The 288,358-nt window shown below is 43.8% G+C and overlaps 11 protein-coding genes across 16 annotated transcripts; 4 read left to right on the forward strand and 7 right to left on the reverse strand.

Annotated features, from left to right (window-relative positions):
- Positions 1–8,060: 8,060 nt before the first annotated feature.
- LOC121557845 (protein mono-ADP-ribosyltransferase PARP12-like) lies at positions 8,061–10,406 on the reverse strand. The gene is made up of 3 exons (XM_041871313.1): positions 10,049–10,406; positions 9,493–9,628; positions 8,061–9,095 (listed from the first exon to the last, which is right to left on the reverse strand). Exons 1-3 carry the CDS (start codon positions 10,318–10,320, stop codon positions 8,250–8,252), a joined length of 1,254 nt encoding a protein of 417 aa, XP_041727247.1. The 5' UTR covers positions 10,321–10,406; the 3' UTR covers positions 8,061–8,249.
- Positions 10,407–19,309: 8,903 nt separating this feature from the next.
- On the reverse strand, positions 19,310–21,816 carry LOC121557847 (peroxisome assembly protein 26-like). The gene is made up of 5 exons (XM_041871314.1): positions 21,386–21,816; positions 21,151–21,291; positions 20,644–20,972; positions 20,415–20,555; positions 19,310–20,173 (listed from the first exon to the last, which is right to left on the reverse strand). Exons 1-5 carry the CDS (start codon positions 21,595–21,597, stop codon positions 20,070–20,072), a joined length of 927 nt encoding a protein of 308 aa, XP_041727248.1. The 5' UTR covers positions 21,598–21,816; the 3' UTR covers positions 19,310–20,069.
- A 1,586-nt stretch (positions 21,817–23,402) lies between these two features.
- LOC121557836 (cystine/glutamate transporter) lies at positions 23,403–29,003 on the forward strand. Of its 2 annotated transcripts, none has more exons than XM_041871302.2 (13): positions 23,403–23,515; positions 23,920–24,214; positions 26,350–26,476; positions 26,594–26,709; positions 26,805–26,930; positions 27,038–27,137; positions 27,235–27,279; positions 27,379–27,502; positions 27,605–27,708; positions 27,803–27,899; positions 28,054–28,203; positions 28,327–28,504; positions 28,652–29,003. In XM_041871302.2, the coding sequence occupies exons 2-13, from the start codon at positions 23,980–23,982 to the stop codon at positions 28,714–28,716; spliced, it is 1,467 nt and encodes a 488-aa protein (XP_041727236.1). In that variant the 5' UTR covers positions 23,403–23,515; positions 23,920–23,979; the 3' UTR covers positions 28,717–29,003. The 2 variants fall into 2 exon arrangements, with proteins under 2 accessions (XP_041727236.1, XP_041727237.1); XM_041871303.2 differs by lacking the exon at positions 23,403–23,515 and adding an exon at positions 23,634–23,723.
- Positions 29,004–29,645: 642 nt separating this feature from the next.
- Positions 29,646–34,663, reverse strand: LOC121557838 (forkhead box protein M1-like). 4 transcript variants are annotated; one of them, XM_045208849.1, is made up of 9 exons: positions 34,514–34,663; positions 33,274–33,771; positions 33,012–33,160; positions 32,582–32,776; positions 32,264–32,392; positions 32,028–32,084; positions 31,671–31,722; positions 31,375–31,544; positions 29,646–31,268 (listed from the first exon to the last, which is right to left on the reverse strand). In XM_045208849.1, exons 2-9 carry the CDS (start codon positions 33,725–33,727, stop codon positions 30,462–30,464), a joined length of 2,013 nt encoding a protein of 670 aa, XP_045064784.1. In that variant the 5' UTR covers positions 33,728–33,771; positions 34,514–34,663; the 3' UTR covers positions 29,646–30,461. The 4 variants fall into 4 exon arrangements, with proteins under 4 accessions (XP_045064784.1, XP_045064785.1, XP_045064786.1 ...); XM_045208850.1 differs by lacking the exon at positions 34,514–34,663 and adding an exon at positions 34,063–34,246; XM_045208851.1 differs by lacking the exon at positions 34,514–34,663 and adding an exon at positions 33,944–34,054.
- A 125-nt stretch (positions 34,664–34,788) lies between these two features.
- On the forward strand, positions 34,789–36,379 carry LOC121557837. Its single transcript, XM_041871305.2, has 3 exons — positions 34,789–34,903; positions 35,119–35,321; positions 35,488–36,379. The coding sequence occupies exons 2-3, from the start codon at positions 35,139–35,141 to the stop codon at positions 36,262–36,264; spliced, it is 960 nt and encodes a 319-aa protein (XP_041727239.1). The 5' UTR covers positions 34,789–34,903; positions 35,119–35,138; the 3' UTR covers positions 36,265–36,379.
- A 1,949-nt stretch (positions 36,380–38,328) lies between these two features.
- Positions 38,329–79,835, forward strand: LOC121557848 (tubby protein homolog). Its single transcript, XM_041871316.2, has 15 exons — positions 38,329–38,433; positions 55,071–55,112; positions 61,108–61,159; positions 70,879–71,041; positions 71,269–71,415; positions 71,660–71,773; positions 72,091–72,297; positions 73,835–73,993; positions 75,917–76,044; positions 76,305–76,496; positions 76,744–76,856; positions 77,030–77,147; positions 77,324–77,422; positions 77,876–78,047; positions 78,209–79,835. The coding sequence occupies exons 1-15, from the start codon at positions 38,414–38,416 to the stop codon at positions 78,340–78,342; spliced, it is 1,860 nt and encodes a 619-aa protein (XP_041727250.1). The 5' UTR covers positions 38,329–38,413; the 3' UTR covers positions 78,343–79,835.
- Positions 79,836–83,985: 4,150 nt separating this feature from the next.
- LOC121557857 (protein mono-ADP-ribosyltransferase TIPARP) lies at positions 83,986–91,488 on the reverse strand. Of its 2 annotated transcripts, none has more exons than XM_041871326.1 (6): positions 91,400–91,488; positions 90,194–91,056; positions 87,199–87,367; positions 86,850–87,037; positions 84,983–85,249; positions 83,986–84,689 (listed from the first exon to the last, which is right to left on the reverse strand). In XM_041871326.1, the coding sequence occupies exons 2-6, from the start codon at positions 91,045–91,047 to the stop codon at positions 84,236–84,238; spliced, it is 1,932 nt and encodes a 643-aa protein (XP_041727260.1). In that variant the 5' UTR covers positions 91,048–91,056; positions 91,400–91,488; the 3' UTR covers positions 83,986–84,235. The 2 variants fall into 2 exon arrangements, with proteins under 2 accessions (XP_041727260.1, XP_041727259.1); XM_041871325.1 differs by having other exon boundaries at positions 91,393–91,478.
- Positions 91,489–91,692: 204 nt separating this feature from the next.
- On the reverse strand, positions 91,693–96,074 carry LOC121557839 (zinc-binding protein A33). Its single transcript, XM_041871307.1, has 7 exons — positions 95,965–96,074; positions 95,234–95,679; positions 94,922–95,017; positions 94,612–94,842; positions 92,886–92,908; positions 92,678–92,799; positions 91,693–92,491 (listed from the first exon to the last, which is right to left on the reverse strand). Exons 2-7 carry the CDS (start codon positions 95,648–95,650, stop codon positions 91,947–91,949), a joined length of 1,434 nt encoding a protein of 477 aa, XP_041727241.1. The 5' UTR covers positions 95,651–95,679; positions 95,965–96,074; the 3' UTR covers positions 91,693–91,946.
- Positions 96,075–99,753: 3,679 nt separating this feature from the next.
- Positions 99,754–103,116, reverse strand: LOC121557843 (zinc-binding protein A33-like). The gene is made up of 6 exons (XM_041871311.1): positions 102,659–103,116; positions 102,350–102,436; positions 101,592–101,822; positions 101,374–101,396; positions 101,166–101,296; positions 99,754–101,060 (listed from the first exon to the last, which is right to left on the reverse strand). The coding sequence occupies exons 1-6, from the start codon at positions 103,055–103,057 to the stop codon at positions 100,528–100,530; spliced, it is 1,404 nt and encodes a 467-aa protein (XP_041727245.1). The 5' UTR covers positions 103,058–103,116; the 3' UTR covers positions 99,754–100,527.
- A 28,810-nt stretch (positions 103,117–131,926) lies between these two features.
- LOC121557841 (pleiotrophin-A) lies at positions 131,927–177,411 on the forward strand. The gene is made up of 5 exons (XM_041871310.2): positions 131,927–132,217; positions 167,099–167,193; positions 167,522–167,695; positions 169,760–169,921; positions 176,576–177,411. Exons 2-5 carry the CDS (start codon positions 167,100–167,102, stop codon positions 176,629–176,631), a joined length of 486 nt encoding a protein of 161 aa, XP_041727244.1. The 5' UTR covers positions 131,927–132,217; position 167,099; the 3' UTR covers positions 176,632–177,411.
- Positions 177,412–179,819: 2,408 nt separating this feature from the next.
- Positions 179,820–247,271, reverse strand: LOC121557856 (muscarinic acetylcholine receptor M2). The gene is made up of 3 exons (XM_041871324.2): positions 247,108–247,271; positions 243,372–243,522; positions 179,820–185,847 (listed from the first exon to the last, which is right to left on the reverse strand). Exon 3 carries the CDS (start codon positions 185,781–185,783, stop codon positions 184,266–184,268), a length of 1,518 nt encoding a protein of 505 aa, XP_041727258.1. The 5' UTR covers positions 185,784–185,847; positions 243,372–243,522; positions 247,108–247,271; the 3' UTR covers positions 179,820–184,265.
- Between the last annotated feature and the right edge of the window lie 41,087 nt (positions 247,272–288,358).

The following is a 288,358-nucleotide window of genomic DNA, read 5'->3' on the forward strand; positions in this document are numbered from 1 at the left end:
AGTGGTTATAGTTAAAAAAGTACAAAAAGCATCAACAATCTTTTGACAACAATCTAAGATGAGTCACTCTGTACATGTCAACGTTGGTTTGGTGTTTGTAGCTTTAAGGATTCAAGCGCAGTGGTGAATCCAAATACTTCACATTCAAGCCTATGGAGCTTTTATGCAAATTCAAAATGGTTATAGGTAAAGTATATATGGTATCAAAAAGCTGTATACAAGCACACTATTCAAGACCGGTCTGCACGTTTTAAAGTTGGATTGGTATTTCTAGATTAAATGGTTTGAAAACTAGTAGCGACTAGAATTTTCTCCATTCATACCAATGTCCATTGAAATACATTGGAATTCATGCAATTATAGTTGTAGTGTGAAAAGTATCCAAAAGTTATTTTCAAGCAAAATGAAGACAGTCAGCATGCACGTTTTAAAGTTGTTTTGGTGTAGGCACTACAGATGGCAACGGAAGGCAAATAAGAACGAGTATGATTTTTTTTGCTTTCAGCAAGCACACCTAATAAGAGTATGTAAGAGTGCTGGAATGGTCTTGCTTTCAGCAAGCACACCTTGCTGAAAGCTAATAAGAGTATATATGATTTTTTGTGAGTGGTCTTGCCTTCAGCAAGCACATGTAAAACACAGAACTAAAAAGCATATAGCATACTGTACTGTATCTTACATACAGTGGGGGAAAAAAGTATTTAGTCAGCCACCAATTGTGCAAGTTCACCCACTTAAAAAGATGAGAGACCTGTAATTTTCATCATAGGTACACGTCAACTATGACAGACAAATTGAGATTTTTTTTCTCCAGAAAATCACATTGTAGGATTTTTAATGAATTTATTTGCAAATTATGGTGGAAAATAAGTATTTGGTCACCTACAAACAAGCAAGATTTCTGGCTCTCACAGACCTGTAACTTCTTCTTTAAGAGGCTCCTCTGTCCTCCACTCATTACCTGTATTAATGGCACCTGTTTGAACTTGTTATCAGTATAAAAGACACCTGTCCACAACCTCAAACAGTCACACTCCAAACTCCACTATGGCCAAGACCAAAGAGCTGTCAAAGGACACCAGAAACAAAATTGTAGACCTGCACCAGGCTGGGAAGACTGAATCTGCAATAGGTAAGCAGTTTGGTTTGAAGAAATCAACTGTGGGAGCAATTATTAGGAAATGGAAGACATACAAGACCACTGATAATCTCCCTCGATCTGGGGCTCCACGCAAAATCTCACCCCGTGGGGTCAAAATTATCACAAGAACGGTGAGCAAAAATCCCAGAACCACACGGGGGGACCTAGTGAATGACCTGCAGAGAGCTGGGACCAAAGTAACAAAGCCTACCATCAGTAACACACTAGGGACTCGCCAGGGACTCAAATCCTGCAGTGCCAGACGTGTCCCCCTGCTTAAGCCAGTACATGTCCAGGCCCGTCTGAAGTTTGCTAGAGTGCATTTGGATGATCCAGAAGAGGATTGGGAGAAAGTCATATGGTCAGATGAAACCAAAATATAACTTTTTGGTAAAAACTCAACTCGTCGTGTTTGGAGGACAAAGAATGCTGAGTTGCATCCAAAGAACACCATACCTACTGTGAAGCATGGGGGTGGAAACATCATGCTTTGGGGCTGTTTTTCTGCAAAGGGACCAGGATGACTGATCTGTGTAAAGGAAAGAATTAATGGGGCCATGTATCGTGAGATTTTGAGTGAAAACCTCCTTCCATCAGCAAGGGCATTGAAGATGAAACGTGGCTGGGTCTTTCAGCATGACAATGATCCCAAACACACCGCCCGGGCAACGAAGGAGTGGCTTCGTAAGAAGCATTTCAAGGTCCTGGAGTGGCCTAGCCAGTCTCCAGATCTCAACCCCATAGATTATCTTTGGAGGGAGTTGAAAGTCTGTGTTGCCCAGCGACAGCCCCAAAACATCACTGCTCTAGAGGAGATCTGCATGGAGGAATGGGCCAAAATACCAGCAACAGTGTGTGAAAACCTTGTGAAGACTTACAGAAAACGTTTGACCTGTGTCATTGCCAACAAAGGGTATATAACAAAGTATTGAGAAACTTTTGTTATTGACCAAATACTTATTTTCCACCATAATTTGCAAATAAATTCATTAAAAATCCTACAATGTGATTTTCTGGATTTTTTTTCTCAATATCTCTGTCATAGTTGACGTGTACCTATGATGAAAATTACAGGCCTCTCTCATCTTTTTAAGTGGGAGAACTTGCACAATTGGTGGCTGATTAAATACTTTTTTCCCCCACTGTAAGCTTGTAATATTATAAATGAGCTTATGATGAGTTTGTCTTACTGTAAATATGTTTTCATCAGAGAGTTAGGTTGTCAAGCTCAACAAAGCAATACAAAGAAATCAAGGCCCTTTATGAGAAAATGACAGTGGGGTTTCACATACCCACTGTTGGGAGAGTGCTAAACCCTGGCCAATGGAACTTAAGCGCTGTAGGTTTCTTAAAGAGATTGTTATATCAATATTTACTTACTGAACAGCTTCTAATGGAATTTACCCTTTGAATGGCACCTCTGTTAGTCTTACTAATTGTAAATGATTCCACACTGAAATAAATTAGGTTAATTCAAGCTCAGATGATCAAATCCTCAGGAAGAAGCATCAATGAGAAAGCTTTTTTATGGGATTGACTCAACATGTTGACAGTATTTGCAGAGACAACATTGACTGGAGACTATGTGGTGCAAATAGAACTGCCTACAGAAAAGGTGGGATGCCACTACTGTGTATACGCAATATTTCCATAAATTCAAATGAATAACTGTTGAATTGGCACAGAAAATGTGCTTGCCTATGTCTGTGAACATCATAGATCATAATGGGTCTTGTTTTCTTCTGCCATTGTTTGCCCTGGATTGTTCGCTGGCCATTACGCATTTCGAATCGTTGCTGTTAAGGTTGACCAGGCCTTGGTGAAGACAGTGGCAATATTCATTTGTTGTTTGTTTACCAATAAAGGTATGTGTTGGAGCACGTGTGTGAGCCGTACTGTACTACTTTACATTTACCATTTTAGGATGTCTTAAAGTAGTACAGATGTAGGATCTACATTTAATCACTCTTTTGTTGCTGAGAATTGGTCTCATAGACTAGACGTAACATAGTAAATGTAAATCCGGGACATTGAAATCAGTATGATACGTTACGTTTGGTATGGTTACATAAGATAGTATACTTAAGGCAAAATCGAAAGGAGGGTGGTTGTTCCGGGTGGATGGATGGGTGTATAACGCAAATGTCTAGCAACCCAAAAGTTGCGTGTTTGAATCTCATAACGGACAACTTTAGCATTTTAGTTAATTAGCAACTTTGCAACTACTTACTACTTTTTAGCTATTTTGCAACTACATAGCATGTTAGCGAACCCTTCCCCTAACCCTTTTAGCTAACCTTTTCCCTAACCCTAACCTTAATCCTTTAACCTAACTCCTAACCCTAACCTAACTAACGTTAGCCAGCGCGCTAACGTTAGCGCTAGCAACCTAGCCACCTAGCTAACCTTAGCCACAACAAATTGGAATTCATAACATATCAAATTTGTAACATATTGTACGTATTAAAATTCGTAACATATTGTACGAATTGCAGTTCGTGACATATCACACGAAATGGATGATGGACATCCACAAATTAATACATACCATACGAAACCTAACATATCATACTAAATGGAGTGCCTCGGATTTACGTACAGAATAATACAAAATGCTCTGAGACCACGTTGGCAAGAAATGTATTTGAGTTTTTAATTTCCAATTTGAAAATTAACTTGATTTGCACTAACTAAAAATGTATCAAGCCCTACAAACCTTTCCATAATTATAATCAACATATAATATGGAAATTATAATATAGAATATAATATATGAAATAATTCACATTTCCTATTGCTGCAGGATTATTTTCCTGCTGTAGAAAACTGGTTCAAATTAAGATCCTACATCTATACAGTAGGGCTCACACGTTGAGCCTCTTCGTCAGGTGATCCTTCGTGCCCAGCAACCCCTGATCAGGTGATATGCGTTTGACTTGATATACTATTTGAACTGTATATGAAAGTGCTTGTGTGGTGTCCAAATGTATGACCTCCAATTCAACTGCTACGGTGGCAGAGAGGAATTGTTACTGCACTGTAGAGCAAGAATACGCCAGTTAAAAACCATTGTGGACATTTCTCTTTGTTTCTTTTGAAATTCTGTCAGGGTATAGCCTTGAGATATCCAGTATGTCAGAGTCATGAAACATAAGGATTTTGCACAATAAACACTTTCTCAATTTCTATATTAGAAAGTTGATAAAGAAATATTAGAAGTGCAAATGTTGTGAGTTCAAATCCAGCCAAGGCTGCTCTCTTCTGATATAGTCTAGGAAACTATCAAGAAATCATGAAATTCTAAGCAGAGCTTTGGTGTGGCGCAGAGTGATAATGCTCCTGTCAAACGGGCTCAGTTTTCTCCAAGGGTTCAAATCCTGTATGTCCTGTCAGTATGAAACAAATGTAGGATCTTAATTTGACCAGTTTCTCACAGCAGGAAAACAATCCTGCAGCAACAGGAAATGTGGATTATAATTACATTTTGTAGGGGTTGATAACTTTTTTGTTAGGGGAATTCAAGTTTGACATTTTAAAAGTGGAAATAAAAAACGTTAGAAGCCTTTTTAAACCTCAAATACACTAATTTGTAAGTCGCTCTGGATAAGAGCGTCTGCTAAATGACTTAAATGTAAATGTACAAGTTTGCATTTGCGTCTGTGATCAAATTAAGATCCTATATAGCAAGTTGTGCTTAAACAAACAATGAGGCTTGTTTTATTTGCATTTTATATATTTTATTGATAGATTAATCACTAAATAATTTCATAAGGTCAAGGTACAAAAAGAAACTACAGTAAATTGCAGGGACAGAGTGACTTTCTGTAGGAGCAAGGACTGGATGGAGATGGATTACTTATTTTTTATGACTTAAGGTTCGAACCACATTGTACACAATGCAAGACTGTCTGTCACTTCCTGTTTTAATAAAGCTTATCCAACACAAGTAAAGCATTGGCCAATCAGATTGCAGATAATTAGTTAAAAGGTAAATAATGACTTAGTACAAAACAACTGTTTCTATACATTACAGAAATGCATAAAAGTGCTTTAGAAAATAACTGATCACAGTAATAATTATCATAAAATAATCGTACACTACTTTTACAGTATAAATAACCCCTCGATAGATAAGGCACCTGTGTATTTAGGTTAGAAGGCAACATAATTACAAATATTACTCATTTTCATTCATTCCATTCCAGTTATTAAAATTCCATTCCCGTCCTCCTATAGCTCCTCCCACCAGCCTCCACTGAACTGCGAGCAGTTGAATAACAAGATCAGTTGGATAACAAAGCAAGCACTTCATCATGAAGGAACTATCTTCCTTCATGTGCAATCAGTGAAAGCATTATGAGAAGCATGAGCATATGTGCTAACGTGCATCTTTAGGTAGACTGCGGCCATAATTGAATGCAGCAAACAATTTTTTCTCAAAACCACTAAAGACTGATGTAATAAATACTAAATCTGGAGAGAATCTGATGAATGGTTCATGAAGAAAAGATGATTGCAGATGATTGAGCATTAGCTCCCGAGTGGCGCAGCAGTCTAAGGCACTGCATCTCAGTGTTTGAGGCGTCACTACAGACCCCCTGGTTCGATTCCAGGCTGTATCATAACCGGCCGTGATTGGGAGTCCCATAGGGCGGCGCACAATTGGCCCAGCGTCGACCGTGTTTGGCCTGTGTAGGCCGTCATTGAAAATAAGAATTTGTTCTTAACTGACTTGCCTAGTAAAATAAAAATAAATAAATGAGCGTTGCATATGCAAAGAATTAGTTGTTAATAGTTTCCTTGTTTTTTGACATATCAGTAGCAAATTCAGTATATTTAGTATTTATTAGGATCCTCCAAGCTACCTTAATAGCGATGACAAGTTTCAAGTTGATAGGCCACTGTCGAGTAGATTTACATTGGTTTAAATGGACACGTAAAATCAGATTTTTGATTTGTCAATAGTTTAGCCAACACTTGACCAATCCCTTAGCTTTTCTCAAAATAAGTTAGGTCATGTACCATGGGCCTACATTCCAAATGTGGTGTCGTTTTGGTCCTATGGTTCATGAGAAGATTTCGGAAGTATTTTTAGCATATGTGCTAATATGCATCTACTGGTACAGTGTGGCCATCTTCGAATGCATCAACATTATGTTCTCCAACTCTTTAGGGACTATTGTGAGTCCAAAGACAACATTTGGAGTGAAGAATGAGATTAGTCCATGAGAATATGTTTTTATGATTATTTTAAGCATTACATTACATAGTCAAATGAGTAAATTGTTAATGGTTTCCTTATTATTTAAGATTTCAAACTTAACATGGTTCGTCATGGTAACATCTTGATGACCCTAAATAGTTAAGTTAATAAGCCATTGTGAAGTGGATTTACAAAGGATTTAAATGGACACGTAAAATCTGATTTCCTTATTTATCAATAACTCAGCCATTTCTTAGCTTTTCTCAATGTAAGTTAACAGATATACCATGGGCCTACATTTAGTGTTATTTGGACTTATGGTTCATGAGAATACGTTTTTCAAAGGTTTTCCAAAATGTCCAATATAGAGGAAAATCTACCCTGACGGGCCTTATGGGTTCTTCCGGCAAATTTGTTCAGCATGAGAAAAGACACCTACAGTTGAAGTCGGAAGTTTACATACACTTAGGTTGGAGTCATTAAAACTCCAGAAAATGATGTCATAGCTTTAGAAGCTTCTGATAGGCTAATTGACATCATTTGAGTCAATTGGAGGTGTACCTGTGGAGGTATTTCAAGGCCTACCTTCAAACTCAGTGTCTCTTTGCTTGACATCCTGGAAAAATCAAAACAAATCAGCCAATTTCCAAATGCCTGAAGGTACCACGTTCATCTGTACAAACAATAGTACGCAAGTAGAAACACCATGGGACCACGCAGCCGTCATACAGCTCAGGAAGGAGACGCGTTCTGTCTCCTAGAGATGAACGTACTTTGGTGCGAAAAGTGCAAATCAATCCCAGAACAACAGCAAAGGACCTTGTGAAGATGCTGGAGGAAACAGGTACAAAAGTATTTATATCCACAGTAAAATGAGTCCTATATCGACATAACCTGAAAGGCCGCTAAGCAAGGAAGAAGCCACTGCTCCAAAACCGCCATAAAAAAGCCAGACTACGGTTTGCAACTGCACATGGGGACAAAGATCGTACTTTTTGGAGAAATGTCCTCTGGTCTGATGAAACAAAAATATAACTGTTTGGCCATTATGACCATCGTTATGTTTGGAGGAAAAAGGGGGTGGCTTGCAAGCCGAAGAACACCATCCCAACCGTGAAGCAAGGGGGTGGCAGCATCATGCTGTGAGGGTGCTTTGCTGCAGGAGGGACTGGTGCACTTCACAAAATAGATGGCATCATGAGGAAGGAAAATGATGTGGATATATTGAAGCAACATCTCAAGACATCAATCAGGAAGTTAAAGCTTGGTCGCAAATGGGTCTTCCAAATGGACAATGACCCCAAGCATACTTCCAAAGTTGTGCCAAAATGGCTTAAGGACAATAAAGTCAAGGTATTGGAGTGGCCATCACAAAGCCCTGACCTCAATCCTATAGAAAATGTGTGGGTAGAACTGAAAAAGCATGTGCGAGCAAGGAGGCCTACAAACCTGACTCAGTTACACCAGCTCTGTCAGGAGGAATGGGCCAAAATTCACCCAACTTATTGTGGGAAGCTTGTGGAAGGCTACCCGAAACGTTTGACCCAAGTTAAACAATTTAAAGGCAATGCTACCAAATACTAATTGAGTGTATGTAAAAAAAGCTGAAATAAATCATTCTCTCTGCTATTATTCTGACATTTCACATTCTTAAAATAAAGTGGTGATCCTAACTGACCTAAGACAGGGAATTTTTACTAAGATTAAATGTCAGGAATTGTGAAAAACTGAGTTTAAATGTATTTGGCTAAGGTGTATGTAAACTTCCGACTTCAACTGTACATACAACGTTTCAAGTCTTTAGGTCAAATGGGGCAGCGGATATAAGGGTTTAAGTGAGACTGCTTATAAAAGTGCTCCTCTGTGAACCCCTAAACATATATGATTTCTGGTTTCTGCAAATATTCATCTTCGCCTGACTGATGGAGTTGCTTTGGTAACTTTTGGTTGGTGTGGAGCTGGTTTAGAGGATTTTGATTGGTGTGGAGCTGGTGAAGGCGGTTTAGAGGATTTTGATTGGTGTGGAGCTGGTGGAGGCGGTTTAGAGGATTTTGATTGCTGTGGAGCTGGTGGAGGCGGTTTAGAGGATTTTGATTGGTCTGGAGCTTGTGGAGGTGGTTTAGAGGATTTTGATTGGTGTGAAGCTGGTGGAGGCGGTTTAGAGGATTTTGATTGCTGTGGAGCTGGTGGAGGCGGTTTAGAGGATTTTGATTGGTGTGAAGCTGGTGGAGGCGGTTTAGCGGACTTTGATTGGTGTGAAGCTGATGAGGATGGCTTAGTATGGCTCTTGGGTTTGGTCTGGACAAAGGGACGGGATTTTAACTTGAGGTTACGGAGCATTGAAGGGGTCACTTGTGAGTGTACTATGATTGGCTGCAAGTGGATGTAGTGGGTCTCTCTTTGGAAAACATTGGGGGCTGGAAGATAGGTTTGAGGGGGTGGGGGAGGTGGTGGTGGTGGTGGTGGTGGTGGCAGAGGAGGATGACATACAGGTCTAGAGCCTTCCTCATACTGAATGGCCTGGATGTTACGGTAGGTGGACAACATGGATGGCACCAGTTCATTAGGTACTCCCCTCTGCTGCAGGGTGTTGAGCGGGTGGGGCTCGTAGAAGTCGTGAGACCTGCCACAGTCCACGTCCGCAGCACAGGTTCCTGTGATGTAGCGCTCACAGACGTGGAGTCTTCTGCAGCTCTCCTTGTCAGGACAGTATCCGTACTCTCCACTACCTTTGTTGTATGTGAAGCAAACCTGGAGACAAACACAAACCACTCCTGATAAGGGCACATCAAATGTATTAAAGGGGAATTAAGTTTCTTTACTCTGGATATCTACATGCTCAGTTTGAGGATATACAGTATTAGGAGGTAATTATATTATGATGTAAATATGAACAAGACTCAAGAGAATGATGCAAAGACTCTAAAGAAAACACCAACCCATCCCAAATCCAGCTCAAAAATATGTTTTGTCATGCATTTAAGATGCATTAATACATTCTAGTATGAACCCATTCTACTTACAAAATGTTTGTTTTCTTTATTGCAAGTAAGAATAAAACATTTATCTTCTGAAAGTATATGTTTATGTGTGTATGCTTTTAAATTGCTTCCAATAAGCTGCAAGGAGCCTGAAAATACGAGCTTACTGGGGGTAAGAGGGTGTTGTCATTCTGCAACAGTAATGTACACAGCTCCTTCCTGTCCAGTTTCTCCAGGTGATGCTCTCTCAGGACTCGGATGTTGTGTTCTGACGTCAGCTGATGACAGAAGCGGCATTCTTGTCTGCAAATTACAAAGAAAGCAAGATACTTTCCCAATAGGCCTACTTCCCTTTTTAAAATCAGCATTTTGAGATTGATAATACTAACAGGAAAATGTTGGCGAAGAGCATATAATATCAAATGATAAAAGGGAAATGGCTATTGAACAGCTGTTGCTTTATAACACACCCCATCTGTTATGGCCGTGTCAGTTGAACGTATGATTGCATGGTTAGAGAAAGTGTTTTAGCTAGAGAGTAAAATGCCAGCATTTAGTTCGTCTTAATGACATTTCAAGAACATTTTACGGTTTCTAAAATACATACTGTAGCCTCTAAATCTTAATATTTAGAACCACATTATATTAAACAAATCTACAAACAGTATTAACAGGACCTTGAGTCTGACAAGGTCTATTGACCAAAAGAATAACAAGGTTTACCTCTCATTGAATCGACATGTTCCATAAAGGTAGAATATACACAGGTGTAAATTGCTGCAGCCATTACATTCCTTGGCTCTGCATAACCTCATCTTCGTCTTGGCAACTATCAGTTTGTTTCCCTCGGAGACAGCGCTGGTAAATATCTCCTGATTCCCTAAAACACTCTCCAGGTCGTCTTCTATCGTGCTAATGTTGGCACGCAATTCTTCCAGCTCAAAATACCCATTATGGGCACAGAGGACCTTATAGATCATAGCTGTTGTATCCATATCCGTCACCGTAGATCTTCTGCCTTGACTGTTCAAATCGGTTCAAATGCATGACTGCACATATTGACGAAGTAGACCTTTGCCCTCTTCTTCTTCTTCTTCTTCCTCAGCGGGGTTTATCGGCGGTTGGAATCCAACGTTATGGTGCATTACCGCCACCTACCGTACTGGAGTGTGGGCCAGAGACGGGGATAAACTAAATCCTACCTGCCAACCCTGTTTCTCTTAAAAAAGATAACAAAATATTTGAGACTATATCTAATGACGCTCTACTCAATATACTCTTTAAACTAATTTCCTGTATCCCCTTCTCCCTCATACCTCTCATCCTCTCTCTTTCCCTCTGATACTGCCCACACTGTAGCAATATGTGCTCCACAGTCTCTATTTCCTGACAATAATCACACTTTCCTGGTGGATGCTTTCCTATCACGTTTAATGTCTTATTCAGCTGGCTGTGTCCCACCCCTAATCTTGTAAAAATAGCCTCCTCTCTTCTGTCCCTTCCTGCCGTCCTCTCCTCCCCGACTTTCCTCTGTACTTAAAATTAATGCCTGCCCTTAGTATCTCTCTTCCACTGCTCCTGCCATCTCTTCACCATCACTGTAGATATCAGTCTATTTGCCTCTGCCTTGCTCATTGACACTTCAACATCAACATCCCCACTACTAAGTGCTTGTTTAGCCAATTCATCTACTGCCTCGTTCCCCTCCACCCCAACATGGGCTGGAACCCAAGTAAATCTCATCTGAATACCCATCTGTTTAATCCTGTCATGGGTTTGTAGCACCTCATAAAGCAGGTATTGTCTGCTACGTGAGCTAAAGGACTGGAGACTCATTAACACTGCACATGAATCAGAGCAAATATTTACTTTTGACATTTCCCAACATTTTGCCTTAATGATACATAATTTATTACTATACCTGATAAAGACTTCCCCACCCTAACCTGGATAGACCTTCCAAACAGGAAATCCTTTATCCAGTTGTACATTGTTCCTCCTACCCCCATAATATCAAGCTTGATTAACAAACCCTCCTTCCACATGATATCATACGCCTTCTCCACATCAAAAAAGACAGCTACAACAGTCTCCTTGTTCACCTGAGCCTTCCTAACTTTGCTCTCCATTCAAAACAAACCACCTCTACCTATGTGAAGCTAGCCACAATAAGGATTAGCCAAATCAGTCTACTCAAATACACCCACAGAACACATTTACATTTTAGTCATTTAGCAGACGCTCTTATCCAGAGCAACTTACAGTTAGTGAATATATATATATATATTTTTATACTGGCCCCCCATGGGAATCGAACCCACAACCCTGGCGATGCAAACGCCATGCTCTATCAACTGAGCTACATCCCTGCCGGCCATTCCCTCCCCTACCCTGGACCAATTGTGCACCACCCATGAGTCTCCCGGTCGCGGCCGGCTGCATCAGAGCCTGGATTTGAACCAGGATCTCTAGTGGCACAGTTAGCACTGCGATGCAGTGCCTTAGACCACTGCGCCACTCAGAAACACAACTGTAAAGAGTTTACACAAATATTAGCGTTGTAGCTGTTATTGCGGGACTTTGACTGTGGGAAATCACCTCCCCAGTCAGCCTATTGTGCATATTGACATTCATATTTCACTGTACAGCTTTACCTATGGATTGTGGATCAATGAAATGGGGTATCAGTCTACTCAGTGACACCCACAGAACACAATTATGATGAGATTACACAAATATTAGCATGATAGCTCATATTGCGGGACTCTGAAACCACTGTGACATGAACCACATAAAGCTTACCTGTCAACCTACTATGTGTATTGATGATTTACTACAGTCAAAGTCCCACAATAAGAGTTATGACACTAATATTTGTGTAAACTCTTCACAGATTAGTTCTGTGGATGTCACTGAGTAGACTAATACCCCATTTTATTGATCCACAATCCATAGGCTGTACTGTGAAATATAAAATATATACAACAGATTTTTGTCAAATTAACTAATGATTGTCTTTAGTTTAATTTAGCATTATCTAATGAAAATATGCCATGATTGCACTATTTGTATCCATTTGCATCACTTTCAATTAGGGATTTTTCTTTTTGAAGGCGAACTGCAAATTCCACTATTGTGGCTTATTCTTATTGTGGCTAGCTTCACATAGGTACCACTTCTGACGATACAAAACCTAAACTAGGCTGATAGATTAATTATTAATGACTAATTATTACACCCTGAAACTGTGTATAATGTGTTAGAAATGTGTGAGTGTAGGACCAGTAAAGGCTATGGCATTGAGCCACTATTTAGCAATGTGAGTAAGAGTTAGGCCAGACAACAAAGACAACTGAGAAACTAAGATAAAGAGGCCTCCCAATTTAGGGAGGGGAGAAACTGTTATGAAAACATGGTGCAGAATATTGTGAGAACGGCAATAACTGAGTAATGCAGGGAGTAGGATATGTGTGTGTGTGTGTGTGTGTATGTATGTGTGTATGCATGTGTGTATATGTGTGTGTGTGAACTGAAGATCAGTAGAGCAGTTTTAGAGTGGAAAACTACAGCCCGCCTACAGAGGGGAGGGATTTCTTTTTGTATGATGTATGAGTATAAAAGATGGACTCTGAAATTGTGATGGCAGAATTCTCAATTAATAAATATCTCTGACTATGCAGACCGGGACTCTGGCCGTTACTTAAATCCCAAAAGACTTACAACCTTTTGGGAGACGCACAGAGACACTAAAATAGTTTGTTAAATAATTCACATAAAATAGGCCTACATGTGAACACTCCCTGAGCTCTGAAAACAACAGAGTGAAGAAATATTCTTATTTTCTTTGTGTAGCAAGTGGCACCTAGTGGCTGGTATGAGAAGAGACATGCTAAAGATACGAGAAGTGTCAAGCTGCAGATTATGCGCGCTGAGGTCTCCTGGTCTGCGAACCTCAAAGCGCATGCATCTCAGATGGTATGTGCACGCGCAACCTGTACTTTTGTTGGGCGGATGTATCCGTGACATGCTGACCACACCGCTCGCGTTACAAAATACATTTACACACACCGACTGTGTAGGTATTGCATTTTGGTACACCAGAAGTACATTTATTTCCAATGGAACGCTGCGTTTGCCTTGCAGCATTGCGTTGCAGAGGCAGTTGCAGTGCGTTCTGTGTGGCGCATATGTTGGATTTATTGAACATACAGTGGGGAGAACAAGTATTTGATACACTGCCGATTTTGCAGGTTTTCCTACTTACAAAGCATGTAGAGGTCTGTCATTTTTATCATAGGTACACTTCAACTGTGAGAGACAGAATCTAAAACAAAAATCCAGAAAATCACATTATATGATTTTTAAGTAATTAATTTGCATTTTATTGCATGACATAAGTATTTGATCACCTACCAACCAGTAAGAATTCCGGCTCTCACAGACCTGTTAGTTTTTCTTTAAGAAGCCCTCCTGTTCTCCACTCATTACCTGTATTAACTGCACCTGTTTGAACTCGTTATCTGTATAAAAGACACCTGTCCACACACTCAATCAAACAGACTCCAACCTCTCCACAATGGCCAAGACCAGAGAGCTGTGTAAGGACCTCGGGGATAAAATTGTAGACCTGCACAAGGCTGGGTTGGGCTACAGGACAATAGGCAAGCAGCTTGGTGAGAAGGCAACAACTGTTGGCGCAATTATTAGAAAATGGAAGTTCAAGATGACGGTCAATCAACCTCGGTCTGGGGCTCCATGCAAGATCTCACCTCGTGGGGCATCAATGATCATGAGGAAGGTGAGGGATCAACCCAGAACTACACGGCAGGACCTGGTCAATGACCTGAAGAGAGCTGGGACCACAGTCTCAAAGAAAACCATTAGTAACACATTACGCCGTCATGGAATGAAATCCTGCAGCGCACGCAAGGTCCCCCTGCTCAAGCCAGCGCATGTCCAGGCCCGTCTGAAGTTTGCCAATGACCATCTGGATGATCCAGAGGAGGAATGGGAGAAGGTCATGTGGTCTGATGAGACAAAAATAGAGCTTTTTGGTCTAAACTCCACTCGCCGCGTTTGGAGGAAGAAGAAGGATGAGTACAACCCCAAGAACAGCATCCCAACCGTAAAGAATGGAGGTGGAAACATCATTCTTTGGGGATGCTTTTCTGCAAAGGGGACAGGACGACTGCACCGTATTGAGGGGAGGATGGATGGGGCCATGTATCGCGAGATCTTGGCCAACAACCTCCTTCCCTCAGTAAAAGCATTGAAGATGGGTCGTGGCTGGGTCTTCCAGCATGACAACGACCCGAAACACACAGCCAGGGCAACTAAGGAGTGGCTCCGTAAGAAGCATCTCAACGTCCTGGAGTGGCTTAGCCAGTCTCCAGACCTGAACCCAATAGAAAATATTTGTAGGGAGCTGAAAGTCCGTATTGCCCAGCGACAGCCCCGAAACCTGAAGGATCTGGAGAAGGTCTGTATGGAGGAGTGGGCCAAAATCCCTGCAGCAGTGTGTGCAAACCTGGTCAAGACCTACAGGAAACGTATGATCTCTGTAATTGCAAACAAAGGTTTCTGTACCAAATATTAAGTTCTGCTTTTCTGATGTATCAAATACTTATGTCATGCAATAAAATGCAAATTAATTACTTAAAAATCATACAATGTGATTTTCTGGATTTTTGTTTTAGATTCCGTCTCTCACAGTTGAAGTGTACCTATGATAAACATTACAGACCTCTACATGCTTTGTAAGTAGGAAAACCTGCAAAATCGGCAGTGTATCAAATACTTGTTCTCCCCACTGTATGCGTCAAACTGTATGCGGGTTGACAGAAATGGTAGCAGAAGGTGAATGTTGAACACATATCTAGATGATGCTGCATACTATTTTGTGCAATAACACAGTCGGTGTGTTCAAAGGATTATTCAATCATTGCATCCAAACTGCTAGCACACTTGAACGAGCCTCTGCATAGCCAGGCACTAAAATAGAACTTGGTTCTATTTGTGAAACTTGACACGCTGCAAGTCCCGCCTTTCCCATCTCCTCATTGGTTTTTAGGAGCATATACCCACATGGGTGATTGAAAGATGAACTAAGGTCCACACTCCTGTCCAGTTGGTGGTGGTAGTGCACCTTAAAGTTGGTTTCCAACCGCCATATAAAGTCCAAAGAAGAAGAAGACTGGAGGAGAGATTACTAGAAACTAACTCTGTTTACCCTTTTATCTGTGGATTAATTGTTGGCGTAGAGGACCTTGTGTATTTCAGGTAAAATAACAACCCAATGTTTATATCCCAGGACATATTAGCTAGTAACAGCAAGCCATGAATGTTTCATGGTTTCGACCTGTCCCCAAATTAATATAGTTGGTTCAGAGTTCGTTTTGATGTTTCAACCTGCGTGTCCTGATGGCGTCTGGTGTGGATGGACAAAAACAACATGAGCGCGATGGCGCAACGTGGACGCGCTCCCGGTGTAATCAGCATGCAAGTCAGTAGCTTTGTTCCACAGCGCCAGTGTGCTACGCACATACCATCTCTGGTCCAGGGCGTTATGTTAACCACTGTTGCTGGTGCAGCTAGCTAGTACACACCAGCAAGCTAATACACACTACTACTAGTTGGCTACCAGGGTTTCCGTAATGAAAATGTGGTCCCGGACATTTGACCGGCAGCAATTTAATTTACATGTACAGGACCCATATGCATTGGATGCGTAACAGTGGAGGCTCCTCACAGGAGGAAGGGTAGGACCTCCTTTAGTGAATTTGATAAAAAATGAAAAGTGAAACATTGAAAAAGTTATCCTTTTTAGATAAAACTATACTAAATATATTCACGTCACCAAATCATTTATTAAAATGCCTTTTACTGAGGAGTGGCTTCCGTCTGGCCACTTTACCAAAAAGGCCTGATTGGTGGAGTACTGCAGAGATGGTTGTCCTTCTGGAAGGTTCTCCCATCTACACAGAGGAACCCTAGAGCTCTGTCAGAGTGACCATCAGGTTCTTGGTCACCTCCCTGACCAAGGCCCTTCTCCCCCGATTGCTCAGTTTGGCCGGGCAGCCAGCTCTAGGAAGAGTCTTGATGGTTCAAAACTTCTTCCATCTAAGAATGATAAGGCCACTGTGTTCTTGGGGACCTTCAATGCTGCAGACATTTTTTGGTACCCTTCCCTTGATCTGTGCCTCGACACAATCCTGTCTCGGAGCTCTATGGACAATTTCTTTGACCTCATGGCTTTGAATTTGCTCTGACATGCACTGTCAACTGTGGGACCTTATATAGACAGGTGTGTGCCTTTCCAAATCATGTCCAATCAATTGAATTTAGCACAGGTGGACTCCAATCAAGTTGTAGAAACATCTCAAGGATGATCAATGGAAACAGGATGCATCTGAGCTCAATTTCGAGTCTCATAGCAAAGGGTCTGAATACTTATGTAAATAAGGTGTGTATATATATATACACTGCTCAAAAAAATAAAGGGAACACTAAAATAACACATCCTAGATCTGAATGAATGAAATAATCTTATTAAATACTTTTTTCTTTACATACTTGAATGTGCTGACAACAAAATCACACAAAAAGTATCAATGGAAATCAAATGTATCAACCCATAGAGGTCTGGATTTGGAGTCACCCTCAAAATTAAAGTGGAAAACCACACTACAGGCTGATCCAACTTTGATGATGTAATGTCCTTAAAACAAGTCAAAATGAGGCTCAGTAATGTGTGTGGCCTCCACGTGCCTGTATGACCCCCCTACAACGCCTGGCATGCTCCTGATGAAGTGGCGGATGGTCTCCTGAGGGATCTCCTCCCAGACCTGGACTAAACCATCCGCCAACTCCTGGACAGTCTGTGGTGCAACGTGGCGTTGGTGGATGGAGCGAGACATGATGTCCCAGATGTGCTCAATTGGATTCAGGTCTGGGGAACAGGCGGGCCAGTCCATAGCATCAATGCCTTCCTCTTGCAGGAACTGCTGACACACTCCAGCCACATGAGGTCTAGCATTGTCTTGCATTAGGAGGAACTCAGGGCCAACCGCACCAGCATATGGTTCAAGGGGTCTGAGGATCTCATCTCGGTACCTAATGGCAGTCAGGCTACCTCTGGCGAGCACATGGAGGGCTGTGCGGCCCCCCAAAGAAATGCCACCCCACACCATGACTGACCCACCGCCAAACCGGTCATGCTGGAGGACGTTGCAGGCAGCAGAACGTTCTCCACGGCGTCTCCAGACTCTGTCACGTCTGTCACGTGCTCAGTGTGAACCTGCTTTCATCTGTGAAGAGCACAGGGTGCCAGTGGCGAATTTGCCAATCTTGGTGTTCTCTGGCAAATGCCAAACGTCCTGCACGGTGTTAAGCTGTAAGCACAACCCCCACCTGTGGACGTCGGGCCCTCATACCACCCTCATGGAGTCTGTTTCTGACCGTTTGAGCAGACACATGCACATTTGTGGCCTGCTGGAGGTCATTTTGCAGGGCTCTGGCAGTGCTCCTCCTGCTCCTCCTTGCACAAAGGCGGAGGTAGCAGTCCTGCTGCTGGGTTGTTGCCCTCCTATGGCCTCCTCCACGTCTCCTGACTGAAGGGTCATTCCGATAATGACTAATATGTATACTGAACACAAATATAAACGCAACATTTTCTATACACACAAAAGCTTATTTCTCTCAGATTTGGTGCACAAATTTGTTTACATCTCTGTTAGTGAGCATTTCTCCTTTGCCAAGATAATCCATCCGACAGGTGTCACATGTCAAGAAGCTGATTAAACAGCATGATCATCATAAAAGTGCTGTCTGACAGATTTTCCACTAAAAGGCTCTGTATCTGTATGGTGTGAATGTGATACATAAGGAATATAATACACACGTCAATTTAATTCTGCAAAATTAACCTATAGACCGATAAGCATGACTGGTCAAATGTATTTACAGCAATGAAAAAAAAAACATATTTTTTCAAAAACCATATTTCGCAAATTTTTTATTTTCTTCTCCCGGACAATTGGCAGGTTCCAATTTTATTTATCGGCTTTAAAAAAAAGAAAATGCTATTATAGGCTAACTGGAAACACTGCTAGCTACCTACCTACCTAGCAGTGGTGTAGGGGTGCTTTTCAGAAGTGGGTAAACTCAAGTTTTGCCCCAAAAAAATCCAAAACGGCCTGCCGGTGAAGGAAAGGCGCCCTGTGTGAAAAATGCTGTTTTCCTATAGTTTTTTAAATTCTGATTTACTATATTTTTTCAGGTTTTCACTCAAAATCCACACTTTTTAGAAAAACGACCATGGGAAAAATAAAAATATTTGGAGGGTGTAGTTGCCTTTTAATTCAATTTCTCACCTAGCAAGAGACCATTTGGCTAGCCGTGTTTCTGTACTGTACAATGTAGGCCTACATGGCAGAGTTAGCAAAACAAATGCCCTCCCAATTGATACAAACCATCATTATTTAATTCTGCCAGGTAGGCTGACTTTGCAGTCAACATTAAATTGGGAAGGTTTTTTGGGAAAGCCTATAGAAATGTTCATTCAAACCGCTCATGATGACTGAATTGCGCACTACAAAGATTCAACCAAGACTTCGGACCAAACTTTTTCAATGCATATCCATTGTTTCCTTAGTTAGCATATACTTGTAGATATAAGTTGAAACGTCTATTGTACTACATAATTGATACGGCGTATACCTTCACTATACTACTTGGATATGCATCAGTGGGGATTAAGAAGTAATACGCAATACCCACTGAAAGAAAAGCCCCCACTACACCACTGCTACCTAGTATACACTAGCTAGCTAGTACACACTACTAGCTAGTATACCTAGTATAATAATAATAATATGCCATTTAGCAGACGCTTTTATCCAAAGCGACTTACAGTCATGTGTGTATACATTTTTACATATGGGTAGTCCCGGGATCGAACCCACTACCCTGGCGTTACAAGCGCCATGCTCTACCAATTGAGCTACAGAGGACCACATTGAGCTACAGAGGACCACAAGCTAGCTAGTACACACTACTAACTAGCTAGTACACATTACTAGCTAGCTAGTACACACTGGCTCGCTAATACATGCACCATTCAACCTGTCTGAGCCCGTATACCTCACAGCGTCTGTGTCCTGAGAAGGTATCTGCTGGAGCCAGACCCTATTGAAAGATACTGGACTCATGTATAATGAGAAGATTATAATTTTACCAATTAAAAATCTGTCAAAGTAAAAGTTATAATTTGTCTGACATGCATCTGATTTATAATTAGCTTGCCTCCATATAACAGTTATTTTGGACTGGGCCATTCATATCAACACAAAATGTGTGTCACCACACACACTCAATCGCTTTCTCGCTCGCTCACACGCACACATATATGGGAGCAACTGAATCTGCAACACCAGGGAAATTAATTCTGCCTGTTACTTTCACATTCTGCCTTCACAGCTATCCATGTTGTTCACATTCTGCCTTCACAGGTATCCATGTTGTTCACATTCTGCGTTCACAGGTATCCATGTTGCTCACAGTCTGCCTTCACAGGTATCCATGTTGTTCACATTCTGATATGACAGGTATCCATGTTGTTGTGGCTGGCAACAAAAGCACCCCTGATTTTCTCTCTTTATCTCAGTCAGTAATTCATATTTACATGATTAAGGGTCAACGGTGATCTCATGATGTCCCAGCACCAGGCTGTATGGTTTTACAGTTCTTAGCTCTGAGCTCTGGCTTGATAGTAAGGAGCAAACATGGCGTCCCACATCTGCTTCAGCATCTGCAGCAGCCGTGAGATCCAGGGGAAAGATGAGGGATGAGCTGTGGAGAAGCCAAGAATCATCATAACATTTCTGCTCTTTATGTTCTGATATCTATCTATCGCTGTTCAGCGCTTAGGTGCTTAAATACTGTAGGTAGGTTAGGTGCAATCAAAAGCTAGACAAAAGCTGTATGCTAAGTGCTAGACTAGTATTAACTAAAGCAACCACATTATTTGGATGTTGACAGTTTCTTTCAATGATTGAATAATAGGCTTACAACATTGTTTTTTGTTGTTTACCTGGATCCATCCGGACAAAAAGCATATAGAGAAGGACCACAGCCAGAAAGACTCTCCGAAGAGGGAATGACCCAGCACTGGCTACTGATAGTCCTCTGTTGAAAAGCCTAAGCAAGGCCTCAAGTTTCTGAATCACAGCACCTATAAAGCACAAACACACAGTCAGTGACACTGTCTGGCAGCATTAAAGTCAATACAAAGGGTTAATGTAACTGTAAGTGAGATGCACCTTGAGGTGTGTTAAGTCCAGCAGCCACCACCACAGGACTGGGGTTTGGACTAGGGCTTGGAGGTTGTTCTTGGCTGAGGTTCTCTTTATTCTCCACGATATCCAGTGCTGTTTGTTTCTGGTCCTCTGTGAATGAAATACCTCCCACCCCACCAGAAACCAACTCCCGTGCCTCTGTCATATGACCTAAAGGCACTAGAATATGCAGTAAATACAGCTCTGCTACAGTCCCAAATCCTGCCAATCTCCCATTGGATGGACAGCACAGCCAAACATTGCCTGCCTCCTGCATCATAGCTTGCTCACCCACTTTGGTGTATAGGAGTATGCTACAAAAATGAAGAGGGACATAGAGAAAAACATGACTTCAGGGTGAATTGGGGAATACATTTACATGCCAATTGAAAACATAGATCACAATGTGCAGTGTATGCAGTGTATAGCACTGTTATAAATGGTGTGCAAGAAATGAGTGCCTGCATATTAACCATATTAAATTTTCCTCACCACATCTGCATTATTTTGGCAGGTATTTTCTCAGGGCACTCATAATGCTGCAGAATCCATGCCAGTACACCAGGCCACTGATTGAGTTCAGCCAATGCTTGAATCCCCACAATGCAGATTGCAGCCTTCAACTCACCATACCTGAAAGTCAGATGGACAACGGTTTAGTCCAATAATGCAATGCAACAAGGACCATGTCATAAAAGCAGAGCAAATTATAAGAATTAGTACCCACCTGCTGTCCTCTTGCTCCGCGTTTAAAAGGCTCTCCAGGCCTCTCTCACATGTGTCGAACGCAGCTTGGAAATCCTTCTGAACCATTAACTGTTCGGCAGCTGAGTCCAACAGGCCATGTGTCAGTCCAAAATTTGAACTCAGCGGGGGGCTTTGATGGACAGACCCGAAGCTGAGAGTGTGAACCATTGAGGTGGACGAGTTGCTCCTCATTGTACTGTATGCAGCTAACGTTACTTCTATTTAGTTGTTTGTGCCGACAAATTGTAAGACGCATCACCGACTGTCAACCAAACATTAGTAATGTATTTACCAATATGTTAAACGTGCCATCAATTATGTGGTGGTGGTAAGTTTAATTGCAAAAAACTGTGGTACCTGCCTTGTACAAATTTGTTTACATTCTGAGGCAATCTACATGCTCTTATTTGACTTCCGCACTCGCCACCAATCATATTCAGAGATTACTCATGAACACAAGGCAGCCAATCACTTGCGTTCTTATTCATACGTACACCTCGATGTGCGCTCGATTTAGCTCGCCCGGCGTGCGGGATGAGTGGGTCTTTTGGTACCTCTTTTGACACCCTCCAAAATATGCTTGCAATTCAAAGAAAAAGGAATGTTGCCAATCAGATTTCCCTATGCGACATTAAAGTATTAATTAACTCATTCATAAATGTAACCACTGAATATGATAATTGATTTGTGGGATCTCTGGAACAATGGAGCATTTGCACACACCTTTGCATCACTGTTTTTGTAAGGACAGAAAGTGATGAAGTTGTAGAACTCAAAATAACTCTATGCCATGAGCTAATAATACGTTGCAAAGTAAGGTTTGGGTGTTAAGGGACTTTCATTTCCTCCATTTTCTGTTGAGAGACCGATTTTAGAAGGTACTAAATATTAGACATGATGTTTGATGTTGGACCTGCAGCAATTTGAAATACTTATTTTTCATAGCAGTAGGGATCTCTCCCAAACATCCTCACAACGTTCAGCTGAATAAACATGAAAAGAAGAAAAAAAGAAACGGCATACTTTCCCTTTCTGTATTATTCAAGTCACATAATGTGGTGGTGTAGAGTGGTGACATGTCAGATAAGTTATTGTGAATACAACACTTAGTTTCCCAGAAATGCCGGCACCCATTGTCAACACATGCAATTACAACAAAACATGTCAAATGAAAATAAAGCAGCTATAATGCCTTTGTTACCTGCTGTGTTGACACATTTTTAACAATAGGCAGCCAAGCGACGGATGAACTGAAATGGACAGCCACAGTCTCCCAAGCGTTATGAAATGAGAGAGCAGATACATTTTTTAACATTTTACATTTACATTTTAGTCATTTACCAGACGCTTTTATCCAGAGCGACTTACAGTTAGTGAATACATATTTTTTTATACTGCCCCCCCCCGTGGGAATTGAACCCACAACCCTGGCATTGCAAACGCCATGCTCTATCAACTGGGCTACATTTTAACAGTTTACTGTTGAATCCTCACATGAGGTCTCACTCTGAAGTTTCTTTGCTCATGACAGAAATACTTCACAGTTCACACACAGGGGCAAACTACATGACCTTGCTGTTATTCATCAGGAGTGTGTGCAGAGCGACAGAAATGAGAAGCCAATTGTTTGACGATGCATTCAACCCCATTTTAGTGTTGAAATTTGTGCCACATTTGATGTTATTTGGTTATGATTTGGTTATGAATGAATTATACTGATATTTTCTGGATATTAGAGAGAACATCAATAAGGCCATCTGCTCCTATAGCGCGTATACTTTCTCTGTTGTGAAGTTGTTGTTGAAAGCAACCCCCCTGTCATCTGTACAGCTGCCGCTACAAGGGGGGTTTGGGTTCTCGCCCCATGGAATTCCGTGTTTAAAGCTGTGCACACAAGCAAAACTTCACACACACAGGCACACACACACGCAAAGACCACAAAAACTTTAGTGCGCACGCACATGCATGCATGCACGCACGTACACACACACACACTCACACTCAGTCCAATGAATGCAGCATGGCTTTGACCCGTCTAAACTGCCTTAATTACTCATGTTGTTGAAGCTTGGGAAGACTGCTGGCTTTGTTCCCCGCTTGTGCAGGATTGGTGAGTTTCCGTGGTTACTGACTGATCTGATTTGCAAGAGCCAATGAGGGGGTAAAAAACAAGTTCAGGGGAGAGGGCCTTGTGCAAGTGTGAGGGGTATACTAGTCTACCCGTTCAGCTCCTACAGCTCCACCCAGCTTGTCTCGTCTCTCAGCTTGTCTTCTATACTCGTCCTCTACATACAGCAGTCTTCATTGGATACATACAAGTAGTTTCAGTATAAGAAGAGTGATATGAATGTTATAGTTTATCCATAGAAGGAATGATAATACTTTTATGTTCATAAAGAGAGAATACTTTTTGTTCACTTAAAGGGACTACTTCTCTGTTTTCTTCAAACTGGAATGTGAAAGGATTTTTGCTGCTTAAAAGTAACTTTTGGTATTTGATTTATTCACTGGAAGGTGTTGGTGTCTGCTGGCTGTCTAAACAAGGTGTATGCACACCTTCAAGGCTGCTGAGGCATGGGCATAGATGGAGTTCAGTCAAAGGAAGAGGGGGATGAGGTGAAGGAGAAGAAAGAAGATAAGGTGATCCACCTGAGAAGGACGATAGGTCTGCTTCCGGCTATCTCCTTCATCATCGGTACCGTGGTGGGCAGCGGCATCTTCATTGCACCAAAAGGGGTTCTGATTAACAGTGGTAGTGTGGGGCTGTCACTGGTGGTGTGGGCACTGTGTGGGGTCCTCTCGACCTTCGGTAAGTACCAACTGTCATTTTAAAAGAGGTAGTGGGTACCTATGAAGGCAGGAGGTGTATAATTGTGATGTTTGAGAGTGGCAGTTGCTAACATAATATCCATCCTGAAACATTTTTATTAAGAATTCACACATCAGGCTGATTCAGTATTGTTAAAGGTCCAATGCAGCCGTTTTTATCTCAATATCAAATCATTTCTTGGTAACAATTAAGTACCTTACTGTGATTGTTTTCAATTAAAAATTGTCAAAAATATACAAAAAGAGCTTCTTAGCTAAAAGCAATTTCTCACTCTGTCTGGGAGAGGTCTGAATGAGGAACCTAATTGGAGGAGCCTAATGGGAGAGATAGGTAACCTAAAAACTAGCTGTTATTGGCAGAGAGGTCTATTATTGTTATTGGTCTATTAACTTATACTGCCTGGTGATGTCGCCAGGTAGGCCAAAACTCCACCCATGCAAAACGAGCTGACATTTCTGGCAGTCTTTTCAAACAGCTCTTACACTAAAATCTTACACTAAAAGGGCATTATCATAATTTTCCAAATTTCACAGTATTTTTCCAACCTCATAGTGTGGAAATATATATAAAACACTGGTAAATCATGTTGTTGACTGCACTGCCCCTTTAATTCACAGGCAGCACACAACATTCACTCCCCAAATGGAAGTGTAGGCTACCCCAGAAGTGTAACCTAGTACTTTCTGTATTTTCTTTGGCAGAAAACTGTGTATTCACTTAGTGTCACGGATTCTGCCGAGACTGCCCTTCCTTCTGGCTCGGGCAGGCTTCGGCGTTCTTCATCACCGGAGTACTAGCTGCTGCCGCTCTATGTTATATGTTTCTATGTTCATTTGATTGTTGTCTGTTGTTGCACACCTGTTCCCTATTATGTTAGTTTGTCTTCCCTATTTAACCTGTTCACGTCCACTGTGTGGTGTGCGTGTTTATTGGATTGTACGAGTGTCATTTTGTGAGCGGGTTTTGCTCCTCCCTTGTTGTTGGAGGTTTTCTTTTATTTCTTTACTTCTCAGTAAAGTGGTTCTTCATCTCATTCTGTATCCTGCGCTTGACTCTGGCCTACCGCATTCCACCGACATTCGTGACACTTAGCTGAATCATCTGGCCAGGGTCCACAATCCTCTGGTATTTGCACATGCGATCAACCTTTGCAACTATAAAGTAACTTTGACTTATCTTATTTAATTAAGATAACAGTTCCCTGTACAGGTTATTGTCATACATGCCTCCACTATTACTTGTATCATTAACGCACATTAACAATGTTTACTATTAAACTGATGGTTTAATATACAGATATAGGATCTTCATTTGAGCCAGTTTGCTACAGCAGGAAAAGGAGCCTGCAGCAACAGGAAATATGAATTATTATGTGATTACAATTAATGGCAATTTTTGTAGGGGTTGATGCATTTTTCATTAGGGCAAATCAAGTCTGAAATGTGGAAATTACAAACTTTAGAAGCCTTTTTAAACCTCAAATACACTACAAGTTTGCATTTCCTGCTGTGCAGGAAAATTCTCAGCAACAAAAGTGATCAAATTAAGATCTGTACTATTCATAAAGACTGTTTATAGGGTAATAGCCTATGGCTGACCAAATAAACAGATCAAAAGGGTAGCATGGGCTGAAAGCAGGGGGTGGATGTCTGGCTGATATTTCCCAAGTTTCCCCCAAGTTTTTAACTTTATTATACCACAGTTATAAGCACAGCAATAACTAATGATATGCACGGAATAGTGAATATTAAAAAAAAATCAGTTTCCTGAATGTATAGAGATAGTGATACAATATAAAATATCCCAGCCCACTGAGCAAAAATTTGTTGAATCAACATTGTTTCCACATCATTTCAACCAAGAAATTCAATGTGATGACGTTGAGTCAACATGGAAAACTGACTGTATTTGAAAAAAGTAATCAACGTAAGGGAATGTAGTCTTTTTTTCACCCAACTTTTCACCTAAATCCAAAGACATGGTGACATTTTTTGTTGATTTCACGTTGAATTCACGTTAGTTGACAACTCAACCAAATGTAAATCAAAACTAGACGTTGAACTGACGCCTGTGCCCTGTGGGAGATGTGTCATCTGTCTCTGTCCTTTGTCCAGGGGCCTTGTGCTATGCTGAGCTGGGAACCACTTTTACAAAGTCAGGGGGCCACTACACCTATCTGCTGGAGACATTAGGACCCTTGCCTGCGTTCCTGCGACTCTGGGCAGAGTTTTTATTTATCAGGTCAGCAGCCTGTATCTCTGTGTCTCTTTTCATACACTCTTAGAATAGTTTAGGAGACAGTATAGTTTAGTACAAGTTTGTCTAATGCTTTTACTGTACTCCATGTGGACTGTAAAGGCCAGCTGTAGCCTCCTACGTGTCCCTGGCGTTTGGACGTTATGTGGTGGAACCCTTTTTCAGCCCTTGTGCTCCTCCCACAGCGCTGATTAAACTGGTCAGCATCCTTGGAGTGAGTGAGTGATAAAATACAATCTATATGACTTTGTGAATGGTATGATTACAATGGAACGCTGTTTCAACTAGGCCTATCTTCCCCCTCTCCCTGTAGCATTTGTGGTGGCGATAAACTGCTGGAGTGTGACCCTGGCCTCTCGCACCCAGGTCACACTGACATTCATCAAGATGTTTGCCCTGGTCCTAATCATCGTTCCTGGCATCATGGCATTAGCCAGAGGTGGGGTAGTGGTTTTGGTATAGTAACATGATACATGATACATATAATATACCCAGGACCCTATTCAATCAAACCTGCTAACTCGTCTTTCTCTCTCCCCTCTCTAGGACAGACAGAGAACTTCCAGAATGGCTTTGAGATTGATACACTAACACTGGATAAGCTACCATTGGCCTTTTATTCTGGTCTATATGCCTATGGTGGATGGTAAGCAGTGCACAAGAAAATCAAATGTCATACCATTGTTGTGTTATCCATAAAGAACTGTTAACTGTTAAATTGACATCTTGTACTTTCTTTGCAGGTTTTATCTGAATTTTGTCACAGAGGAGGTCATTAACCCAAATAGGTATTTAAAAAAAAAAAAAAACGATGTGATTGACCATTTATTTCCACACAAAAAAATCAAGTACCCTCATGTCTGTGTTTGTCTGCTCTATTTTGTCAGAAACATCCCACTGGCAATCATCTTCTCCATGGTGACGGTGACTGTGTGCTACGTTCTTGTCAACGTGGCCTATTACACCATGATGACAGCAGAGGAGCTTCTTGTGTCTGACGCGGTGGCTGTGGTCAGTACTGTGGCATCAGATGGTCAAAGCCAAGAGAAGGAAAATAACTACATGTGAAATGAACTGCATGTCAGCCTCATATATGCTGTCTGTTTATCGCAGACGTTTGCCAACCGTGCTCTTCACGGCTTGGCCTCTGTGATTCCTGTACTGGTTGCTGTATCCTGTCTTGGGGCGCTGAACGGTGGCTTCTTTGGAGCACCCAGGTAATAAAGCTGCACTCTCGTAATTCAGAAACGTACACCTTAATGTACGCTTGGCTGGTTCTATTCACGAGACGTCTGTCTGTCCGTGGTGCAGGATGCTGTTCGTGGGGGCCAGGGAGGGACACTGGCCAGTCCTCTTCTCAATGATCCACATCCGTAGAAACACGCCTCTGCCTGCTGTGCTGCTGCTGGTATAGTCTAATACTACTGCCCATAGTCTACCTTGTCAACCCTATTAGAGTCCCTTTATAGACATCTGTATTGTGGGTATGTCCTTATTGGTTTGATGAGGTAGGTCTATGCTTTCATGGTCCAGTTGAGATGTTTGTGTTGTCCTTCCTGCAGTATCCATTGGTGGTAGTGATGGTGGCCAGAGGAGAGATCTTCCAGCTGATCAACTTTGCTTCCTTCTCTCGGTGGCTCTTCATTGCCATGGCGACCATGGGGATGCTCATCCATCGCTACCGCTTCCCCCTCCACCCAAGACCCTTCAAGGTTGCTATGACTACTATAATTAACTTATGTCACTTGTTTGGTACTTACTAGTTGGCTGTTTCTTTACAGTTTACCTATGGTTTTATTCCTATGATCAGCTCATAATTCTATTATGTCTACTAGGTGCCACTGGCCATCGCAGTCACCTTCACAGTGGTGTGCTTCTTCATCGTTGGGCTGTCTCTGTACTCAGACCCCTGGAACACAGGGGGCAGCTGTGCTCTCACCCTATCTGGAGTCCCTGTCTACTACCTGACCGTCCACCGCTCACGCCTGCCCACCAGATGGAGAAAGCTCTTCAGTGAGTCACACACCCTTATCATGCCACTATAATGCCATTGTCATCATACTGAATTACTGATAGCAGAAATGTCAGGTGAGGGTGGTGTTGTGGGGGATAGTAATGGCTGTTGCGAGTCACTGAAGGGACTGTCTCTCTATTCTCCAGACTACTGCAGTAAGCAGCTTCAGATATTGCTGGAGGTGGCTCAGCAGGAAGTCCAGACCTACTGAAGACACCTCTTCACTCACACTGACCAGACAGACACCTATTGCTGTGCCCTCCATATTGTATATGGATGTGAATACCAAGGCATGTTAGTTAGATTAGGAAAATAATGAGCTGTTAACTCTACAACATTCACTGCTGGGAAAGTTAGTTTACTTGAATTAAGGAGGTGTACTTTTTACGCTTTGAATACAAGATAGTTTTGTGTGGATTATTTACATTTAAAATGATGTTCATCAACAAATGTTGACATACTGGTATTTGGTACTTAAATAAAACAAGAGAAACTGTATTATTATTAATTTATTAAATGTACATAGGATTCATAAAACAGACATGGTTTTCTTAAAACATCCCAAATTGGCAGATTTACCCATGTCAGCTTTTCCCCAAACCTTGCTCTGGGGTCTGTTGTACTGGTCGTGTGATAAATACTGAACAAGAATGTAAAAGTTATTGTATATTATGTGGTGTTCATGCCTCTTCCAGTTTATCATACTTTTAATTATTATAGGGGCCAAGAAACCCAAGACTTTGTGAATCTAGTCAAAGTTAAGACCATTCAAACATCTAAACCCAACCAATGTTTTAAAAGGAGCAGCAGTCACCGGGCTTCATTGTACAGTCGGCACACCCACCCAAAAAGAGAAAAGGCACATTAAACGTTTAAAAGACACCAATACTGTAGAAATATGAAGCCAAGTCAATCACCAGCAATCCCATGCCATGATATTAAACACTAGCAAGGAGGCAGGATGCTACTCAAACTTTAACCTGAATGTGTCCACCACTGCTAACAAAGGAACTGAGAATAACTGTAGAAAGCCATACATTGTTTAGAATTGTTCATATAAAAATGATGCAGTCTTCCTCTCCCATAACAAAGTAACAACTGTGCATTAAATGTTGAATCTTCTAGCCCGAAAACTTCCAATGACAATTCAAACATACATTTTCTTTATTCAAATATTTCCTTTCTACACAGAGGGAGTAAGATAGGAATATAGACTTCACCATATTACTTTATGCTTTTACATAGTTGATCACTCACTACTAACAGTCTTAAAGTTCACAAAGCAGATTGGACATTGATGTGTCATACCCAGAATAAATTATAAAAGTGCACTAGAATAAGTGTTGACTTGGTCAATCAAAAAATGGCATCTCCTTTGGCTGTAGACAGTCCTTGTTGTTAGTCATTTGATTAATTTCTCTCATTGGTGGTTGGTCATCTGTACGTCCTTTTAGAGATCCCATCAAATGGAGACTCGCTCACTTTCAGAGGAGGCCCCAGGTCTTATATTCTAGCATGGTAGTGTCAGTCTCACTGGATAGTTTGATGAATCTATGTTTACATTTACATTTGAAAGAGCAAAACATATTACAAAATGTGCAAATTAAACATACATATTAAATGTAGGCTACAAACATCAACATACAACTCAGACATACTTTTATGTTCTCTAGCAGTTCCTTGAAGACTATCGTGGGAGGCAGTGAATTGTTATAAAAATATGGTAGCTTAAGCTTGTGGCATGAAACACAACCAAGCGACAGAAAAAAGGAGTGGAAGAAGACAGGTTAGTAGTGACAAAGGCAACCAATGACAAAGGAAAAACCTAAGAAAGAAAACTCCCACATTTACAGATTGGAAGACGATATGTGAGCAGCTTGGGTAATGATGAGACTATGGCATCCTTCTCATCTAGCAAAGAACTTGGAAAGGGTCGCGCTCTCTGCTCGGCAGTGGCTACTTGAGTTCAGGGATGAGCTGAGACCAGCTGATGTTCCCCATACCCAGATCATCATCCTCCAGGCCAGAGAAGCTGATATCCACTAAGATTTTGCTCAGGCTGTCATTCATGGTGTCCAGGACCAGGCCCTCCGTAAGGGAGCGGTTGGCTGTGGAGGGACCCCCGATCTGGAGCTCTCTGGAGCAGCCCTGCAGACGCTCTGGCCCCGGGGAGTAGGTGTCGGTGGGGCCAGCCGCGGATGAGGAGCGTGCCGAGGTGAGCAGCTCACAAGGGGAGTTGAACAAGGGCAGGTCCTTAAAAGGAGTGCTACTGAAGCTGAAGGGGGTGTGGTCATGGTGGTGCGGGGTGAAGCTGGAGCCTGGGGTGCGGATGGGGCTGAAGTCCAGCATGCCACCTCTCTCCTTGCCCAGCGGGGTCACCCTCCAGGGCTCTAGCAGCACAGTGGGTGGCTTGCTGGGGGTGGAGGAGGCTGGGTGGCTGCTCTTGACGGGGGTCTTGAAAGAGTACTCCCTGCAGGGGCTGTTAGGCTCCGGCCGGGGGTCGAGCTCGGCGTCCTGGAACGCGGAGCCGTCGGAGGCCAGGCCCGAGTCGAAGAAGGTGCTGTCGGGGAAGAGGAGCACGGGCTCCTCGTTGGAAGGTAGGACGAGGCGCTGCTTGCGACGGGAGCTGCTGACTTCCCTCCTGGCGTTGGTCAGAACAGCCCTAGGGGTAACGGGGGTCAGGGGCACACAGACCTGCTCCTCCTTCATCTCCTCAATGGGAGGAGCATACAGCATCACTGTGGAGGCATCACTGTACGTAACCTGCCAAACACACAGTCACAACATGTATTGATTTAATAATTATAGAGAATCAAGTAACCTCCCGGCACTTCACAATAAAAAGGTCTGGGTGATGGTGAGACTTTACCTTGGGAGCTATACGGACCCTCTTGCCCCCTCCTGAGGAGCTAGATTTCTGCTGGGGGGCAGAGAGAGGAAGCTGTGTGGACGAGGACAGGAAGAGTGACTGGGTGAAAGGCAGCTGGATGGGGACTAGGTAGGAGTCTGCACGAGGAAGAAGGGGCTTCATCTTCCTCTCTGAACATATGTAAGAGAGAAAAAAGAAAGTCATGAGGCAACAGCTACACATCAATAATGTCCAACTCTCAAAGGTTTGGTAATCGGCCAGCTGCTTGTTTCCCCCCATGTCTTTCACTCACTCACCAGGGGCACCGCCAGATGTTTTCTTGATTTCAGGAGCAATTCTCTTCTGTTGCTGCGGGAGACAATTGAGACATTAACTTCTTATTCACAACACAGCTATTCTAATCTAAATGGTCCCTTTGTCTTCTCAAAGACAACATATGAAGACAGCATCAGTTAGACCTGTGTAGGAGAAGTTACTGACTATGTACGGTGGTCCTGTGATGTCTGCCTTTCTCTGCCTACACCTCGCATCTCTTCCCTGAAATTAAATGTCAGCTTAATGAGCTAAACAAGAGCAGATGGAAAGCATGTCCTGTCCTCCCTGACTGACTGCTCTGACGACTGCCCCAGAGGAAAAGGGTAAAACAATCTTACGTGTTGGTCATAGACCTGCATGGTCCGAGGCGAGATGGAAGTTGGATCAGACTCAGTCTGTGGGGTGGAAAATTGGTCAAAAGGGACAGAGTTATCATAAAGATAAGAATCAAAAAGTAGATTGCAGAGTTAGACAGTTATATGCAGGGATTTGTCATGTTGTGGAGTCCCATAGAGTTGTGATTGGCTGGTGACAAAATATGACTTAGAACAGAAAAAGTGGGTAACATGCCGACCTTGTAAACCTGGTCAAGAGTAAGGCAGCGATTGGCCTCTGGGCGGATGGTCCAGTAGGAGACCTTGCCATCTTGTGTCGTCTCACGGATGAACATGTCATGCAGGGAGAGATTGTGGCGGATGGAATTCTGGCAGAGGAGCATAGACAATATCAAACTAAGAGGATGTGGCTTATGGCATTGGCAATTATACACGTTTTTGTTGGGTAGTTAAGGGGTATTTTTCTGCTTCTATTTTAACATGATCTTGTCCTCAACTATTACAGTGGCACCAATAAAATCTTTATCTGTGACCAAGGGCTTATTGTGGCTGTTTACCTTCCAGCCTGGCTTGGCCACCTTTCTGAAATATGGAAAGTGGTCCTCAATCCAAGTGTAGATCTCTTTCAATGTCATCCTCCTGCTCTTCTTACTGTTGATGGCAAACTGAATCATCGCCATGTATGAGTAGGGTGGTCTCTCTGACAAGGGGTCTTTGACAACCCTGTGTGCTTCCATTCGCTCACTTTGTGACTGTGTGCAAAACAGAACAAAAGAGAGGTTGGTTTTGTTTGGCCCATTTAGACACTACTCTTTTAAGACTCAACAAATGCAGCAAGCATGCAGCACTAATATCACACTTGAGTGCAACACTGTTGAAACATACTAGATAAAATTATAACATGTCGCCGGTGACACCCTCCTTGAGCATCACTGTTTACGTACGTCCGTTGACAATCACACTGAGATGCTAAAAGAGGAGACAAACCTGGAGAATCTGTTGGCAAGCATCATGATTCTCTTTGTTGGCAGCTTTCTTAGCAGGATCTGGTCCAAGACTGTCTGTATTCATCCTCCCAAGCCACTGAATGTTAGTAAGGCTGTCATCTAGTGGACTGCAATCAAGGTCCCTATTCACTGTGAAATAATAAAAACTGTGCGCATCAACAATGTTCATCATCAAACAGTTAAACAACACCTGAAAAGTGGAGGGTCATTTCACTCAAAATCATGAAAGCAAATAAACGTACATGGTTTAATTGTAGTTAAAGTCTTAGTATCCTGTAGGCAGTCCATTGTTGTTGCTTTCTCTGTGACAAGAGCTATGCTACTCCTACCAGAGCTGCGACCTCCCATATAGGTAGATTGACAGGAAGAATCTGCACCATCCTTGATAGAGCCGCCACCACTTAGAAGGATGAATTTGTTTGGTCCTTGAGAGCCACACTCCTTCCCCTTGGCAGTGAGGGCCCCAATTACACTCTGAAGGTCTGCAGTTTTGGGGATGACAACCACTTGTGTGCCAGGCATAGTGGGATGGTCCATGATACGGATGCCATCAGGAAAACACTGGCCACCTGAGGGTTTGGATGTGGATGCTTCCTTGCGCCGTAGTCCATCGGGCTCATCAATTGCTGGTTCATTTCCCTGGAAAGGCAGCTTCCTCCTCTTGAGGATCAGGGGCCTTCTTGGGCTCTGTCTCATTCTGCTCAGATTACAGAGGCTGGCCCTTTGACTTCACTTGATGTCTGAAGAGATAACAGGTAACGTTAAAGTTAGAAGGTAACATTATTAAAGTTAGAATGTAGCGTTACAGCCACAACGACATTTTCCCAGGGGAAGAAAACGCTGGTTAGGTTAGAACTAGTTAACTATAAATGGCTAAATGATAGCTAAACTGAGCTGATGACAACTTTCTACCGGAGTTGATGGGCTGCAACTAAGCAAGCAAGACTGTCGATACAAAAGTAGTTAGTTCAAAAATTATCCAAGGTTCTTTTGATAGGCAAATGAAAGTAGCGTTAGCTAGCAAGCGTAACCTGGTAACAACGCCGAATTAAATTTATATCGGATATTGATCACATCATGAACTGATGTTTTCCATAGTTGTGCTGACGTTACTCTAGTACTGTAACTTGCTAACCTAACTATACTCTAATATATTTGATTGTAGCAATAAATAAATAAAAAATAGCCAGCTAATTGTTAGCTAGCTAACGATTTTAGAATAGAAATACCAGTCTTTCAAATATCAGCTAACGTTATGGTTATGACGCACCGTCTTCTAGAACATGATGCTATTAGCTAGCTGCTAATCCACTGGTTTATAGTTAGCTAGCTAACACCCAAAGAATGTAAAAAAAAATATTCCCAGAACTAGCTAATAGCTAGTTATCTAGCTAGCTAGCTGTAGTAGTTAGCGAGTCGCGCGTTTAGTTTCCCAGCTAGCTGCTAACGTTAGCAACTTTAACCAAGTTGAAAACAACAAACCTTCATATTATGGTGATGCAATGCGCTTTTGTCCTGGGTTACTTGACTCCTTAATTAAACAATGACAATAATCGGAAATTAAAGTTGACAGGTAGTTTGTAGATGTAATATACTAGGCATATCTCCACTTCCTTTCATTCAGTGTGAAAGTGAATGGGATTTTGAATTTTGGCGCAGTATTTGCGATTCCGGTTATGTGACCTTTGCATATCCAATGGACTGAAGCCATTGGATGTGAAAACCAATCAGCGTTAACCATTATGTTAACCAGGAAGAGTGGAGAAGGACAGCGAAGAAAAGCGATTGCCAAATGTTTGTCCTTTCTGATTCTGACATTATTTCTTGAAAACATTGATAGCTAGCTGCTTCTGGCATGCAATATACACCCAGGTACGTCGTGTGATATAAGCTGCATGGCTTACTGTGTTCATGGAAGGGTACTTCGCTCTGTTGTGTTATTTTGTGTTTGTAGTTAACTAGCTAGTAGTTAACCAAAGGCAAGTTATAGGCTATAGCGTTATAACGTTGCTTATATGCCAACTCTGTTTCATACTGCATTCCTTTGCTGCGTCACGTTATATTTCACCTTCTCTTTATCCCATCAGCTCCTCAGCCATGATATCTGATGCCCTGTAAAACAAGAAAAAAATATTTGCCAAACTCACAGAAGCCGCCTCTGTTGTTTTTTGAGCCACCACTTGATGGTGCCAGATACCACACCGTGCCTCAAGTGAGAGGCGCACTCAATCCCAAGTCTTTTCTGTTTGAGGAGCAACGACAGAGCAGCAGCACAGCCTGTTGTTCTTGGGTAATCACAGTTTATCATCATACACATCAAAAGTTATCATAATCAATCATATGTTATTAATGTAATTATTTACTATCTTCTGAACGTTGTCCGTTCAAACCATATACTATAAATAATGTATAACAAACATGTTCAAAGATGTCACGTCTCTGTCACTCAATTTCAGGTGAGTCCACAGTTTGATCAACTACCGCCCCCTGCACCCAGAGGAAGGCGAGGGAGGAAGAAGTGCCTCTCTGCAACAAGCATTCTTGACAGGAGTTCTCAATTATCCAGAAAAAGTAGTGTTTGCAAGTTCCAATCCTTATCCTTTCAGAGAAGGTCAACAGCCCAAGCTCTCCATCAAAAGCATGCACGTGGAAAGAAAGCTGTAGAATCTGCTGTTGGGGCCAATGAGGATCAGCAGGGCTTGCAAGTGCATAAGGTCGGTTCTCTAAGTACCGAGTACCTAAGTAACCAAGATGAAACGGAGACACCAAAACTGAGAACTTCTCTCAGGAAAGGGACAGCTGAGAGGAGAGGGTTGTCAGAGATGACACCTGAAGGTGCAGCATCAACCTCCAGCAGATGTGTGGAACCCCTTAGAACGTCAGCTGCCAATGTTGCCAGACATGACACGAGCCCAGCGTCATGCTCTGCTTGGACTCCTGCCTCAGTAACACACCACACCCCTGGCACGGACAATGTCTTCTCCCCACCTGATGTAGAGACTCCACAGTTACACCATGATGGTGGTTCCTCCTCTATCTCCTTTCTTCGCATGCTGTTGCCTGTGTCACAGCCGTTGACCCCGCCACACACCGTGACTTCAGAGATTTTAGCAACAGACACCCCAGAGAGGGACTATGGAGTCAAGGTTACATGGAGGAGGAGGAAAGGGCTGATGAGGTTGCTGAGGGACAGAGGTCAACTTACAAGTGCCGAGGCACTGATTAGCATCTAATCAACTTAACTGTAAATGTTGACATTTTATTATCATGTTCTGCAATTAACACTGAATTGTAGTTAACATTGTAGTTAACACCACATTAATAAATTGGTCCACTGATTGAAAGTGATATGTTGCAATGACCATAATATTATCGAGTCCTCTTAATTGTTTTGCTGCTCAGGTTAACTTGGCATGTTGTCCATGTGCAGTTGGTAGTTCAGCGCCTGTTATGGATGTGGCTCTATCTAGCTTCTTGTTTTCTTTGTACCCTGGGTCCACATTCAATCTTTTTTTAAATATAGGTTGTTTTTCAATTGAACGTACACTACCTGTCAAAAGTTTTAGAACACCTACTCATTCAAGGGTTTTTCTTTATTTGTACTATTTTCTACATTGTATAATAATAGTGAAGACATCAAAACTATGAAATAACACGTGGAATCATGTAGTAACCAAAAAAGTGTTAAACAAATCAAAATATATTTTATATTTGAGATTCTTCAAATTGCCACCCTTTGCCTTGATGACAGCTTTGCACACTCTTAGCATTCTCTCAACCAGCTTCATGAGGAGGTCACCTGGAATGCATTTCAATTAACATGTGTGCCTTCTTAAATGTTAATTTGTGGAATTTCTTTCCTTCTTAATGTGTTTGAGCCAATCAGTTGTGTTGTGACAAGGTAGGGGTGGTATACAGAAGATAGCCCTATTTGGTAAAAGACCAAGTCCATATTATGGCAAGAACAGCTCAAATAAGCAAAGAGAAACAACAGTCCATCATTACTTTAAGACATGAAGGTCAGTCAATACGGAACATTTCAAGAACTTTTAAAGTTTCTTCAAGTGCAGTCGCAAAAACCATAAAGTGCTACGATGAAACTGGCTCTCATGAGGACCACCACAGGAATGGAAGACCCAGAGTTACCTCTGCTGCAGTGGATAAGTTCATTAGTGTTACTAGCCTCAGAAATTGCAGCCCAAATAAATGCTTCACAGAGATGAAGTAACAGACACATCTCAACATCAACTGTTCAGAAGAGACTGTGTGAATCAGGACTTCATGGTCGAATTGCTGCAAAGAAACCCCTACTAAAGGACACCAATAATAAGAAGAGACTTGCTTGGGCCAAGAAACACGAGCAATGGACATTAGACCGGTGGAAATGTGTCCTTTGGTCTGGAGTCCAAATTTGAGATTTTTGGTTCCAACCGCTGTGTCTTTGTGAGACGTGGTGTGGGTGAACGGATGATCTCCGCATGTGTATTTCCCATCGTAAAGCATGGAGAAGGAGGTGTTATGGTGTGGGGGTGCTTTGCTGGTGACACTGTGATTTATTTAGAATTCAAGGCACACTTAACCAGCATGGCTACCACAGCATTCTGCAGCGATACGCCATCCGATCTGGTTTGGACTTAGTGGGACTATCATTTGTTTTTCAACAGGACAATGACCAACACACCTCCAGGCTCTCCAAGAAGGAGGAGTGATGGCGTGCTGCATCAGATGACCTGGCCTCCACAATCCCCCGACCTCAACCAAATTGAGATGGTTTGGGATGAGTCGGACCGCAGAGTGAAGGAAAAGCAGCCAACAAGTGCTCAGCATATGTGGGAACTCCTTCAAGACTGTTGGAAAAGCATTCCAGGTGAAGCTGGTTGAGAGAATGCCAAGAGTGTGCAAAGCTGTCCTGAAGGCAAAGGGTGGCTATTTGAAGAATCTTAAATATAAAATACACTTTTTTGGTTACTACATGATTCCAAATGTATTATTTCATAGTTTTGATGTCTTCACTATTATTTCACAATGTAGAAAATAGTAAAAATAAAGAAAAAACCTTGAATGAGTAGGTGTTCTAAAACTTTTGACCGGTAGTGAACATGCATAATGAGTACCCGTTGTGAGATTTACAATACTGTAGTATCTTTGGTATAAATATAGGGGTCTATTTACTAGCTACATTTGTGGTAACATAGAATGCAGAAGCAAAGAAATCTGTCCAATCACTCAAGTCTATATAACCTGCCATCCAATAGCATAGTTCGTTGTAGTCATATGCGGTAACTAGGGCTGGGGAACAATTCTACAAGCGTGTCAAGGAAAGTGGTCTGCTGCACCAGGAGGCCACCACCAGCTGGGGATCCATAGCAACCGTGGATAAACATGAGTTACTACAGCATAAGGTAAGCAATATATATATATATATATATATATATATATAGTTCTTTGCCCATGATATCATGTAGTAATGCTGTGTCAAAATTGGATGGGTGAAGTATGTCTGGTGGTGGTGTGCGAGACTAGTCTGTCACTTCACTTTTTCAGAAGGCACTGTTGCTCGAGAAGACTATGATGCTAGTTTGGCAAATGTTAGCCTAGCTAGTTAACGTTTCTTGATTGCCTGAAGATAGCGAGCTCCGTGAAGAGACGAGCAGAGGCAGGGTGATGAATCAACAATAGAAGATAACACCAAGCACAAACTAAAATACATATTTTTCACAACTTGAAATGTAGCTAGCTATTCAATTTTTCTTGTCAATAATCAAGCAGAGTTAAACGCTTATCATTAACCATTTGGGCATCGTTTTATCACGAAAAGGAAGCGTGAGCTGGTCAGTGAATTGTAGCTAGGAAAACTACATTGATTGCTAGCTAGCTAGCGTGCTTGTTAACAGTAAAACAGAAAGCGCACAATTCGTCATGGGTTGCTCGTTAACTTTTTGATTAATGTTTTGTAACGGGAATGGGTTGGATTTTTTTTTATTTTAACTTGCTAGCTAGCTATAACGTTCCATCTGAAAAATGCAAATATGTCCAAATTGCATGAACATCCACGACGCTATAACGACGTTATAAATAGCCCATCTGGCCAGGCTCGAGCCTTAAATATTTTGGGTTGCTAACGTTACATTATTGCGTCACGAAAGCCATCAGATGGGGCATATATTACACTAGATTTCTCGAGTTACTGTGGCTTTGTCATAGGAGCTTGCACCATTGTCCTTGGAGACGGCACCGCAGAAATGTGGGTACTGTAGCAGCTTGCTAAAAAATACAATATTGGGGCCTATGAGGGGGGCAATCTCGGCAACATCACTCTGCACGGTCACCACCAAATAAGTCTCCCCAAACGGAAGAAGTGACAGGATGAACAACGTTAACAAAAGCAGGTGAATCAAGCTAATATCATAGCATGGTGATGGTATGGAACTGTGTTGAGGCCTAACATGAGACAGACAATCCGATGTTGAATAGGGTGTTGGATGGTTCAGTTCATGGATGTTTTAGTTCATGGTTAATGATGTGGTAGTTATGTGATAAGCTACATGGAGGCAATAGACACATGACAATGTGTCAGTCAGAGTACGATTCTTATTTAACACTATCTGAACCCGTCATCATAACAGGCATAAACAAAGTCATGAAAGTTTGTCATCAAAATGGATGCTAGTATAACACCCTTAGCTGATCAAAAGAACATTGTTTGTGTCATAGTAACTGGGTCATAAACAGTATAAAGTTTATGACCCTGTTATTAAGACACAAACAATGTTATTTTGATCAGCTAAGGGTGTTATGCTAGCACCCACAAGTGAAATCCCATGCATTGCTTTTGCAACCTCATTTCACCCTGTGAAATTGAATTTCATTTAGGGATTCTTACTGTTTATTGCACTAGCAAACGTTTTCCTTATGCTGTGCATTCCTGGTCAAAATAATGACATTCCACCCCCGATATGATTGTGGGTTGGAATGTAGGATGGCTGAATGTTATGTGACTATCTGGAGGCAATAGAGAATTTCACAGTCTTTGGTTTTTAAAGCGTGCCCACGAATGTTGCATTACCATTGCACCCACAACAAACAATATTATTGGCTATTCCCTTTGTGACATCAATGCACACTGGAAAATGACTCAGGAAAATTAATAGGCAAACATGTTGACACAAGACATGCAGTGTTTCTTCTAGGATTTCCACCTAACATTTTAGAGGCCCTCTTGGATGCTGAGACGAAATGTTGCAGTTTTAAAGCAAATTTCCTACAATTCTACACACTTTGCCATGGGGATGAGATAACATTTACCGTTTTAAAGTAACTGGCCAGTGAAAATCTAACTTTAAAAAGTTTATGTTCTGTTAACTCATACCCAAATAATGTTGTTGACTCGTCCTATACTCATATTTGTGGCCAAAGCATAAATTGGAGAAAAAACACATCAAAAACTCCACCTCAAACTTGTATCTCAAACAGACCGTTTAAAAAAATGAGCTGGCCAATCAGTGGTCTACTCGTATTAATATTTTTAATGACCGGTATACGCCCACACCATTCTGTTGTTGGGGTACGCCCAAACCATTCCAACACAGAAAAGCTGCTGTGCATACTTAATTAAACATTTTTGGAAGGAAAACAATTGTACTCATATTGTAATTAATTATAGGTCATATTTCATATTAATCTGGAAACACTGGACAGGCAAATTTCCTGCAATTCTATATATTTTGCCATGGCTTATGCTGTGTTCAAATGCTATCTGAGTGACTCAAACATTATAACAAAATCAATGGGGGCCCCATGCTAGTTCTCAAAGATGATCTTATTTAAAAATATATAGCCTCATTATCTTTTCTACATACTTTATATCTGTTTTTAGTCGTTTTAAGTTTACACTGAAAACGTTTTATGAATATAGGGGAAACACTGACATGACATGTTGGAGCATGCCTCTCCCTGTCTCCTCCTACACTAAAGCTTCTCAATCAGTTTCAGAACTGAGGGCACTGGGCTTAATGTAATGGCTTGTCTGAGGGAAATCAACTCTCCCTATGGTCCGTCAGCACTCCTATTGATGTCTGTTTGATGTCTGTGCATTAGGACTGTGCTGACCAGAGGTGCCCTGAGAGCAGAGCACGTTGCTGTGTGCGTAGGAGGTTACCGTAAGCTCTGCAGAGAGAGAAATCCATAGGTCCATTTTTACCCTGAGAGGAGATTAAAATCAGAGAGCAGTTCCCACCCTTTCCTGTTCAAATGTGGACTGTGATTATTTGATGTAATCTGCTTGAGTTCCACACCATGTACTGTTGTAGTTCAAGGAGCACTTCAAAATGGGTAGGCACGCCGCACTATGAAGGCAGGAACAAAACCATGGGTAGTCAGAAAAAATAAACAGAATTGACTGCAGTGTTTCAAAGTCTCTTCAAGGATGTCTGTTTTATCTTTCTTTCTCTTTTTAGAAAGTTAGACCCCAGGCCATCAGTAGGTTATAGCTAGGGGCTAAGAGCAGGGAAGTTGTCCTACAGTGAGGTGACGTCATTGTGATGGGAACTAGGAACTATGTGCATATGTAGTCTTTCAGAGGATGTGTGTGGAGGATTAGTGTGAGGAACAGACATATAGCCGGGGCAGGGTTTCCGTCAGGAAAATTTGGCGCCAGACAACGTGAACGGCAAGATTTTAATTTACCGGACATCCATATGCATTGGGTGCGTAACATATTAGGGAGTCATCCCATGGCGCTCAAACGCACATTTAGATTATTGTAATTAATCTTAGCAGAATAGAAATTAGCCTGTAAAGTTATAATAAAATAAAGTACAATGATGTTCTTATACCAACATGAAAGGTTTTATCGAAAAGCAAAACATTTCCCATTGGGTCTACATCGCTGCTATAAATCATAAATGAATATCATTCTTTTTTTTATATATTTCTTTAGACTAGATTAACAAGTCGCCTACACAGTAATATAATATTTGTATAATATATTTTGCGAACGACCTGTCCTATAGGCTATTTGTATGAACATTTTAATTAATAAATAACAAACCACAGCTGGTTTCAAATACAATCTAGGCCTCTAATTTAATTTAGCCAATGCATGAACATTTTAATTAGGCCTAATAACAAAACATGGCTGTCTATTGACACCAGAGCCGGCCCGCCTCACTCCCTATTCCAGCTGCCATTCAGCACCACAGCAGTGAAAAGAGGCCATTCTAGGCGGCCACAAAATGAACAAATTATCAAACTGATGTTGGACAATCAAATTCGATATGTAAATAAACAAAATGAGTTAAGGCTGGTTCATTGAGAGAAGGCTTATTTTACAATTCTCCTGTGAAACGAGGCCTGCGCCATGCATTTATAAAAGCACTTCTTTCCAAAGCTCAATGTTTCGTTTCAAAGTGCTACTGAATAAGCTCAACTGAAATGCACAAATAGTGTATGATACACATCATCACTCTACTCTAGTCTATCAATCCATTCCAAATCTATATAGGCCTGACCTACTATACATGTTGATCTTGCCTAGGGAAGCAGCAGAACTGCTAGGACCGGGCCTGACAAACACAATAATTTGCCTCTAATTTACTTGCGTTTGCGGCAGACCTTGGCCTGCTCAAAGTGAGCCGTTGCTGTTGGGAAGTCAAAACTGTCCAACTCCTTGGAGCAGCTTGATGCACATCAGCCTCGTTACTTTGTCCTCAAGAAGGTGCGTTCTTAAGGCCGTCTTTACTCTGATTTGGAGCAACAATCCTCTCTCGACGGGCACTCTGGAAACAGGGATAATCAACACAATCTTCGCCAATTTTGCCCAGTAGGGGTACACTTAGCTGAAGTCCCTTGTGAGGACCTCGCGCCTTTAACTTGAGTTAAAATATAAACACAACCAACACTACTGTCCCAGCAGCTTGAGGATTTATTATAGAAACACACTGACACTACTGTCCCAGCAGCTTGATGATTTATTATAGAAACACACTGACACTACTGTCCCAGCAGCTTGATGATTTATTATAGAAACACACTGACACTACTGTCCCAGCAGCTTGAGGATTTATTATAGAAACACACTGACACTACTGTCCCAGCAGCTTGAGGATTTATTATAGAAACACACTGACACTACTGTCCCAGCAGCTTGAGGATTTATTATAGAAACACACTGACACTACTGTCCCAGCAGCTTGATGATTTATTATAGAAACACACTGACACTACTGTCCCAGCAGCTTGATGATTTATTATAGAAACACACTGACACTACTGTCCCAGCAGCTTGATGATTTATTATAGAAACACACTGACACTACTGTCCCAGCAGCTTGATGATTTATTATAGAAACACACTGACACTACTGTCCCAGCAGCTTGATGATTTATTATAGAAACACACTGACACTAATGTCCCAGCAGCTTGATGATTTATTATAGAAACACACTGACACTACTGTCCCAGCAGCTTGATGATTTATTATAGAAACACACTGACACTACTGTCCCAGCAGCTTGATGATTTATTATAGAAACACACTGACACTACTGTCCCAGCAGCTTGATGATTTATTATAGAAACACACTGACACTACTGTCCCAGCAGCTTGATGATTTATTATAGAAACACACTGACACTACTGTCCCAGCAGCTTGATGATTTATTATAGAAACACACTGACACTACTGTCCCTGTCACAGTTCCCTCAGCCAGAACCCAGAAGCAGACCAGGACAAGGAGAGTTGAACGAAGGTGAGGGTTTATTTAGAAACAACCAAAAGGTGCAGAATAATCCAGGGACAGAGCGGGCGGCGTGGATGAGTAGTTGGGGGTGCAGCACTAGGTCCAGTGATGGCTCGGCAGCCGCCGACCATCAGGCAGAGGTGGGGTGAAGGTTCCGGACGTGTGACTGCAGGTGGAACAAAAACGGAGGTAAGGACACAAAAACTCAACAAAGTACAAAACAACAAAACTCACGCTAGAAACTCTAAACTGATACACAGAACACCTACTGTTCATGGCTAACGATCCGGCAGGAACTGGATGTTTGGCCAGAGCCTAAAAAGGGTGATGATGAGGGCCAGGTGTGCAGATTGCTGACGGGATGCAGGTGCGGAAAACCAGAGAGCTCCCCGGAGCGTTCCCGAACCCTCGGGAAACTGGAGACTACGAACACAAAACACTAGTCCACAGACAGGACCCGACTCAGACTGCCGGGATCGTTACAGTACCCCCCCTCCGACGAACGCCACCGGGCGGACCTCCCGGAGCGCCAGGATGGAGGCGGTAGAAATCCCTGATGAGGTCAGCATCTAGGACCTGTCGCCGCGGAATCCAGCTCCTCTCTTCAGGACCATACCCCTCCCAGTCCACGAGATACTGGAAACCCCGGCCCCGCCGTCTGGAATCCATGATGCGACGCACCGTGTAGGCAGGACCACCTCCGATCATCCGAGGAGGAGGAGGAGGGAGGCGGAGGAGGCAACAGAGGACTGAGGAAGACAGGCTTGAGGCAGGAGACATGAAAGGTGGGATGGACTCTGAGCGTCCTCGGTAGTTTGAGTCGAACTGCCACCGGATTGATCACCTTCTCCACCACAAACGGACCAATGAACTTCGGTAACAACTTCCTAGACTCAGTCCGTAACGGAAGATCCCGTGTGGCCAACCAAACCCTATCTCCGATGGTATAGGTGGGAGCGGGGATCCGGCGACGATTCGCCTGGAGCTGATACCGATCCGAACCTCTAAGGAGTGCCTTTCTGGCCCGATGCCAGGTCCGGTGGCAACGACGAATATGAGCCTGAACAGAAGGCACTGATAGCTCCTTCTCCTGAGAAGGGAACAGGGGAGGTTGGTAGCCATACAGGCACTGGAAGGGAGACATCCCAGTGGCAGATGTAGGGAGAGTATTGTGGGCATACTCAACCCAAGGCAACTGAGAGGCCCAGGAGGTGGGGTTGGAAGAGACCAGACAGCGTAGCGTGGATTCCATCTTCTGGTTGGCTCTCTCCGCCTGACCATTGGATTGGGGGTGAAAACCAGATGTGAGACTGACTGTAGCTCCAATGGCCAAACAGAAGGACTTCCAGACAGCAGAGGTAAACTGAGGGCCACGGTCGGAAACGATATCACTGGGCAAACCGTGGACCCTGAAAACCTCCCTAACCAGGATCTCGGACGTCTCCGAGGCAGAGGGAAGCTTGGCAATAGGCACAAAGTGGGCGAACTTGCTGAATCTGTCCACGATAGTCAGAACGACCGTGTTCCCCTCAGAAGCCGGGCAACCCCGTGACGAAGTCCAGGGCCAGATGCGACCATGGACGCCGGGGAATAGGAAGGGGGTGAAGTAGTCCAGCGCTGGGCCGATTGGTACTCTTATTCTGCGCACACACTGGACAGGCAGCAACAAAACCCCGAGTATCCTCGGCCATGGCAGGCCACCAAAACGTCTGCGAAGAAACGCCATAGTCCGAGCCACGCCAGGGTGACAAGCCATCTTGCTGGCGTGGGACCATTTGAGGACAGCAGGACGAACCGACTCAGGCACAAACAACCGACCGGGTGGACCGTTACCGGGACCGGGCTGAGTCCGAAGGGCCGCCAGCACCTCCTCCTCAATCTTCCACATAACTGCTCCCACGACGCAGTTCCGGGGGAGAATAGTCTCGGTCTTGGACCCACTCTCCTCCGTCTTGGAGAACATCCGGGACAAGGCGTCCGCCTTGCCGTTCTTAGATCCAGGTCGGAACGTCAGGGCAAACTTGAATCGTCCGAAAACAACGCCCACCTGGCCTGACGGGAGTTGAGACGTTTAGCCGATTGCACGTAAGCAAGATTCTTGTGGTCAGTCCAGACAAAAACGGTTGCTCCGCCCCCTCCAACCAGTGACGCCACTCCTCCAAGGCAAGTTTCACCGCGAGAAGCTCCCGGTTACCCACATCGTAATTCCTCTCTGCAGGCGAAAGGCGACGAGAGTAGTAGGCGCAGGGATGGAGTTTACTGTCCGTGGAGCATCGCTGCGACAGGATGGCGCCAACTCCCACATCAGACGCGGGCCCACTTCAACGGCAAACTGACGGGCCGTGTCCGGTTGAGAGAGAATCGGTGCGTTGGTGAATCGCCTCTTCAAATCCAGAAACGCTCGATCCGCCTCCGGATTCCACTTGAAGGTCCTGATACTGGAAGTCAAGGCAGTTAATGGAGCGGCCACACGGCTGTAATCCCGGGATGAATCTGCGGTAGAAATTCGCAAACCCCAAAAATCTCTGGAGTTGCAATCTCGTACCGGGCTGGGCCCATTCCAGAACCGCTCTAACCTTCTCCTGATCCATCCTAATCTCACCCCTGGAGATGATGTACCCGAGAAAGGATGTAGTGTGGGCGTGAAACTCGCACTTCTCGGCCTTCACGAACAGGCGATTCTCCAACAATCGCTGCAGAACCTGCCGGACATGCTGGACGTGGTCGGAAGGTTCCTTCGAGAAGATCCGAATGTCATCCAGGTAAACAAACACGAAGAGACCGATCATATCTCTCAGGACGTCGTTCACCATACTCTGGAATACCGCTGGAGCATTGGTCAGTCCAAACGGCATCACCTGATACTCGAAGTGACCCATCGGTGTATTGAAACCCGTCAACCACTCGTCCCCCTCTCTGATCCGGACCAGGTGATACGCATTGCGTAGGTCTAGCTTGGTGAACACCGTAGCACCCTGTAAGGAGTCGAAGGCAGAACTCATCAAGGGCAGGGGATACTTGTTCTTGACCGTGATGTCATTCAACCCCCGATAATCAATACACGGTCGAAGAGAGCCATCCTTCTTTCCCACAAAGAAGAATCCTGCCCCCAGGGGTGATGACGAGGGACGAACGAGACCAGCAGCTAGGGACTCCTTGATGTAGGTCTCCAACGCCTCACGTTCAGGTCGGGAGATACTGTATAACCTTCCCTTGGGGTAGACAGCTCCAGGAACCAGGTTGATGGCACAATCATATGGTCGGTGGGGAGGAAGTGACAGAGCCTTCTGCTTACTGAAAACTTCCCCAAATCGTGATATGTCTCGGGAACCAGGGACAAATCTGGGGGTTTAGCCTCAATCACCTGACTGGGAACCGAATGGGGGCAGGCAGTCTTGAGACAGTTAGCATGACAATCAAGGCTCCAACTCGTTACCTTGCCCGTCACCCAATCGAACGTGGGATTGTGTTCCTTCAGCCAGGGGTATCCAAGGACCAGAGGAACATGGGAAGACGGCAGAATGAAAAATGAAATCATCTCAGAATGATTCCCCGACAACCGCATCTTAACCGGTTCAGTCCTCATCGTGATACGTGCCAGACTACTGCCGTTCAGAGTGGTCGCTTCAATGGCTTCCGGCAATTGCTCCTTGGAAAGCCCCAGCTGTTCCACCAACTCGGCATCAAGAAAGCTTCCATCGGCACCTGAATCGATAAAAGCGTTAAGCGCTAAGCTCTGATTCCTGTTCACAAGGGTAGCCGGGAAGCGGGGTCTGACAGAGGTACTGAGAGGTTGAAACTGGCTCGCTAAAAGTCCTCCCAACTTTAGCGAGCCGGGCAGTTTGGACGACCGCCGGAACAAGTGGAGATGTAATGTCCCGAGCGACCACAGTAGAGGCAGCAGTTGGTCTTACGTCTATGTTGACGCTCCTCCCTTGGTTAACCCGTGCCGCCCCACTTGCATGGGTTCAGAATCGGGAGAGAGGTCCTCTCCACTAATCCTTAGTGGTGGAGAATGATCGACGTGTTCTGGTCCACCACCCGACCCGACTGGGAACTGAGAAGCTGATCGATTGGACGGACCCCCATTGCTTCTCCCTCCTTCGCTCTCGGACTCGATTATCCACCCGAATAGACAAGGCTACCAAGCTGTCCAGGTCACTAGGCTCCGGATAGGAGATCAACTCATCCTTGAGCTGCTCCGACAGGCCCTGGTAAAAGGCCGCTTGCAAAGACTCCTCGTTCCACCCACTCTCCACAGCCAACGTCTTGAACTCGATCACGAAGTCGGCCCACGCTGCGAGTTCCTTGGTGAAGAGAAAACAGACGCCTAGCTGCGTCCCCTCCCTCGGACGGAATGGTCGAAGAGCTTCCTCATCTCGGCCGTGAACCCCTGGTATGAAGCCATGCAGGGATCCTGTCGTTCCCAAACGGCTGAAGCCCACTCCAGCGCTCGACCACGCAGCAACTCAATCAAAAAGGCTATCCTAGCCTTGTCAGTGGCATAAGAGTAGGGCTGTAGATCGAACACTAATCCACACTGCATAAGGAAGGAACGGCATCTTCCCAGCTCCCCCTCATATTTCTCCGGCGTCGGAACCTTGGGCTCACGGAGGGACACAACTTCAGAAGCGGCAGGCGAGATGGGTGAAACCGGTAGTGGGTCCTCCACCGGACACTGGCGTTGGTTCTGGACCTCCGTCAGGCCGGTAGAAAGGTTCCGAACTGACAACGCGATCTCCTGTAGTACCATGCTATGATGGCCCAACATCTTCTCCTGCTGGGTAATGGCATGGCGAACAGAGTCCAGGTCCGCTGGGTTCATATTTGGCCGGATCGTTCTGTCACAGTTCCCTCAGCCAGAACCCAGAAGCAGACCAGGACAAGGAGAGTTGAACGAAGGTGAGGGTTTATTTAGAAACAACCAAAAGGTGCAGAATAATCCAGGGACAGAGCGGGCGGCGTGGATGAGTAGTTGGGGGTGCAGCACTAGGTCCAGTGATGGCTCGGCAGCCGCCGACCATCAGGCAGAGGTGGGGTGAAGGTTCCGGACGTGTGACTGCAGGTGGAACAAAAACGGAGGTAAGGACACAAAAACTCAACAAAGTACAAAACAACAAAACTCACGCTAGAAACTCTAAACTGATACACAGAACACCTACTGTTCATGGCTAACGATCCGGCAGGAACTGGATGTTTGGCCAGAGCCTAAAAAGGGTGATGATGAGGGCCAGGTGTGCAGATTGCTGACGGGATGCAGGTGCGGAAAACCAGAGAGCTCCCCGGAGCGTTCCCGAACCCTCGGGAAACTGGAGACTACGAACACAAAACACTAGTCCACAGACAGGACCCGACTCAGACTGCCGGGATCGTTACAGTCCCAGCAGCTTGATGATTTATTATAGAAACACACTGACACTACTGTCCCAGCAGCTTGAGGATTTATTATAGAAACACACTGACACTACTGTCCCAGCAGCTTGATGATTTATTATAGAAACACACTGACACTACTGTCCCAGCAGCTTGATGATTTATTATAGAAACACACTGACACTACTGTCCCAGCAGCTTGATGATTTATTATAGAAACACACTGACACTACTGTCCCAGCAGCTTGATGATTTATTATAGAAACACACTGACACTACTGTCCCAGCAGCTTGATGATTTATTATAGAAACACACTGACACTACTGTCCCAGCAGCTTGATGATTTATTATAGAAACACACTGACACTACTGTCCCAGCAGCTTGAGGATTTATTAGCCTTTGAAGTATATTTGCCTTTGAAGTTGGAGTACATCGACTGGTATCTCCATCAATAAATAAAAAGCATTATTTTGCAATAGATTATTCAAAAACATTTCCGGACAATTTGCCCGGTAACAATTGTATTTATTGGCTTTTCATTTTCTTTTATTTGGGGCCGAAAGCCGTCATTTACCGGCTAACGGAAACCCAGAGCCTGGGGTTTGGCAGGCATAAACAACATTCCAGGTTCGCCACCATGTCCAAACCCAGACACTGTTTGTTTGTGTCCAGCAGTCATGCACACAGATGGCACAGCTGCAAGGTCTATTCAGAGAGGAAACAAGGGAGTTTTAAATCCTGGCATGTAAAACATCTCACCTATCTCTCAAGCCCTTTCCAGCAGCCTATCCCTCTCTTTCTGTGGAAGGGCATAGACAGTGAGTAGGCTACTGAGGCTCTCTTCTCTCTCTGCTGTGGGTTTCATGCTTGGGTGACTCAATTGGCAGAGGATGCGAGCGTCTGTTTTAAGAGCTGAACAGAGAGGTTGAAAGTGACCTCATCACAGCAGCATCAGAGGCTGATACCACACACCTCAGAGTAGAGGGAAAAATACAGCACATGAAACTGTACTGAGCAAGCGCATGGATGGACAAATGAAAATCAGGGTGTCTGTAAGGTAGAGTGCACATGATCAATGATCAAAGATAATCATGCACTCAGTCTCACTCAAAATCAGTTACCATGCAGTCTACTGTAGGAAAATTGTTCCTGGCTTAATACAATGTGTCTTCAGCTTAAATAAAGCTTTTACAATAATTCATGTTCCATAAAGGTGTGGTTGTTGTATCCCTATGTCACGATGGCTCGGCAGGCCTATAACAAACCACCTGGACCTCAAGTATCTAACTGTACAAGACGTGTGGGTGAGAAAGCTGTTTCAACAGGGGTGAAAATGAGGTGCAATTTACTTCCTGTTTTCCAGCACATTCATTTACATTTACATTTACGTCATTTAGCAGACGCTCTTATCCAGAGCGACTTACAAATTGGTGCATTCACCCTATAGCCAGTGGGATCACCACTTTACAATTTGTATTTTTTTTATTTTTTTATTTTCTCTTTATTAATTTATTCATTTTATTTATGATTTTTATTATATATTTAAATAAATAAAAAATGTTAATTTTTATTAAAACATTTTTTTTAGGGGGGGGGGGGGGTAGAAGGATTACTTTATCCTATCCCAGGTATTCCTTAAAGAGGTGGGGTTTCAAATGTCTCCGGAAGGTGGTGAGTGACTCCGCTGTCCTGGCGTCGTTAGGGAGCTTGTTCCACCATTGGGGTGCCAGAGCAGCGAACAGTTTTGACTGGGCTGAGCGGGAACTATGCTTCCGCAGAGGAAGGGGAGCCAGCAGGCCAGAGGTGGATGAACGCAATGCCCTCGTTTGGGTGTAGGGACTGATCAGAGCCTGAAGGTACGGAGGTGCCGTTCCCCTCACAGCTCCATAGGCAAGCACCATGGTCTTGTAACAGATGCGAGCTTCAACTGGAAGCCAGTGGAGTGTGCGGAGGAGCGGGGTGACGTGAGAGAACTTGGGAAGGTTGAACACCAGACGGGCTGCGGCATTCTGGATGAGTTGTAGGGGTTTAATGGCACAGGCAGGGAGCCCAGCCAACAGCGAGTTGCAGTAATCCAGACGGGAGATGACAAGTGCCTGGATTAGGACCTGTGCCGCTTCCTGTGTAAGGCAGGGTCGTACTCTCCGAATGTTGTAGAGCATGAACCTGCAGGATCGGGTCACCGCCTTGATGTTAGCGGAGAACGACAGGGTGTTGTCCAGGGTCACGCCAAGGCTCTTCGCACTCTGGGAGGAGGACACAACGGAGTTGTCAACCGTGATGGCGAGATCATGGAACGGGCAGTCCTTCCCCGGGAGGAAGAGCAGCTCCGTCTTGCCAAGGTTCAGCTTGAGGTGGTGATCCGTCATCCATACTGATATGTCTGCCAGACATGCATTCCAAACACATGGCTCAGCAGTGGCTTGGACAATCCACCCAGTTGAGTCAGGGACTGACAGACAGAGAAAACAAATCTGGTATTTGCAATAGGTAGGCTAGTTCTCAACTGTATCATGTAGGCTACTCCATTTGTAGCCTTGGCCTACCTAATCTCCATTCTGCGTGTAGATCGAAGAATCTGCTGTGACTGAATTGGATGCATGAGATAACGAGCTTCAGTAGTTCCGGTCTTTGGGTTTTCATCATTGGTTATATGGACATAAGGCGGTGCTTCGAGTGCTTATCAGTCGACAAACAGCGCTTGTTTCCATCATTTGTTTTGACAATGTTTAATTACTCCCAGGTGAATCATTCCCCAGATTTCCCTCAGCTGAGGAGAATGCCATTTTCCCTTCGCTGGCACACACATACACTAACAGAAGACAATATGACTTAAAGGTCCTGTGGTCTCCTAGCAACAGGACCAAGGTGCCCCACGTCCTGCCAGTTTTAGCAATGAGAGGGTTGTTTGTTTATACTTCAAGGATTCAAGGAGCATATAAGGATAGCCTATGTAGAAAGGCAGAAAACGGTGGTTTCACATTGACAATAAACAGTTTGGTTCATTTTACTATGACTAAGCACATTCCATGTTCTGGCATTTTCTGTCAAAATAAAAGTGTTGGAATATTTTACTTAAGATACTGTGGTTAGGCTAAAGCACACAAAATGTAAACCTTCCCAATAGTGTTACGTTCAGTTTGTGTCAAAGGTCTGCGGTTTTGATATGTGCAATATCTCCCTCTAAGTAAGAGGAAATGACGTCTGTGGAATTCTGCTGAAAGCATCTTTATATATTAGAGACCCAATCAGCAGAAAACATTTTCTGATACAGTCATGTCCAGCTTTAGCATGTAGCTGACACATCTTTGAAACTGAGACATGTACCTAAGCCAGAGGACCAAGCTTAGGGATTTCATGCCAGGTATTTTGTCTTGGCATGAACTCACACCACATTTAGACTCCCCTAACAAATCCCTGTGCGTTCACTGTGCTGTGTTGTGTTCAGAGGCTAGCCTCCAGTGTGGCGTCATGGCAACGGCTGCTACTCAGAGACCTCACACTCAGCTGTGTGGTGCTGTCACTCCCGGGGGTGGGACTCCCTTCAGGCTGCAGGGTAGCAGGGTTGTAGTGGGAGCTTCAGGTAGAGCTTCAGATTGACTCTGGACCGGGTTGGGAGTACCATACATTACCAGAGCTGCTGCTGGACTGTCTTATCTATCACACACCTAGACTGGCTGCTACAGCATCATGGACAGTGTAAAGAGTGGTGTCTCCCAGCCTGTCTACAGCCGCTGGTCCTACAGGTATACAGCAGGCCTACGTGGGCACACACACACACACACACACACACACACACACACACACACACACACTGTGTGCTTGATTTTTCCAAAATGTGTACTGTAGCGTGAGAAATAGGATGATAGAGGAACTGAGAGAGTGAATGGGTCTGTGTCCTGTGAGTCAGATGTTTGTTGTGCCTGTGACCGACAGAGAGGCTTGGAGCATCTCTTCCTCCTCCCACTGCTCTTACCTCCTACCCACACTCCTGTTCTCTGTTCTCCTTGGGCTGAATGGCTTACCTGCTGTTAAAGGGAAACCACTCAAAAACAATCTTTTGGTGTTTTTTTTCATTAGTCCACTGTTGATACAGCTCCAAAATGTTTTGTATGTCAGCAGTCAAGTTTTCAAGATATTGGAATTTCAAGAAGCAAAGTGTCACCGGCCACATCATCATGATGATGTAAAATGCAGTGTCAACAGTGGACTAATGGGAACAAAGGATCTAAGGATCTCTTCCTCGCTCATGTTTCGTCAGTTGCATCGTCGTTACTTATTCAGAGCTCCATCTCTTGTACTGTAACGAGAGTTTCTTTCTTTCTAACATGTTATATTGTGAGGTTTGCTGTAACTAAGGACGTGCTAAGAGTATTTGACCAAGTAGCTGACATGAAAGAATTTGATTGAAGTTGCTTGTGTTGAAAAGACTGTCGTTTAGCTTGTATGAGTCTATAATGTGGTCCTCTGTAGCTCAGCTGGTAGAGCACGGCGCTTGTAACGCCAAGGTAGTGGGTTCGATCCCCGGGACCACCCATACACAAAAATGTATGCACGCATGACTGTAAGTCGCTTTGGATAAAAGCGTCTGCTAAATGGCATATTATTATTATTATTATATTAATATCCTAGGCCTAGTTAAACAGTGTTGTTCACGCTCTACACCTCACCATGCGTTGATCATTTATTCAGCTGGTGTCTTTTCATCTGGTTTCCTTAAAGGCACAATCTGCGATCTGGCAATCTGTTTAATGGTCATTTCAATTCTTTGTATATAGCAGGGCTGCCGTTTCACACAAAAAACAAATGCCAAATTCTAGTTTTAACATGGCGCAGAGCTGATCTGACTGCCAGGGAATCAAAAACGGCCTAATCTCACCCATGTCATCACCCTGTTTTGAATAATCCCTCTCGCGATTTCATTCACTGAACTGGAACTGAAGCCATTCTCTCCATCCTCCGTGGAATTAGAAGTTTAATTAGTCTACCTCTCATTCAGTCTTTCTTTTTAACCCCGGAAAGTCATTTGGTGAAGGGGAAATTAAATTGACTTTATTCGATGAACTTTAAAACATGATTTAAATTAATTCAAAGCTGTGAAGTATATTAATGAGAATCCTTTTATTGCAGTTTGATAATACGCTTCTCTGTTGTCTCTCGTCTGATAATAAAGTCTCAAATGTTATGCTAAATGCCAGAGACACGTTTTGAACTGCATCATATTTTCATCTGAATGCAATAGTCTCATCCTATTCTCAAGCCTTTTCACCAACAGACCGAGGACAATGCGATGACATGGAGAGTATTCTAAAGCTTGTTTGTGACAACGTAATACACTATTACTAGCCTGCATTCTGTTTGCTTGTCAGTCAGTAAATCTTTACAGCACAGTGTCAGTGTTATGAAACATTGATTACCGTGTCGAGACCTGTGAAGGGAACAGAAAGACGGTGTCCTCCCAAGTTGGATAGAGGTGGAGGACACTCAGTATATTCCTAGATTAAAGTATAGAATGATGATACCCTGTGGCAGATCAAGCAAATACACAGCACCTGATCAATGGTCATTCACTGTCTGGGTGACTGTCACCACGCCACGGTCATATAGGTGTTCATTCGTAGTACTACTGTACAGGCCACTGTCTGTTCTATGTCTGTTAGCTCAAATAGGCCTATTTAGACAAATGAAAATAGATTGCTTGATATGTGTTATGGACTGAGGATCGATTTACATTTCCCTGTAAAATAGAAAGATCACGTGCTTCTCAAACTGAAGGACTACACCAGCGTTGACACAGAGTATCAGAACAGTACCAAAGCATCCCATTTTAGCCTAGTTTTTTTTTTGGTATCACAAATCTCTTGCTAACTCTATTCTTCTCTGTGTCCTGTGTTTCCTGTTCCAAAACCCCATGGCCCTGAAGACCCTCCAGCTCCGCCAGCTTCTCCTCTACCTCAACAGCAAGGTAAGCGGGGCGGCAGGTAGCTTAGTGGTTAAGAGCGTTGTGCCAGTAACCGAAAGGTTGCTGGTTCTAATCCCCGAGCCAACTAGGTGAAAAATCTGTCGATGTGCCCTTGAGCAAGGCACTTAACCCTAATTGCTCCTGTAAGTCGCTCTGGATAAGAGTGTCTGCTAAATGACGTAAATGTAAGCAGCACGGATGTTGGATCTTAATTTGATCACCCAGGAAATGTTAAACTTGGAGTGTATTTGAGGTTTATAAAGGCTTCTGAAGTTTGTCATTTCCACTTTGAAATTTCAGACTTGATTTTCCCTGTGTAAATGTCCATTAATTATAATTCACATTTCCTGTTGCTGCAAGATTATTCTCCTGCTGTAGCAAACTGGCTCAAATTAAGATCCTACATTTAGCACCCACCCATTAGAATACCTGTAATTAACCATCCACCCAGGCACCCACAGCTTCCATCAACTAGTCATTTAATGGTCAAAGGATACTTTTTCTATTCATAGTACGCTCCAATAGGTCAGTTGACAGACGACTTCAGAAATGCTCTGCTTTGGTGAGTGCCAGGTAAAGAACCTGTAGTGCAACCGTTGAAGTGAAATTTGCGCAGAACTGTCTGTGTAAGGGTCTACTAGAAAGAGCTGTCCTGTTGTGTTGTCAGAGAGACTAGGTTGAGTGTTGGGAGACGGATAGTCATATTGATTGTGGTGTCAAGTAGATGGATGAAATCAAGGAATGTCCACAGTGGCCACACACAGTCACTCTTCTACCTCTAGGGTTGAATGGGGACACTTTTTGGGTGGTAGAGCCACCTAAAAATGGTAAGTTTTACAGGCAGGTACGTTTAATGACAGTATCCCAACTATGTTTTTCCCCCCCATTCCAAAAGAGGTCAAACACCCTTTGGTAGTAACCATACCCACCAAGTCTCCAGCCTTTTCCCAGTGGAGAGTAGTCCCATTACGTCTCCTCCCAGGTCCCTAGCTGGACAGCTAGTCTACCTCTCCTCCCCCTGGCCCTGCCCTCCTCTGGCCACCCTACACTCTGAGAAAAAAGGGTTCTAAAAGGGTTCTTTGGCTGTCCCCATAGGATAACCTTTTGTGGTTCCAGGTAGAACCCATTTTGGTTCCAGGTAGCACCCTTTTTGGTTCCATGTTGAACCCTCTGTAGAAAGGGTTCTACATGGAACCCAAAAGGGTTCTACCTGGAACCAAAAGGGTTCTACCCGGAACCAAAAATGGTTCTTCAAAGGGTTTTCCTATGGGGACAGCCGAAGAACCCTTTAAGGTAGCACCTTTTTTTCTAAGAGTGTAATGACCATCCCGGATGTGTAATTAACACCTCCCATCATCCTTCACTCGTCACTACTGTCTCATGGCCATGTAATGGCTTCCCTGTGGACAGATCTGCACGCCTGTATGGATAGCACTGCACTGGGCTGATTACACTTGAAGAGGGCTGTAACAATCAGTACACTAAAACAGAGTGCTCTGCAGTCTCTGAGATGACTGATCATTAATGTTGAGTTGACCTAACAGGGGTTGTTGTTGAGTGAATAGACAAGCAACTGGCAAAGTCAGGTCCAAAACTCATTGGTTCGATGACATTGGTAGCATTTCTTATTGCCACATAATGTGGAATTTCAATCTGTAATAACTTGACTTACTAATGATTTTCATCCATAATTCTGAGGAAATCTGAGGACATGGCCAAGTCGTTGTTGTCTGTAATAATCTGAGTTGATGTAATAGATGATGTCCTGCTTTCTATTCCTCTTGGCCTTTGGTGACTGTCCTTCAGAAGCAGTGATGATGACGTAATGAGGCCCTTATATCCTCCAGCAGAGTGATGTGTCACGGACCTTATCCCAGACACGAGGAGAGAGAGAGAGAGAGAGAGATAGAGAGAGAGAGAGAGATGGAAGGAAAGTAGTGTTGAAACCTACCAAAAAACAATTAGGCAACAACAAATTCAATCCATTCTAGACAACTTCCTGGACAAAACGTTCCACTGTAATAGTGAAGGTGTAAACTTGGCAGTAGAAAACCTAAACAGTATATTTGACCTCTCAGCTTCCCTATCAAATCTAAAAATCTCTAACAGAAAACCGAAGAAAAGTAACAACAGTGATAAATGGTTTGATGAAGAATGCAAAAACCTAAGAAAGAAATTGAGAAACCTATCCAACCAAAAACATAGAGACCCAGAAAACCTGAGCCTACGCCTTCACTATGGTGAATCACTAAAACAATACAGAAATACACTACGGAAAAAGAAGGAACAGCATGTCAGAAATCAGTTCAATGTAATTGAAGAATCCATAGACTCTAACCACTTCTGGGAAAATTGGAAAACACTAAACAAACAACAACACGAAGAGCTATCTATCCAAAACGGAGATGTATGGGTAAACCACTTCTCCAATCTTTTTGGCCCTATAACAGAGAACAAACAGCAAAAAAATATACATGATCAAATGTAAATCTTAGAATCAACTATTAAAGACTACCAGAACCCACTGGATTCTCCAATTACATTGAATGAACTACAGGACAAAATACAAACCCTCCAACCCAAAAATGCCTGTGGTGTTGATGGTTTCCTCAATGAAATGATAAAATATACAGACCACAAATTTCAATTAGCTATACTTAAACTCTTTAACATCATCCTTAGCTCTGGCATCTTCCCCAATATTTGGAACCAAGGACTAATCACCCCAATCCACAAAAGTGGAGACAAATTTGACCCCAATAACTACCGTGGGATATGCGTCAACAGCAACCTTGGGAAAATCCTCTGCATTATCATTAACAGCAGACTAGTTCATTTCCTCAGTGAAAACAATGTACTGAGCAAATGTCAAATTGGCTTTTTACCAAATTACCGTACGACAGACCACATATTCACCCTGCACACCCTAATTGACAAACAAACAAACCAAAACAAAGGCAAAGTCTTCTCATGCTTTGTTGATTTCAAAAAAGCTTTTGACTCCATTTGGCATGAGGGTCTACTATACAAATTGATGGAAAGTGGGGTTGGGGGAAAAACATATGACATTATAAAATCCATGGTTAAAATTGTCAAAAAACACACACATTTCTTTCCACAGGGCCGTGGGGCGAGACAGGGATGCAGTTTAAGCCCCACCCTCTTCAACATATATATCAACGAATTGGCGAGGGCACTAGAACAGTCTGCAGCACCCGGCCTCACCCTACTAGAATCTGAAGTCAAATGTCTACTGTTTGCTGATGATCTGGTGCTTCTGTCACCAACCAAGGAGGGCCTACAGCAGCACCTAGATCTTCTGCACAGATTCTGTTAGACCTGGGCCCTGACAGTAAATCTCAGTAAGACTAAAATAATGGTGTTCCAAAAAAGGTCCAGTTGCCAGGACCACAAATACAAATTCCATCTAGACACCGTTGCCCTAGAGCACACAAAAAACTATACATACCTCGGCCTAAACATCAGCGCCACAGGTAACTTCCACAAAGCTGTGAACGATCTGAGAGACAAGGCAAGAAGGGCCTTCTATGCCCTCAAAAGGAACATAACATTTGACATATCAATTAGGATCTGGCTAAAAATACTTGAATCAGTTATAGAACCCATTGCCCTTTATGGTTGTGAGGTCTGGGGTCCACTCACCAACCAAGAATTCACAAAATGGGACAAACACCAAATTGAGACTCTGCATGCAGAATTCTGCAAAAACATCCTCAGTGTACAACGTAAAACACCAAATAATGCATGCAGAGCAGAATTAGGCCAATACCCGCTAATTATCAAAATCCAGAAAAGAGCTGTTAAATTCTATAACCACTTAAAAGGAAGCGATTCCCAAACCTTCCATAACAAAGCCATCACCTACAGATATATGAACTTGGAGAAGAGTCCCCTAAGTAAGCTGGTCCTGGGGCTCTGTTCACAAACACAAACAGACCCCACAGAGCCCCAGGACAACAACAACACAATTAGACCCAACCAAATCATGAGAAAACAAAAAGAGAATTACTTGACACATTGGAAAGAACTAACAAAAAAACAGAGCAAACTAGAATGCTATTTGGCCCTAAACAGAGAGTACACAGTGGCAGAATACCTGACCACTGTGACTGACCCAAACTTAAGGAAAGCTTTGACTATGTACAGACTCAGTGAGCATAGCCTTGCTATTGAGAAAGGCTGCTGTAGGCAGACCTGGCTCTCAAGAGAAGACAGGCTATGTGCACACTGCCCACAAAATGAGGTGGAAACTGAGCTGCACTTCTTAACCTCCTGCCAAATGTATGACCATATTAGAGACACATATTTCCCTCAGATTACAGCGATCCACAAAGAATTCGAAAACAAACCCAATTTTGATAAACTCCCTCATCTACTGGGTGAAAAACCACAGTGTGCCATCACAGCTGCAAGATTTGTGACCTGTTGCCACACGAAAAGGGCAACCAGTGAAGAACAAACACCATTGTAAATACAACCCATATTTATGTTTATTTAGAGAGAGAGAGAGAGAGAGAGAGAGAGAGAGAGAGAGAAGATGATATATATATATATAGAGAGAGTAGATGATATATATATATATATATATATATATATATAGAGAGAGAGAAAGATGTGCTTAATGAAGTCTTTCCTATCCTACTCCTGTAACACTCTCTGTCTGAATGGGAGATGTAAAGGTATAATACAGCCCAGGCTGTTTTACAGCAACAGATGGTATGAGCATGTGGACTGACAGAGAAATGAGTGAATCCCAGAGATGTAAAATTGTTCTGAGAGATTTCAGCAGGTGATAGCAGAACCTTTTTTTTTTTCTCCCAATCTCCAACCATCCCTCCATCACACACTTCCCCATTCCTCCATCACACACTTCCCCATTTCTCCATCACACACTTCCCCACATGCTGTGCTCTTGCAGTGAGAGTGGTTTGTTGTGGCTGGGGAGAGTAGAGGTGGGTTCCTCTAACTCTCTCTGTGCCTCTGAATAGACTCCCACTGCTACTCCCACCTTCTTCTCCCTCTCCACTGTAGCTTAGCAACATGTACCCAGCAGGCCTTTTCACAGGAGTCCAGGAAAAGTAGTCCCAAACAACAGCCACCACTCTGACGGCCAGAGACAGGACTCTATGGAGAACTGTGTCTTAGATGTAGACTTGCTGTTGCTTTGTAGCACTGTAGTGCTGCTGTCTGTTGCTTTGCTGCATTATACAGTCCTGATATCATATTTGACCTCACCAGGAAAGTGAGGAGTTTTATAACTAGAGCCCTAAGCGTTTCTTGGTCAGGTTAGCCTACGTGGCCAAAATGATATCTATTAACAACTACATTTTTATTTCCTTCTGTTGCAATCTTTTTTTCTTTGTTTTTTTTTGTATGCAGATCATGCACTCAGGCTAAGCTCAAACAGTTATAGCCTAAGGTATGACTGTAATCCTGTATGACAGTCTTATTTATGCGCAGCAGTGCAACTGCTTTTTCAAGCGAACACCTTGGTAACGTTCAATTCCAGCTCAGCGAGGATATTTCAGTGCATTGTCCGCAGTTCTTATTCACAGCAGTGATGCCCCCTGGTGGAATCCCATTGAAAATCATTAGTGTCATTGATGTAAGTGACATCCGGGTAGGCTTGGGCTATATACCCTATATACCATATACCGGGGTATTTAGACATACTGACGGTGTGATTTTCAATACCTTTTAAAAAAAGAAATAAGGCCCCTTGTGTGCACTTCCGGTAATATTGTATACCCCGGTATGGAACAGAAACGTTATGAAAATCTGGATACCACCCAATCTCAATCGGGGGTGCATTCATTAGTGACCACTGTAGCAAATTGTTTCTTATTGGAAAAATAACAGATAACAGATGAGATCCAGATAACAGATTCGTATTAACCACAGAACCACTTGTATTATGTCTCAGTCAGATGTGAGTTATGAGTGGATAGTAACCATTTTGTCTTTCGTCTCTTCCCAGTGCCCTTGATGATGACAGCACCAGCCTCAGGCAGCAGAAGCTGGAAAAGCAGGTAATGACTACCATTATTAAACACATTAAACTAGTTACGCCACATACAGCACCTGTTCAACATCATATCCACTCTACAGACACTACGGCTCCCAGAGACTTGTTCAGGGTATATGTCATGAGTATTCTATTTCTGATTCAGAAATGACCAGACTAGTCCATATTATATACAGTTGAAGTCGGAAGTTTACATACACCTTAGCCAAATACATTTAAACTCAGTTTTTCACAATTCCTGATATTTAATCCTAGTAAAAATTCCCTGTCTTACGTCAGATAGGATCACCACTTTATTTTAAGAATGTGAAATGTCAGAATAATAGTAGAGAGTGATTTATTTCAGCTTTTATTCCTTTCATCACATTCCCAGTGGGTCAGAAGTTTACATACACTCAATTAGTATTTGGTAGCATTGCCTGTAAATTGTTTAACTTGGGTCAAACGTTTCGGGTAGCCTTCCACAAGCTTCCCACAATAAATTGGGTGAATTTTGGCCCATTCCTCCTGACAGAGCTGGTGTAACTGAGTCAGGTTTGTAGGCCTCCTTGCTCGCACACGCTTTTTCAGTTCTGCCCACACATTTTCTATAGGATTGAGGTCAGGGCTTTGTGATGGCCACTCCAATACCTTGACTTTGTTGTCCTTAAGCCATTTTGCCACAACTTTGGAAGTATGCTTGGGGTCATTGTCCATTTGGAAGATCCATTTGCGACCAAGCTTTAACTTCCTGACTGATGTCTTCAGATGTTACTTCAATATATCCACATAATTTTCCTTCCTCATGATGCCATCTATTTTGTGAAGTGCACCAGGCCCTCCTGCAGCAAAGCACCCCCACAGCATGATGCTTCCACCCCCGTGCTTCACGGTTGGGATGGTGTTCTTCGGCATGCAAGCGTCCCCCTTTTTCCTCCAAACATAACGATGTTCATTATGGCCAAACAGTTCTATTTTTGTTTAATCAGACCAGAGGACATTTCTCCAAAAAGTATGATCTTTGTCCCCATGTGCAGTTGCAAACCGTAGTCTGGCTTTTTTATGGCGGTTTTGGAGCCGTGGCTTCTTCCTTGCTGAGCGGCCTTTCGAGGTTACTGTCGATAAATACTTTTGTACCTGTTTCCTCCAGCATCTTCACAAGGTCCTTTGCTGTTGTTCTGGGATTGATTTGCACTTTTCGCACCAAAGTACGTTAATCTCTAGGAGACAGAACGCGTCTCCTTCCTGAGCGGTATGATGGCTGCGTGGTCTCATTGTGTTTATACTTGCGTACTATTGTTTGTACAGACGAACGTGGTTCCTTCAGGCGTTTGGTTCATCCTTGGGAGCAATTTCCAGACTTGTGGAGGTCTACAATTGTTTTTGTGAGGTCTTGGCTGATTTCTTTTGATTTTCCCATGATGTCAAGCAAAGAGGCACTGAGTTCGAAGGTAGGCCTTAAAATACATCCACAGGTACACCTCCAATTGACTCAAATTAGGTAAATTAGCCTATCAGAAGCTTCTAAAGCCATTACATCATTTTCTGGAGTTTTCCAAGCTGTTTAAAGGCACAGTCAATTTAGTGTATGTAAACTTCTGACCCACTGGGATTGTGAAACAGTGAATTATAAGTGAAATAATCTGTCTGTAAACAATTGTTGGAAAAATTACTTGTGTCATGCACAAAGTAGATGTTCTAACCGACTTGCCATAACTATAGTTTATTAACAAGACATTTTGTGGAATGGTTGAAAAACTAGTTTTAACGACTCCAACCTAAGTGTATGTAAACTTCCGACTTCAACTGTATATGTAGAGGCATTTTGCGTTTGATGTTTTGGTTGTTTTTGGTGTCTTTTCATGTTTTGTCAGAATAGTTTTTGAGGGCTTGTCTCAGTCCATGTTTATAGCTGTGAGCCTGTCAAACTTGAACATTTGACTGGCAGCGAGTGTATAAATGACCTTGTTTTCTGCCTCCGGTGTCACTCAGGCTATGAATTTTGTTGGCTTTGTAATAGCATTTGTATTACCGGCCATCAGCACAATAAGGCTGATTGTCATGAAACAGAGGGAAAACAGGGTGTGTTTGAACTCTTTTATTTTCGAAGGAAGTACAGTTTGCACAATTAGCAGAAAGAAAAGTATTTTTCCATAAGGGAATTGTTTTAGCACTCATAGTAGAGATAAAGCACCAATCTGCTCCTTTCTCAACTAACAGTTCTTCCTGGTCTGTGTGTCTGATGATTGTCCCTTACAATCCCTCCTGCCTGCAGTATCCTTATCACCACCCATGCTCCTTTAAAGTGAAACGGACTTATTTGGTTTAAGAAACCAGACTTAAGCAACAGTCACACAATGGAGTAAAAGATGGATGAGATGATTGGTATGCACATAGACTGACTCAATGGGTGTGTCCCAAATGGCACCCTGTTCCCTACATAGTGCACTACTTTTGACCAGAGCCTAACGAAGTAGTGCACTATATAGGGAATAGGATGCCATTCGGGACATAGCCATAGAAAGGTTTCAGTAGATGGAGTCTGTGTAGTGCGCTTTATGCCTACAGATGTAGGATCTTAATTTGATCACTTTTGTTGCTGAGAATTTTCCTGTACAGCAGGAAAAGCACACTTGTAGTGTATTTGAAAAGGCTTCTAAAGTTTGTAACCTTAACCCTAAACCTAACCCTAACCTTAACCCGTAACCATAACCCAAACCCTAAACCTAACTCCTAACCCTAAACCTAACCACTAACCCCTTACCCTAACCTTAATTCTAACCCTAATCCTAAACCTAACCCCTAAGTTTAAAATAGCCTTTGTCCTCATGAGGATGTGGGAAATGTCCCCACAAGGGAGAACTTCCCCCTTGTTTTACTATCCTTGTGGGGACTTTGGGGGGTTTTAGGTCCCCACAAGGATAGAAAAACCAACCCCCCACACACACATTGCTCCTACCTCTATTGCTGTCTGACACTTGCAGCACCTCTATCCCCCTCCCTCCCTCTCTCTCAATTCAATTTCAATTTAAGGGCTTTATTGGCATGGGAAAGGTATGTTAACATTGCCAAAGCAAGTGAAGTAGATAGTAAACAAAAGTGAAATAAACAATCAATATTAACAGTAAACATTACACTCAGAAGTTCCAAAAGAATAAAGACATTTCAAATGTCATATTATGTATATATATATACAGTGTTGTAACAATGTGCAAATAGTTAAAGTACAAATGGGAAAATAAATAAACATAAATATGGGTTGTATTTACAATGGTGTTTGTTCTTCACTGGTTGCCCTTTTCTTGTGGCAACAGGTCACAAATATTGCTGCTGTGATGTCACACTGTGGTTTTTCACCCAGTAGATAAGGGAGTTTATCAAAATTGGGTTTGTTTTCAAATTCTTTGTGGATCTCTGTAATCTGAGGGAAATATGTGTCTCTAATATGGTCATACATTTGGCAGGAGGTTAGGAAGTGCAGCTCAGTTTCCACCTCATTTTGTGGGCAGTGTGCACATAGCCTGTCTTCTCTTGAGAGCCAGGTCTGCCTACGGCAGCCTTTCTCAATAGCAAGGCTATGCTCACTGAGTCTGTACATAGTCAAAGCTTTCCTTAAGTTTGGGTCAGTCACAGTGGTCAGGTATTCTGCCACTGTGTACTCTCTGTTTAGAGCCAAATAGCATTCTAGTTTGCTCTGTTTTTTTGTTAGTTCTTTCCAATGTGTCAAGTAATTCTCTTTTTGTTTTCTCATGATTTGGTTGGGTCTAATTGTGTTGTTGTTGTTGTTGTCCCAGGGCTCTGTGGGGTCTGTTTGTGTTTGTGAACAGAGCCCCAGGACCAGCTTACTTAGGGGACTCTTCTCCAAGTTCATCTCTCTGTAGATGATGGCTTTGTTATGGAAGGTTTGGGAATCGCTTCCTTTTAAGTGGTTATAGAATTTAACGGCTCTTTTCTGGATTTTGATCATTAGCGGGTATCGGCCTAATTCTGCTCTGCATGTATTATTGGGTGTTTTTCGTTGCACAAGGAGGATATTTTTGCAGAATTCTGCATGCAGAGTCTCAATTTGGTGTTTGTCCCATTTTGTGAATTCTTGGTTGGTGAGTGGACCCCAGACCTCACAACCATAAAGGGCAATGGGTTCTATAACTGATTCAAGTATTTTTAGTCAGATCCTAATTGGTATGTCAAATTTTATGTTCCTTTTGATGGCATAGAAGGCCCTTCTTGCCTTGTCTCTCAGATCGTTCACAGCTTTGTGGAAGTTACCTGTGGTGCTGATGTTTAGGCCCAGGTTTATATAGTTTTTGTGTGCTCTAGGGCAACGGTGTCTAGATGGAATTTGTATTTGTGGTCCTGGCAACTGGACCTTTTTTGGAACACCATTATTTTTGTCTTACTGAGATTTACTGTCAGGGCCCAGGTCTGACAGAATCTGTGCAGAAGATCTAGGTGCTGCTGTAGGCCCTCCTTGGTTGGTGACAGAAGCACCAGATCATCAGCAAACAGTAGACATTTGACTTCAGATTCTAGTAGAGTGAGGCCGGGTGCTGCAGACTGTTCTAGTGCCCTCGCCAATTCGTTGATATATATGTTGAAGAGGGTGGGGCTTAAACTGCATCCCTGTCTCGCCCCACGGCCCTGTGGAAAGAAATGTGTGTGTTTTTTGACAATTTTAACCACATACTTGTTGTTTGTGTACATGGATTTTATAATGTCGTATGTTTTTCCCCAATCCCACTTTCCATCAATTTGTATAGCAGACCCTCATGCCAAATTAAGTCAAAAGCTTTTTTGAAATCAACAAAGCATGAGAAGACTTTGCCTTTGTTTTGGTTTGTTTGTTTGTCTCCATCTCACTCATTCTCTCTCTCTTCCCCACTCTGCCCCGGGGTGCTTAAGACCGCTGATTCAGTTAGCGACAGTGACCACCCAGACACACTCACATACACTCTAGTTCTCTCTCACACACACTCTCTCACAGGCTGAGGAGGAGACACGGACTCAGAGTGAGAGGGAAGCTGGTGTTGCGTGGTTATCCTCGTGTTAGTTGTCTGATCTGAAAGCCTGATCCAGGATCCAGGGGTAGAGGGGGGGCAGGGAGACAGAGGCATGCCCGGCACGAGTGCTGCTAGGTGGGGGAGAGTTTAGACGTGACGGGGTCTCACAGAGCATGGAACCCTGAGCTCCACAGAGAAACTTCTGCACTTCACTTTCACTTTCTGTCTCACTCCGGACGCCAATGGACAGGGTGGGTCAGCACCTCTTTTTCTCTGGTCTGTTTATGTCCTTTATGGTTGACTATTTTGATCTGAGAGTAACATGGGAAGTTGTGTGGGCATATGTGCGTGCTTGCGTGTGTGTACTGTGCATGTGTGCTAGCATTTGATTTCAGCTCATCCTGGTGATATCATTGTTATAGCCTGTCTCTGGTGGGACACACTTCCGTGGATGTGGGATATCTCATTGTCTGATATTTTCATTAGCCTCCTGTGTCTTGTTTTAGGCCTGGACAATATCTTGCTCCCATAGCCTCAGGACGGTGCATGAAACAGTGTATTGAGTCATATCCTTTTCTCATATCCTATCCTCTGAAATCTTTCAAGTGCCAGTCTTTTGTTTAAATGGACAATAATACAATGGATTGTTTTAATTATAGGGCAGTTTTGTTTCTAGGATCCTACACTATTTTCTCCTGTTTAAAAAAAAAAATGATTCTGATATTCTATCATTTAGAGATATGATCTGTGTGATGGTGGTGCACTGGGAACTAGTAGCCTATTCAACAGATTCTATCAACTCTTTATGTTGCTGTTTGATTATGCAAATAGTTGAACAATGAGTAGCCTAAAGCATAAATATTCCTAATTTCCCGCTCAGTCTCTGTGGCTTTTTTGGCCATACTCCATGTTCTGGTTATACACTCTTAGAAAAAAAGGTTCCAAAAGGGTTCTTTGGCTGTCCCCATAGGATAACCCTTTTTGGTTCCAGGTAGAAAAGGTTCTACATGGAACCCAAAAGGGTTCCTTCTATACCTGGAACCAAAAAGGGTTCTTTAAAGGGTTCTCTTATGGAGACAGCCAAATAACTGTTTTGCATTCTAGATAGCACCTTTTTTTCTAAGAGTGTAGTCCAAGCAAGCAAGCTATGAACTAGGTTTGAGTTCTGTTCAGTTTGGACAGGGTTAACTCAGTTGTTTACAGCTGGCTCAGTGAAGTGTCGTTGCCACTGATGAGTTCTGTCAGTGAGAGAGACAGTTCAACGTCTGCTCTACTACTGTCACTTCTTGTGAGGTAACCGTTCTGTAAAAATGTTAATATGAGTGAAATCCAGGAGTGGCCGTTGCTAAGATGCCAGCAGCAGTAGCATCTTAGTTACAGAGCAATATCACACCAGTGAGATAAAAACAGATTACACAAATAGGGCTAGCAAGAATTTCCCAGCCAGTTTACACAGGAAGACTACTGTTGCCCAGAGCAAAGAGAGAAGACTAAGCGAGGCAAAAGGGTTTCAAAGTCATCCGGTCCTGGGTCAGATGTGTGGCTCGTGATAACATTTTAAAATAGGATCTCATCGTGAAGCATTGTGGGGCTTTTGTTTCTTATTTACATGGAATCTGTATCCTGTGTCCAAATTAACAGTCTGTTTCATTATGATAATCCATTCAGATGTCTGCTATTTTTAGCCTTAGAAGAAAACGAGGAGGCGGGCCCTGTTCCCCTCTTAAAGGGATACTTCCCCAGTCAGATGAACTCGTAGATACCATTTTTATGTCTCTGCGTGCAGTTTGAAGGAAGTTGCTAACTAGCGTTATCGCAATTGCTAACTAGTGTTAACGCAATGACTGGAAGTCTATGGTAATTGCTAGCATGCTAGTAGATGCCATAGACGTCCAGTTATTGCGCTAACGACAGTTAGCATTGGCTCGCGAAACTACCTCTAACTTCCTTCATACTGGGTGCAGAGACATGAGTTCATCTGACTCTGGGGAAGTAGATAAAGGACCTCATTGCCAAAATCCCAAAGTATCCCTTTAAAACAAAGCCTGTTTGAAATGTAAACCATCAGTATCCAAGCTGAAACAATTAAGCCCCCAGAGGCCTTTCATCTGGTCTTATTTGCATTTTAATCAAAGACAAAGTCTGGGTATTTAATGAATCATATTTTTCAGGTGTACCTTGAGATTCAGGTGTCAAATAGAAATAGGCCATGGGTGTGTGTGTGTGTGTGTGTGTGTGCACGTGCGTGTGTGTGTGTACGTATGAGCATGCGTGCGTGTCTATGCTTTTGTGTGTGTGTGCACGAGTCTGCGTGTGAGTGCATGAGCATGCGTGCGTGTATGTGTCAGTGCTTTTGTGTGTGTTTGCGCCTGTGTTGCGTTGGCCCTGAATGTGTGTGTTGCGTTGGCCCTGAGTAATAAAACCTTTCTGTAGTGGTGGTTAATCAGCCCAATGAGCCTTCAGGGAGACAAGGACCTCTCGTCTCTTTCCAGCCCAGTTCATCACTAAACACCCCTTGTTGTTTTGATGCTCCCCACTAATTGATGCAGTTACGTAACCCATCGCCTGCTTTGACCAGAGACCAGGACTGGAGGGCCAGCTGACGAATGTCACTATAATTCATGGAAATTGACAATTTCTCTAGTGTGAAGCATTTTTATATTCATAGAGACATTGTGCTTTGCATTGTCTAGCCAGAAATCTAAAGGGGGCCAACCCTTGTCGCTGTTGTCCCTAGTTTCCCAGCACGTTTGTGATGGCTGTGACAATGTCAGCTCTAATGAGCCCACTGCCTTGTCACTGTCCCATGTCCCCAGTCTCTCTGTCCCCCTACTGAACAGAGCCTTAGCCAGCATAGCACATAGTTATCATAGGGTTCCACAGGAAGCAGCATTTCCAACTCTAGGTTTACTAAGTAGTTATAATTGGAGTTGTTTGCGCTGTATGTGAAGCAGTCTATTACTTTGTCTCATAGCATCTTTTATGATGGTCTAGACTTACTTTTCCAGGACCCATGTAAAAGGTTTTTCAAAAGTGATTTCAATGGATGCTTTTGTTGCTGAAGGTCCTTCACTGAGTAGCTTACTCTCCTATGTCCCATTTTCTCTGGTTTTGCTAGGACACAAAGATCCATTATTCTGTGACCTTTATTATGACATAAATGTAGCCTAGCCAACCATACCTCACCTGTCCTGTTTCTATGAGAGTTGCATATTCTGCCTGCCAATTTAGTCTCAAAGATACCGATGGAAAAAAGCATGACATTTTACTGTGGCTAAATGATTTGCCAGGTCGGGTCATGACGCTTATGTGTGTGTGTTGTTTACAAAGCCATCTGGGGTTCCATTTTGAGATTCACATTGAATGGGCTCCCGAGTGGCGCAGCGGTCTAAGGCACTGCATCTCAGTGCTAGAGGCGTCACTACAGACCCCCGGTTCGATTCCAGGCGGTATCACAATCCGGCCGTGATTGGGAGTCCCATAGGGCGGCGCACAATTGGCCCAGCGTCCTCCAGGTTTGGCCGGGGTAGGACGTCATTGTATGGGCGGCAGTTAGCTTAGTGGTTAAGAGCGTTGTGCCAGTAACCGAAAGGTCGCTGGTTCTAATCCCCGAGCCCACTAGGTGAAAAATCTGTCGATGTGCCCTTGAGCAAGGCACTTAACCCTAATTGCTCCTGTAAGTCGCTCTGGATAAGAGCGTCTGCTAAATTACCAATTATTTATTTATTGTAAATAAGAATGTGTTCTTAACTGACTTGCCTAGTAAAATAAAGGTATAATAATAATTACACTAGTTTATCAATGTATAAAATATTGCGCATTTACAGAGTATATGAAGAAGAAAAATACAGGAACTGAGACACACACACACACACACACTCACACACACATACATAGGGAAGTGCCAGAGATAAATAGTTAAATAAAGGTCTGTCCTCTCCCCCAACAACAGTGGGAGTGGTGAAAAGACAACAACAAAGAATGTGGAGTCTATCAAGGACACTCTGACACGGTTACCATACAGTAGAAACATGTGTATCTTGTTTGACACCCCTCAAACGAAGCTGGCAAGCCACCATAATGAGTTTTTTCCTAATTTGTTTTGTCTTATTGTTGAAGATAACTCTGAGAGAGAGCACCGTTTTTCACAACAACAACACCACCACCGGTGGCTTTTGATCAAATTGTCCCAAATGTCTGATAAGGACAGAGTCATTACTGATTGTCTGGTACTCAGCATTTTGAGTGATCTGGAAAATGTCTAAGGCTGTCTGTATAAAGTTGAATGTAGATTAGTGTCTGGGGGGATTTAAAGGGATACTGCCCTTGTTCTACTTCCCAGAGTCAGATGAACTCGTGGATAACATTTTTATGTCTCTGCATGCAGTAGGAAGGAAGTTAGCAGTAGTTTCACGAGCCAATGCTAACTAGTGTTCGCGCAATGACTGGAAGTACACAGTCTACAGGTACGGTAGCATTACATAGCAGCCAGACCGCTAGCCAGGCCAGCTCTTTATGATAAAGAGTGTTTTAATGAGGGAAAGGGATGGCGTCCTCATGGACTGTGGGGAAGAGAGGCCAGATATACCTGGACAAATACAGGAGGATCACTAGAGCCTTATCACCAGCTGTCAGTCCAGCTGTCAGTCCGGGGCAGGGAGGGACGGATGGACAATATTTGCATGGTATAACGCCATACTCCCGTCACTGACTCTCACTGTCGTTGTTCCCCTCCCTTCCAAAGAGGGCGCTGTTGGAGCAGAAGCAGCGGCGGAAGCGGCAGGAGCCTCTGATGGTGCAGCCCAACCCAGAGGCCCGGCCCAGGCGCTCCAGGCCCCGGCGCAGTGAGGAGCAGGCCCCGCTAGTGGAGTCACGCCTCAGCATCACCAGCGATGTCATCATGGACGGTGAGCCTTGGTTCTTGGGGTTAGCTACTGTACTAGCTAGCATGATTAAGGGCAAGAGTTTTTCCTGTTCAGGAAGTCCCTGAATTTTTCCGGGGTCAGATCACACGATTGGGAAAAAGGAAGCAGGATTAGTGCTGAGTGATTGAACCCAAGTCCACAGTCAGAGATAGACAGTTGTTGGTGTTGGCTATGAAGAAGCATACTTTAATGATCCATTTTCTTTCCAGTCCAGAGTGAGGGCAGTACGTCAGGTGAGGATAGTGAGAGGGAGTGGTGGGAGAAGCTGGGGCCAGGCCCCATGTTGCCCAGGAAAGCAGGGAGAGGGCCAGTCATGGAGCTCACTCTGGAGGAGCAGAGTGGCCTTCCAGATCGAGGTAGAATAGACCAGTCAGGAAATACAAGGCTATAGAAAAAGTGCTTATATAGAATAGGATTATAAACATTGGTGCATCCCACTTCTGACACCAATCGCCTGTACATTGGCATGCTGCATATGTTAGTCTCTCACATACTGGGATACAATGTTATAAAAATGTTCCTACAAACAGTCAGGAAACGAATATGTTGAGGTGTGTGTGTGCGTGCGTGCACGTGCGTGTCTAATAACGCCTCCCTCAGTCAAGGTAGTGGAGGAGACACCCAGGAAGCTGTTCTCTCTGATGCCCAGATGGGCCTTCAGATGGGGAGGAGAGAGTCACATTCAGAGAGGCAGAGCAGCATTCAGACTCCCAGGCAAGAAAAGGGCAAGCTGAAGCCACCTGCTCAGTGCAGCATATCACTCCATAGCACAAGGCTAACTATAAAGAGGAGCTCTGACATGAACATAGAGGAGAGGTACTACAGAGAAACGCAGCTGCAAGCAGACGGCTAAGTAATAAGGCATAAGTAATCAAATCACCTCAGGGAAGCACAGATAGAAGCACAGGAATACAGGACAGCTCTTGGAGAAGTAGACAGCTGGGTGCTCAAACACACAGACAAGCAGGACAAAGTCATTAACATCATTCAAGACATTAAAACAAAGTTTATGAATGCGCCCCACCCTGCAGGTATCGACGGCCCTGCTGCCTTCATGGGCTCTGAGGCCCCAGACCTGGGTACCAAGATCCAGATTCTGTCTGTGAGCCAGTCCCAGCCCCTGTCCCTGTCCCAGCCGCTGCCCCAGTCTCCCCCCGCCGAGGAGCCAGACCGGGACGGGGACACAGAGACTCTGCTGGAGCCCAAGACGGATATCCACGAGCTGCTGCAGAAACGAGGTGAGCCGGGGGGGCTTGAGAAGGGGGTCAGACAGGGAGTCAGGACAGCCAGTTAGGACAGAAGTTAGGAGTGCTAAAGTGGAGTGTTAAAGAGTTCTGTCAATAGGTAAGGCTGGGGGGTTTCCTGAACACCTTACCTGACCAGGAAATACTCCGGGGCCTAGTTATGGTCAGACCATGTGACCAGGAAATACTCCGGGGCCTAGTTATGGTCAGACCATGTGACAACATCCTTGTTCAGAGACAGTCTTAGTGAGAAATTGGAGCGTGGGAGCATATCTGGTCAACATCCTTGTTCAGGGACAGTCTTAGTGAGAAATTGGAGCGTGGGAGCATATCTGGTCAACATCCTTGTTCAGAGACAGTCTTAGTGAGAAATGGATCATTTTATCATGTGTAAGAGGCAAGAGTAGCATCCACCTACCACAGTACCCCTATATGCCACCTCACCTCCTTCTGGCTGGTCCACAACCTGTTGCTGCTGTCCTTTCGGTTGTCCTCGTTAAAAGCCATTGCGCAGTGCTAAAACCTTTTCCCTGCTCTGGATACTACTTCCTCCCAGGGCTGTGGGGCTGCAGTGTGCAGTTATAGAGCCGGCCGGCGGAGGGCGAGATTGATGGTGACGCAGTGAGAAATGGATCATTTTATCACGTGTAAGAGGCAAGAGTAGCATCCACCTACCACAGTACCCCTATATGCCACCTCACCTCCTTCTGGCTGGTCCACGATGAGTGTTGAAGTCTCTTTCATTTCCTGAGACTAATTCAATATCATTTTGTACTGTTACTGTGCTAAATGACAAGCTAAATAAAGATAGCCAGGTCTATATCCGGGAGGGAGATGTATTACATAGTTAAACCTGAGACACAGAATAAGGGCAGTATATTACTGCATTAGCCTCCGTTTTTTAAGGATCTTCTCCTGGACAGCAACAAGATGGCAGGTGACACTCCCCTCTCTATAATGCAAACCTTCATCATGAATGAATGTCTGGTCTGCTTAGTGCTACTGAGATACAGCCTGTCCTCCGGTGCCTTAGATAGAATCTATCTGCCTGGCTGCATTTTTGATTTCCCAGTGGAAACGAATTGAAATGGAAACGGCAAAGGATTAATAATAGCCTTCTGCCTCCATTTCGATTTGACTTGGGGACGCTATTCAATCAAAACTGGTTAGTGAGTTTCCAGGGTAAAGTTCTTTATGTGCTGTGAGACTGAGAGAAATTGGTTGTTTGAAATTATCCCATTTACAACATGAGCATTGAGCTCTATCTTTTTTTATAAAAGTTGTATTATCAGCACGCTTTGACATTTTCATTTGGCTGATTAGTAAAAGCAGTGAGTCTGCAAAACTTTGTGTGTTGTTTTAATTGATGCCTTGGAGTCACTATTAGAGTGTAGCTGACATTTACGATCTGTATTTCATGTTTGGCAGTACCCTGACATTTAGACACATCTCCGGGGCTAGATGGAGTGAACACCACTGTGTACATATTGTTTCTAGCCACGTTGGCCAATACATATGCGTTTATCCGCAGAGGCGTGGGACATCTCACTCAGCCCCTCCCCCTCTCTGACTGACCCCACCCGCGGCAGGGTGGTCCAGTTGGTAGGTGCAGTGGAGGAGGGCCCGGAGGAGGGGCCAGAGGAGGGGCCAGAGCGCCCACTGTCTGCCAGGGAGAAACTACTCCAGTCAGGTAGTAGAGAGCAGCCTGCCGTTCCCATGGTTACGGGGCCTGAGTGAAGGTTGCTGGGTTTCTGTCTCTCTCTCCTTTCCTCTCTCTCTCTGCAGCACTAACTCTATGGAGCACAGGTGAAACTGAGGTAGGATACAACAACAGTGAATGACATAGTTACTGATAATAACCTAGTCATTGGGTGTAAAGTGCTAGATTTCATATTCTGGCTTCAAGATACGCTGAGTAAGTGACTTAAATGCACATTAGAAGAAAAACTGGCATCATAACATTTAGTATTTCATGTATCATCAATGATGGAACACTTTGAGAGCGAACATTTTCCCCCTGCTCACTTTGAATTCTACTTTCGCACCTAAAAGATGCTTTCTCATTAAAATATTCCACAGCGCCAGCCAGCACCAGCCAGAGTCACAGCTGGTCAATCCAATTAGCAGCATTACTGACACCTGTCCAGAGCAGCTCCCACAGAGGCCTGTCTGATCACACCGTGCTGGTTCTGTCTGGCTGGCAGCTCTCAGTACGATTTCTGCTTCATCTCACTAATTTCCCTCGTTCCTAACTAACCCCTTTACATTGGACTATCAGGGCCGGTTTCGCGGACACCGAATACTCCCGGACTGAAAAGCTAAACGTGCTTTTAGTACCAGGCTTAATCTGGTTCCAGGAAACCAGCTCTCAGTGATGGATAAAACACATTGAAGATGGAGAATCTATTGTCTTGTATTTTACAGTATTCTTTCCAATGTGGAAATATACAGGGCTCAGTAGTCGACTAACAGTGGTGTCTGGGCATAATGACAGCTGCTGGGATGGCTAGAGGTTCATAACAGGTCTCTTCTATCGTAACCTGGTTACTGGGTAGTCTCATCTGTTCTAACCTGGTTACTGGGTAGTCTCATCTGTTCTAACCTGGTTACTGGGTAGTCTCATCTGTTCTAACCTGGTTACTGGGTAGTCTCATCTGTTCTAACCTGGTTACTGGGTAGTCTCATCTGTTCTAACCTGGTTACTGGGTAGTCTCATCTGTTCTAACCTGGTTACTGGGTAGTCTCATCTGTTCTAACCTGGTTACTGGGTAGTCTCATCTGTTCTAACCTGGTTACTGGGTAGTCTCATCTGTTCTAACCTGGTTACTGGGTAGTCTCATCTGTTCTAACCTGGTTACTGGGTAGTCTCATCTGTTCTAACCTGGTTACTGGGTAGTCTCATCTGTTCTAACCTGGTTACTGGGTAGTCTCATCTGTTCTAACCTGGTTACTGGGTAGTCTCATCTGTTCTAACCTGGTTACTGGGTAGTCTCATCTGTTCTAACCTGGTTACTGGGTAGTCTCATCTGTTCTAACCTGGTTACTGGGTAGTCTCATCTGTTCTAACCTGGTTACTGGGTAGTCTCATCTGTTCTATACAGAAAAGTTATTCCTCAATGGGTCTCAACAGTTACTCAGCACTATTTCGCTTCTGCTTTCCTTCCTATCCTCTGCCAGCTGTTTTGAGGTCAGGCTGTCTCCTAAATATTTTAGAGAGCAGTTTCAGCTGCATACTGTAATATGTGTCCTTTTCCGATTGCAGAAATATTGCATCAGTTCATATTTTCAACTGGGGTAGTATGATGACTTAGTTGGAACAAATCAAAGGCTATGTGATCAAAAACTAAATCTGAATACATTTGAAGAAATACGTTGCCCATATCCATTACATGCAAATTAATCCCTTTGGGTCCCAGGAGAAAAGATCTCTCCTTGAGTCATGGCAATAAGAACCTATGGGATTACTGAGGAGATATGGAGGTGTTTTCAGCTTGGCTGGGCATCTGAGATGATCTCTCCTGTCTGCATAGAACCCTGGGTCCTCTGATCTCAACCAATGGCGTGTAAGATGTAGGCCACACCTCCCATAGCGCATTCTTTCTCCCTTGACCAGGTCTGTCAGGCAGTATGAACTACGAAGAGGCCAGTGAGGAAGATGGTGATAAAGACCGGACCCGCTCGCTGTCCCCCAACACAGAGTCAACCCGGCCTGCGTCTGCCTCCAGCACCAAGTCCAACACAGTGAGTCCAACCATATCATATCATTAGACGCACTTACATAGCTATGTGTCTATGGCTTGTGAGTAAGACTTCTAATGTATTCATTACACATGACAAATAAAGTTGTCACTTGAAGACGCATAGAAATGCATGAAGACACTGAAACAACAAGATGGCAGATGAATGTTGTCCCCCGTACTCCTGGACCGTATCTCCTTTATAACAGTGATTGGCCGGTATGTTTTGTGATGTAGCAGTGTGTGTCTTTTTCCGCCTCTCAGGAGTACGTGACACCGGGGTCGCCCACGGCGGAGAGCGCCCTGATCGAAGTGGACAACCTGGAGCAGTTTGTGGTGCGTCCCGCCCCCCGCGGCGTCACCGTCAAGTGCCGCATATCCCGGGACAAGAAGGGAATGGACCGCGGCCTGTACCCCACCTACTTTATGCACCTGGAGAGAGAGGACGGCAGGAAGGTACGTATGACCTCACATCCTGTCATGGTGGATTAACATGGAGACAACACCTAGATAGATTTACAGTCAAGATAGGTTTCTTTTAGCATCTTATTCCACGGGCCTGTTTAATTTTCTTTTCCTCAATAGCTACATTTTAAATGGTATGAGAATATGAAGGAAAAGTAACGCCTTTTTTGATAGTGATTAAAATGATGGTTTGTTAGTTTCCCTCTCACCCTGAGTTTACTCTCTCTGTTTCACTCAGCTGTTTCTGCTGGCTGGGAGGAAGAGGAAAAAGAGCAAGACGTCCAACTACCTGATCTCAGTGGACCCCACGGACCTGTCACGCGAGGGAGAGAGCTTCATGGGGAAACTGAGGTAGGACCATATCTCACTCTGTCACAACTCTGCTAAATATAATTCTAAGTCCTTGCTGATAAACAATTTCCATATAGTTTTGAGCCCTCGGCTGCATCTGATAACCCTATTGGGATTGTGAGTGCTGGAGGGACACTGTAGACTCTAATCTGATTGGTCTGGTCATCCTGCAGGTCCAACCTGATGGGGACCAAGTTCACGGTGTATGACCACGGCACCAACCCCTGTAAGAACCCTGGAGCTCTGCTGGAGGAGAGCAACACACGACAGGAACTCGCAGCCATCTGCTATGTGAGTGTACACACACACACACACACACACACACACACACACACACACACACACACACACACACACACACACACACACACACACACACACACACACACACACACACACACACACACTAATAGAATTGAACCCTGTCAGGTTGTGTGACATTCTGATCTCCTGTGTTCTCTCTACAGGAGACCAACGTTCTGGGGTTCAAAGGTCCCCGCAAGATGACCGTCATCATCCCAGGCATGAACATGAACTTTGAGAGGGTCCCTGTCCACCCAAACAGCGTAAGTGTCAGTCCCAGGGGACTGTACAACTCTATGCACTTCTCCTAATATTTGTAGTCACTGTACTTGTTATGCACAGGAAGGGAGAGGAGCGTGTCAGAGGGCATGATTGATTTAAGACTCTGGCATTCTTACAACTTGAAATAGAAAATAATTTAGCACAATCTGAATAATGGAGTGAGTATTGAAGTCAACAATGTAATGGAAACTGAGGCTAACCCACTAAGGGCTGTGAGATGTGGTCACTGGTCAGTGACGTCAGATCAGATGGTTTGGATGTCTGGGTCATATTCATTAGGGCACGCAATGGAAAGCCTTTTTTAAACGCTTTGCAACTGAAAACTAAATTGAGCGTTCTTATTGGACAAGTCAAGGTTGTCCCTCCCTGTTTCAGTCCTATTTCTTCCGTTTGGTGTCTAATGATATGACTGTGTTGGCTGTGTGTGTTTCCAGGAGCAGGACAGCCTTCTAAGTAAGTGGCAGAACCACTCACTGGAAAACCTGATCGAGCTGCACAACAAGGCCCCCGTGTGGAATGACGACACCCAGTCCTACGTGCTCAATTTCCACGGCCGCGTGACACAGGCCTCCGTCAAGAACTTTCAGATCGTCCACGACAACGACCGTGAGTCGATCCGTCAGTGCTTCTCTCGACTCTTTCTTTCCTCTCTTTCTCTTTTTCACACTCTCTATTTCTCCCTCTCTCCCTCCCTCTATCTCTCGCTCCTTGGGTAGAATGGAATAATGATTTCACATTATTGAATCATCTCTTCTCTCTTCCCTCAGCGGACTACATCGTGATGCAGTTTGGCAGAGTGGCCGAGGACGTATTCACCTTAGACTACAACTACCCCATGTGTGCCCTGCAAGCCTTCGCTATTGGCCTGTCCAGTTTCGACAGCAAACTGGCCTGCGAGTGACCAACCCCATCACGACTCCTAACTCGCCATTCCCTCCATGGCCTTTTCAACCCACTCCCTCCCCCTCCAGGACAATGTCAACTCCACAACACCCGCCACTCCACCTCCCCCCTCACAGGACTCAGCGCCTTCCTTGTACAGTCAGCGGTCAGCTCACCAGCAGTCTGCCACTATGGAAATAATCATGAACTATGACCTCTCACCCCTATGTGGTACGTCCAATCACGGCACCCGAATCACGCTGACTTGGAGAGCGGAAAAGAGAGTGGGTGTGTGAGAGAGAGAGAGAGAGGACAAAAGCAAATGGATTTGGGCGGAGGATATAGGGTTTTTCCTTGTCAGCAGAGAAATCCGCAAAGGGAAACTTGTCACAAATAATCAAGGCACCTTTGTTTTTATTTGTATTTATCTGTAGTTCTGTTTCAATTTGTTTGTATTGCTTTTTTTTGCTTTATCTGTTGTATATTAGTGATTTTATGTGTATTGACATTGATTGAAAGGGAAGAAGGACACCAAGCATCAAAGACCAGACTGTCGTGGGCACTTCCTGTTAGGGACTTCTAACAGACTAGACCTGGTCACAGGGGATGGTGTCTTTGATTTATATCAGAATTGAATGTTTTATAGGCCTCAAATCATGTCTAATGGACTTATGAGTATTTAGTTTTTAGCAGATGTTTTTAAAGTTGCTTTTAATGTTGATTCCAATAGTTATTTTACCCCATTTTACATTCTGTTGCCTTCCACAATCACTGTGATGCAATTCTTTTGACCAACTGGAAACTTTATGGTCTATATCATAACATTCAACTCACTGTCTTCAAATGGTCACGTTGCTTTTGTTTCCAGCCATTTTGCAGCATCAAGATGTTTAATAATTGTAACGTTAAAAAACAATTTCAACCCTTTTTATTTTCTTCCTGTTGAAGATTAATTTCTCGTAATCAAATTGATTTGCATATCAGAAAGTCTTGAAGTCATGCATATCCATCCAATGTGTCCCTATTTTCTGGTTTTAAAAACACACTTTTACTAACATATCTCAGTAGCATTCTGAGGAGTTTGGAACAGAACATTTCTTACTGCAATTCCTTTGTACATTTTGTGATGTCTTAGCCCCATGTCAAGTTAAATCCTCACGGGAAAGTCAATAAAGTTGCTCAGCAAGCACAATGAAAGGATTTTATTATAGTGTTCTATAAGTTTTGCCTTAATGTTTGGACATACTTCTCATTTTCAAATATCATGAAATGTCAGCCTAAATGTCATTTCATTGTGTGGAATACAAAAGAGTTAGCCTGGAATCCAAACTGAGCAATCCAAACAATGGAGAAATATTCAGTTGCCCTATACTCGGTCTACATTATATGCCAAATTTGTCTAGCCATTTAAAATGACAGCAGATTGAATAATAACACTACATTTTATATGGGCTCCCGAGTGGCGCAGCGGTCTAAGGCACTGCATCTCAGTGCTTGAGGCATCACTACAGACCCTCGGTTCGATTTCAGGCTGTATCACAACCGGCCGTGATTGGGAGTCCCATAGGTCAGCGCACAATTGGCCCAGCGTCGTCCGGGTTTGGCCGGTGTAGGCCGTCATTGTAAATAAGAATTTGTTCTTAACTGACTTGCCTAGTTAAATAAAGGTAAAATAAAAAAAGATGTACTGTGTTCAGGAGACTACACTTGCACTGTCATTTCAACCCCAAAATTTGAGGTGATGACTTTGAATCAACGTGGAACACTGATTGGATAACTTGATTATGCCATTAGTGCAAATGTAGACAAAATGAAAAGACCTAGCTTGCTAAAAGACAAAGTCAACCGGTTCCTTTAAAAATTGCAATTCATTTTCTCAAATCGTAAGGAAATTGAGTCTTTTTTTATACCCAACTTTTAAATCCAATGGCCGGGTGAAATGTTTGGTTGATTTCACTTTGAATTCACGTTAGTTGACAAATGTAAATCAAAACTAGACGTGGGAAATTACTTTTGGGGCAACATTTTCAAGGCGCAAAATAGTTCAAATCTGTGCAAAAATAAATAAAAAGGTGACCATAAAAAAGTTATTTAAGTAGAGTTAAGTACATTGATAAATGCATAAATAGTGGCCTTTTTTACAACGCTCGTTGCTGAAGAAAAGTTTCAAATTACATAACAATGCCAGATTATTACTTTTACAGTATTTGTTGCTCCATGAAAAAGTCACCCTTGATTAAAGTTTCAGCTGGATGGATGTGCTAGAGACACTTATGTCTAGGACTGTGATTATTGTTCTTGGACGATTAGGAACATTCCCGGGGAATCTGCAGGATGCGTTTGATTCCTGTCCAAAAAAGACAAACACTGATTATGTGTGTCAGTGTCAGGAAACAAAGTTAATTCACAAGATGTACTGTTTGAAAGAGGGAAAGAGTTTGTTTGTATAAAAGAGAGAAATATACAATTTTACTACAAGATACTTTTGGGGAATTGCATTCCATTCATAACTTACCTTTCTGACATTTTATTTTTTTAGATTTAATTTCAGAAATATGACTGTAAATAGAATAAATGAAATTATTGTAAAGTGAACAAGACTCCCCTTGTAAGTTTTTTGAAGTAATGAAGCATGAATGTATTCATTAAAACCCATTTATTTGCACCTTTTGAATATTTTTTATACTAAATGTTATTAGATCTTCAACCAAAACCTAATATTAAATAAAGGGAACCTGAGTGAACAACTAACACAACAATACATACTTATTACATTTATTTCATAAACAAAGTTATGCAACACCCAATGCCCCTGTGTGAAAAAGGAATTGCCCCCTTACACTCAATAACTGGTTGTGCCACCTTCAGCTGCAATGACTCCAAACAAACGCTACCTGTTGTTGATCAGTCTCTCACGTCGCTGTGGAGGAATTGTGGCCCACTCTTCCATGCAGAACTGCTGTAACTCAGTGACATTTGTGGGTTTTCAAGCATGAACTGCACGTTTCAAGTCCTGCCACAACATCTCAATTGGGATTAGGTCTGGACTTTGACTAGGCCATTCCAAAACTTCAAATTTGTTGCTTTTTAGCCATGTTCATGTAGACTTGATGGGTCACATTATGTCTGGCGAAAACCAAACACTGCATTCCACAGTAAGAACCTCATACCAACGGTCAAGCATGGTGGTGGTTTGGGGATGCTTTGCTGCCTCAGGACCTGGACGACTTGCCTTAATAGAAGGCACCTTAAATTCTGCTCTGTATCAGAGAATTCTACACGAGAATGTCAGGACATCCGTCTGTGAGCTGAAGCTGAAGCGCAGTTGGGTCATGCAGCAAGACAATGATCCAAAACACACAATCAAGTCTACATGAAAATGGTTGAAAAGCAACACATTTGAAATGTAATGGCCTAGTCAAAGTCTAGACCTAATCCTAATTGAGATGTTGTGGCAGGACTATAAAAACGAGCAGTTCATGCATGAAAACCCACAAATGTCACTGAGTTAAAGCAGTTCTGCATGCAAGAGTGGGCCAAAATTCCTCCACAGCGATGTGAGACTGATCAACAACTACAGGAAGCATTTGGTTGCAGTCATTGCAGCTAAAGGTGGCACAACCAGTTATTGAGTGTAAGGGGGCAATTACTTTTTCACACAGGGGAATTGGGTGTTTCATAACTTCGTTAATTAAATAAATAAAATAAGTACAGTGGGGGAAAAACGTATTTAGTCAGCCAACAATTGTGCAAGTTCTCCCACTTAAAAAGATGAGAGAGGCCTGTAATTTTCATCATAGGTACACGTCAACTATGACAGACAAATTGAGAAAAAAAATTCCAGAAAATCACATTGTAGGATTTTTAATGAATTTATTTGCAAATTATGGTGGAAAATAAGTATTTGGTCACCTACAAACAAGCAAGATTTCTGTCTCTCACAGACCTGTAACTTCTTCTTTAAGAGGCTCCTCTGTCCTCCACTCGTTACCTGTATTAATGGCACCTGTTTGAACTTGTTATCAGTATAAAAGACACCTGTCCACAACCTCAAACAGTCACACTCCAAACTCCACTATGGCCAAGACCAAAGAGCTGTCAAAGGACAACAGAAACAAAATTGTAGACCTGCACCAGGCTGGGAAGACTGAATCTGCAATAGGTAAGCAGCTTGGTTTGAAGAAATCAACTGTGGGAGCAATTATTAGGAAATGGAAGACATACAAGACCACTGATAATCTCCCTCGATCTGGGGCTCCACGCAAGATCTCACCCCGTGGGGTCAAAATAATCACAAGAACGGTGAGAAAAAATCACAGAACCACACGGGGGGACCTAGTGAATGACCTGCAGAGAGCTGGGACCAAAGTAACAAAGCCTACCATCAGTAACACACTACACCGCCAGGGACTCAAATCCTGCAGTGCCAGACGTGTCCCCCTGCTTAAGCCAGTACATGTCCAGGCCCGTCTGAAGTTTGCTAGAGTGCATTTGAATGATCCAGAAGAGGATTGGGAAAACGTCATATGGTCAGATGAAACCAAAATATAACTTTTTGGTAAAAACTCAACTCGTCATGTTTGGAGGACAAAGAATGCTGAGTTGCATCCAAAGAACACCATACCTACTGTGAAGCATGGGGGTGGAAACATCATGCTTTGGGGCTGTTTTTCTGCAAAGGGACCAGGACGACTGATCCGTGTAAAGGAAAGAATGAATGGGGCCATGTATCGTGAGATTTTGAGTGAAAACCTCCTTCCATCAGCAAGGGCATTGAAGATGAAACGTGGCTGGGTCTTTCAGCATGACAATGATCCCAAACACACCGCCCGGGCAACGAAGGAATGGCTTCGTAAGAAGCATTTCAAGGTCCTGGAGTGGCCTAGCCAGTCTCCAGATCTCAACCCCATAGAAAATCTGTGGAGGGAGTTGAAAGTCCGTGTTGCCCAGCGACAGCCCCAAAACATCACTGCTCTAGAGGAGATCTGCATGGAGGAATGGGCCAAAATACCAGCAACAGTGTGTGAAAACCTTGTGAAGACTTACAGAAAACATTTGACCTGTGTCATTGCCAACAAAGGGTATATAACAAAGTATTGGTAAACTTTTGTTATTGACCAAATACTTATTTTCCACCATAATTTGCAAATAAATTCATAAAAAATCCTACAATGTGATTTTCTGTATTTTTTTTCTCTCATTTTGTCTGTCATAGTTGACGTGTACCTATGATGAAAATGACAGGCCTGTCTCATCTTTTTAAGTGGGAGAACTTGCACAATTGGTGGCTGACTAAATACTTTTTTCCCCCACTGTATATTTTTTGGGGGTTATTTGTAAAGTCAGGTTCCCTTCATGTAATATTAGGTTTTGGTTGAAGATCTGATAACATTCAGTATAAAAAATATGCAAAAATAGAGAAAATCAGAAAGGGGGCTAATACTTTTTTTTTTTTTTCAGTAAAACCCATTTATTTTCAACAACATAACGACTTTACAGTTGATTAAGAACCTTTTTGAAAGCAATAACTAGAACTTATAATTTCTTCTTTCTACATTACCAAGTGCTATACTTGCTTCGATTGTTAAAACATTTTGAAAGCAGATCAAACTTGTTTTAGTGTTACATTCAGAATTCCATTTTAAAATGGGACGTTGTACAAACTATCTTACTGTAAAAAACGTAATTGTAAAGCTTTATAAAACCCATCTATTCTAAAAACATTCCAAGTCTTTGGAAGGCTTTGAACATTATCCTTAGGACTTGATCCACATAAACATTTAGTTTGATACAGTTTTGACTGATCTATTCTTAATGCAAAGTGCTGCAGGACGGTCTGGTGTGGAATGAACATCCAGTGAACAACAACAGTTACGGTCACAGGCAGAAACACTAGCACCCTCAGGGCAAACCTACTCATTGATGTCCACCACTATCAGGTCTTTGTATTTGATCAGGTAGTAGGGGTAGCACTGGCACCGGTCAAAAACTACAAAGATGGTGGGGTTGACCAGCTGGTCCACACAGGTGTCGTACAGGTTGTAGTCCTCCTTCGTGGATTTGACTGGTGGCGGCCGGCGGTATGTGCGCTTGCCCACGCTCACCTTTCCCACCAGCACCTTGGCCAGGAACATGTGACGCACCCCGGTGTCAGGTGACACCGCAGCGAATGTGTTGGAGTAGGAGGCGTTGCCGGCGAAGTAGGAGCCGTAGCCGTACGTGAACCCGTTGACTCCGGAGACGCGTGGGTCGAAGTTGTTGTGGCAGATGTCCTCGATGTAGTCCCTGACGGTCCCGTGAAACAGGTGCCTCTCCAGAGCCTCGTCCTTCTTTGTGTCGCCGCGCTTCTGCATGTGCTCCTTGTACCTACAACACAAACAATGCCACCTAATGTATGTATTCATCTTCAATTCTATAGGTTTTTTATCAGTATTACATTTATTCATGGTCAAATGGGGCAGAATAATAAAACGCCTCCATCTCATTTGGATAACAATTATGTTGATCTGTTGTGTGATGTAACGTTGCACCATCTTATCAACATTTTTCCTTTCCTTTCCCACATGACAGTCATATACAGTACATGAGGAAAATAAATGGGTATTCTGACAAAGATAGAATCCATATCAAAGAAGGATAGAGGGAGTCCCCACCCACACCTTTGGAATTTGTCCCAGTGGAGGACGTTCTGGATCTGGTGGATGCTGACTATCTCCACCCGGGTCTCTAACAGGGTCTTGTGGAAGAGGCTGTGGACCTTCTGGAAGGCCTGGGTGCTGGCTGGCACCTCCACCATGCTGTAGTCCTGGTCTGGGGCGGGGCTAGGGGTCCACACTGGGGGGTACCAGGTTCTGAACTCCTCCAGGGGGTCTACACTGAAGTTAGCCGGGGAAGGCTCAGTGGATGTGCCGGCCAGGATACCTGTCCTATACAAGACAAGTAGATTATTGTTTTAGTGAATGTAGTTGATGTTATTATTGATGAACTAGAACTAATATGGTGTGATTCCAGCATTATGAGTAGGACCCTGAATAATTCTCTACCACCTGACCTATGACATTAACCTGCAGCTCAATCATTTTACTGGTGACAATACAGCCTCTTTCAAATACATTTCAACATAATGAACACATGGTTAGTCGTTTTACAAGTCAGGAGTGTCTTTCTAGCGCCTCCCACACAGGTGCGTCCCCTTTAGGGTCTAAATGCCAACAGGTGGCTTGAGATGACACTATCAACATTTTGGTGCTGTAGGACAGAACTACTGGTTAGAAAAAGAGTGGAGAATTTCTCCTGACCCCAATTATGAGATAGACTACATGACCAAAAGTATGTGGACACCCCTTCAAATTAGTGGACTCAGCTATTTCAGCGACACCTGTTGCTGACAGGTGTATAAAATCGAGCACATAGCCATGCAATCTCCATAGACAAACATTGACAGTAGAATGGCCCGTACTGAAGAGCTCAGTGACTTTCAATGTTGCACTGTCATAAGATGCCACCTTTCCAACAAGTCAGTTTGTAAAATGTCTGCCCTGCTAGAGCTGCCCTGGTCAACTGTAACTGCCGTTATTGTGAAGTGGAAACGTCTAAGAGCAACAATGGCCCAGCCGCGAAGTGGTAGGCCACACATGCTCACAGAACGGGACCGGCGAGTGCTGAAGCGCATATAAATCGCCTGTTCTCGGTTGCAACACTCACTACCGAGTTCCTAACTGCCTCTGGAGGGGTGTAAAGCTCGCCGCCATTGCACTCTGGAGTAGTGGAAACGCGTTCTCTGGAGTGATGAATCATGCTTCACCATCTGACAGTCTGATGGTCGAATCTGGGTTTGGCGGATGCCAGGAGAACGCTACCTGCCCGAATGCATCATGCCAACTGTAAAGTTTGGTGGAGGAGGAATAATGGTCTGGGGCTGCTTTTCATGGTTCGGGCTAGGCCCCTTAGTTCCAGTAAAGGGAAATCTTAACGCTACAGCATACAATGACATTCTAGACGATTCTGTGCTTCCAACTTTGTGGCAACAGTTTGGGGAAGGACTTTCCTGTTTCAGCATAACAATGCCCCCATGCACAAAGCGAGGTCCATACAGAAATGGTTTGTCGAGATCGGTGTGGAAGAACTTGACTGGCCTGCACAGAGCCCTGACCTCAACCCCATCGAACATCTTTGGGATGAATTGGAACGCCGACTGCGAGCCAGGCCTAATCGCCCAACATCAGTGCCCGACCTCACTAATGGTCTTGTGGCTGAATGGAAGCAAGTCCCCGCAACAATATTCCAACATCTAGTGGAAAGCCTTCCCAGAAGAGTGGAGGCTGTTATTGCAGCAAAGGGGGGACCAACTCCATTTTAATGCCCATGATTTTGAAATGAGATGTTTGACGAGCAGGTTGTGTATAACATAAACAAGTGCATGTAAATTAGATTTAAGATAATTGAACACAGTTTAAAAGAGCCTAGAAAGGAAGGTACCTGAACCAATCAACCACCTGAAGGTTAAAACAAAACATGGAAGCGTACCTCAAATGTTTTCTCAGAGACTTAAGGGAACGGTAGTAGGGTCTGCATCGGATGGCCCGCTGAAACCCTGTGGTGACGTTGGTCTGGATCCTACTGATGAAGTCCACCTTGTATTCCACCTCTAAGATGTGGAAACGACACTCCAGCTTCCCAGCATCCATCTTGTCCAGAAGGATCTTGGACACATCCTTAACAACAAGACAACCCGGTAAGTCAAAGCCTACATAGCCCAACATGAGAGGTGACCATTTGTGAGGGAATTATATTTTGCAATGAACAAAACACATTCAGCCATAGTGAAAGTTCAGTAAAAATCTAAGGGTATGAGAGAGAGGTTTGAAGCACTCACATCTTTGTACTTTGTCCAGCTGAGGTTATTCCACCAGAAGAAACACCACCTGGTGTAGAGGTGAGGGTTCTTGGTTGGGTCGGTGGTGTTCTGGAGTCTTCTGACCTGATCGTATTTCTCCCCGTCCATTAACGTCATGGTGTCAAAGTGCAGGGTGAACACATCCGTGCTAGTGATGGGGAAAACATTTGATACAGTTACATATCGGGATATAAAATTTTGACAATATACAGTGCTTTCAGAAGTTTTTTCACACCCCTTGACTTTTTCCACATTTTGTTGTGTTACAGCCTGAATTCAAAATGCATTAAATTGAGATTTTGTGTTACTGGCCTACACACAATACCCCATAATGTCAAAGTGGAATTATGTTTTTAGAAATGTTTATAAATTAAACAAAAATGAAAAGCTGAAATGTCTCGAGTCAATAAGTATTCAAACCCTTTGTTATGGCAAGCCTAAATAAGATCAGGAGTAAACATTTGCTTAACAAGTGGCATAATAAGTTGCATGGAATCACTGTGTGCAATAATAGTGTTTTACATTATTTTTGAATGACTACCTCATCTCTGTACCCCACACATACAATTATCTGTAAGGTCCCTCAGTCGAGCAGTGAATTTCAAATGCAGATTCAACCACAAAGACCAGGGAGGTTTTCCAATGCCTCACAAAGAGCACCTATTGGTTGATGGGTCCAAATAAAAAACGCAGACATTGAATATCCCTTTGAGCATGGTGAAATAATTAATTAAACTTTGGATGGTGTATCAATACACCCAGGCACTACAAATATACAGGCATCCTTCCTAACTCGGTTGCTGGAGAAAAAGGAAACCATAAGGCCAAAGCTGACTAAAACAGTTAAGAGTTGATGGCTGTGATAGAAAACTGAGGATAGATCCAACATTGTAGTTACTCCACAATACTAACCTAAATGACAGAGTGAAAAGAAGGAAGCCTGTACAGAATAAAAATATTCCAAAACATGCATCCTGTTTGCAAAAAGGCACTAAAGTAAAACTGCAAAAAATGTGGCAAAGAAATTAACTTTACAGTGGGGAGAACAAGTATTTGATACACTGCCGATTTTGCAGGTTTTCCTACTTACAAAGCATGTAGAGGTCTGTAATTTTTATCAGGACAATAGGCAAGCAGCTTGGTGAGAAGGCAACAACTGTTGGCGCAATTATTAGAAAATGGAAGAAGTTCAAGATGACGGTCAATCACCCTCGGTCTGGGGCTCCATGCAAGATCTCACCTCGTGGGGCATAAATGATCATGAGGAAGGTGAGGGATCAGCCCAGAACTACACGGCAGGACCTGGTCAATGACCTGAAGAGAGCTGGGACCACAGTCTCAAAGAAAACCATTTGTAACTCACTACGCCGTCATGGATTAAAATCCTGCAGCGCACGCAAGGTCCCCCTGCTCAAGCCAGCGCATGTCCAGGCCTGTCTGAAGTTTGCCAATGACCATCTGGATGATCCAGAGGAGGAATGGGAGAAGGTCATGTGGTCTGATGAGACAAAAATAGAGCTTTTTGGTCTAAACTCCACTCGCCGTGTTTGGAGGAAGAAGAAGGATGAGTACAACCCCAAGAACACCATCCCAACCGTGAAGCATGGAGGTGGAAAAATCATTATTTGGGGATGCTTTTCTGCAAAGGGGACAGGACGACTACACCGTATTGAGGGGAGGATGGATGGGGCCATGTATCGCGAGATCTTGGCCAACAACCTCCTTCCCTCAGTAAGAGCATTGAAGATGGGTCGTGGCTGGGTCTTCCAGCATGACAACGACCCGAAACACACAGCCAGGGCAACTAAGGAGTGGCTCCGTAAGAAGCATCTCAAGGTCCTGGAGTGGCCTAGCCAGTCTCCAGACCTGAACCCAATAGAAAATCTTTGGAGGGAGCTGAAAGTCTGTATTGCCCAGCGACAGCCCCGAAACCTGAAGGATCTGGAGAAGGTCTGTATGGAGGAGTGGGCCAAAATCCCTGCTGCAGTGTGTGCAAACCTGGTCAAGACCTACAGGAAACGTATGATCTCTGTAATTGCAAACAAAGGTTTCTGTACCAAATATTAAGTTAAGCTTTTCTGATGTATCAAATACTTATGTCATGCAATAAAATGCAAATTAATTACTTAAAAATCATACAATGTGATTTTCTGGATTTGTAAGTAGGAAAACCTGCAAAATCGGCAGTGTATCAAATACTTGTTCTCCCCACTGTATATCCTGAATACAAAGGGTTATGTTTGGGGCAAATCCAACACAACACATCACTCTTCATATTTTTAAGCATGGTGGTGGCTGCATCATGTTATGGGTATGCTTGTCATCGGCAAGGACTAGGGAGTTTTTTGGGATAAAAATAAATATTGTATCGGCACCTAAGTGGCGTATCGTGAGGTACCTGGCAATTCCCAGCTCTAATCAGTACTGACAGAAACATAGAAGAAAAAAACCCATTAAGAGTTATGGTGTAGTAGCAGGCAGCGCTATGTTAAAAAGACAGGTATCAAATCCTGGATGTCATCTCTGGCACTTCCCTGTGTGTGTGTGTGTGTGTCTCAGTTCCTGTATTTTTTGTCTTCATATTTTTCTTCTTCATATACTCCGTAAATGCGCAATATTTTATACATTGATAAACTAGTGTAATTATTATTATTTTTAACTTTTATTTAACTAGGCAAGTCAGTTAAGAATAAATTCTTATTTACAACGACAGCCTACCCCGGCCAAACCCTCCCCTAACCCGGACGACGCTGGGCCAATTGTGCGCCGCCCTATGGGACTCCCGATCACGGCTGGTTGTGATACAGCCCGGGATCGAACCCGGGTCTGTAGTGACGCCTCTAGCACTACGATGCAGTGCCTTAGACCGCTGCGCCACTCGGTGGAGTTATGAGGAACAACAAGCATGGAAATCACAGACTGAGGACTGAGGGACAGTGTTTTATTATTTACATCTACTACCTGTACTACTCACCCTTCCTTGACTCCAATCTCTTCCCGGTTTACATTGCAGTAGGCCCTCTCTAGTTTAACCTGGGCGTGCGGGGTGAAGTCTACCCACTGGTGACTGTTGACGCACCATAGCTGCCAGTGGAAGGGGTATGGCGTGTGGTGCTGCTTGCACTTGCTCCCCATCCAGCAGAAGTAAGTGAGAAAGTGGTCGCAGATCTGGATGTTGCCGGAGGTGTTTGTGTGGAATGGCAGACTGACTGCTGTCTTGGATGGACCAGGGGACTGATTAGTGCTAGCGGATTGGGTTTGGGCTGGGGTGGTAGGCTGGTGGACAGGCTGGGGCTGGGTGATGATGACAGGCAGGGGGAGGATGAGAGAGGTGGTTTTGACTGGGCCTGGTGCCATATTCTGGGGCTTGTGAGGCGAGATGGTGACCGCTCCAGGTTGAGGAAAGGTGAGGAGCACACTGGGGGTGCTTTTGGTTGGGGTCATTTGTTGTGGTAGAGGTTGGATGATCATTTGGGTCGGGCTTAGGGCTGAGGATGGGCCTGATGATGTCTGGATGATCCTGGTGGTGCTGCTGCTTTTGCCAGAAGAGCAGATAGGAGTATTGCTGGTACAAGTAGTCTGCCCTGACTTGGAGAGGAGAGGCGTGATGCGAACATTGATACTGTATGGTGTCACAGTCCAGACGACGTCCACCTGTTGGGAGTGCATGGCGTCCCACACTGGCAGACTGGTGTTGGTGTCAGAAGGGACCTCCATAACCAGTAGAGTAGGAGTGAGGAAGCTGACCTTGGCAGACTTTGGCGAGGCCTCTGTGATCACGGTTGTAGGCCCCCTCTTCCTCCTTTTGTTTGATGAAAGGTCTGTCATCTTCAATATCTTTTGAGGGTAAATAGTCAGTTTATGTTGGTATAGCATGGTACCTGAAGGACTAAATAAATGACCCAATCCTATTCCCAGTCTGACAAAAGCCTAATAATTTTAACAAAAGCAAAACACTCCTTATCACATAACCAAAATCCAATTTGCTGGAATCCTAAAAACGCGAATAGAGATATCATGTAATAGACATTTAATGTAAAGTTACTAATTAATACAAATGCTTTTGCGACTTTACCTATGATTTTTGTTGTGTTTCTCCTGTCCTCGAATTTCTACCGACTTGCTAGCTAAATGACTTGCATCGCATGATACATCAGCAGAACATGAACTTACTTTTTACCTGTTAACTTGCAGTGTTTCAGGCTTAATGAATCCGTCCACGTTTTGTTTTACTCGTAAAAATTGATTGGAGAGTTACTAAATAAAGCATTTATAGTTAAGCCTAAAACTGATCTGGAAGTATTTTTCAAACAATATTCTTACAGGATCGTTTGTAGATTTCAGGGGATACCATATGAAGGTCTTATTACAGAAATGGTTTAGCCCACCTATTTGAAATTGATGACGACTAACGTAACAGACAAATACTAAGTTACCTTATTAGAAAATACTAAAATAAATCACCACAGCAAGTCTGGTATATTCCATTTTTATTCCACACAGAAAACAAGAATAATAACTTTTATTCCATACGCCACAGAATACAATACATGTAAACACTTGTCCATTAGAAAATCAAATGTCAGTGTTTATGTAAAGGCAACGAGTGGCATATATTTAAATGTTATTTACCCATTAGATTTTGTCTTATGACAGATAAAACGTCAAGAAAGACAGTTTTTAGATTGACAGAAAATTCCATAACATTATCATGTATCAACACATTCTCAGGTGTGATCTACAGTTTTCACTGAAACCTCTAATGGCTCAATCCTCAGAGGACACTGCTTACAGCCAACCCAGAAATAGGGGAAGACCCTCTCAGAAAAGGTGTGTTTGAAAGTGTAGATCTGTGTGTTGTCAGTTGGGTCAGAGAAGCACACTCTCCCCTTCTCCCAGTCTAGCTGCACTCTGATCCTCTGAGGGCTCTTCTTCAGATTGAGTCGCGTCAGCGGTGAGGTCCCTGCAAAGTACATCTTGTGGTAAAAGTACACGGACAGGTATCCATTCTTCAGCACGGAGGAGACCTTGTCTTTCCTCTGGATGGACTCTTTCGCTACGCCGAGGACCCAGGCGCTGTTTTCTCCAACCTCAACGTCCCAGACATGCTTCCCTGAGCTGAAACCCTCAGAGCCCAGTACGCCTGTGTCGGGGTCGAACCTCTCGGGGTTGTCTGGAAGCTTCCGTTTGTCATCGCTGTCCCTCACACTGGTGAGGTCTTCAGACAGCAGGAGCCAGGGGGCAGCCGTGTTGGGGTCCAGAGTCACTGGAGCTGAGGAGAAAGTCCAGCCAGTTACCATGATGTAGTGGTTCTCACCACTGTAATTGCGTGTGTCAATACACATTAAGAAGCACTTTAAGTGCTTAAAAGGTTAACGTTTCAGTCTCATGTAATAAAATAGACTAGTCTTGACACCGAGTGATGTTCAACACTCTGCAGTTAGTACTCGGTACTCACTGTATTTAACAATCCCTTGCATCTTCTCCCACACTTTGTATTGAAGTGAGCCCAAGTACTTGGCCACATCGATGAGTGCTCCCGAGACCATAACTGGGTCCTGCAGTGTGCTGCACTGAGCACTATACAGCCAGAACAAGCAGGAGTTAGTACTCATCATTTCATGTTCTGTAGACAGTGAAACCACCAGGGGTTGTAATGTACTCACCTTCTCATTGTCTGCTTGCATTTCTGAAAAAACACACAAAAACATTGTTTTTAGGCAGTTTGATGATATACAGTGAGGGAAAAAAGTATTTGATCCCCTGCTGATTTTGTATGTTTGCCCACTGACAAAGACATGATCAGTCTATAATTTTAATGGTAGGTTTATTTGAACAGTGAGAGACAAAATAACAACAACAAAATCCAGAAAAATGCATGTCAAAAATGTTATAAATTGATTTGCATTTTAATGAGGGAAATAAATATTTGACCCCTCTGCAAAACATGACTTAGTACTTGGTGGCAAAATCCTTGTTGGCAATCACAGAGGTCAGACGTTTCTTGTAGTTAGCCACCAGGTTTGCACACATCTCAGGAGGAATTTTGTCCCACTCCTCTTTGCAGATCTTCTCCAAGTCATTAAGGTTTCGAGGCTGACGTTTGGCAACTCGTACCTTCAGCTCCCTCCACAGATTTTCTATGGGATTAAGGTCTGGAGACTGGCTAGGCCACTCCAGGACCTTAATGTGCATCTTCTTGAGCCACTCCTTTGTTGCCTTGGCCGTGTGTTTTGGGTCATTGTCATGCTGGAATACCCATCCACGACCCATTTTCAATGCCCTGGCTGAGGGAAGGAGGTTCTCACCCAAGATTTGACGGTACATGGCCCCGTCCATCGTCCCTTTGATGCGGTGAAGTTGTCCTGTCCCCTTAGCAGAAAAACACCCCCAAAGCATAATGTTTCCACCTCCAAGTTTGACGGTGGGGATGGTGTTCTTGGGGTCATAGGCAGCATTCCTCCTCCTCCAAACACGGCGAGTTGAGTTGATGCCAAAGAGCTCGATTTTGGTCTCATCTGACCACAACACTTTCACCCAGTTCTCCTCTGAATCATTCAGATGTTCATTGGCAAACTTCAGACGGGCCTGTATATGTGCTTTCTTGAGCAGGGGGACCTTCCGGGCGCTGCAGGATTTCAGTCCTTCACGGCATAGTGTGTTACCAATTGTTTTCTTGGTGACTATGATCCCAGCTGCCTTGAAATAATTGACAAGATCCTCCCGCGTAGTTCTGGGCTGATTCCTCACCGTTCTCATGATCATTGCAACTCCACGAGGTGAGATCTTGCATGGAGCCCCAGGCCGAGGGAGATTGACAGTTATTTTGTGTTTCTTCCATTTGCGAATAGTCGCACCAACTGTTGTCACCTTCTCACAAAGCTGCTTGGTGATGGTCTTGTAGCCCATTCCAGCCTTGTGTAGGTCTACAATATTGTCCCTGACATCCTTGGAGAGCTATTTGGTCTTGGCCATGGTGGAGAGTTTGGAATCTGATTGATTGATTGCTTCTGTGGACAGGTGTCTTTTATACAGGTAACAAACTGAGATTAGGAGCACTCCCTTTAAGAGTGTGCACCTAATCTGAGCTCGTTACCTGTATAAAAGACACCTGGGAGCCAGAAATCTTTCTGATTGAGAGGGGGTCAAATACTTATTTCCCTCATTAAAATGCAAATCAATTTATAACATTTTTGACATGCGTTTTTCTGGATTTTTGTTGTTGTTATTCTGTCTCTCACTGTTCAAATAAACCTACCATTAAAATTATAGACTGATCATTTCTTTGTCAGTGGGCAAACGTACAAAATCAGCAGGGGATCAAATACTTTTTTCCCCTCACTGTACACCTTCAGTTCATGTATCAGATAATACACAAGTAGAAAAGCTTACATGAAGGAGAGCGATATCCTCCAAAGCCATCTCCTCCTCCATGGCTCTAATTGTGTCAGAGAGGGAGGCCAGGGTTCTGTCCATCTCCCTCATACTCTGCCTCAACATCTCACTCTTACTCTCCTCCTCCTCTTTCAGAGCTGCAAGCCTAGCAGCCTCTTCAGCTTGGAGGAAATGGTGGAGCTTCTCAAACTCCTCATGAATCCTCTTCGCCGCAAACTGGGCCTGGACCTGAAATGAGACCTTTGTTAAGATTGTGTGTTAGCATGAGAGATTTTGATTTCATAATATGGCCAACCACCAACACTACCTGAATGTGTGCCACTGTATTTTCGTAGTTTTGCTTCATTTTGTCAAAAGCCTCCCTCTTCTCTTGCAAACAAGTAAGCACAGACTTCACCTCCTCCTACAAAGAACATTAGAGAGATAATTGGACTAAGAATTGAGTAAACAAAACATATCAGTTCTTCAAAGGCAAACAGTTGCAGAGGCATAAAACAGATTAGCTCAAACTCCCAGCATGTTCCCCTTTACCTTCATGTTAATCTCTGAACTCATAAAACACTAGCTAGAGATAACTCCATTTATATTTATAGGGCTGTCTATCACAACATCAGATTACCTTCATGTCGCCTATAGCCTCTTCCACCGGGCAGCACTCATGGTTTTTATGCTTCCTGGAGGTGTGACAGACCACACAGATGGGCTCCTTGTCCTGCAGACAGAACAGCTTCAGCTTCTCCCCGTGCAGGGAACACAGCTCACCTGGCTCACACAGCTCCCCTGTAGGCCTGAGCGCTCCACTCTCCTGGATGTAGGAGTCACACAGGTTCTTCAAAGTGAGGCTGGCCACTGGCTCGTCCACAAACTCCCTCCTACAGAGAGGGCAGTCCCGGCTCGAGCCCTTCCCAGACCAGTACTGCTGTAGGCAGACTGCACAGAAACTGTGGCTGCACTTGAGGACTACGGGGTCCCTGAAGACGTCACAGCACACAGGGCAACAGAGGTCGTCCTCTGGGAGAGAGAATCGGGCGGCCATGCCTTCTTCACACGAAAGTAACCCCTCCTCTGGAAGGGAATGTAGGGCAAAGGAAGGCACAGTGATGCAGGCATTAGACAAACACAGAGCCAGAGCCAGAGCCAGCCCTTGTTTGTGTTCTAGTTAGCTAATGGCCTCAGTAAGCTAAGGTACAGTATTTACTTTTACTTTACCCAACAGAATATATATGGATATTTGGGCTCAACAACATACTGTCTGAACTTCAAAATGGCCATACTTACTGCCTAGGTCCAAGGACAAGTCGGTGTTTAGTTTGGGAGTGCTTTAATAGCACAAGTTACAGTGACACTCACCTGATATTTAAGGCACGTCTAAAGGGAACCGCCACCAAAGACACGTAAAGCTCTTCTTTTATCTGCGACGCCAAGAGCTGTTTTGACTTCCTTCTTCCTGTTATGGTGTGACACTTCCTTATAGGGGTGGAGCCAGACAGACCATTCTTTAACCCTTTACCACCAGTTCCACTTTGTGTTCACATTGGTTTCATTATTTGGTGGTACTAGAATGTTACTCCATTGTTTGTGTTTGTTGTCATTGTTGACTTTGTAAACAAATTATGTATTCAAATTAAAAGTAATGTTTCACTAATGAGTTGTCATGCCTTGAGCACTACTATTTGAATGTGAAAATGTCATAGCGGTGGGGATGTATTTACGCCATTGATGTTTACATTTTTGTTGTAGGCCCACTCTGACTATATGCCAATCTGACAGTGTGGCATTCAGCAACAGTGGTCTCTACTGTATACTGGTAGTTGGAAATCCCCATCTAGTGGTAAATATCTGCAATGGCAGCAAATTGAAACTTTATTTTATAATGTATAAATGAGTAATGACTTAAACCCACTTAAATAATTAGGATGGTCCAGTCAGTTAAATAAAAAAGCACAACATGAAATGCAATAAAACATTACATATTTATTTTAATTATTGACACTACTGTAGATCTTGTGGTCCTCTGTAGCTCAATTGGTAAAGCATGGCGCTTGTAACGCCAGGGTAGTGGGTTCGATCCCCGGGACCACCCATACGTAAAATGTATGCACACATGACTGTAAGTCGCTTTGGATAGAAGCGTCTGCTAAATGGCATATTATTATTCGCTTTTACATACAGTAACATTTACAATTACATCATTTAGCAGACGCTCTTATCCAGAGCGACTTACAAATTGGTGCATTCAACTTATGATAGCCAGTGGGACAACCATTGGGAGGGGGGTAGAAGGATTACTTTATACTATTCCAGGTATTCCTTAAAGAGGTAGGGTTTCAAGTGTCTCCGGAAGGTGGTCAGTGACTCCGCTGTACTGGCGTCGTGGGGGAGTTTGTTCCACCATTGGGGTGCCAGAGCAGCAAATAGCTTTGACTGGGCTGAGCGGGAACTGTGCTTCCGTAGAGGTAGGGGAGCTAGCAGGCCAGAGGTGGATGAACGTAGTGCCCTCGTTTGGGTGTAGGGTCTGTAACAACTGCTTTAAACACTTGTACAAGAATTATGAGATATAAACTTGTATATATATGCATTCTATTGGCATCAATGAAATTGCACTACTTATACCCATAGTATGCTTTGTTTTAAGAGGCAAGTCTTACAGATATTTACATGGAGCTGGATTCAACTAAAGTTCACACAATGGGGTCCCTCCAGTTGATACATCAACTAATTAGCATGTTAGTAGATATTTGTCCCCACATATTATAAATCTGGCAACCTGTCTCCACTCATGTTTATATTTTGCCCATGAAAGTTGGGGCTAACTGACAAAAGGCGCAGTGGGACAAACTGATTGATACTGTAAAAGTATGGGAACACTTTTAGTAGTGCCCTTAGTGGGATCGCAGAATGTCAGCTCCCCCTTGTCACAGTCCAGATGTACTCTGATCACTCGTGGGCTCTCATCCACCTTGACCTGGATGCGTGGTTTTACACATACTCTATATTTCCCACTAATATATCTGATGCTCCACAATCCACTCTGAGGCTCCATTTTGAGTGGCTTGTTGCGCACAATTGACTCTTTGGCTACTCCCAGCGTCCAGTTATCGCTGTCTCCTACCTCTACATCCCAAAAATGTCTGCCTTTACTGTACCCTTCAGAACCCAACACTCCCATTTTAAACCTCAGGATTTTCTGGAAGGTTCTGCCTCTCCTCACTGTACGTCACAGTGGTCAGGTCATGAGTCAGTATGAGCCTTGCAGACACTGTGTTTGGATCCATGGTCACTGAAGCTTAAGGGGAAAGTTGATTGTACTTTAATACTGAAGTGTGTGGGTGTGTTGGGAGATAAAACCATTTCAAATAACTATTGAAAAATACATTTATTTGCTACAGTAAAATATTCAAGATATTAAAAAACAACATTTGTGAAAAACTTGGACTTACTATAGTAAACAATCCCAAGCATCTTCTTCCAGACCTTGAATTTCAGAAATCCCACATGCTTGGCTATGTCAGTGAATGCTCCTGACACTATCTCAGCATCTGCAGTGTCTGTTGGTGTGGATTCGGCTCTATGGGAATAATTAAACATCAGTGCTGTTGTAAATGGAGCGTAACATGTATTTAGTAGGGATGAAATGGGACATAATTTACGACATACCTATTAAGTATGGCCTTGTAATTCTACAAAAAGAAGGACATATGTCACTATGTTATATCAGATGATACTGAGATAATTTAGAAACAACTCACAGAGGAATAACACATTTACAGTTGTGAAATTATTCACCAGCAATTTCCAACCTTGTTGTGAATTTCAAGGCGTTATGCGACATTTGACAGCAGCCTAGCAGTGTGATGCTGCCATCTTTTGGCTGAACATCAGTTTTTGCAGTGAGTTCATGAGATCATGTTGGAAATTTACATCTTTGTAATTTAAAAAGTCTTTACCCTTACCTGATGGAATGTGATATTGTCAACTTCCATGTCCTTGATCATTTGAATAGTCTCTATTAGGGTTGAAATCTCCTTGGTCAACGGCTCAACTCTTTCTCGCATCACTTGACATTTCTGTTCCTCTTCCTTTCTCAGGGCAGCTATCCTGGCGGTCTCTTCCTCTTCCAGGAACTGGTGGAGTTTCTTAAACTCCCCCCTTATCTGTTCCTCTCCATGCTGGGCTTGACCCTAATAGACAAGATTAAACTTGAACACTGCTCAAATGTTTCTGTATTAAATTAATTTTAATTTTTTATGACAGATACCTGTATATGCTCCTCCCAGGTTTGATGGCACATCTTGGCTGTGTTCATGTTTTCTAATTACTTCTTCAAAGTGGAATGCACATGCTGAATTTCACTCTAAAGATAAATTAAAAGTGATTATTGTAAACCTGGTAAAACTAATTCAGGAATGTATGTTATACAGACCAGTCTTTAATCCAGCCAGTCACTCTCTACTCAGTCACATAATGGGATTGTTAAAATAAAAGCAAAGTGAACAAATACTTTCACAAACTTAATATTCCAGGAAATGAAACCAAATCCAAACTATCACATTTCCCTCTGCATCCTGGCAGAAACCCAGGTGTGTGTACTGTATCAACCAACAATAATGAGTGATCTAACACAGAGTAGAGGGATATAAAACAACATTTAAATAAAGGTTACATCAAACTAGTAATTACTTATGTGTTGTGAGAACAGTACTTTACCACTAGATGCCAGTAGGTATCCAGCCATTGCAAAGAGCAACGGTCAATACTGTGAAAAGCACTGCAAAACTACATTGTAGATTGTAATTTACTGCTGGTGAAGACATGGCAGTATTACTTAATAGTGTATACGTATACAGACATGGTCACCCAATGAGATATGCTGTTATTATGTGTAATTTACTTTTAAATATAGACAGAAAATAGTCCTACAGTAAATCCCATTTACTTTGAACCTTTCCTTCAAGACACCAAGGTATGTGTCATCCTATAAACAAACAATTCCAACAGCCTCAACCAAATGGTATTGCAGTCTCTCTCTCTCTCTCTCTCTCTCTCTCTCTCTCTCTCTCTCTCTCTCTCTCTCTCTCTCTCTCTCTCTCTCTCTCTCTCTCTCTCTCTCTCTAAGATGGAGTGGCAGGCAGTGCGATGAATGCACAGTATTTTTTATTCATATCTTGACCATTTTCTCCATCCATCAGTATATCCTTTAAATGATTGTAATGGTTGGATTTCACAATACGTTGCCTCTTTGAAACATCAATGATGCATTATGTGTTGAAGGGAATTCTTCAATCTGGACTCTGGTGATTCAGATCAAAATGATGTCATTTCCAGTTGGCAAGTGTTCAGTTTAGAGTCCATTTGGGTTTGAATGGCTGTCTCTGTATAGATCTTCTGTATAAACTACTTTGTAGTACATCCTCTGTGTAGATTGATATACCCATCTAGTGGTGAGAACTTGAAATGGCAGTAGATGCAAAAAAATGTATCATCTGTCAATCAAGCACGTTTATAGGAGTTCAATTAACTTGAACAGGTTGATAGGACATTGGGAAAACAATATTAAATTGATATGGACAGCACAACATGACGTTCAATTGGAATTTGTATTATTTAGAATGCACATACTGAACACACTAATAATCAATTGCATTATACAGAATATGTTGAATACACATAACAATGATTGTGATGATACTGTGTAATGTTCTATTATGTTTAGTAATGATTTAATAAGATAAGATAATATATACTTTATTAGTCCATATGAGATGGAAATGTTTCTTCTGCTTTTTTCCACAACCCCTCCGATATACACACACAAATATACACAAACACACATTAGGTTGGAGAGGCTGGAGAAGAGGGAATCCGCAGTGCAGCGCCCGATGAGCAGATATGACTCATGCCCCAGCTCACGTCTCAGTTCACAGTTACCTTAGTGAGTGGTCTCTTACAAAGGTGAAGTGGGCTTTTAAGACTGCCTATACTAAAGTATGGGAACACTTTTTCAGTGAATGTATCGTTGAAGGTGTACAGAGTAGTGCCCTTAGTGGGATCCCAGAATGTCAGCTCCCCCTTGTCACAGTCCAGATGTACTCTGATCACTCGTGGGCGTTCATCTACCTTGATCTCTGTGCGTGATTTCACACCTGCTTTGTATTTCCCACTAATATATCTGATGCTCCACAATCCACTCTGAGGAACCAGTTTTACTAGCTTCTTGCGCACGATGGACTCTTTGGCTACCCCCAGAGACCAGTTATCGCTGTCTCCTACCTCTACGTCCCAGTAATGTTTGCCTTTATTGAAGCCCTCAGACCCCAACACTCCTACATTAAACCTCTCAGGATTGTCTGGGAGACTCTGCTTTTCCTCACAGCACGTCACAGTGGTGAGGTCATCAGTGAGGATGAGCCTTGTGGACACTGTGTTTGGATCCATGGTTACAGGATCTAGAGAGATACAGATAGACCATTTCACAGAACTATTGAAAGATATATTCTGTTCACAAGTGTTGGAGAGTTGGTGAATTGAATTGTGAAAAACCCTGGACTTACTGTAGTCAACAATCTTAATCAGACTGTCCCAGACTTTGAATGTCAGACATCCAACATGCTTGGCCATGTCAATGAATGCTCCTGGCCCCATCTCATCTTTTGCAGAAGTGTCTGGAGGTGTACAATCGGCTCTAGGGTAATAATTAAACATTAGTGATTCCATTCAATGGAATGGAAAAGTATGGAGATAAAATAAAATGGGACTTACCTGATAAGTATGGCCTCGTAGTTCTATAGAAAAAACAAGGACAAATGACACTGTTACAGTATGAGGTGGCATTGAGATAGAAGGCCATAAACCTGTCAATCACTGCAAATATGCTTCTGTGCCTCATAGTTTACAGGTGTGTACACTGACAGTTGTGAAACCTTTGTATTCACCAACAAAAAATACCTTGACTAGCCCTTAACTTAAGGCCCACATACCTGCAGGAATGTGATATCATCAGTCTCCATGTCTGTTTTGATAACTCCAATAGTCTCAGAAAGCATTGAGATATTCTTGGTCAACATCTCCGTTCTTTCTCTCATCACTTCATATTTCAGCTGTTGTTCCTTTTTCAGAGCAGCTATCCTGGCAGCCTCTTCTTCTTCCAGGAACTGGTAAAATTTCTTAAACACCCCCCTTATCTGCTCCTCTCCAAGTTGGGCCTGGACCTACCATAGACAAGAAGGAAACTTAAAAGGATAGTTCACCCAAATTACAAAATGACATATTGTTTTCCTTAACCTGTAAGCAGTCTATGGACAAAGTATGACAGCAATCCATGCTTTGTTTTAGTTTCCCTGGCACTGTTTCCACATGCTAACAATTTAACATTTGTGGAACAAATCCCATTCAAATCATGGGACCGATATTATCATTTATTGCGCATCAAAACATCTATAGTTGACTTTGTTGAGCTTAAAAATACATTATTGATACATTCGGATTGATTTGGACAGGAACAATTCTAATATCAGTCCCATGATTTGAATGGAATTTGTGCCACAAATGTTAATGTTGAAACAGCACCAGGGAAACTAAACCAAAGCATGGATTGCTGTCATACCTTGTCCATAAACAGCTTACAGGGTAAGGAAACCAATGTGTAATTTTGTAAATTGTGTAAACTATCCCTTTAAACATTGCTCAAGTGTTTATATCTATACTAGAAAAATATGTCTGTATTATTGTGTACTACCATTAAGTGTTCCACACAGTTTTCATGGTCCAGTTTGGCTGTGGTCATTTTGTTCAAATTGTTCTGCAAAGGAGCCTTGATTTCACTCTAGAATGACATAAGAAGGGAACTTGTCAACCTTGCCAAATGTTTACGTAGATTACTCAAAACGGAGTCAGTTGGGCGTTCATTGTACCGTACTCAGCTAGTCATGTCTTTATTCAGTCACAGAGGGATACATTTGTCTTTAAACAAAGGCAAAGTTAACAAATCAAATTACACAAAATGATCAGTTAAATATAGGCAAACATGTTTATAAATCTGTCTCACCTTCAATTCAGGCACAGCCTCCTCAATGGGATAGCAGTCATGGCCTTTATGTTTCTTTGATGTGTGACAGACAACACAGATGGGCTGTTTGTCATTCAAACAGAAGAGTTTGAGTTTCTCTCCATGCAGCTGGCAGTTATCCTCACGTCCTTTCTCCTTTTCACTCCCTCTCTGGAACGATTCACAGAGACTCTTTAAGGCCAAACTTCGGCTCGGTTCCTCAGAAGAACACTCTTTCCTGCATACAGGACACAGGAACATCTCCATGTCCTTCCAGTATTTCCGTAGACACTCCTCACAGAAGCTGTGGCTGCATTTGAGGACCACAGGGTTGCTGAATATGTCACAACACACGGGACAAGAGAGGTGTTCCTCCAGGAGAGACAAGCTGGCTTCCATTATTATGTGTCACTCAGTGTGCTATTCTGTCTTGGTTAAGACTAGAATCCATCAAGCAGGTTAACTGGGTTGTGGCTCAAGGGAGAGGTTATACTGATTTATAAAGGCATGAAACTCCACCCACAATGAAGTTTTCATATTCCAGGAAATGAAACCTAAACCAGAACTATCACATGTCCCTCTGCATCCTGGCAGAAACCCAGGTGTGTGTAGTGTACCAACCCACAATAATGAGTGATCTAACGCAGACATGTATTAATGCTGTCATAGCAGCTTTTACCCATATAATGTAATACATGTATATAGTAAATATGCAGCTGTCACCTTTCAAATATCTATTAGGAAATACACTGTACAAACTAGAGTGACATTTTTTAATTTATTAAACTAGTGACATGCCTACTAGTACCTGTGTTGTGAGAACAGTACTTTACCACTAGATATCAGTAAATGTCCAGACATTGCAATGAGCAATGGTTATTACTGTGAAAATCATTGTAAAACTACATTGTAGACTGTAACTTACTGCTGGTGAAGACATGACAGTATTCCTTAATAGTGTATAAGTGTACAGACATGGGCACCCAATGAGATATGCTGTTATTATATGTAATGTAATGTCCTACAGTAAATCCAAATATGTCCTTTAAGACACCAATTTTTACTGTCATTTTATTAGCAAGCAATTCCAACAGCCTCAACAAAATATTATTGTCTGCAGTGTCTCTCTCTCTCTGTCTTTCTCTTTCTTTCTTTCTTTCTTTCTTTCTTTCTTTCTTTCTTTCTTTCTTTCTTTCTTTCTTTTTCTTTCTCTCTCTCTCTTGCTCTCTCTCTCTCTCTCTCTCTCTCTCTCTCTCTCTCTCTCTCTCTCTCTCTCTCTCTCTCTCTCTCTCTCTCTCTCTCTCTCTCTCTCTCTCTCTCTCTCTCTCTCTCTCTCTCTCTCTCTCTCTCTCTCTCTCTCTCTCTCTCTCTCTCTCTCTCTCTCCCTCTCTCTAAGATGGAGAATGGCAGGCAGGCAGTGCGACAGACACAGGCTTAGTGATTCATTATTTCTCTCATACTGTTCAATGTTGTCCCAGGCAGCCAGGCAACTAGGAGCCTCATTGGGGCTGAGGATGGCTGTCAATCCCTCTAGGTTCTAATGAGTTTGGGCAGTTTGACATGCAGTGTTCTCTCTTACTATCCTCCCTGGGACTCGTCTCAGTGACGGATGCCTTCTGGAGAGTATCAAGACCCCTCCACCAGTCTCACACCACTCTCAGGGTGTTACGGAGCTGACAGTACGGAGTGTCAGTGTGCTGTGCACTGCCCCCAAGTGTCCTGGGGAGAGGAGAGGGTGCTAGTGCCCAGTGTTTATCCCAAAATGCCCTCCTCCTCTTAGTTCGATGTCAGAATCAATCAACATGCCAATGTATGTTGACATGGCTTGCTGGATCAAAGTGCAGGTTGATAGTGTTGAAATGGACTCCACCCACAACTACCAGCAGTTTCTATTTGTCATTCCCATTATGGAGAGTGGCCAGGCAACAGAACCAAAACTTACAGTTAGGTTTCACTCTGCCTGCTCCAGACAGAAACTAAGGCTCAGGCTCAGGGGTGTATGCACAATACTACCAACCAGTGGAGGCTGCTGAGGGGAGGACGGCTCTTAATAATGGCTGAAATGGAGCTAATGTAATGGCATCAAACCATGTGTTTGATTATTTGATACCTTTCCACCTAATCCGCTCCAGCCATTACCACGAGCCCGTCCTCACCAATTAAGGTGCCACCAACCTCCTTTGCTACGAACCCACAATATGACAATCTAACAGTCAGATAATAAGTATTGTCTTGTCAAAACAACTGGTATCTGTATATACGGTAAACATGCAGCTGTCACCTTTGCAATATCTATTAGGTAATATATTGTACAGACTATAGTGACATTAAACAACAACAACAACAACAACAATAATAATAATAACATATCTAATTCTATCACACTATTGGTAGCTTGTTGTAACCAAGTATTGGTGCTAAACTGTGTGTTATTGGATGCTAGCATGCTAGTTAGCTATGGTGTCATAGTTAGCTAGCTGAATAAAGTAAGTTGAGTCTATTCCATGAAACATTGAACCGCTGTAGTTCACAACAATTCTAATTTCTAAAAGTGGAAGTTGGGAGAGTTTTTGTTCGGGTGGTTCAGTGAAACAATTATAGTTTCTGAGGTGGAAGTTTTGGTGAGGGAGGCCCTACTCTCTCCTTTGCCAGATGTTTAGTTCATTTCATTCCGATCTCCTCTGCATTATTGTAGCCATTTGCTACAGCCTGTCAACTATGTCTCTGCCTATCCCTGTTCTCTCCTCTCCGCACAGGCTACACAAACGCCTCACACCGCGTGGCTGCTGCCTCTCTAACCTGGTGGTCCCTGCACGCACCCCCACACCTGGAGTTCCAGGTCTCAGGCAGCCTCTGGAACTGCCGTTCTGCTGCCAACAAAGCTGACTTCATCCCAGCCTATGCTAACCTCCAGTCCCTCGACTTCCTGGCGCTGACGGAAACATGGATTACCACTGAAAACACTGCTACTCCTACTGCTCTCTCCTCGTCTGACCATGTGTTCTCGCATACCCCGAGAGCATCTGGTCAGAGGGGTGGTGGCACAGGAATCCTCATCTCTCCCCAAGTGGACATTCTCAATTTTTCCCCTAACCCATCTGTCTATCTCCTCATTTGAATTCCATGCTGTCACAGTCACTAGCCCATTTAAGCTTAATATCCTTGTCATCTATCGCCCTCCAGGTTCCCTTGGAGAGTTCATCAATGAGCTTGACGCCTTGATAAGTTCCTTTCCTGAGGATGGCTCACCCCTCACAGTTTTGGGGGATTTCAACCTCCCTACGTCTACATTTGACTCATTTCTCTCTGCCTCCTTCTTTCCACTCCTCTCCTCTTTTGACCTCACCCTCTCACCGTCCCCCCTACTCACAAGGCAGGCAATACGCTTGACCTCATCTTTACTAGATGCTGCTCTTCTACTAATCTCACTGCAACTCCCCTCCATGTCTCCGACCACTACTTTGTTTCCTTTTCTCTCTCGCTCTCCTCCAACACTACTCACTCTGCCCCTACACAGATGGTAATGCGCCGCCGCAACCTTCGCTCTCTCTCTCCCACTACTCTCTCCTCTTCCATCCTATCATCTCTTCCCTCTGCTCATTCCTTCTCCCTCCAATCTCCTGATTCTGCCTCCTCAACCCTCCTCTCCTCCCTTTCTGCATCCTTTGACTCTCTGTGTCCCCTATCCTCCCGGCCGGCTCGGTCCTCCCCTCCAGCTCCGTGGCTTGATGACTCATTGCGAGCTCACAGAACAGAGCTCCGGGCAGCGGAGCGGAAATGGAAGAAAACTAAACTCCCTGCCGACCTGGCATCTTTTCCTCCCTCCTCTCTACATTTTCTTCATCTGTTTCTGCTGCTAAGGCCACTTTCTACCACTCTAAATTCCAAGCATCTGCCTCTAACCCTAGGAAGCTCTTTGCCACATTCTCCTCCCTGCTGAATCCTCCCCCTCTCTCTCTCTGTGGATGACTTCGTCAACCACTTTGAAAAAGAAGGTTGACGACATCCGATCCTCGTTTGTTAAGTCTAATGACACTGCTGGTCCTACTCACACTGCCCTACCCTATGCTTTGACTTCTTTCTCCCCTCTCTCTCCAGATAAAATCCTGCGACTTGTGACTGCAGGCCGCCCAACAACCTGCCCGCTTGACCCCATCCCCTCCTCTCTTCTCCAGACCATCTCCGGTGACCTTCTCCCCTACCTCACCTCGCTGATCAACTCATCCTTGACCGCTGGCTATGTCCCTTCCGTCTTCAAGAGAGCGAGAGTTGCACCCCTTCTCAAAAAACCCAACACTCAATCCCACTGATGTCAACAACTACAGACCAGTATCCCTTCTTTCTTTTCTTTCCAAAACTATTGAGCGTGCCGTCTTTAGCCAACTCTCTTGCTATCTCTCTCAGAATGACCTTCTTGATCCAAACCAGTCAGGTTTCAGGACTGGTCATTCAACTGAGACTGCTCTTCTCTGTGTCACGGAGGCTCTCCGCACTGCTAAAGCTAACTCTCTCTCCTCTGCTCTTGTCCTTCTAGACCTGTCTGCTGCCTTTGATACTGTGAACCATCAGATCCTCCCTCTCCACCCTCTCCGAGCTGGGCATCTCCGGCGCGGCTCACTCCTGGATTGCGTCCTACCTGACCGGTCGCTCCTACCAAGTGGCGTGGCGAGAAGCTGTCTCCGCACCACGTGCTCTCACCACTGGTGTCCCCCAGGGCTCAGTTCTAGGCCCTCTCCTATTCTCCCCTATACACCAAGTCACTTGGCTCTGTCATATCCTCACATGGCCTCTCCTATCATTGCTACGCTGACGATACACAACTAATCTTCTCCTTTCCCCCTTCTGATAACCAGGTGGCGAATCGCATCTCTGCATGTCTGGCAGACATATCAGTGTGGATGACGGATCACCACCTCAAGCTGAACCCTGGCAAGACGGAGCTGCTCTTCCTCCCGGGGAAGGACTGCCCGTTCCATGATCTCGCCATCACGGTTGACAACTCCCGTTGTGTCCTCCTCCCAGAGTGCGAAGAGCCTTGGCGTGACCCTGGACAACACCCTGTCGTTCTCCGCTAACATCAAGGCGGTGACCCGATCCTGCAGGTTCATGCTCTACAACATTCGGAGAGTACGACCCTGCCTTACACAGGAAGCGGCACAGGTCCTAATCCAGGCACTTGTCATCTCCCGTCTGGATTACTGCAACTCGCTGTTGGCTGGCCTCCCTGCCTGTGCCATTAAACCCCTACAACTCATCCAGAATGCCGCAGCCCGTCTGGTGTTCAACCTTCCCAAGTTCTCTCACGTCACCCCCTCCTCCGCACACTCCACTGGCTTCCAGTTGAAGCTCGCATCCGTTACAAGACCATGGTGCTTGCCTATGGAGCAGTGAGGGGAACGGCACCTCCGTACCTTCAGCCTCTGATCAGTCCCTACACCCAAACGAGGGCATTGCGTTCATCCACCTCTGGCCTGCTGGCTCCCCTTCCTCTGCGGAAGCATAGTTCCCGCTCAGCCCAGTCAAAACTGTTTGCTGCTCTGGCACCCCAATGGTGGAACAAGCTCCCTCACGACGCCAGGACAGCGTAGTCACTCACCACCTTCCGGAGACATTTGAAACCCCACCTCTTTAAGGAATACCTGGGATAGGATAAAGTAATCCTTCTCCCCCCCCCAAAAAAAATAAATAATAATAATAATAAATAAATAAATAAAAAATAAATAAATTTGTAAAGTGGTTATCCCACTGAATATAGGGTAAGTCGCTCTGGATAAGAGCGTCTGCTAAATGACGTAAATGTGCCCTTGAGCAAGGCACTTAACCCTAATTGCTCCTGTAAGTCGCTCTGGATAAGAGTGTCTGCTAAATGACTAAAATGTAAATGTAAATGTAATTAAACTAGTGCTTTACCTACTAGTACCTGTGTTGTGGGAACAGTACTTTACCACTAGATGTCAGTAAGTGTCCAGACATTGCAAAGAGCAATGGTATTACTGTGAAACACATTGTAAAACTACATTGTAGATGGTTTCTTACTGCTGGTGAAGACATGGTAGTATTGCTTAAAAGCATACAGATATGGTCACCCCATGATATATGCTGTTTTTATATGTAACATTCTTTCAAATCTAGTCAAAAATAGTCCTACAGTAAATCCAATATGCTTTAGATATGTCCTTTAAGACACCATGGTTTACTGTAATTTTATTAGCAAGCAATTCCAACAGCTTTAACTAAATGTCATTGTCTGCAGTCTCTCTCTCTCTCTCTCTCTCTCTCTCTCTCTCTCTCTCTCTCTCTCTCTCTCTCTCTCTCTCTCTCCCCCCTCTCTCTCTCTCTCTCTCTCTCTCTCTCTCTCTCTCTCTCTCTCTCTCTCTCTCTCTCTCTCTCTCTCTCTCTCTCTCTCTCTCTCTCTCTCTCTCTCTCTCTCTCTCTCTCTCTCTCTCTCTCTCTCTCTCTGGCAGGCAGGCAGGCAGTGCGACGGACACAGGCTTCGTAAATGTGCGTTGCACTAGTGAATGTGCGTTGCACTACCCCAGGGGTCCTGGGGAGAGGAGAGGGTGTTAGTTCCCCTTGCCTGTCCCAAAATGCCCTCCTCCTCTTGGTTCGATGTCTCAATGCCACTCTGCTGTGGAGCTCCTTCCTGTAGCATGGCCTCTGGAGAGACAGAAGGTATTGATACCGATGGCTCCGAGAGCATGTTAAATGTTGTTATCAATAGAGTATAACGGTGTCACATTTATTGCAGCCTCGTATAAACTGATTTGCAAACAGATGACAAAAAGTCAATAAGCTATTAATCTGCTGTGCTACGCATTAATGGTGGACGGTAACTAGTGAGAAGAGGGACCATTAGTTATTAGGGTGCTTATTATGGACTGAAGAGAGCAAGGTGTAGAGGGAAAGAGGGAGGGAGGGAGGGAGGGAGGGAGGGAGGGAGAGCGAGAGCGAGAGGGAAAGGGAGAGAGAGAGAGAGAGAGGGAGAGAGAGAGAGAGAGAGAGAGAGAGAGAGAGAGAGAGAGAGAGAGAGAGAGAGAGAGAGAGAGAGAGAGAGAGAGAGAGAGAGAGAGAGAGAGAGAAAGAGAGAGAGAAATGATCACAGAAGTGTGAATAACTACCAATGGAACAGGCCTGTAGAGTAGTCCTTGGGTAAATAGTGGAAGACATTAGCAGATAAATATCCTCAAGATGAAACACAACTGTAATTGTTACAGCCCAGAGATGGAAGAAGGCCATGGTGCTTGGACTGTATGTCATGCTTTATCAATATTTCATATTCAGAGAAAAATAGTTGTGTGACGTGTTGACCAATCATTTCCATGCCCTTCACGTTCTGAGTAGTAGAGGACCACCAGCGTCAAAGGAAATAAACCTCAAGCACATCCATTTAATCAAAGGAGAATTTCATTTCTGCTTTTCACACATGAATTGAGGCCTCCATATAAATTGGATTAAATACACAATATCACCAGACTGGCCAGGCTGGCTGCTTACCAAGTACCAGTTACCTTTTCAGTCATATTACATTTTTCTCCCTTCTCTGTATTGGTGGAGGAACTCGACAACAATCTCAGACAGACATGAAACCAATGGGAAAAAAACGGGAAAAAAATATTCTAGGTGCAAACAGTTTAGAAAGTTTCCCCAGAAACCATTTTATTTATGGATTCTTACTCAGAGACCAAATGTGTGTTGATCACTGGAAAAACACGAACACACACACACACACACACACACACACACACACACACACACACACACACACACACACACACACACACACACACACACACACACACACACACACACACACTCACACACTCTCACACACACACACACACACACACACACACACCCCTGTCTTGCCCACGGCTTGCATGGGGATGAATGAGAGGTGAGGTCAATCTTATTTGGAGAGGCTAGTGAGAAGCCTGGGATTCAGACTCCATCCTCCTTGGGGCTCTGGAAGGTCGCCAGGCATCACATACCAGATCTCCAGGATTCACTGGGAGCCCAGCTTTTATTGGGTGTTCAGCCTCGCATACCTCAACCTCCACTGCTGCAAATAGAGTTTAAAGGAGCAACATCAATTCAATAACCCACACCTGACGGGGACAGTTCGATACAGCACACCCACTCTCCACTCCCCAATCTAATTTTTTATTTTCTCAATTTCCAAGCTTTCCTTTAAACTCTAGCTGAGGGAGGGAGTGATTACAAGGTTGTTTCTGGGAGATGAATTTGTGCTCTGCAATGACTCAAATCATTATTAGTTTTTTTTCTGGCTTCGTGATGGTACGAGCGAGGAAAGCGTTCCTGGTGTCAGCAAGGTTTTCACAATCGCTTTCCTGAAATTGTGTTTCATGTTATGGATTGTTTTTTTCCCCAACATCCTGAAACGGTGACTGGGGACATTTATGGAAACACCCACTGGAGAGTGAAGAAACGTTACAATGTGATTCAGATCACAGACGCAGGCACTACATCACATCACGTAGACACCTCCAGACTACGGTGTTTAGGGTAGCGACCATTTTATAAGGGCTGATCTAAAATGTTGGTGCCAAACCAATGTCACACATTGACCATCTCCAAGTAGCCTACAGTGCAGAAACGGTCATTGTCACTGGTGAGGGGCCTAATCCACTGTGGTAGGCTGGGATAGGCTCTAGGCTCTGGGCCGCACTGGGAAGAGAAGAGGACCAGCTTCACACCACAGGCAGATAAGGAGGTAGTAGCTAGAGGAAACTGGTAGTCTTTTTAGAGCCAAGATGGATGGTTGTGATGCTCCATCATGGCACAACAGGGCCTCTGTCCCCATGATAGGGGATATTAAGCGCTGCCCTGGGAGAAAGGATCCTGCCCTCATTACCTGTGTGCTAGCGGGGCATATAAAAGATGAGAATGGTTATAAGGCGCTATATAATCCTCCATTGACCTCTACGAGCCCCCTGCATCGGTCTCAGAGCGTAGATGGAGTTCAGGGACACATCCGCTGCCGCTGGCTGGGAATAGTGTGACGTGTGTGGGGTTGATTCATGACATGATGGGGTCCTTGAAGACAGTGGATAGTAGATGATGCCGTACAGTAACAACACATTTATCTTCCCCTGAGACATCACTGTTATATGTGATTACATTGGGAGTAAGAGATGACGTGCGGCCTCTGCATGTCTACTTCTATCCTGATCATGGGGGGGATTTAATTAATCAAACCTATTTTCTTGCAGGAAGCTATTGTTACCGTCTCCAATTCGACAGTTTCCATGGAACCGAGAATGCAAATAATCCTTTAATCTTAGCAGTCGGTCACAGCCTCACAGTCGCCCTCCTGCATCCCTCATCACATCACAACTCACACAACTCACATAGGTCCCAGCAACCCTTTGTCCCATGTGAAATGCCTCAGGCTCGTAGCCATTGTGGGGTTCTAATGCTTTTTATTAGTCCTTTTTTTGAGGTTTTAAATTTGATCAGTTGGTGCACTGGCCTCCTACTGAGGGGAGATGGCAGAGAAAGTACCATTCAGTAAACAATGAGGAAGGAGAAAGTTTGAGTGAGTCATCAGGGAGTTTTAACCAATAGATAACAAGGAGTAGGCATGCAGGTGACATAACAGGTTCACCATTGTGGTGCCCTGGTATAACCGACAGTTATAGCTCAAGTCCTTTCAGAGTTTCAGTCATCAGTGTACAGTAGCCTACATCCTCTTTGTCATGCAAGGAGCCAAAGTGGAGCCGATGAATGAAACGGGATGCCGTCACTCCCGGCAACCAGCCCGTCCCCTTACTCCTCCTCTGTGGGTGGACGCTGGACAGACATAGTCCCGTTGCCAGGCTACGGCAGAGGAATGCTCCGTTTCGTTGTGTCCTCCAGTTAACAACCGTGCGGATGATGCCACTAGTTTTGTACCTTATTCGTCTGACATTTCTACCGAGGGGGACAGAGGATGTGTCCCTGAATGACTTGCAGAACTGCTGCCAGTAAATGTCAACTCTAAGTCCTAATGATTTTTAGTTGTTGACATGTTTAATGTGTCCATAAAAGTAGAGAGAAACCAGTCCATTAAAGAGTAGATGGTAGAGAGTGGAGAGAAACTGATAAGGTCTATTTTTATCACCCTGTGCCTTTCAGAGGGACATAATGTGAGTTTTCAAGGAAGTTAGAAATAGAATTGGGGTGATAGTCTTAAATCCTGGTTTGTAGTCATTCATTATCTTGCTCATAACAGACCATCGACCATCCAGCATGTGACGGCTCCAGTCCGTAACTGTCACAGATCCCGAAGTACCTACACATCAGGCGTGTATTAGTGTGTCTGCACCGTTCATAAAACAACAAGTCCCCTTTCATCATTCTAATAGGGTCGTTATTAAAGATAGTCTCTGCAACGTGATCAACGACGGCCATAATCTGACTGCCATCTGTATCGACTGGGGCTGGGACTAGGGGAGTGGACTGGCCCTGACTGGAGAAGAGAGAGGAGAGGCGGGTTGTTGTTTAAAATAGTAGCAGTGCAATCAACCATTGATCTGGGGGACGAGGGGGGGGGGAGCCGGCCCTGCAGCAGCTCAATATAATGCTAGGGTTTACATTTTGATAAAAATGATGTATGAGCCGATGCGGAGAGACGGGGGAAACGAAGCGAGATAATTGTTTTGTTGGCGTTCGTTCCCTCGTCCATGGTGCCCAGTGAAGGTCATGCTTTATTGAGCGCTTTTATACATAATGTGATGTCACGAGAGGCTACACAGCTTCCAGCGGGATTGCCCAAGTAGTGCAGGGAGACCAGGTTCAACCAAAACAAGGATTTTATTAACCGTCTTCGGCAATTAACGAAATTATAACACAATTCTCTTCTTCCCAGAGCCCACCTTGGAGACTGTGTCTCTTCACCCCCACACACTCACCCCCAGTGTGTCTCTTCCCTTCAACCAAACCTTCAGCTCATCAGCTCCTGATTGGTTTCAGCTGCGTGGGAAGATTGGCCATAGAGGGTTGGAGTTCCCGACCATACCAGCAGATGGAGCCATAGCTGTCTGGGTTTGCAGCCATCTCAGGGGGATGTAACGTCCCTCCAGGACACAGCCTCTCGTGACATCACACATCCCCCTCCTCGGGACCGACGTCCTCGTCGGGGTAAAGGCAGCGAAGAAGGCATCACGCCGGGAGAGGGCGTCCGCATTGCCGTGGTGCTTGCCAGCCTGCTCTCTCTTCAACTCCTCCACCTCTAGGACCAGGGACTCAGCCTCCTGTTGTCTCTCCTTGAGTTTCTTACTGAACGCATCAGCCTTGGTTTTAGCAGAGTTTAGCTTCTGTTGAGCAGCTTTCAGTTCCTTCTCTCTCTCTGCCTCCGCATTCTTCATCTTGTTCTCCAACACCTTGTACTTCTCCTCTGCCTTCTTCTGGACCTCCTTACTACTGCGCAGGGTCTCCTCACACTCCTCGATGGTCCTGCGCAGCCTCTCCAGCTCCTCCTGTTGCTTATGGAAGGAGCTCTGTTGGAGTTTAGCCTGGAGGATATCTAACTCTTCATGTCTAACTGTTGCTTTAACAAACGATACCTCTCAGCGGTCCCCTTCAGACCAGACAGTTCTTTGTCCAGATTCTGTAGCTCCGTCTCTGTGTCGGTCTGGGCACCTGCCATCCCTATCAGAGCCCGGGCGGGAGTGAGTAACTCGGAGGATTGCACCGGAGCCTTCCCAGGATGAGTCTTGCCTCTCCGTTTCCGAGGTACTCGGGTTATCCTCTCCTGAGACTCTCTCCAGAGTGGGTAAAAGGCTGGGCAGTCTCGTCCAATTAGGACAGGGACGGGGAGGGAATCAACCACCCCCGCCGTCGTGTGTATGGTTCCCCGTGTGCTGGTCATTGTAAGTTCAGTAATGGGGTATTCTCTGGTGTCCCCATGGACACAGGAAACTGGGAGGACTTTCCCCGGGGTCAGACACGTTGGGCCCACCAAATCCTTACGCACCAGGGTGGCCCGGCTACCAGAATCCAGTAAGGCCTCCACATCATGGTGATTCACAGTTACCGGGCAGGTGGGGGGTCGATCTGGGCCGCCATCTACGACTCCCAAGAACGAGGCAAACGGTGTGTGGGTGCTGAGCTGGAGGACTCCGCAGTGGGCATAGGTTCATCGGCTGGTTTCCCACACTGCCAGGAGATATGTCCCATCTCCCCACACCGGTAACACTGTCGAGTTTCCCCCTCCTGGTGTACTCTTCTTGGACCCGCCTGGTTTCTGGCTCCCCCTGGAGCCGGGATAAGTCCTGACGTGGCTGGGTTCGAGACCTTGGGGTCCTTTGGACGGGTCCTTCCCATTTGTGGTGGGGCCGCACTCCTGGGGTCTTTTTCGGGAAGCATTCAGCATCTCCGCTGTGGCCTGGTACTTTTCCACAGCTTCCACGGTCAGATCAGCCGTGGTCAAGGCCTGTTGACTGATGAACCGTTTTGCCTCATAAGGCAGGGCGCGTAGGTAACGATCCACCACAACGGCCTCCACCACCGCCGCTGCTGTATTCCTCTGCGGATCCAGCCATTTCCTTGCGATTCGGACAAGTTCATGCATCTGCGCCCGAGGAGGTTGGTCTGGTTGGAAGGTCCAGCTGTGAAAGCGCTGGGCCATACCAAACTTTGTGAGTCCATATCTGCTGAGGATCTCAGACTTCAGGGCATCATAGTCAGTAACCTGGTCAGGGCCCAGGTCCCGGACAGCATTCAGCGCTTCCCGGTTAGGAAGGGGGCTAACAGACCAACCCACTGTTGCTTGGGCCAGGCTTCCCTAGTGGCCGTGGCCTCAAATGCATGCAGGTATGCCTCAATGTCATCGGTAGCTCCCATCTTAGATATAAAGTCACTTGCCTTTATTGGGCGGGTATTTTGGACCACCCTCTGTCTCTGCAACTGCAATTCCTCTGCCTTCAGAAGGTTGGCTTTCTTTTGCTCCTCCAAGAGAGCCACGTTTGCTTGCATCTGGGCTTGCTGGCCAGCAACAAGGGCTTTCAATATGTCCTCCATTTCAGTCGGCGGGGAGCCTACGGCCAGCTTGGAAAACTGGGTGATCAAACCTTCGGTATCCTCCTCTGACATGCACTATTACCGCTTGAGCGTGCCCGTATTCACCACCATCTGTGATGTCACGAGAGGCTACACAGCTTCCAGCGGGATTGCCCAAGTAGTGCAGGGAGACCAGGTTCAACCAAAACAAGGATTTTATTAACCGTCTTCGGCAATTAACGAAATTATAACACAATTCTCTTCTTCCCAGAGCCCACCTTGGAGACTGTGTCTCTTCACCCCCACACACTCACCCCCAGTGTGTCTCTTCCCTTCAACCAAACCTTCAGCTCATCAGCTCCTGATTGGTTTCAGCTGCGTGGGAAGATTGGCCATAGAGGGTTGGAGTTCCCGACCATACCAACAGATGGAGCCATAGCTGTCTGGGTTTGCAGCCATCTCAGGGGGATGTAACGTCCCTCCAGGACACAGCCTCTCGTGACATCACAATAACCATACATGAAACACGAAACTATAGATAATAGCACTATTGATTCTAGCGATTGCCGGAATCGTATATTTTACTAGCCTTCAACGCGACACATAAAGATGCAACTCAAGTTCTAAAATGAATTTCTCCACTCAATGTGACATAAAAACCTGTCCATTAGCCAAGTGGAATGGAGGCTGTTATTTTTCTAATGCAATACCATAGAGGGGGAGTAAAAGATATATATGAAATGGTTTACAGAAACGGTAATAGGTCCTATAGGTGTCAGGTAAGTGGCATTCCATTTGTAGTTATGGACATCAGAGGTTGATGTTTCATTGCTCTGACGATGCAGTTCACTGCTGCTCAGACAGTGGAGCAGAGAGGGAGGTGACATGATCATCATGACAACAGTTATGCAATCACTTTGGCCTATCAGTGCCTGTAGAGAGAGGACTGCTGCAACCGCTCTCACTGCCACTCCCGTCTCTCTGTCTCTCCCTAGCCCTGATCCCAGATCTGTCTGTGCTGTATACTGTAGCCAACTCCTGTGGTTGTTGATATGCCAGGCGCTGCAGGCATAGCAGGTATAACGACCACCATACTAGGCTACACGGCACAAACAGATGTGGCACCAGGCTAGTCTCTGACACACTCTCAGCCCTACAGACCTCCCTCTCAGAGTCGCGTCACTCTCCAGTACAGGGTGATTGATGTATGGCGTCCGCTGGGTGGATGGTGGGATGGTTGTTTGCAGTCAGACACAGACCCTTAGGATGGATTTTTGTGTGGGGTGTAAAGGTCAACGCGGTGTGGAACTCCCCTTCCCAGAGCAGACCTCCTCTCAACCTCATTAGAGAAGAGCACAGAACCGGCAGCACCAGACAACCTCATCTGTATGCTAACAGACTAATAAGCACGTCAACGTGTCTGGAACGCTGCCCTGTCTGACCCCCAGCATGCAAAAATCACTTCATAAAGCTGTTTGCGTTATTGAACACAAACAGTGTATCATTCTAACAACCCCTACAGATTGAAAACCAGATGAGGAAAGGCGTAGTGAAATCAAAATGGCCGCCCTCTTTGACAACAGGTGACCACACTTAAAATTCGATGGGAACACGTCAAGTTCCAGTATCCTGCACTGATATTAACACAAGTAATAACACTAGATATATTATTAACAGTAGTTAAAGTATATTTCAGCCCTGAGAGAAGTTTCAAATGAAATTAAATAAAGCAACTCTGTGGTACTTCATTCTCATCAAACTGGGGATGAGTTGAATCTGCCTTTATTTTGTTCTATTGTACAATAATGTGTAATCTTTACTGGTTATGTCTCTTCATCAGTTGAAATGTCATGCTCCATGTTGCCATGGAAATGAATGCACACCCAGCGCACTGCAAAGCATTCAAATTTGAGTTGCGAATAGATTTTCATTAATAATGCATGTTGGTCGAAATTAGCTCTGAATATTGTGATCAAAGTTAAAATCCGTGTTTAAGGAGAGTTCACTTTTAATTGTCCGTAATTACAGTGGATTATGTGGGATTATTTGGGAAGCAGTGCCATTAGATTAGAGATTATGTCACTCGCTCTGACGTCCCAGGTTGTTTCATAACCTTCACCAGATGCTATAGCCTACATCCACCTCCATGCATGTACCTATAGATAACACAACTACAGACATAGGATCTTAATTTGATCACTCTTTTGTTTTCCTGCGTCACCAGATATGCAGATGAGCTTCTGTGATTTCCATTAGTTCACTGAAAGCTCACACTAACACATGGTTATAATAACAGTATTGCACTTTTCCTGTAGCCTACTTTTTTGTCCAGCTAATAGCCTAACCACTGAGCAAGCAACATATTATGGACTAAATGTTTCAATCCTGTTGCTGCAGGATTCTTTTGCTGTGACAATATAGGTCAAATTAAGATCCGACATCTGTATGTCACCACAATCCACCAGTAATGTTCATGTCCATTGTAATGATATGACATTGTAGTATGCATTAATATGAATCTGCTCTAGTCTGGTCATGAATCTAACCCAAACTGCTGGTCGAGGAAGACTGATTACAGATTACCGAGGCACATGCTGTGTGTCAATGCTATGGATTTGTATTTACTTTTGTACTGGCTGGATTGACAGTGAGCACCTGTGAACGGCGAGGCAGCAGCCCACTAAACTGATCTGTTTACACACTCCGTTGATTCAGAGAGGAGGCTGGGAGAGGAGAAACGAGGGCCTGCTGCCCCGTGCCAATCAAAAACTATTCAGTGTCTGCCGAAGAAGCAGCGTGCCCTAGTAGTGAACGAAAGCCATAAATAACGGCAGCGTTTGACGCCGTCCACATCTGATTATTGACGTTGACTAGGTTTGGTTTCTTATCACATTTTTAGTCGTTTTTTCTCAATTGTTTTTTACATTTGTACCACAAAGGAGTTTAGAAGGAATGGAGATTCAACCACTTTCTCCTCAGACCTCCGGCGAGGTCTATGCTGCTGGTGGTAATTTATTTTCCAATCGATTTCCACTGCAGGCCCATCTCTCCTATCACTGATGTCCAGTGATCAGCTGGAGTGAGACAGAAGTGTTTTATTATGGGGTATTGCTGTCTATATAAACTGCATGGAAAGATAGTCTCTTTATAAAGCACAGCGAGGCAACCAGAAGGAGTGGTATGCATCACACCATTTACGGGTCACTGTTCTGCATCTTCTGCCATGCAATAGCTATCCACATGAATGTTTCGAGAGAGAGACAGTTCCTCAATGTCCTCAGGTGATACTTAATAGAGGGGTTCATTTCCTGGTCACAGCCCCATCTCTGTCTCGCTCTCCAGCGCTTTACACAGGCTAGATAAAAGGCTAGAGCTGAGAGCAAACTGCCAAACCCAGTGGCAACAGACAAAAATGACAAAGAAAGAGCAAACTGACCAAACCAAACCCAGAGCTTGTGGAATGCTTCACTGAGGCCCTAAGGTTCCATCATCTGTAGCAGCCCAAGTCAGGCTTGATCCACCTTAACCCTCCGTTCAGTGTTCACTCCGACTGGCACTAATCTCAGTGTTCAGTCTGCTGCCAAGATCACTGACAGTTCCCTGAGAGAAACACGGAGGTTTTCATCCCCCACTATAAAGGCGATTTAAGGCTACTGTCTGTCTGTCTGTGTGCGTGTCCCTGTGCGTGCGTGCAGCAGACAACTGGGATCACTTTCAACCCTACTCTTTATCAATGGCTTCCTCTGTTGCTATGAAGGGACTGGTGTAGTCACATGGGCCAATGAAGGACATTCCTAGATGACATAGGGATGTTTAGGGTACATACATTAGTTACAAAGCATACTGTAGGAGGTATAACCATTCTCTTCTTATTAGAATGACAAAGAGAAGCATTTCTTATGGATTTCTACCACATGTCTCCAGTTCAGACTTCCACAGTAATTTGATATATGTATTTCAACCTAGTTTGAGACTGAGAACACAACACTGCATATTAGGCACATGCATGTGAAAAGGAACATTATTATTTTTCACTAGACGTGTCATGTTTACGACGTACTTTCAAAGGAGAGAAAGAGGGAGATGTGGCATTGTGGTAGTAGAGAATAATCCATGAAGTTTGTTCTAAACAGAGGATTCATAATCAGAGCACACAAACAAAACATGAGTTGTTTTCAATATTTCATCCGATTCTTTGGCGATTTTCTTTTGCCATTTTGATAACCATGTGTTGAGTTCCATTGATTTGAAATGTACAAAGCAGTTTTGAGCTTGATCAATAAAAGTCTGGAAGATGGAAAACATATAAATCACATATCTAACTGAGGTTTTCGTCACCTCAGGGTATAGATTTCAATTATCAGCACTGACAGAATACTGCAAGACCCCCCACCCCCACACACCCCCAGCTCTCTCTCTCGCTCTTTCTCTCTTTCTCTCTCTCTCTCTCTCTCTCTCTCTCTCTCTCTCTCTCTCTCTCTCTCTCTCTCTCTCTCTCTCTCTCTCTCTCTCTCTCTCTCTCTCTCTCTCTCTCTCTCTCTATTTATCTCTCACACTCTCTCTGCCTATTTCTCTGCCTCCCCCCCTCTCTCTCTCTCTCTCTCTCTTTCACTCTCTCTCTCTCTCTCTCTCTCTCTCTCTCTCTCCTTCTCTCTCACTTTCTGCCCCTCTCTCTATTCATCTGTCTCTCACACACTCTTTCTCTGCCTCTCTCTCTGCCTCTCTCCCCCTCCCCCCTCCCCCTCTCTCCCCCCTCCCCCTCCCCTCCCCCTCCCCCTCTCACACACAGTCCTGCGGTGCAGCTCTAGTCAATATTTTACTGTAGGTACATCATCCTCCCGATCCCAGAGGACTGAAGTAGAACTTGTATCTGAATGCCAAAAAATAAATAAGCACTGGAGGAATCACAAATTAGCTTTGTTTGATTGCAAAATCCATTTTTGTTTATAAAATTGACCCTCAAATAAAACATTTAGAATTATAGTTCTGCCGCATATGATTGAAAACCCATTAATAAGAACAAACACGTGGCATGCTTGCACGTAGAAGTAAATACATTAAAAATTCATGAGTTTTTGAGGTGAAGTGTCTGTAGGTGGATAAGCGCATGGTGACTGGCTGAGAGTGTCGAGCTGAGAGACAGATCGCACCTGTCCAGGCTGGCTGTTGCTGCTTCGCCAGCGCTGTCACGCTTCAACAGCCGGACAGGGTGTTTGGCTCCTGCAGATTAATTGTCAGGGCTAAATTAACTTTCCTTCCATCCAATTGCAACCTGAAACAGCCAGGGCTTTCGAGGCTCTGGGTTCTCGAGACAGGGGAGAAGTGCAGGACATCAGGAGCTGTCAGATCCCCCCCCCCCCCAGTCCACAGAAGCATCAGGAATCAGTTCAGTGGGAGCACCAGACCAGGATTCATGGTGTCTTCTGTCTGAGTGGGTACAAGAAAGAAGGCTTCAGTTGGATCAGTATCAGAGGTACATTCAGTTAGAAATATTTAGTTCAAACTGTATTGCATTGTGTAGTAAAATCCCTTGACACAGGGAGAAATTCAATTTGAACTGTGCATCCTATTCATATGATACAATGAGGCAGCAGTAGTAGGAGTTTGAAAGACTGGTCATGGCTCACATCAACAGCATAATCCCAGAAACCCTAGACCCACTCCAATTTGCATACCGCCCCAACAGATCCACAGATGATGCAATCTCTATCGCACTCCACACTGCCCTTTCCCACCTGGACAAGAGGAACACCTACGTGAGAATGCTATTCATTGACTACAGCTCAGCATTCAACACCATAGTGCCCTCTAAGCTCATCACTAAGCTAAGGATCCTGGGACTAAACACCTCCCTCTGCAACTGGATCCTGGACTTCCTGACGGGCCGCCCCCAGGTGGTAAGGGTAGGTAACAACACATCTGCCACACTGATCCTCAACACGGGGGGCCCCCTCAGGGGTGCGTGCTCAGTCCCCTCCTGTACTCTCTGTTCACCCATGACTGCATGGCCAGGCACGACTCCAACACCATCATTAAGTTTGCCGACGACACAACAGTGGTAGGCCTGATCACCGACAACGATGAGACAGCCTATAGGGAGGAGGTCAGAGATCTGGCCGTGTGGTGCCAGGACAACAACCTCTCTCTCAACGTGACCAAGACAAAGGAGATGATTGTGGACTACAGGAAAAAAAAGAGGACTGAGCACGCCCCCATTCTCATCGACGGGGCTGTAGTGGAACAGGTTGAGAGCTTCAAGTTCCTTGGTGTCCACATCACCAACGAACTATCATGGTCCAAACACACCAAGACAGTCGTGAAGAGGGCACGACAAAGCCTATTCCCCCTCAGGAGACTAAAAGATTTGGCATGGGTCCTCAGATCCTCAAACAATTCTACAGCTGCACCATCGAGAGCATCCTGACTGGTTGCATCACCGCCTGGTATGGCAACTGCTTGGCCTCTGACCGCAAGGCACTACAGAGGGTAGTGCGTACGGCCCAGTACATCACTGGGGCAAAGCTCCCTGCCATCCAGGACCTCTATACCAGGCGGTGTCAGAGGAAGGCCCTCAAAATTGTCAAAGACTCCAGCCACCCTAGTCATAGACTGTTCTCTCTGCTACCGCACGGCAAGCGGTACCGGAGTGCCAAGTCTAGGTCCAAAAGACTTCTCAACAGCTTCTACCCCCAAGCCATAAGACTCCTGAACAGCTAATCATGGCTACCCGGACTATTTGCACTGCCCCCCACCCCATCCTTTTTACGCTGCTGCTACTCTGTTAAGTAAGTACTTATGCATAGTCACTTTAACTCTACCCACATGTACATATTACCTCAACTACCTCAACTAGCCGGTGCCCCCGCACATTGACTCTGCAACGGTACCCCCCTGTATATATAGCCTCCCTACTGTCACTTTATTTTACTGTATATATAGCCTCCCTACTGTCACTTTATTTTACTTCTGCTCTTTTTTTCTCAACACTTTTTTTGTTGTTGTTTTATTCTTACTTTTTTTGTTTAAAATAAATGCACTGTTGGTTAAGGGCTGTAAGTAAGCATTTCACTGTAATGTCTGCACCTGTTGTATTCGGCGCATGTGACCAATAAAATTTGATTTGATTTGATTTGATTTGATAGTAGTATATTCAAGAAAGAGTATACACCTACCTGAAAGACTTTTGCATAATATAAAACAATTTAAATGTTCCTCAGAAAATGCATTGTGAAGGCTTTCATTATAGGGAAATAGCTGATAAGGATGATATTGGGTGGTTTAGAAAAAAACCTATTTACTTTTATAAGCAGTGGCACAGACGCATAAATATTTAATATTCAACCAAGAGCTCATGATTTGTTTATGCAACTGAGCGTCTTGTGAAATTAAATCGGCATAATATAATTTATTTCATTACTTCATTTTGAATTAATGAGGGCCATCAAAATTTAAACTGCGTTGGAGAGGACTTGATCCCGATAAGAAAAGACTGCATTGTACACCTATTTGTTTTGCAGCCAGTGATACATCCATAACATGGAACTGAGTGGCCTTGTCTTTGACATGTTTGCAACCTGTCAGATTGTGTGAGGATTTTCAGGATTGGAGCGTGTCCTGTGACATATCCAGCCTGGTTGCTAGCCATCAGACCCTCAAATCACATACAGTGTGCTCCAAAATAGTGATGAGTGAGAAAGTTAAAGACGCACAAATATCATACCCCAAGACATGCTAACCTCTCACCATTACAATAACAGGGGAGGTTAGCATGTTTTGGGGGGGTATGATATTTATGCTTCTACCTTTCTCACTCATCATTCACGATTAATTCATGATTATCCGTAATCATGGTAGCATCCATATTAATGTAGAAGTGTTTACAAACATATATAAGTGACTCCAAAATTACACAATACATTATTTACCATTCATTTCTATTGGGCACAAAATAATCTGAAACATACAATGTGTAGAGTCACAAGCTTGATGTAGTCATTGATTGCTATGAATATGGGACCAAATGCTTAACTTCTTACATATAAGTGAATTTGTCCCAATACCTTTGGTCCCCTAAAATAGGGGAACTATGGACAAAAATAGCTGTACTTTCTAAACGCTTTACCTGATGAAAATACCCTCAAATTAAAGCTGACAGTTTGCACTTTAACATCATAGTCATTATATAATTTCAAATCCAAAGTGCTGGAGTACAGAGCCAAAAAAAATAATAATGTGTGTCACTGTCCCAATACTTTTGGAGCTCACTGTAGCTTGCGATTAACATAGTCAGCCAGATACTCATTTGGCCATCGTCTCAGCCTGGAGAGTCCTGGAGGTAATTATGAAGTGAAGAGCAGATGTCATCTGATTCTGAATGTCTTAATAGATAATAAATGAATGGATCCAAAGAGCACCGAAGGACACTGACATTTAATCACCAGGCTGATAGATTTTAGACGCTCCACGGTGACATACAGTGAAGAACAGAGTTACCCCCTGAGAACTCAATGATTGGCTCAACGGATTGCCATCACTTTCACCTGTATTGATGGGTTCCATTCCCTAGGCCCCTCCCCCTCTTGCTTTGTTCGATCTCAGTCTCTTGCAGTGCCTCAGAGGTGCTCCAAATGTGTTTGTATGAAGTGTGTCTGTTTGTGTGTGTGTGTGTGTGTGTGTGTGTAGGGGGGGGGGACTTTCAATCACACAAACGGTCTAGACACGGGTCTAGACATTGTCTCCATTTGTTCTCTTGCTGTCTCTGTTGGACCCAAAGTTGATAAGATGAATTCGATAAGGACCACTGTGTAGTATGGCCTCCTGCGTGTGTTCTAGTTCTATCTAAACCCAGTGTGTTGCTGTTCTGCTGTGCTGTGTGACACTGGAGAGGACTAGCTTGCCAGACAGTGGTAGCCCAGCCTGTCTCTGTGCTAGTCTGATTGAGATGCATGGAGTTACCTGTCCTCAATGGCCAGAGTGTTATCTGTCAGCCTGGCTATGTCTGCGTGGCTGATTTACGTCATTTCCTCTCCTCCACTCGGAATGGACTCTCGCTTCCATTAAGGTAGAGGAGTTTAGACTCCTTTCCACCCAGTAATAAGTTCAATCTCAATTTCCACTCAGACACATAGCAGAAATTGAACATTTGCAAGAATGAAAAAAAACAACAAGTCACTCTCCCTTTCCGCCGAATGCTCCCTTTTAGCGTAGTTTCCCCAACAATATTGCTATCTGCTCAGCAATTTTCTCCCAGCCACCGTATTTGTGTCTGGGAGATGACAGAGCGAACGGCAGCCGGGTCTCTGGGCCTTGGGTAGGTAGGTGTTCCATATGTCATAGAGGCAGCGGCACGACAGCGTTAATGGGGGATTTCATTTGGTTTCATCAGACAGACGCTCCACACACACACACACACACACACACACACACACACACACACACACACACACACACACACACACACACACACACACACACACACACACACACACACACACACACACACACACACACACACACACACACACACACACACACACACACACACACACACACACACACACACACACACACACACACACACACACACACACACACACACACACACACACACACACACAGTCCTTAGGGACTGCCCTAGGCCATATGAGGGATGGGGTGGGATGGGGCTAACCTACAGTAATGGTAGAAACAGGGATGGGGTGGGATAGGGTTAACATAATGGTAGAAACAGGGTTGGGGTGGGAGGGGGTTAACATAATGGTAGAAACAGGGATGGGGTGGGATAGGGTTAACATAATGGTAGAAACAGGGTTGGGGGGGATGGGGTTAACATAATGGTAGAAACAGGGATGGGGTGGGATGGGTTTAACCTAATGGTAGAAACAGGGATGGGGGGGGTGGGTTTAACATAATGGTAGAAACAGGGATGGGGTGGGATGGGGTTAACATAATGGTAGAAACAGGGTTGGGGGGGATGGGGTTAACATAATGGTAGAAACAGGGTTGGGGGGGATGGGTTTAACCTAATGGTAGAAACAGGGATGGGGTGGGATGGGGTTAACATAATGGTAGAAACAGGGTTGGGGGGGATGGGGTTAACATAATGGTAGAAACAGGGTTGGGGGGGATGGGTTAACATAATGGTAGAAACAGGGATGGGGTGGGATGGGGTTAACATAATGGTAGAAACAGGGTTGGGGGGGATGGGGTTAACATAATGGTAGAAACAGGGATGGGGGGGATGGGGTTAACATAATGGTAGAAACAGGGATGGGGTGGGATGGGGCTAACATAATGGTAGAAACAGGGTTGGGGGGGATGGGGTTAACATAATGGTAGAAACAGGGATGGGGTGGGATGGGGCTAACCTAATGGCAGAAACAGGGTTGGGGTGGGAGGGGGTTAACATAATGGTAGAAACAGGGATGGGGTGGGATAGGGTTAACATAATGGTAGAAACAGGGTTGGGGGGGATGGGTTTAACCTAATGGTAGAAACAGGGATGGGGGGATGGGTTTAACCTAATGGTAGAAACAGGGATGGGGTGGGATGGGGTTAACCTAATGGTAGAAACAGGGATGGGGTGGGATGGGGTTAACATAATGGTAGAAACAGGGTTGGGGGGGATGGGGTTAACATAATGGTAGAAACAGGGATGGGGTGGGATGGGGCTAACCTAATGGCAGAAACAGGGATGGGGTGGGACGGGGCTAACCTAATGATAGAAACAGCCCGTATACTCTGCCAGGTTCATAGGGCCAACAACCAGTTTAAACTGCTGAAAAATAATGAGGTAGGAACTGGACCTGCCGGAGAAAGCAATTTTCAACGTCCTCTGCTTGTGAATAGTTTTTTTGAGAGCGGTGCCCTGAGATAATGGTGAATCCACAGCCGCTCTGAATTGAAGGAATAAAATACAACTTCTGGTGTTGACCAAGTCCTTTTTCATTGCGTCTCGAATTCATCGTGTCTCATTTCTCATTCAATAAGTTGATGAAAATGGCATCATTGGAAGAGCTCAAGAGGGACATACTGGGGCAATATTACACACTTAGGGGAGGGGAGCAAATGGAGTGAGTTCATAATTGATGAGAGGAATATGAGAAGGAAGGAAGGGGATGGTGGAGTGGCATATCACCACCTGGGACCATATCTCATACTGACGAATTACCATTGATTACGTTTTCCTGATGAACGGCTCAAATAAAGAGTTACTTTAACTAATGTGTGATACTGATATTGTGTGATACTGGCTGCATGTGAGCTGGCGGTTAAAATGGGCATTTTAAGCATATAATGCTGTGCACACCTGCTTCTTCTTCTACCAACAACACAGGGTTGGTCTTCCTCTTAAGATTGGACAAGACTCAGTCCTTTCGTTAGTCTGACATCAGTATTGTACATGGGCTGTGGACATCCAGCGTTAATGGCACAGGTTATTGATTCAGTGTCGTAACCGGTCGGAGCCAGCTGCAACAGGGGGCGACGCTTCCTATAAGGTCATCTGCAGCCATCTGCTCCGCAGCGGACGTGATTATCCTCCTACCATTTGTGAAAGTGCCACCATTAAGAGGTTCCCACAGCAAATTAGAACTGATATGAAAGGAGAAGAGGGAGAAAATATATTACGGAATGTATATTTATTATTTTACCTTTATTTAACTAGGCAAGTCTGTTAAGAACAAATTCTTATTTACAATGACAGCCTACACCAGCCAAACCCAGACCAATTGTGCACAGCCCATGGGACTCCCAATCACTGCCTGTTGTGATACAGCCTGGAATCAAACCAGGGAGTCTGTAGTGACACCTCCAGCACTGAGATGCAGTGTCTTAGACCGCTGCGCCACTCAGTCTAAGGCACTACCAGTCAAAAGTTTGGACACACCTACTCATTTTCTTTATTTTGACTATTTTCTACATTGTAGAATAATAGTGAAGACATCAAAACTATGAAATAACACATATGGAATCAGGTAGTAACCAAAGAAGTGTTAAACAAATCAAAATATATTTTATATGTGAGATTCTTCAAACAGCCACCCTTTGCCTTGATGACATCTTTGCACACAAAATTGGCCAAATCATATTCTAACAAAATGGTGACTGTCTTAACAATGAAACTGTCATAGTAGGCTCTTTGGTATCACATGCACTTACGGTATATGAGTCTCATTAAGATTCATGCTTAACCTTTAAAGGGAAATGTAAAAATTATTAATAATCTCCAGCACCCCCCCAACAGCAACATATGTGAAGATGGCGCGTTTCTATGTTTTGTAGTAAAAAAGATAGAGGAATATGTGTTTCGAATTACATCGACCAATTAGAAGACAATTGGAAACACTTATCTGGCAATGATTACAGCTTTGAGTCTTTCTGGGTAAGTCTCTAAGATCTTTCCACACCTGGATTGTGAAACATTTGCCCATTATTATTTTCAAAATTCTTCAAGCTCTGTCAAATAGGTTGTTGATCATTGCTAGACAACGATTTTCAGGTCTTGCCATAGATTTTCAAGTAGATTTAAGTCAAAACTGTAACTCGGCCACTCAGGAACATTCACTGTCTTCTTGGTAAGCAACTCCAGTGTAGATTTGGACTTGTGTTTTAGGTTATTTTCCTGCTGAAAGGTGAATTAATCTCCCAGTGTCTGGTGGAAAGCAGACTGAACCAAGTTTTCTTTTAGGATTTTGCCTGTACTTATCTCTATTACGTTAATTTTTTATCCTAAAAAACTCCCCAGTCCTTAATGATTACAAGCATACCCATAACATAATGCAGCCACCACTTTGCTTGAAAATATGGATAGTGGTACTCAGTAATGTGTTGCATTGGATTTGCCCCAAACATAGCAGTTTATATTCAGAACAAAAAGTTAATTGCTTCGCCAATTTCTTTTGCAGTATTATGTTAGTGCCATGTTGCAAACAGGATGCATGTTTTGAAATATGTTTAATCTGTACAGGCTTCCTTCTTTTCATGCTGTTCATGCAACTTATTATGTGACTGCAAATTTGTACTCCTTAACTTATTTAGGCTTGCCATAACAAAGGGGTTGCATACTTGTTGACACAAGACATTTCAGCTTTTCATAATAAAAAAATAATCCACTTTGACATTATGGGGTATTGTGTGTAGACCAGTGCCATAAATCTCAATTTAAAACATTTTAATTCAGGCTGTAACACAACAAAATGTAGAAAGAGTTAATATAGACCACATGGAGAATTCAATAAATCTGATTTTCAATAAAGACTTGCTAAAGTGACAAAATTCTGCATTTTGACATGTCTCTCCGTGGACCCTCTGTGACCTCTAGGAAGATTTTAACCCACGAACCCCCCAAAGTACTCCAAGTTTTCACCATCATTGTAAAACCCTCTTTACGACTGTACCTTATTTTAAGGTCAACCCTGTGACGTGAACTGAACTCTGAGAAACGATTCCTTTTTAAACATTTATTTCAAAAGAAACATTGAACATTAATAGTAAAATCATAGTGTAAAAGCCTGTGAGCTGGTTCTACTCTTTTTGGCCTTTTTCTGGTGTTTTGTGGTGAAAAACTGAGCGGGATGAGCATAACACAACAACGCTGTTACCCATAGATAGACAGATTAGAAAAGTATTAAACATTTATTTTTTTGCATTCAATTTCCACTCCCTGCTGCAGTCAACAAGCTTCCTTTCCTCCTGTCACAATGGGATTCAGGGCTGATTTAACTAGTAAGTACCAGTTTGAGTGCGGTTTCAAGTGGATTTTTCCCAGATGTGGTAAATTCCCACTCCCCACTTGGATACGAACACACCATAACACAGCTACCCATCCACTGTAGAGCCATAAAATACCACTCATTGGAAGCACAAGACCTAGACCTACACTTTGACATATTGTGGAGCGTTGTACAAAGTATAGTTGTTATTTAAACCGATATCTCAAATAGAAAAATGAAGAACATAAAAACAGCTTAGTACCTTCTTTTGAGATGAGAAAATATGCTTTATGAAGATGAACATGCTCTTTATGACAGAATGTTAAAATTAGGTGAAATCAAAAGTAATTATTTTACTCACCATCACAACTTCAATGACTAATTACGTATTGATCAATGGAGATCATTTTGGCCTTGGTTGCCCAAAGAATGTATCTCCATCGATCAATACGTAATTAGTCATTTAAGAAGCCGACTTAGGAACCACTTTGACCCCCCTGTGGACTAGATGTAATAGCCAATCATTTCTGGAATATTGTCAGGCATTACATGCATTTGAGCAAAGATGCAAAAGTATGTACAGTGAGGGAAAAAAGTATTTGATCCCCTGCTGATTTTGTATGTTTGCCCACTGACAAAGAAATGATCAGTCTATCATTTTAATGGTAGGTTTATTTGAACAGTGAGAGACAGAATAACAACAAATAAATATAGAAAAACCAATGTCATAAATGTTATAAATTGATTTGCATTTTAATGAGGGAAATAAGTATTTGACCCCCTCTCAATCAGAACGATTTCTGGCTCCCAGGTGTCTTTTATACAGGTAACGAGCTGAGATTAGGAGCACACTCTTAAAGGGAGTGCTCCTAATCTCAGCTTGTTACCTGTATAAAAGACACCTGTCCACAGAAGCAATCAATCAATCAGATTGCAAACTCTCCACCATGGCCAAGACCAAAGAGCTCTCCAAGGATGTAAGGGACAAGATTGTAGACCTACACAAGGCTGGAATGGGCTACAAGACCATCGCCAAGCAGCTTGGTGAGAAGGTGACAACAGTTGGTGCGATTATTCGCAAATGGAAGAAACACAAAAGACCTCTCAATCTCCCTCGGCCTGGGGCTCCATGCAACATCTCACCTCGTGGAGTTGCAATGATCATGAGAACGGTGAGGAATCAGCCCAGAACTACACAGGAGGATCTTGTCAATGATCTCAAGGCAGCTGGGACCATAGTCACCAAGAAAACAATTGGTAACACACTACGCCGTGAAGGACTGAATTCCTGCAGCGCCCGCAAGGTCCCCCTGCTCAAGAAAGCACATATACAGGCCTGTCTGAAGTTTGCCAATGAACATCTGAATGATTCAGAGGAGAACTGGGTGAAAGTGTTGTGGTCAGATGAGACCAAAATCGAGCTCTTTGGCATCAACTCAACTCGCTGTGTTTGGAGGAGGAGGAATGCTGCCTATGACCCCAAGAACACCATCCCCACCGTCAAACATGGAGGTGGAAACATTATGCTTTGGGGGTGTTTTTCTGCTAAGGGGACAGGACAACTTCACCGCATCAAAGGGACGATGGACGGCGCCATGTACCGTCAAATCTTGGGTGAGAACCTCCTTCCCTCAGCCAGGGCATTGAAAATGGGTCGTGGATGGGTATTCCAGCATGACAATGACCCAAAACACACGGCCAAGGCAACAAAGGAGTGGCTCAAGAAGAAGCACATTAAGGTCCTGGAGTGACCTAGCCAGTCTCCAGACCTTAATCCCATAGAAAATCTGTGGAGGGAGCTGAAGGTTCGAGTTGCCAAATGTCAGCCATGAAACCTTAATGACTTGGAGAAGATCTGCAAAGAGGAGTGGGACAAAATCTCTCCTGAGATGTGTTTAAATCTGGTGGCCAACTACAAGAAACGTCTGACCTCTGTGATTGCCAAAAAGGGTTTTGCCAGCAAGTACTAAGTCATGTTTTGCAGAGGGGTCAAATACATATTTCCCTCATTAAAATGAAAATCAATTTATAACATTTTTGACATGCGTTTTTCTGAATTTTGTTGTTGTTATTCTGTCTCTCACTGTTCAAATAAACCTACCATTAAAATTATAGACTGATCATGTCTTTGTCAGTGGGCAAACTTACAAAATCAGCAGGGGATCAAATATTTTTTTCCCTCACTGTAGATGTATTTGAAATACATTTTATGTGACGTTAAATATATTGAAATGTATTTTGGGGTACTGTTCTCTATGCTGTTGTTCATGTTGTTCTACTGTATATTAGATGACTGGGGCTATCCTGTCTCAGCCCATCTGTATCTCACCCCACCTTACCCCAACCCAACTCAACTCAACACAAACCATCTCCCAGCCTTTCTCTCTCTCTCTCTCTCTCTCTCTCTCTACAGTGTGACTCCCTAGCCTAGCTCCAGATCTGGCTCTAAGTGCTCCCTCTCCTCCCTCTTGTCTCTCTCTCTCTCTACCCCCTCTTTCTCTCTCCTCTCTCTCTCCCTGAGTGCTGCTCCCCTGCCAAGCGGGCCGTCCCTGGAGTGACCTTGTGGCAATGAGCTCCTGATCACGAGTCAGGAAACCAAGCTTTTCAGCACGCCCTCCTCTCTCAACAACAGAAATGAGAGGGTGAGAGAAAGAGAGAGAGAGAGAGAGGGGGGGAAACAGCTATCGTTTGCCCAGCCTTGTGGAGAGACAAGAGTGAGAGAGTAAGTGAAAGAAAGAGAGGGAGGTAGAGAGACAGAGTGACTGACAGCAGGGGTGAGGAGCAGATGAGAGGAGAGTTCCCAAACTATTGCAAAGCGTTGGAACAACCACCAGACCTCCAGTTCAAAGTAAGTACTTATAACCGGGGCACAGTGGACACTTTGATGTGTGGTGGTAGTTGGGTGACCAGGAGAGATGTGGCGTGTGAAGCTATTGGGGCTGAGATGAGGAGGGAGATTTCGGAATTGTGAGAGGCAGACAGGGACTAGCAATGCTGGGAGTCTGTGGCGTATGAATGGGCCAAGACTCAATCAGATGATTCAAACTGTCGCCTCGACAGTTACAGACAATTAAGAAGGAGCGTAGGAGGAATGTTTGTGTTGTGAGATAGTGGAACTGGTGTCTTTGAGTTGGCAGCATCATTATCATTCTCTGTGCGGTAAGTGTTTTCTGGCTCGCTTTGTTTTGGATGTCATGCCACGTCCCAGGCTAATAATACACTAAGCACTGTGACAAACAAAAGTATAGCTCAAGAGTCTTTCTGTGAAGATTTTTTTTCCTGTATATCTCAATTCTAATTTATGGTTGCAGATACTAATCACCACAAGCTATGGGTGTTGTTTTTGTATCCACTGTTGCTGTAAACGATCTTGATTGTCCATGTGTGTTTTCTATGGTTTATTCAGTTCTGAAGGTGGAAGGCTCAGAGGCTCAGGTATATGAACATAAAAGCTCTTGTTTTTTCATTAACAAAGGATTTATAATTTAAACTGGATATATTTACTCTTCAGGCTTCGTATGTGAGACAAAGAAAACAGTGAACATAAAATAACAATAAGCTCAAAACAAGCTCATGAGGAAATGGGAACAATAGTAAAGATAGCTGCAGAACTTTATGTATTTACCGTCTCCCTGTAATATTTAGTTTGCATTACAGTAAGTGATTAACTCAAAAGTAGCATTTATCCAAATACCTAGTATGCTGTAGGACCATGCTTCGTTGCAAACTTCAAGGCTTCTTAGAACATCAATGTTTCCTCTAGTCCAAAACGACATTTAGTTTTTTTTTCATGTTGTACCACAACCGCTTGAATCACTCCATCAGTCAAGTTTCACAATTCTACAGAGTTGCATGCCCACCAGAACATAGCCATTCATTCTCCAAGCATATCATCAGAGTGGTCATCTTCTTGGCTGTGTTTGGTATCTGCTTATATAGACCTATGCTTGCAGTGTATGTGAGTGTGTTTGACAGAGAGTATTTGTGCGTGGCCGTGCATGTGCGTGTTGTTGGGGACAGTGTTTTTCCCAGGATATTGTAATTTGGGTCAGGCCTGACTGGAATGAGAAACCAAGGGCACTGGTATTGTAGCACTCCTCTGGTTGAGCAGACCTTGCGCCTGTGTTGCCATAGTTATGTTCACCACTGGTATAGGAACCCCAACTTCGACCAACATCTCTGACATTCCTACTGTGTACAAAAGAGCCCTGGTCTCGTTCTAGCTTTAAATGAGCTTGGCCAGTTCATCGCTTTAGAATCAACACATGGTGTGTTCCTAATGAAAGAGCCGGGAGATTAAACATGAGGTAATAGGAGGAGAGATGAGCTTGAGAAACCAGCTTTGGTCAGTGGGAAGTCAAGCTCATTGAGAGAACCAAGGCCGAGCTGAGCTGCCTGGAAGGAGGGTGAGCTAACTCTCACATAACCAGTCCCATTTGTAAATGTGCACTAGCATTTATGTAAGGGCTGCCATTTGAGGAAGATAAGGCGAGGCACATGTTACGGACCCTGCTTTCCCTCAACACCTGATCTTTCTATGTGCGACACTGAGAGATGCTATTCAGCATGGAACACAAAGCCAATGCATTTCACCCATCTATACAAATGCTGTGTCACGTGACCGCTCTCCATGGAAGACCCGAAGCAATAAGGTATAGAATGGTCTGTGAGATCCCTAAGAAGGCTGCTTCACAGGGGGGAAGAGAAGCACTCAAAGGAGCCAGGTCAGGTCTATAGGGAGCAAGTGGGTGAGAGTGAAAGAGGGTGGGAGGGATAAGGAAAATGCACAAAGATCCCCACATTGAGTGTCTGGTTCATTCTTGTGGTGTACACATTGACCTCTCACATCACATGTAGGCTGAACAGAGTGGCTGTTGATTGGGTTGGGAGAGGGAGGGAGGGAGGGAGAGGGCTGCCAGACCCAAACCAGAGACGGACCCCAGTCTAGGCCCCGGAGCAGCCCGTTCCCCTGTTTGCGCCGAATAGCCCTCTCTGGCTGTCGTCATGCCAACGATGACCTTGGAAGTTGACAGTACAGCGCAAACAGTTCTGGGACCAGGCTGAGCTCGGAGTGCATGGGCTGTATGCTGGTTGGTAGTGTAGCTAAACTAGAGCTGTCAGCTGTGACCCTGCAATAAGAGAGGGAGGGTTCAACAGTATAATTTAATATGCCATTTAGCAGACGCTTTTATCCAAAGCGACTTACAGTCATGCGTGCATACATTTTTTTTGTGTATGGGTGGTCCCGGGGATCGAACCCACTACCTTGGCGTTACAAGCGCCGTGCTCTACCAGCTGAGCTACATAGTATCAACTATCACAGAGCTAGAAGAGGCAGCAGTATGACACTAAGAGATAACTGGCTCTCTATTTCATCAATTATTCTCAGAAAGCCCATAGGTAATCATGGCTTGGGATTTAGTCTGAGCTGAGGGCCTGTGTTGTTTAAATGGTCAATTGAGGAAATGCACGCATTCTAATTGAGACATCAATCAGACGGCTATTTCATTACAACAAAACCGTAACAATCTCTGGCTTACTGAAAATCCTTAAAGCCAGCGATGAGAGAACGTTCCTCTTGTGCCATTGGCCCATTGCTTGACAGCGTGTCTTTGGAGGGAGGAACACCATTGATGGCGCTGGCAATGACTTTTGTTGTGGGGAATCTGATGGGTGCATTTTTGTGTGAATCGTGTGTGTCCGTCTGGTCGTGCGTCTGTCCGTGTGTCTGTCTGTGTTTTTGCCTATCTTACTGTGTGTGTGTGTGTGTTTGTGTCCAGCTACGTTCATGGACGTAAATGTGGGACAGACATCGTATCACATAACCACTCATAACATCTAAACTGGAAATCACACAAATCGAACTTCAGATTCAGACCACCTTTCCACTAATGGCCAAATAATAAATGTACATTTGTTGGATATAAACTGTCTGGAGAGTACCTGTATTGTGGAGAGCTAGCTTGCCTGTGGTCATATTAAAAGAAAATGTATGCACTCACTAACTGTAAGTCGCTCTGGATACGAGTGTCTGCTAAATGATTAAAATGTAAATATAAAAATATAAAGATCTGACTCTGACTGTGACTTACTGTGGAGTGCCTATGGTTTGGCACTTGTATTGGTCTGATTGGCTGTGTGATCCTCTGAGAAACAGTGATGGACAGAGGCCTTCCACCATGATCAATTAGTTCATTAGTCTCCCACAGTCACAGCTTGGCCTGCATACGCCTGGCACCATCCCTTGGCCTCTGATTGGCCCACACTGCTGGTGAGGTCAGAGGGTCGATGTCTGTCTACTGTACATAATAATTACACAAGAAAGGAAAACTCAATACAGTGCCTTGCAAAATGATTCATCCCCCTTGGCGTTTTTACTATTTTGTTGCATTACAACCTGTAAATTAAATTGATTTTTATTTGGATTTCATTTAATGGACATACACAAAATAGTCCAAATTGGTGAAGTGAAATGAAAAAAATAACTTAATGGAAAAGTGGTGCGTGCATATGTATTCACCCCCTTTGCTATGAAGCCCCTAAATAAGATCTGGTGCAACCAATTACCTTCAGAAGTCACATAACTAGTTAAATAAAGTCCACCTGTGTGAAATCAAAGTGTCACATGACCTGTCACATGATCTCAGTATATATACACCTGTTCTGAAAGGCCCTTAAGCAAGGGGCACCACCAAGCAAGCGACACCATGAAGACCAAAGAGCTCTCCAAACAGGTCAGGGACAAAGTTGTGGAGAAGTACAGATCAGGGTTGGGTTATAAAAAAATATCAGAAACGTTGAACATCCCACAGAGCACCATTAAATCCATTATAAAAAAATTGAAAGAATATGGCACCACAACAAACCTACCAAGAGAGGGCCGCCCACCAACACCCAGGCAAGGAGGGCATTAATCAGAGAGGCAACAAAGAGACCAAAGATAGCCCTGAAGGAGCTGCAAAGCTCCACAGCAGAGATTGGAGTATCTGTCCATAGGACCACTTTAAGCCGTACACTCCACAGAGCTGGGCTTTACAGAGAGTGGCCAGAAAAAAACCATTGCTTAAAGAAAAAAATAAGCAAAAACTTTTAGTGTTCGCCAAAAGGCATGTGGGAGACTCCCCAAACATACGGAAGAAGGTACTCTAAAATTGAGCTTTTTGGCCATCAAGGAAAATGCTATGTCTGGCACAAACCCAACACCTCTCATCACCCGAGAACACCATCCCCACAGTGAAGCATGGTGGTGGCAGCATCATGCTGTGGGAATGTTTTTCATCGGCAGGGACTGGGAAACTGGTCAGAATTGAAGGAATGATGGATGGCGCTAAATACAGGGAACTTCTTGAGGGAAACCTGTTTCAGTCTTCCAGAGATTTGAGACTGGGACCGAGGTTCACCTTCCAGCAGGACAATGACCCTAAGCATACTGCTAAAGCAACACTCGAGTGGTTTAAGGGAAAACATTCAAATGTCTTGGAATGGCCTAGTCAAAGCCAAGACAGCAATCCAATTGAGAATCTGTGGTATGACTTGAAGTTTGCTGTACACCAGCGGAACCCATCCAACTTGAAGGAGCTGGAGCAGTTTTGCCTTGAAGAATGGGCAAAAATCCCAGTGGCTAGATGTGCCAAGCTTATAGAGACATACCCCAAGAGACTTGCAGCTGTAATTGCTGCAAAATTGGCTCTACAAAGTATTGACTTTGGGGGGGTGAATAGTTATGCACGCTCAAGTTTGATGTTTTTTTGTCTTATTTCTTGTTTGTTTCACAAGAAAAAATATTTTGCATCTTCAAAGTGGTAGGCATGTTGTGTAAATCAAATGATACAAACCCCCCAAAAATCCATTTTAATTCCAGGTTGTAAGGCAACAAAATAGGAAAAATGCCAATGGGGTGAATGCTTTCGCAAGCCACTGTATGTGACCTGACAGCGATTGTTTGGTTTGTGTGTGTGTGTGTGTGTGTGTGTGTGTGTATGTGTGTGCATTCACATGCGTGCATATGTAATCAATCAAATAAAACCTCCATAAAGCCTCCCTACATTCCTGTTGAATTTCAGCACTACTGTCCAAGTGTCCTTGCCCCAAGGGGTGACTGGTGCCCTGAGTGAACTTGAGTCCAGTGTCTTTTTGATTGAAGTTTGGAGTCCAGTGTCTGTTTGATAGAAGTTTGGAGTCCAGTGTCTGAGTGTATATAGGATGAGTATAGCTCCCCGGGGTCAGTACACTTTCTGTGTTTGTGTGTACAGGCTGCAGTTACCACACCATGTGGGACCATTATGGTTCTGTTTCTCTAATGAACTGAGAGATGATCTTGTCCCTCACACACCAAGTCACCAGAGAACACAGGAGAGAGAAGAGAGGGAGAGAGAGAGGGAGAGAGAGAGAGAGAGAGAGAGAGAGAGAGAGAGAGAGAGAGAGAGAGAGAGAGAGAGAGAGAGAGAGAGAGAGAGAGAGAGAGAGAGAGAGAGAGAGAGAGAGAGAGAGAGAGAGAGAGAGAGAGAGAGAGAGAGAGAGAGAGAGAGAGAGAGAGAGAGAGAGAGAGAGAGAGAGAGAGAGAGAGAGAGAGAGAGAGAGAGCGAGAGAGAGAGAGAGAGAGAGAGAGAGAGAGAGAGAGAGAGAGAGAGAGAGAGAGAGACTTTCTGTGTTTGTGTGTACATGCTGCAGTTACCACACCATGGGGGACCAACCTGTTTGTGTTTGTCTAATGAACTGAGAGAACACAGGAGGGTGAAGATATAGACATAAAGAGGGAGGGAGAGAGAGAGAATATAGAGGGATGGAGAGAGAGAGAGAGAGAGAGAGAGAGAGAGAGAGAGAGAGAGAGAGAGAGAGAGAGAGAGAGAGAGAGAGAGAGAGAGAGAGAGAGAGAGAGAGAGAGAGAGAGAGAGAGAGAGAGAGAGAGAGAGAGAGAGAGAGAGAGAGAGAGAGGGGGAAAGATGAGATAGAGAAAGTGAGGGAGAGAGGAGATGAGATATAGATAGAGAAGAGAGAGAGAGAGAGATAAGAATGAGAGAGAGGGAGGGAGAGAGAGATGGAAGAATGAGAGAGAGGGAGGGGAGAGAGAGAGAGAGATGGAAGAATGAGAGAGAGGGAGGGGAGAGAGAGAGAGATGGAAGAATGAGAGAGAAGGAGGGGAGAGAGAGAGAGGAGGGAGAGAGAGAGAGAGAGAGAGAGAGAGAGAGAGAAAGGGGGCGAGTCAGTGGAATAATTTACAGAGAAGGAGAAATGTAGGGATCTATGCTTCATATCTGTTCATTTCTGTGATATGTGGCAGTATGGATTCTTTTATGTGGGTGTGTAGAAGTGTGAGGCAGAGCCATTCATCGATCATAAAGCAAATTCTACATAGTGACATTTTATAAAAGGATGGCATGATGAAATCCATCCTTACAGTACATTGCATTGTTAACATCGACTGGTTTACATAAACTAAGCAGAGTAGGGCCGGGTTAATCCCTGGATGGTAGACCACATAGGAAAGTGTGGTTGCTGTTGTTGGAGGTGGTGCTGGAGGGCCAGTAGTAAACATTTCTCCATTTGGTATTAGGGAAGCTCTCAAAGTACTATACATGCTTTCTGATGCATTGAAATACACTATACAAATGCAACAATCAATTACATACAACATTAAATGTGTCCTTTTATGCGTATTGAGAAAATAAAACTATCCATATCCCTTTCAGCAATCTATCCTGGCAATAGAGGTGCCTGTATAACATGTAACACTCCTTGGGGGCACCATAACATGACATACAGTGTATGTGCCACCTCCAATGCAACAATCTAAATGTTAAAATCTATAGAGGCAATCAATGCTAATCTCATTTTATTTACCTGACATTTTAGTTGCACTGTGGCTGAGTGACTTCGATCCACCGTAGAGGACTTTATTCAATATTATGGCCACTGTTAAGGAGAGTGTCAGGCATAAACAGTGTAAGGCTAAAAAGGAAATTTGATGGAAAACCATAGTCCGTCTTTAGGGGTTTGTCAGTCTGTCTGCCCTTGACAGGTAGGCTGTACAAAACTGAGAGCCATTTCCACTGATGTGGCCAGTCTACTCATGGTGAATGGAAAGATGAACTGAGTGCGAGCAGTAATCTGCAGCATTCTACCACTTTGTGTTCTTATTCCATTCTCACTGCTAATAGGATGGCTAATGCAAATGAGAGATGCAATGGAATGGGGATAATAGCCTAATGACAAGGCATTGCACGGCTCAAATGGAAAGTTCTGATGGAATTAAGTTAGACAGCCTACATTCGATATAGTGTAATGCGTAGATATATCGAAGCTCTACACTTCTGTGTAGTTAGCTGATTGATGAATGTTTATGATGAACGTAAGGATGTTAACAACAGACAATCATCACAAATGACATTAGAGCCAATCCTTTTGTCAATAACCTGTTTGGATGCTTGCGGAGTGGTCTCTGACTTTATACATTTTTGTTAAAAACAAGAGCATACTTTGCATGTCCATGGTCAATCCCGCAATCAATGCCATATATCCACTTTGATCTTTGCTTAGTTCTGCACGAAAAAAATAAAATCTGCATCAATTATGGTGATGGCTGTTTTTAAAGTTGCTTGAATTGGAGGAGATATTGCAAAAAGCTATATTTCAATGTCTTAAGCATTTGTTAAAATAAAATGTAATCAGACTTTATGCGCTAAAGAGGGAGCTTAATCCTACTCCATTTAAATCTCACCAGGTTTTAATCTGACTCTGTGGAGACGTTCACAAGCTGATAGCGTTCTGGGATGTTTTTATTTCTTTGAGGGCTGCGTTCAGGAGTGAGAGAGTGATTTGATAACTTCACCACATAGAATGGCTTGGGGAGGGGGGGGGATTAAGTAAGCCCACTCTATGGAGCTAAAACCAAAGCGGTGCTTGTACCCACCAATAGGTGATCAGAGCTTTAGGATCACAACATTCTGAGGAGGGTTGCGTTCAGCAGCGCCTCAGGGGGACGTTCAAGAACACTTTTTATCCCTGTCCTCATTAAACCTCCCACCAAATTCTCCCAGACTGACTTGTGTGGCTCAGAAATCCCTTTGCAAATCCCTCACTAAGGAAACAATCTTCAATGTTCTTGAAGTTGCAACTTCAATATGGTGGATTATGGCTCTCACACATACTGTGTTTGTTGTGGAGAGGGAGAGAGAGAAAGAAGGAGAGAGAGAGGGAGAGAGAGAGGAGAACGATGGAGAGGGAGGAAGAAAGATGGAGAGAGAGGAAGGGGGATGGAGAGGGAGAGAGAGAGGAAGAGATTGGGAGAGAGGAAAAGATGGAGCGGGAAGAAGAAAGATTGAGAGAGACAGAAAGGAAGGGGGATTGAGAGAGAGAGAGAGAGAGAGAGAGAGAGAGAGAGAGAGAGAGAGAGAGAGAGAGAGAGAGAGAGAGAGAGAGAGAGAGAGAGAGAGAGAGAGAGAGAGAGAGAGAGAGAGAGTGAGTGAGAGACAGACACCCCATTAGTCATACATTAGTATTCTGTCCACAGGTCATAGTGAGAGACAGCCAGTCTACACTAACAACAGAGAAGGGGATGGAACTTTCTACTCTTTTTTACCCATAGCTCAAATTCTCCTGACCGGATGCAAAAGGCAGAGAAACACATCCATGTTTCAAAAGGCAGAGAAACATCGATTCCAGGGGTGTACTACTTATGTTAGCAAACAAACTTCCGTATTCTCCTCAGGAATTCTATATCTCCAGGAAAGGGTGGAGAAACCAAGGTCCAGAGAGAAAGGTTGTCAGGCAGGTAGAGGAAATTGTTGAAGCAAGCTTGTTTCTCGTACCCCTCTGATGAACACTAATGGTTTGTCCTGTACATGTAACTAACTGGGTAATGCCCCTGGTGATTAGAGTCTGCTGGTTGAGGGGGCTTTGTTGTCCTCCCCCTGTGCTGGTCATCCAGGCCAGACACCCCCTGGAGCTGCTCAGAGAGAGCCCCTGGGGGCTAATTGGGCCAGTGGATCGTGAGCTGCACACCGATGCTGCACTGTGGACACTGTCAGACTGTTGTGAGAAGGGGCCAACAGCTAAACCGGCATCAACAACAAGGGTTGAGTAGGTTACTTTCTAAATGTAAGCCTTTACAGTTACTAGTTACAATGCCTGTACAAAAGTTTTATATGTATTTTTTTCACAAACATCCTTTCTGAATTTAAATGTAATCCAATAAGTAATCATCTCGTTTTTTCGAAAGTATCTGTAATCTGATTACAATATTTTTGCTGGTAACGTAACTAATTACAATTACTCAGTAATCAGCTACTCCCCAACCCTGTCAACAACCAACTTATGCAACTATGGTGGATGTGTAACCAGGCCAGGCCAGCGCAGTACAGCTCAGCTTGGTTTGACTCAGTAGTGTGAAAACGGTATTAGATAACTATACAAACACACACCCAGACAGACAGGATCATAAAAAAACTTGTGATTTGACGTTGTGTTGTATTCTCTGAGGGGGAAACCACATGTGCCATAACCTGTTTGTCTGTGTGACCCAGTTCATTGTGTCAGAGGTGGTCAGAGAGGGCATGGAACATTGCACAACCAACCACACTTCAACTCATGGAAAATGAGGGTGTTTCTGCGCAGTCTGGCATAATGTTCTGTGGCATGTTGAAAGGGCCCAGTCAGTGCTCTGGGCTGTGCTGTGCTGTGTCTGTGAGCAGGTGGCCGGAAACTATCTTGAATCCCATCATGACCAGAGACAGTGATGGGAACACTGCCAGAAACATTTAGCTTTTCTGAGAAGAAACGTAGGGCTTGAGTGGAGGTTGTCATGTATGGTGGCTCCCAGGAGTGTTGCTATTCCCTTTGAGGAGAATGACAGTGGAAAGCTATAAGCACTCTACAGCAAAAAATAGTTCCTCAATTTACTTGCAAGTTGTCCTTTGGAAAGTATCATGTATTCAGGGTTAAGAAAAACACTGGGAAAAGTGGAATAAAGCAGGAGATGAATCAGACCTGTGTTGAATAAACAGATGAAAACATGGAAACTGTCACGCCTACTCCTGCTCCCTCCCTCCCTCCGGTGTTCGACATCGCTGGTCTACTAACCACAGGTCCTGGCAACCCACATTGCGCACACCTGGCAACCATCATTGCGCACACCTGCTCCCCATCGTTAAGCACACCTGGACTTCATCACCACCCTGATTACTCTCCCTTCACATAGCCCGGAGTTGCCTCTGTCATCAGGCAGTATTGGTTTTGGTTACGTTCAGTATGCAGCACCTGTTTTGTATTAGCGGCATGTTTATTATTATAAAATTCACCTTCTGCACCTGCTTCCTGACTCCCTGCATATACGTTACACATACTCATTGTCATGACTCTCCTGACAGTGGATCAAAGGACCCATCAGCTAGGCAAATGTTTGAAGATAGCCAGACCCCCTCTCTCCCACGGAAGGGGGGCTGTGCCGGTCTTGACACCTTAACACTGGGTCGTAAATTTAAGTAGGAGAGAAACTTTCTCTCTCTGCCTTTCAGTATCCACCAAAGGAATGCCTTTGTCTAGAGAAAGTGTGGCCCGCCTAAAAACTCTAACGTCAAAAGATTGGACATTGGAACATTATTTCTGACATCCAAATGTTTGGAATGGTCAGTGGAGATCTAAAGAATAATCATGTCATATTGTTTATTATTTTGTGATGTCATTAAGGATAGTATCAAGAAATAAATGTAACTCAGAAAGTGTACATATTCTACTTTTTTTTTTACATCTAAATGTTTTATAAAATATATGATTAAGTATGAGAGTATTTTGGTTAAGATAGCAATGTGATTTTAGCCTTCTAATGAGATAATTGTTTTCTCATTAGAACTTTTGCCCAGTCAAGTGAGCACAGACATTGTGTTGGTGTGATGGAACACCCCCTTTTTACCCGAGTATAAAGGCTTGAAAGACAAATTAACATTAGACCAGAATAAAGTGAGAGTGGCAACTGCACGTTTAGAATGGTTAGCACTTTGAGAAAGACCAGGAAGCGTGGAGCTGTGGCTACACGGCTTAAAATGGTTAGACCAGAAAGGCCAGCCGACGTGCAGCGGGAGCTGAACGTTACAAATGGTTGACACTTTAAGACCAGGAAACGTGAGACGTTCGTCCACACGTCTGAAATGGTGAGAAACTCTCAATCTCTACACAAGAAGAAGAAACTCACTAGACCGTAGCATTACCAGTCTGCAGCTGGCATGTAAAGTAGTCTAGAACTTTCACTAAAGAAGGACAATCCCATCTCAGACAACCATTGGTACATCTGAAGTATCAACTCTAACGAACACTCCATTCAAAGACAAGCCGAGTCTCACCGAAGTGGAATAGGACAGTCAAACCCTTTTTGAGAAAGTGGTTCAACAGAGAGACGACGATCAAGGACAGTTACGAGTAAATATGCATTGCATTTCTTGTCCGAATAAGCGGTGGTTTCCAAATGTACAACGATAAGTTGAATCTCTTTGTCTCTCCCTTTCACTCTCTTTCTATTGACCCCTCCTTCCCCTAACCAAGCAGTCATGTTGTTAGTCAAGTTCACTAGGGACCTGTTTTCATTGTATTACATTAGTAATCAATAACTTATACCGTGTGTGTGTGTTTATGTATTCTGTGTTATTATTTAGTTAGTTAGTAAATAAATAATTAAGCCAATTTGTGTATTGCTGATTCATCAATAAGGTTAGGGTTCTTGCAGATATCAAGGAGCATACGACGTTCAGAATGAAACTGATGAGGTTATGATTAATAAGTGACTGTTATCGATATATAACATATATATATATATATATATATATATATATATATATATATATATATCTTCTAAGAGTTTAATTCGGGAGATGGTAACTCGTTTAACAACTTCTTCCGTGGTGCCCCAAATTCCTAATTAGTTAATTGTTACATGATTAATTTAATCGAGTGACAATTAAACATAGTTAGTTGATTCGATAAATAACAGTCATCAGATTAATGAAAGTCACGTCACGACATCATATTGGTGGGTAAACAGGGTGTGCATTCCAAATGGCACCCTATCCATATGGGCCCTGGTCAAAAGTAGTGCACTATATAGGGAATAGGGTGCCATTTGGGAATCAGGATAACAATACATGTATGATGGATGGCCTTAGCATGTGTTGAAGAAGATGAGGCCAGTGACGTGATCAGATGAAGTTGGTAGACAGGGTTGGCAGAATGTTCCTCAGTAATGAGAATAAATGAAATAGCCTCTGAAAATAAACTGAGGCAAGAATTTTAAATGCAAATGCTTTTACCCATTTTTGTGTATGTGTGTGCGACTGTGTGTGTGTGTACGCGTGTGTTTGGGACCTTTGGTTTAGGCAATGGGAGTAGATAAAGCTGACTAAGACATTGTGGAGTTGATGTTGTATTTTAACGGATTCAACGGATTCAAATATGCCATGGTAACACTAATTGTGTCATGACAGAATAGTTCTGGTTAGTATGGCTTGAGACAATAACATTCAAAATACCTAGCTAACAGTGGAGGCTGTTGAGGGGAGGATGGCTCATAATAATGTCTGGAATGGAGTCAATGGAATGGTATCAAAAAAACGTGGTTTGTGGTTGATACCATTCCATTGACTCCATTCCAGCCATTATTATGAGCCGTCCTCCCCTCAGCGGCCTCCACTGCTTGCTAACTAATAACACTTTTAGGCTGCTGGAACATTTTCATAATAAAGGCTTGGACCTGACTTCATACAGTGCATACAAATATGAATCTCTTTAACGACAAATCAATGCAAAACATTTCCTCAGATTCATCTTTCAGGATCAGCAAATGATGTGTGCATATACTGTAACACATTCCACAGCCAGTGCACACAGAAACAAACAAACAAGCCACTGCCGGTCTTATTGTGGAATAAATTAGGCAGCGTTGCTGTGTATCGAATTCCCATCAGCCCTCTCTGCTGACTGAAGTCACAGGGCCCCAGGCGTTGGATCTCTCATGGCTCTGCTGCACATGTTTTTGACAGTGGCTGGCTGGCTGCATGCTCTTCATCCAACAGCTCTATTAGCCCTATATCTCTACACTAGCAGATCATGCAACAGATCTAGTATCCCTATATCTCTACACTAGCAGATCATGCAACAGATCTAGTATCCCTATATCTCTACACTAGCAGCTCATCCAACAGCTCTATCAGCCCTATACAGTGGGGGAAAAAAGAATTTAGTCAGCCACCAATTGTGCAAGTTCTCCCACTTAAAATGATGAGAGAGGCCTGTAATTTTCATCATAGGTACACGTCAACTATGACAGACAAAATGAGATTTTTTTTCTCCAGAAAATCACATTGTAGGATTTTTAATTAATTTATTTGCAAATTATGGTGGAAAATAAGTATTTGGTCACCTACAAACAAGAAAGATTTCTGGCTCTCACAGAGCTGTAACTTCTTCTTTAAGAGGCTCCTCTGTCCTCCACTCGTTACCTGTATTAATGGCACCTGTTTGAACTTGTTATCAGTATAAAAGACACCTGTCCACAACCTCAAACAGTCACACTCCAAACTCCACTATGGCCAAGACCAAAGAGCTGTCAAAGGACACCAGAAACACAATTGTTGACCTGCACCAGGCTGGGAAGACTGAATCTGCAATAGGTAAGCAGCTTGGTTTGAAGAAATCAACTGTGGGAGCAATTATTAGGAAATGGAAGACATACAAGACCACTGATAATCTCCCTCGATCTGGGGCTCCACGCAATATCTCACCCCGTGGGGTCAAAATGATCACAAGAACGGTGAGCAAAAATCCAAGAACCACACGGGGGGACCTAGTGAATGACCTGCAGAGAGCTGGGACCAAAGTAACAAAGCCTACCATCAGTAACACACTACGCCGCCAGGGATTCAAATCCTGCAGTGCCTGACGTGTCCCCCTGCTTAAGCCAGTACATGTCTAGGCCCGTCTGAATTTTGCTAGAGTGCATTTGGATGATCCAGAAGAGGATTGGGAGAATGTCATATGGTCAGATGAAACCAAAATATAACTTTTTGGTAAAAACTCAACTCGTCGTGTTTGGAGGACAAAGAATGCTGAGTTGCATCCAAAGAACACCATACCTACTGTGAAGCATGGGGGTGGAAACATCATGCTTTGGGGCTGTATTTCTGCAAAGGGACCAGGACGACTGATCCGTGTAAAGGAAAGAATGAATGGGGCCATGTATCATGAGATTTTGAGTGAAAACCTCCTTCCATCAGCAAGGGCATTGAAGATGAAACGTGGCTGGGTCTTTCAGCATGACAATGATCCCAAACACACCGCCCGGGCAACGAAGGAGTGGCTTCGTAAGAAGCATTTCAAGGTCCTGGAGTGGCCTAGCCAGTCTCCAGATCTCAACCCCATAGAAAATCCTTGGAGGGAGTTAAAGGTCCGTGTTGCCCAGCGACAGCCCCAAAACATCACTGCTCTAGAGGAGATTTGCATGGAGGAATTGGCCAAAATACCAGCAACAGTGTGTGAAAACCTTGTGAAGACTTACAGAAAACGATTGACCTGTGTCATTGCCAACAAAGGGTATATAACAAAGTATTGAGAAACTTTTGTTATTGACCAAATACTTATTTTCCACCATAATTTGCAAATAAATTCATTAAAAATCCTACAATGTGATTTTCTGGAATTTTTTTCCTCATTTTGTCTGTCATAGTTGACGTGTACCTATGATGAAAATTACAGGCCTCTCTCATCTTTTTAATTGGGAGAACTTGCACAATTGGTGGCTGACTAAATACTTTGTTTCCCCACTGTATCTCTACATTAGCAAATCTGTGTTATGTTCAGTAGGGCACTCCGTAGCACAACGCTTTGAAACGTCAAAAGAAATCTGTGTTTTTATTGGACAAGTGCAGGTAGTTCCTCCCTGTTTCACTCCGTTTCACTACTGAACACCACACAGCTTAGACACTTAGGGGGACATCTCAAATCACAGTGAAAACTTGTAAATTAAATGACAGGTTGTAATATTGAAGATATCCACTATCAAAACAACTTTACAGATGTATTAGTGTACCTATTAATGTGCACTTTCAATCAATATGTGCAAATCACTTTCAGATCAAATTAAAGCTAACCAGTTTGAAGGATGTGTAAGTCCGGATATTAGCTAGACATTTAAAACTGTAAAGTTGTTATAGAAACCCAGGCTTTGTGTCAAGTATGCCGGCTGGCCTTTACTACCCAATATTGGCCTTCGATCCTGGTGCTTCCCTCAATCTTAATGAGATGGTCTGTGAACAGACAGAGCAGGTGGTAGTAGTTTTGGGGGCTTGAGTAGGCTACAACAGGGGTTTTCAAACTGGGGCCCGTGGAGGAACTGCAGGGGGTCTGTGATTTATTTTGGTGTTTCTTGGGGGGTGGAAATATATATATATATATATATATTGTGATGTCACGAGAGGCTACACAGCTTTCAGCGGGATTGCTCAAGTAGTGCAAGGAGACCAGGTTCAATCAAAACAAGGATTTTATTAAAGGTCTTGGGAAACTAACGAAAGTATAACACAATTCTGTTCTCTTGTGGCTCTTTAAGGGTTAACAGTTCAGGGATGTCTCTTCCACATCCAAAATCATAACTCTCACTCGCTCAAATAACTTTTCCCCAGTCTTACTGTATTCCACGTTGCAGCTAGTGGCCAACCCAGCAAAACGTCCTTCCAAATGTCCCACACGTATTTCCACAGGTGCATATATCCAAAGGTGAGTATTTCCCAAAGGTAAGTATCTCCAAATCCTTATATTCCTCATGGAAGTGGACGTGCAGCACTCTTGTCCTCCAGAGAGCCCAGGTTGGAGACCGTGTCTCTTCACCCCCACACACTCACTCTCAGTGTGTCTCTTCCCTTCAAAAACCTTCAGCTCATCAGCTCCTCATTTGTTTCAGCTGCGTGGGAAGATTGGCCATAGAGGGGTGGAGTTCCCGACCATACCAGCAGATGGAGCCATAGCTGTCTGGGTTTGCAGCCACCTCAGGGGGATGTAACGTCCCTCCAGGACACAGCCTCTCGTGACATCACAATATATATATATATATATATATATAAAAAATATTTTATGTGAAAAAATATACTTTTATGAATATCGCTATCTACAACAGAATACCATCATAAATACCATTTGTATGTTTCTGCATCCGGTATGAAGGAAGTTAGAGGTAGTTTCACAAGCCAATGCTAACTAGCGTTAGCGCAATGATTGGAAGTCTACAGGAAGAGGGGAAGTACTGTATATTCATTGCCACAATCTTGAACTATCCCTTTAATATGGAGGAAATTACAGTCATTGGAGCTAATTCCAGGTATTTTTCTGTAAGTGGTAATTTTCGGGATGGAAAAACAGTTTCACTGTCAACTTAACTGACCAAAACCAGATACAAAGCATTCAGAAAAGATGTTGAACTATTTATATTTTTAAATAATCTTTGAGAATTGAGAACTAACAATCAAATAAAAGCTAGACAGTCAGGGAGAATAAAGGCCATTCAGAGCACCTGCCAATTGACTTTGTTATAATGTTTGAGCAGAAGAACACAGCATTAGCCATGGCAAAATGCATAGAATTGCAGGAAATTTGCTTTAAAACTGCAAAATGGTCTCTCAGCGCCATGCCAAACTGTGTAGAACTGCTGGAAATTAGCTTAGAAACTGCAAAACAAAATCTCAGCTCTCAATGGAAAAATATGTAGAATTGCAAAATAATTGCTTTACAACAGCAACATGTTATCCGCCGCCAAGATACCTTTCTAGCTAATAGGCTATGTTAGAGTTTACACTTCCTCTTCCAGTGAACTGTGGGGAGGTCAAAATAATGAATCTGTCTACCAAATCTATTAATTGTAAAATGTTGATTACTTCTACTTGCCATTATCATTCATCTGATTATAAGACAAGACGCATATATATTTTTGGTTAACATGATGGGGGTCTGTGGGTCACTGCCTAGGAGGGGGTCCCTGGGCAAAAAACATTTGAGCAGTGTTTCTCAACCTCCGGTTCTGGGACCAGCATCGGTCCCTGGGATGATGCTGACCGGTACCTCTGATGGTTCGCTGACATGGATGTTTTTATCAGTTTTAAAGTTAGTCACAGTATATTGTAATCAGTCCCTTGAGGAGAAAGTACCATAGATTACAGAAAACGTTGGAGAAACACAGGATTTGAGGAACATACTGGAGGCTTGTCTGGTGGAGTGAGTAGACTATTAACCACCGTTACCCATCCCATGGCCCTCCATCCAAATGGCCCTGAAGACAATGCAATAACATTGACTTGTTTTGGCCTGGAGTCTTGTCCTTGACGTAACAGGGTTGTCCAATCTGTTCACACCCACAATTTTCAATAAATAACTTCACTCTCTACATCCCAGGGAGCTGAAAATAAGACTGTTGCTGAAACCTGGGATATAGTGCATCTGGCCCATAATGACAGATGGTGTACTTCATTTAAATTAGCAGAAAGTCAGAAATAGAAGTGCAAGTAGCTAAATATGTGACTAGGTTCAGTCCACGTGCCTGTAAATACCTTGGACTGAAATGGCTTTCTGGTTCCATATTCAGAACACACACACCCACTGGGCAAAAATTGGTTGAATCAACAATGTTTCCTTGTCATTTCAACCCCAAAATTCAATGTCATGACTTTGAATCAACGTGGAAAACTGATTGGATTTGAAAAAAGTAATCAATGTTAAGGAATTTCGTCAACTTTTAACTTAAATCCAATGACATGGTGAAATATTTTGTTGGTCTCACATTGAATTTACATTAGTTGACATCTCAACTAAATGCAAATCAAAACTAGACGTTGAACTAACGTCTGTGCTCAGTGGTAATGCAGTGTTTGTTTGCCAACCGACACTAGAATTAAATGTACATGTATTAAATGTACATGTATTAAATAGACATGTAGTAAATGTACATGTATTATATGTACATGGCAGATGTGAGCCTCTCTTTCTCTCTCATGACAATCTGGTGCTTGTACCACGGAGGGTGATCATTCTACTTTGACTACTGTTGCATACTTGCTGGATTTTGATTGATTGGGCACTATGGTCAAATGTATTTCTCCATTCAGACTGTGTTGTCTGTCTTTGTTGTTTAGTGTCTAATCCAAAATGGCGGGCACTCAGGAGAAGCACCAGTGTCAAATTCCTGTTCCGCCACTACTTGCATTGGATCAGCGTCTCAAAGGACTGATATTTAAATGATTCAGGCTCAGTGGAGACTTGGTGTAAAATCAAAGCCTGTCAAAATGATTTGATATCAAAGATGAATAACAGTTTTTGCCTCAGGGCACAGAACAACCTTAACATGCCAGATATAAAAATTCCTTCATGGTCCATGCATAACGGAATACATAATCTGAATGTCTCAAATATGTTGTTCAGCCATAGTACTGAGCCTGCCTATTTATGAATGACTGGAAACGTCCTATATGTGAAAGCATACAGTAGCCCTCTATCCTTAGGAGGATTTTACATTTTGCAGTAACTCTCATAAATGTTACAACACTGGTCCTCATTTCTCCAGGCAGTACCAAGGACAGCCCAGAAGAGGGCAGAGTGTAGTTAATGAACGGGACTAGAACTTGAGCGTTTCCATGACTGTGAATGCAACAAAAGCCGTTCACTCAAGAGACAAAAAACACCTACACATGGAGGTCTCAGTGAAGTTGTGACCATAGATATAATTTAAGCCGCTAGAATGGGAAATATTATGAAGAGAAATCAATGGAAACACTAAGACAAAAATGACTGCATGTGTGGAAGCTAAGCAAGGCAGAGAGCTGTAAGCATGATGAAGTACAAGGCCATTGCTGCCTGTATTAGCAGAGGAAGACAGTAGAGCCTGTTCCGTATTTCAGTAGAGGAGAGAAGGGATGTTGGCTGCATTCAGCAAGGCACGTTTTGGAAGAAATATAAACTGATATAAATATAAACTGTAGAACAAACATGCCTCTCTGACATGTAGAAGAAGGAATAACGCCCGCTCTATTCTTGACTTTCTACCTGCAACGTTCCATAAGGGTTGCCTATTGAACAAAGCCCTGGTTCTCGTTTAGGATTACACAACAGAATGGAGGGGGAGAGGGGTCGCTGTCTGTCTGCAACTACTACAGATCATGAGAGCCTTCTGCTGTCTGTCAGTTTACTCCAATTGGTGCCCAAAGGATTTAAAAGCAATTGGATCTCTACATCATACAGTTGGAAGATCCCAGACCCATCATAATGAACTAAATCTGTTCTGGAACCGTAAGAGCATTTTGTATATGTGAGTATTAGTGGAGTATTAAGGTGTATTTAACACAAAAGCACAAAAGTGTCTGTAGGCCTATATGATAAATGCCTTTATAAATGAGAATGTCTCACTCTCCTGAGAGGCGCAGTGGTCTAAGGCACTGCATCGCAGTGCTAGCTGTTCCACTAGAGATCCTGGTTCGAATCCAGGCTCTGTCGTAGCCGGCCGTGACCGGGAGACCCATGGGGCGGCACGCAATTGACCCAGCGTCATCCAGGGTAGGGGAGGGAATGGCCGGCAGGGATGTAGCTCAGTTGATAGAGCACGGCGTTTGCAACGCCAGGGTTGTGGGTTTGATTCCCACAGGGGGTATGAAAAAAAAAAAAAGTACGTTGCTCTGGATAAGAGCGTCTGCTAAATGACGGAAATGTTATAATAGTAAGGTTTACAATACATGAGTACTCTAACCCTTGGTGGGAGAGGAATATGAGGTTTTAATTATAGGAAGGATGGTAAGAGCTATAATTCAGCAACCCCACTATATACCATCAGCATGTAGACATGTGGTCAAAATGTAGTCATTTATTCCTGATGCCGATATTAATGTTGCCTTCCTTTCCCCAGCTTCATACTCCAAGCTGTGGATCTGCTCCAACAACTTGCTTACGATCAAATCACATCAACTTGATTAACCTTTGAGGGCTATTAAAATTAAACTATTGATCGAGAGTTCAAAGAACATTTTCAATCCTGTTTAGTCTAGACTACTATCCACCCAGACAGATCATCACAGACATGACATCATCCCCGGCTGTTTATCTACTCTTCAATATTAACTCCAATCTGGACATTTCCATCTAACAAACAGAAACAACTGAACAGAACCTATTGCAAATCCACACACAAGTACAATAGAGGAATGCTTTCATATTGAATTGAAATCGTCCCTCTATGGATATCTAACCTGAGACAGGTGCTTGTGGAAAATATTAATCAAAAAACTTGGAAAAGGTGTTTGAATGTTGGGTACAAGCACTAATTAGTTTACTCCACACACCTGCTACTAGCGTGTGGGTACATCTGGAGTCAATTAGGACGTCAGTGACAAGGGTCTCAAGAGAAAACAACCGAAAATGACCAGCCACAATTCACTTTGTACAAAAGCAAACAGGTTAGTGATTACAAACTAAATTGCAAAGTTTTAATTCTCTGAAAAGGAAGCAAAAAAATATAGGTTGTGTGGAGGACTGAGATCAATGCGACACAGGACAGGCGTTTACTTTGTTTAATGGAACACAAACCAATATGTTTTGGACCACCTCAGGAGGAGCTATAGGAGGACGGGCTCATTGTAATGACTGGAATGGAATTTATGGAACTGTATCAAACATATGGAAACCACATGTTTGACTCCATTCAATTTATTCCATCCCAGCCATTACAATGAGCCCATCCTCCTATAACTCCTCCCACCAGCCTCCACTGCATTGGCCTCATATATCCCACACACAGTAGCAATCTCTTGTCAGGGTAAGCTGAGGTGAGACACTAAGCGAATGGAATTTACTACTGTTGGCTTTTGTGTGTGTTGTAATCTTCACCTAAGCTCCATTCCCTCGCCCAGCTTACTGTCTTGTCTCTGTCTTTTACAGGCCAGTTTTCTAGACGACCTTGGTGCATTGAGTAAAGACTCCTAGGTACCCCTGACTCTAATAAGGAAAAAGTAGAGACACTGCCTTAGAAATGGTTATGCTTGGAATGTCAAAAGTCTATTTGGGACACTGGTTTCCATTTTCTATTCCCTTGTGCGATCCATGGGTTTTCCCATTTGTGGGAGCTGTTCTTTGTTGCGTCCTGAGTGGTAGGCATGGGATGGTGGTTTAAATGGGTGTGAAAGTAGTATAGGATTACAGCTGACTGACAGCTTTATATCTCCTCTAGCAGCTTTAGCCAGGCTGGTTACATCTTGTCTCGCGCTGTGAAACCCTTCACATTATAACGCCAAACAGTCGTTGAGGGTCATGGTTGTGAAAGTGGTGTCTCTGTGACACAGGAGGTTGGTGGCACCTTAATTGGGGAGGATGGGCTTGTGGTAATGACTGGAGCGGAATGGGTGGAATGGTATCAAACACATGGTTTCTATGTGTTTGATGCCATTCCATGAACTCCGTTCCAGACATTATTATAAGCCGTCCTCCCCTCAGCAGCCTCTACTGCTCTGTGAATGTGTCGGTTTGAATGAACGGACTGTATTGTAGGTGAGGCTTCACTGCTCAAAGCAAAGCTTCTAAAATGGATTGCGTGTTGAACCTAACAGTACTATGATTTTAAATCAGTCCTCTTAGGGTTGGTTCCACTTTCAGTTCAATACTTTTTCTACTCTCAGGTGAAGTGAAACATTTTCAGTTACTGATTCGTTGCAGATTCATGGTCGGTAAATCAGAACTATAGAGTCAAAGTTTGATTCCAAAACGTATTGAGTGATATTAAAAGTAAGCCTGTGGCCTTTAAAGTTCTGCAGTAGAATGTTCTGCACCTAGGGAAGTCAAGACAGTCAAGCTTCCACCGTCAGACCTAAAGAGCACATTGGAGCTGGCTTTTGCGTAACATTGTGGGTTTAACATATTGACATCTCACTGCAGTTAATTCAATCCTTGGACCCCTTTTTTTTATATCTGACCTTGACACTTCGACACTAATCATGCATCTATAAAGTTAATGCAAATAGTTTATATTGTTAAAGTATTATTCATTATTTAGCCTCACTGTCCTTGACAGTAACATTCACATTGAAAACAATAAGTCATTTTTGATTACCTATATCATCCACTCAGTTTTCTATGACTGACATCAAAACAATGCTCCATAGCTGAAAGAAAGTAGCTATATTGGAACTAGGACTGTGAGAAAAAGTGCATAAACATATGAACACACTGCCTATTTATAGTGAATGAGTGATAGAGAGAGAAAACCAGAGAGCACGTATGAGTGGAGCGACAGCGCTTTAATCAAAAGCCAGACCAAACTCCCCACGGCATATGCAAACACTGTCTTTCAGACCTGATTTAATGAACTAGTGTCTCAAGGTGGTTTCACCAACGTCTCTTCAATTGTCTCTTCAATTAGGATGACTGATCTAAATTAGAGGCTTTTGAGAGAAAGCTGATAAAGGTACAGAGAGAGATAGAGAGGGGGGGAGATAAGGAGAGAGAGAGATATGGAGGAGATGACTGAGGTGCTAACAGTGTGAGGCTAGAGGGTCAGGCCGCTGTCACTTGGCTGCCAGTCAGGCCTGCATGTGAGAGGGGATCAGAGGAACACAACTGGCAAGAGACACAGGATCTAAAGTGAACAAAACAAGCTGCTATTCCCAGCAAACAAGAAGGAACCAAAACAAGAGGAAAGGAAAGGAAAGGGGGATACCTAGTCAGTTGCACAACTGAATTCAGTCAGCGAGAGAGAGAGACAAAAAGAGAAAAAAAAGAAAAGAGAGAGAGAGAGAGAGAGAGAGAGAGAGAGAGAGAGAGAGAGAGAGAGAGAGAGAGAACACATCTCTCCAATAGCCAGAGGCTTCCCACAGGTAATTCAAGCGTGACTTCCACCCGTCTCACTATGATGAATTCTGATCAAAATGAAGAGGGGTAAAAGCGCTTCTGGAAAATTGTCATATTTCAGCTCCGCCCTAGTGCCGCCATTTCAATTCCCCAAGTCCCTGTTGAAAATGAATATTCATAAAATATGCTAATTTGTACGAGCCAGAAACAAAACACAAACAAACATGGGCATCGTTGTTGAGTAAATACTTTGAATGCAGAAGACAGGAGGACTAATGGTAATGCACCATTACAGTGTTTAACATGCTGAACTAATGAGGGAACACAGCTCGAGCTGCACGCTAACCTGCAGGGGTGCACGGAGACGCTTAAAGTAAATATTTTTACTTTGATTTTATCTGGAGAGTTGTGAGACAATCTACATGAGCACAAAACTCCTTGTTTTTTGAGAGAGACAGTTAGGTAGAGCAGACTTTTCTAAAACAGACATGGGATTCCCATCTGTCTTACTTCAAACAGCTCACAGCTCAACAGATATACTGGCAGTCAAGTGGAAAAAGATCTAAACAAGAGATTTTTGCATTGAGACACTGTTTATTATCAAGAGGGGCTGTTTGGTTGGAAAGTTTATACTCTAGTGGTGGTTAATAGACTGTATACTTTTTGCATGGGAGGGATCCTAGGATATTTGGATAGTGTGTGTGTTTAACAGTGTAAGAGGGGTTTAGGGTGTAGGATACATAGAGTGGGTGTCTAGATGCTAAATGTAATTTGTTGAAAGTAATGGAGGCATTCACGCATAATTTGATGTCTTCCATTTGAGTCGTTTCAGCTCTGATGCACTCACTGAGCCACTGTTTGTCATCATTATTAATGTGTTTTATCATTAAACAAGCCTGTCGCCTCGGCTACATTGAGTCCTGCTCTATTCGGCACCTTGCAACACGCACGGACACACACACACACACACACACACACTGTTTGTTCAAAAGAGGATATCTCTGGAGGTTGGTAGTCCGTGGCTTTTAGTACAGTTAGTGAGGACCGTCTGCACACAGTCACACAATAATACAGTCACACAGTCACACAATAATACAGTCACACAGTCACACACTAATACAGTCACACTGTCACACAATCACACAATCACTCAGTAAAACATCTGAAAGTTGTATATCTATGCTACTTTCCCCAAGGACAAATAGAAAAATACTCAAACTTCATTTTCCCTTTCAATAAGAGTTAACAGAAAGTGATAGATAAACCAACAAGTGAATCATGTTCTTTTGAGATAGTTTGGCATCACGTTTTAAACTAGGGGTCACCTCATCGAGGGTGATGTGATGACCTGAGTTTCTCACAAAGTCAGGAAAGACTCCTGGCCCTCTCATAGCCCTGCACCAGGCATTAGTGGTTGTACCTACGGTAGCTTTTATATTGCTAAGTAATAAGATATCACAATGAAGTATTAAGGAGTATATAAACCCACCAGAGACCAGGCAGTTATAGGACTATGTAATCTGAGTAATCTGTGGTTTCCAGAACTACCCTGGTTTAGTGGCATTGATAGCCATCTCTCTAGCCTATAAAAACACAGTTACACCGTTATTGTAGGTCACCTTCTCACTAAGATAACAGAATATTGTAATGTACGAATGACATTTTGCTCCAACAATACTAGGCATAGGACAAGGAAGGGAGGGAGGTACTACTCCCTGTTCACAAGTTTGTTTAGGCCTATTTGTTTTCGTAATCTGTGAGCGGCTGAGGTTGGATGAACAGCGGAATGTATATTTAAACCTAAAACAATGCTTTGAAAGGCTACACTTATCTCTAAATACGATCTATGTATAATTTAATTCTTGCTGGTTTTAGAAAATTGGGATTTGCCTCCAAGCCTTCAGGGGGATAGCATTCAATGCATGTTTTATTTATGTATGGCTACTTACCACAGCATGCTAGCGCAAAAACCCCCACCATTTATTGAAATATTGAAATATTTCCCTTTATCATACCAGTAGAGAGTTGTAATGGTTGAATTACCATATCATCTATTCCGTTCAAAATATTAAAACAAAATCTCAAAGAAAAAATATCAAGTGTACATTTCTGTTCTTTGGAGGATGATTGTTGTCCAGTCTTTTGTATTTAACTTTAGAAAGCTAATACCCCCCTGTCTTTTCTACTGTCTTTTAAATGATAAATTTTAACGGCTCTCTTTTCTTCCACGGCTAAAAGCTTTATTGCCTCTCTTACTTTGGTTAAAATGCTACTGAAAGGATCAGATAATATGAATAGATAATATGAATAGATGTTTTAACTATTGAAGCAGTATCAATGAGAAAGGGAGTCGAGCGGGAATGGAGGGGAAGGAGTTTGTGGTGAGCTCCAGGGCCCGTCTTGGCCTCTGAGTGGCACAGCCTTTTGTGCATAGCCCTGGAGCGCTTGGAGTCATTGAGGGCCCATCGATTTCAGGCCCAGCGTCTAGCTAGCTCTCCTCCATTGCTTCCCTCACTGAGCGCCGCCACCGCTGTTCACAGATCAATGGGGAAATTGAGTGTTTGATAGGACTAATTCTGCCTGGCTCATGGACTGTGTCTGCCACAGTGTTTCTGTCGAGGACTGAGAAGGACTGAGGTTCTCCTGTGGTCCTCCTCTATTGGAGCAGTTGGGGTTGGTCCTCACACTCCTACACAGCACTCCACACTGTGATCTTCCCTGCTGCTCCGCAGGAAATAATCCCACCTCATTGTGACAGATAGGAAAGATGACTCATCGTATTAGGCCTACCTCTGGCTTCCAGTGGTATTCAAACTTTTTCAGCGTGGACCCCATTTTTTTCCACTAGAATTTCTGTGGACCCTATTTTTTTTTTACACAACTCTTTGTGACCCCACCCCACCACAAATCGAATGACAACCTTAAAAGCAGTACATTTCAATTTTGTACATCAACAAATAACCTTCAATTCTTATCAAAATAAAAATAAAATAATAAATACTGTGAAGTTGACCATGCGTTTGGATTTTATGTTTGCGACTACAGACTGGAATCAAAGAAATCTCTATCCAATTAAAACCCAGGCTTCAATCATGCCTGTAAACCTGGCAGTAGTGCTGAACCATTAGTGATTTTTGAGGTCGATTCGGTTTCGGTTAGATTATTAAAAAATAATCAAGGTTTTCGATTTCGGTTTTGATTATTTGTGTTGAATGCTGTAACAACACAGAATAAAACAATGAATACAAGTCCCATGATGGTAGTGACTGCCCATTACTGCTTATTACTTATCAACCATAATTTATTCACATTACTTTACTTTAATAAAATATTTCAATTGTTCTTTTACATTTGTTTTCTTTGATGACTTGATTATTTCATTCCAAGTCATAATCTAATCTCTGTAGAGCTGCTGCCTATGCTGTCTGACAAAATCACTATTTTGTAGTTCTTCAAAGTAAATAAGGCATACTTTTATGACTGCAGAATACCAACAATCCATCATGTATTTTCAGGTAGAGATACCTCGCGAAGCAACAGCTGATCTCCATATGCCCTCACGATCGCGCATTCTTGTCTCTTCCGTAGCAGGCGTAAAGAAACATACAGTGTTTCATACTGTACTGTCTTTGGAAACACAGACCGGACAATTAGATTATGGTCATTGTAGTTAATTGCCATGTTTTATGCACTAAACTATGTAGAATATTGGCCTGCTGGAAACTACAACTCCCTACTACATCGTACGGTTCAGGCTGGATCTGATTAATCTATGGAGATACTGTGCAATTTGCCTATTGAGCGCACAGAAAAAAACAGAACGAAATGGAATTTAAATAATTGAACTAATGTTGGTCAATTAGTTGTTTAAAAAATGGAAAATAACAGAAATCTTGGTTAATTGCTCAGCACTAACCGGCAGCAAGCCGACCTGTTACCTGTATAATTATAAGCTTCTTGTAGCAATACCTATTACCCAGAATGTATCCCAAACCCTATGTCACGAACGTTGAGAGACGGGTCAGACCAAGGTGCAGCGTGGTATGCGAACATGTTTATTAAACAGGATAAACACTAGACAAAATAACAAACTCAACGAAACCGTGACGTCCTATGGGCTATACACAAAACAAGCCTAACAGGATCACAAAACAAGATCCCACAACCCAGGCAGGAAAACTGGCTGCCTAAGTATGATCCCCAATCAGAGACAACGAGCGACAGCTGCCTCTGATTGGGAACCACACCCGGCAAAAAACATAGAACTACAAAACATTGATTTTCACACCCTGACCAAACTACCTAGAGAATAACAGTCTCTCAAGGTCAGGGCGTGACACCCTAGCAATTACCTAATTGACAATCAACTTCAATAAAGGTATAAAAAAGGTACAAACACATTCAGGTAATATATTCCACATGATAAATATCCCCATGTCACGGATTCAGCCGAGGCCGCTCCTCCTCCTTGCTCGGCAGGCTTCGGCGTTCGTCGTCCCCGGAGTACTAGCTGCTGCCGATCGATGTTTCGGTGTTTGTCTTGTGTGGTCTTTATTGTGTACACCTGTTTCCCATTATGTTGGATTGTACTCCCTATATTTACCCATGTCTCTCATTTGGTTATTTTGTGTGTGATTGTTTGTTTGTCATTCCGGCAGTTCCTTGTATGCACGAGTCGTTGTGTTTTTTCCTCTCTGTTTTGGAGGTTTGTTGTTTTGTACGTTATTCTTACTGTATTCAGTAAAGAATGTTGTCCTGCATTTTACTTCTCTACCGCATACATGTCGCCTGACAGAATCACACACCTCAACATGGAGTCAGCAGGAGCGGCGATGCCAGATGGATCACTGGAGGAGCGCGTATCACAACAAGCGGCCATGATCCAGGCTCTTGGCACCGCCATGGAAGGGGTGATGAACACCTTGGAGCGATGGGAAAGAGGAGGTTTGCCCACACCTCCTCCGAGGATACCACCACCATCAGCTCTACCCATCGCCTCACCTCCGGAGTCCAGTGGGATTCGGCTCTCGCTCCCGAGGGCTTATGATGGCACCGCGGCCGGGTGTCAGGGGTTCCTGCTCCAAGTGGAACTCTACCTGGCAACCATCCACCCGGTGCCCTCGGGATACGAGAGCGTGTCCGCCCTCATCTCCTGTCTGTCCGGCAAGGCACTGGAGTGGGCCAACGCTGAGTGGGGGGGAATAGACGCCGCTACAGTAAACTATGCGGAGTTCACCCGCCGCTTCAGGGCGGTGTTCGATCATCCCCCAGAGGGGAAGGCGGCGGGTGAGCGTCTGTTCCACCTCAGACAGGGGAAGAGGAGCGCGCAGGAGTTCGCACTGGATTTCCGGACTCTGGCTGCTAATGCGGGATGGAATGAGAGGGCCCTCATCGACCACTACAGGTGCAGCCTGAGGGAGGACGTAAGTCGGGAGTTGGCCTGCAGGGACACCAACCTAAGCTTCGATCAGCTGGTGGACATGTCGATTTCGCCTAGATACCCTGTTGGCTACCCGCGGATGTCCGGAGTCGGGGTCGTCCATTCCATCCCCCAGCACCTCCGAGCCGAGCCCTATGGAGCTCGGGGGTGCTGGAGCTAGGAGAGAGACCAGGAGAGAGGCCGTCCCCTGCACCAACTGTGTCCGCAGAGGACACACTGCGGTTCGGTGCTGGGGAGGGTCTCCTAGGAGTCGAGGCAGTAGGCAGCGCACTGATGAGTCATACCAGGTGAGTAAGCACCCAACTCACCCAGAGCTCTCTGTTGTACATATGTGTATAAAAGTTTTGTTTCCCGAGGTTTCTTCTCGTTCCCAGCATAAGGCGCTAGTAGATTCAGGCGCAGCTGGGAATTTTATCGATCGCCGGTTCACGTATAAGTTAGGGATTCCTATTGTCCCAGTTGATGTGCCCTTCCCCATCCATGCCCTAGATAGCCGGCCTTTGGGGTCGGGATTGATTAGGGAGGTCACAGCGCCACTTAAGATGAAGATGCAGGAGGGCCATGAGTAGATAATACAGTTGTATTTGATTGACTCTCCTGCGTTTCCCGTGGTGTTGGGGCTTCCCTGGTTAACATCTCATGACCCCAACATTTCATGGCAACAGAGGGCTCTCAAGGGATGGTCTGATCAGTGTGTCGGGCGGTGTGTAGGTGTTTCCGTAGGGGCAACGACGGTGGAAAGTCCGAACCAACCTCCCACCATGCACATTCCTCCTGAGTATGCCGATTTGGCACTCGCCTTCTGTAAAAAGAAGGCGACTCAATTACCACCTCATCGACAGGGGGATTGTGTGATAGACCTCCAGGTAGGCGCTGCGCTTCCTCGTAGTCATGTGTATCCCCTGTCTCAGGAGGAGACGGCAGCTATGGGGACATACGTCACCGAATCTCTGAGACAGGGATACATACGACCGTCCACTTCTCCTGCGTCCTCAAGTTTCTTTTTTGTGAAGAAGAAGGATGGGGGTTTACGCCCGTGTATTGATTACCGTGGTCTCAATCAGATTACAATCAAATACAGCTATCCTCTCCCTCTGATTGCTAGTATGACGGAGTCATTACACGGGGCACGATTCTTCACAAAATTGGATCTCAGGAGCGCGTACAACCTGATGCGTATTAGGGAGGGAGATGAGTGGAAAACAGCGTTCAGTACCACCTCGGGTCACTATGAGTACCTCGTTATGCCATACGGTTTAATGAATGCTCCTTCAGTCTTCCAATCATTTGTGGACGAGATTTTCCGGGATTTGCATGGACAGGGGGTAGTGGTGTATATTGATGACATTCTAATATACTCCTCTACGCGAACCGAGCCTGTGTCCCTGGTGCGTCGGGTGCTGGGTAGACTGTTGGAGCATGACCTGTATGTGAAGGCAGAGAAATGTCTGTTTTTCCAGGAGTCCATCTCCTTCCTGGGACATCGGTTGTCCGCGTCAGGGGTAGAGATGGAAATTGACCGCGTTTCAGCCGTGCGTAATTGGCAGACTCCTACCACGGTGAAGGAGGTGCAACGGTTTTTGGGTTTTGCCAATTACTACCAGATGTTTATCCGGGGCTTTGGACAGGTAGCAGCTCCCATCACCTCCCTGCTAAGAGGGGGCCCGGTGCGTTTGCAGTGGTCGGCTGAGGCGGACAGGGCGTTTAGACATCTGAAGGACGTGTTCACCTCGGCTCCGGTGCTGGCACATCCGGATCCCTCTTTGGCGTTCCAAGTTGAGGTGGATGCGTCCGAGGCGGGGATCGGTGCTATACTGTCTCAGCGCTCGGGCACGCCGCCAAAGCTCTGCCCCTGCGCTTTCTATTCTAAGAAACTCAGTCCGTCGGAACGCAATTATGACGTGGGAGACAGGGAGCTGCTAGCGGTGGTCCAAGCCCTGAAGTTGTGGAGGCATTGGCTTGAGGGGGCTAAACACCCTTTTCTCATTCTGACTGACCATCGTAACCTGGAGTACATCCGAGCAGCGAGGAGACTGAACCCTCGTCAGGCTAGGTGGGCAATGTTTCTTGCCCGGTTTGTATTTAAGCTCACTTATATACCAGGGTCACAGAACGCTAAGGCAGACGCCCTGTCCCGACGTTATGACACAGAGGAGAGGTCCATTGAGCCCACTCCCATACTTCCGGAGTCTTGTCTGGTGGCACCGGTGGTGTGGGAGGTCAATGCGGACATCGAGCGGGCGTTACGTGCCGACCCTACATATATTGGGCTCACACGTCACCCTCCTCTGGTCATCCTGGTATTGGTTGGACAGTCCTCTGCCTTAGTGGGAAATACTGGTGGCCCACCTTAGCTAGGGACGTGAGGGTTTATGTGTCTTCCTACTCAGTGTGCGCCCAGTGTAAGGCGCCTAGAAACCTGCCCAGAGGTAAGTTACAACCTCTACCCGTTCCACAACGGCCGTGGTCTCACCTATCGGTGGATTTTGTCACGGACCTTCCCCCCTCCCAGGGGAATACCACGATCTTGGTCGTTGTGGATCGGTTTTCTAAGGCATGCCGTCTCATTCCTATGCCAGGTCTTCCTACAGCCCTACAAATAGCCGACGCCCTGTTTACTCACGTCTTCCGGCACTACGGGGTGCCTGAGGATATGGTGTCTGATCGGGGTCCCCAGTTCACGTACGTCTAGAGTCTGGAGGGCGTTTATGGAACGTTTGGGGGTCTCGATTAGCCTTACCTCTGGTTTTCACCATGAGAGTAATGGGCAGGTGGAGAGAGTCAACCAGGATGTGGGTAGGTTTCTGAGGTCCTATTGCCAGGACCGGCAGGAGGAGTGGTCGGGGTATATCCCCTGGGCAGAGATAGCCCAAAACTCACTCTGCCACTCCTCCACTAATCTTATGCCTTTCCAGTGTGTGCTGGGTTATCAGCCGGTCCTGGCACCCTGGCATCAGAGCCAGATCGAAGCCCCTGCGGTGGATGAGTGGTTTCGGCGCTCGGAGGAAACATGGAACGCTGCACATATCCATCTGCAGCGGGCTATCAGACGGCAAAAGGCGAGCGCCGATCGCCACCGCAGTGAGGCTCCGGTTTATGCACCGGGAGATCGGGTCTGGCTCTCGACCTGAAACCTGCCCCTTCGCCTGCCCTGCCGGAAGCTGGGTCGGCGGTTTGTGGGGCCATTTAAAGTCCTGAGGAGATTGAACGAGGTATGTTATAGGTTACAACTGCCCATTAATTACCGCATAACCCCTCGTCCTTGTCTCTCCTCCTTAAGTCCACTCCAGGAGAATGAGATACGAGAGGCTCCTCCACCCCCCCACTAGACATCGAGGGGGCTCCGCGTACTCAGTCCGTTCCATCGTATTCGAGGCGTCGGATGGGGTCTGCAGTATCTTGTGGAGTGGAGACGTCCGGAGGAACAGTGCTGGTCCCTAGGAGGGACATCCTGATCCCTCCCTTTGAGGGATTTCCACCGAGTCATCCGACCGCCCTGCTCCCGTCCTGGCCGTCCCCGAGGCCGGGCGGCGCACGGCTGGAGCCGCGTCAATGGGGGTACTGTCACGGATTCAGCCGAGGCTGCTCCTCCTCCTTGCTCGGGCAGGCTTCGGCGTTCGTCGTCCCTGGAGTACTAGCTGCTGCCGATCGATGTTTTGGTGTTTGTCTTGTGTGGTCTTTATTGTGTACACCTGTTTCCCATTATGTTGGATTGTACTCCCTATATTTACCCATGTCTCTCATTTGGTTATTTTGTGTGTGATTGTTCGTTTGTCATTCCGGCAGTTCCTTGTATGTACGTGTCGTTGTGTTTTTTCCTCTCTGTTTTGGAGGTTTGTTGTTTTGTACGTTATTCTTACTGTATTCAGTAAATAACGTTGTCCGCCGCTCAGTGTCCCGCATTTGACTTCTCTACCGCATACACGTCGCCTGACACCCCACATCAATAACAGTCAATAAATGTGCTGCTCATAACATACATATGTTATGGACATACATAATCAGGCAAGACTTTAGCTTATATGACAGAGAACATTGGACAATAGTCACAAATGCATTTACTCAAAAAAATTGTATTTTTCAAATTATCTTTCTCAAAAACGTTTGTATATTGTTCCATATAACAATCTGTACTCTTATTTTTTGGTTTAAAAAAATCTATTAAAATTTACAATTTTGGCGACCCAACTGCAGGTTCACGACCCCAACTTTGAATCCCACTGTTATAGGGTGACTTGTTGTCTCTGGTTGTGATATGAGAAGATATAAATCCCAATACTTTAAATTATCTATGAGCGGTGGGAGGGATAGTGAGAAAAAATAGTCCCTGAGCAGTGGACAGAACAGGGATTGATTCAGGAATCAACGGTGCATTGATATTTGTTTTCTTCTGGCTCAATGTTTCCTGACTGTTACTCAGTCAGGTTATTTACATCAATTTGGATTTCGCTATGGGCCGATGCGGGTGAAGTAGCACCTTGGGAAGTCAAACCCACATTACTTTTCACGGGGTGCTGGTCCGAAAAAAATCGTAACTTTACTCCCAAATACAGATTAAATATAATACGATAACCTGGGTATGGTACAGTATGTATGGTGTGTACAGTATCTGAGAACTCAGGTATTATAGATTGACTCTATAGTAGTGGGAGGGCAGGTAGCGTAGTAGTTAGACCATTGGGCCAGTAACCGAAAGGTCGCTGGTTTGAATACCCGAGCCGACAAGGTGGAAAATCGATGTGCCCTTGAGCAAGGCACTTAAGCCTGATTTGGTCCAGGGGTGCTGTACTACTATGGCTGAGCCTGTAAAACAACACATTTCACTGCACCTATCTGGTGTATGAGACAATAAAAACATCTTAATTTTTTTTGTAAAAGGTTACAATGGAAACCCACATCTAAAAGTCAAGTGTACTGAATCCATCCATTCATCCATTATGGAAAGTGTTGTCATGCTCTGAGAGACAGAAAGGGTTTTGGTTTAAATATTTGATGCACAGGAACACTTGATTCCTTTGCAATGAGGGAAACCCTGTAGTCTACCCCTCAGCATACTATGCTGTCTGAACATACCCTGCAGGAGGTTAATATCCTCCTTTAACCTGTAGTCCTCCTCAACTACACCTGGTTCTGGACTGTAACTCATCTGCGGACTGCTTATGAATCATTGAGGGGAAAGACTTCTCCTTTGAGAAGTCACAATGCTGTAGCTTCCAAAATGGGTTGGTTGTACGATTTGGGGAATTTCTCAGAAAACACATTAGACTTCGCAGGTTGTCTATTTTTAGAAATGATCAAAGCTGTTCGACTAACAAGATTTTTCTTGGAATAGAGAGAGGAATGGAACATTGCCTGCTCAGCTGGACTGACACAAAACTGCTTCTGGCAAGAAAATAGCCTGTCTAAAGGGGTTCTGCCTCCCATTTAAAGTGGGCATGACTCATGCCTCCACTGTTGGGGGTTCAAGCCCTGTATTGTAAGGGTTCAGATGAGTTAAAACTCAGAGTAGACTCATTATATATACATGCATTAATGAGAGCAGAAGTGATTTCAACCAGTGAACGCTCTATTAATAATGGCTAATAACAAAATAAAGGAGAGAGTTTGAATGACCTCTTTAAATGTATTACCACATTACCTACATCGCTAATGGATGTGGGGTGCATCAACTTATGCAAAGTTTCAAACTGGAGAGGACTAAAAATACGGGGCCAAGTGCGTCAGGGCGGGGGTGAGAGCCAAGTCAGCTCATTATTAATTAAAATTGACGAATTTAAATGATTTCCCCGCCAGGCTGTACCTTTTACAGTAATTTGGGCACAGTGGAGCATTTTGGCATCGAGACGCTCTGTAATTGCTTAAACCTCACGCTGATTCCCCTTCTGTGGGTTTTAGGATATCTCCAAAATAAACAGGGGGAAAGTGAAAAGTGGGAAAGAAGGAGAACCAGGGATGGCGTGCTAATTCCACCACCCAGAGTTCCCTAGCACAGCAGCACCTGCCATTAGAAAGGTGCTTCTCGTTATTGGGCTGCTGGGAGGCCAAAGAGCGACTGGAGGGGAAACAATTCGTCTATTTATACAGTACATGCAAAACAAGGTTTATTTATATTTTCAAATCGTCTGTTTCATTGTCTGACAGCCTATCATTTCCCCATGTCATCAGACACGTCTGTAGACATGAGCACAGTGCAGCACACAGCAGGCCATTGTAGCAAATAACAGCCGTTTATTCCACAAATAGTCTGAACTAGCCTTCACCTGTAACTGTGAACCATAAGTAGGGGAATGCTGTGGTTCTTTGTCAGGTCTGCCCCTTCATCTGAAGAAATGAGAAGGTGGTGAAGGGGAGGTCTTCGATGGAATGTCTCCCACAGAGTTACATATGTTGCTGTACTTGTTATTCCTCCAATGCTCACCGGTGTCTGTTCTCCCTCTCTCCTAGCATGTCAGGACAACAGCAGTGGACGCTTCTGGCCGTCATGGCCCTCCTGGTGCTCACAGTGACAGCAGGCGAAGGGGGGAAAGCTGAGAAACAAGGTGAGAAACGGACAGAATGGTAGCAGTCAGACAGACAGCTGATATATGGATGGAGGGGGATCTCCTATTACAGTACCTGCTACAAGGTGTGAATGGTAATTTGATGTAAATCTCAAATCAGGTCAGATTTGTGCATAAATACACTTTAAGCAGGGGGGCTCACTGTAGACTCACAATGACAGATGCATATCTCAGTGCTTATATATTTGAATACTTTGACCTGTCACTGTGGTAGTGTAGCTGTCGCTTGGCCTAATTGCAGCCCGCATAATTATGTCCCAGACATGACTGTAGTATAAGGTTGGTGTGTGTGTGTGTGATCCTGCAGGGAAGAAGGAGCGTAAGTCGGACTGTGGGGAGTGGCAGTGGAGTGTGTGTGTGGCCAACGAGGGCGACTGCGGCCTGGGCACCAGGGAGGGCACACGCACTGGCACCGACTGCAAGCAGACCATCAAGACCCAGCGCTGCAAGATCCCCTGTAACTGGAAGAAACAGTTTGGAGGTGTGTGTGTGTGTGTGGTCATGGGGAGTGGATTCAAAACACATTTACAATACAGCACGAATATGACTGGTCTAGTGATTTTATGTCATCACACACAATGCAAATTTGGTCATATTTGTTGTTGTGTATCCATGTCATTTCAAGGGGAAAACATTCTGCCATTGAATGGAGTAGGATTTTTCAGTTTTGCTTCAAATTCAGTGTTCATGTATGGACATCCCCAGAGAATGATGGCCTGGTTCTGGAAAAAAACAGCCTGGGTATATCTCTAAACAGAGCAATGAGCTACCTGCCACTATCCCATGTGTAAAGGACATCACGCTGCTTGCTTAGTGAGTATCACTTCCTCCTGATTCGGCTCAAACCGAGGCTTGAACCCAGGATCTCTGCTTTGCTAGCACACGTGACCGACCCTCTGAATTGTCTTACCAGTCGGTGCCACGTGAAAAGCTAGCTATTTGCTGGCGCAAGTGGGGACACTTCAGGCTGAGGAGTATGTTTCACACATCCTCATGTGCTACACGTGTTCATAGCCAAATTATTGGTACAGAGGCACACGCTTTTAGAGCCCACTGTTTTGAAGATCCCTGTAGGATTCCCAGAACAATGGTCCTGTCAACCCCTCCTCATCCCACTCCTCTCCCCTCCGCTCCCCTCAGCCGAGTGCCCTGGGATTTCAGAGCCAGGTGACAGCGGGCCAAGCTTTTCTCTGAGAGGACTGGGGAAACAAGTGTCACAGCCAAGAGGGAGCTACGCCAGAGCCCAACAAAAGGAAGGGAGAGAGGGATTGAGGGAAGACACACACACACACACGCACGAATGCGGACACACACATTCTTATACACAAGAACGGGGCATGGCTGTCCTTTCCTGGAACAGCCCTGCATCCTCGGGGGAGGAGTTTAAGGAGGACTCTGAATATAATGTAAAATAAGATCCTTAATGAAATCCAATCTGTAGACTGCTTAAAGGTTTTCCTTACATAAAGAGAAGCAAAGATAAAGAGATAGAGTGGAGGCCCTCTTTGAAAGGCAGAGGATGCCAGACAGTCTGTGTATGGGAAAGACAGATGGAATCTTCAGAGTGGAGAAACTGGAGCATAAAGGAGAGAATCCATACACTGGCTAAAAACACGATGCACCAGTTGGTGGTTGATAAAGAAAGTCCTGGGGGTGAGAATAGTTGGTTCTGGGGTTTTTGATGAGAAGATCAGATTATTTAATGGATAAAGCTCAAATAAATCAGACATTTTATGAAAGAAATGCCTTTCCCAGTAAAAGAAAGCATGTTCCACAACAGCAGCTCTCTGAGCTTGAGGATCCAGGTCTTAATTGCTTATTCTAGGCCGAAATATGTAATTACATTTAATTTGCATTCAATTTGCTTGATCAGTTGTATTCAACCTATGGCATGTCTTCTGGGTGCTACAATCACCATAATACAGGCAACCTGGACTCAGGGGTAGATGTAACATAGTAAAACAAATATCTGGGACGCTCAAATTAGTATGATATGTTATGTACTGCAATTCATACAATATATTACGAATTGGCAATACGCATGATATGTTATGAATTCCAATTTGTTGTGAATAATGTTAGCTAGGTGGCTAGGTGGCTAACGCTAACATTAGCGAGGCTAGGGGTTAGGGTTAGAGGAAGGGTTTTCTAACATGTGAAGTAGTTGCAAAGTAGTTACAAAGTAGTTGCAAAGCTGCTAATTAGCTGAAATTGTCTATGATGAGATTCGAACACGCAACCTTTGGGATCTTAGATGTTTGCGTTATACGCCTACCCATCCACCCCGACCAACCACCCTCCATTCGTTTTTTGCCTTAAGTAACCTTCTTATGTAACAATACCAAACGTATACTATGTTACGTCTAGTCTATGAGACCAGCCTGCTAAAGGGGAGCTTGCGTTACCACTAATGGGTGACAGAAGCAGAGTGCCAGTAAATGTTAGTTTTTGTATCTTAACCTATACAGGTATGTCTGTGGCTGTGACAATCCTGTCAAATGTTTTGTATTGTACATGTGTGTCCATTGTAACCATCCCTCTGTAGGTGAATGCAAGTATGACTTCCAGGCCTGGGGAGAGTGTGACATGGCGACGGGGAAGAAGAACCGGACAGGGGTGCTGAAACGCGCTCTCATGGATGCCACCTGTCCTAACACAGTGAGCGCCACCAAGCCCTGCGGCAAGATCCCCAAGACCAAGCTGCAAGGTAGGCTGAGTGGGAGTGTGGGACATTAAACCAGCAGAGCCATAGATTTACATATATAGTACATATGTCTCTACCAGTACTGTATATCTTGAAGGATTTGAATGGTAATCTAAACCACTGCAAAGGGAACACATGTTTAGTGAATATTTAACTGGTGTAGGTACCAGTCAATAAATCACTGGGCAAAACGTCTATATACAGTACACGGTTGGAGAGGACACAAAACGAAGTTGAAGGATCCATTTTAAGCACAAAAGTCAATACATTGGAGAGTGAATCTCCATAAATGTGCGGAAGCGTTGGAAACGGATATTACTCCCGGTTAATTAAACCGTCAGAAAAGGACAATTTTCACCTGCTCCCTTTGTGCTTTATATTTAAAGCACGTTGCCACTTTCAGTAAACTTTTGTAATCCTATAACCTTGCTAACGTATAATAATTAGCATATTATTTGGCAGTACTTTCACAGCTCACATCGATTACATCCTGCTGAAGATTCTAAATCCTCTGAATGATTCATGCTGCGATAGTGCTAGACGTGTCAGATATTCATATTTAATCCATCTTCACTATGGTGGAATTAGCCCCTTCACTGAGCCTAATAAGTTCAGTGGGAGTGATTTCTATAAGTCTCCAACTAGGGCGAACTAAGGTAAATACAGTGGGGAAAAAACGTATTTAGTCAGCCACCAATTGTGCAAGTTCTCCCACTTAAAAATATGAGAGAGGCCTGTAATTTTCATCATAGGTACACGTCAACTATGACAGACAAATTGACGAAAAAATTTCCAGAAAGTCACATTGTAGGATTTTTTATGAATTTATTTGCAAATTATGGTGGAAAATAAGTATTTGGTCACCTACAAACAAGCAATATTTCTGGCTCTCACAGACCTGTAACTTCTTCTTTAAGAGGCTCCTCTGTCCTCCACTCATTACCTGTATTAATGGCACCTGTTTGAACTTGTTATCAGTATAAAAGACACCTGTCCACAACCTCAAACAGTCACACTCCAAACTCCACTATGGCCAAGACCAAAGAGCTGTCAAAGGACACCAGAAACAAAATTGTAGACCTGCACCAGGCTGGGAAGACTGAATATGCAATAGGTAAGCAGCTTGGTTTGAAGAAATCAACTGTGGGAGCAATTATTAGGAAATGGAAGACATACAAGACCACTGATAATCTCCCTCGATCTGGGGCTCCACGCAGATCTCACCCCGTGGGGTCAAAATGATCACAAGAACGGTGAGCAAAAATCCCAGAACCACACGGGGGGACCTAGTGAATGACCTGCAGAGAGCTGGGACCAAAGTAACAAAGCCTACCATCAGTAACACACTACGCCGCCAGGGACTCAAATCCTGCAGCGCCAGACGTGTCCCCCTGCTTAAGCCAGTACATGTCCAGGCCCGTCTGAAGTTTGCTAGAGTGCATTTGGATGATCCAGAAGAGGATTGGGAGAATGTCATATGGTCAGATGAAACCAAAATACAACTTTTTGGTAAAAACTCAACTCGTCGTGTTTGGAGGACAAAGAATGCTGAGTTGCATCCAAAGAACACCATACCTACTGTGAAGCATGGGGGTGGAAACATCATGCTTTGGGGCTGTTTTTCTGCAAAGGGACCAGGACGACTGATCCGTGTAAAGGAAAGAATGAATGGGGCCATGTATCGTGAGATTTTGAGTGAAAACCTCCTTCCATCAGCAAGGGCATTGAAGATGAAACGTGGCTGGGTCTTTCAGCATGACAATGATCCCAAACACACCGCCCGGGCAACGAAGGAGTGGCTTCGTAAGAAGCATTTCAAGGTCCTGGAGTGGCCTAGCCAGTCTCCAGATCTCAACCCCATAGAAAATCTTTGGAGGGAGTTGAAAGTCCGTGTTGCCCAGCGACAGCCCCAAAACATCACTGCTCTAGAGGAGATCTGCATGGAGGAATGGGCCAAAATAACAGCAACAGTGTGTGAAAACCTTGTGAAGACTTACAGAAAACGTTTGACCTGTGTCATTGCCATCAAAGGGTATATAACAAAGTATTGAGAAACTTTTGTTATTGACCAAATACTTATTTTCCACCATAATTTGCAAATAAATTCATTAAAAGTCCTACAATGTGATTTTCTGGATTTTTTTTCTTCTAATTTTGTCTGTCATAGTTGACGTGCACCTATGATGAAAATTACAGGCCTCTCCCATCTTTTTAAGTGGGAGAACTTGCACAATTGGTGGCTGACTAAATACTTTTTCCCCCACTGTACAAGTATTGAGCAGTACAAGTATCAAAATGTAATTCTGTATTCTCTCAGTAACTCCCAGAAGACATCTGGACTCGTCCATTTAAAGAAGACAATTTGAGTCTCTTTCAATTATGTAAAGCAGTGAGACTGAGATGGTCATATGAGATAGTCCAAATATAACTACTTATCACAGAACATGACATGGAGGATTGCAGATTGTGGTTTTAGTTGGCAATTCGCCCAACAGACATTATAGATTTCTAATGTATTTAGTCTCGATTCATTTCACCTCTCTGATACAATGAACTAGATGAGTATCTTAATAGAATAATGACATTTTGAAATAAATTAAATTGCATTTTCAATATTTAGGTGAGTCACAGTTAGTCCTGTTTGTCTAACTACTTCATTCGATGCGCTGATGAACATTGCCATTAATTATTCTTCAAACAGTGTTTAACATAAGAAATGCATTTTTTGCTATTCAGTTTGTTATAAGATGTATACCTCATGACCAAACTTGATAAAATGTTCCAAAAGTAAATCAGATTGATACTTTAGTTCAATACTCCATCATTAATACAATGACAGAATGTTACCAAAATGTGGAGGCCAACACACAGATTATCTATTTTCCCCACATAAAGGCTTTATAAACAACTCCCACTTGTCCGTTATTTAGCTGATGACTCCAACTGTTAAAATGAATCAAGTGAGAGCAGAAGATGTTTAAAAATCAAATGAATGTTCCATGATGTTGCCAATAAAGGACTCATGAGGCTAGTGTGTACATTATGTCTAATCTGACTGCGTTGTGAGAAGTAGGCTACTGTGGTGATATGTGGAGAGTGTGAACCTGGAACTGGGTTTGGCAGCAGCCCTGACAGTAATCTGTTATATGAGAGGGTGTGCCAGAACAGAATCTCCAGGAGTGATGGGACAAGCACCTCTTTGTGTTTTAGGCAGGCGGCTAACAGTTAAGACAGTTTTCCTGCTCGAGGACAGAGAAAAACACGCACTCCTGTCAATCTGATTGGGATTTTGGGTTCAATTAAAGTTTCCCTCGCATCCTAATAACCTGGGAGTTAGGGAAATCAAAAGGGTAAAAAGCTGGTAAGACAAATCTCACTGTGAAGGGAAAAAACATGTCAGATTGACAGTGGAGTGGAACCCCTGGTTTGGGTAATGGTTCTCGAAAAAACGACAATATCTTTACACATTAGCCGAGCAAAGCCTATTTAGGATGTCACATGTAAGGAATCTGATCCAAATTAAAATCATATTTGTGCTGGGGTATTTCTTCGGCGCACATGTATTTCAGTGACAGAAATAGCAAGATGACACACAGAAATAACATTATTTCTACAGTGACTAACATTTCATCGTAATCTCTATACAGTGTGTGTGTGTGTGTGTGTGTGTGTGTGTGTGTGTGTGTGTGTGTGTGTGTGTGGCGTGCGTGCACAAGCACATGAGCAGGACTCTATAGCACTGTAGAATTATCATATACTCCCAAATGAATCCTGTGTGATGAAGGCCAGTCCGATTTTACGTCGGGCCTCCTGCCCTGGGGAGGGTGAGAACCACAGCATGAAAGGAGGAGGAAGGGATGACAGTGGAGGAGAAGAATGGAGAGAGTTGAAAAGAGAGACCTGCTATCTGAGAGTATGATTTCCCATGTCTGCCAGTTGACAGATAAGCCCTAGTAAGCTAAGGGGTTACTGGGAAACAGAGAGGCTGACAATGTGTGTGTGTATGCGTGTGTGTGCTTGCCTCTGTGTGTGTTGGAAGGGGATTACGGCCAAGCAGAGTCGCAGAGGAGGGATCAGAGGACTTGTAATGAACCCCGGCTACAGAGCGAGGGACTATCTCACTTCCGGCTGGGGCCACCATATCCGCCCAGTCATATTTGCAATTCTAAACAGCCACCTTGTCTGCTGCTGCCAGGAGCAATGGAGAAAACATCTGTCAGGCCCATAGTCTTGAGGAGACAATGCAGCGAGGCAGCGAGGGAGCGATCTGAGATTCAGTGTCAGCTTCTCCCTTGTCTGACATCAGTTAGAGACGGGCCCAACGGAATGAAACGGAAAGGCCGGAGAACAGAGAGAGACAGAAATGAAGCAGAAATGAAACATTTGGAATACCTGTAGAATTCTCCTATTCTCCTCCCTCCTTACTCAAAAGAATGAACAGGAGAGCCACAGTGGGGAGCGGAGAATGACAGAGAGGATTTTGGGGGAAACAAAAGGCTTTATAGTTGTTTTGGGGCCGGCGATGGTTTATCATTGCCCTGAGAAGGGCTGTGCTGTTGTGTCTCTGTGTACGAGACAGCCCATTCAGACACTGAATTCAGTCTTGTTGCACTGGATTCTGTTTCACGGAATCCCGGTTCAAAACATATTCTCTCCGAGCCGCTCTGGTTATTATGAGTCTGTGTCAAAAGTGCGGTGGCAGAAATGAGAATGGCGAGAGTACACAGTAATGTGCCTATGCAGCAGAAAGCACTCCGGCATGGTGAGAGCTCCAATCTCACAGACGGGGCTCTCAGAGAGAATGTGTTTCTCTCTGTCTCCCTAGGGAGCCAAATGTGCTGACAAAGACACGGGCAAAAACACAGTTAAACAAATGGAGAGAGGAGCAGTTTCCTGTGTATTTGAATGAACACCCACATCCCAATCTCCAAACTTACAGAACTCTCTTGGCTTGAATGAACACCCACATCCCAATCTCCAAACTTAAAGAACTCTCTTGGCTTTATGAACACCCACATCCCAATCTCCAAACTTACAGAACTCTCTTGGATTGTCCGCAATATGATTGCAATACGTGTGCTTATGAGAAATGTATAGATTAGATACCAGGTCCCTGGAGCATTGACGTCAGCATTATATTTGAGGAGGATTCTAGTGATTGAACACTCATTATGCATGTTAGTGGCACAGGAAACATCTGGTAGGCCATCATCAATCAGTTAGACACTTGCGATTCATGAGTCATCTCTAGGTTTGTGCATTGGCCTGATGCATATCTGCCCTTACAACGGGTTCATTTATGCCCACTTATTCATGATTTGTCAATTCTATACAAGCAAGTAATCCTTACATATGTATTTACCGATGGATTGCATGTTTATGTTTATCAGGGATAAAAGATTAGCATCTGGGTGATTTACAATACTTTAGATTATGATTATCAACACATCCTTCACATTAATGCTCCAATGCTGATCGGATGTTTCACATAGATTATTAAAGGGCATGTAAAGGATAAGCAAATGATTACTCAATGTTTACATTACTTTGTTAATGTTTAATGCTGTCATGAATGGCTTATTGTACTGTTTATGAGTTGGGTCGGTACTGTATATTGGCTAATGCTGCATTGGCGGTGAATAGATCGATTAATGTGTTGTAAATTCAAATCCAGTTTGAATCATTCTAATATTTTGCAGTGGAGCAGTAACATCTAGTAGTATTCATGAGTGTTTTCTAAAAGTTTTATGTTGAGGAAGTTTTTTCTGATTAGCTGGAGAGGGTGGCAAGGCTTTCATCAACAAAGTGATGTGGGAGGATCTTAAACAAGTGGCAAGTGGGAACTTGCTTTAGATCAGGTACAGAGACGAAACAAACAGGTGTTGATTAGCCAGTTGACATCTACATCTGTTCCCGCCCACCAACAACATCCCACCGTGTCATCTACAATGATAGGAGCTCCGGGGGGAAAGAGACTTTAGGAGATGAGTCGTGCCTTTTCCTTGTTGTTTATTTTCCCCCTCACTCTCTTCTAAACACAGACAGGCAGACAGACACAGCTAGACAGACAGGCAGGCAGACAGATAGACACAGACAGGCAGACAGACACAGACAGACAGACACAGGCAGACAAGCAGACAGACAGACAGCCAGATATGCAGACAGACAGATAGATAGATAATGTAGATAGATAGACAGACCGCAGAATATGTAGAGGGGGAGGTTATGTTGCACCTGCTCATCAGACCAGAGGGAGGGGTGGTCTGGACTGTGGTTCCTGTCACGGTTGCAAGGTACCAAAGCCGCTCTTGTGGGATGATGATAAGCACTTTTCATATTTGTCCACATGCACAGTAAACCTGCACTCCTCCGGCCATTAACAACACACCCAGGGAATGAGTGAGAGAGACAGGAGCTTGAAGTGGAGTGCCAGTTAAGGCCCATACTTAAACAATTATCAAAATATATTCCCTGTTTGAAGACCAATGACAAGTTCCACTAAAACCCAAATGGTTGATGATACCTGAAAAACTGTCAAATTCACTTTTCATGGAAGACTGTCTGAAAGGCAGATTATGATCTTCAAAAACCTTCTGACTGCAGGGTAACTGACAGTATGGATGTAGATTCTAACCCGATGCTCACCTGTTCTTGCAGACGCCAAGAAGCCGAAGCGGGAGGGGAAGAAGAGGGAGCGCACTCCGATGGACTAGTGGTGCATCATGGGAAGCAGGAAGTGAAAGGTGATGCTTATACTGCCCTATCTCAACATGTCCTATTTGTTTGTCCTGTAGGTTTATAGGGACCTGTAGAAGCTACACAACAAAGAGTTGGATAGAAGTGATACAATTTCTTTCTTTCCTAATTTCTCATAGGAAAATCTTGTAGGGGACTTAATACTCTGTGTGAATAATGCAAATTAAGCATTTCTTACTAAAATGCTTACCTAATAACATTTTGCAGGGTAATATTTGGAAAAACAAAATACATTTTTCGTACTACATAACATCATTTTTGTTTGAGGTGACAAAGTTATTCTCACTCAAATTAAAAATCATTTCTTTCATGTCTTGATTTAAAGCAGCTTAAAGTTAAAACCTCATGCCTTTATTGGGGTTTTAAAGGTTATTTTGTTGGTACCCTCAACAGCAAAATTGCTAACGACTTTTGTAACCATTTTTGAGGGCATACATTATTAACAAGAAACATAAGTACTCATTGATGTAAAGGAAATTCCTTTCAAAAGTTATCTACAGTGAAAGATGTAAACTATTGTCAGTTGACTGTATAAATTAGCTACTGTACTGTACATGTGTTAGTGTGTAAGATATTGTGTCCAGTATTAGTTCTTCCTGTTATTATACCTCACTTTGTAGTTCCCCTGCTCTCCAGTTGAACTCTGAGTAAAACTGTTATTGTAGTTTCCAACTGGAGTTGACCTGTCCTAATTATCGATTACATTTAAAAAAATAAAGTTTGAAATTATGTCCAAATATGTGTGATGTTTACTCACCCTGATTGAAATAATTGTATGTTTATATGAAATTATGGAAGCTTAATATGAAAGTAAAAAAAACAACTAATGTACGTATTTTCCAATTTCGACCTAACAAGTGATACATTTCCCCACACCACTATCATTTCCATAATCTGGACACAAAATGCCATGAAACACTTTTCATAAATTTTATTTGAATTGATTTAAAAAATGAATATGGCACAATACATCCACTGAATATGGTTAATATTTTACAGCTTCATAAGCGGCCAGTGATATTAACACTCAGCTTCATTGTCCAGAACAATTAAACAATCAACTAATGATGCAAAGGATATCATTAACATTATTACTGTACATTAGGGGTGAGGGAGTATCATATTAGGATGAGGGAGGGTGAGAAGGGAACATTCAGATACCTATTAAACATGTGTAGACCTATGTACATTTCAACTGTACCTCATCCAAATTACATATAATGTATACTATAGAGATATATACAATTCAAACAAAAAGTTTTTAACAGACAATATATCAACCATATTAGGAGCCATGAGCCACAGTGGATGAGCGCACAATAATAAGATTTACATACTGACGCAACTGAAAAATGAACACCCAGTACACTCAAAGAAAACAAAGGAGCTATCTAGAACCTAAAAGGGTTCTTCGGCTGTCCCCATAGGATAACCATTTTAAGAACTATTTTTGGTTCCATGTAGAACCCTTTTGGGTTCCATGTAAGACCCTTTCCACAGAGGGTTGTACGTGGAACCAAAAAGGGTTCTCCCAGGAACCAAAAAGGGTTATCCTATGGGGACAGCTGAATAACCCTTTTGGAAGAGAGTACACTGTATATACATTTCCCACACTGCAGGTTGTTATCATTTGTATTCCGTTTGTCCGTTTGAAGAGACATTCCAGTGAAGTCACACCTACAATGGTTCAAAATGGTTAATTCCCTCGAGACAAGACTTTGAATATGTTTCAATAACAATTCCCCCAGATATTACGTTTCCAATACTACACTGCATGTTGTAGCAGCTGGTCTCACAGTTTCTCCCTACGGTCAGTCTGTGTCCCTTTTCGCTCATCACTCATTTACAAGTTGAGACAAAATGGATGCCGAACACAAATCCCTCTTGGCTGATCATCAGCACTTCATTGTTTGTCAGTAATAGATTTTTTTCTCTACAGATACAGCAGGTTACCAATTGATTCTCCTCTTCGACTGATCGCCAGTCTCACAAAGCCCAAACATGGGACAGAGCTAGAACAAAAACAAGTGGGACAGTTGAGTCTACTTTAGTTCAGTTTCAAATGTCAAAAGGCAGTGATCCGTTCTCTAGAAATCTTTCTCTCAGAATTGCGTTTGTTTTTCTCATCCACTGAACTTTGTTTCTTTCTTTCCCACCACCATATTATTGTCACTCATTGAACACATGTTCAGTCTGGATGCAGTACTCATCTAACACATACTGTTACACTGTTCAATTCTATATTTTGTACAACAATATAATAGATATAGCTTTATAAAATGTGATACAAAATGTACAGTATGATGAACATATTGTGTTTACATGTGTTTAGGCAAAAATAAATGTTTGTCTTGTATCTTTATCTTTCAGTGTGTGTCTTCGGAAGCCACTTGCTTTTGAGACACTTTTCATTCGGGGAATGTGAGGACAGAAACAACATTGATCCTTTAGTGTTTCCTGCCCCCCTGAATGCAATGTGTGGCTTGTGTTTCTATGGGGTTGTCTTTATTTACAGATTCCACTTGGTGCTTTGACATGCTAAGGTTCTCTTATAAATCAAAACATTGTACCCACCCACACATTCTATTGTACACCGACACATGCAGACAAACGCACACACACACACACACACACACACACACACACACACACACACACACACACACACTAAGTCTTGCGCAGCTAACCTTGTGGGGACATACAATTCAGTCCCATTCAAAATCCTATTTACCCTAACCCTAACCCTAACCCTAACCCGTACCCTAACCTTAACCCTAACCCTAACCTTAACCCAAAAACCTAACCTTAACCCTAACCCTAAACCTAACCCTAGCTCCTAACCCTAACCCTAAAACTAACCCTATCCCCTAACCCTAAACCTAATTCTAACCCTAACACTAATTCTAACCTTAACCCTAAACCCCCTAGAAATAGCATTTGACCTTGTGGGGACCAACAAAATGTCCCCAGTTGGTCAAATTTTTCTTGGTTTACTATTCTTGTGGGGACTTCTGGTCCCCAAAAGTATAGTTAAACACGTCCACACACACACACACACACACACACACACACACACACACACACACACACACACACACACACACACACACACACACACACACACACACACACACACACATTTTGACATAGAATTAAGCATAATGATTATGGCTCTAGATTGCAGAATAAAACTGTTTCAGGTGTTTGAAAAATGCAAAATTCTCTAACTTCTGGACGGGAGGCATAGCCCCCCTCAGGACCACCCACCAGCCAACCTGACATACTTTGTGCTCCCTCAGATTCTACACACACACACACACACACACACACACACACACACACACACACACACACACACACACACACACACACACACACACACACACACGCTAAAGAACCCTCCAAACCTCCGGGGATGAAATAGATAAATGTTTTCCCCCTTTTACTGAACCTGTGCCTTCCATGACCACAATGAAGAAGGAGAAGATAAATCTATTAGGCTTTAGAAGATCTTGTGCTTTTCTACATCCATGACTGTCACCTTAAATTGCACCACCATCTAACAAAGATTTCATCAACTGAAAATATAAGACATCAATTTAAATATCAATGAGCAATTATAAGAATGGGTAATAAGTAATAAGGCACTTGAAATTGCTCAGTATACAATGTGCCGATATATTGTCTGTTTCAGATACACTTCACATACCACATCGCCTTGGAAACATGGCTGTAAGTGGCAGAAGTAGCCCAACTATCTCAACTGGAAACAGAGACTCAGGATGCTCCCATCTCAATGGGTAACTACCCTCTGCTCAAGAACAGACCACAATCTAAATAAATACTCTTTCACACTTTTGTCAAGTACACTATAAAAACAATACAACTCTAGCTAACTAACTAACTAACTAACTAACTAACTAACTAACTAACTAACTAACTAACTAATAAACCAAAAAAATCAACCACAATCATACATTTAGGGAGAAATAAATCTCCCTAAAAAGGTTTAGCCCTTTGAAACAAGCCGTGTGAAGAGGAGCCCAGCTAGCTCAGACGGCACATGATGATCTGTTGACGCCATGGAGACAATGTTTATGTGATGAGAGGGAATTATAACAGTGGAATGAGGCTCTTTGTACGCCGACAAGTGAATCCACTCGATGAAAAATACACCCCACCACACGGACAGAGAGCTATGTCCTGTTGTTACATTATGGTAATAAAAAGTCTAGCCAAAATCCATCTGAGAGTTACTGTTCTCCATCATTTTGTTTCCATCATTCTCTAGACTATACAGAGGTGTGTGATTCCTGAAGGATGGGTCATTTATTTTGTGGAAACCTTTGGCTGACCCTGTCTGAAATGGCTGACAGTATCCAAACATGGTACCTAAGATGCGAGAGCGTGTTGTGTATCCTGTGGACGACAGGCCACCTTTCTGCAACTGTGACTACAAAGGCTGGTTTATCGGGCCGTACAAAGTGGACACCGCAGGATTTATTTTGTCCTATTAGTCAAACAATATGCAGTTGACGGGTGAGGAGTGCTAAAGGGTGTGAGCTTTCCACTGTGTCTGAAAGTAGCTGAAAGAGCATTCCGCTGAGACGCAGTGTTTGACAGCAATCTTGTCTGGGGGCGGTGAACCCCGTCCATCCATAGGTGATAATTGGCTGTCACTTTTCATCATACACCCTGATAACTGTTCTCAAAAAAGACCCAGACCACCAGTTGTGTTGGCGAGCACTTACTTTCCTGCTGGTTTCACTCAAACAACAGTTTAGCCTGAGATGAATCAGACATTCCGTTCTGGGAAGTTAGGAGGCTCTTAGCAACACCAACCACTGAGACGTGTGACAGATGACACCCAGACATGGGTCCACTTATCAACCTGACGGATGGCTGGATTGTGAACTTGGATGGATGCCTCGCGCACACTGCTGGGCTCGTGCAGTCAAACAGATTGACTGAATTATACGTGCCAGGCTTCCAGAGGATAACCTGCATTTAAATAAGGAAGATTGCATCATCCTCTTGCACTTCCTTTGCCATCACTATTTCCATTAAAAGCAGAATGTATTAATAATTACTCATGACCTCAATTTTGTGTTATTTTGACGCCTCTAGTGAATTTGCAGTAGGTTGCGTTGTCTTTTATCTTTATGATATTGGGGGCGATGTTAGTCATAACAGTGTCATTAAGGGGGAGGAGACACTGGGGGACAATGTCAGAGAGAGAGAGAGAGACCGAGAGAGAGAGAGAGAGAGAGAGAGAGAGAGAGAGAGAGAGAGAGAGAGAGAGAGAGAGAGAGAGAGAGAGATAGTAAATGCCTTTAAACAATGCCCTGATATAGGGGACGTCACAGTCACACATAACGGGATCAGGAGCGAGTGGGACACTAAGTGGTACGGGAGGGGAGGGGCTGTGTAAACCCAGCGTGTAATGGCCAATCTTTAATCTCCAGTAGGTGTTCCACATCATTTTATAATCTGATCAGGCTCATGGTGAGTTTCCATTATAGGCCTGTCCCATATCTCTCTTTTAGGAGACTGCCTTTTAAGGGCTGCTCAATGCGGGTGTAATTTTCTGTTAAGCCCCCCTAGCAACCAACGTGGCGACCATCCCATGGCTGCTTTATATTCATTAATTAAATTGGAATACATTAGCATGTTAGAGATAAATGGACTGTGTTGGAGATTAGCATTCAGAGTGGACGAAATGCATGGACACGAACAGTATGGCACATAAACATGGGAATTCTAGTATCGTATTATTTCTAAAGTCATTAGACCGTGATCACAGTAAAACTAACATACATAAACAATACATACAACTTAATCTATATTCATGTGATGAAATACACACACACACACACGCACGCACACGCACACACACACACACACACACACACACACACACACACACACACACACACACACACACACACACACACACACAAACAAACAAACACACAAATGTAGATGAATTACTATATCTAACATCAAGTAGCCCTTATAATTCACAAGGCCATGGCCTGTGATTATTAGTATATAACAATAGAAACATACACTGAAATAACATCTAAATCTCCACGATATGACACTCTATCAATCACTCTACAACCTTGGTAACCCCTACCAAACGAATGCAAACCACCTCTGACGACAGCAAGACAAAAATACAATCCTCTTCAATCTTTCGCTTCATTATTGGTCAGGACTGACATACAACAGGTGGGTGGCTCTTGCTGTAACATCTGCAACATAGCGGGATCAAATTATGTTGAGAATCCCCATGCCTGTGTCACAGAAACCAATCTCAGAGGAATGTCCCAACTCATCACTGGAAAAGCACAAGATCCCTTCCTGTAGAATCTAATAGGAGTTTGGCTCCAAGCCCCTGCCAACTGCCACCCTCTGAATGAATTTACAAGCTCCAAGCGTCAATACACTTTTAGAAAAAAGGGTTCCAAAAGGGTTCTGCGGCTTCCCTATAGAATAACCCTTTTTAGGTCCAGGTAAAACCCTTTTTGGTTATAGGTAGAACTCTCTGTGGAAAGGGTTCTACATGGAACGCAAAAGGGGTTCTTCAAAGGGTTCTCCTATGGGGACAACCAAATAACCCTTTTTAGACAATCTGACAGAAAAAATTTCTTAATATATGATCAAATAAACATAAAACTCTTCATGTCATGAAATGTAAGAGATAAAATCGCTATCATCTAAAATGGTGTAGAAAACAAATGACAAGCAAAATAACGTACTTGAACAATGCCTTTTTGGATGTATTTTTACATGATCTATTTATTTGTTTACTCACCTTTTTCTTTGGTGGGAAGAATATACTTTTTCACAGCAAGTTCCCTAACCTCCGTCCTACATTGTGGTGGCTGGTGACCCTGGTCAGCCCTGGTCTCTGTCCTGCTATGCCCTTCAGGGGCCTCTTATGGTCCATTGCTGGAGATAGGAGGGCTCCCAGCCATGTTACTCAATCGTATATGAACATGCCAGAGAGGCAATTTAGACAAGCTGCTCCGCTTCATATGCCTCCAACACAGAGTGCCACTGGCATACAGAAACAGCTTGTAGTATGTACTGTATGTCCTTGTGCTGTCGTTTCTGGCGGACATCTCCACTGAAACTGTGTGATGGATCACTCTGTCACGCTCAGACAGATGCACACACCCACACACACACACACATTTACATTTTGCGTATACATTGATATGTACAGGTTTCTTTTTTTTTTTACACTGAATTTCAAACGGGAGGTTGTGAATTCAATCAGCCCTATTTTCCCTTAGAATTGGTCTTGTGCAGTGCAGAGCTCTCTATCCTTTTCATGTTCTGTCTATTTGTTCTCCTGGCTGTGTGCTTCTTTCTAAGTCTTATGTCTCAACAGTTGCATCACAAATCTCATACATCAGAGTCAAACCCAACATGGCTGCAGGATACGTGTTGTCTTATGAGCCGTAGAGTTGAAACAAAGAAAAGGAACCGCATCATAAACCTCTCTCACACACACACACGCACACGCACGCACATACACACGCACACACATGCACACGCACACATACACTCACAGCCGTATTCATCTAGCTGACCTAATGTTTTTGTATTGGCAGAGGAGGAGATGTTTGAACGTCTTTTTGAAAGTGACATTGCAGAGGGCATAGCAGGCGGGGTTGATGGTGCTGTTGATATAGCACAGCCAGTAGCCGATAGTCCAGACCGTGCTGGGGATGCAGCTGGAGCAGAAGGTGTTGATGAGCACCATGACATTGTAAGGGGTCCAGGTGGCCACGAAGGCCACTAGGATGGCCATGATGGTACGGGTCACCTTCTTCTCCCGAGACGGTGGCGCTTTCTTCTTTTTGGGCGGCTGCTTGGTCATCTTCACGATTTTCCGCGCCACGTGGTTCTGCTTCTCCGTGGCGGGGACGATCTCCACCGTGGTGTTGGAGGGCGTGTAGCAGTCCCCCTTGGGAGAATTGGTCTTAATCTTGATGCAGGTGAGTTTGGAGCCGCCTGCCTTGGCCCGGTGGCGGGTTGGATGCTGAACAAGCTCGGCGTTGCAGTTTGCTCTGGATGGCACCACTTCCTCGTCTTTGTGGTTGGACGCAGCTGCACTGCCAGATGTCGAGTCGTTGGAGCTCTCTTTCTCCTCTCCGTGGGCACAGTTCTCCCTGCCCCCATCCTTGCCCTCCATCTCCCCCTCTCCACCCGTGGTGGACGGGCCCTTGCCGTTCTGCAGTTTGCCGTCATGCTGGTTGGCCACGTCATCTGTGGCCTGGGTCCTGCCCTGCTCTGTGTCTACTGCTGTCACGTTGTTGTTGATGGGCTTAACAGCATTACTGCCCCTTGCCTGCTCAGTGGACAGGGCCTCTGGGTTGGGACCTGACGGCTTCCTGGTCTCCTTCTTCACCCGGCTTTTACTGGCTATAGAGATCTGTATGTAGAGAATGACCATGATGATAACGGGCAGGTAGAAGGCTGCGATGGCCGTGCCGAAGGTGACTGCTGCATTAGAGAAGAACTGAATGTAACACTCCCTCTCAGGCACTGTCCGCCCGCCCACGATGAACTGCCAGAAAAGGATGGCCGGGGCCCACAGAATGAAGGAGAGGACCCAGGCAGCAGCAATCATCATCCCTGCCATCTTGGTGGTCCTTTTGACAGGATAGCTGAGGGGCTTTGTGACGCAGAAGTATCTGTCAAAACTGATGATGAGTAGGTTCATGACAGATGCGTTACTCACCACATAGTCCAAGGCTAGCCACAGATCACACACCACAGGCCCTAAGGGCCAGTAGCCAATCACTATGTAAACTGTGTACAAGTTCATGGAACACAGCCCGATGATTAGGTCAGCACATGCAAGGCTGAATAAAAAGTAGTTGTTGACAGTCTGTAGGTTCCTATTAACTTTAATGGAAAGCATGACCAGGATATTTCCAATAACGGTGACCAGGCTGAGGGACCCAGCCACCAATACAATGAACACCACCTCCACAGTCTTGTATGGGCTTTCAGGTTCAATGACAGGCCCTGCGTCATTGCCTTCAGAGGCATTCCAGTAGGTGAAGTTGGTGAAATTGAACATCTCCATTGCATCTGGTCTTGGGGATGTTCTTCTATTCAGTTGGAATTTAAGCTTTGAATCACGTTTGCAACTATGGAGGGAAACAGAGGAAAACAATGGATTAGATAATTAAGTAGCCTACATGCATGCATCATCATTCTAATTCGGGGAACTACTGTAAACTAGGGATACTTCCACACATATAATATCATGAACATGTATCATTATTTAATAATAATTACTGCGTGCGACAAGGTGATTAGCGGAGATGTGCTACGAAAAACAAACGTATTTACAAACAACGACAAGGACTAATGAGATTGTCAAGTTAAAACATGACATTTGTCAACTTGCTGGTGGTGTATTGCTGCTCAAAGCAGGCCTGGTAAACAAAAACTATTGTAGCTTACATGGGAGGAGATACTTTCAACAGGACAACAAGACAACCAGAACTTGGAGAGGAAGCCACATACTGACAACAGTTACAAGAGAATACCCTTTTTGTCTCAACAAAAGAAAACAAGACCGCAAGTGAGATGTATTACCTCCTATTGTTTACAAAAAAGCAATTGAATTGACAGACCAAGACATTTTTATCTTGTGGTGTGTTAGGCTATCCTACATGCAACGACAGGTAGGCTATGATTCAGTGTAGGCCTAACAGGGCCGTGCAGACATTAGCAGGAGCTCCCATCATCTACAGTAGCAATACACTCTCTTACTATGTTCTTCCTTCCACTATTTCACTTGATGTTTTCACCCTGCACCTGATGAGCTGTGTGTGTTTCTGGCAGGTGAGAGCTGGTAGGATTATATCCAGCTGTGTTTGGGGATGGGCTCTGCAGCTCAAAGAAAAGACAAATTGACAAATTTCCAGACCCCTAGTAGTTTACCTTGTTTCCTGGCATGTAGTCTATACTGTTAGCCTGCCTCAGACGAAGCTACCAGTCTCACAGTAAAGTGTTTGGAGGGAACGTGCTCTCAGAGGGAGACTCTGCACGTTTGCTACATCTCTGACAGTTTAATAATGGTTCAACTGATGGGCAGGGCAATCTCATTTGGTGTACAGCATCTGACTGAGTAACACAGATTGTCTCTGTGTAATTTGTCACTTTGAGTAGTTGTTTGTGATACTGGATCGTTCAGCGACCTGTTTGACTGTCACCATGCACAATTGGTTGATCTGAATGGGCCTAAATGAGGAGGTATTGGCTGACACTGAACAGCTCCTTCTTTCTTAGGTCCTGCTTTTAGGCGTATGCCCCTTAACAGTTGAACACAGCCTCTGAATAACTAGAGATACAGTAATTGACTTATCTTCTCTGCCAGAAATCCCTAATCATTGCATTAAGCACAGAGCTAAGCTGGACTAATCCCCATCAAATGTTTAAGTCCACCAATGTATATGTTAAAACATCCAACAATACAAACAGGACACACTTGTGGCTCACTATAGAGAAGTGGATTAAAGAAAGGAAATGGATTATTCAGTGAGGATGGACTGAGGATGGGGGGAGGCAGTAAGTTCCTCGGCACATCTTTGTCCACCTCCAGCTAACATAAGTCTCGTCCCACACCTGAAATCTCTGCTGTAACGGTCAAGTCTTTGCCCTTCCGGAATCAAACAGAGACAGTCACAAATCCACTCTCTGTAGAACCATGGCACATAAATGTTGCTTAAGGGCCTCTAGAGAAAGCCTTCTTCTACATGTCTCCTCACCTTGTCATGGTGACATCACCCTGCTGAAGACATTTCATTCACACTCTAGGGAGCCCAGCCAGTCAGTGTTTGACATTTCCCTTGAGAGGATGGGAAGCAGATGCCTCATGCTGGCCCAGGGCTGCAGTCCGGCTGCTCATTTGACTAAATGGGTAACACTTTATTTGGATAGTCCATCTGTAGATGCTCTACAGACTATCAGTAACATTTCAACTAACCCTAACCCTAGCCCTGACCCTAACCTTAAACCTTATCCTAACCCTAAACTTAAGCCTTTCCCTAAGCCTTATTCTAATCCTAACCCTAACACTAACCTTAGCAAGCAGTTATTAATCAACAGATCATTTGTTGATAGTATGACCATCTGTAAAGCATCTGGACTATCCAAATAAAGTGTGATCGATATAGTGTTCAACAAGTCCTATCTTTTTTTCTCAAAAAGGTAGGTGTCAAAATTATTGACACGCCTAAAGATTCTTATAAATAAAGTAGTCAAAAGTTAAGTATTTGTTCCCATATTCATAGCACACAATGACTACATGAAGCTTGTGACTACAACGTTGTTGGATGCCTTTGCAGTTTGTTTTAGTTGTGTTTCAGATGATTTTGTGCCCAATAGAAATTAATGGTAAATAATGTATTGTGTCATTTTGGAGTCACTTTCATAGTCACTTCTACATGAATATGGATGCTACCATGATTACGGATAATCCTGAATGAATCCTGAATAATGATGAGTGAGAAAGTTATAGAGGGTCAAAGATCATACCCCTAAGACATGTGTCTTGCCCAACTCACGCCTCCCCCTTGAGCTTAATGAGCTGGCCTAGGTTATCTCTGTTTCAGTCCTATTACCCACTGGTGTTGCCCTTCCAGCCCAGTCCCGATCCCAGCAACCCGCTGATACCACCGGTGTAGCGATCGGCGGCCGACAGCTGGAGTGGAAGAAACCTTTTTATTAAAAACCACTCAGCAAGGGGGTCCAGCTCAGGGGTAGGGCGACCCGTAGTTCATCAGGCTCTCCCAGGTCTATAAGACCAGGGGAACTATAAGACCAGGGGAACTATAAGACCAGGGGAACTATAAGACCAGGGGAACTATAAGACCAGGGAAACTATAAGACCAGGGAAACTATAAGACCAGGGGAACTATAAGACCAGGGGAACTATAAGACCAGGGGAACTATAAGACCAGGGGAACTATAAGACCAGGGGAACTATAAGACCAGGGAAACTATATGACCAGGGGAACTATAAGACCAGGGAAACTATAAGACCAGGGGAACGATAAGACCAGGGGAACTATAAGACCAGGGAAACTATAAGACCAGGGGAACTATAAGACCAGGGGAACTATAAGACCAGGGAAACTATAAGACCAGGGGAACTATAAGACCAGGGGAACTATAAGACCAGGGGAACTATAAGACCAGGGGAACTATAAGACCAGGGGAACTATAAGACCAGGGGAACTGTTATTATTAAATACATATATAGTTTTACACCCACTTGTGCGCGTCACCAACCCTTCGCCTGTGGACCTGGAGTTACTCACCGTAATGGGACCTAGGGTCCCACGAGACGAAAAGGTAGAGTCACCGTGTCATGCCTTAGTCTAACATCCTAAAACACTGCTATATACACCCCAAGCATGGAACCACACGGTAAGAAAAAGAGGAAGACCTCTGTTCTATTTCGGTCAGTGGCCCCGCAAGAGAAAAACTACTCCCTGTTCTTATTTAAGCAAAGCCCTTTACAATGAGTCTACTTGTCCAATGAATACCCTAGCTCCCAACCTCGAAGAAACCCAATCCTGTTCCTCCTAAAGAAAAATGCAAATAATATGACCCTGACCGTGTGGGTAAAAGAACAGAGGCTTACCTCTAACTGACGTCTTTGAAGAATTCAGAAAAAGCATCAATAACAGTGTTATGAAGAGTGGAACTACAAAAACAACAGTAAATAATATAGCAAAGAAATCCCCAAAAAGAGAGAGGTCCAACAAATAGGCTCTCTGAAACAAAAAAGCAGACCCCTTCTAACCTGCAAAGACTTATAAACTGTCAATCCTCCCTTACACACTCCTCCCCACAAACCGGTTACATCAGATTCATACAATACTGTAATTTCCCCTCATTCAATCACTCCCTTAAAACTGGTTACATCTGGTCCATAATAGACTCCCCCTCCCCAAACCCCAGTCCTCGCTGTTATTGTCATCTTCCAGAAGGATGTCAAAGAAGTGGGTTAGTGGAAGTTCAAGTTTCACCTTCATCTCTCCCATTCTGGTAATTCCCCCGGCTCTACTTTTGGTTGAAGTTGAATGTGCTGACGATGGAAGTAATCCTGCTGATGCTGCAATCCTAGGTTGACCACGGGCGGAGCTGCTTGTCCCTCTGCTTCCTGTTTTTCTTATTTTCACAACAAATTCCCACTTTATGGCTTTCTGCTCCCTCCGACCCAGAATTAGCTGGAGCTCAGCGGGAGTGAGAGTTACATCCAACTTCCGGGTCACGACACATGCTCACCTCTCACCATTACCAATAACAGGGGAGGTTAGTATGTCTTGGGGGTATGATCTTTGACCTTGTGTAACTTTCTCACTCATCATTATTCACAATTAATTCAGGATTATCCATAATCATGGTAGCATCCACATGTATGCTACCTGGATGCTACATGGATGCTACCACAAAAAAAGTAACCTGTTAAACAATATCTCTTTCTCTCAGCATTTTAATTATTTGTTTTATACAGTCATTATGGCTCATCTTTATCAACGGTGTCAATCATTTCTGAACTCACTCTATATCCCCCCAGTGATTGGTGCTGAGACACAAAACGTGACAGGGAGATAATGGTGCCATTACAGCCTGTGTGGTGAATAATGACATCTCCCCTGCAGTCGTTGACTTCCAGGTGTAGGCTTCCAGCTGTACAGCAACCCCGCTGTGCGTGTGTACAGTTCACATCACCTGAGGCGAGGCCTGGAGGCTCAAGCATGGCCATCAATCATTGAGGTTGCCTCTCATCAGACATCAGTCATCAGTCACCACTGAGCTCCAGTGCACCTGGCTAACATACACCATAGACTGCACTCATACACAAAAGCACAAATCTCACGCTCTTAAAGATGGGGATTTTTTTTTAAATCTTTGTTTGCTATTGCCCTGTCATGTACACTGTTTTCTCCTTGGCTAATAAAGCATTTTTAAAATGTTATAATATTTTATGAATATATCTACATTTGTATTGTCATCCTGTGATTTGTGGTGTGGTCCCATCTCCCATGTCATTGATTTCCACTGTCCCCATTTCCCCCCGTTTAGTATGTTTTTTTTTTTAAACGCCAAAGAGAGTCAGTTGCTGCTGTGGGGTGGATGTGAATAAATGAGTTGAGTATTGTTCCACATTTGGACTTAGCTGCTTCTGGAGATGGATCACTAGAGCTGAAAATTGCCTGTGCCCTTTGGGAGGCAGGTAAGGCCAACTTCTTCCTTTTCTGCATTTGTGTGGGTATCCTTCACTTTCTCTTTACCGTCCAACGCCAGACAAGTCAGATTGGCAGTATGCAAAACGTAGAGAAAAGTTTTCTTCCGAAATCCAATAAATCAAACTGATAGTTTTGACCAAAATGTTTGCCTGTGTCATTTTAGGTACGCTTTCCAGGTCACATTTGTTAGATTCACAAGCGATATTCTGACTTCACCTACACTACCAGTCAAAAGTTTGGACACACCTACTCATTCAAGGGTTTTTCTTTATTTTTACTATTTTCTACATTGTAGAATAATAGTGAAGACATCAAAACCATGAAATAACACATGGAATCATGTAGTAACTAAAAAAGTGTTAAACAAATCAAAATATATTTTATATTTGAGATTCTTCAAAGTAGCCACCGTTTGCCTTGATGACAGATTTGCACACTCTTGGCATTCTCTCAACCAGCTTCACCTGGAATGCTTTTCCAACAGTCTTGATGGAGTTCCCACATATGCTGAGCACTTGTTGGCTGCTTTTCCTTCACTCTGCGGTCCAACTCATCCCACACCATCTCAATTGGGTTGAGGTCGAGTGATTGTGGAGGCCAGGTCATCTGATGCAGCACTCCAACACTCTCCTTCTTGGTGAAATAGCCCTTACACAGCCTGGAGGTGTGTTGGGTTATTGTCCTGTTGAAAAACAAATGATAGTCCCACTAAGCGCAAACCAGATGGGATGGCTTATCGCTGCAGAATGCTGTGGTAGCCATGCTGGTTAAGAGTGCCTTGAATTCTAAATAAATCACTTACAGTGTCACCAGCAAAGCATCCCCACACCATCACACCTCCTCCTCCATGCTTCATGGTGGGAACCACACATGCAGAGATCATCTGTTCACCTACTCTGCGTCTCACTAACTTTAAGCATCAGTTGTCAGAGCACCTTACCGATCACTGCACCTGTACACAGCCCATCTGAAATTAGCCCACCCAACTACCTCATCCCTATATTGTTATTTATTTTGCTATTTTGCACCCCAGTATCTCTATTTGCACATAATCTCTTGCACATCTAGCATTCCAGTGTTAATACTAATTGTAATTATTTTTCACTATAACCTATTTATTGCCTTACCTCCATAACTTGCTACATTTGCACACACTGTATATATATTTTCTGTTGTAGTTTTTGACTTTATGTTTTTTTACCCCATATGTAACTCTGTGTTGTTGTTTTTATCGCACTGCTTTGCTTTATCTTGGTCAGGTCGCAGTTGTAAATGAGAACTTGTTCTCAACTGGCTTACCTGGTTAAATAAAGGTGAAAAAAACAAAAAACAAAAAAACTAACAAAGACAAGGCGGTTGGAACCAAAAATATCTGATTTGGACTAATCAGACCAAAGGACAGATTTCCACCGGTCTAATGTCCATTGCTCATGTTTCTTGGCCCAAGCAAGTCTCTTCTTCTTATTGGTGTCCTTTAGTAGTGGTTTCTTTGCAGAAATTCGACAATGAAGGCCTGATTCACACAGTCTCCTCTGAACAGTCTCCGTGGTCCATCCATAGTCTCCGTGGTCCTCTGTAGCTCAATTGGTAGAGCATGGCGCTTGTAACGCCAGGGTAGTGGGTTCGATCCCCGGGACCATCCATACGTAAAAATGTATGCACACATGACTGTAAGTCGCTTTGGATAAAAGCGTCTGCTAAATGGCATATTATTATTATAACAGTTGATGTTGAGATGTGTATGTTACTTGAACTGTGTGAAGCATTTATTTGGGCTGCAATTTCTGAGGCTGGTAACTCTAATGAACTTATCCTCTGCAGCAGAGGTAACTCTGGGTCTTCCATTCCTGTGGCGGTCCTCATGAGAGGCAGTTTCATCATAGCGCTTGATGGTTTTTGCGACTGCACATTTTAAACTTTCAATGTTCTTGACATTTTCCGTATTGACTGACCTTCATGTCTTAAAGTAATGATGGACTGTCGTTTCTTATTTGAGCTGTTCTTTCCATAATATGGACTTGGTCTTTTACCAAATAGGGCTATCTTCTGTATACCCCCCTACCTTGTCACACCACAACTGATTGGCTCAAACACATTAAGAAGGAAATCAATTCCACAAATTAACTTTTAAGAAGGCACACCTGTTAATTGAAATGCATTCCAGGTGACTACCTCATGAAGCTGGTTGAGAGAATGCCAAGAGTGTGCAAAGCTGTCATCAAGGCAAAGCTTGGCTATTTGAATAATCTCAAATATAAAATATATTTTGATTTGTTTAACACTTTTTTGGTTACTATGTGATTCCATGTGTTATTTCATGGTTTTGATGTCTTCACTATTATTCTACAATGTAGAAAATAGTAAAAATAAAGAAAAACCCTTGAATGAGTAGGTGTGTCCAAACTTTTGACTGGTACTGTATGTCCTGTGAGATACACAAACATAATTTCATCTTGATTCTGTACAAAACATGCAAGGGAATGTGATTACAGGGGAATGGGTTATTTAGCTGCACTTAAAGTGGTGCATTACGCTGACTCCCCAGGGTACAGATTCTCTTTCCCATCTCCAAGCACTGATCCAAGGTAAAGCCCAGGGCAGTTACCCCCTGTTTCAGATGATTAGATGCATTTTTATTGCCTGCCCTCCATGGGAACACACAGGGTTAAGTCCTTTATTTACTGCGCTGTTTGTGGCGAGGCGTTTCTGGAATACACAAGCTTTCATCGCTGCACCACAGCGGAAAATAATAGTAAAATGTTTTCAGTGCACGCTTAAACGACTAAAACCAGATATAAAGTATGTAGAAAAACTGAGAACTAACAATCTCCTAAATAAAAGTCAGAAAGAATCTAAAATTCCAAAAATGTCATGGCATGGGGTCCCCGCATTGATTTTGTTTTAATGTTTGAGTCACAAAATATATAGAATTGCAGGAAACTAACTTTAAAAATGCAATTTTGTTCTATCAGCCCCATGGCAAAATGTGTAGAGTTTCAGGAAATACGTTTTAAAACATGTCTCTGCGGCCAAGAGGACAGCCTAAAAAAATGTAGGTCAGAGACATCACCATTGGTCACTCCCACTACCACACCCCCCCCACGATAACTTACGCTCAACACTCCTCTCAGTGGTATTACATGGGTCTGTTCCAGGCAGAACATATCAGGTTAGTTACTAATGCTTCTGAGCTTAAGGGCAGGCTGATTCCAGTGCAGTTAGTCGTGGGGAAATAAATGCTTATATTGAATGTGTGCAGTCGTAGTTGTCTTTTAGTGGGAAGAATGGCAGAATCAGACTAAATTTTACTCAAGTCACCAAGGTGTACACACGCACCTGAAAATGTTACTATGTGAACATCAGGTAGAACGGCATTTAAACAGTAGTAGTAGGTGTTGTGTCTGTGCCCTATTGTCTGTACAAAACTATTTGTATGAAGTGTTTTGGAATTGTTTACAGATGAAATGGCGATCTTTCATCTCAGCTGAGCTCCTGTGGATTTTCAGCTGCCGCTGTGAGGTTGACAACCCGGTTAGGTAAATATTGGCTCGTTTCATCGCAAGTGTGTGTTAAGTGCATGCAAAACGGGAGATGGTTTTGAATACACCCACACACCCACACATCAATAAAATGTCAGTATGTTATGTTTGTGATTCCTATAGGCTACTGGAGCATTGCGGTGTTAGTCGTTGGAAGTTTAATGCTTGTGATCTTGTCGAGTCGCTGGATGCCATTGTAGAAAATGATGGTGGAAATTAAAAAGGCCATTTCAACGATCTTCCATTCCCATTAGGCTATATGGTGGTGAATACGTTCATGAAGATTCTAATCTTCCATCACTGGATTACGTCTACTGCATGTAGTCTATTCGATACAGTGTGCGTTCATTTCCTTTAAGTTTTCCTTGTAGCAGTCAAACCCAATGGGATCAGAATGTGAGCCACAGGACCTGTCCCTTGTTTCTTGACAGCAGCCTGGAGAAACCCATGTAGATTTGAACCCAGAGCGTGATCCGCTTCTCATGGGATGTTTTGACCTTTATATACCTCCCATAGAAAGATGTCTCTCTGATATGGCAAACAGCTTGGGAGGCAGGTAAGCAGTCACGTTTCCTCAGCACGGAAATGTCTGAGCAGGTGTGACAAAGCATGCAGTTCAAAGGTGCCGCTAAAGTAGCAGAGTGGACACAAAGCGAGAGGGGTTAATGGAGAGTTGACAAGCAGTAAATGACATTCAAGCCTGTGGAAAAACACTCTGGGGTGTGCAAACACTGTCTGCTGTCCTCCCCAGAGAACGCTGATGGGCCATGTGGCAACGTACGTGTGTAGAAGAAGATGGAAAAGTGTGTGTGTGTTTGTCTGTCTGTGTGTGTGTGTGTGTGTGTTTGCTTGTGTGTGTGTGTGTCTGTGTCTGTGTTTGTGTGTGTGTGTTGTACATTATTAAAATGCGCCATGTAGCTCAGTAGGTAGAGCATGGCGCTTGCAACGCCAGGGTTGTGGGTTCGTTTCCCACGGGGGGCCAGTATGAAAATGTATACACTCACTAACTGTAAGTCGCTCTGGATAAGAGCGTCTGCTAAATGACTAAAATGTAAATGTAAATGAAGAGCACAGTAACCTTGATCCTCTCAGATAATGTGTGACACCTCCCCATCAGCTTGGGTCAGTCCCCACTGTGAGGATTAACCAAATCATAAAAACACCTCTGCCTCCCTCTATTGCTTCCATTGCTTTAGATCACGTGTCAAACTCATTCCACGGAGGGCCGAGTGTCTGCGGGTTTTCGCTCCTCCCTTGTACTTGATTGATGGACCCTAACCCTAACCCTAACCCTAACCAGCAGACAGAGGCTCCCCATGGAGTTTGATTCCCCTGCTTTAGATGAACCCACTCTACTCCTTAGAAGACGAAGAGCCCACAACTCTCCTCTCCTAACCTTTACATGCCACTTCCTAGAAATGACATTCATCCTGATTTACCACAAATGATACTTCCCCTATACCAGGTCTGTCAGTTTAAGGTGCCCTCTATTCCTCTCCCCTCTCTGCACTGCTCTCTGAGAATGCACATAGATGCGCCTATTGATATTCTGGTTAGTTTTCTACAGCAGTCTCCAACGCCATCTGTGAAAAATGACAGTGCCATGTACGACCTCTGGCGTCCTGTCAGACCACACCACCAATAGGGCTGTGCTGATTCACAGCACTAGAGGAGGAGCTCTTTATACAGGAACAACTAAGCAAATGCCACAAAATAGACCTTACACAATGTAATGCAAAGGTTCAACTCAGAGATCATTCCTAAAGATGAAGCATTATAGGACTAACTGTTGTGCTCTCTACAAAGTTTCTCAAAAAAATGTAGTCCTTCCTAACCCAGTTATGCAAATCACCACAGTATGACAGTATGAATATGCTAAGTAGTTATTGTCAGATGAAGAGCAAGGGAAATATAACCAATTCCCTTAGCCTACTTTCACTTGGTGACAGTTTCTGAGCCATATGGGCAGGTCAAATATCGCACAGTGATTTGGCAAAATTGCTATGGAAAACCAAGATGCACACAGCCCAAATTATAATGACAAAAAAGTCCTCAAGCAGACGAGTCAATTTCCTCCTGTCACATTGAGTGTCCCTGCGTGGCTGCCGCCACTTGACAAACACAGTCACACTGCTTACCCAAATGCTACCAATATTGCCTTTCACTACACAATACTGCGTTCATAATTTACCTGCGACTGAAAAACACTGGAAATATGTTTCAATTAGCAGTCTTTCCATTCATTGTTTATTGGTGAAGTTCGGTACATTTTCAGTACTCTTGGGATCATATAAAATCTCAACTAAATACCAGGTTGTTGGGGTTAGGACAACCATTGTTTATGTACTGAAAGCACCAAGTAAAATTAGGCCTATCTTTAGACTTCATAACACAACAAGGCTGACACGGCAGAAAGTACAAGTTATTATCTCTAGTTAAATCTTGTTTTGGCTCATCCTCTGTGGAAAGTGTCCCAGGTGTCATTGATGGCAGACAGATGTGCCTTGTTTTTCACTGGGCTACAAGGACAATAGCGGCACCCCTGAAATAGCCCATTATCGACAGGCAGACATATTAACGCCAACATCTGGCAGCCAGATCATCTCTCTGGCTGAGTGCCGTAGGCGACAACTGCCAGGACAGGCTTCATGTTTGGGAGGGGGTAATGGCACAGAAAGAATGTGCACAATGGTAACTGTCACTGGTACACCTTGATGGGCTAACACTCTAAAAACAGACACTTCCCCTTCAGTTATTCAGATTCCCATCAGCTGTAACCTTGTCACGATATTTGCAGTATTCTTCCCAGCAGTCCTAATGACTAGCAAATATACAAATATGCGTTTTTGAATCGAAAGATAAGCAAATCCTGCTGCGGCGTGTAGTAAGATACAACGCTGGGTTCAGCATCATCAGAGAAGACCGAGGTATCCTGGAAAATAGAATCTCTACAGTGTTGTGCTTGGCTGAGGCTACGGTCATGAAACCCATTACACTTGGTAATGTGACGCTCTACATGGCCACTGTCATCAGCTGAGCGTATCTCCCAGGTAATGCGCTCCCGTAGAGAATGACAATATATCCTGTTTCCTTTTTTATACTGCTGGGGGACTCCCCTGCTGTCCACAGCCCTCCGTACTGTGCATGGCAATAAGGAGGCCTGCCGCTGGCTCATTGTGGTTTTCACACGGTGCCGCACCGCCGCTCCACTCTCTGTCTCACAGGTGTTGTGGCTCAGTAGTCTTATCACGTTGCAGAAAGAACCTATTGGCCCTGCCCTGCGCTGAGGCCTCCTCTCTAAAGCTTGGTTCCATTACGCCCCGTTCTACTGTGAAGGTCCAGAAAGAGCTATCTCAAGGGTACAGGGAGAGGAACAGGTGTCTGGATCTTTTACAGATGCTGGGAACAAACTTGGAGCAACATGGAATTAGGGAATGAATGGAAATAATTGGGTCCAGTAATTTCATTATGGAAATGAAGCACACCTGGTGTGAAGGAGCACGTCCTCCAATCTGATGAACAAAGGCTTCAGTGCTTATGAATAGAGCAATCTACAGTACACTATATATAAAAAAGCATGTGGACACCCCTTCAAATTAGGGGATTTGGCTATTTCAGCCACACCCATTGCTGACAGGTGTATAAAATCGAGCACACAGTCATGTAATCTCCACAGACAAACATTGGCAGTAGAATGGCCCTTACTGAAGAGCTCAGTGACTTTCAACGTGGCACCGTCATAAGATGCCACCTTTCCAACAAGTCAGTTCGTCAAATTTGTGCTCTGTTCCAGTGAAGGGAAATCTTAACGCTACAGCATACAATGGCATTCTAGATGATTCTGTACTTCCAACTTTGTGGCAACAGTTTGGGGAAGGCCCTTTCTCGTTTCAGCATGACAATGTCCCCCTGTGCATAAAGCAAGGTCCATAAAGAAATGGTTTGTCGAGATTGGTGTGGGAGAACTTGACTAACCTCAACCCCCCTCGAACACCTTTGGGATGAATTGGAATGCTAACTGTGATCCAGGCCTAATCGCCCAACATCAGTGCCCGACCTCACTAATGCTCTTGTGGCTGAATGAAAGCAGGTCCCCGCAGCAATGTTCCAACATCTAGTGGAAAGCCTTCCCAGAAGAGTGGAGGTTGTTATAGTTTCAAAGGGGGGACCAACTACATATTAAAGTCCATGATTTTGGAATGAGATGTTGGACGAGCAGGTGTCCACCTACTTTTGGTCATGTAGTGTATGTAAGGACTTTGGAATGTGATGATTTGGCGAAATGGAAGTGTGAACAAACATTTGATTTATATTGCTCGCTGATTGTTGATAATACTGGTATGATATCATTAGTATGGTGGTTTTGAGGATTTATAACAACTCTAGATCATTCTATGCATTGCCTTTTCACTGCATTAAAAGAGACCATCTCTTGTTCTCTCTGTTTGAATGTGTTACATTGAGGACATCAATCAACTTTGGGCAATGAGCCCTTATTGTACGAGTGCAGTCAGATGTTGTACAGTGCATGGTTCAGTCTTATAATGTGTGGGATGTGGAGGACTCAATGCACTACCCACTTTATGGGCGAGAAAAGGACAAGAGATATGCATTCAGGTCAAGATAGAATGTTTTCTTTAATATATTTAGGCCATTCGAAATGCCTCGTCTGAGCGGTTTTACTCTCAGCACCAAAGTACCAAAGTCATGACTCATGGAGTACTTTAGGTTTTATGCCAATATGAACAGCCAGGACATCTCGGTGATTGGATGTGTCAAGTGTTATTTGAGAATGCACAGTGAATTGCACACCGGATTCAGCATGGTACTCAGGGGACATTCTTTCCTAAAATGTGTCATTAGATGTTCAGTTGCTGGTAGGTACTATGCTTTAACTGTCATACAGCACACGCTGCGTCCTCTCACTCCACACATACATAAGCAGTATAATGGAGTTTATCCTACTTCAATCACAAATGGAATCTTAACCTTAAACTGAATAGAGTAACAACAATCATTTAAATTCACACCATAGATATAATAAAGCATGAATACTTTTTATTCTTCAAATATAGACTGCCTCTTTAAAGAGGACACAGGACCTGTGTCATACTCTTAGCTATGATGTTTCTCTCTCTCCTCTCTGTGAATCAGCGTGGCTGTCTACTCAATCTTAATTGCCCTGTAGAGTGTTCTGCCAGCATCGCCGTCACCACGCTCCTGTCCTCTCCTCGTCCCCCCACTGTGTCCTGCTTGTGATGTATTGCTCCTGCACTCTCCGTAGATGGAAAGCTCTGCTGCTCATTAAGATGGAGAAAGATAGCAGGAATGGAAGGAACGGCAGAAGAAAAGGAAGGAGATAAAACATGTGCCTGTTGGATTTGTTCCACTTCGTTGTTTCGTATTTTCAGCCTCTTCCTCTCCTTTTCCCCTTTAACACAGAGCTTGACGACAAAGCCAGGCTATATCGTCCTTGAGCAGGTTGTTCCATTCACCTGTACGATCTTGCTTGCTTTCCTGGCTGCTGTGTTTGCACAGGTCAGATAGAATAGATGTAAAACACATAGGAATAGATCTAGGAAAAATGTTCTATAGTGAAAGGAAATACCTAAAACCAAACTACCCTCTTCACATTACTCGGCAGTTTTTCAACAGGGTCAAGCTGTCTCTGAACCGCACCTTTTGAAGTGTAGCGTGACTCATTTTCTTACCACCAGGTACAATCAACGACACGCTTGCAACCTGTCTAGCTTCCTCACAGTGGGTTGTGGGAATCATTGATGTATGGAGGTTCTCTGTGGTCATTCACCTGCAGTAGAATCTGTCTAACACTTGTAAAGAGACAACTTCAACTGTGTCAGATAAGGGAAGAACTAAAATGTGCCACATGCCAGACAAGTGGGCGACAACATTCCCTGGCAGTAATCTCCAGCCCAAAGCCCTGTGGGGTGTGATGTGTGACTGGAAATGAAACAGGCTGACGGATGCTAATCCATGGAATACAACCTTGATCCAAGCATCAGATTCACAATGCACAGCAATCACAGACACTGAGACTTTGAGAGGCGATGTCATGTCAGGCCAGGTTGGAGCAGAGAGGGTGATCGTGACAGAAACCACTTAGGTCTTATCTCTGCTTCATTTTACTGTCATTACCTCTCATTCTCCTACTAATGTAAAAGCCTCAGTATAGATTAATACATGACAGGTTGTATATAACCCGATCATGCATGCTGCTATTAGTACATAGTCAAAAAGAAGATGGAATTCACACAGTATCTCAGGGCCCGTTAATAGGATTTCTCACATTGTCTGCTCTCCTGACCTTAAACACGCTTACATAGTGTGTTTAATCAGTCCATCAACATCGCTTACTGTTTATTACTTTTGCTGTGTTGGACCCAACATTATGACCCTTTAGACAACGGTTACATATTTTCACCAATACCAGGTATGCTTGATCAAGTCTTCTCAAAAAATATGCTTATAAATGTCCTAATACTCTACCCATTGACATTGTCAGAACAAGCCCTCCTAAAATGGCATAGAAACAAACTCCTCCAATTAGCTGTCAGTCTCGAAAGCCCCGCTATATATTTCACAGGCACTGTCATTAATTAAACATGCTGTATATTAAACACTTCAGCTTCCCACTTTTCTCTCAACTCATTTGCATTACTGCGAGGGGACGTCCCGGCAGGAATAGCTGTCCAAAACGGTTACTGCTTCGTTAAATGATGTTCGCAGAGTTTACTAATAGTGACTGATTTGTTAGACAATGATCACAGAGTTTACTTTTCAAACATGAACGGCCACAGGGGAAGAAGTGCAACAGAGACGTATGAGCAAATTCTATAATTGAGCCAGGTAAGCAGTACGATCAAGGGGTTTTACACTGAGGAATCTCAGCCTCAGTATTCATGAAGTCGATATAGTCTTGTCTTAGATTTTCATGGGACCACAAGCAAACAGTTCTTCAACAGGGACGGACAAACCAATAAGCCGTGAAGCCAGAACAAAATCAGCCTTATTAATTAGGAATGTGGATGCAACAAGAACGTATGATGCGGCGCAATGGCAATTTGAAGACACAAGGTCTCAGCTGCACAATTAGCCCCCCTCAGCTCTCTCACTCGTCGCCTGCAGAATTGCATTCCCCAGTGTTCTGATGGACAGCACAACTCAGAATCTCAAGGGACACCAGGCTGCCGGACTTTGGCACATAAAACCCCACTCTCATGCCCCTCGAGACACGGCTAATTGGGCTTGCGGATTGGTAGGAGCCAAGACAGTGCGCCCAACACAGCATCTCGTCAAAACTCTAGCCCAGAGCCAATCAAAAATCAAGGCCCAGCAGCTAACGCATTCATTACAGCACTGACTCTGATGAAGGTTATTTTTGTTTGTCAACGTGCTGACTTTGTCAGGGGACTCGGCCTGAAGGAAACTTGCTGTCAAATCTGATTTTGTTAATTGGTGATGTCGGTTCTGAGCTAATGTGGCCTCTGGTCAGAAATGCCTTGAAAAGGCTAGTTCTTTGACCTGGATAGTTCTGCACTTCTGACTGCAACCCTGTTTCATCGACACCATTTCTTCAGAATAGAGAAGAACCCAGCTCTGAAAGAGCACATCTAACTTCCAATTTGCACACAGCAGGCAACAGGATTGCTGCTTGCAAACCTAGTGAGTTATTCAACAGAACCAAAATTAGCTAAACGTTACTGTTTCTCCTTTTGAACAGACATATTCAGCTCCTAGCTGTTTGCTCTACTTCAGTTGATTCGTACTAACTTCGTCCTGGTTTGCATCTTGCTCTGGGGTGTACTAGCAGCCCCTTTCCTGAATGCCCTGACAGTCTTGCGTGTGTACAGCAGGCATGGCATGTAATCTCCATGACAATTCACGTGTGATCCTTTCACTACCTAATATGCCAACAGCCTGAGGTTTCACCATGAAGGTTAGAGACAGGAAGCTAAGACATACAGGTGACACTTCAGTGAGGAAACACAAGTCTTGTTGCTACACATCATGTCAACCTGTCCACATTCATTCATGTGTAGATGTATGTACCAGCTACCGGTAGTTCCATGGTTCTGGGCTTTCCATCCCCAGTCAACATGCTTGACATTTAGCGGGTTGACATACAGTATAAAGTATTGGTTTGTGCTAAACATGGTTGTGGAGAGATGACTTGACCCAATAGATGATGACAAATGCAGAACATAGCTGTTGCTAAGCAGGATACTGAATGTTATTCATGGTTCATTAACAGTTACAAAAAGCTAACTGCAGACTCATTGAAGGTTTGCGCATTGATAATTGATTTGTTAAAAAAAAAATGTTTTAGCTTACTCTGAGCCAATGACTGCTGTGTGAATTACCTGTCTTGCTTTTTGAGTTTATGCAGAACAAAGCATACATTGCAACAGCAGAAATCGAAAGCTGATTAGAGTCCTACTAGGACTTTTATGTTTTGTCAAATTAACTAAGAAAGAGCAGCAATCAGACATTACGTTTTAGGGGGCCTCAGGAAATGCCTGCATTAAATGTCTCTCTTCTACAGAAGTTAATTGTGACAAAGGATGTTTCTGCACGATTGGTTCCTCAAATGTATCAGAGCCTGCTGGAAGATATTTCTTGCTGCGAATCTAAACAAACATCAGCAGACTACTCGGGGGAAATCTGATGTCTTTACTAATGGAGATCATTGACTCATTTCATTCTCAAACATATGAATGATGTTATTCACAATCGCTGCCAAAGTCAAGAGGTTCTAAGAGTGTCTGAGGAAGCCATCTGAAAGACTAGAAAGACTAGAACTAAGGGTCGTTTTCTGATACATTTGGTTAATAGCAATAGTTGCAGTTTAAAAATCTATAACTTCAGAAACTCTGATCTGAACACAATGTAATTGCTTCCTCTCATGACAGTGTTGGCATTGATATCAATGCCATTACATTAGCTGTGAGGTCCCAATTGTGGACCTCTTGCAACTTTTAACATTAACATTTAGAGTAGAGGTTTTTAGATGGAGTAGCCTATCTTTCAGTGTTAGTCTGTAATGCTTCCGACAATTTCTCTTTGCATGAGTTTTGAGAGAGCGATAGGATGAGCATAAAACGGGGGTGGTTCATTGGCAGACATCCAGTCAAGATACGATAAACAACCAACATTTCAAACTGATACTGATCAAATTCTAAGAAACGAGACAGTGCAAGCAAAAGGCTGGACATTAAGAGAAGTGGTCAATCCAGAAGAGCTGGATGGAGAGACTTCAGATCAGTACCCTATCTTGTTTTCTGAGATGGGGCTGTGTAAATGATGTGACATTTTCCAAGCTGTCTGAGCTCTGAGGAAAACGGAGGCTGCATTGCAGTATTAGTCAGTCCCATCTGCGGCTACAGTATGTGAACGGCAGAGACCTATAAATGATAGATGTTAAGATCTGTTTTATGTGACAATGGAAGTACCTCATAGCCTCACAAAGGCCAGTAGCCCCTTTTAAATATGGTAACTCAAGTGATAAAAAATGAAAGGGGCAGAATTCTCTTTCTCTACAAACTTTTAAGCTTTGAGCACAATTGACCTATTACTCCGGTGGGGGAGATGATAGATTCCGATTAATTCAAATGCATGCAGCCCTTTCTGCAAAAGCCAGATGAGGCTTTATTATTCACAGAGAAATTACTGTGATTATGATCCCCCTCTTTGTAATGCGATTCAGATGAGGGTAACTGAAAAATGATAATTGACCAGAATGAAAAAGTCCTTGTCTCTTGAGATTATTTCACTTCTGTTTCAGCCCTCGGTGGCAAGGCTGACCCACCAGTGTAATGATAGTGAATCAGTCAAACACAGAGAAAAGTTGACAAGCTGAACTATGAGGAGCCTTGAACTGCAACACTGTGGATTAACAGTAGCCCAATTTATCTGTAGTCTAACATCCCTAATAGTTCTGTTTGAACAAACATGATTTTAGTAGTTTTCTCACAGAGTGTGATGGTAGATGATCTATTATTGCACAATACATTCGGTAATGTATTTTCGGGATAAGTGTTTACAGTATAGCAACATTTCTTTCAAACGCAAAAAATATGAAAATTAAGCTTTCAAAAATGAGTCATTCTTGTAATCTTGTTTCCTTTATTTTAATAACATGCGCTCTCCCCAGGAACGCTAGCTGTTAGATGTTCCAGTGTTTACCGGGAAAGCTTCAAAAGTAACAAAGCAATGCAACATGTTCCAGTGTTTACCGGGAAAGCTTCAAAAGGAACAAAGCAATGCAATACATATCTTATTTTTCAGTCAGACTGTCTGGGCAATTCAAAGGCGCTTTGTAAGCATTTCGAAGTGCTCGCCTACTCACTGTACTTCTTGGAGCACAATTTTGCGCTTTTGTGCTTAAATATATCCCAACTAATAGTTCTCTCTTTCTAAGACCATCGACGGAGTAAAGAAAATGTTCCAACTCTGCATTTGCCTGAAAGAAGTCTGCAACCTTAATTTCCAAGTAAGTAACCTTTTCACTTCTATCAAGTTGAAATGTCATCTTAACAGAAGTAGCTGTGTTTGCTGGTATACCTAAAGATAGCTCTGCAATGCTCCTATAGGGCACCACCATTCGCCAGGTCAGACTAGTTTGAAAAGGGAAGGAGTAAAAAATACCGGAACTATGCGCAGGTAAATGAGGAAACTTTTAGTGTAGGTGATTTGATATGCTATTGCTGTGTGTTCTGAGGCGAAGCAGCATATAAACTGTACACTGTATAGCTCTGGTAATGAGTTTCAAGTTTTAATATCACATGAACAAGTACAGTGAAATGCCTTTCTTGCAAGCTTTAACCCAGTGGTCACCAACCGGTCGATTGCAATCGACTGGTCGATCTCCAAGGCATTCCTAGTCGAACGCCAAACATTTCTGTAAAAAACCCAACGATAAAGCCCTGTTGACAAAATGTGCACTTGATTCAACAGCCCTAGTGCCGGGAAGGCAAAGTGTTCCCATTTCGAACCATTTTATGTGTCTGAAGGTAGAACTCCACCTACCCGGCAGGCCCATTGAGCAAATCAAGTGCACCTATAGGCCTACTGCTGGCCAATCAGATAGCTCAGATCACCGTGTCTGCACAGTTTCCTCATGCCATAGACTGTAAAAAGAAGCCTGGAAGCCAGCAAAGTTGATAATGTGAGACTTCAAAACTGTTAAAACCATGACTAGAGAGAGACTCAATGAATACAGCAAAGAGCGGCTGTTTTTATAAGTTAGTTCATGTTTAAGTTGTTATTCAGCACTGTCACTACTTCGTTCAGCACTTTTAGAAGCCATAAAATGTGCATTCTCCTTACTTCCATTCACGCTACAACCAGCACTGCAGCTGCAATGAATCAGTGCTTCGATAAGCTTGCGTTGTTATTATTAGCGGCTTGTGTCTTTTTTTATATCGAGGAAAGAGGGACGGTATGTCGCGTGAGAGGCAGCCTCACCGCTGCTCCCTCCCTCCCCTCAGACTGACCAGCAGATGCAGGCCATCAGTCCAGTAAAAAAAAAAGAAGCAATGTGTTATGCTCACTCAGCTGTGCCTCACAAGCAATAAAACAAATAATATATTACCAGTGTGATCATTTACCTACAAATTTGAAATATAGTTTCAAAATGGTCTGAGAAGAACAACATTGGCAGGGCAATTCAAGCGTAGCCAATATGCAGTGATAATGTATTGGGACTATAGCCTACTGCACAAACCTCATTGCTACATAACTGCTTTTAATTAGTTAATGTTGCATAGGCTTACATTTTTTAAAGTCATGTTTTTTAAAAATCTGAGTGGTAGATCTCGGCTTGCATTTTGACTCAGAAAGTGATCTTGACTCAGAAAAGGTTGGTGACCACAGCTCTAAACTCAACAATGCAGTAATCAATAACAATGTAATACTAAAAATAAAAAGGTAGAACAAACATAATAAAATAAGTAAACATACTATATACAGGGTCAGTTCCAGTACCATTTCAACAATGTGCAGGGATACTCTAGGCTCTGCATGTTCATTGTTTAAGCTAAAGGTCATACATTACACTAGGGATGGCTCCTGCTGAGAACCTTAATAGGCCAAAGGTGAAACAATGCGCTCTATTCTGGGCAATTATGAGATGCACTGCTTCCTGTTTACCTAAAGGCTAAACCAAGGCATCTGTTGAAATCCTTCAACCTTTAGATTCACTGGTTTCAACCACAGCACTCCAGGTTTTCCTACTTATCCTCCCACAACAACCGGTGCTTGAGAATTAAGCATCTCCCCAATAAAAAGAGGAGATTAACTAAGCATAGATATTTCATTTGAGGTGAATAATGGACATTTAGCGTTCTTTAAAATGCTTCCTAGGTTGTGTTGGTTTGATGTAGTGCTTTTGATTTACATTTTTAGTCATTTAGCAGACGCTCTTATCCAGAGCGACTTACAGTTAGTGAGTGCATACATTTTCATACTGGCCCCTATGGGAAACGAACCCACAACCCTGGCGTTGCAAGCGCCATGCTCTACCAACTGAGCTACAGGGGACTCCATTTGTTTATTTATTATCTCATCATGTCTCAGTGTGATTTCTCCTTGTCCCCCGCTGAGCTGTGCCAAATGAAGTATAGCTTCTCTCTCGGAGGCTGCCACCAGCTACTTCCTGGAAGTTTGGGTTTTACTCAATAAAGATCCCCTCGCAGAGGAAAAGATGGATTTCTGTTTGTTTATGCATTATGAATGCTTGGCAGTTGCAACATTTTAGGAGTCAGGCCTCAAACTATTCTCTTGTAATGTGTTATACTCAATTTGAAGCTATGAGGTAAGTTTAACTATGCACATATACAGTGTATGGTGTTGATAGTCATGTATATCTACATGTATGACTCCGGTCCGGTCCCAAGCCATCCTAGCCCCCTGAGGGACTGTGAGGTGTAAAAACATGCTGATAATAGAATTAAGTTTAGTTAGACACTGGCACTGTCAGCATTGCCTGTGAAAAATGACCTGATTTCCCCATGTGCATTCGGAACGTATTCAGACCCCTTGACTTTTTCCACATTTTGTTACGTTACAGCCTTATTAAAAAATGGATTAATTAAATAAAAAATCACACAATAGGTTTCTAGAAATGTTTGCAAATGCATTAAAAATAAAAACAGAAATACCTTATTTACATAAGCATTCAGACCCTTTGCTATGAGACTCGAAATTGAGCTCAGGTGCATCCTGTTTCCATTGATCATCCTTGAAATGTTTCTACAACTTCATTAGAGTCCACCTGTTTTAAATGCAATTGATTGGACATGATTTGGAAAGGCACACACCTGTCTATATAAGGTCCAACAGTTGACAGTGCATGTCAGAGCAAAAACCAAGCCATGAGGTTGAAGGAATTGTCCGGAGAGCTCTGAGACAGGATTGTATCAAGGCACAGATCTGGGGAAGGGTACCAAGAGGGTCTCTCAGAGCTTGGGTGCCAAGCTTGTAGTGTCATACCCATTTGCAAACATTTCTAAAAACCTATTTTTGCGTTGTCTATATTGGGTATTGTGTGTAGATTGATGAGGGAGAAAAACCATTTAATCCATTGTAGAATAAGGCTGTAACGTAACAAAATGTGGAAAAAGTCAAGGGGGCTGAATATTTTTCTTAATGCACTGTACATATGAGGAGGCTCTCCAGCCAGCAAGTTCTTGCTCATGAGCACAGTGCTTCAACTCAGCAATTAAACATGTCCTATGTAGGATAAGTCCTGGTAAAAACCCTAAGATCTCCTATGTATGATAAGTCCTGGTAAAAACCCTAACCTCTCATTTGTATGATAAATCCTGGTAAAAACCGTAACATCTATGTATGATAAACCCTGGTAAAAACCCTACACTCTCTCTTAGCTGTCCCATCTCCCACAGTTAGGCTAGCTGTAGCATTCTCAGAATCTGATTAGGACATCCCATTTGAGGTCTGATTAATCAGCCTAATAAGGGCTCTCTCTCTCTGAGCCTTCATCCCAATTAGGAGATTAGCATCAGGCTGTAACTGTAGTATTGGGCCTAGCGTAGAGACTGGCTGTGTTGAATCTGCTCAGTGCCAGTGTGATGAGGAGGGCTGAGCAGCCAACTCTTAGGTGGTCCTATTGATCTGATTATTTCCAAATGAAGACGGCTAACTGGAGAAAGCCAACAAAGCGTAAGTTAAAGGTGGGGTTTCATCTTGGCTGCTTTTGATTAACACCTTTCCCCCTTATCTCAGGATGAAACCAATTACTGCATTGGCTTGGCATTGGCTTGACAGCAAACAATAATTGTGGGGTGTGTTTTGGCCATGAAGGGAGGTGAGTTTAGGCTCATCAGGCATTTATGGCAGAGGGATGAGAAACGTTCAATAGTTAATTGGTTACAGGAGCCAGCCAATACAGATACTTATCAAGTGTCAGTAATCAGGGTGAGTGCAGTCTTTCAGATCTGGCAAAAATGTTAGTGTTACAAATTGATAAAATCATGACTTAACACACTAGGCGCATCTAGGCTGGGACAAATGCAGGACATTTAGAAAGACTGTCGGGGGAAGAAATATTGTTTGTTTGGGCGAGGGAAGGAAATTAGATCATTCCATCTGGCTGTGACCCGGTGTTATGATTATTATCATATATATTATTATACTCAGTTATGCATTTATTCTGGCAGTGATGGAGCGGAGTGTGATTTTAATCTGCCAGCGTCCCGCTGTCACACTTTCATGCTGTGGTGGGTTTGATAAACTGGTGCTATTGGCTCTGTGCTGTGCGTGGGAAAGAGGGAGAGAGGGAGTAGGCCACTCCCAGGCAACCGTCCAGCTGGACAATTCCCTGCCCCAAGTTTGGCATTGGTACACTGCTTCCTTATCATATGTGACTGGGTTGGAAAGGGAAAAAGAATGGACATCAAGCATGTATACAAGTTTTACATGAAACTATGATAGTTTTTGTTTCACAGACTCCTTAGGGGGGTGTTGCATTTTACAATCATCCCTCTGCAGCAACCGTTGTGTTATCTAAAAGGAAAAGGTCAAACGTATTACCCAAGGTTTCAATATGGATGTTTTACATTTAGATTGGAGTATTGTATCGGGTCACAAGCCCAAATCTGCAGTGTACAGAAAATGAACCGTAAAACTCTCTCTTTTTCTCACTCTCTCTCGCTCTCACTCTCTCTTCTATGCAATGTCTGCCTGTGTATAGCTGAGTAGCAGGGTTTGTGGACAGCCCTCTCTATTCTGAGACAGAGTCATGAAAGGATCATTATCAGTGACCCCTGCAGTAATAAAAGCACTGGCTTTGTGCATGACAGGACTGGGGAGGCTTCAGCGAACAGGCAAAGAGGCCAGGATTCAGTGATGGGTCACTACAGGCAAAGAGGCCAGGATTCAGTGATGGGTCACTGCACGCTCTTAGCACAGTGCTTTTCAAAGCTTTTTTCCCCTCACGCTGCCTTCACACGGGGACAGCTTTCTCTCACCGCAATTTTCACTGGAGTAATTACAAAACGTTTAAAAGTGAAAATCTGTCAAGTTACAAAAAGTTTTGAGAAGAGCAGGTTGCGGGGTAATTTATATTTCTTAACTTGTTTATTTTTTGTTGGGAAAAACTATCTGGGTTAGGTGATAAAATGTTTTAAAAGCTTTAGAAATGCCTATTGATGGCTGGCATAGACCCTAGGGTTATAACTTTGAAATACTTATCTCTCAGCCTAATAATTCAAGCAATCAGAAAATGGAATGACACGTGTGTGTGTGTGTGCGCGGGTGTGAGTGTGCGTGTGTAACAATGAGGTGCGTGGTGGTCATGATTCAATGAATGTTGACATCTGGAATCTCTGTGTGGACATATGATAGTGTGTTCTTCATGCTTGTGTAGATGGGAGACTCTACACAGATAATCTGATTGACAGTTGGCTCCTGGTACTGACCTGCCCTGTACTGATAAGATACCAGTTTAACATTGATACCTGAGATAGGTTGTCTACCGATGTTCTCTGTTAACGTAGACGTAGGTCACACATGAATCTAGATGCATTCAGCAGATCTCTTGCCATACAGATGAGAGATTGATTTTCCAAGCATATTTCTTTTTTATTAATGTACGAATGAAAGCTGGTGACCAGATAGGAGCGCCTCCAGCTTATCTTTTGCATACAAGGCAGCTGTAATTGTAACGATGACGCTGGGAGTCAGGAAGCAAGTGGTGTATTTTTGACTTTGTTTTGTTTTACCCCATATGTAACTCTGTGTTGTTGTTTTTATCGCACTGCTTTGCTTTATCTTGGCCAGGTCGCAGTTGTAAATGAGAACTTGTTCTCAACTGGCTTACCTGGTTAAATAAAGGTGAAATAAAAAAAAAAAAAAAAAATAATAATGAACATAGAGCGAATCAAAACAAGAGCAGTGTCTGGACATGAACACAAAACCAATACTGTCTGAAGAATGATGCTAGGGAGTGCTAGATAAAGGGGGATTAATCAGGGTAGTGATGGAGTCCAGGTGTGCGTAATGAGGGTTGACAGGACCGATGGTTAGCAAACCGGTGACGTCGAGTGACAGAGCGGGGCAGCGGGAGTAGACGTGACAGTAATATACATCAGATTCATGAGCACCCAATGTTCCCAGCGCTAACCAAAGCGCGTTGCATTTCTACCTACCTGTCAGAAACACATTTAAAGTGATGAAATACCAAAGAACTAGGTCTAATGCCTTTTTCCTTTGGCACCTATTTGGTTACAGAGAAAAGGCATCAACAAGATCACATTCCGTACTGCGATGTGTTAATTATCTGGTGGATTACGATGTTATGATTCAGTTGATGCCTACAGCCTTCTGTTGGGAAGCCAGTGAGGTCAGAGAACAATTACTCAGACCATCAAGCTTGTCTTTTGAATGCCAAAACCACAGAGGGAGATTTAAAGGCCTGCTTGTCTATTCAGACAGCCCTATTGGATGACACCAGGGAATATTGTTCTTGAACTGCCGACGACGTGGATAGATAAAAATACATACTGTCCCTCTCGGTGGCGTCGTGTCAGAACACTAACACAGTTTATTAGCCTGAATGTGAATAGGTGTTGTAAAGCTAATGGGGTTGAATATGCTTAGAGAACATTTGGCCACTGATATTGAATCCCTAAATGGCTTGATGTGCCTCGCCCATCGTCATTTCAATATAGCCTATAATATCTTTTGATAAACTAAAATCGTATATGGTTTCATAGCGTGAACCATTTTAGAGAAATCAAATGTGCCTAGAATTCAAATACTAAATCAACCACAATATTGTTTTAAAAAATCCAGATGACTAATTTTCATACGCCTTGAGCTGGGCCTATATATTTTATTCTTAATTGCACTGCTCTTAATGCATTGATCGGACAGTGGGTTTTTCTCTCATCAGAACCACTGATTGGCTGAGATGAATGGGGGCCCAGGGTAATGGCTAGTGAGAGGATAGCGATTTTCCATTATGCCTAAGTCAAAGAGAGGGCATCTGAGAAATGACCACACATGTGCAAAGTTGATCACATCCAATTAAGTCGGCCTCTCCACTCCCCCATTCTAGACTGCCTGCCTGGCCTGCCTGCCCTGGATAGACAGAGGCCTCGGAGGCTACCCAGCTCGTCTTAATCTCGTTAAGACTATGCCTCTGTTTCCCTCTACCTCAACGTCACTCATCTGTCCACACATTCATTTATTTGGTGATTCTGTCTATTTGGTTGTTGTTTACGACAGGTTGGTTTATTGATTAAATACACAGATTGATGATCAGCCCCTGAAGACTCCCCGGAGGCACCAAGACCATATAAAGATCCATCCTTTCTACTATTTTCCATTACTGATGTGCTATGGTAGTTCAAAAGTCGTGCCACTGGAAGGAACCACTACTTCATCACACTGCACAGTACCGGACAAAGCAAGATGGCCAATGCAGGATAACAAACCCCTGTCAGCTGAAGGTTAACCAGCTCCAATATAACAACAAAACGAGAAGAGACAATTAGAGAAGGGGAATAGTTGTCTCTGGCACTCTTCCACCCTCTAAGTGTTGGGGAAAAGTTCCCTAACAATGTCCCTGCCGTTGCATCCATTCAGAGGCAGGGATTACTTAATGCGATTACCAGGGCCGCCAAATCAGCCGTGGTGAACAGAGCCACGTAATTACAGCCGCGAGATGAGGAAGGTGTTTGACAGAGATTAGGAAAGGCGAACTGCAGTGTCCGACAGGGACACAATACTTTTATACTTAAAAGTTCAGGAAGAGTGTGTTTATAGAAACAAAGAGCTTCTCGACAGGTAGACGTTTATTCTCGTTGTGAAAATCACACTGTGTCCTGTGCTGCTCTTGAATGTTTAATTACCATTGATAATCTACAGTCTTCAACATAATGCTGAAATGATTGATGATGGTAATCATAGTAGGTTATAGCTGGTTTGACCCAGAACTGACATGACCAGATTAGTTTACCTGAAGGGAAGTATGACAGTAGGTTTGCATCATCAATGAGTTAGGCCTTGACAAACCATGGCAGTTAGTCAACCACCCCATTCACCCTGTTACTCCCTGGCTAGATGTCTTTCATATGAGGAATGGTATTCATTCTCTCACCTGTCATTTGGGCACTGACATTTCATTTGCTACCGAAGGCCCTTCTGTGGACACATTTACATGTCTTGACTTTTATTTATGAAAATGAACTCTGGGAGATTGAGACCATCTTAATGATACATGGATGAACATTTGATTTGCCATTACGCGGACTGAACTTGCTTGGCGATATGAGCGCTATCAAGTTGCTTCTCCACTAAATGGATTGGATGTGAGAAGTAATTAAGTGCTTGCCTGTCTCTGAGATTGTTTAACCATTTGAACTCCATATCTAAGCAATCTATCATAAGGCCAGCAGCTAAACTGCCCTGCACCCTCCGTTAAAGTATTGGGCAGGATATCAATACACTATCGCTTTTCTAAATAAGCACTGATGACTGCCTGTTAAGGTGCCATTAGCGTAACACTACAGGGAGTCTGTGGCACATGTGTATGTTTAGCACGTACAAGACTGGTAGATGTAGAGAAACATTCAACACCTTGTCATTTAGTTTGTTCTTTCCTCCCTTTAACACAGTCAAGCGGTTGGCAGCTCATTTGAATTGGGAGACATCGCTTGCAATTTGTGTGAAGTAGCATTGCTTCAGTTACTTCACTTTGCAATAAAGGAACTTCATGTCCAGGCAGCTATAGTAGTTGTTTTCTTTGGTTTGGTACAGAGGAGGCTGTGAATGGCTTAGTAGTCTTGAGTTAGAAAGTGTGTGTTGGTGGCGTGCTTTATAAGAATAACAGAGAAAAAGTGTTAAATTAAACATCAACGTATCAGTCGGAGGTTGAAATGACATTATGTTTGTATCCTATTGGCCTAATCTGTTTGTTCAAATTTACTGTCATTTATAACCAATCTCAAACCCATACCAGGGGGACTAACAGTCACACAATGTGGCATGTATACAGGGCCACATTGTTCTCACATATTATGTTCGGGTACATCTGAGTAAATTAAACTTTTATGTCTACATATGGCACCACAGGGATAGTGGCTCACAATGCGGCTCTCAGAAGACTATGCCACCATGTCATCTGGCACTATATAATTTGGCTTACCTGCAAGAAATGCATTATATATCTATCTCTATGTGACTGTAGCCTACGTCTTTACCCTCATCCAAACACTACCAAAATCATTTCTTGGGGGAGGGTGAGAAGGAAGGCAACCAATGAGAGTATAAGGGAGTAACAGGAAATCATGTCCAAAGTGACACCCACAAGGTCTCTGATTTACAAAAAAGAAGAAGAATCCCGTCTTTCTATATATCACCTATACCAAGGAGAGAAATGAGGCTTATCGCTTAAACGGTCGGCCATCCATCAGCGATTTCACACAGTTTATCAGGCTGCCCAAGTCGAAACACACACAATGATGTCAGGCATGAATCAAATGATGACACCTCACATTCAGGACTTAGACGGGTGCCCTTTCTCCATTCCCCAGAAATGGCCGCTGCGGTGTCTCTGATAACCATTATAACCCTATGAATATGAGGACCTTGCATGTTGGAGCATGTTGAAGCATGTTGAAGCATGTTGAAGCATGTTGGAACATGTTGAAGAATATTGAAGCAGGTTGGAACATGTTGAAGCATGTCAAAGCATGTCAAAGCATGTTGGAGCATGTTGAAGCATGTTGGAACATGTTGAAGAATGTTGATGCAAGTTGGAGCATGTTGGAGCATGTCAAAGCATGTTGGAGCATGTTGGAGCATGTTGAATAATGTTGACGCATGTTGAAGGATATTGGAACATGTTGAAGCATGTTGGAGCATGTTGAAGCATGTTGGAACATGTTGAAGCATGTTTGAGCATGTTGAAGCATGTCAAAGCATGTTGAAGCATGTTGGCGCATGTTGAAGGACATGTAGTCTTGTGAGTTGTGAGTTGGGTTCTGTCACTAGAGAGGTCACTGTATGTAGTTAATAATTGCATTGGCAGTCATTTTTGCCCTATAACATCTTTGTTGTTTTACTTATTAATGTAAATACAATTTGTATGTTTCATCACCATTAACACATAGAACATGATGACCTTAATCTAACCTTGGTTTAAATGAATTCAATCAGATGAGAGAAAGTTGAGGCACACTCACCACTCAGTTTCTTGTGATTTCATACTGAACTCTGTAGTATTAAACCTGTACTGAAGGTAAACATTTCAAATCCCCAATTCATTAGTAAAAACCAGAAGTCACCAAAACTGCCATGTTTTCCTGAAATACCAAAGTGCGTAGCTTCTCTTTGATTTCCAGTTGTTGCCAGTGATTATGAATGAGCTGGAAAAAAAGCATGTTGTTGTTCCGCCTGCTTTAACGTAACAACCTGCACATCTAAAGGACTGCTGCATGCACTGTACCCTGCCTGGAATAATCCCCTTTCATTCAGAATGCAGTGGAACAGGGAGATGACAGAGTCGCTTATTTTTAGACTCCCTGCTGATCACTCACTTTCTGTCATCTATCAATTACCACGACAGTTGTTCCATTGATATGATTAACTGGATCATTTATGACAGGAAAGGTTGTCATTAATTTAACATCAACCCAATGTTGTACTTTTTTGTAGCTCTTTCTAAATGAGCAAAGCACACACGTAAAGAGAATCTGGCTTAGATAGTTATTTGGACTCAACATTTTTTTGACCCCTTTAATACTGGAGGAAGTTAATTATTTAAAATGGAGAGTTCTCTGGGAATGCAAGGCAGGGAGCCAGCTGTGACCCACCCTGCCACACATTCCTCTGTTCTCTCTCTCTCTCTCAAAGCAGTCAGACTGTCCCACAGTGCCAGAGAGTAGATGTTTTGGATGCCCCATTTGTTCAACTGAAAGTCTTTCTATTATGAAGTGGCAGAGAGAGTGGGTGAATCTATTCTAGCGCTGCAGGGCCTCCGAGGCTGCATGTCACTTGGGTTCACCTCGTACATTTTCACTATAACCCAAAATGTCTGAGTTGCACTTCGCCAAGATTCTTCCTAGATCAGACATGAGCACCCCACTCTGAGGGCCAAGTGTCTCAAATAAACCTCCTGGCTGGTCTATCATCATCAGCTTCACCATCTCTGAGCGAGGAAGTCACCCAGAAAATTACATTTTTACATGTCACATGCAAATTCTAGTGTGCATGACTCCTTTACATTTCTTAACTCGCTCGGAAGGAAAGCTAAAGGCTTGTAATGGAAGATTATGTATACATGCAATTGGTGTTGAACACAGACGCAATATTTGGTCTTGGGCCATTATGACTGTGGCAGTGTCATTATAATAGTGGTGATGAATGGTAATGACTCACAAGTGTGTGTCCTTATCGTGGTCCCCCTGATAATGCTCTTGCTAACAGACTCTTGTTGGAGTCTCTTTATGGCTGCACACTCCTGTCTCAGAAGACAAACAGCCTGGATAGATAATTCAATACATTTTCTTATTAATGTACAGCTAGGGGGCCATTTAGATTGACGCAAACTAATGTCTTTCCAAGGCGGATTTTCGACTTCTTTTCTACATAAACTTGAATAAGAAATAGCTGGAATAAGAGTAGACGTAGCACATCCAGTCACTATCTTTGGGGGTTACAGATGCATCTTTTTGGACACTCCTGTTGGGATACTCTGTACCAGTGCTGTGGAGCACTCTGAACCTGATGTCTGCTGTCTGACTGTACACCTCAGGTGTTGCTGGGATGACCCAATCTCGTACCTGATCTTACTTTTGATTGGACTGCTATCACTGTTTCCACAGCAACTAGCCTCTCATTGCCCATCAGTGACCCCGATCAATCAACGGATGATGTAATAACCTTTTTCATTAATGGAAGTGGGCTTTTATAAGTGTCACTGTTGGGCTGTTTGGCTGTTTATATGACAATGTGGAAACCTCCTTAATGTGTTAGAGACTGGTCCAGTCATGGCTTCACCTCCTCACCGTGTGGAGGCCAAATCCATAGAACATGCATAATTCACTGAGCGTATCTGGACTCTGGGAATAGATTCATCACCACAAAGGGAATAGATGGCAACGTTTGGTTGGTCACATGTTGAGTGGATAGGAACTCCCATAAATCCTATGCCTCAATAACAGTCCAGTGGAGGTGGGAGACATTCATTTAATATACTGTATATAAATATTATGTATAATATTAACCCATATCATGTGTTGATAGCAGTATATGATACACTGTTCACTTTAATGGTGATACTGAATTCCGCATGACAATTTAGCATTCGTGTGAGCCTGTAAATGTGTTTAGCGGCATAGCCCAATCAAGCAGATATTCTGAGACATTCCCCTGTGAAGAAATCCCCATCGTGCCACTCACATACCTGACTGTAATCAATGACTTGGTTCCTGTAGTTGCTGTTTACCTTCGCTCATTATTCTCCCAGCTTTAATTAAACCATACAATAGTCTTCATGTGGAGGAAATGTGACCTTAATTGGTAGTTGCAATGGCACATATATCCTGCAACGGTTGTATTGTACACTGAAGGAATAGGGGTCAGAGAGCAAAGCCGCCTAAGGCTGAAGCTTTTCAATCACCCACCCACACATCCGTCCTCTCCCTTCTCTCTTTGCCTTTGTGTCCATTTAGAATCTCTCTGTAATTGTCCACCGGGTCGACCAGAAACAAAAGATGAACAACAGTTCTTTGGCAGACTGATCCACAGCAAATTGCTCACACATAGCGGTTCAACAGCAGTGCAGAGGGATTCATATCTTGACATTTAGAACCTCATTAAAACCGAGGAGGGAAATGACCCAAGCAGGGTCACACGCACGCACACACACAGACACACACAGACACACACGCACGCACACACACACGCACAGGCACGCACAGACACACACGCACGCACACACACAGGCACGCACAGACACACACAGGCACCCACAGACACACACACAAACACAGGCACGCACACACACAGGCACACACACTGGCACGCAGATATTCTGTTGTCACATCTGATTTATCTAGTGAGAGAATGCCTCACAGCCACTTGTTTCAATCACAAACAAGCAGGCTACACTGGACATAAACCCATCACCAGAGTGGTGGCTGGCCCTTTATGCAACAGACCTGATAAGGCCACACAGAGCTAGTTGTAGAGAAATAATAGTTTGATATTGATTTCCATTTTCTCATGGTAGGGTGTTCTGTAAAGAACTCTGTAAGCTGATATTGATATGAGAAGGTAATAATAAACTATGGAAACAAGTCCTAATGCTCTGTGGCCTGGAGTAGAGATTTACAGGATGATCAGGAAATTGTTACCATTCACATAACTCATCTTCAGTACCTTACATAATATGCCATTTAGCAGACGCTTTTATCCAAAGCGACTTACAGTCATGTGTGCATACATTTTTACGTATGGGTGGTCCCGGGGATCGAACCCACTACCCTGGCGTTACAAGCGCCATGCTCTACCAATTGATCTACAGAGGACCACATTGAGCTACAGAGGACCACCCACCCACAGTTTCTCAGAATATTTGTCAGAGCGCTGTGTGTTATGGCATTCCATTCAAGACCTATCAAATATGACATCAGAAACATTGTTTGTCATCCCATAGTGACTGCCAATGCAGTTTCTTCCCTGTGTTTCATTCATTAAAATGTTCTCTGTAAGTACAGTGCTCCTATAAAAAGAACAAGATTGAGGACAGCACCAAACATTTCCATTTGCCGCCCCCACACTCCTCTAATGATACACCGCCATGTCATATTTGCGCATGTAGAGACTGCTGTTGTGACATTTTCAATATACAGTACATCAAGCATAACAAAAGCCAGGGTTCAGTAGAATATTTTCTTGGTATATATTACTGCACCATCTCTATTTAGAAAAGGGAGCCGGTTTGAATGAAGACATTTTCTTCAGGAAGATACAGTTGAAATGCTTCACAAAGTAGTAGACAAACAATAGATAAGTCAAAAGTGGCTGTATCTATAAATTAAGCAATAACCACTCGCAGAAATGAGCTCAGCTAGCATGCTTCTTTTGTCCTCATATTGAAAAGCCGCAATTCTGAAAGCCTTCCCTTTTTTCCATTGACAGAACTGGTGGTGACGTACAGACGTTGCCAGGTCCGGAATCCAAAATGAATTCCAGCTATTGTTATCTCATGCTGCTGAAATGTACAGTGGCGTACAATCCCACAGCATTCTAACCTTGCACATTGAAATATGCTAAATCTGCTCACTGTGTTAATCACATCATCTTTTAAGTATGCACCTGCTTTAATTCTCCCATTTCCATGCCTAATTGGTTATGCGGCACACACCTTGACAGAAGCAGAAACCTGTGGTCACTGTAAACGAAAGGGTAAAGCAGGGTTTAAACTAAACAGAGATCACTGAAGCGTGGACTTCCGGCTCCTGGCAGACAGTTATTTAAAGGTGGTGTGCTGCTCTCTTTTCCTCCCCCTGTTTATTCTACCTCGAAACACTCTCAGCTCTCCATCTTTCTCTCACCTCACATCTTCATTCTGCCCCTCCATCTGTCTATTTCATATAACTCAAAATATCCCTCTTGAGACTTGTATCCACATCTGCCCCCCTCATCCTGATTCTGTCTCAGATTCCAGACCCCATACTCAACCTTTATATATCATAGCACAATTAGCCAGCCGAGAATGTTCTCACTATGTCATTACGATTCCAGCGATGGACAGCCAGCCTAGCCATCAGCTGAACATGAGGAGGTAGCTAGGAGGGAAAGGCATTGGATGCCTCTCAAGGAGACTTCCAGAGACCTGGATTATGCAGCAACAAGCAGCTTCAATCATGCACCCACAGCCTTGGACCTTCACTGAGTAGGCTTGCCCATTTAAGATTGCCAGGGCCAAATGACACTGGAATCCATTTTAAAAACACACTTATGAGGAGTAATCCAAAGACGACATTGCCGTATAACCGTGCACAATGTGGCAGGGCCAAAGATAACTGGTCATTCACACAGCCATCCCTGTATGACCTTTGACCCTGGGCTACTCCTGGAATACTCTCTCCCTCCACTGAGCCCCTCTGAAAGAGGTCACAGGCCCCTGCACTGCAGAGCATTTTACCCAGTAATCATGTGTTGCTCTGCCAGCCTACATCTTTTATTTCCTCCCTGACAGCTTAATGTTGGGAGAAAGCAATTTCACCTGATGGATGATCATAGGAGGAGAAGAGGCTGAATCACCCAAATTCCTCAGTGTTGAATTATGCGGAGCAAATCCCATGAAAACCCAGCCTCTCCAACACCTGCCTTTGAGAAGATCTACCCTTTCAGTCAGTGCATGTGCTCAACAGTAGGTTATTACAGGCAGCACTGAGGACCTCTCACCCTGCCTGTGCACAGGCCTTATTTATTTCCATGGTGTTTCCTTGTCTCTTTAAATCACCAAGCCTGCCTGTCATTCGATACACTGCTCCAGTAGTATGAAGGTGTGATGTATTATAAGTCACACCAGGATTGATTCATTGCTTTCAACCTATTCACATTCAGGGCACAATCCGCACTGTGTCCCTTTGTCCAGCACTCTATTTCTACAGGAACAATAAGGATAACGTGTCAATATGGGCCTCCTCAATCTTGTCACTTTAAGCGCGATCAATGCGACTTTCCCTCCGACTGAATGCAATTGGATACCAGCCCCCTTCTGCTTCTCTCACACTGGATGCAACATAACGATCAATACAGACTGCTGAGGGAGAATCACAGCAAAAACAACAACTAAGAATGCCCAGGCTGAATTTAATGCTTCATGAAGGTTGAGCTTGATAAAAAGAAAATGCTGGCATTTGCCAACAAGCCTTTAGACACCGCAGAGGTTCCTCGTCAGCAGTAGAATTTGTAAGTCGCTCTGGATAAGAGCGTCTGTTAAATGACGTAAATGTAAATGTAGAATGTAATGAAATTAATTCAGTAAATAACTATAAATAGCATATTTGCAAGTCTTGAAAAGGTTGAATTTTTCATTGTCAAAGCCTTTGTGTAAAAAAAGTATCTCTTTCCGCATAGAAACGACATACAAGAGTGACCATCTGAAAAGCGCAGCATATTGCATAATTCACATGACCCTACAAAACACTGCCTTAAGAAAAACACAAAATGGCTATACAGTTTTATATAGAGTGGGAAACTACTACTTTTTTTTTGGGACATCAGTGTTTTGTTTTATGGGGGACAGAATTTTAACAATTTGTTTTACGGTCACCCCTCTTCCTAATAGGTGAATGGTCATATGACATGTGGTCATGGTGATGATTAATGAGCTGTCAGTTGGTTGCAGAGTGTTCAACTCCATTGAGATGGAATGAAGTGAGTCTAAGATCACAACCCTCAGGCAATGGAGATGAATCTACATGAACAATTCAGCCTCCTGTTGGTTGGGAGAGGTAAAGGTGCATGGTGTTTGACCCTACAGATTATTGATAGTTGTTTGCCTTAAGGATTCCATTGAACATTGAACCGCAACATTGATATGTGTGAGTGTGCGTAGGTGGATGCGGTTGGGGCAAAATGGTTCCGTTACAGCCTAATGCTATGTAAACACTTGAGTTGAATAGTACTATATGTATTGTATCAACTGGTAATTTTCCATAACTGTCCAGTACCCTCTTTACACACTGCATAATGGAGTGATTTGCTGCTGGCTCCTTATCGCTTAGGGCGCTAGAGACCCAGCAAAAGGCAGAATTCTTCTTCTAACTGAATAGGCTTTACAGAACTCATCACTCCTCTCTCTTAGACACGTAGGCTGTGAGAGCTGGTTAGAACCTGTTTTTGTTTGTACAATGCTATAAGTAAGTGGAGCCAAGTCCCCCTTATCTCTCATGTAAACTTGCCTCCCCCTAGGAGAGGCAAGCAGCTCTTTGTGTAGAAGAAGTATATCATGACTGTGTGATTCTGTAACTTTTCAGCTCCTCTCCGGTTTATCCTGAGTGTGATCTACCTTGCAATTGCTTGAATAAACTCTTATTAACTGGATATTGAGCTCTGCCTGATCCTTGGAGCGAGTTTTCCTCAACAATGTGAATAGATCTGTGTGTGTTTGTGTGTGTGTGTGTGTGTGTGTGTGTGTGCCCAAGTCAACGTCTGCATCCCTGTCTGGCCTTGGAGCTGGGCTGAAAGCAGGGCAGGGTTGGAAGGTTACTGGTTGCTAATTGGAAGGGCACTCCCACTGAGCTCTCAGTCAGCACTGGCGCTGCCCTCTCCTGTCAATCCCTGCCAGGGAGCCGACGAGCACGGCACCACACTGACCTGACAGTCCTCTGGGAAGTGCTCCCTCTCACACGGCAAACAAACCACCGCTTTGATGCTGCAGCTCCACCGACAACACTACTGCTGAGAGGCAGGCACTGCCACTGCAGCACTGCAGCACCATTCACACACAGCCCTCGATCTCCATCCGAGATGCAGAAGAGCTTTGAACTAAGAGGGAATTTGTGGCTGGCAGGGTGGACTGATACTGTCCTCCATTTTCTCAGCATTAGCAGTGAGGCTGTTGTTGATTTGGATCACTATGCTAACACATTGCTGTTGTTGATATGGAGCACTATGCTAACACATTGCTGTTGTTGATATGGAGCACTATGCTAACACATTGCTGTTGTTGATATGGAGCACTAGGCTAACACATTGCTGTTGTTGATATGGAGCACTAGGCTAACACATTGCTGTTGTTGATATGGAGCACTAGGCTAACTAATTGCTTCACACATCACTCTTTTGTCTCAAGGGGTTTTTACAGTGTTATTAGAACTGCTCTCTGAAAATTGGAGAGCATCCATTCAAGTCACACCAGGAGATATCAGTTGACATTTTTATGTTTCAGGCAGTGTGTAGGAATGTTGTGGGAACTGGGGAAATAGGTGTTTAAATGGTAGACACTTTTACTATGCTTTGCTAGACAAATTCATTTAGACAGCCATTGATAGAGTTCAGCGACAAGTCAGTTTTCTCCAAAAAAAATAGATGCTTTTCTCAGTCTCCTGAGAGCTTGAACAAGCTGCTGAAATTCCACATTACCACTCTAATGAGCAGTGACAAGATGAACAGGGATAATGTCCATATCAACCTTCAGAATGTCACACACAACTGTACTGCAGTGACTGACTGGCCCATGCCCCAGGCACTCATGAAGATTCACCTCAAGGAATTATACAGAGGAATGGCAGAAGATTGGATGTGGAATGATTCATATTTATTTTACCAGGTTAGTCTCATTGAGATTATCAATTTATTTTACAAGGACATCTAGCAAAATAAGACAGTCCTATACCTCTGTACTCTAAATAAATGAACCAACCTCTAGCTGCCCTCAAGTTGTCTTTACGTTCCCAAGAGGTTATGTGTAGAAGGTCAGGAGTTTGCGTGAATAAATAATTTCCCATATATCACACACATATTTCAGATAATGAAATACAACGTGCCAGCGTGCTGAGGAGGATGATAATGATCTCCCGAATATAAAGTCTATAAGATTTGATTTCAGATTGAAATTCATAAAGGCGATCGAAGCATACGACACACATTATACCAGGGCAGACTTACGACTTTTCAAATAAACATTAAGGTATGTACATTTTTTATCCATAACGACACAGCAGGTTCTATACATCACTGTCAGTTAGAAGTTAATTGGTTCTGTGTAGCCAAATAAAGGATTTAGGGTCTCCCATATGTTGCTGTAACTCATTGGTTAAGATTTACACACGGGCCGTGGACTGTGCACATTTTTAAGCCGACCTAAGGCAGCAAAATTTCACACATGAAAATACACAGAGCTCATGCATTAAATATCTACTTAGCTCAGATACAGGACGGATGTTAATGGCCCAAGCTTGAGGGTGTGAGCTTTGGCAAACAGAGAATCCTCTCTATTTGCGATGAATAAAAACTGCATCAAAGGCAATATGTAACTTTTCTCGACAAAGAACTTCAAATGCGAGCATGTACACTTTCGAAGCTCCATTTCCAATATATTTGACCAAATGTCTTTCTCATTCGAAGACAAAATGGAACAGGTTTTCTTGGGTCAGATGTGAAAGTCCATTTCGAGTGAGGAACCATTAGAGTGCAGTCATGATCCAGCACTCTGTTTATCGTTACATTCTGGGTGTCCTTGTTAGATATAGCACTAGTGAGATTAATGGAGCAGGAGCCAATACTAAAAGTAGAGCCACCTTCAAATACCAAACATTAGTTGTGAAGAGTTTAAAGATATTTTAAAAGAGAAGGAGAGGTGAAAGGGAGGTTGTTTGTTGATTGAATACTCTCAAGAGTAGAACTGATAATTAAGGTTGTGTATGAAGGCCAGTGACTGTTCAAGAGTGGAACAGGCCATATGGTACCGCCATGGGATTTGCTCTCTCAGCCCTACTGCTTGAATTACAGTCTCCTCCTCCAACCCTAAAGCACCTGTAACCCTGATTTACATAATACATACACTCCACTAGAGTAAGCTAATTATGATATGCAAAAGTGGCTTTGGCCGCCTCACATGTAAATGAGCATGGTCTAAGTTTAACCTCACATGCCACCTCTATAAAAGCCTTGCCACTTTGAGACCATTTTCTCTGAACACTCCGTTAACCATAGTTCCCTATGTGGCGTTAACAGGCAGCTTCATGTTCAAATGCTAATTTTGTGTCACAGCACCTTGCAGAAATCAAAAGACTTTTGAAAGCTCTTTACCAGCCGCTGCACGCCTATTAAAACCACTCCTGGGACTCTACCTTAAGTGGAAAGTAAATGTAACACCTGCTTATGAACCGAACCGCAGGCTGCTAAAGAACATGAGGTATTAACAGAAGGAAGGAAAAAGACAACAGGCTATCAGATGAGACGTAAGCCCTGTGGCTACGGTCGTGTTTTGTACACTCTGTCATCCCAGAGCAGGTCCAGATTCAAATACGATATCGTGTTCTGTTTATGGTAAGCAGGTGTGCGCATTACGACACATTCTGCTGGGCAATACCCTACTCTGCCTGTTATGAGTAATCACACTGAAACAAGAAGGCAGTGAAGAACTCACAAAGCCCCTCAGAGATGAAATGGCACCCTTGAGGTGCGACAGGAGTGATGGAGGCCATTTTCTCTTTAGTGCATATCATGTAGAGTCCATATGTAGAACTGGTGGGCTACAAGATGACACATTCATATTGTTTCACTTCACATTGTCCAAATGATTTGTCCCCTGGTGAAAATGTGCTTAATGATCTTTGTCTCTGGGGCTATAATTCATTCATTAGGCTAATAGGAGAAGTCGTTAGTTCGATCAGACACACATAAACGTAAGTACCCTCTGGTGTGAGCTGATCATGTGGAACGTGTTGAAGGATTTTGCGTCATCACTGTGAGAAGTTCTTATTCCGTTGTTTAAGGTATTTGGGGCTCTTCAGGGAACACCCCATCCTGACAGTAACAGTCACATGGTGATGATAATAGAAATGTTGAAAGATCACATAACATTGCCGGCGGCCATTTTGCTGATGGTAATATTAGAAACCATTCAAGGTCTTACATTAGTGTTTTGCACATCCTTGCTATTTTGAACATAAGCAATATTTCTTAACATCTGGTTAGTTCCTGACGCAGATTGTTTGCTGACTAAACATACAAGTGAGGCAGCTTGTAAAGTAGAGATATGGGCGATAAAAGACAAAGTGGCAGCTTCTGCTGAGTCCGAATAAAGTGACGTTTTTTCCTCTCTGTCTGTGGAGCAAGCTGCACCTGTCGTGGTTGGAGAGTTATTTGTGTGTCAGTGAGAATGCCCATCAGGGCTGTAAAGTGTGGTCTGTGGTTCTCCCTGGATCCTGTCTGGCTGTGGCTTCTGTCTTTGTCCATACTCCATCACCTTAATCTTCCCTCATAAATTACCCTGCCCTTTGGGGAGGGGGCTTTTATTTAATAAAGGTGCCTGCCTGTCCCAACAGACTGTCATCGCTGATTTACTCTGGGTCTGGCTGGAGCATCGCTCTGTGTGTGTGTGTGTGTGTGTGTGTGTGTGTGTACAGGAGGGTCATGTGTAAAAATGAAAGTGTGTGTACGATTATGTGAGTGGGTTTGTGAGGTCAGAGCTGGTGTCCATGTGTTGGGTCTGGAACATAGTGATCTGAACTACTGTGGTAGGTTAGAGGTCATCTGGAGGTTGAGGAAAGGTTTAGATTATAGCCTATCACTTGTACAGTTTGTAGCTGAGAATACGAAACTCAAGATTGAATTGAATCTATTAGGATTTAGCTGCAGAACATCTGAAACTAATTAGAATCTAGACTTTACCCCCCTGTGATTTCAGTGGTAAACAGAAGCCTTCGAAATTAACTTCTGATTAGGCAGATTTAAGATATTACATAAAAGTAAGCATATGCTATTTCTACTATCAAGGCCTGAAATCTAGTGTGTACATTTCTGCTGTAAGTTTAAGTAACCCAATTCAACATTGTAATAAAGCTGCTTTCAAGTAGCACATATAATGGATAAACTATACCCTACTCCTTGGGCAGAGTACAGGTGGTGAGGCAGAAAGGCCCAGAGCGCTCTCTGTACTGAGATGATGCCTGCCATCATCACCCCTCCTGGGTCAGTACTGCTCCAGAAGGGCCAGGGGAGCAGCGGTGCTGCGCTGGCTATAAGACGTCTTAATGAGGCCCTCTGTCTCTCTGACATGCATCTACTGCGTCCTGACTGGGTGACAGCACCATTTCTCTGGGAAATCTCTCAGCTCAGCCCTCCCTGAAGAGAGGGGTGCAGACTGCAGGTAGGTGCGTAGCATGCTCATACAGTATAGGGGACCTCCATGGGTGTCTAAATAGGATGTTTCTATATGCATTGCCTTACTGTGAGTTAACGTTGCGCAACAGCTTATTATGACATTGTGCAGAGAACGATAAACTCAAGAGATGTTTATATGCGGCAAATAGGAAACATGAAGTTATACTTCAAATTGTCTCTGGTATAACCATGCAAATGGTTTCATCGCTCATGTTTAGAGGCCTTGGACACCCCCTGGGTAGCATAGTTTGCATCATGAACTATGGGGGATTGAACTCATTTATCTTATGTTTTTACAGTCATTGCAATTTCCCCTCACGCAGTCCTTGGTGAAATGTCTGTTTTATATCTAAAGACTGTAGCAGTTCCATTTGATCCCCCTTAGAGACTAGTATAATTCGCCTTTTACAGAAAAACATGTTCGCACCGCTATGAACTGTGTTAAGTGCTTTGAAAATACCTCATAGAAAGCATAACCCATTAAACAGGCCTGCCAGTGTTTCCATTTTGAAATACTCGGGAGGGAGCGCCCATAATGCAATGTTCTAGTATTCGGTGTCCCTCAGCGCCAATTGCCAGGGCCCGGCTCCAACTATTGGCTGCTGCTCTTGTTACGCCCCTGAAAAAGGGGAGAAATAATCACGAGAGTGAAACGGTTATGTTTCCTCACTGAGAACTTTAGTGTAATCATTTTACAAAAGTACCACATTTTACAGAACAACAGATCTACAGGAAATATATAGTTTTGTAGGGTACAAGGCTTATTCAAGACACAACAGCATACAATGTAAATCACTGAAACATATACAAATTTTTCAACATAACTGTCAAGCACAAAGTAGCTTTAGCTCAGTAAACCATAACTAAATTGATCAATAATGTCAATAAAGTGTTTGAAACACATTATACAAATAACACCGCAAAATATATTATTAACAGCGTACATGTTCATTCACAATTAACATAAAATGGCAGCTACTCTCAGTACGAAGCTATTCTTTGCTGTAACCGAGCGGGGCTCCGCTCACACACGCACATATTACGCTCTGCAAACTTAACTCTAACTTACTCAAGATGTTACTAAAACACACCTTAAACACTCTTGACATGTTAGCAAGTTATTACATTTAAATTAACTCTGTTTTATATCAATAACGTACCTGAAAAAGGGGAGGAATAATCACGAGAGTGATACGGTTATGTTTCCTCACTGAGAACTTTAGTGTAATGAGGAAAATACCGCAATTTCCCCGGGAACTTGGGTGGAGACCAGAGCAATCGATCTCAGGCTCATAGATTAAGAGCATTTAGTAGATCACAGATTAACACTTTTACCCTTAAATTAGGCACCACAAAATAAAGTAATCAATATAACGTTTACACATTCCTCTTACAATTTTTACCCTTTGTACGCTTGAGGGATTTTAACTTTTTAACACAATTATATGAACTGTATCTATCTCTATGAACTAGTACTGAATGCATGATATATTTAACCTTAGATATTTTAAGATCCTCACATACTATGAACTTACTGATACTGTTTAGTGTATAACAGGCTATGAGTATTTCCTTTAACCTGTCACACTCTATCACGGTTCAGGATTATGACGAGGCTTGCCTCTCAGGGTTCTGGGGCTGTTATAGATCTTAGGGTCTATTCTTAAATGTTCGTCAATGAGAATAGCCTCTTAGCTGACGTCTTAACCAGCTCTCCCTGTTGTCTACTTCATGCCTTCCTCCCAGCTGGAGTGCTTGTCTCTGCTGGCTGCCTTCTATAAAGTCTTGATTAAACCATTTTGAAAAGCTGTTCGTCAACCAGCCTCTGCTGGTGTGTGACGATAGGCTACATCTCTACAATGCAGAGCTCTCACTGCCCTCTATTCCATATCTCTGTATATTTGTTAAAATGATGGATATCTTTGTATTTACTTGAATGGTAATTCTCTGACTGCCTTCCCTAGATATTGATCAACCTCAAATGCTCTCAGCAGCCTTTCATCAGTCATGGATGAGTTGCTTGCAGTTGTCTAAGAAAGTGGTGCATGCTATTTTACAGGCACATACTGTACACATTTTACAGGCACATACCATGTTTGGTGTTTTTCTCCATGGGTGAATATGTCAGCAGCAGCTTGTTTATTCTGACGTACCGGTATGAGTCTCAGACAACACATCTCCTCGGCTGCTCCCTGCATGAATACCAATGCAACTGAATCAAAGAGAGTGATTGGAGGGGTCTGTTGTTTAACCCCAGGGCCGAGCGCTCCGGTTATTAGTTTGTTTACTTAGCTATTAGTGTTGCTTTCTGTTTTTCTCTCCCACTCTGTATGTCCCAGTATATTCCTGCTTTGTGCTAACAACGCTAATTAAGGAGGGGGCGGAGGGCGAGGTGATTTAGAGAATGCTAACATGCTAGTAGTTTACCCTGGCGCAGGTAGAGCCCGTGGCTGGCACTTGTTGTCCTTGTCACTCAGAGTGTTGTCATACCTATGACTAATACAGATTCAGTTGAAGCTGGCCAAGTGAGCATTCCCTACACTGATACCATGAATAATGTAATGGTATTCCATGTTTTCCTGACTGACTACATCAACTCTTTTTTTGTGTTATTAATTTAGTATGTGGGAGGAGGATTATGTTGAAACAGCTGTCTGGCATAGTGCTGTTTGGAAAATGCATTGTGTTCTATAGGGGACTTCTAATATTCTTGATATGATTTAGAGGCTCTTCTCTCATCAACTGAACAACAATGAATTCGGCTCTGTACATAACACTGGAGATGATTGGCAATCATCAAGCATGACATCCATACAGAAACTAGCAAATTGGACTGAAGTATTAATTTATGTTAATAGGGAAGACTTTGAAAAGAGGGGGGATTGCTTTCTAAATCTTTCTCCCAGAACTAGCATATATAATTGTACATGGTCATGAAACCTCCACTCAACCAGTCTTCAATTGCGACTTGTCAATCAAACGCTTACCCTCTTGTACGTTTCCCATGTAATCTGTTTATGAGGCAATTTCAGATTTTGTGCCTAAACAGCCCAACAACTGCACAATTAGCTCAATGTGCGATAACTACCAAAGAGAATCTGTTGCCCTCCCTCTTGCTGCTGTCTGACTACTAAAAAAGGCTGTTGGAGAATGGACCCCCCATTTTAATGGCTAAAGGATGCTGGCAGTGAATACTACAGGCTAGTAAACTGGCCCGATAATGACATTCGGAGGTCAGGGGATTCATATTTATTTAACATATAATCTCAAACCTGATAAGCAGTTCTGTTCACTCTGTACTCTTCAACAAAACCATGCAGCCTCTGCATATTTATTCAACCTCATCCCATCACCCTAGAAATCCCTGCTATTGAAAAGTGGGCTTTTACAGTGTTCATCATCCTTTAGTGGAAAGGATTCTTTTCTGCTGAGCTCTGACTTTACACTGGGATAAAAATATGTCTGCCTAAAGTTCAGGGGAGAGAATGGTGTGAGGGTTAGCCAGCCACATGTCTGATACGAAGTGAATAAACATTCAATCTGTTTCATAAAGGTTAGCTCACACATTATGGCCTACCAGGCAATGAGATTTGATTGAATTACAACCCCTCTTTGATCAGGCTAATCTTGATGGCAATACTGGACTTTCCTTTCAAACCTACCAGTATTAAATCTATGTAAATCAGACCTAAACATCTGAAGGCTGTGAGAAATAGGAAAGGTGCATGAGTGGCGCAGTGGTCTAAGGCACTGCATCGCAGTGCTAACTGTGCCACTAGAGATCCTGGTTAGAATCCAGGCTCTGTCGCAGCCGGACGCGACCGGGAGACTCATGGGCGGCGCACAATTCGTCCAGGGTAGGGGAGGGAATGGCCGGCAGAGATGTAGCTCAGTTGATAAAGCATGGCGCTTGCAACACCAGGGTTGTGGGTTTGATTCCCACGGGGGGGGCAGTATAAAAAATATATATATATGTATTCACTAACTGTAAGTCGCTCTGGATAAGAGCGTCTGCTGAATGACGTAAATGTAAAAATGTAGCGTTGTATAAACTCATCGCCAGGCAGCTGAGTGAATCAACGGTGGCACTCCCAGAGGTTTAGTAGCTGATGGGAAAAGAACGGAGGAGGGGTTTTCTCTGAGATAATAGAATTACATTCACAACTAGAAAGATTTCCGGGGAGGAGTCCTTTTAAAATTAAATTTCCCTCTACAAGAGGAATAGCAGGGGATATTCCTGGGAAAAGCAGGCGAGGAAATCTGGGTTAAACAAAGGTTACAGGATGAAGAGGACATCTTCTCACTCAACTCTGATGTAACACTATCTGCTGTCAGAGGTTACTACAGTGACAGAGATTTAGGCTATTCTGTTCCCTTTGTAGTTTACATGATGCAATTCTCATAGCGTTCCTGTTATCTCCTGGGAGGAATATATAGGAATATACAGCTTTTTTGTATGAATGAATGCATTGTTTATGCTGTCAATTTGAACTCTGTGAGAACTTGTACAGTTTTTATGTTTGACAGCAATTGCTGCAATACCGATGGCATCTCATTGGCTCTTATCAGATATTGGTATTTTGCGTTGTTCGGTTACATTTCCGTCGAGAATTGGTTTGTGTTTAATGGACACAATGCTTACTGTATGTTAAAATTGGCTTTTTGTTTTCTAATTTCTTGCCATAACAAGGGCCATAGTAAATGCAAATGCTATTGTCTATGTGATAAAAGATGGGAATTACTGCCGAACCTAGTAAATGTATTTCCCTTGTTAATGAGCTCAGGACATCCCATCCCCAAGATCACTGATACTCCCACGGGCTAAAACCAGGACATTGTGTTGTTCATCTACAGTGAACAATGCACTGGGATGGATTATTAGAAAACAAAAGGCAGTAGTATGTTTAGTATTCAGAAGGTCTGGTCACAATTCACCAATGGCAAAAACAAATTTGTCCTCAGTCCTTTCCCCACCTCGGCCCTATCTTCAGGCCCTTCAGATAAATATCTAACATATTCCTTCAGAATGTATTATTTCACTGTTTTCCACTGTAATGTTTATCTTGCCCGTGCAGAATAGCCCTCTGTCAGATGGGTCCATGCAGGAGAATTGAATTCTTCAGAGAGTGGTGAAGAGACCTTTTCGCTCCTGCACCTCACTGATAACTTTCTGCATTTGACCACGTATTGTGTCGAGCCGAGTGGCTCCTGAAAGCAAAAGTACTGTAAGTTGCTTTTTCCCGAAAGGACACTAAATAGATTCACACTCTTACTTCCATTACAGTTTAGAGTTGAAATGCGAACAAATGTTTTGAAAAGGAAATAGACGTGAAATATGAATGCGACTTTATCTTTAAATGTTCATATTTTGTTGTCATGTTTAGGTACACTTCAAGGAAATAAAAACAAGTACACATACGCTTTCCGTACATTTTTTAAAATCATAATGAAATCGGAATGCATAATGCATTACCTATCCATTGTGATCAAGTTTGGAAGGCGTGTTTTGAATAGTCAGCAGTTTATTCCTCTAACAACGGAACGTTCTGGGACTCAAATGGCTTTATAATGAATTAGTCAAGCCTCGACATGAAAACCTTGGCTGTCAGCCCGATGGCACCCAGGTCTGCTCTAACTGCTTCTATAAACGGCCAGAGAGAAAGTTATCTGGAAATGCTCCATTGACATCCAGGTGATTGGTCATATTTTGCCTCTATCTCACTATTTATTTCCATCTCTCACTCTCTTAGCTGGCAGTCCTATCTGCAAAGTCATATTTTTCTCCAAATGCCACTTTCAGGGCTGAAATAGTAGCTTAATAATCATGAACTCTGTAATCTGAGTAGGCCTATGGGTACGTGGGTTTTCACCCCCAAAAGTATTAAATACTACTATTGGAGCTGGGCAAAACAGGCGGCTTTGACACCATTTCCATGCAGCAAGTCACCCCTCTCAAACTCTCTCCAATCCGCAGCCATTTTCCAGAGCGATTTCTGAGGATAATAGCACTCACAAATCATCCGCTGGGCAGTGGCGCCTGGGAAATTGATGTCCCTTCATTTCAAAACAATGGAGATGCCTTATGAGGGGGCTCATGATGTCATAACTTCAGGGGCTGACAGACTGGGCCTGGAGAGGGAACGAGGCCCGTGGACGGGCGCAGGGCCAACGGAACCCTAGGCAGGTATGACTCAATCAATCCCTGTACTGGGGAGACGCGGGGCTGTGGTCCAAGCAGCCAATAGACATGCTCAATCACATCTCCTCAAAGTGAACAAATTGACAGCCTTTACTCTGGGAATCAGCCCCTCCTAATCCCCCCAGTCTGCCAGCGTCTCAAAAAAAGAGAGAGAGAGGCTAATGTCAGTGTGGATTAAAGAGCTGCTGGGGTATGTGTGAGACACATTGAGTAATAAATAATTCATGCAGGCCAGTGGAGGATGACCATGAATCTCCAGTTTTTGAGCCCTGCATGCAATTTAGAGGGCTGGGCATCGTTGGAACGGACGTCCCCACTAATTTAAACCCATAGATGAAATTAATAAAAACTTAATTTTTAAGGGGAAATTCAAATCATCAACCCTATCCATCAAACACATTCTGTGCTCTTTTGATTAATGTTGCTCCCCTGTGGGTTAATATGAGAGCAAGGGTTACCACACCTTCGTAAGAAAATATTAAAAAGCCACTTACATACTGGATTACTCCCAACCACAGATTAATTGGAAGTGGATTGACTTGGCTGGGCTCCTGGCTACACACCTGGTCTCATACATACATATGGAACGTTGATGCGTTTTTGAACGAGTCACCCCACGGTTGTAGAACCTATTCACACTGGAGGCACTGTGTCCTGCCTCACCAAATCCAAGCCATCACTTCAAAGAGACAGGACAAGGGTGATCTTTGCATGACGGATGGGGCTTTCCTGACTCTAAGCACTGGGGAATGAGTTGCTATGCGTATCTGGGTCTCGCACACCATGGCCTTCCAACAGTCACAAACAACACAGACACTAGAATGTCACCCAATCAGGATGGAACCAGCCCCCACCCCCTTTCAATCTAAAATGGATGCCTGGTCTGGTTTGTGGAGATCGTAGCAAGGCTGGCAGGATACGCGTCCCTGGGAATGTGAGGGGACGGTAGCTCAGTGGTGGAGGGATGAAGTGGGATTTTCCCTGTGCTGTCACCGAGGCTGTAGCATGGATGGCTGCTTTACAGGCTCTGAGCCAGGGACTGATGGCAGAACGTGAAGAAAACAGACGGGGGGGATCTCTGTCTGCTTACGTTCGTCAGCGATGGTCACTGTCATGACCAATCCTCTGATGTAAATGAGGCTAACTGCACATAGTCAGGAGACACAGACACACACCTCTCTTTCTAAGAACAGAGCACATCTCCAGGGCTGTCAGACAGGGTTGTGAGGTTAAGGGAGGTTGGCGCGGCAGAGTAGGCTGCCTGTCAATGCTGTTTACAGCAAGACGGACGAACCAATACTTGAGGGAGCAACAGGCCCACTTTCTCTGTTTTATTAACAAACCGTCCTGTCAGGCATGGATGTCTCCCAAATGCACACTAACTCACCTTCATCATCCTTCATGTCATGACCTGCTATCATCCACCTTCATTTATTAAGACATCAGTATACACCCATACACATCCTATCATAAGACACACTCCCCCCTCCCCCTTCCTCTGAACCCAAACAGTACGCTTTCCCCCCCGTTCAGGCCTCTGGATCCATATATGAGAAGTTATTGGGCCAGGCCGGACGGAGGTAGAGCAGTCATTTCTCACTGCTCTGTGCCTAGGAGGAGAGTCTGTGATCCCAGTCAACATTAACATCAGCTTTCTGGAGCAGGGTATCCATTATGAACCAGCTGCATGGGAAAAGCCAGTTACTGCTCTGAGGTGATAAGCAGAGCTAGAGAGAACACACGAGGGGAGGGATGGAGACAGACAGGAAATATGAGGCGACTGGGGGGAGAGGAGAGGATGGAGGAGAGGGAGACTAATGAAGTGAAGCAGAGGATGAAGGAGGTCAGGTTTGGATGGAAAGGAGAACAACTGAACCAATAAATCACAAGTTGATAGATAATTGGATAGACGCCCCCTAGGGATCCCTTTCCAGAGCCATGAATACCCCACAATTCTCAATTAACTAGGTATAAGAATCCGGTTCCCTCTGGATTAATTCCAAGGTATGTAATGCCTGATGTGATGGCAGACATAATGATTCTATCCAGCCTGTTTAACATAATTTTGCTCACAGGTTGATACCGCTCACTGTCAACACACTGGGAGACTAGAGGCCATATTGGTTTTGATCTATGGAGACGTATTCCAAATTGCTCAGGTATAAATCAACTAGGAAGGCTGATGCAGAGTAGTAGTGGTACTACTCTGGAGTTCTTTCCATTATAGCCAATAAGTGTTTGAGTTTGATCCTCAAAGTTTAAGCCACTGTCATCCTGCTCACACAGGTTAAAATGTCACCATTCAGGCTTAATGCTCTCTCCTGACATTATCGCTGCTAGGGAGTTTGAGTGCAGTTCATCATTCCACTGCCCAAAAATGTGAAAGCTGTCACACGCCTCCAGACTTTAGTCAGTAAGCGAGACCATGGTGAGTCACCACTGGATCGCAGAAATGTTCTCTCACCATGCAAATAATAATGAGAAGGATCTGAGTGACCTTAAAGGCTAAATGAGTCAGTTGGGTTGACAGCACCACTCAGCCAACTCAGAACTAACGTCTGTGGAGTAAAGACCTTAATTCTATTGAATGCACATACGTTTAGCCTACTACATCTACACAGTGTTTACTTGATAGAATAAAGTGGAGCAGATTTCTCATGAAACTTTTTCTGCATGTATTCGTCTTTATACAAGCCTATTGTTATATATCCAAGGACATTCTGTTATTTACAGAAGAAAGTAGTTAGACTCTTTGGCAACCAATCCTTCCCCTTTCCCTGTAGTGCTGTTTAACTGCTACAAAGACAGCATTGCAGCCTGCTGTCTATACTCACAACAGGTTTGAGAGACGGAGATATCGTGGACAACCTTTACTCCACACACAGAGACGCGTACAAAGCTCTCCCTCGCCCTCCATTTGGCAAATCTGACCATAACTCTATCCTCCTGATTCCTGCTTATAAGCAAAAACTAATGCAGGAAGCACCAGTTACTCGGTTAATAAGGAAGTGGTCAGATGATGCAGATGCTAAGCTACAGGACTGTTTTGCTAGCACAGACTGGAATATGTTCCGGGATTCTGCCGATAGCATTGAGGAGTACACCACATCAGTCACTGGCTTCATCAATAAGTTAATCGATGACGTCGTCCCCACAGTGACCGTACGTACATCCAGGACCAAAGCGGTCATCCAGGACCATAAGACTCCTGAACAGCTAATCATGGTTACCTGGACTATTTGCATTGGCCTTGATGACCGCTTTGCAAACTCTTGGCATTCTCTCAACCAGCTTCATGATGTAGTCACCTGAAATACATTTCAATTAACAGGTGTGCCTTGTTAAAAGTTAATTTGTGGAATTTCGTTCCTTCTTAATGCGTTTGAGCCAATCAGTTGTGTTGTGACAAGGTGGGGGGGGGGGGGGTAAACAGAAGATAGCCCTATTTGGTTTTTTTATCGCTCGCTTGCCTGTTCGCTTTTCTCTACACTTCTTTGTTCCACCTGGCCTGACAAGCCGAGAGTTTTTCTCTTGTTATACTTCTTGTTGTTTTTCTTTAGCGTCTTGGATGGTTTCTGGCGAGGTCTATCAGAGGGTGTGAATGCAGGGGTAAGGAACTCCTCACACTGAGAATCCATTCCCGAGTGTGTTTGTGTTACACTGACACACTGTATTCTCTGGGCTCCCTTGGCAACCCTGTCTCTGTCAACTCAAGTAACAGCATATCAGACGGGCCGTTCACTTTGACACGGCTAGCTGACTCAACGGGGAGTCTGAAGAAAATGACAAAATTATAAATCCTTTCATAAGCCCACATAACTCGCCCATAAATGCCACATCGAATCAGCAGGGGAAGGCATTCACAGTTCCCTAAAACGCACACAAATAACTTAAATATACTCTTTCTCCCTGGCATTTATTCCAAATGTCAATTCAGCCACCTGGAAAGAGTTTTGTTCATAATGGTATCTTCATGAATGTCAGGTCTAGCCATGGATCTGTGTGCAGCAGGTCTATAGGCCAAATGGCTGGTAGTTTCTCTCACTGACAGCCTGAGGTTGAGAAAGTTTGCTAGATATCTAGGTACTGGATGGTTCGGTCATGTTGTGCTTATGGCTTATGGAAATGTCTATGAAATCTCAAACGCCTGCAGTGTCCTGGTCTTGTTTTGATAGTGGAAGTATCTCACGACCCAGTTTCCTCTTTGTCCCAGTCTCTCTTCCTCCTTGGGATATATCTACATACTCCAGTGGTTTCCCTCCGCTGTCCCCCCGGCACAGCGAGGCACACATTTTTGCTCTTTCTGAGAAATAACAAGAAAAAAACAATCATCCACGAAATGCCATCCAGGACTAACAAGACAGCAGTTTTTACAACCATTATCTGGACTTTGTCTTGCGTTTACGTATCGTTAGACAGAATGGACAGCCGCAGTAAATCTAACCAGCTGAGCACATAAAATAACTGTTTATATTTTATAATTATTTACATAGTGGAAAAAGAAACAAAAGGTGAGATGAGTTATACCTGAACCTACAGTATAAACAGGTCTGCACTCGTAAATGCACAAGAATAAACTGAGGCACTGCTGAATCCTATAACCTCAAATGATCATTGCCTGCATTAGTATTGCTCAGTTTTAACACGTGTTCAACATGAGACACCACCATTGGGGTAGGAGCGTGGGCCAGCAACCGAAGGGTTGCTGGATCAAATCCCAGAGCGGACAAAAAAAAATACAGAAGACACATTTTATTTGAAAGCATTCAGTTGTACAACTGACTAGGTATCCCCCTTACCCCTTTCCCTTTCCATTCCTGCTCCTTAAGTTAGTCAGCGTCTTGCTCCTCTCTTGGACAGGAGCATTTTTCTCTGCTATGATTCCGTCATTATCTTCAGTTAAGGGCCTGTGTTTAACTGGTGAGAGCGTGTGGGCCTGTACAAAATTGAGCTTTTGTGTCAAGCAGTAGTCTCTCCACTACTCAAATTTAAGTTTTATTTCGCAGATTGCCTTTTTTGTCCTCTGACACTGGGATGGGAGAAGCACAATTGCATTTCTAAATTGCATGGGAAATTTACAGACATGCTTCTTTGACACATTCTGCAGTTCTGAACATTCCATCAAAACATTTCTAGTGTTTATGTTGCAAGAGGACTAAATGGAAAAATTGATTGATGCTGTAATTTGGCTCCAATTCCTTTCAATGGTACGTTTTGGCAGTATCTACTGAGCAGAGAATTCTAGTTTGACGGGAGTGGGGGCATTTAGAGTTCCCTGATGGTCGGAGGACAGGACCAGGGCATAGGTGACATAGAATCACAGAGGTTTACAATAATAGGATTAGAAATTAAGATGTTTAGGCCTTTTAGGAGTACAGTTGAATTTAGTGTGAGAATGACCTTTAAAATAAATGTTAGTCCTTTAAGTAGGGGCTCGAAGCACTTAGTTCTTGAAAGTGAATGGCTGAGTATGGGAAAACAACGGATCCACTAGGACAGGCAGAATGCTTCATTCATTAAAGAACCTATCACCTTGGTAGACATGTAAGCCTTTGGGGGGAGCCGAGTATCCAGGAGAAAGAGGTCATAATAGTAAGGTACACTCTTAGAAAAAAGGGTTCCAAAAGGGTTATTTGGCTGTCCCCATTGGATAACCCTTTTTGGTTCCAGGTAGAACCCTTTTTGGTTCCAGGTAGAACTCTTTTGTGTTCCAGGTAGAGCCCTCTGTGGAAAAGGTTTTACATGGAACCCAAAAAGGTTCTACCTGGAACCAAAAAGGGTTCTTCAAAGGGTTCTCCTATGGGGACAGCCGAATAACTGTTTTAGGTTCTAGATAGCACCTTTTTTCTAAGAGTGTAGATGAGAAACAGGAAAGAGAGATGTTGAGGGTGATCCAGGGAATGGTGAATGAAGAGAAAAGGACAGGCATAGGAGTGTGAGTGTGTGTGTGTGTGTGCCAGTGTGTTGTGTGACCATGAGTGCATGTACGTGGGTATCTTTACGCTTCCTGGAGTGTGTATGTCAAATGTTTGAGATGTCAAATGTTTGAGATGCTATCTTTCTTTCTGACATCACACAAACCCATTCAGACAGTCTCACTGGTCCTGTTAGTGGCTGTGAATGATTAAAAGCTCAGTCCTGTCAGACTCTGTCTGAAAGAGCTCAAACTCACCAGGACTGTAGGGAGACATTTTTCAGGCTCATATCATCGTCCCTCTTCCTGTCTAATTGCTCGTTAGAGTTCATGACCCGAAAGAGGAGAAATTGACACAAGGCTCCCTCACAATCATCCACACAGTCAGCAGCAGCAGTAGTAGCACTGTAGTGGAAAATGTCCCTCTAGAGTCCAGTAAATTCTGTCTAGGCAGAGTTGGTAACAATAACAGACAGATGAGCCAGGCTGGCTGTACCATTCTCTATCTACTGGGGGGGTGGATTGGGAAAAAGAATCACCCCTTAATACTTTCCCCTCTTGGACTCATTCTCTGTGTCCCTCGCCATCCAATAGCCAACCTGTGTGTGACAGGTCAGAGGGCAGGGAGGGAAAAACATCTCTCCATCTCTCCGTGTCTTCTGTCTTCCAATCTTCCAATCCCACATCATGGAGGAATTAGATCTGGCTGCAAAATTACAATGTCACTGCTCCGTCATGGTTCCAATGGGAGCGGGGCATGCTGAATGTTTTATGGAGCCGATAATAATGAAGCTAGAAGCACAGTGCCAGATTTATCCGGTGCCGAGGCTTAGTGCAATTAAGAACCGGGAATGGCAGCCGGCATCATTACTGGATGAGTGGTAGGACTTAGGAACACCTGAGGCTTCCTCAGCTGTGTCTGAGAACTGAACACAGGCAGATAAATATATTGTGATATCGATGGTACTACTACTTACTTGTACTACTATTACTAAGTAGTCTTGGGTCTCTGTTATGGTACAACAAAGGATTCGGCACTGTTTACAGACAGCAGTGGGGAAGCTCATTCTTCCATCTCTAAGCTGTTTCCCAACAATAGCTGATAGGCTAGCTGCTAGCCCAAGGGTAATGCAGTGAACCCTCTTGATTAGAATGGAACACCGTCACTGTGCACCACAAAGACACTGCAACCTTTTAGATGCCTGGCCATTTCAGAGGGAGGAGACCAGGAAAGGGACTTAGAGAGAGATACAGCGTGGATGATTCATTACAATGATATCAACAGATCTTCAATTTTCTCCGGCCATGATTAAAGCATGTCGACGTTTATTGGGATGAATCTTGTCCTGGAGGCAAAGCTAAGCGATTTCCACTAGATGGGCCAGCGTCAAAGTCAAAATTGGCTATATATCGTTAAAAAATCATGAAAACAAAAACTTGCTTTTTTGGTCTGAATTTCAGGTTTGGGTTAGGCAAAGGTTAACAGTTTAGTAAAGGTTAGGTTTAGGGATAGGGTTAGGGTTAAGTTTAAAATCTGATTTTATGACTTTGTGGCTGTGCCAACTAGTGACTACCCTGCAGAGCTTCCTCCAGTACATAAGTCATCCCAATAAATGCCAACCTGCATGATTGAATGTATTCAGGTCTCCCCCTGTGGGACACTAAACAGATTACCTAGAACCAATTTTGAAGAGTAATGGCTTCTGAAGTATTCTATCAAGCTTTTACACTACAATCATCACTGGGTTCATCTGAGGTAGTGTCGTGCACCATCGTATAGACTAGAGAGATCTGAAATACTAAACGGCAAGCTTGGATTTTACAACCAATTACAGGGTCACTACATCTCTTCAGCATTTTTTATGAAATATGCTGACACAACGCACAGAAGAAGCAAAAAACAGTAGACGTAACGCTTAGTTCAACGACCTCCTATAGTCTTTGTAGGAAATGCAATTACACTATTTTATTTCATCCATACTTCACAGTGCTAGATAAAGATCTGAAGGAGCATCACTCAGTGCTGTGAAGTTACTACGGTACATCCTGTATACGCTCTGACTCCTTCAACATCAGATAAATAAACCATCAGCTCCTCCAGGTGTAATGACTGCTGTTATGACAGCACAAATCAGCTGGATTTTATTTGCCATAACGTACTAAATGTAAACTTTTAAAAAGACACCTTTGCTCCTCACTGCTATATCAAATGCACCCCTGGTGCATGACTCTCCAACTTTCCATTAGAGCCTGGGTTTATTTAAAAGTAAGCATACATGATGTGCGCATGGTGGGAATGTACAGTGGGGAAAAAAAGTATTTAGTCAGCCACCAATTGTGCAAGTTCTCCCACTTAAAAAGATGAGAGAGGCCTGTAATTTTCATCATATGTACACGTCAACTATGACAGACAAATTGAGAATTTTTTTCCCAGAAAATCACATTGTAGGATTTTTAATGAATTTATTTGTAAATTATGGTGGAAAATAAGTATTTGGTCAATAACAAAAGTTTCTCAAAATCTTATATACCCTTTGTTGGCAATGACACAGGTCAAACGTTTTCTGTAAGTCTTCACAAGGTTTTCACACACTGTTGCTGATATTTTGGCCCATTCCTCCATGCAGATCTCCTCTAGAGCAGTAATGTTTTGGGGCTGTCGCTGGGCAACATGGACTTTCAACTCCCTCCAAAGATTTTCTATGGGGTTGAGATCTGGAGACTGGCTAGGCCACTCCAGGACCTTGAAATGATTCTTACGAAGCCACTCCTTCGTTGCCCGGGCGGTGTGTTTGGGATCATTGTCATGCTGAAAGACCCAGCCACATTTCATCTTCAATGCCCTTGCTGATTGAAGGAGGTTTTCACTCAAAGTCTCACGATACATGGCCCCATTCATTCTTTCCTTTACACGGATCAGTCGTCCTGGTCCCTTTGCAGAAAAACAGCCCCAAAGCATGATGTTTCCACCCCCATGCTTCACAGTAGGTATGGTGTTCTTTGGATGCAACTCAGCATTCTTTGTCCTCCAAACACGACGAGTTGAGTTTTTACCAAAAAGTTATATTTTGGTTTCATCTGACCATATGACATTCTCCCAATACTCTTCTGGATCATCCAAATGCACTCTAGCAAACTTCAGACGGGCCTGGACATGTACTGGCTTAAGCAGGGGGACACGTCTGGCACTGCAGGATTTGAGTCCCTGGCGGCGTAGTGTGTTACTGATGGTAGGCTTTGTTACTTTGGTCCCAGCTCTCTGCAGGTCATTCACTAGGTCCCCTCGTGTGGTTCTGGGATTTTTGCTCACCGTTCTTGTGATCATTTTGACCCCACGGGGTGAGATCTTGCGTGGAGCCCCAGATCGAGGGAGATTATCAGTGGTCTTGTATGTCTTCCATTTCCTAATAATTGCTCCCACAGTTGATTTCTTCAAACCAAGCTGCTTACCTATTGCAGATTCAGTCTTCCCAGCCTGGTGCAGGTCTACAATTTTGTTTCTGGTGTCCTTTGACAGCTCTTTGGTCTTGGCCATAGTGGAGTTTGGAGTGTGACTGTTTGAGGTTGTGGACAGGTGTCTTTTATACTGATAACAAGTTCAAACAGGTGCCATTAATACATGTAACGAGTGGAGGACAGAGGAGCCTCTTAAAGAAGAAGTTACAGGTCTGTGAGAGCCAGAAATCTTGCTTGTTTGTAGGTGACCAAATACTTATTTTCCACCATAATTTGCAAATAAATTCATAAAAAATCCTACAATGTGATTTTCTGGATGTGTTTTTCTCAATTTGTCTGTCATAGTTGACGTGTACCTATGATGAAAATTACAGGCCTCTCTCATCTTTTTAAGTGGGAGAACTTGCACAATTGGTGGCTGACTGAATACTTTTTTTCCCCCACTGTATAGGCAAAGTCAGGAGTTCATTATGTGTTAAGTGTTAACTTTGCAATGGTATTAAACAAGTGAGTAATCATCACGTCTGCTCTGCACCCACCCTCAGCGGGGAAACATCCTGTTTTCAGGGATACAGTATCTTCAACCAAGCTTCCTTTCCTCCTGAAAACTGGATTTTGGGACCCCACTCAGGTGTTTATTTTACGCCTGCTACGATGGGTTACTCTGCTCTTAAACAGATGCTCTTTCAAGTGAGGCAGGGAACCTGTGTGACTTGTAGAACTGTTCACAAGTGGCCCCTTTCAAGCAGACGTGCTGCTCTCCTAACAGACCATAACTCAATAGATGGCTAATATGCAAAACATTAAATCCATCTAGGAAAAGTACCTAATATGTTCTGGAGCAGCAACAACTTAAAAATCACAATAGGTCATTAATCTTAATTACAACTGTCCACCATACCTGTTAGTGGCATGGGCTCACTGCATGTAATGAAGGAGTGAGGAAGTCCGCCTGAGCTACTGTACAGTAAACCTCCACTTCCACTGTCAAACAGTCTCCATTGTGTTCAGCCCAGGTAGAAGTCTCCAGATGGGGTCAACTTGAGATGCCCCTATAGAGAAAACACACAAATAGCATCTTACTGAATGGTAACTCTCTCTGCCAAATCAATATAGCCTGTCAATATTTCCCACCTTTAGTGGCATGACTTTGAACAAACTCAACATCTCATGGTTGGTGTAGATAAATTGGAGAATGAGTGGAAAACAAACATTAACACTGATAAAAAAAACAGCCTTATAGGTAAAAATGAATAAATCCATAGCTTATCCCTACACACAAACTCAAATCCCATTATCCTCTTTACTCACATTGTTAGTAAGCCAGCATGTCATGCACAGCAGCCAATATGCAGCATAACAAATTCAAATCGATACAGATCTCCAAGTCTATAGAATATAGGGTATGAGCCCTATACAGCTTATACCTTAAGGGTTAGTATATGCCTATACCCTACAGTATGCGATAATCATGGTCATAAACCACAACCGCACAGGGAAATTATGCTTACTCTTAAATGGTTGCGTCTCTAATGTGATATCGATCATGCATAATGATGGGAATGTATTGACAGTAATGTACTGACTGTTTCCTCGATGTGTAACCTCAGTAAATCTTTTCTGAAGCAGTACATGCAAATACCAGCAAATACCATAAATTGCCAAAATAAACGGGTCCTTTCTAAAAACAACCTCGACAACGCATTGTATGGCTTGCATGCAGCCTAATACATCATAAACTGTAAAAGATTATAACATTTTACTAGTGCTCATCCCACCTAAGGGAGAGGAGGGAATCAGGAAAAAGCAGTCGTAAGCTTTTCAGAAATTATATAAGGGCCTTTGTATTTTTTCAGAAATGTGATGTTTGTGACTGGGAATACGAGGTAGAAAATGCGCACCCTCTCAAAAGCTCGCTCACATAATAATGTAGGATACAAATAATCTGATGCAATGGTGTGTGTCTGATCTGCACCATAGCTGATGGCAAGCACGTCATATTGAAAAACGAAATACACTAAATGTATTCCGGGTCTGTACTGTATTTGGCAGTGCTGCACAAAAAACAATTACATTTCCCTCTGGAAATGGAACTAGGCTACTCGTGCATGTCATTTTGCGGAGATTGCGCAAAGGCAATACCAATAACCATTCTGTTATAGGCTATTAATTGTGAGCACCTGAATGCACCCTACCAAGCTATACCAGTACCAAATACACTGCGATAGAACCAAACCACAACCAACAATTATTCAGTATTCAATTGGTCTAGTGTTGTCTGCCCAGTCTTTATCTCACAAAAACAATTAATTTCAACAGTGAATTCAGGGTCACATTGTTCCTAATAATTACCAGTGCACTTACGCACGTAAAAGAGAGAGTGCAGAGTCTGTGCCTTTATGTTATAAATGATGACCACGTTTTTCAACCTGCACCTGGACCTCAAATGCATCGAGTGCACCAATTAATCTTTCAAACACACCAGACACATTAGCAAGAGGACATTTGCATCCGTCTTCAAAGGGTTCGCCCCCTCTCCAGTCTGTTAAATGGCCAACGTCACTTAGACTTGGGAAACCAATCAGTAATGCAAGCACAGATTCTTCATCTGTAATTTAAATAATATTTTTTTCTAATCATGTATCAACTCTATCAAAAACAATCATATTTCACAGGTTATAGATTGGACAGTCGAGACAGTGTGTCTTTAACCCAGTCTGATAAATGTATATCATTATCCTTATGTGAGTGTATGGGGCTATTTACAGTATGAATAGCCAGGCACATTTATTTTACCGCAGTGTGACCATAGTTTTATTGAAGATCACAGGGAACCATACATCACATGGGGATGGTAATCGATGCAAAGCATATTTTTTATTTTCCTACCTCAAAAGGCTTGACATGACTGTGAGGTTATTGTGAGGAATTGCACCAGCTTCCAGCAACCTCAAAACACAAAAGCAGTGGCTCATTTCAAAACTTGATTTTGACTTAATTTCGGAAACACGTCATGCAACCTAGAGAATGAGGCCAGACCCTTTATTTGATCTGTTGAGAAATCTGGAATCACTCACTGATTTCAATCTTGTTACTGCTGTCAGTTATACAATCATACAATCTGCTAATCTGTGTCAACATTCACCAGCCATATTCCAAACTCATCCTTCGGGGTTCCGCGCAGTGCCAAGCGCGCTTTTACGCGCACATTCAGTGAGCCATGCGACTTCATCATAGTCGAACAAACCCTGTTGTTTGTCACTAAATCGACCCCTTTCTCTCACCACCATTGCAAAACAACCACGAGTAAACTCATTATGCATTGGGTGAAAGAATTGAAGACCCTCTCTTAAAAGATTCCAGCACCTATGTTCATGCAGCGTGCTGCCAATTTATCGTTATATGGTGGGGTGCATAAATTAATGGAGGCTGACGACGAATCGACAAACCATTCCCTTTCTTCCTTTGTGGGGTAGGGGACACAGCAATACCATTCTGTCCCCACTGGATGGACAGAGTCGTATTTGCACGAGGTGTGAAGGTCTCCAAATCAAGGACATCGAGTCCCAATCATGCGTCAACTTCCGGATGCTTCATACTTCACTGCAAAATGACTACGATTAATCTATCTTATTATTTTAAATATTTAAACACATTAAAAACACAACTCAATGGCATATTTAAACGATTTACCCTCTTCGTGTCGCACAATAGAATACCATCTAACGCAATACAGTTGTACTAGCCCAAGCGTAAAATTCGATGCTGTTGAACTTGCTTTGAAAAACACCTTGGCAACTCTCACGAAGTGCTTACTGTTATGCATTCCCATAGAGAAAGGAACCGTGCCATGGATGGATCGTCAACAGACATGCAAATGGTGGAAAATATCATTGTAATGATTAAGACAACAAATTAAAGAATATCATCGCAACATTGTATACCACCCTTGTATATATCGTTTCATTTATGTTGGATGCAGAAACAATCCACTGAAAATAAGATATGGATCATATGAGAAATAAATATTTTTTCCTTTTTAAAAATAAAAGAGAATCATTCCAATATCGACGACAACAGCAGGTAATAGAAAGCAATCTCCATAGCACTATGATCATGGATTTATTTGCTAAACTGAATTTCTTTGCGCAATGTGACAATTCCATTCCGCGTCATGCGATGGCACAATGTACAGATGACTATGGCTAAAGCGCAAACCATCTCCACTCCCATGTCACCGATAAATACGTTTATTACATCTTCTGATAGGAAATATGTCATCTATAAGACATGTTCTATTTCATAGCATCGGTTGATTCAGTATAATGTTAGTGAATGCCCAAGAAAGACCCTCATATACCATAGGTCAAGGCGAACCTTGCTTGTTGCGCACAAAGTTCTGTCAGTATCCTGCCACGACTGATGTTGTTACATTATACATGTATCCCAAGTAAATGTATATTAAAACAACCAAATGTATAGGCTACTTAAAAAATTGTACGATTACATTACACAGGAGTTTTACGCGCCGGTACACTGACTGAGCGAATTTTTATCTTGCGTAACTTAGCAATTCTCTCTATTCTCTAACTAAACATCATTAAGCTTTGCGAGACATATGTTGTTGAGTTAATTACCTGCTCTCAGACTTTTCTGCTACTCGTGCCGCGGGTTTCCTTCGTCCGGAGCTCTCTGGTAGTTAGTTGGTCCGCTTCATCACACGGCTGCACGTCTGAGGACATGCTTGTAGAGTAAAGCTGGGAAGGCAAAGCTAGCTTCTTGGCTGGAGAAAGTGGCGAGGGAGGAGAGTGTGTATGCGAGAGACAGAGAGAGAGAGAGAGAGGGAGAGTTAGAGGGGGGCGGTGCACAGTGCAGAATTTCTTAGGATATTTGTTGCCGGTGAAATCCCCTCCGTACCTGTCTTGCTTTTTGACGAACAAAACCGACGGTGATGTTATACACTGATTGTATGCAGAGTTGGAAACTGCGTGATAATTATATTGTATGCTACACAAATTGCATTGTTTGTGCTCTGAATGTGCCTAAAATTGATATGCATTACTTGTGAAATGTCGTCTGGGTAGCCAAAGCTGTTTGTTTGAGCGGATTGCGTGGATGTCTTTCAAGCACCATGGAGAGCGCACACGACGCCTGAGCAAGAAAGCTGGGGGAGAAAGTCAAGAAGGTAAAGCTGCCGGTTGATCATCTTCAAAACACACCTCTGCAGAGGTGGATTAAAAGGAGTTTAGCCATTTGACCGTACGTGCTGAACTGCACAGCACTCTCAGTGATATGACATTTGTTTTGCCGCTGGTTAAAACGACTTAACCTACCCCAGAACAATGCCTCCTCATGCTCAATGCGCGCAGCATTGACTGCGCACAGAGACGTCAAGCCCACAGGGAGCACAGGGGCCCTCTCAGATTTGTCCTGTTTAATTTGTAATTTTTTGTTGTTGTTTCTCTGTAATACTGCTAGCCACCTAGCAATTTTATGAACTTGGCTTACAGGCTATCAATCAAGTTAGAGTAGATAGCTTGTCTATCTTAGCTGGCATGCCTTCTGGCAAGGTTGGTAGACTTTAGAAAAGCAAGCAATTACTAAATGTACTGAATAAGACTCGCACTCCTTTCAATCTTTTACCCACATTTTAGCAGAGATGCAGATAAGCATATTTAGTTTCTTTAAAACAAGAACCAACAGTCAGGAGGATACAGACAGCTCAAGAGGTATGCTTAGATATGCAGACAAATATACTTTTTTTTTTTTTTTACATAGAATTAAGCATAATGATTATGGCTCTAGTTTGCAGGAAAAAATATGTTTCAGGTATTTGAAAAATGCTAAATTCGCCAACCACCTCCCAGCCATCCTCACAAACTTTGTGCCCCCTCAGATTTTTGGGATGCATGACAAACAACCCTGACTGCTAACTGCTATTGAGCAGCAGCAAGGCTTTGTTTACATGTATAGCCCATCACACAGACACATACTTTACATTATTATCTCCTACAGTGGCTTGCGAAAATATTCACCCCCCTTGGTATTTTTCCTATTTTGTTGCCTTACAACCTGGAATTAAAATGATTTTTTGGGGGGGTTTGTATCATTTGATTTATACAACATGCCTACCACTTTGAAGATGCAAAATATTTGTTAGTGCGAAACAAACAAGAAATAAGACAAAAAACTGAACTTGAGCGTGCATAACTATTCACCCCTCCAAAGTCAATACTTAGTAGAGCCACTTTTGCAGCAATTACAGCTGCAAGTCTCTTGGGGTATGTCTCTATAAGCTTGGCACATCTAGCCACTGGGATTTTTGCCCATTCTTCAAGGCAAAACTGCTCCAGCTCCTTCAAGTTTGATGGGTTCCGCTGGTGTACAGCAATCTTTAAGTCATACCACAGATTCTTAATTGGATTGAGGTCTGGGCTTTGACTAGGCCATTTCAAGACATTTAAATGTTTCCCCTTAAACCACTTGAGTGTTGCTTTAGCAGTATGCTTAGGGTCATTGTCCTGCTGGAAGGTGAACCTCCATCCCAGTCTCAAATCTCTGAAAGACTGAAAGTGGTCCTATGGACAGATACTCCAATATCTGCTGTGGAGCTTTGCAGCTCCTTCAGGATTATCTTTGTTCTCTTTGTTGCCTCTCTGATTAATGCCCTCCTTGCCTGGTCCGTGAGTTTTGGTGGGCGGCCCTCTCTTGGCAGGTTTGTTGTGGTGCCATATTCTTTCAATTTTTTAATAATGGATTTAATGGTGCTCCGTGGGATGTTCAAAGGTTTGGATATTTTTTTAGAACCCAACCCTGATCTGCACAACTTTGTCCCTAACCTGTTTGGAGAGCTCCTTGGTCTTAATGGTGCCGCTTGCTTGCTGGTGCCCCTTGCTTAGTGGTGTTGCAGACTCTGGGGACTTTCAGAACAGGTGTATATAAACTGAGATCATGTGACAGATCATGTGACACTTAGATTGCACACAGGTGGACTTTATTTAACTAATTATGTGACTTCTGAAGGTAATTGGTTGCACCAGATCTTATTTCGGGGCTTCATAGCAAAGGGGGTGAATATATACAGTGAGGGGAAAAAAGTATTTGATCCCCTGCTGATTTTGTACGTTTGCCCACTGACAAAGACATGATCAGTCTATAATTTTAATGATAGGTTTATTTGAACAGTGAGAGACAGAATAACAACTAAAAAATCCAGAAAAACGCATGTCAAAAATGTTATAAATTGATTTTCATTTTAATGAGGGAAATATGTATTTGACCCCTCTGCAAAACATGACTTAGTACTTGCTGGCAAAACCCTTTTTGGCAATGTGATATTATGGCACTATCATATATTTTTACATGAACCTCTCACATCAACAATACGTTGTAAAGTACATATCCCCTCAGTGTAGTAAACACATCTCAGGAGAGATTTTGTCCCACTCCTCTTTGCAGATATTCTCCAAGTCATTAAGGTTTCGAGGCTGACGTTTGGCAACTCGAACCTTCAGCTCCCTCCACAGATTTTTTATGGGATTAAGGTCTGGAGACTGGCTAGGTCACTCCAGGACCTTAATGTGCTTCTTCTTGAGCCACTCCTTTGTTGCCTTGGCCGTGTGTTTTGGGTCATTGTCATGCTGGAATACCCATCCACGACCCATTTTCAATGCCCTGGCTGAGGGAAGGAGGTTCTCACCCAATATTTGACGTTACATGGCGCCGTCCATCGTCCCTGTGATGCGGTGAAGTTGTCCTGTCCCCTTAGCAGAAAAACACCCCCAAAGCATAATGTTTCCACCTCCATGTTTGACGGTGGGGATGGTGTTCTTGGGGTCATAGGCAGCATTCCTCCTCCTCCAAACACGGCGAGTTGAGTTGATGCCAAAGAGCTCGATTTTGGTCTCATCTGACCACAACACTTTCACCCAGTTCTCCTCTGAATCATTCAGATGTTCATTGGCAAACTTCAGACAGGCCTGTATATGTGCTTTCTTGAGCAGGGGGACCTTGCGGGCGCTGCAGGAATTCAGTCCTTCACGGCGTAGTGTGTTACCAATTGTTTTCTTGGTGACTATGGTCCCAGCTGCCTTGAGATCATTGACAAGATCCTCCTGTGTAGTTCTGGGCTGATTCCTCACCATTCTCATGATCATTGCAACTCCACGAGGTGAGATCTTGCATGGAGCCCCAGGCCGAGGGAGATTGACAGTTATTTTGTGTTTCTTTTATTTGCGAATAATCGCACCAACTGTTGTCACCTTCTCACCAAGCTGCTTGGCGATGGTCTTGTAGCCCATTACAGCATTGTGTAGGTCTACAATCTTGTCCCTTACATCCTTGGAGAGCTCTTTGGTCTTGGCCATGGTGGAGAGTTTGCAATCTGATTGATTGATTGCTTCTGTGGACAGGTGTCTTTTATATAGGTAACAAGCTGAGATTAGGAGCACTCCCTTTAAGAGTGTGCTCCTAATCTCAGCTCGTTATCTGTATAAAAGACACCTTTCTGATTGAGAGGGGGTCAAATACTTATTTCCCTCATTAAAATGCAAATCAATTTATAACATTTATGACATGTGTTTTTCTGGATTTATTTGTTGTTATTCTGTCTCTCACTGTTCAAATAAACCTACCATTAAAATTATAGAATTATCATTTCTTTGTCAGTGGGCAAACATACAAAATCAGCAGGGGATCAAATACTTTTTTCCCTCACTGTATGCACGCACCAATTTTCCGTCATTTATTTTTTTGAATTTTATTAAACATTATTTTTCTTTTCACTTCACCAATTTGGACTATTTTGTGTATGTCTATTACATGAAATCCACATAAAAATCCATTTAAATTACAGGTTGTAATGCAACAAAATAGTTGTTCCAATTCAAGCTGATGGGATCTTTTTATTATGAGACAATGATCTAAGCAACGTCTGAAAATAATTATGTTCTACAATTAGATCTTGTATAACTGAGATGTTATCGTTCACAAGCTCTGTGTGTTTGTCTGTTTGTTCCCCACATGATATTGTTCATGCTAATATTATTCCCATTGACTTCCTTTCACAAGGCTTTGCATGGGTCATTCTGGGTTCATTCCTAAGCAAACAGTGGAGTTGAAACATTTGGGCTAGGATTGTTATACTGACATCTACTGGGGAAGTCTCTCTGAGTCCTGCTGTGTGTGCAGACCCACCTGCCCCAAAACTGTCTCTTTTGGTCTCTCCTTTCTCCTCAACTTGACAAAGCCATTACTCCAAGAAAAGCCATTTTCAGATTTTAAGCCATTATTGTTAAACTATTGTTAGTTGCCAAATTGGGAAAGGGGTTAGTAGACACTGTATGCATAGAATAAGTTCTAACTGTAGCTCTCAATTAAGACAGTTGACTGTAATGGTGTTTTGGCTTTCGCAAAATATACGCCTGCATTAAATAAGAACACTGTCTTACTGTGTAGCAAAGTAGCGGTTGTTAAATTGGCTAGCGGTAAGTGGATGGAATGCCTGCATATAATATACTTTACATAAAGTAGAGGGGGTCTGTGAGGAAAAGAAACATGAACCAGATAAAACAGTTGTTTTCTGTAGATGTGAAGTGACAATTTATATGTTCATCATAATTGCAACTGTCAGCATTAAGCATCTCCCAACACTGTGAATTAGGAAGACAAGAGAAAAGCTGGTGTGAAAGCTCTTGTTAATGGGAGATGTGTTATTAATGGAGTCTGACAAGAACCAGGAAACATAGGGCCACAGTCTGATGCATACTGCAAACACATGCCTTACTAATGCAACACACACGTACACACACACGGTTAAACACACACATACGCAGACACATGCGCGTGCACACACACAAGTACACACACAGAGAAAAGTGACACACACACACACACAGTCAGATGCATGCTCCCTCCACACAAAGTGTCTTACACGCGTGTTTAAAGAGTGTCTCCACAAACAGGTGCACAGATTTACAAAGAAGAGGATGATCAAGAGCAGCATATTGAAGTGGCTCTTTAGGGACAGCTGAAAGGTTGGCCTCAATTAGGGGGCAGATGGAGAGAAAGTGTCTTGTGTTAATGGACTGTCTTTCATCGAATTAAGACGTGTTAAAGACACGCACGTGAACCAAAAGATTCATTAATGGGCTGTTCTTCGAATATGTATGTATTCAGAGCCATACATTCTCAAGCAAGGTGTTTTACGAAATACAGAGGAACATGAGAGTGAAAACTTTCTTCTATCAATCCAGTCCAGTGCAATAACCCAGTAATGCTTCTGGAGCCTTGGGGAGCTGGAGTACAGTGGGGAGTCCCAATGGAACCCTACAGCCCTGTCTGCAGCCGTGTCATGATTGACATCAGGATATAATTATGGCCCTCTTCAAACGCTCATGTTCAAGTGCTCCCCTGGTTGACACAGTGTGTTGGAGATTACTGGACACTCATTAATCCTGGGGCTATCAGGGGGTACAGGTGTACAGGTGTAGGATCTTAATTTGACCTAAATTGTCATAGCAAAATAATCCTGCAGCAACAGGATTGTAACTTTTAGTCTATAATGTTGCTTGATCGGCTGTTAGGCTATTAGCTGGCCAAAAGTAGGCTACGTGAAAAGTGCATTACTGTTAATATAATGGTGTGTTAGCTAATTTATGTTAATCAGGAAGCTCATCTGCATTGTGGTGCAGGAAAGCTCTCAGCAACAAAAGAGTGATCAAATTAAGAACCTGTATCTGTAGCTGTCAATAAATGCCCCCAGAGAGAGTGGAGGGAGTTGCACTTACAGGAGACCCCAAAGCAATGCTCTCTCAAGGAGATGAGAGGCAATACATATCAGTTCAATTGCTTAACAGCATTGTAATGTGGATGTCAGGTAGAACTCTTTGGGCCGCTGGACACCATGCCCTTGGGCTGTTCAGTCAGAGTGACAGTCTCATATTCATTTGGGGAAGGATAGTAACATATGTTTTCCCTTTCATTGCTCCAGTATCAATAAATATCCTGGAGGGCTGCAGTTTATGCAGCCATTTGACCCAGCCTAGTGCTAAAATACCTATTTCTACTTGTCAACGGATCATCCGGAAGCAGGTGTTATAGTGCTAGGCCGGGACAAAACCCTACACACCCTGTGGCCCATCGGGAGCAGGGGTGAAGAGCACTACCCTACTGTTGGGAATTGCATCCTAGGGAGTACACATGATATTATGGCACTATCATATATTTTCACATGAACCTCTCACATCAACAATACGTTGTAAAGTACATATCTCCTCAGTGAGCCCCTGACCCAGAATCCTCAGGGTATGGTGTTATAACAGATAAATGAGCATGGAGCAGTCTGTCTTATTCAAGCCTGACAAGTCAATGACAAATTGGGCTGCTCTCAATCCACCAGGGACCTTGGCGACGAGAGTGGCGTAGCAGTGTGGTCGTGTTTTTCTGTAGTGTCCTTGTGGAAATAGCCAGTTTATTAGTTTTTTGTCTATTTTGTATATATTTCTCAATTTTACTTTTAATTCTTTAACTAAATATACTTTCCTGCAACCCGCCTCACCCAACGTGGAAAGGATTCTATTATTTCTTTATAACTTTTATCAAGAACCTTAAGCTGAAACTAGTCTTTTTGCAACCGAATGGCTGTGGTAGCCAGCTAGGTAGCTACTTGCTATTAGCCACCGTTAGCGTCTTCACCATTGTCCGTGTCCTGCACTACCCACCAGCCAGCACTAGTTCTAGCCTGGACAATTTGTCGGCCAGTCTGCACAGCGTGCTATCGACCCAGAGCATATCGGATTTTCTGCCGGAATGATTGAACCCTAGCGCCGGATCATCGCAACTAGTTAGCTGCAACCGAATGGCTGTTGTAGCTAGCTACTTGCTATTAGCCACCGTTAGCGGTCTAAACCATTGTCCGTGGCCTGCACTACCCACCAGCCAGCTCTAGCTCTAGCCTGGACAATTTGTCGGCCAGTCTGCACCGCGTGCTATCAACCCAGAGCATATCGGATTTTCTGCCGGAATCACTGGACCCTAGCGCCGGATCATCGCAACTAGCTAGCTGCAACCGAATGGCTGTTGTCGTTGGCTAATTACCATTGCCCCTTAGCAAGCACCAGTTAGCCTTGAGCTAGCCTCGAGCCAGGCCCATTTCCCGGCTATCTACCTCTCTGTCAACTGGACGGGACCTCCTAGTGTTGACACGGAGCCCCGCCGATCCAACACGACTGGTCTGCCGCCAAAATCGTCTGATGTGGTTTCAACAGGCTTCCCATTACGATGTCGACCACGAAGACTCATCTGGTAGCCCCGGCCCGCTAGCACACGCAAGCCGTGGCCTCTTGCTCGCCAGTGCTGTAGCAGCCCCCGAACTACCTCCGAACTCTCCTATTGCTGTTCACCGGACCTTATGATATACTCCCGAGTGGCGCAGTGGTCTAAGGCACTGCATTGCAGTGCTAGCTGTGCCACTAGAGATCCTGGTTCGAATCCAGGCTCTGTCATTGCCGGCCGCGACCGGGAGACCCATGGGGCGGCGCGCACAATTGGCCCAGCGTCGTCCAGGGTAGGGGAGGGAATGGCCGGCAGGGGATGTAGCTCAGTTGGTAGAGCATGGCGTTTGCAACGCCAGGGTTGTGGGTTCGATAAAATAATGTATGCACTAACTGTAAGTCGCTCTGGATAAGAGCGTCTGCTAAATGACTAAAATGTAAAAAATTTAAATAACACAGCTGATGCCTGCTGGACTGTTCCTTTTTACGGTACCGCATCCTGTTTATGTTTAGCCTCAGCCCAAACTTTGTCGCCATTACCAGCTGTTGTCTTAGCTCTCTCAAATAATACCCGTGATTGCTTTATGCCTCTCTCCCATGTCAATATGCCTTGCTTATTGCTGTTTCGGTTATTTCTTATTGTAATATTTCACTGTATATCCCCAGCCCAGCTCAACCTGCCTTAGATAGCTCCTTTGTCCCACCCCCCATACACACGGAGACCGACTCAATCGGTGCCTCCAGTGATTCTATCTCTTTCATCGTTACCCAACGCTTAGGTTTACCTCCACTGTACTCATATCCTTCCATATCCTTGTCTGTACATAATGCCCTGAATCTATTCTACAACGCCCAGAAATCTGCCCCTTTTTTTTCTCTGTACCCAACGCACTAGAAGACCAGTTCTTAAAGCCTTTAGCCGTATCCTTATTCTACTCCTCCTCTGTTCCTCTGGTGATGTAAAAGGTTAACCCAGGCCCTGTAGCCCCCAGTATCACTCCTACTCCCCAGGCGCTATCATTTGTTGACTTCTGTAACCGTAAAAGCCTCTGTTTCTTGCACGTTAACATCTGAAGCCTCCTCCCTAAGTTTGAGTTATTCACTGCATTAGCACACTCCGCCAACCCTGATGTTCTAGCAGTGTCTGAATCCTGGCTTAGGAAGGCCACCAAAAATTCAGAAATGTCCATCCCCAACTACAACATTTTCCATCTCGATAGAACTGCCAAAGGGGGTGGGGTTGCAATCTACTGTAGAGATAGACTGCAGAGCTCTATCATACTATCCAGGTCTGTGCCCAAACAGTTATAGCTTCTACTTCTAAAAATCCACCTTTCCAGAAATAAGTCTCTCACTGTTGCTGCTTGCTACAGACACCATATGTGAACTGATTGACCCCCATCTATCCTTAGAGTCGGTACTGCTTGGTGACCTAAACTGGGATATGCTGGCCAACCTACAATCTAAACCAGATGCCCTCAATCTCACACAAATTATCAATTAACCTACCAGGTACAACCCTAAATCTGTAAACATGGGCACCCTCATAGATATCATCCTGACAAATGTACCCTCTAAATACACCCCCGCTGTCTTCAACCAGGATCTCAGTGATCACTGCCTTATTGCCTGTGTCCGTAATGGGTCCGTGGTCAAACGACCACCCCCATCACTGTCAAATGCTCCCTAAAACACTTTAGCAAGCAGGCCTTTCTAATTGACCTGGCCTGGGTATCCTGGATGGATATTGACCACATTCCGTCAGTACAGGATGGCTGGTTGTTATTTAAAAGTGCTTTCCTCTCAATCTTAAATAAGCATGCCCCATTCAAAACATTCAGAACTAAGAACAGATATAGACCCTGATTCTCCAAAAACATCCTGTGGCGTACTGCATTATAATAATAATAATAATAATAATAATAATAATCCATTTAGCAGACGCTTTTATCCAAAGCGACTTACAGTCATGCGTGCATACATTTTTGTGTATGGGTGGTCCCGGGGATCGAACCCACTACCTTGGCGTTACAAGCGCCGTGCTCTACCAGCTGAGCTGGTAGAGTGGCGCAGTGGTCTAAGGCACTGCATCGCAGTGCTAGCTGTGCCACTAGAGATCCTGGTTCGAATCCAGGCTCTGTCGTAGCCGGCCACGACCGGGAGACCCATGGGGCGGCGCACAATTGGCCAAGCGTCGTCCAGGGTAGGGGAGGGAATGGCCGGCAGGGATGTAGCTCAGTTGATAGGTTGTGGGTTCGATTCCCACGGGGGGTATGAAAAAAATAATGTATGCACTCACTAACTGTAAGTCGCTCTGGATAAGAGCGTCTGCTAAATGACTAAAATGTAAATGTAAATGAGCTACAGAGGACCGCATTAGCATCAAACAGCCCCCGCGATATGCAACTTTTCAGGGAATTCAGGAACCAATATACACAATCAGTTAGGAAAGCAAAGGCTAGCTTTTTCAAACAGAAATTTGCATCCTGTAGCACTAACTCCAAAAAGTTTTGGGACACTGTAAAGTCCATGGAGAATAAGAGCACCTCCTCCCAGCTGCCCACTACACTGAGGCTAGGAAACACTGTCACCACCGATAAATCTACAATAATCGAGAAATTCAACAAGCATTTTGCTACGGCTGGCCATGCTTTCCACCTGGCTACCACTACCCCGGCCACCAGCTCTGCACCCTCTGCTGCAACTTGCCCATGCCCCCCCATATCCATCCTGCCCTGCCTTTCGAAAGTATTTGAAAGCCAAGTTAACAAACAGATCACCGACCATTTCGAATCCCACCGTACCTTCTCCGCTATGCAATCTGGTTTCCGAGCTGGTCATGGGTGCACCTCAGCCACGCTCTAGATCCTAAACGATATTATAACTGCGATCGATAAAAGACAGTACTGCGCAGCCGTCTTCATCGACCTGGCCATGGATTTCGACTCTGTCAACCACCGCATTCTTATTGGCAGACTAAATGACTGCCTCGCCTCAGTGATACATATTGGATTAACTTTTTGTGCTGGTCGAGGTGAGGAGGAGGATTATTTAAAATACTGTTTGAAAAGGTAGGGTTTCAGATGTTTTCGGAAGATGGGCAGGGACTCCACATTACATACCCTCATTACTATCCTAGCTTCAGGGGAAGCTGGTTCCACCGTTGGGGTGCCAGGACAGAGAAGAGCTTGGACTGTAGAGGTGGGGGCCAAGAGACCTGAGGTGGCAGAATGGAGTGCTCAGTTTGGGGTGTAGGGTTTGAGCATAGCATGAAGGTAGGGAGGGGCAGTTCCTCTTGCTGTTCCGTAGGTAAGCACCATGGTCTTGTAGTGGATGCAAGCTTCAACTTGAAGCCAGTGGAGTGTGCGGAGGAGTGGGGTGACATGAGAGAACTTGGGAAGGTTGAAAACCATGCAGGCTTTGCATTCTGGATAAGTTGCAGGGGTATGATGGCACAAGCGGGGAGCCCAGCCAACAGCGAGTTGCAGTAGTCCAGACAGGAGAGGACAGGTTTCTGGATTAGGACCTGCGCCGCTTGCTGTGTGAGGTAGGGTCGTACTCTACGGATGTTGTAGAGCACGAATCTGCAGGAGCGGGTCACTGCTTTGACGTTTGCAGAGAACAACAGGGTGTTGTCCAGGGTCACGCCAAGGTTCTTTGCACTCTGGGAGGGCGACACTGTGGAGTTGTCAACCGTGATGGAGAGGTTCCGTCTTATCGAGGTTGAGCTTGAGGTGGTGGGCCGACATCCAAGTTGAGATAATTGCCAGGTACGCAGAGACGCATGTCGCCACCTGGGTGTAGTTCAGTGTCATACACATAGGAGAGACCATGTCAGGATATGACGGAGCCGAGTGACTTGGTGTATATAGAGAAGAGGAGAGGAACTAGAACTGAGCCCTGGGGACATCAGTAGTGAGAGTATGTGGTGCAGACACAGATGTTCTCCACGTCACCTGGTAGGAGCGGCCTGCCAGGTAGGATGCAATCCAAGAGTGTGCATAGCCTGAGACGCCCAGCCCTAAGAGGGTGGAGAGGAGGATCTGATGGTTCACGTTGTCAAAGGCAGCAGATTGATCTAGGAGGATGAGAACAGAGGAGAGAGAGTCAGCTTTGGCAGTGCGGAGAGCCTCTGTGACACAGAGAAGAGCAGTCTCGGTTGAGTAACCCATCTTGAAGCCTGACTGGTTAGGGTCAAGAAGATCGTTCTGAGAAAGATAACGAGAAAGTTGATCAGAGACAGCACGCTCAAGTGTTTTGGAAAGAAAAGAAAGAAGGGATTCAGGTCTATAGTTTTTGACGTCAGATGAGTCGAGTGATGGAGCAACTCGGGCCATTTTGAAGTCAGAGGGGATGCAGCCAGTGGTCAGGGATTAGTTAATGAGGGAAGTGAGGAATGGGAGAAGGTCTCCAGAGATGGTCTGGAGAAGGGAGGAGGGGATGGGGTCGAGCAGGCAGGTTGTCGGGCGGCCAGACCTCACTAGTCGCAGGATGTCATCTGGAGAGAGAGGGGAGGAAGAGGTCAGGGCGTAGGGTAGTTCTGTGTGAGTAGCAGATATCGTCAACCTTTTTTTCAAAGGTATACAAATGTAAGCAATGTTTGAAATGATGATGTTTTAGTCAAACATTATATCTGTTTGGGCTTCTTGCAGTCAACAAACTATTTGTAATTATGTTTACATTTTAGTCAATGCTCTTATCCAGAGCGAATTACATGAGCAATTAGGGCCCTTGCTCAAGGGCACATCTATCAATCAATCAAATGTATTTATAAATACCTTTCTACATCAGCAGATGTCACAAAGTGCTATACAGAAAACCAAGCCTAAAACCCCAAACAGCAAGCAATGCAGATGTAGAAGCACGGGGCTGGGAAAAACTCCCCAGAAAGGCAGAAATCTAGGAAGAAACCTAGATCTGAACCAGGCTCGGAGGGGTGGCCAGTCCCCTTCTGGCTGTGCCGGGTGGAGATTATAACAGTACATGGCCATTAAGGCCAGATTTTTCTCCAAGATGTTCAAACGTTCATAGATGACCAGCAGGGTCAAATGCTGGCATGGGGATTCGAACCAGTGACCTTTTGATTACTGGCAAAACACTCTAAACCGCTAGGCTACATGCCGACCCTGCCTTTACTGGCCACCCGACCATCCGCTCAAGGAAAAAATTGTCCCGCGGCTGAATCTAGTTGATGATCCCTGTTCTATAAATATTCTTATCATATTTTCTGCAGCTTTCATCCTACGGTACAGTGGCTTGCGAAAGTATTCACCCCCCTTGGCATTTTTCCTATTTTGTTGCCTTACAACCTGGAATTAAAATGCATTTTTGGGGGGTTTGTATCATTTGATTTACACAACATGCCTACCACTTTGAAGATGAAAAATATGTTTTATTGTGAAACAAACAAGAAATAAGACAAAAAACAGAACTTGAGCGTGCATAACTATTCACCCCCCAAAAGTCAATACTTTGTAGAGCCACCTTTTGCAGAAATTACAGCTGCAAGTCTCTTGGGGTATGTCTCTATAAGCTTGGCACATCTAGCCACTGGGATTTTTGCCCATTCTTCAAGGCAAAACTGCTCCAGCTCCTTCAAGTTGGATGGGTTTCGCTGGTGTACAGCAATCTTTAAGTCATACCACAGATTCTCAATTGGATTGAGGTCTGGGCTTTGACTAGGCCATTCCAAGACATTTAAATGTTTCCCCTTAAACCACTCAAGTGTTGCTTTAGCAGTATGCTTAGGGTCATTGTCCTGCTGGAAGGTGAACCTCCGTCCCAGTCTCAAATCTTTGGAAGACTGAAACACGTTTCCCTCAAGAATTTCCCTGTATTTAGCACCATCCATCATTCCTTGAATTCTGACCAGTTTCCCAGTCCCTGCCGATGAAAAACATCCCCACAGCATGATGCTTGCCACCACCATGCTTCACTGTGGGAATGGTGTTCTCGGGGTGATGAGAGGTGTTGGGTTTGCGCCAGACATAGCGTTTTCCTTGATGGCCAAAAAGCACAATTTTAGTCTCATCTGACCAGAGTACCTTCTTCCATATGTTTGGGGAGTCTCCCACATGCCTTTTTGCGAGCACCAAATGTGTTTGCTTATTTTTTTCTTTAAGCAATGGCTTTTTTCTGGCCACTCTTCCGTAAAGCCCAGCTCTGTGGAGTGTACGGCTTAAAGTGGTCCTATGGACAGATACTCCAATCTCCGCTGTGGAGTTTTGCAGCTCCTTCAGGGTTATCTTTGGTCTCTTTGTTGCCTGTCTGTGTCACGAACAGAAGAGGACCCAAGAGCGCAAGTTCAAATTCAGAGTTCTTTATTCAAGGTTACAGGCGGGAAGAGGAGTCCCAGGGGTGTCAGGGGTCTTTCAGGGTCCTCCTGTGGGTACCTGTGCTCGGGGGTCACCAAATGTCGGGGGTGTCCAGTCCAAGTGCTTAGTGTGTGTGTTCCCCAGTGATGGAGCGGCGTATCGGGCTGAGGGTGGTGAAACGTCTGGGCACGCTCATCTGGTGGTCGGAGACCTGGGGGAACACACACACACAACAGCAATATGAATGGCAGGCAGAAGTACAGATCAGGGCTGGGCAAATATCGTGGTGAGAGACAGAAGGCAGAAACGAAGTTACCGGAGGGGCTGAAGATCGGAGAGTAGTCGAGGTCCAGAAGGCAGGTTGGGATAGACGGGGCAGTAGAACAAGGAGGCAGTCAAGAAAGGATCGGTATCACAAACAGGAGTCAGAGTGCAGACAGGCAGGTTACTGGTCCGGGTTTGAAGACGATCTGACAGGGCTTGGCTGAAAAACAGGGGCTTGATATACTGGGAGAGGTAGTGGGGAAATGCAGTTCAGCTGGCAGAGTAATTAGAACAGAGTGAGGCAAGGTGAGGATGGTGAGTGGGAAATGCAGTGCAGCTGGCCAGGTAACAAGAGCAGAGCAGGGCAGGTGGAGCTAGTTAGGCTGAGTAGAGAGAGGGAGGTGAGCAGAGTGGAAGATAGTTGAATGCAATTAATGTTGCTACCAGGGAGAGAGAGTGCTCATGACAGGACCCCCCCCTCCAAGGGACGGCCCCAGAAGTCCCAAGAACAACATCATGCCGGGAGGGTGGAGGGGAGCAGGCGGCGGGTCAGAACTCCTCCGAGCGGTCCGAGTGAATCTCCTCATCCTCAGAAGGAGCTGGAGGGTCACGGTCGGGAGACAGGACAGGCACTGAGACAGGAGCAGGGCGGGCCGGACGGCTAGGAACCCCTCTTGGACGGCCCCTACGGATTGCAGGCTGATCAGGATGTAGTCGGTGGAAGTCAGTGATAAGGGTCCGGTCCACTATCCTCCTGGCCGGGATCCAGGTCCTCTCCTCTGGACCATATCCCTCCCAATCAACGAGGTACTGGAGACCCCTACCCCCTTCGCCTAGAGCGGAGCAGCCGCCGGACGGTGAAGACAGGACCGCCATCTACGAGGCGCGGAGGAGGTGGCGCCGGAGCTGCAGGGACCAGGGGACTTTCATGGACCGGCTTGACCTTGGAGACGTGGAAGGTGGGGTGGACCCGCATGGAAGCGGGCAACTGAAGTCGGACCGCCGTTGGACTGATGACTTTCTGCACAGGAAAAGGACCAATGAAGCGAGGGGGCCAGCTTTCGTGATACAACCCGCAGCGGCAGATCCCGGGCAGACAGCCAGACCTTCTGACCAACCCGGTAAGTAGGTGCTGGGGTCCTCCGTCGGTTGGCACCGACGGCGTAGCTGGTTCCAGACTTCAGGAGCACAGTGCGAGCCTGGGCCCAAGTGCGGCGGCAGCGGCGGGCATACGCAAGAGCAGACGGACAGGTGGCATCCGCCTCCTGGCTGGCAAACAGTGGAGGTTGATACCCGTAGACACACTGAAAGGGGGAGAGCCCGGTGGAGGAACTGGTGAGTGAATTATGGGCATATTCCACCCAGAGCAGGTGTTGAGCCCAGGCCCGGGGGATTTTGGGAAGCCACACACCTCAGTGCCTTCTCCAGCTCCTGGTTCATGCGTTCAGTCTGGCCGTTTGACTGCGGGTGGAATCCAGACGATAGGCTGGCGGTGGCCCCAAGGAGATGACAGAACTCCTTCCAAAAGGTTGCTGAGAATTGCGGGCCCCGGTCTGACACTATATCCTGGGGTAGGCCATGGATACGAAACACATGTTCCAGGACCACCTGGGAGGTCTCTTTAGCAGAGGGTAGTTTGGGAAGGGGCACAAAGTGGGTCATCTTACTAAAGCGGTCAACAATGGTAAGGATGACTGTGTGTCCGTCAGAGGGCGGAAGGCCCGTAACAAAGTCCAGTGAAACGTGGGACCAGGGCCTCTTGGGTATGAGTAGGGGTTGCAGCAACCCAGCAGGAGGCTGGTTGGGAGTCTTGTTTCGGTTACAAGTGGGACAAGCTCGGATGAATTCTCGGACATCCCGTCTCATCCCCCCGCCACCAGAACCGCTGGCGGACCAGATGAAGGGTGCAGTGATGCCGGGATGACAGGCCAGACGGGATTCGTGCCCCCACTGAATCACAGGTGACCTGAGATTTGCTGGAACAAACAGACGGTTGGGGGCGCTGGTGCTTGGACCTGGCTGGTCCCGAAGAGCCTCCATGACCTGCTTCTCGATCTCCCAGGTGAGGGCCGCTACGACCAAGTGGCTGGGAAGAATGGGAGCTGTCATGGCGGTGGTCTCGTCCTTCTGAAACATCCGGGAAAGAGCATCAGGTTTGATGTTGCGAGATCCCGGGCGGTAGGAGAGCGTGGAATTGAAGCGCGTAAGAACAGAGACCACCGCTGTTGACGGGAGTTCAGCCTCCTGGCTGTTTGGATATACTCCAGGTTCTTGTGGTCTGTCCACACTACGAATGGTTCCTTTGACCCCTCTAACCAGTGCCGCCATTCTTCAAGGGCGAGCTTGACAGCCAACAGCTCGCGGTTCCCAATGTCGTAGTTGCATTCGGCAGGGGTTAGCCGACGGAGTAGAAGGCACAGGGGGTGCATCTTGCCATCCTCAGCTGCTCTTTGAGAAAGCACTGCACCCACTCCCACGTCCGAAGCATCTACCTCCACCACAAACTGCCTTGCTGCATCTGGCATCTGGAGGATGGGAGCAGAAGTGAAACATGTCTTGAGGATATTGAAGGCCTTATCAGCAGCTGATGTCCATTGGTACGGTTGTTTAGTGCTGGTTAGCGCCGTGAGGGGTGCAGCCACTGTGCTATAGTTTCTGATGAATCTCCTATAAAAGTTGGCAAAGCCCAGGAACTGTTGCAACTTCTTCCGAGACTCAGGAACTGGCCAGGAAGTGACAGCCGACACCTTCGTGAGATCCATCTGAATGCTGCCCTCGGTCACCACATACCCCAGGAATGAAACGGTCTTGGCATGGAACTCGCACTTCTCTGCCTTCACGAAAAGAGAGTTCTCCAGCAGGCGGCGCAGGACCAACCGGACGTGGTGCGTGTGTGTCTGACAGAGTCTTTGAGAATATTAAAATATCGTCAAGGTACACAAATACGAACGTATTTAGCATGTCCCTGAGGATATCATTCACTAGGGCTTGAAAAACTGCTGGGGCATTGGTGAGGCCGAAGGGCATGACGAGATATTCATAGTGGCCGGTTGGTGTGTTGAACGCTGTCTTCCATTCGTCTCCCTCCCTCATCCGCACCAGATGGTAGGCATTGCGAAGGTCCAGCTTAGTGAATACAGTGGCTCCCTGCAGCAGTTCGAAGGCAGACGAAGTAAGGGCAGTGGGTAGCGATTCTTAACCGTGATGTCGTTCAGACCCGGTAATCTATGCATGGACGAAGAGAACCGTCCTTCTTGCCGACAAAGAAGAATCCCGCTCCTGCGAGGAAGACGACGGTCTAATTATCCCGGAGGCAAGAGAGTCATTAATGTAGTCCTCCATGGCCTTTCTTTCCGGGGCTGACAGTGAATACAGACGACCCTTGGGAGGTGCTGTGCCAGGCAGGAGATCAATCGCGCAGTCATAGGGTCTGTGTGGGGGGTAGAGATGTCGCCTTGGATTTGTTGAACACCTCTTTCAGGCTGTGGTAACAGGCCGGAACATTGGATATGTCGGAGGTAGCGCTAGATCCTTCCCGGTGAACGGGCAGGGTGGCCCCCTTAAACAGGTCTGGTGACAACTCCTTCCCCACTCACGGACTGTTCCTGTCTCCCAGTCGATGTGGGGGTTGTGCTGACGGAGCCACGGGTATCCAAGAATGAGTGGTTGGCCAGGTGAGTGTAGGAGGTGAAACTGGATGGACTCCTGGTGGTTTCCTGACAGCAGGATTGTCACAGGGGCGGAGATATGAGTGACAGTGCCAAGATGATGCCCATCCAGGGCTCGTGCAGGAATGGGTTGTGTCAGTTGATGATGGTTCACGCCCAGTTGCTGTGCAAGCTCAGGGTCCATGATGTTTGCTTCGGCTCCGGAATCCACAAGGGCGGCCAATGTATGAGTCTTGTCAGAAAGCTGAAGGCGGAGATGAAGCAGGGTCTTTCGGATGGAGGGAGACTGAAGGCTTGTTGAGCTCACCCGGATCTCCCCTACACCTGGTGAGCTGCGGCTTTTGCCGGACAAGTAGCGACACGGTGATTCTCGCCACCACAGTAGAGGCAAAGGTTGGAGCTTAGACGGCGCCGACGCTCCTCGGGAGTCAGAGAGGCACGGCCAATCTCCATGGGCTCAGGCTGATTGAGTTGGCTATGGGACTTGACAGGCAGGGGCTGGACAGAAGCGGTATCGACCCGAGTACGGATGGCAGGTTGACTGAGACGGCCCTTCTCCCTCCTCCGGGTCTGTATACGGCGGTCAATGCGAACGGCAAGGTCAATGGCGGCATCAAGCGTTGAGGGCGGGTCATGGGAAACAAGCTCGTCCTTGATATAGTCCGCCAGGCTATGGAGGAAGGCTTGCACCAGTGCCTCTGGGTTAAACGAGCTTTGACTGGCCAGGGTACGAAAGTCAATGGAGAAGTCTGCCACTGTCCGATTGCCCTGACGGATGGTGAGCAGAGCTTGTGACGCTTCGGCTGTTGGCGAGCCTAGGTCAAAGACCTTTAACATCTCCTCCTCAAAGGCACTGAAGGAGGCACAGGCTGGGGTTTGCCGGTCGAATTCCGCCGTTCCCCACAACCGAGCTCGACCGGTGAGATGTGTGATGACATACCCCACCTTGGCTCCCTCTGTTGAGAAAGTCCTGGGCTGTAGTGCAAACTGGATTCGGCAGCTGCTCAAGAATGGTCTTACTTGCTTCTGGTTGCCATCAAAAGCGTTCGGGTTCCCAATCCTTGGTTCAGGAGCGTGGGGATCTGGTGGCAGCACTGCCGGGCCTGCAGCATTGGGACCTCCAGCGGAGGGATGAAGGAGTATCGGTGGTACAGGAACAAAAGGACCAGGGGGGTGCAGGTGGAGTAGCCGGGCTTGAGAGTAGTTGCAGGGCTTGGGCTAGCTGTTGTTGCTGCAGTTGGAACTGTTGTTGCTGCTGGTTGAATAGCTGGAGAAGGGAAGCGATGTCGCCAGCCATCCGATTTATGTCTCCCTCAGAGCGTTCCAGTCGCTGTAGGGCAGTCCTCTCTGGCTCTTCCTCCATCGTGGTCAGGGAGTGCGCTGGGTCCATGATGGTCAGATCGTTCTGTCACGAACAGAAGAGGACCCAAGAGCGCAAGTTCAAATTCAGAGTTCTTTATTCAAGGTTACAGGCGGGAAGAGGAGTCCCAGGGGTGTCAGGGGTCTTTCAGGGTCCTCCTGTGGGTACCTGTGCTCGGGGGTCACCAAATGTCCGGGGTGTCCAGTCCAAGTGCTTAGTGTGTGTGTTCCCCAGTGATGGAGCGGCGTATCGGGCTGAGGGTGGTGAAACGTCTGGGCACGCTCATCTGGTGGTCGGAGACCTGGGGGAACACACACACACAACAGCAATATGAATGGCAGGCAGAAGTACAGATCAGGGCTGGGCAAATATCGTGGTGAGAGACAGAAGGCAGAAACGAGTTACCGGAGGGGCTGAAGATCGGAGAGTAGTCGAGGTCCAGAAGGCAGGTTGGGATAGACGGGGCAGTAGAACAAGGAGGCAGTCAAGAAAGGATCGGTATCACAAACAGGAGTCAGAGCGCAGACAGGCAGGTTACTGGTCCGGGTTTGAAGACGATCTGACAGGGCTTGGCTGAAAAACAGGGCTTGATATACTGGGAGAGGTAGTGGGGAAATGCAGTTCAGCTGGCAGAGTAATTAGAACAGAGTGAGGCAAGGTGAGGATGGTGAGTGGGAAATGCAGTGCAGCTGGCCAGGTAACAAGAGCAGAGCAGGGCAGGTGGAGCTAGTTAGGCTGAGTAGAGAGAGGGAGGTGAGCAGAGTGGAAGATAGTTGAATGCAATTAATGTTGCTACCAGGGAGAGAGAGTGCTCATGACAGTCTGATTAATGCCCTCTTTGCCTGGTCCGTGAGTTTTGGTGGGCGGCCCTCTTGGCAGGTTTGTTGTGGTGCCATATTCTTTCAATTTTTTAATTATGGGTTTAATGGTGCTCCGTGGGATGTTCAAAGTTTCTGATATTTTTTTTTATAACCCAACCCTGATCTGTACTTCTCCACAACTTTGTCCCTGACCTGTTTGGAGAGCTCCTTGGTCTTCATGGTGCCGCTTGCTTGGTGGTGCCCCTTGCTTAGTGGTGTTGCAGACTCTGGGGCCTTTCAGAACAGGTGTATATATACTGAGATCATGTGACAGATCATGTGACACTTAGATTGCATACAGGTGGACTTTATTTAACTAATTATGTGACTTCTGAAGGTAATTAGTTGCACTAGATCTTATTTAGAGGCTTCATAGCAAAGGGGGTGAATACATATGCACGCACCCCTTTTCCCTTATTTATTTTGTGGCATTTTTTGGAACAAGTTATTTTTTTCATTTCACTTCACCAATTTGGACTATTTTTTGTATGTCCATTACATGAAATCCAAATAAAAATCAATTTAAATTACAGGTTGTAATGCAACAAAATAGGAAAAGCGCCAAGGGGGATGAATTATTTTGCAAGGCACTGTACAGAAGAGGAGTTTAAGTCTGTATCGTGGTGTTATTGTTGAGGTCATTTAGTCTGAGCCTGGTAAATACACCTTATGTGTATGATCTGGAAACTCTCAGAGGTAAATACACCAGTTGCCGAGATAAACTGCACATACTGGCCAATTTGGCCTTTGCTCCCCTCCGAGCTTAGTGATGTATCTGCCGCAGCTTACATGTCTTAGACTAACCTATTATCTGAACAATAAAAAACATTCGCTGCAGTGGTATAACATCTTGTGTGCACAATGAAAAGTGTGTCCGTGCATGCAGATGGGGGGATATTTAAAAGTAAAAACTCCCTGTCTTCTTTACTTTGACTTTTAAAATCAACCGCAACCAAAGGCTCTGCCATTTCACTGCAGACTGCGGAGATGGCCAGAAACTACTACAAGCCCAGAATCTGTGAATAATTCAGGAGGTGAGAGAGCCTTTTTCTAGAATATATTTTTGTGGTGTACTTAACCATGACAAGGACACTGCCCTAATTACTAGTTAGAGCAGGAGTTTAAAAACACTCTGCGACATAGTTGCATAGCTGTGAGGATCGTAATGTCACGCTGACTTGAATAAAAATCTTTGAAATAAACTGTGTCCATTGATACAAAACCCTATCTGTATGTCATGCACTCCAAAGACAGTATATCCTTATTAAAACGTTTTATAATAAACTTTATTTCACCCAATGAGTCCCACCGTCATGCCAGCATGATTTAGGACGTCTACCACTTTTAAACATTGTGTGGTTGAGCTACAGACTTCTGGGTTGTACCATTGGATTTGTCTATTCATTCTGCATCCGTTGGCACCAATCATTGTGTGATAAACGGGGGCTGAGCTAGAGCAGTGTTTGTGGGACAAGGGCGGATCCAGAAGGGGCCCGGGGCCAGCTCTTTTTTTTTTTCAAGGAAAGGCTCATCCAGAGGCGGCGCTTCTAGTGGCCGGTGATTTTAATGCAGGAAAACTGAAATCATTTTTGCCTAATTTTTACAAGCAAAAACTCAAACAGGAAGTACCAGTAACGCGCTCAATACGGAAGTGGTCTGATGAAGCGGATGCTAAGCTACAGGACTGTTTCTCTAGCACAGACTGGAATATTTTTCGGGATTCATCCAATGGCATTGAAGAATTTAACACATCAGTCACCGGCTTCATTAATAAGTCCATTGACGAAGACATCGTACATATCCCAACGAGAAGCCATGGATTATAGGCAACATCCACACTGAGCAAACACACCAACACAGTCGTGAAGAGGGCACGACAACGCCCGTTCACCCTCAGGAGGCTGAAAAGATTTGGCATGGGCCCTCAGATCCTCAAAATATTCTAAAGCTGCACCATTGAGAGCATCTTGACTGGCTGCATCCCCAATTGTTATGGCATCTGCTTGGCATCCGACCGCAAGGGGCTACAAAGGGTAGTGCGTACGGCCCAGTACATCACTGGCGCCGAGCTCCCTGCCCTCCAGGACCTCTATACCAGGCAGTGTCAGAGGAAGGCCCTAAAAAAAGACTCCAGCCACCCAAGTCGGCAAGCGGTAACGGAGTGCCAAGTCTGCGACCAAAAGGCTCCTGAACAGCTTCTACCCCTACTCCATAAGACTGCTGAACAGTTAATCACCTATCCGGTGTATGTGTTTTTTTTTTTATGACTACCCAGACTATTTGCATTGACCCCCTTCTTTTGCACTGACATTCTTGCACTGGCTCTATGCACACACTAGACTCTACCCACACGCTCACACATATTACACTGACAATCCAACGCACACACACACTCATACACTATATACGCTCACACACACAAAACACACACACACATATGCATATTGACGTCACACAAAGAGACACACTGTCACACTCTTCACATACACTGCAGCTACTCTGTTGATTATCTATCCTGATTGCATAGTCACTTTTACCCCTACCTACATGTACAGTACCAGTCAAAAGTTTGGACACACCTATTCATTCAAGGGTTTTTCTTTATTTTTACTATTTTTTACATTGTAGAATAATAGTGAAGACATCAAAACTATGAAATAACACATACGGAATCATGTAGTAACCAAAAAGTGTTAAACAAATCAAGATATATGTTATATTTGAGATTCTTCAAATAGCCACCCTTTGCCTTGATGACCGCTTTGCACACTCTTGGCATTCTCTTAACCAGCTTCACCTGGAATGCTTGAAGGAGTCTTGAAGGAGTTCCCACATATGCTGAGCACCTGTTGGCTGCTTTTCATTCACTGCCATCCGACTCATCCCAAACCATCTCAATTGGGTTGGGGTCGGGGGATTGTGGAGGCCAGGTCATCTGATGCAGCATTCCATCACTGTCCTTCTTGGTAAAATAGCCCTTACACAGCCTGGAGGTGTGTTGGGTCATTGTCCTATTGAAAAACAATTGATAGTCCCACTAAGTCAAACCAGATGGGATGGCGTATCGCTGCAGAATGCTGTGGTAGCCATGCTGGTTAAGTGTGCCTTGAATTCTAAATAAATCACAGACAGTGTCACCAGCAAAGCACCATCACACCTCCTCCTCCATGCTTTACGGTGGGAACTACACATGCGGAGATCATCCGTTCACCCACACCGCGTCTCACAAAGACGGCGGTTGGAACCAAAAATCTCCAATTTGGACTCCAGACCAAATGACATATTTCCACCGGTCTAATGTCCATTGCTCGTGTTTCTTGGACCAAGCAGGTCTCGTCTTCTTATTGGTGTCCTTTAGTAGTGGTTTATTTGCAGCAATTCGACCATGAAGGCCTGATTCACACAGTCCCCTCTGAACAGTTGATGTTGAGATGTGTCTGTGACTTTATTTGGGCTGCAATTTCTGAGGCTGGTAACTCTAATGAACTTATCCTCTGCAGCAGAGGTAACTCTGGGTCTTCCATTTCTGTGGCGGTCCTCATGAGAGCCAGTTTCATCATAGCGCTTGATGGTTTTTGTGACTGCACTTGAAGAGACTTTCAAAGTTCTTGAAATGTTCCTTATTGATTGACCTTCATGTCTTAAAGTAATGATGGACTGTAGTTTCTCTTTGCTTATTTGAGTTGTTCTTGCCATAATATGGACTTGGTCTTTTACCAAATAGGGCTATCTTCTGTATACCCCCCTACCTTGTCACAACACAACTGATTGGCTCAAACACATTAAAAAGGAAAGAAATTCCACAAATTAACTTTTAGCAAGGCACACCTGTTAATTGAAATGCGTTTCAGGTGACTACCTCATGAAGCTGGTTGAGAGAATGCCAAGAGTGTGCAAAGCTGTCATCAAGGCAAAGGGTGGCTATTTGAAGAATCTCAAATATAACATATATTTTGATTTGTTTATCACTTTTTTGGTTACTACATGATTCCGTATGTGTTATTTCATAGTTTTGATTTCTTCACTATTATTCTACAATGTAAACATTTTTAACTTAAATAAATAAGTAAAATAAAAACCCTTGAATGAATAGGTGTGTCCAAACTTTTGACTGGTAGTGTACATATTACCTCAATTACCTCAACTACCTTGTACCCATGCACATTGACTCGGTACCAGTATTCCTTGTATATAGCCTCGTTATATAAGTCCACACCTGTTGTATTCGGTGCATGTGACAAATAGAATTTGATTTGATTGCTGAGGCGGGCAGGGATAGATCAAATAGTTTCAGCCCAACCTGGGGTCTCTTTGTCTCAAACTAAATGAGAAGTAGCAATTGATCGTGCCAAGTGGAGCAAGACAGGTGTAAGGAAATTGAAAATTATTCCCGGTGCATGTAGCAGTCGTTCCCAGACAGGGAGAGACACATTCATCAGCCAGCTCTGGCCTCGGCAGTAGGCATAACTGAACAGGAGCCATACAACCATCTCCTGAGAAACCAATTGTTGTCAGCCTTTCTCTGGCTTGAAATACAAAACCAGCCTCTCTCTCTGTCAGAACTGGAAGAGGCTTCCCATCACAAACAACATGGATTGCTGTAATCTATACTTACTAACTCAATACAGATCAGTTCTCAATTTAGAAAGAACAAATTATTCCGTAATGTGTTCCATTTATGATGTGGTTTGTCATTGTTCCATTATAATTTAAGCAAAAACAAAATCATTGTTGTAATATGCTTTTTCTGTCACAACCACATCAACACCAATGAAAAAAAACGGATTTCCTTTTATGATATGCGTCACCGCTCGTGTACAGGGAAGAGTGTTGAATTTTTACGGCCATTGTTAAAGTTTAGCAATATGGACAGTGGAGGTGTAAAAGAGATGGTGCTTGGCCATGAGTCTAAATCACTTGGCGTGATGAGGGCCATAAGAAACCACTGGAGAGGGGAAGAGAGATGGCAGGCCCTTTCATAGTGCACTAATTACGCTGTAAATGTGAGTGGTGGTAACATTAAGCATCATCGAGCCAATCTAAAGGGAAATTATGCATCACAATTAATTGGCAATCAGGGAGTTGGTCGAGCTCGCCATTTTCTATTTATGGGCAGGTTTTTAGCTCCGGGGTTCGTATCCGTTGATTACCCCCTTGGTTTAACGGTCATGGAGGTTAGCAGTCCATTCTCCTCTTCTTGGAGAACAGAGGAGTTTCCTAGCTGTACGGTAGTGGCAGTCCTGATAAGCCCTAGGCCAGGCTATCTCAAGGGTGAGGAGGAATGGAGATCTAATGAGAAACCTCACATATTTATCTTGCTTTATATGAAACCCCTGAGTGTCTTGGCCCTGAATGCTGTGGCTAATTGCAGTTATTTAGCGAGAATTTGGTGTGGCTGGGGCATCAGCGCTGCTCCTCTGAGCTGCTCCGAGTAGTATTTACCTGTCTGGACAAGCGGAGGTTGCTGAGGGGAGGACGGCTCATAATAATGGCTGGAATGGAGCGAATGGAATGGCATCAGGCCATGTGTTTGATGTATTTGATACCATTCCACCTATTCTGCTCCAGCCATTACCACGAGCCCGTCTTCCCCAATTAAGGTGCAACCAACCTCCTGTGGTCTGGACTGTATCTGATTTGGCAGTTAGGAGCAGTTAGATCTGTGCCTGGTCTGTTTTCTCCAAATCAAAGCCAGAGAACAGCCACATTTGGGTATAAAGTAGCATATGTTTGTGCAGCAGAAAGTAATGAGACTGCACCTCATTTTAGCAAACCATTTTCTGGTGACATCTCACATGAACCTCATAAGTATGGTAATGCCTTCCATCATTCTGCAACAGGCTGACAAATTCCATCATTACCTATCATACAGCATGTATGACATCTTAATGTTGTTGTAAGTGACAAACGTGCTGTAGTTGCTGCTAGATGTGTATATTGCACAAATGCACACATAGACATAGACATAGCCAGACACATGACAAACAATGCAGGCTTTTATTACGTCATGCAGGCTTTCAGTACACCAGACAGACATTAGACCTGCTGATTTATGTACTTTTGAGTTATGTAAGTTCCCATTTCCAGATTCCGTTTCTTCACTGCTCTTTCTAGTCTTCCTGCTTAACCTTCCTCACCAATATCCTCTCTCCCGTTTCATCCTCTTTCCCTCCCTCTCTCCTTCACTTATTCTCTCTCTCTCCCCTTCACACTTCTTCTCTCTCTCTCCTTCACTTCTTCTCTCTCTCTCCTTCACTTCTTCTCTCTCTCTCCTTCACTTCTTCTCCCTCTCTCCTTCACTTCTCTCTCTCTCTCCCCTTCACACTTCTTCTCTCTCTCTCCTTCACTTCTTCTCTCTCTCTCCTTCACTTCTTCTCCCTCTCTCCTTCTTCTTCTCTCTCTCTCCCCTTCACACTTCTTCTCTCTCGCTCCCCTTCACACTTCTTCTCTCTCGCTCCCCTTCACACTTCTTCTCTCTCTCTCCCCTTCACACTTCCTCTCTCTCCCTCACATTTCCACTCTCTCCCCTTCACACTTCTTCTCTCGCTCTCCTTCAAACCCCCCCCTCTCTCTCTCTCTCCATTAAAATCTCCAAGTCCCTGAGTCTGGGTACTGGGATGGGCAGTGGGCATGGTGAGTAGCTCCCAGGACCCCTCTGTTCAAATCAAATGTTATTTGCCACATGCGCCGAATACAACAGGTGTAGACATTACCGTGAAAAGTTTACTTACAGCCCTTAACCAACAATGCATTTATTTTGAAATAAAAAAATTAAAGTAAAACAACAACAACAAAAAAGTGTTGAGAAAAAAAAGAGCAGAAGTAAAATAAAATAACAGTAGGGAGGCTATATACAGGGGGGTACCGGTGCAGAGTCAATGTGCGGGGGCACCGGCTAGTTGAGGTAGTTGAGGTAATATGTACATGTGGGTAGAGTTAAAGTGACTATGCATAAATAATTAACAGAGTAGCAGCAGCGTAAAAAGATGGGGTGGGGGTGGGGGGGGCAGTGCAAATAGTCTGGGTAGCCATGATTAGCTGTTCAGGAGTCTTATGGCTTGAGAGTAGAAGCTGTTGAGAAGCCTTTTGGACCTAGACCTGGCGCTCTGGTACCGCTTGCCGTGCGGTAGCAGAGAGAACAGTCTATGACTAGGGTGGCTGGAGTCTTTAACAATTTTGAGGGCCTTCCTCTGACACCGCCTGGTATAGAGGTCCTGAATGGCAGGAAGCTTGGCCCCAGTGATGTACTGGGCCATACGCACTACCCTCTGTAGTGCTTGCGGTCGGACGCCGAGCAGTTGCCATACCAGGCGGTGATGCAACCAGTCAGGACGCTCTCGATGGTGCAGCTATATAACTTTTTGAGGATCTGAGGACCCATGCCAAATATTTTCAGTCTCCTGAAGGGGAATAGGCTTTGTCGTGCCCTCTTCACGACTGTCTTGGTGTGTTTGGACAATGATAGTTCGCTGGTGATGTGGACACAAAGGAACTTGAAGCTCTCAACCTGTTCCACTACAGCCCCGTCGATGAGAATGGGGGCGTGCTCAGTCCTCTTTTTTTTCCTGTAGTCCACAATCATCTCCTTTGTCTTTGTCACGTTGAGGGAGAGGTTGTTTATCTGGCACCACACGGCCAGATCTCTGACCTCCTCCCTATAGGCTGTCTCATCGTTGTCTGTGATCAGGCCTACCACTGTTGTGTCGTCGGCAAACTTAATGATGGTGTTGGAGTCATGCCTGGCCATGCAGTCATGGGTGAACAGGGAGTACAGGACGGGACTGAGCACGCACCCCTGACGGGCCCCCGTGTTGAGGATCAGCGTGACAGATGTGTTGTTACCTACCCTTACCACCTGGGGGCAGCCCGTCAGGAAGTCCAGGATCCAGTTGCAGAGGGAGGTGTTTAGTCCCAGGATCCTTAGCTTAGTGATGAGCTTTGAGGGCACTATGGTGTTGAACACTGAGCTGTAGTCAATGAATAGCATTCTCACGTAGGTGTTCCTCTTGTCCAGGTGGGAAAGGGCATTGTGGAGTGCAATAGAGATTGCATCATCTGTGGATCTGTTGGGTTGGTATGCAAATTGGAGTGGGTCTAGTGTTTCTGAGATAATGGTGTTGATGTGAGCCATGACCAGCCTTTCAAAGCACTTCATGGCTACAGACGTCAGTGCTACGGGTCGTTAGTCATTTAGGCAGATTATCTTAGTGTCCTTGGGCACGAGGACTATGGTGGTCTGCTTGAAACATGTTGGTATTACAGACTCAGTCAGGGACATGTTGAAAATGTCGGTGAAGACACTTGCCAGTTGGTCAGCACATGCTCGGAGTACACGTCCTGGTAATCCGTCTGGCCCTGCGGCCTTGTGAATGTTGACCTGCTTAAAAGTCTTACTCACATCGGCTACGTAGAGCGTGATCACATAGTCATCCGGAACAGCTGGTGCTCTCATGCATGCTTCAGTGTTGCTTGCCTCGAAGCGAGCATAGAAGTGGTTTAACTCGTCTGGTAGGCTTGTGTCACTGGGCAGCTCGCGGCTGTGCTTCCCTTTGTAGTCTGTAATAGTTTTCAAGCCCTGCCACATCCGACGAGCATCAGAGCCGGTGTAGTACGATTCAATCTTAGTCCTGTATTGACTCTTTGCGTGTTTGATGGTTCGTCGGAGGGCATAGCGGGATTTCTTATAAGCGTCCAGTTTAGAGTCCCGCTCCTTGAAAGCGGCAGCTACCCTTTAGCTCAGTGCGGATGTTGCCTGTAATCCATGGCTTCTGGTTGGGGTATGTACGCACGGTCACTGTGGTGAAGCCAGGGACTGATGTGCTGTACTCCTCAATGCTATCTGAAGAATCCCGGAACATGTTCCAGTCTGTGCTAGCAAAACAGTCCTGTAGCTTAGCATCTGCGTCATCTGACCACTTTTTTATTAACCGAGTCACTGGTGCTTCCTGCTTTAGTTTTTGCTTATAAGCAGGAATCAGGAGTATAGATTTATGGTCAGATTTGCCAAATGGAGGGCGAGGGAGAGCTTTGTATGCATCTCTGTGTGTGGAGTAAAGGTGGTCTAGAGTTTTTTTTTTTCCTTTGGTTGCACATTTAACATGCTGGTAGAAATTAGGTAGAATGGATTTGAGTTTCCCTGCATGTCCCCGGCCACTAGGAGCGCTCTTGGTAAATAGTGTGGTCTTCAGCTTATCATAAGATACTCTACCTCAGGTGAGCAAAACCTTGAGACTTCCTTAGTATTTGATTTTGTGCACCAGCTGTTGTTTACAAATATACACAGACCGCCACCCCTTGTCTTAAAAAAAAATAAAAAATTACCGGAGTCAGCCGTTCTATCCTGCCGATGTAGCGTATAGCCAGCTAGCTGTATGTTGTCCATGTCGTCGTTCAGCCACGACTCGGTGAAACATAAGATATTACCGTTTGTAATGTCCAGTTGGTAGGATAACCGTACTCTTAGGTCATCTAATTTATTTTCCAATGATTGAAGATTGGCTTATAGGATTGATGGAAGAGGCAGTATACTCGCTCGCCGTCGGATCCTTACGAGGCACCCCGACCTACGTCCATGATATCTCCGTCTCTTTCTCCTGCGAATGACAGGGATTTAGGCCTTGTCGGGTGTCTGTAGGATATCCTTCGCGTCCGACTCGTTGAAGAAAAAATCTTCGTCCAATACGAGGTGAGTAATCGCTGTCCTGATATCCAGAAGCTCTTTTTGGTTGTAAGAGACGATGGCAGAAACATTATGTACAGAATAAATTGCAAATAACGTGAAAAAATACACATAATAGTACAATTGGTTAGAGGGCTGTAAAACGGCAGCCATCTTCTCCGGCGCCACTCCCAGAGTGGCAGCTAGTTGGGTGGATCTCTGGGCTGTCTGGAGGGAGTCCTGCAGTGACCAGGGAGAGACTCACCTCCATCAGGATCAGATGGAGCCTCAACGCTGCTCTGCACCACCGTTCCCCCCCGTCCAACATCTTTAGGAATCCTCTCTACCCCTCTGGTTTGGACAGCACTCAGGACATTCAGACAGAGTGTTCGAGAGATAAGGGGATCCCTTCAGATTGGGACAGCGGTATAACCTCACTGTGGGACTTTGAGAATAACTTGTAGATGTGTGAAACGACAGTACAGAGAAAGGAGTAGTGAAGTGATGGGGGAAAACAATCACTCTGCAGTAACGCAAACAGCAACAGTGCCTTGCAATGTCCTTGTGTAGTGACAGTCACCGAAATGAGGAGACCCCTAACATCAATGTTTAAGATGGCCGTAAACGTTATACTGGGCTTGTGCTTGCTCTCGGGCCCTGAGCAGAAAACAGGACAGAGCCTTGAATAAACCCACCTACTCCAGGAAACGTTTTTTTATAGAAATCAAATCAAATCAAATGTTATTTGTCACGTGCCGAACACAACAGGTGTAGACCTTACCATGAAATGCTTACTTACAAGCCCTTAACCAACAATGCAATTCAAGAAATAGAGTCAAGAAAATATTGTCTAAATAAACTAAAGTAAAAAAATAATAAAAAAAAGTGAGATTCTTTGAGTAGTTGAACAACTATGATGAGTCGATCAATTTAATGCTTGGTGAGAAGAAGGTGCAATTCAAGTGTCTTTTGAAAAGGGTAAGAGAGAGGATCTGAAACTGTTTTTTTAATGAATGTTGTGGGATGTTGAGCTGTTGGATCAATATTACTCAGTGTGAATCCTGGCCGGGTTTAGCATTGTACGTTAGTCAATTCTGAAAGGTGTAAATAATGTAGCTGAGTAGTAGACCACTGGACTGTCTGCTCAATCTGATACATCTATTTCTCACCTACAGGTTCAAAGGAAATAAGCCAGTTTCCATGTTTCTCTCCTGAATTCACTGACCGTATCACTAACTGCATAAGTGACATGTTTTGTCATCTACGTCAACTGCATTGACAAAATATTTATTGTCTACAATTTGAACTACAATTTGAGTCTGACAAATTGTGTTTGGCAGTGAATTGTTGGATACTGGAAGCACTTCAGTTTAGGTCACTATTTCTGCCCTATGCAATGCTGAATATCAACCAGTTTGTGCAAGAGATATTGGTATTTGTGTGGTATACTGCAGACCCAGAATTCACCTTAGACCACTGTTTGTTGACTCCTATGAAAAACCTACTGTATACATCATGCTGTAAAAGGATGTAGAGAAAAATGGAGAAAGAAGATGAAAAATGGGACGTGAGAAGGTGGGATTGTCATAAATCATATGGATGGATTTCCATATTCACCTTTGTTGTTTAGTCTACACTATTTAATTTCTCCCTAGAAATAATGGCCCACCCTGACTCTGTGATGTGCAATTTTGTGTGTGTGTATTGTGTGTGTCCCTGTTTGTGTTAGAAGAAATGTCTCATTGCGCCGCGCCTCCCACCTCCATATTTTACCCTCTCTATTGGACTCATTGGGCTCCTGTATTACAACCGGCTGTGATTGGGAGTCCCATAGAGCGGCACACAATTGGCCCAGTGTCGTCCGGGTTTGGCCGGTGTAGGCAGTCATTGTAAATAAGAATTTGTTCTTAACTGACTTGCCTAGTTAAATAAAGGTAAAATAAAAAAAAGTATTTCACGGCAGCAGCCACAGTGTGTTGAATTATGCTGCCTTCCATTTTAATTCAGCCTCTTAAATAACATCACTTCAGTTAGCCCTCAGTACTCCCACTTAAGTGTCAGGGTGTTATTAAAAGGTCATGAGCAAGTTGGTCAATGGACTTGCTATGGGAAAATACCCTCTCAGTATTACTTCAGAGCTTTCCGGAGGGGTATACTACGACGCTAGCTAGATCTATTCAGGATTTTCTAAAGCTAGCCAGTCTCAGTTCTAACTCAGGCTTCATCCATGTTACGAAGGTGGATATTGATCCAGCACCTGCTGCCAACTCAAGCCAGGATTGTAACCGAACGTGCATTTCACACGTGGATTGCCCAACGAGTCGAAAGCTGAACTCTTCATTGAGACACTGTTGAAACAGCTATCCATGGGCAAGTCAGTGCCACGTTTTCATTTTTGCTTAAATAAATGAAAGAGAAGTAATCCTGCAATTCAAGCTATGGTGGGAGATATGCTACTAGAAGTGCCGCCTATTTTTTATTAGACGTATCGTTAACGCCGTATTTGGTGTGCTTTGGTGTGCTTTATCAATGAAAGAGATCCCCTTTTTTTCCACTCCTATCGATAAAATCATTGTTTTAAGTCGAACGAAAGTTACAGCTCGTGAAGTTGCAAATGTATCCCGTCATTACTAAATGTGTGTAGTGTGATAGGTATTTTAATTTTATATTTTAACACATAGAACATTTGAATAATAAAATATTTAATCAAATGAACGGGATGATGACTCAGTCTTTGCGAGAGGGAGTGAATATGATTTCATTGGTCAACTTGCACCTCAGACTCTTCATTCAGGATGAAGCGGCGTTAGCCTTCCCTGAAGCAGGTTAGAGTTTAGGATTCGTTGCCATAGAAATTGACTGTACCTGGCTAAAACTTGAGCCACCTTCGTGTCAACGGTTATCCCGAGTTGAACTCAGAATTGACCAAATTTAGCTTGCTAACTCCGCTATCCTGCTTTGTAGTATACCCCTCTGGCCTCTGAACAGAACACAGAGTTCTTTGCAGCACTTGAAGTGGGCTCTAATCATGCTTTTTGCAGTCTCACAAGCCGCTGCATGAATGCAAATATTGGATATTTGAAGTCAACTAATGTATTTTCGGCACTCACGTTGACTTTGCGTAGTTGTTGTAGCTACAGCAGATAATATCCAGTCTGCTCTTCTCTGATAAGATAAACATCTTATCAGGTGAAAAACTGTGAATTGATCAATTCTCCTACCTTAAGTCTCTGAGCAATTACTTGATTAACCCAGTTAGTCTGGAGACTTCATTTCTTATGGATCTCTTTCTGTGGTATGCTTAGGTAATGGCTGGGTGATACTTGGTTTGGCTCGCACCAGGTCTATCTGTAACTCGAGAGACAACAGGAAGCTTAAAATAAGAATGTGAAGAAAATGATGAGTCAACCTCAGGTCTTATCTGAACTCCCTCTCTGTCTACTCACTCTCCATATCCCCCTCTGCCCTCATACAAGACGGTCTGTAGATGTAAATGCAGAACGAGTAAATGGCTACAGATGCAGGATCATAATTTGATCACCCTGTTGCAGGATAACTTTCCTGATTAAATAGTCTATGTGCCGGGGGGCTAGGGTCAGTCTGTCCTATCTGGTGAAGTTCTCCTGTCTTATCTGATGTCCTGTGTGAACTTAAGTATGCTCCCTCTAATTCTCCCATCTCTGTATGATCAACAGTGAGCCATTAGCATTACATTTACATTTTCGTCATTTAGCAGACGCTCTTATCCAGAGCAACTTACAAATTGGTGCATTCACCTTATGATAGCCAGTGGGACAACCACTTTACAATAGATTTTTGTATTTTTTGGGGGGTGGGGTAGGGGGAGGGTAGAAGGATTACTTTTATCCTATCCCAGGTATTCCTTAAAGAGGTGGGGTTTCAAGTGTCTCCGGAAGGTGGTGAGTGACTCCGCTGTCCTGGCATCGTGAGGGAGCTTGTTCCACCATTGGGGTGCCAGAGCAGCGAACAGTTTTGACTGGGCTGAGCGGGAACTGTGCTTCCGCAGAGGAAGGGGGACCAGCAGGCACCATGACAGCACAAGGCTCCTGGCTCTGCACTCTGATCTGTATTTGACCTGCGCTACAGAACGGTAGCCTTTATACTTGTTTGGGGATTGAATGGACAGAGGGATCAACGAGATACAGTAGACTACTACAGTAGCTCTTGATGCAGCTACAGAACAGCTGGGCTATGATGACTAATTTGGAATACCACTACCAGTCTGCCCCCATCAACGTGGTCATGGCTAGAAGGAATACAGCTTTTGTCAAATTAACTTCAAAAGTTGAATTTTTCTGCATTTGACCTAACCCTAACCCTTTTCCTAACCTTAACCTTATTCTACTAACCTACTATGCTAATTCTCCTAACCTGCTGCATAAGTTCTGTATGACAAAAGCTGTATCCCATCTAGTCAAAACCCGCCAACGTTGTTTCTGATGGTGGCTGGGTGGTATATAATAATATATAATGATAATAATAATATATACGTAGACTATTAAATATGGAATGAAGATAATTTTAAAACAAACAAAAAAGAGAAGCAACTTAACAAGAGATGATGCATAGCAACTGTCTGTAACTCATGAAAGAAAAAAGAAACAGAGAGATATGTTTTTCTTTAAGCTAATCTTGTAAAAAAAAATCTAATAGAAGTAAAGCATGTGTTTACTACAGTGTTCCGGAAGCATCAGTCCACCTGATTGACAGATGAAAAGTTCCTCAGCCAAAGCCTTTTTTTCCTCGTTCTTCCTTTCCTCCCTCCTAGTGTCCGGCGATAAGAATGCACAGAGTAATTACAGCCCAGAGTTACTGGTTTCACATCAATAGTGCTGCTTTGGCTGAATAAAATGGGAAAGCGACAGCATGTTCCCGGACTGATAAAAAATCCTTTGGTCCTCACTTTTCAGGCTTTTAATACAACACATTCTTCGATTGCCGGCACTGTATTTCTTATGCAAGAGGAAGTGACCACAAAAAGGTTAAGTGACAACGCAAGGCACGTCACACAGTCAGGAAATGGCAAATATTTGCTCTTATTGATTTAATGTATAATAAACATCTAGGAGGAGTTACTGAAATCTTGTCTCTACAGCGCTTGACTGCAGTTCATAAAATAATTAAACTATTTCACCTATTTCACCTTATGGGTCACCAATCTGCCCGCATTGAATGCATTGAAATTTTTCCAAAGTGTTACAGGGATTTTTTACAAGCGTCCAAGTCAACCCAGCGTACACACGATTTAATACATTATTAAATTACTCTAAGCCCATTCGGTTGGATTACGATATGGTAATATCAGGTTTGTGTCTCTCCCTCCTCGGATGCCTGTCGGAGGACGGATAATAAATAGCATATTAATGCAGTCTCACTTTATTGTGCCACGGCAACTCTCCGTGAAGGACAATAAAGAACGGAGGGAACATACTGTACGTGTGCATACCATTCAGCTGTGACTGGGTCCCCCGTGGCCCTGCCGCGCTCAACCTAACCGGCTTCCTGCAGCGGTTTCAGAAGCAAGGGCTTGTGGGTAGACACAGAGCACTGTAGTCAATTAAGACTTTTAAGCACCACTTTATTCTCACAGAGTTCAGGGAAGCGCTGACCTCGTTCTACCTTTATAATGCGTGACTCTCCACTGTATTGACCACATCAACAAGCTGATTGAAGATACTGTAGTAGGAGGGGGTCCTTCCCCATGCCTTGTGTGGTTTGAGGTCTGGGTTGATGGAAAGGCACCCATGCACATTGTTCCATTGTGACAGCCGCTACCACAGTAACACACGAGCCCAGGCGGCAACCGCACGATCAAAGCATATGGTTTGAGTTGTTAATTAATGGTGTGTACTCTTGGTGCCGTGCAGGGGAGAAAATGCTTGTCTCAAAGAATATGCTGGTCTCAAATAATATGCTTGTCTCAAAGAATATGCTTGTCTCAAAGAATATGCTTGTCTCAAAGAATATGCTTGTCTCAAAGAATATGTTTGTGTCAAAGAATATGCTTGTCTCAAAGATTATGCTTGTCTTATTACTTGAGAATAATGAAAACAAAGGAGCACAAGGCAAGACAATAATATTATTGATTGCTTTAGAGGGAAACGATGGCATTGGTTGTTTACGCTTATCGCACAGTACAGTATGTGGAATACATGCAATATCATTGTTGTAATGGACCGTCTAATGTAAGAGTCATGTGGTAATGTCCTTTTTAATGTTTGACCTATCGGCCTAATCTTTCCCTGTTGATATTTGATGGCAATTTAACACTTCATACTCCATTATGTCCTCATGAAGTAAACTATGTTAGGGTGTGTACACAACTCTATGCATGTGTGTGTGTGTGTGTGTGTGTGTGTGTGTGTGTGTGTGTGTGTGCGCGCACCCGCCCACACACCTACTTGTGTGTGTCCTATACAGGGGATCGATCTCAAATTTCATTCGACGGGACTTTAAAAGCCCAGATAATGTCTCGGATCACTTCACTTGATCATTTCAGTGGCAAATTATGTATGAGAATCTGAAGCGCCTCACATTGATCTGTGAAAATGCTGCCCCAGGATTACTTGTAATCTCTCCGGCAGGAACACCCAGGTCCGCTCGATAGGTCTGGGACTCAGGCTGAGCAATGAAATTAAACAAGTGCCGACTCAATGGGGGCAACACGGGAGCGCTGCTCAGATGTCCTGATGAATATTAGCTGGAGACATAATTGTGTTGTGTTTAACTGTGAATTGGAGTGGAGGTTGACTGAGAGGCCTGCCCTGGCTCCAGTGTTGTAGGCCTAGATGTATACAAGCAGCCTGAATGAACACAGGGAAATTCCTTACTACAAGTCACCTCCATCAGCTCAAAGCAGAGCTACCCTAAACCTTGGTGTCCCACAGGCTAAATTTAGATGGATGGCAGGCTTCCAGGTTAGCTCACTCATTTAAGCATATATTATTAGTCTCTGTCACTCTCGCACCAGGAAGTAAAGTTGGCATAGTCTTTGACAGGATTCCTAATACCTATGATTAGAATTTGTGATGACAAAAACATTGCGCTAAGGTCATGTAATTCAGCAGCTGTCAGACTATCAGAAAATATTATAACATGCTAGGGCCATAAATAGCAATATTGTTGCTTCTGTATAACTAGGCCTTCAAATAGTGATATTGTTCTCACTGCATATCAATCAGTTGATCTGGTTTTCAGCTGGTGTCTCCTCGTATGCCACAATGTACATATAGTGCATATTTAATGCAGTTTCTTTATGTTCCTCAGTGCCTTCCTCTATTCAATAGACTTTGACTATAATACTTATAGAAAGGTAGCAGTTTTTCCTCAGGTCTTATTTGGTAGCTAATTGAACACATTTACTGTATAAGAAGGGCCACCTAGGAGGTAACAGGCCTTGAGGACTTAGCCTAAATGCCAATTCGCTCTGTGACAGTTTTGGCTGATAGCCCCGCTTCCCAGCTTCAATTGAGTTCACCTCTGAAGACTCTAAGGTATCGGGTTACATATCCACAGCCATTGGAGGCTGGGAAGTCCCGCCTAAACTTTCATTAACTGGTCCGACTGTCCGTCAATCTGTGGTGGAAGGGTACATCACAGGTGTGGCCTCATATGCTGCATAGCATTGGGAAGCTGAGAGTCTCCCGCATCGATGGGAACTAGTCTTATTGTTCTATGACAAACACAAATGGTTTTATATCGAATTTGATTTAAAATAAACAATATTTGTATATGTGAAACAAAACAACTTTGTCTTCATCACGGATGTATAACATTTATAGGAGATGAAAGCTGAGATCGTAACGAATTTGTAGAGTCGCTAGCCAACTCTCGGTGGGTTTCACAAGGGGAGGGAGACGAATGAATGAAAGCTGTGCCCCAAAAAGAAGGCACATTTTCCCTACCCACTAGTTATATGATGAATTATTACAGTAATAAGGCAGCTGAAATCTTATATGATGCCATTTGTAAAGTTGATTGTAAATGTATGTAGATGATCAACAACAACAAAAATCAGGCCCTATTTTTCATGAATAGGAAGTTAATCAGATGTGATATTTCATATTTTCATCATGTTTGTACTGTCTACTTGAGCTTGTGTCTTCAAACGTGAGTACATCTCAGCAATAAATAACAATTTTTTACCAGAAAGGTGAGATTTGTATCTTTCTTGCTACTTGTTATTGTTATGGCCCTCTCATGAAAAGTAATTACATCCGGGCATAGCCATACAGCCATCCGGAAGACCAGCCACTGAACTGGACGTTTATAAGGCTAGCCATACAGCCATCCGGAAGACCAGCCACTGAACTGGACGTTTATAAGGCTAGCCATACAGCCATCCGGAAAGACCAGCCACTGAACTGGACGTTTATAAGGCTAGCCATACAGCCATCCGGAAGACCAGCCACTGAACTGGACGTTTATAAGGCTAGCCATACAGCCATCCGGAAGACCAGCCACTGAACTGGACGTTTATAAGGCTAGCCATACAGCCATCCGGAAGACCAGCCACTGAACTGGACGTTTATAAGGCTAGCCATACAGCCATCCGGAAGACCAGCCACTGAACTGGACCTTTATAAGGCTAGCCATACAGCCATCCGGAAGACCAGCCACTGAACTGGACCTTTATAAGGCTAGCCATACAGCCATCCGGAAGACCAGCCACTGAACTGGACGTTTATAAGGCTGGATCCTAATATACCAGAATTACATCTTCTGGCTATAGGTCAATATAAACCTCTGTAATTACCCAGAGTATGAAACAGTGAGCAGATTAATCACTGGAATAAAACACTCATTTGTATTGTATATAGGATGTACATGTCATTATACAGTCTATCAGCGCCACTGGCTACCGTGTATAACAACGACCACGGATGTATTAAGAGAGCCTTGTGGGAAAGAAATGCCAAATGACATAATACAATCAGACACCTCTGGAATTGAAGCAGAACATTGAGAGATGTTCCTATTTAGTGCAGACAAATGAATATAAAGCAGGAGAAATGTCAAAAGCGATGATGACAAGCAAACGACGAGTGCTAAAGAAAATTATGGAAAAACTGAGAGGAAGCATCTCAGCCCCTAATGAAATTGGCGGCAGTTCACATCTCTGATTTACTGTCATGAAAGCGGGCCATGCCGCCAATTGTATTAATCTCGTTCAAAGATAATGGGCGACAACTATCAGCCACCATTGATGTTGAATATGGAAAAGAAAGGGGACAGAGATGTAAGGTAAGCAAACAGAGTGTTGTGCAGTGGCTGGGGTTAAATGACAGGGTCAGCCTCTTCACAGGGTAATGCTCTCCAGCACCAACTCAATGGAGTAGCTACAGGTGCAATCACCACTTCATCACAACGACACTCATGAAAAGGTTATTATCATGACACTCTACCAAAGCAAAGCCAATAGTAGTCCCCTTAGCATTAGATAGCTTCAGCAGACATTAGATTAATTAATCCTGTGTTGGCTGTTAAGAGACTGAAATGATCTTAAAGAGGGGCTGAACTCCCTAATTTGGCCTTGCTTTTTTAGCTTGCTCATTAAGAAATACAAGAAGCCTTTAGCGAGAGGTGTTTTGGGGTTGTGGTTTGATGTGGGTGTGATATCCCAAAAAGCCACCGTACCAACCACACGAAGCAGCATGACAACGTGAATGTGAATGTGAATGAATCCCACATTCAAAGTGTTTGAATTTCCTTGTTTCTAGAGTAGTAGCCTATCTTTGATGACAGCTGTGTTTGTGACGCTAATGTTAGTTCACAAATGTGAGGATGTTTGAGATGGAATAAACACAAGCCATTTATAAGAAACAACTCTTGTTCTTTCAACATAACATTTGCTACGACATCTTCTTGTTTGTTGTCTAAACAAGTTAGAGGCTTAAGTCGGCTGTCTGTAAATAAATGGGTAGGTTGATTCTGGTGAGCAATTGGATAGCGTGCACAGGATTATTTGATTATTGGCAACTGTGATTAGACTGCCAGGCAGGCTGCGCTTAAACAGGCAGCCCAATTCTGATATTTTTTCACTAATTGGTCTTTTGACCAATCAGATCAACTCTGAAAAAGATCTGATGTGAAAAGATTGTATGTGTTTGGTCAAAAGACCAATTAGTAGAAAAAATATCAGAATTGGGCTGCCTGTGTGAATGAAGCCGCAGTGGCCCTGTGTGGGCAGGATTGAAATGAATACCCAACCCTCATGCAAGTTGTGGCATCCTCAGTTACACAAATATCACAAAATATACTGAATTTATAACCAAAATTATCCTATTTACACTTTGTAGACAATTTTGACACTAGAATAAATGTTTCTGACATATTGATGCCACATTAGCTGTTTTTAACCAGAGAAGTCGGTTAAGTCGCTCTTAAGGCAAAAGTGTGGTTAGCATGGTTAGGATTACATTTCTTCAAGGTCCATCTGCTTCCCTAGCTGTGATTAGAATGTTTATTTTATTTTTTACACATCCTCATACTCACAAAGTCATTATTTCTGCCTTGCTTCTTTTCAGGGCCATTCACATTTTACAGCAATGACCACTAAAGTGGAGAAGCAGCTTGTTTGTAAAGTTGTCCTCTTATGGGCCCTTTAACAACAGCATGCCACAGGGAACGATCCCTGAGCACTATTCATTTGTCTAACTGATCATAAAAATCGGTGTTTCATATCAGGCCCGTGTTAACATTTTGAATGGAGTCAAGGACTGCCAAATTAGATTCCGGTAATATTAAGTCAACTAGCCCCTCACATTCCCTCAGCATCTGCATTTCAAGTCCTCACTTCATCTTGACTGGTATACTCCAGTATGTCTTATACAGTACATTGGTTGCATACATGATCCAGCTCCTTTAACAGTGCCCTTTCCCATGTAAGTGCAGAGCTATAATGACATTTCAATTAGCGGTGCCCCCCAAGGGATGAAGCCACAGTCACAGGGACTGAATTCCTAAAGACAATAAAACCCCTTTACATTAAGTAGTTTACAGTTTACCCTGTACAGGTACAAGTTACCACAGAGATCATACATCCACATGCCAACCTTTCAATGCTGTGACATCCTGTAGAGATTGGGCCTGAGTGATCAGGTTACTGGAAAGCTGTGCGTCCGGGGAATGCATTATCTGATGAATGGCTTCTAATTGGAACGGCTAAAGAGCAGTGACAGACAGAACAGCTGGGCTCTGGTCTTCTCTCTGGCTTGCATGTCTCATTTCTGCTAAGCAGTAATACACCAGCTTTTTGTTCTGCCCAGCCCCAGGCGCTCTGAGTAGGAATCAATTTCTTTAAATTGTGGATATACGCGCCAGCTATAAAGAGACACAGAGGTTAAAGGGCATTTTGAGGAGAGGACACAAACCAAGGGCGTTGTTTTAAGACACCCTCTGTCTTTCTCTCAGAAAACGGCTTTGGGCATTTCAACAGATACGGGTCCTACTGTCTTTTTTCCCTCATGGTT

Source organism: Coregonus clupeaformis, chromosome 28, assembly GCF_020615455.1.
Source record: "Coregonus clupeaformis isolate EN_2021a chromosome 28, ASM2061545v1, whole genome shotgun sequence".
NCBI classification, from domain to species: Eukaryota; Metazoa; Chordata; class Actinopteri; order Salmoniformes; family Salmonidae; genus Coregonus; species Coregonus clupeaformis.

Excerpts from the sequence above, each read along its gene's own strand:
- LOC121557856 (XM_041871324.2), bottom strand. The coding sequence starts at position 185,783 with ATGGAGATGTTCAATTTCACCAACTTCACCTACTGGAATGCCTCTGAA.
- LOC121557845 (XM_041871313.1), bottom strand. The coding sequence starts at position 10,320 with ATGGATACAACAGCTATGATCTATAAGGTCCTCTGTGCCCATAATGGG. Across the intron at positions 9,629-10,048 it reads ACATGTCGATTCAATGAGAG|ACAAGAATGCCGCTTCTGTC; the intron begins GTAAACCTTGTT and ends TGTAATTTGCAG. Across the intron at positions 9,096-9,492 it reads ACAACACCCTCTTACCCCCA|GTTTGCTTCACATACAACAA; the intron begins GTAAGCTCGTAT and ends GTTTGTCTCCAG.
- LOC121557839 (XM_041871307.1), bottom strand. The coding sequence starts at position 95,650 with ATGGCCGCCCGATTCTCTCTCCCAGAGGACGACCTCTGTTGCCCTGTG. Across the intron at positions 94,843-94,921 it reads ATACAGTGGCACACATTCAG|GTCCAGGCCCAGTTTGCGGC; the intron begins GTAGTGTTGGTG and ends GTCTCATTTCAG. Across the intron at positions 92,909-94,611 it reads AGGATATCGCTCTCCTTCAT|AAATGCAAGCAGACAATGAG; the intron begins GTAAGCTTTTCT and ends GTGTTTTTTCAG.
- LOC121557836 (XM_041871302.2), top strand. The coding sequence starts at position 23,980 with ATGGGCATAGATGGAGTTCAGTCAAAGGAAGAGGGGGATGAGGTGAAG. Across the intron at positions 26,477-26,593 it reads GCAGAGTTTTTATTTATCAG|GCCAGCTGTAGCCTCCTACG; the intron begins GTCAGCAGCCTG and ends TGGACTGTAAAG. Across the intron at positions 27,503-27,604 it reads TGTCTGACGCGGTGGCTGTG|ACGTTTGCCAACCGTGCTCT; the intron begins GTCAGTACTGTG and ends TGTTTATCGCAG.
- LOC121557847 (XM_041871314.1), bottom strand. The coding sequence starts at position 21,597 with ATGAGGAGCAACTCGTCCACCTCAATGGTTCACACTCTCAGCTTCGGG. Across the intron at positions 21,292-21,385 it reads GCGGAGCAAGAGGACAGCAG|GTATGGTGAGTTGAAGGCTG; the intron begins GTGGGTACTAAT and ends TCTGACTTTCAG. Across the intron at positions 20,174-20,414 it reads TTTTGTCCGGATGGATCCAG|CTCATCCCTCATCTTTCCCC; the intron begins GTAAACAACAAA and ends GCTTCTCCACAG.
- LOC121557843 (XM_041871311.1), bottom strand. The coding sequence starts at position 103,057 with ATGGAAGCCAGCTTGTCTCTCCTGGAGGAACACCTCTCTTGTCCCGTG. Across the intron at positions 102,437-102,658 it reads AGGCTGTGCCTGAATTGAAG|AGTGAAATCAAGGCTCCTTT; the intron begins GTGAGACAGATT and ends ATGTCATTCTAG. Across the intron at positions 101,823-102,349 it reads ACTGTGTGGAACACTTAATG|GTCCAGGCCCAACTTGGAGA; the intron begins GTAGTACACAAT and ends TGTCTATGGTAG.
- LOC121557838 (XM_045208849.1), bottom strand. The coding sequence starts at position 33,727 with ATGAGACAGAGCCCAAGAAGGCCCCTGATCCTCAAGAGGAGGAAGCTG. Across the intron at positions 33,161-33,273 it reads TTTAACTACAATTAAACCAT|TGAATAGGGACCTTGATTGC; the intron begins GTACGTTTATTT and ends ATTATTTCACAG. Across the intron at positions 32,777-33,011 it reads CTTGCCAACAGATTCTCCAG|TCACAAAGTGAGCGAATGGA; the intron begins GTTTGTCTCCTC and ends TTTTGCACACAG.
- LOC121557848 (XM_041871316.2), top strand. The coding sequence starts at position 38,414 with ATGAGTTACTACAGCATAAG. Across the intron at positions 71,774-72,090 it reads AGCAGCATTCAGACTCCCAG|GTATCGACGGCCCTGCTGCC; the intron begins GCAAGAAAAGGG and ends CCCACCCTGCAG. Across the intron at positions 77,423-77,875 it reads TCCCTGTCCACCCAAACAGC|GAGCAGGACAGCCTTCTAAG; the intron begins GTAAGTGTCAGT and ends GTGTGTTTCCAG.
- LOC121557841 (XM_041871310.2), top strand. The coding sequence starts at position 167,100 with ATGTCAGGACAACAGCAGTGGACGCTTCTGGCCGTCATGGCCCTCCTG. Across the intron at positions 167,194-167,521 it reads GGGGAAAGCTGAGAAACAAG|GGAAGAAGGAGCGTAAGTCG; the intron begins GTGAGAAACGGA and ends GTGATCCTGCAG. Across the intron at positions 169,922-176,575 it reads CCCCAAGACCAAGCTGCAAG|ACGCCAAGAAGCCGAAGCGG; the intron begins GTAGGCTGAGTG and ends CTGTTCTTGCAG.
- LOC121557857 (XM_041871326.1), bottom strand. The coding sequence starts at position 91,047 with ATGACAGACCTTTCATCAAACAAAAGGAGGAAGAGGGGGCCTACAACC. Across the intron at positions 87,368-90,193 it reads GAGATTGGAGTCAAGGAAGG|CACGGATGTGTTCACCCTGC; the intron begins GTGAGTAGTACA and ends CCCCATCACTAG. Across the intron at positions 87,038-87,198 it reads GCTGGACAAAGTACAAAGAT|GATGTGTCCAAGATCCTTCT; the intron begins GTGAGTGCTTCA and ends CTTGTTGTTAAG.
- LOC121557837 (XM_041871305.2), top strand. The coding sequence starts at position 35,139 with ATGCCCTGTAAAACAAGAAAAAAATATTTGCCAAACTCACAGAAGCCG. Across the intron at positions 35,322-35,487 it reads GCACAGCCTGTTGTTCTTGG|GTGAGTCCACAGTTTGATCA; the intron begins GTAATCACAGTT and ends ACTCAATTTCAG.